At 42.9% G+C, this 259,080-nt stretch overlaps 3 protein-coding genes and 1 pseudogene across 3 annotated transcripts; 1 reads left to right on the top strand and 3 right to left on the bottom strand.

Annotated features, from left to right (window-relative positions):
• Positions 1–38,977: 38,977 nt before the first annotated feature.
• GPSM1 (G protein signaling modulator 1) lies at positions 38,978–178,274 on the top strand. The gene is given in 17 exon segments (XM_043986814.1): positions 38,978–39,252; positions 94,229–94,450; positions 97,765–97,900; positions 99,132–99,274; positions 99,493–99,616; positions 101,598–101,713; positions 105,801–105,956; positions 107,235–107,343; positions 113,106–113,233; positions 129,852–129,921; positions 133,072–133,233; position 134,184; positions 164,551–164,627; positions 164,630–164,711; positions 166,457–166,665; positions 174,538–174,670; positions 174,673–178,274. Coding segments are annotated over 17 exon segments (2,004 nt in total). The 5' UTR covers positions 38,978–39,193; the 3' UTR covers positions 174,750–178,274.
• Positions 178,275–192,819: 14,545 nt separating this feature from the next.
• Positions 192,820–193,134, bottom strand: LOC122744719 (annotated as a pseudogene).
• Positions 193,135–202,290: 9,156 nt separating this feature from the next.
• Positions 202,291–207,770, bottom strand: DNLZ (DNL-type zinc finger). The gene is given in 4 exon segments (XM_043980898.1): positions 202,291–203,023; positions 205,269–205,408; positions 206,987–207,432; positions 207,707–207,770. Coding segments are annotated over 4 exon segments (819 nt in total). The 3' UTR covers positions 202,291–202,854.
• A 9,187-nt stretch (positions 207,771–216,957) lies between these two features.
• Positions 216,958–237,114, bottom strand: CARD9 (caspase recruitment domain family member 9). The gene is made up of 12 exons (XM_043987821.1): positions 236,915–237,114; positions 236,340–236,477; positions 234,509–234,813; positions 233,663–233,842; positions 230,085–230,228; positions 227,996–228,121; positions 226,248–226,439; positions 223,381–223,422; positions 222,215–222,263; positions 219,839–219,912; positions 218,145–218,221; positions 216,958–217,865 (listed from the first exon to the last, which is right to left on the bottom strand). The coding sequence occupies exons 1-12, from the start codon at positions 237,096–237,098 to the stop codon at positions 217,766–217,768; spliced, it is 1,611 nt and encodes a 536-aa protein (XP_043843756.1). The 5' UTR covers positions 237,099–237,114; the 3' UTR covers positions 216,958–217,765.
• Positions 237,115–259,080: the final 21,966 nt, after the last annotated feature.

The following is a 259,080-nucleotide window of genomic DNA, read 5'->3' as shown; positions in this document are numbered from 1 at the left end:
TTCTGTCATCTGCAAAGTTGATGAAGGTGACATCTATGCCTTTATTTGAGTTACTGATGATGTTAAGCAACACAAACAGTAACTTGAAAAAGAGCCATGTAAAAGACACCTGGGGCTCTTTTAACAATAACCGATTAGCAGCTATTCTGAGTCTGGCCATTCAAGCAGTTCTGAATTTGTCTTTTCAGCATATCGTCTATAACCTTCCACCTTCTCTGTACAGGAATACATGCAAGAATTATATGAGATACTTTACCAAAAGCTTTGCTAAGATCTAGGTAAATCATATCCATAGCATTTTCTTCATCTACTTGTTTTATGATCCTGTCAAAAACAGGAAATGGAGTTGGTCTGGCATGATGAGTTCTTGATGAAGCCATACTGATTCTTGGTACTTATTGTTTCACTTCCTATATGTTCATCCTTTTTTTTTTTTTTTTTTTTTTTGATGGGCAATGAAGGTTAAGTGGCTTGCCCAGGGTCACACAGCTAGTAAGTATCAAGTGTCTGAGGCCAAATTTTAACTCAGGTCCTCCTGAATCCAGGGCCAGTGTTTTATCCACTGCACCACCTAGCTTCCCACACATCCTGTACATTCCATATGCCCCAAATGCCTCAAACCCGTCAGTGAGTTAGGGGATGTCTACCACAAGCATGTTAAGACTTCTCCTAGTGGAATGGGCAGATGAGAACAAGTTGTTCCAGTGGCCATGAATGTGGCTGAACTGTGAAGAACTTAGAGCTTGGTCAGACATCAAAGACGCTAAAGTCACCCACTGCATCTTGGGCCATCAACAGTGGTCTTGACCTTTATCCTGCCATTGGACTCCAATGACTCAGAGAGAAAGTGAAGTTGAAGACTTTGCAAAACTCTGCTTCACTTAAATCCAATTCATGTGCAATCAAGACATCACCCATCCGCTATTTTACACCAACATTAACGATATCATTGGTCTTCTTCGAAAACAAAAGATGAACAACATATATTGGGATGAGATTGAAGCCAAGAGGTTATGGGATAACCTTCTATTCTTGCTAACACCTGGAAGGAATTTCTTTTGCAAGAATGAAGAGATCATCATCAACATTAACAAGGAAAGGTGGGTTCCCTCCTCATAAAACTTTAAATCACCAGTCCTCCCTCGAGCTGACTCTTCAAGGACAGTCTTTCCCAGTCTCCATCCCTCCTAGGCACCCTCGGTTGTTCAGATTGTGACAAAAATAAACAATTTTTATCAGAAAGTCCAGATTGAATTTGAGTCTGTCTTTTTTGGTGGGAGGGAAGGTGATCTAACAATTATTGATACTTAACAATACTGTTAAAATACCGTGGATACTTAATATTTTCAAAAGCAGATTCAGAGGATGAGAGGTAGCCTCGGACAAGCGACAACCTCACTGGGCCTCAGTTTCCTCATCTATAAAATGAGAGAGGTGGCCTAAATGGCCTCTGAAGTCCCTTTGAGCTCTAGGTATGTGATGCTATGATCTTACATAGGCCAGGACCAACCAGTTTTGATGCTAAGAAGCTATGTTGTTCTAAGGACAGTAGGTGGCATAGTTCCTCCACTGAAGCTCCCAGAAAGAGACCTTCCTATGTCCTCCTGGATAAACAGGTAAATGGCTGTCTAAAGGAGATTATCTGGTCCCCTGCCTCTCCTTACATCAGCTTTCAAAGGAGAGAAATCTCTCATTTTCTTAGAAAACTGCCACAGAAGCAGTCACCCTGAAGAGTTGGTGGAGTTGAAATTTTCCATACAAAAGGAGGTAACAAAAGGAAGTTCTTAATGATGAATTTGGATACCAGCAATGGGGAGATGGGGTATGTACACTCTCTCACTCTCCTGCCCCTGAGGAATTGTCCTGCCCCTCCCCAATTACTTTTGGAATTCCTCAGTTGGGAAGCATATTTTATTTAGCATCCTGCTAAATAAAGGACAAAAGAAATGATAGAATTAACAGCAGCTGACATTCATATAAGGCTTTAAGTTTTGCAAAGTGCTTTACAAATATTATATCATTTTGTCATCACAAAAACCCTGGAAGGTAGATACTATCATTATGATTTTTTTTACAGATGAAGAAACTGAGGCAGACAGATTAAATTACTTCTCCAGGGTCACTCAGCTAGTAAGTATCTGAAGCTGCATTTGAACTCAGGTTTTCCTGACTCCAGGTTCCATGCTCTATCCACACATCTTATTTGGAGGTAGCAGTTTATGCTAAGGGGGTCTGGATGTGGGCAGTCACAAGTAACTTGAGAGATTTACAGTATACCAGGGGGTAGTTAGTTTATCTTTGACCACTAAACTTAGGAAAAAAATAGCTAATCAGATCATATCTCAATATGACAAATTCCCAGAAGGCCAGAACAAAGCCAGATTGTCTGATCTAAACCCCTTATTTTACAGATAAGAGAACTGAAATCCAGAAAGTTGAGTTGCCTAAGGTCACACAGTGACAGAGACAGAATTTAAACCCAGTTTCCTGACTCTAACTCCAGTATTCTTTCTCTTTCACCACTTTTCTGCTTGAAAGTTTTGTACTAGGAGTAAATGTCTGAATTTGCTACCATGGGAGCCTTTTTATTTGTTGTTGTTTTCTGAGGCAATGGAATTGAAACAGCATCATTTAAATTTTTTTTTTTTGCAGGGTAATGAGGGTTAAGTGACTTGCCCAGGGTCACACAGCTAGTAAGTATCAAGTGTCTGAGACCGGATTTGAACTCAGGTCCTCCTGAATCCAGGGCCAGTGCTTTTTCCACTGTGCCACCTAGCTGCCCCCCAGCATCATTTAATTTCACAGGCTTCCCTCAACTCAGGTGAGATAAGAAAAAGCTGAGCGACATCACTGACAAGAGAGAATTTTTTTTTAATTTATTGAGACTTAACCAATCTTAAATAGCAATAACACCCCTCCCCAAAGAGGGCAAAGAGCCCAGAGGTAGAAAACTCAGGGGGGTAGAATTGTAGGCCAGTGTTTTAGACCGAATAGAATCCAATATTCTTCTCCTGAAATTTCAAATCTCTGCCCTTGGCAGAGGCAAAGCCCCCTAAGGGTGTGTGTCTGGGCTACAGTTCTCTCGAATTGGAAATCTAAGATGGGGCATTAAAAACTCACACAAACATTTCTGGTTTGTTAACCAAAAGAAATCTAGCAATGGGGAATCTCTACCAGGGAAACATGTCCCTTGATTTTTTTAAGAAAGTCTCCAACCACAAACCTAGGAAATTGAACAAAGTAGCAAAAGTTAAGTTTCACTATAATTTTCTTTGGGGAAGTTTCATCTTGAAGCACTTTTCTCATGGCTGCTTACCCAGTGGGAGGAGAAGCTGGCCAGCCCTGGAACTGTGGTTGCAAAGGCCACCACCCAAGACTGGCAGGTCCTCATGAAAAGGCCTCAGCTCCTCATCTTATGCTTCTTGGCTCTCTAATTTGTTGTTTGTACTTAAAGCATAAGTGTGTAGGGGGTGGGGGGAGGTGGGATAAATACCCCCACATCTCTTAACTGCACAGTTACAGGTAGCAGATGGTATAAAAAATATAAATATACATAATAAATATTAAAATAGCACATCTGAAGGGGCAGCTAGGTGGCACAGTGGATAGAGCACCGGCCCTGGAGTCAGGAGTACCTGAGTTCAAATCCGGCCTCAGACACTTAACACTTACTAGCTGTGTGACCCTGGGCAAGTCACTTAACCCCAATTGCCTCACTAAAAATTTTTTTTAAAAAATAGCACATCTGTTAAAAAAAATAAGAAAAGCTAGGGGCAGCTAGGTGGTGCAGTGGATAGAGCACCAGCCCTGGATTCAGGAGGACCTGAGTTCAAATCCGGTCTCAGACACTTAACACTTACTAGCTGTGTGACCCTGGACAAGTCACTTAACCCCAACTGCCCTGCAAAAAAAATAAATAAATAAAATAAGGAAAGCTGATTCCTTAAAAACTAAGAAAAAGGACAGAGCAAGAAACTTCAGGGCTTCCAGATGTTGCCTGATCTCCCTCGGTCTTGGCCAAATTCCTTTCCCATCCTTTCCCTGTCACCTCATTTGCATGCTACACTGAGCACATTGAAAGTCCATGGCATGCTCATAGTAGCCTGTTGTGTTGGTGCTGGTTGAGTATTATTTCCAATGAGAGAGCCACTGACATCAGGCATATTTCCCCAGAGTTCAAATTAAGCCATCATAATACAATCTTCCCCACTGGGTGGAGAAGATATGCCAGCAGCACCCTGAGGTCTTAATTACTCTCTGAAGGGTAATTTTAATGTCTAACCCACAGACCTGATTTTGCAGTTGAGTTTTCTGATGGCTAATGATGATCTCTCCACTGTTGAAAAATGTTGTTCAACAGCGACACAAGCAGCTGGAAATTTAGCATCAAGGTACAACTTCCATGACATTTAACTGTGCATTGGTCTGATCTCTCCCACTACACTGAAAAACAAAAATCTCATCTTCTTTATTTTTGTATCTACCTCCAACACCCTTGATCAATAAATTATTTGTTGAAAAAATTATTAAACCTATTAGTATGTGGTAGCCCATCCCTACCTTACTGGTAGAACATAAGCTTCTTGAGGGTAGGGAATGTTCATTTTTTTCACAGTGCTTTCTAGTAATAATCACGAGCATTTATATAGCATGTTTAAGGTTTGCAAAATATTTATTTTATTTTTTTAAGTGATAAACATCTTTATTTATAGTTTGGGGTTCCAATTTTTATGCCTCCTTCCCTCCCTCCCCACTTCCCTGAGGGGTAAACAATCAAATAAAAGTTATACATGTACAATTATATAAAGCATGACCACATTAGTCATTTTGTATATGAAAATTGGAATAAAAGAAAAAAATGAAAGAAAGTGAAAAATAGCACACTTCAGTCTGTGTTCCATCACCATCAGCTCTTTCTTTGGAGGTGGATAGGATGTTCCATCATTAGTCCTTTGGGATTGTCTTAGATCATTGTATTGCTGAGAATAGCCAAGGCATTCACAGTTCCTTATCAAACAATACTGCTGTCTCTCTGCACAACTTTCTCTCTTTGTTCTGCTCTCTTCACTATACATCAATTCATACAAGGCTTTCCAGACCTTTCTGAAATCATCCTGTGTGTCATTTCTTATAGCACAACAATATTCCATCACCATCACACACCACAGCTTGCTTAGCCATTCTCCGGTGGATGGGCATTCCTGCAAAGCACTTTATAAATATTATCTCATTTTATCCCTAAAACAATCCTGAGAGGTAGGTGCTATTATTGTCCCCATCTTACAGATGGAGACACTGAAGCAGATAGGTTTAATGGCTAGTCAAGGATCACACAGCTATTAAGTATCTGAGACTGGATTCAAACTCAGATCTTTTTTACTCTGAATCTGGTGCTCTATACATTATGCCACCCAATTGCCATAGTAGTTGCTTATTAAACGTTACTAGAAATGGATTTAATGAGGAGATGGGGAGAAGGGAGGCTTGATGCAAGTTACTCCAAGAAGGGAAGCTAGCTCTACTCACTTGTAGGTGTTTTTGTTTTTGTTTTTGTGAGGCAGTTGGACTTGACTTGCCCAGAGTCACACAGCTAGTAAGTGTCAAGTGCCTGAGGCTGGATTTGAACTCAGGCCATAACTTGTTCTTTTGCAAGCTAAAACAAAGACCATATAGGATGTAGACCTACAGATAGCTTCCACTTTACCCACTTAAAGTGATTCTTACATAATGTGAATTTGCCCCTATCCACCCACTTCACTTAGCCTATATAACAAATCATTGCACAAAATAATGCCTTTACACAAGTCATAAGATGTACTAAAATGCAGGCATATTAAATACTATACCAGGATAGTAAACAGAATTATGAAATGAAAGGTAAAGTTAGTGATAAAATATGGACAGTACTATACAGTAAAGCTAACATAGGTGTGGAGAATGTTGGGGCAGCTGGGTGGCACAGTGGATAGAATGCTGGCCTGAAGTCAGGAAGATTCATCTTCCTGAGTTCAAATCTGGCCTCAGACACTTTCTAGTTGTGTGACCCAGGACAAGTCACTTAACCCTGTTTGCCTCAGTTTCCTTATCTGTCAAATGAACTGGAGAAGGAAATGGCAAACCACTCCAGTATCTTTGCCAGAAAACCCCAAATGGGGTCACCAAGAGTCACACACAATTAATTGACCACTCACTGCACCTACCCTTGATCACTGGTGATCAGCTAGGGAACTTTTTTTATGAAACTATCAAGAGTTGTTTGGACCATGGCTGTCTTTTCTTCTCTCCCATATCTGATGATAGCAAAAAATATTATCCTCAACTAGTCTTTCCTAATTCTTTAAACGTAGACCAAGAACTGTCTATACTTAATGGGTGGAGCACTAAACTCAAAGTCGGCAACCATCTCCCCTCCCCGCTAGACACTTAGTATCTGCGTGATCCTGGTAAAGGCATTTAATTTCTCTGAGCCTCAGTTCCCTCATCTGCAAAATGTGGATGATAATAGGCCCTACCTCACATGGTTGTAAGTCAAATGAATGAATATGACTCCATGAATGGGTGGAAAAACCCCACATTTATTAAGTGCTTACTATGTGACCGGCACAGTGCTAAGAGCTACAGATACAAATGTAAACAAACAAAACAGTCTCTGCCATCAAAGAACTTCCCTTCTAAAAGGGGAAGGCTATATATAGAATTGGGGGAGGGATGTGCAGGGGGAAAGATGGCAGGGAAATATGTGGTGACCTAGATTCTAGGAAAGAAAAGGGAAAAGCAGGGTCCCAGAAACAACCCAAATTCTGGTGAGAGGAGAATGAGGGGAGATGACCAGAGTGTAATCATGATGGTTTGTAGGGGCAGTTAAGTGGCGCAGTGGATAAAGCACTGGACTTGGAGTCAGGAGGACCTGAGTTCAAATCTTACCTCGGACACTTACTACCTGTATGACCCTGGGCAAGTCACTTAACCCCGATTGCCTTAAACATCCAGGGCCATCTCCAGTCATCCTGATATATATCTTACCACTGGACCAAGATGGCTCTGGAGGAGAGAGTGAGGTTGGTGACCTTGCACAGCCCTCCCTCACTTAAATCCAATTCAGTACAAGTCATGAAATCACCCCTTGTCCTCTTTGAGAACAAGAGACAAACAATGACAACAATATGGTTTGTAACACTCAGGTTTGGACTCACTCTTCCAATCTGCCCCAGCCTGACAGTTTGGGTCCCCAGAGGGACAACTGCTAATGTTCTCAAAGTTCTAAGGTGGGAGGGGGAATGGAACAAAGATTTATTAATCATCTACTATGTGCCAGGAACAATTCTAAGTGCTTTACAAATATTATTTCAATTAATCCTAAGGGAAACCCTGTGGTTCTAAGAATAACACTGTGGTTAACTACCCTTCTAAACTATACATCACATGCCCCTACTAGTGTGCTTCCCCTTAACAATCATCCATTAGAATGCTTTAGCAAAGGCATTTTCTGGAATATCATAGCAAGTACAGTAGTAATAATGTATTTTTAAAAAGTCTGGGACACATTCTTCCAAAAATATGTACAGTCTTGGGAGGGGTGTGGGGCACAAATTTAAAGTTCAGTGGTAGCAAGGCACATATGTGGGGAACATACCTGGTCAAAGCAGCTCACAATTCCAGAAACAGAGGTCCCCTGGAGAGTCCTCCCAAAGTTCACTGCTGGGCACGGGGTCAGAGTTGAAGGGATGACACTCACTAAGGCAGTTGCTGCTGCACAGAACTAAGAAGATTACTGTGGACAGGGGGGACCACTGTACTCCCTGGGCTCGATCTTCAAGGGGCAACAGTGATCTGTGACCTCTTCAGCCACTGGCTTGTCTAAGTGGCAGCTACTGTGCTATCTTCAGCTGGAGTGCTTTGGTGTTCCTTCAGCCAAGGAAACAACCCTTAGCCCAGGACTAGCAGAAGCTTCTTCTCTGACCCTCTCCAGGAAGAAAGGAAGGGAGGTCTGGCCTTTCTGGTTGGATAATTCTTCCCCATTTAGAGCAAATTGTCTCACTAATAGACTCTTCCTTTGTTAATGTTGATTAGCCAGATTCTGGACAAGGACCTTTCCCATTTCGGGGTCTTATGCAGATGAGTGACTAAGGACCAAGGTCTGATGGCAGTTTTGCCCTGGGAAACACTTTTTTGTCTTTGTTGGCCTTCTTTTGGAAGTTGAGCTGTTCAAGCCACTGGCCTCTCAAGGACTTTTCCTTTATATTTCAATGTCTCTGTCATTTTATTTCTCCACCTTTCAGGCTCTATGGAAGTCTCACTGGGTTCACAATTACAGAGATACTATATGAAAAGCACTTAGCAAACCTTAAAGTTTTATGTAAATGTGAGTAGCTATTTATTTGTTATTCCATATAGGAATTTTGATCAAATAAAATGCAAAAGATGTTTCTTTAAAGTTCAGTTTAATTTTGGTGAGCAGGAGGAGTTCAGAGAAACCTGGAAGGACTTGCATGAACTGATGATGAGTGAGATGAGCAGAACCAGAAGAACAGTATACACAGTATCATCAACATTATGTGTTGATCAACTGTGATAGATTAGATTCTTCTCACCAATCCAAAGGTACAAGAAAATTCCAAAGGACTCATGATGGAAAAGGCTCTCCAAATCCAGGGAAAAAAAAGAACTGTGGAATATGGATGCTGATTGAACCATACTATTTCTTTTGGTTTTGGTGCTGTTTTCCTTTTTTGTTCTCATTCTTCTCTTTATAACATGACTAATGCAGAAATATGTTTCATGTTATTGTATATATAACCTATATCAGATTGCCTTCTGTCTAGGGGAGGGAGGGAGGGAGGAGAGGGAGGCAGAAAAATTTTAAATTGGAAATCTTATATAAACAAATGTTGAAAACTATCTCTACATGTAATTGGAAAATAATAAAATACTTTTATCAGGAAAAAAAGCTCAGTTTAAGTTAATCTACTTCAGGCATTTAATAAATGTTTATTGATTGATTACTTCCCTTCTCATTTGGGAGTTTTGTCTATTTGACCTAATGAGTCCTGGTAGATAGGGCAACTAGGTGGTACAGTGGATAGTGTGCTGGGCCTGGAATCTTCCAAGGTTCAAATCTGACCTCAGACACTTATGAGCTGTTCAGCCCTGGGTAAATCACTTAACCCTGTTTACCTCAGTTTCCTCATCTATCAAATGATCTGGAAAAGGCAAAGGCAAACCATTCTTGTATCTTTGCCAAAAATAACAAAAACAAATAGGATCACAAAGAGTCAGACATGACTGAAAAATGACTCAACAATAACTGATAGGATGTGATTGGTAGGCTCATGTGACTTAGAGAAGACCAATAAAATCTAGCCTTACCTATATGTAGAATAGGTGGACATCCATACGGCCCGTGTAGCCCTATTCCTAAAACTACCACCAACCAATACAGCGCCTGAAATTCTTCCTTCAATTTGCTTGTGCTAATCTTTGACCTCTTGGCTGTTGTTGTTGAATCATTTTATTTAGAGTCATTTTTTTTCAGTTGTGTCTGACTCTTCATGACCCCATTCGGGGTTTTCTTGGAAAAGATACTGAAGTGGTTTGCCATTTCCTTCTTCAGCTCATTTTGCAGATGAGGAAACTGTAGACCTTATTTTAAAATGAACACATCTCTGGGGAGAGGACAGTCAGTATCTCCTGAGATTGAGTTCATTAGATAGTCTCTTCTGAGGACAAGGAAGTTTCAGGGAACAAGAGAAAGATAAGGCTGAGATGGGGAGAGGAGAGCAGAGCACTAAAGACAGGATCAGCCAGCAGAAACCCTCACCCCTCTGCCTAGGTTATATACTGAAGGGATAGTGCTAGGAAGTGGGGCCTGGGATTTCACTGGCAGAAGGAACTCTCAGAAAAGGAAACTCCACCTACCAATGCCAGTTGGCACCTTCTCTACAATTTATAGCCTTAAGGAGTCACCTTCAACCCTGAGAAGTTAAATGAGCGGTCCAGCTTCTAAGTGTCAAAGGAGGGATTGAATCTACATCTTCTGGGCTTGGGTGCAAGATCTGTAGCCTCTATGCCACATCGCCATACCTGACACCCTGTCTGGAGGCAATAATATATGGAAGAACTCTTTAGGAAACTTAAAAGTTTCCCAAGATGCCTATCTCGGGGGAGGTGAGATGCACCAGGAGAGCTTGGCTTAATCATGGTTAAAGGTAGCTTAGTGTTACAGTGAATAGAAAGCTTGACTCTAGGGTAAAGAAGATCTGAATTCAAATCCTAGCTGTGTAACCCTGGGCAAGTCATTTAACCTCTATTTAACCTCTATCACCCTCAGTTCCCCCTTTGTAAAATTGGAATAATAATAGTGCTTGTTGTGATGATCAAGTGAGACATTTGTAAAGCATTTTATAAACCTTAAAGTGTTATGTAAATGCTAACATTGAACAATATTATTCTCTCTCGGGGCTGTCCTGTCATATCCGCCCCCCCCCCACCCGCCCCAGAAATGTTCTGAAGCAAATTTGAAGATCCAAACAGGTGATCAAATATGAGCACCATCAATGTCCATATCTGGGGCTAACAAGAGCCAGGGTTGCTTCCAAAGGTGAGACCTCTCAATCCTTCCAACTGTGCCTTGGGCCAAAGCCAAGACAGGCTGAAAATCAGATGGCTCTCAGACTAGCTGGGGGGGGAAATATGTGAGTGCAATTTTAATTAGAACAGGCTAGTTCCACAGAGGAGAAGCTACAGGGACTTTGAGAGGCAGAATAAGGTTTCCATGGCAACCACTTGATAATGAATGTGTTTTCAAGCTGCCTGACATGACTTACACCTGGGGTGGGATTAGGCTCAGGCTCTTGGAGGACACTGCTGCAGGCCCAGGGAAAGTCACAGAGGAACAAGCCGACTTGCTTTGGCTGCCTAATGTGGGAAGATTAAGCTTGGTTTACATACTTCACTAAGGCTAAAGAGGAAATTTTCTTGAACTGGTTATGTGGGTAGCCAAAGGCCTGTCATTTTTTAGGCATAAATGGGCTGGGGAGAAAGGAGGTCAAACTTCTTGAATACTATCCATTTATTTATTTTAGCTGCCTCAGCTCTCCAACTATTGCATCGATGGTCCATGACAGAAAAGATGAGGTCTCCCATCTGTCTAGTTCCCTCCACTCCCTATTCCAGTGTATAATTCACAGCACCTGACTGATTTTGCATCCATTCTGGACTGAGCAGCCTTCTAGGCATTGGCAAGGGATAAAAGAGAAGCTGGGCTGGATTGAGATAATCTTGAGTTTATCTGAGACAGTCACATCCACCCACTTAAACCCTTAACCTCTAGCTTTAACAATGGCCAGTCTTCCTTTGAGGTAGGGCACAGAATTCCACAAGCAGACCAATCTCCCCCTAAACAGTGGCCCTTTCAATATAAAGGGAGAGTCAGAACATATACATTTGGATACCTACAAAAGAATGATCCACATTACAATCAACCAAGGCTAGAAATACACACCATTATTTGTTATTAATAACTATCTGTAGACAAAAGACCAGGAAGTCACTGATTGAGAAGCATAGAGAAAAGCTTGATGTTTAATTGAGCAATGCAGAACTTGTGTAAGATCACTCATTCAGGCTAGAGTTTGAAATTTTCTGAGAAGATTCAAAATGGAGGTTTAGTTTGGTTTAAAGATTTTAGAGGACACTGCAATTGATGGGATGAGTTTGCTTCTCCTGTCTCAGAAATAAGAGTTGGGATGATGGCCTCTTCTGGCTCATGGTAGATGGGAGGTCATGTCGTTAAATGAGATTTCATCTTCTGCAGAATTTTAGACACTAAAGAAGTTTTCAGATCTTATCATAAGTTACATGTGATCGTGGGGTATGATTGTGTTGGAGGGCAGGAGAGTGTTCCCCAAACCCTGTCCCAAACCATCATCACCTCCCTTCCTTCCTATTTTGGGTTTCTAGTTACCAGTACTTGACCCTGAGGACTGCTGTTGTTGTTGTTTGCCCTTCATTCTTTTTGTTTTTGTTTTGTTTTGTTTTGTTTGCGGGGTAATGGGAGTTAAGTGGCTTGCCCAGGGTCACACAGCAAGTAAGTGTCAAGTGTCTGAGGTCCGGATTTGAACTCAGGTACTCCTGAATCCAGGGCCGGTGCTTTATCCACTGCGCCATCTAGCCGCCCCCTGTTTGCCCTTCATTCTTGAAGAGGACCAATGACATCAGGAGGGTGATGTCTTGACTTGCAAGTGAACTGGATTTAAGTGAGGCAGAGCTGAGCAAAGTCATCAGCCTCACTCTCTCCTCCAGAGTCATCTGAGTCCAGTGGCAAGACATAGGTCAAGACAACTGGTGATGGCCCCAGATGCAGTAGGGGACCTTGGCCTTTGGTCTTTCCCAAATCTCAGTTTGTCTGAGGCAATGCCCATTCACTAATTCAGTAATTAAAGACTAGGTATGAATTGAGGCAAAAGATGGCCTAGTTTGTCTTCAAAAAAGAATCAGGGGGGAGCTAGGTGGCGCAGTGGATAGAGCACTGGCCTTGGAGTCAGAAGGACCTGAGTTCAAATCCAACCTCAGACACCTGACACTTACTAGCTGTGTGACCCTGGGCAAGTCACTTAACCCCAATTGCCTCACCCCCCCCCAAAAAAAAAGAATCAGGCTGGGAAAGGAAGACCCTCAGAGTTTCTAAACAGAGTAGAAACAATTGCTATTTACACCCACTCTGAGCCATCAAAACCCAAACAATAAGCAAGTGAGGCTTGGGCTGGGGCTTATTGTTGACCTGGGAATATATTAAAATGATCTCACAAAGCTATTGAGGGTTCATAAGAAATCTATGCCCACTTAACCTGATACACTAAATGAGAAGTTAGCCTCAGCCCTCTTACTCAGCCAAAACTTCAGTACAGGCCTGGTTTGGCTAGAGTTTGAGGATGGGGGACACAATAGAGGCTCTGCAATGCCAAGCAGACAGTTTGAATGAGATCCTCAGGAATATTTCTGAACTTCTGTTGGTTCAACTCATGAGGCCTTGCTCCCAGAAGTCTCACAGAACCATCTACTTAACTATTCCAGAATTGTTCGGTATATTCAAAAAGCTGTCAGTTCTTGTATAGTGCTAGAGACCATTTTTTCCCTTGTGAATTTTCCTCGTTCCCTTTAAACAGAGAAAACACAGAAGTGGAAGAAGAGGCAGGGGTGAAGAGAGAAATCAGGAAGCAGACACTGCCTGCTTTCTTCTTCCTCTTAAGCAACAAAGTCTGTTCCTGGGACTTGATTGGCCCCTACCTTCCTTAATGCAGCCTCCTGATCACCCCTAAGGACCTTCGATACTGGGCTTGGGACATGCCTTCTCTTTCACTAGAGCTATTGAATCTATTACACATTAAATGATGATCTAAAGGTAAATGAAATGTTTTAACTGGTAGAGATCCCCCTTGACCTTTATTGACTTAAATAAAATAGATAAAAATTGACCCATTGACTTAAATGAATAGATGATAAAAATCAGCTCTCGTGACCTGTATCTTCATTACTCTTTAGCCACCCACAAGGGTGGTCACACCTTAGATCCTAGCATCACCCATAACTGCCATTTTCCTGATCTTGAACTCTCAAGTTCCCCTCTTTCATCACTGTTTTTTTCCATTTCTTCTGCCTACATCTACTTCTCACTATGACCTCCAACCATTCTATACCTCTCTGTTCACATAATCTATTACCCCCTTGCAATCTTGACCCTATAGTTGATCGTTTCAATTATACACAACTCTCTCCCCTCGACTCCTTTCCTTGTCCTATAACTCCAGTCCTTGCCAACTCCAACACTGAGTTAATCCCATCTACCTTTGCCACTTCTCCTATGCTGCTGAACATCTGTGAGGGAAGTTAGTAGCTGTGATGATTGTAGCCAACACAAATTCATGTGATCTAGTTTCTTTCTTTCTTTTTTTTTTTTTTAGTGAGGCAAATGGGGTTAAGTGACTTGCCCAGGGTCACACAGCTACTAAGTGTTATGTGTCTGAGGCCGGATTTGAACTCAGGTACTTCTGACTCCAGAGCCAGTGCTCTATCCACTGCGCCACCTAGCTGCCCCCATGTGATCTAGTTTCAATGGAGCCCTCACTGCTGAGCTGCAATTGTTTTTTTTCTTCTATGATTAACTATCATGCTTTCTACAGAAGCTGTTCTGAACCTTCCACCTTCTCCTTGAGTTTTCTATGCCACCTCAATGACCCTCTTCTCAGGAGATGATGTGACTTCCTATTCTACAGACGGTCACCTGCCATGTGCTCTTTTCTCTCTCCTACTTCACAACAACAAAAAATCCTATATATTCATGAATAGCTCTTCCTTTGTTTCAGTATCTGAGGAGTAAGTGGCCCTTCTGGTTAAGACCCTCAATCTTGGAGCAGCTAGGTGGCGCAGTGGATAGAGCACTGGCTCTGGAGTCAGGAGTACCTGAGTTCAAATCCGGCCTCAGACACTTAACACTTACTAGCTGTGTGACCCTGGGCAAGTCACTTAACCCCAAATGCCTCACAAAAAAACCCCCAAAACAAACAAACAAACAAAAACAAAAATAAGACCCTCAATCTTCTCCCCTTCCATCTTTTCCAGGAGCTTGGCCCATTGATTGTTCCCTTTCTCTCATTTTTCTTCAGTCTGTCTCTTTCTACTGACTCCTTCCCTGACACCTACAGACCTGCCCAGGTCTCTCTCATCTTTAAAAGACCTTCATTTGACCTGTCATTATTATAGATAGTAGAAGGGATAGAGATGATCAAAGAAGATGAAATGGACAGTTTTGGGTTTTTTTTTTTAGTTAAAAGATTTTGAGCAAACAAAATGAATGTGCTGAAAATTAGAAGGGAAGTAGTTGAAAAGGAAAAGAAAGTTTCTCTGATAAAGGATTCATATCCAAGGATAAGGAACTGATTTAAATTTACAAGGATTAGACTTATTCCCCAATAGATATAGGGTAAGAGATTATGAAGAGACAATTCTTTTTTTATTTTGCAAACATTTAATTTTAACATTTAACAGATACATAGATAACCATTTAGGATATCAACATATACGTGTATAAAATAATTTGGTTGTGGCATCCCACAATAGGTTTACAAGGACAATAACTTAGTTGAGTAACTAAGTCTTTTATGGAACAAATTTCACCAGCACCAATTGCAATATAGTCCTAGATTACTCTACATTTACTTATTCTATAATTAAAAATAAAGAAATAACATCAAATAGAAAAAGATACATTTAAGATAGATATTAGTATCAGTTTAAGATTTATGTAGTGCCAAGAATATAACTACTGACAGTCTAGAAAGATAATCTAAGTATCACTTAAAACTAGTGTCACTTAAGGAAGAAAACATTGAAGATAAAGGTATATGCATGTGTTTATATAGATATATATACACACACATATGTATATATACACATACATGTATATATACGTGTGTATATGTGTGTATGTATTTGTGTGTGAACCACATTTGCTCACAGATTTTTTTTTGCATTTTTACAGTATTATTATATCATAATAACCACAACTCATTCTCACTGGAAAGGATGGTAGAACCTTCTTTTACAGACACACACAATTTACATTTGAATGACATACTAGCATTGTGTCCATTTCATAGGACCCTGAGGACCTGAGATATGCTAAGTGACTTGAGAGACCACTCAGTGGTCTTCACTCCTTGCTCCTCTACAATAACCTCCAATTTAGAACATTCCAAAGGATATTCTTAGACATGATGTTCAGGAAATTTTAACATATAAGACTTTATACTCCTTTATCTCATTTGATTATGAGAATGTAATATCTCTAGTTGTGTGACCCTGGTCAAGTCACTTAAACCTGATTGCCTAACAAAAAGAATGGGATATCTGCAAAGTGATTTGAAGTCTTTGAGGGAAAAGATACTACACAATTATTGAAAAATTATTTTTTTTAAATTATGTTTCAATGCTTTGATTTGAACTTGCAGTACATGAGGCAGAGGCCTAAGTCACTCTGACTCATATCAACTGCTATGGATTCTGTAAAATAGATAGTTTAAAATATTATTTACATCAGTTCTTTCTCTCATATTCAAAACACTAGCCACGTTTCTTTTAAACATCTCTCTACTTTAGAGAATCTCTTTGTCAGAAGAGTCTTCAGAAAGTCAACTAGTCTAGCCTGCCAGACCTCTCTTTCCCATTCAGTAGGGCAAGTAGACTACATTAAAGAATGAAGTGAGGGTCAGCTAGGTGGTGCAGTGGATAGAGCACTGGCCCTGGATTCAGGAGGACCTGAGTTCAAATCCGGCCTCAGACACTTAACATGTACTAGCTGTGTGATCCTGGGCAAGTCACTTAACCCCAATTGCCTCACACACACACAAAAAAAAAAAAAAGAAAGAAAAGAAAAGAAAAGAATGAAGTGAGCCATCTTCATCTGGGATCCTATAGTTGCATGGTAATGTTGTTATGAGGAATAAAACTGCCCAAAGGGAGCATCAGAGGAGAAACTCACCGACTTCTTTCTCTCTCACAATCTCTTGGCACGCAGTCACTTTCTGTAGATAGCCCCGGGAGTTATGTACAAGCCTCTCAGCACCTCTGCATAATCCTTTAGAATTTTAAAATCATAAATATGCTAGAATCAGTCAATAAATTTCACAGAAGGGTTACTATGTACATAGTACCAATCTAGGAGATGTGCAGTTATGTACATTGTCTGATCCTGACCCTCAAGAAGTTTAAAATACACTTGCCTTGGACACAGATGCTCCAAAGTGGAATATCTGCACTGAACAGGCAATTTATTTTGAGGGGCAATGAGGGTTAAGTGGCAAGACCAGGGCCACACAGCTAGTAAGTGTCAAGTGTCTGAGGCTGCATTTGAACTCAGATCCTCCTCAATCCAAGGCTGGTGCTTTATCCACTGCGCCACCTAGCTGCCCCCTGAACAGGCAATTTTTAAAGGAAGAAGTCTAAGCTATCAATATGTACATGAAAAAATGTTTCAAATCACTAATAATTAGAAAAATGTTAATCAAAGCAACTCTGAAGTTCTGCCTCATACCCATCAGTTTGTCAAAGATGACCAAAAAAAAAAAAAAAAAGGAAAATGATAGTTGTTAGAAGAGCTTTGGGAAAACAAACACAGTAAGATACTGTCAACAAGTTGACTGTATATTGGCCCAACTATTCTGGAAAGCAATTTGGAATTATGCCCCCAAAAGTCACTAAAGTGTGCCTAGCTCATTGGCTATGACATTGACTTTGACTCACTGATAACACTACTAGATTTATATCTCAAAGAGATCAAAGAAAGTGGGAAAGCATCCACATGTACAAAAAATATTTATAATAGCTCTTTTATATTATCAAAGAACTGAAAATTACAGGTATACCCGTCTATTGGGAATGACTGAATAAAATTATATCAATGTAATAAAATACTATTGTGTTGTAAGAAATTAAAAAAGAGATAGTTTCAGAAAAAACCTGGGAAGACTTATATGAACTGATGCAGAGTGAAGTGAGAAGAACTAGGAAAACAATTTATCCAAATCACCAGGTTGGGGAGGGAGGGGACTTTGAAAGATTTAAGAACTTTGATCAATGCAATGACCAACAACTTGGTCATTTGATCATCATCCAGTTATGAAGCAAGTTACCTACTCCTGACAGTGAGGTGATGAAGGACTCAATATGCAGAATAGCATATGTATTTTTGGACACAGACAACATGAGAATACATTTTGCTTGCCAATGTATATTTGTTACCAGGATTCTTGCTTTTTTTCTCTTTTTTCAATTTGGTAGATCAGGTAAAAAGGAGAGTGGGAATAGGGATATGGTAACCAAAAGAAAAGAGGCTCATCAAAGCATTTTAATGCACATAAAAGAATAGAAGGGAGGTTGTATGGAAGCACAGATGAGCAGGACATTTTACATGTAAATTTATAATATATTTTAAAAGAATAATATATAATAATAATGCTATAGAGGTACATGGTTTCATATACAATCTTTTTCTATTGTAATGTATGTATATGTAACTCATGTCCCAAAGCCCATTGGTATAGGACTGCCCGCTCATTGGCGGAGATGAATGTCCTGTCATGCAGGAGGGGTAGGGAAGAGCTGGTGAGAGCAGGAATACTCCAACCTGCTTCAAACTTCTTGAAGTTTTGAGTCACTTCAGGTGCTTCTAGCTTCCAGATTTAAGAGGGAAGATGGAAGAGGCCAACTTCACTTGAGGTTGCTCAAGGTAAAACTCTAGGAAGACATGAGAGGAGCTGGTAGTCTCCATCATGTTCCTATCTCAGCTTTTACTCTAGAGATTTCAGAGATTCATCATTTGGGTGAGATTTAAAATTCTCTTTCTTGGCTGAGTTGAGTTATCTCCCTCCCAAATGAGAGAGCTCCTTCACTTGGTATTGTCTGGTATATATTCTTATATGTACAACTTCTCTGATTTCTGTTTTGCTACAATTTGGATAAATGGGCTGCTTTATTATTCACTGTGTGTTCACTGTAGAACTGGTATTTGGTGGGAAAGGGGCAAGTCTTGGATATAGAGCTTGGGGTCCTCCCTCCCCGTAGTAATAAGAAACAATGATCAGAAGTTATATTAAACCCAATCACAACTCCTAGACTAACAATATTTAAGGGAGAAGATAGATATAATTGTAGTCCAATACCCCCTTTCTGTGAGGAAAGCAGGGTGGCCTCTGGCCCCAACTTCCTGTCCCTCATCCTGGCAGGAATAAAAGTCTCCTATGCACAAGGGTTGGAGGAAAAGAGGCTAGAGATAATTAGTTTGCCTCCCTTCAAGCCATACTACCATCTTCCCATGGGTCTTACCATACAGGGGGCATCTAAACACATGGGCCCTTTTCATATTACATAAATATATATGTAATATACACATATATACACATACTTATATGATCACTTTACTTAGTATATGTTGAACTCATATTTTTAAAAATTCTGAGATGAAATAAAAAATAAAAATAAAATAAAAGATCTATATTTGCCCCTGATAACAATTCAAGCAATCCTCCTGTATCTCCTCCCTTTCATTGCCAAAATCTTAAAAAGGGTCATCTATACTTGCTAGTTCTATTTCTCACCACTCCTTTACTCACTCACACCTCTACAATTAGGTTCCTGACCATACTACTCTACTGAAAACAATGTTCAAGGTTAACAATGATTTCAGTCCAATGAGCTTTTTTGTTTGACCTTCCTGCAGTTTTTGACACTATTGACCTCTTTTCTTTGCTGCTCTCTCCTCCTTTTGATTTCCATTATACTGCTTCTCCTCCAATCTATCTGGCTGCTCCTCCTAAATTTCCTTTATTGGTTCATCATCCATCTTGTAAAAAATATTAATTTAACTAATCCTAATCTAATCTAAAAAATTTTATAACTGTGGGCTATATGAAAAATTATAACTTTAGAAAAATTATAATTGGGTCATAAGTCCCTTCGTGGTCGCCATTCAAATGTAAGAATATTTTTACTGACTAGTTTGGGTGCTAATCTAGTTGGTGGGTCCTAATCTACCTGGGGCGGGGGTGGGGGGCTAATCTTTGGATGTTTGACTGGCTGGCTATCTGACGGCTCTTAATTTCCTAAGCCAATCTGTTAGGGCCTTTTAAACATTTCTCCACACTGCTCTGCTCCCAAATTGATAAGCAAAAGATTAAGAAGCCTCTTCCAATTTAACAGCAGAAGGTTTATTTATGAGATACAATTTAAAATTAAGAATACAGGAAAATAAAATGTACAACCTGAGTGCTTTCCAACTCCTCTCTCTGCTGCCACTGTTTGTGCCTAATCTTTGCCACACCCACAACTTTCTTAGCATCTCCATACCAACCGACCTTCTTCTAGCATCCCCCCTTTCTGTCTAACTTCCCTCTCTGCACTGCCGCTGAACCCTGAAAAGCCCCTTACTCCATAAGGCTCCTTCCTCTGTCTGTCTGCCCCCCTCAGTGTCTCTACCTTCTCTGTATCATAGCCCTTTCTTGCTTTTTCCATCCTCCTGTACTGCCTCCCCCCTCTCTTATCAGTCCCCTTTTTATTAACCTGCTCTCCCAGGTGAAATCCAGGTTCACTGCCCCCAGGGCTGGCCGAGCCCCATGCTTGTGAGCCTGCAGCTGGGGCGGGGCGAAGTAAACCCCAGCATCCCTGAGGGTTTTTGTGAGCCTGCTGTGCCACACCCATGGCTTGGTGTTTTCATCTGTGCAGTTTAGCCCAACTCAGAGGCCTCCCTGCAGCTGAAATGGAAGGGGAGGGGCCCTAGCCCCTCTTACACAGAAAAAACCCCTGAGGGCCTAAGGCTTTTTAATCTCAGCCCAAAGGCAGGGTCCCCAAATCACAATAAATTTCCACGATCTCATGCCTCCCAAGCATGGATGTTCCCCAAAACTTTGTCCTGGGTCACTTTCTCTTCTTTATACCCACTCCCTTATTAGTCTCAGCATCTTCTATGAGAAATTAGCATCCCTATACAGATGACTCCCAATCTAGTTATCCAGCTCCAATCCTTCTTCTTAACTCCAGTCATCATTGGACGCCTCCGTGTACATGCTTCATCAACATCTCAAACTCAGAATGTCTAAAATTGACTCATCCTTGTCATCCAAACCCATACCCTTTTTCAAACTTACCTGTTTCTACTCGGGGCAATAAGGATTTTTGTATCGAGATTCATTACTCAGATTTATAACCTCAGAATTGCTCTTAACCTTTCCCACTTCCTTTTCCCCCAAGTCTAATCCTAGTTACCAAGTTGTATCAGTTCTCCCCTATAACATCTCACATCTGTCCCCTTCTCTCAGTTTACAAGGATACCATTCTGATAATCTCTTATCACGCTATGATAATAGACTCCTAATTGGCCTCTCCACTTCCAGTTCTAGTTTCCATATACAGCTGTTGTTATTGTTCAGTCATTTCAGTCATGTCCAACTCTTGATGACCCCATTTGAGGTTTGCTTGGCAAGGATACTAGGGTAGTTTGCCATTTCCTTCTCCTGCTCACTTTACAGAAGAACTGAGACAAATAGGGTTAAGTGACTTGCCCAGGGTCACAAAGCTAGTGTAATGATTGGAGTGATGCCACCTGCTAGAGAGTTACTGTAGGAAAGCTCCTCCATGAGGAGAAGGCATCTGAGGGCAAGCCATGTGGCTTTTCCTTGGCATCAGGAAGTGACATTTGCTCATGGGTACTATCAAAGCTACCAGTCAATTAACTTGGAGCCATGTGTGCATGTGGATGGGATGTTCCCAGTTTCACAGGAAGCTTCTGGGAGGAAGAAGGAAGCACTGGTCCTTTTTTGTTCCTGACCTCGCCATGGCAGGTTGGATGATGGGGTCTCTTAGAAATAGTTAGGGGGCAGCTAGGTGGTGCAGTGGATAAAGCACTGGCCCTGGAGTCAGGAGTACCTGAGTTCAAATCTAGCCTCAGACACTTAATACTTACTAGCTGTGTGACCCTGGGAAAGTCACTTAACCCCAATTACCTCACTAAAAAAAAAAAAGTTAGATTTTTACCTTTCTCTCTGATCATTAGATCCTAATGCTCTTTAATAAATACTTAAACACAAATACTCTTGCTAAAGTTTCTAATTTATTGGCGACCACTCATTAGATATTTTAGACAGTATAGCTAGAATTTTAGCCCCTTATACTAGTAAATGTCTGAGGCCAGATTTGAACTCAGGAATATGGATCTTCCTGACTACAGGCTTGGCACTCTATCCACTGTGCCAACTAGCTGCCTCAGGGCTATGTGCAATAATGACCTTGCTCAGATATCCTTCCTTCCCCTTTCATGTTTTTAGTTCTTCCGTGTCCACTGTCTCCTCCCATAGGAATGGATTCTCCTTGAGGGCAGGGACTTTCTTCTTCTTGTCATTGCTGTTGCTGTTGTGTCATTTCAGTCACGTCCACTTTCTGTGACTCCATATGGGATTTCCTTTTTCTTTTTGGCCGGGCAATGAGGGTTAAGTGACTTGACCAGGGTCACACAGCTAGTAAGTGTTAAGTGTCTGAGTCCAGATTTGAACTCAGGTCCTCCTGAATCCAGGGCCAGTGCTTTATCCACTGTGCCACCTAGCTGCCCCCATATGGGATTTTCTTGGCAAACATACTAGAGTTGTTAGCCATTTCCTTTTCCAGCTCATTTTACAAATGAGGTTATTAGGGTTAAGTGACTTGCCCAGGGTCACATAGCTAGTAAGTGTCTAAGGCCAGATTTAAACTCAGGTCCTCCTGACTCCAAGGCCAGCACTCTATCAGCTGTACCATATTTTTATTTATATCTCTAGTACTTAGCACAGTACCTAATACACAGTAAGTATTTAATAGGTGTTTTATTTATCTATCCATCCATCTTCAATGTAGTTTTTTTTTTTTAATCTATCTATGTCATGCCCAAAAGACACTGCTGCCACATCTCTGGCCTCTCAGAATCTTTCAGGACTGGTCAGGTACCATCTCTTCCATGAAGCCTTTCCTGATCTCCCCAGTAGCTGGCTCTCTCTCTCCTTCCTCAAATGACTTTGAATTTATTTAATCCGTGTACATCTTCATTTACTCCCAGTAAAACAATAACAAACATGGTTACGTTCACACTGTGTCAGGCATAGTGCTGGATGGTGAATATTCAAAATTAGCTAAAACAGTCCCTGCTCTCAAATAGGAGGTAAACTGCTTGAGGACAGTACTTACATATAGAAGTGTTTAATCAATGTTTGTTGAATTGCACTGAAACAATACATTAACTATAAAGCAAGGAATACTTCAAAATTCTATAAGTTTGCTCTCTTAGGTGAGTTAAACATATCCAATCCCTCCCCAACTTGATCATTAATTGGTTTAATGAATGCCAAGGGCAACTTTCATCCATTAAATGAGGAGAGTATAAATCAATGGCATTTTACTGAAATGCATTCCAAGTCAGAAAGATGTAACTTTTGTATTATCTACCTGCTATTGGAATCATCTGAACCATGATATTTATGTGACTGAGAATTATATCTAACCAAGAATTATTTCTCAGTTTCAAATGACAGACATTCCAAGGATGATTTTTATAACTATTTGAGTTTTGTAAAACATTTCACAAATATTACCTCATTTCATCCTCCAACAACTTTGATAGGCAGGTGCTGTGATAAGAAAGTTCAGGCAGACAGCAGGTTAAATGACTTGTTCAGGGTCACACAACTAGTATCTGAGGCAGGATTTGAACTCAGGTCTTAACCTCACTCTAGGTGTAGGACTCTAGCCACTGTATCACCTGGCTGCCTACAATGAAAGCAACAGAAATATTTATTCCTCTAGACTAACCAGTCTTATTTCTAGACCTGACTGAAACTTCTGAAAGAGTTAAGACTTCTTTCTGGCAGTTGTCTAGAAGCATATGATGCCCAGGAAACTGATATCCCCAAACAGCCCTACTTTTCAGATGCTGCTCCGTGAAGATGAGCTACTTGTCCAGCTCCTTCCCACTCTAAGGCATATTTCCAACTGGCAGAATCTCAGGCTTTGGCTCTCAGAGGAAGGCTATCTACAAGTTCCTTTAGTCGGTTCTGAATGGAACTTGACTGACTTCTCTTATAACTCCTTGTTTTACAGGCTGACATATGACTAAAAACTCATCCAGTCATAGTTGCAACTCAGCTGGCAAGCAGCTCTGGGAAGTAAAATCCAGTTGGAGGTCTTTCTAATGCAAGAAATGAATGGGCTTTACCTCCTGTGGTGCTCTTCGATGCTGGTTTTTAGGTCTGGGCAGAACCAAAGAATTCCCAAGGAGTGTTTCAGTAATTAGCCAGATGATAATGATTTTCCTAAGGCAAGAAAGAAAAAGCCAGACAAATTAGATAATCACAGAATCTCAGAGTTGAAAGGTCCTTCAGCAGTGATCTAAAAATTATCTCCATTCCAACCCTAAATCTTTTCAGTCATTTTCAGTCATGACCAACCCTTTTTTTTGTTTGTTTTTTGGTTTTTGGTTTTTGGTTTTTGGTTTTTTTGGCAGGGCAATGGGGGTTAAGTGACTTGCCCAGGGTCACACAGCTAGTAGGTGTCAAGTGTCTGAGGCCGGATTTGAACTCAGGTACTCCTGAATCCAGGGCCGGTGCTTTATCCACTGCGCCACCTAGCCGTCCCATGACCAACCCTTTGTGACCCCATCTGGAGTTTTCTTGACAGAGATATTGGGGTGGTTTGCCATTTTCTTCTCCAGATCATTTTACAAATGAGAAAAACTGAGGCAAATGGGGTTAAGTGACTTGCCCAGTGTCATATAGCTAGTGTCAGAGGCTGGATTTTAACTTAGGCCTTCCTAGCTCCATGCCTGGTGCTCAATTTTAGCAGCCCAAAATCTATTTTTTTTCTTAATAGTATTTGATTTTTTCCCAGTTAGATGTAAAGATAGTTTTCAATATTTGTTTTGATAAGATTTTGAGTTCCAAATTTTTCTCCCTCCCTCTCTTCCTGGCCTCCTCCCCAAGACAGCAAGCAATCTGATATAGGTTATATATGTACAATCACATTACACATATTTCCACATTATTCATATTGTGAAAGAAAAATCAAAACAAATGGGAAAAACCTCAAGAAAGAAAATAAAACAAAAGAAAACATAAAAATAGCATGGTTCAATCTGCATTCAGATTCCACAATTCTTTTTCTGGATGTGGAAAGCATTTCCCATCATAAGTCCTTTGGAAATTTGTCTTGAATCATTGTATTGCTGAGAAAAACAAAGTCTACCACAGCTGATCATCACACAATGTTGCTATTACTGTGTACAATGTTCTCTTGGTTCTGCTCACTTCACTCATCATCAGTCCACTAAAGTCTTTCCAGGTTTTTCTGAAATCAGCCTGCTCATCATTTCTTATAGCACAATAATATTCCATTACATTCACATATCACAACTTGTTCAGCCGTTCCCCGATTAATGGGCATCCCCTCAATTTCTAATTCTTTACCACCACAAAGAAAGCTGCTATAAATATTTGTGTACATATGGGTCTTTTTCCCTTTTTTATGATCTCTTTGGAATACAGACCTACTAGTGGTATTGTTGGGTCAAAGGGTATGTACAGACCCCTAGCCCTTTGGGCATTGTTCCAAATTAGCAATTGTAAAACTTATGTTTGACCCGTATTCAAATAGAGTATAGCACCCCTGACAAGGGTAATCCAACCTCTTGTTGAAGATGTCCAGCTCATTCCACTTCTACACAATTCTTTTTGTTTTTGTTTTGCAGGACAATAAGGGTTAAGTGACTTGCCCAGGGCCACACAGCTAGTAAATGTTAAGTGTCTGAGGCTGGATTTGAACTCAGGTACTCCTGAATCCAGGGCCAGAGCTTTATCCACTGCTCTACCTAGCTGCCCCTACACAATTCTTTTTTTTTTTTTTTTTAGTGAGGCAATTGGGGTTAAGTGACTTGCCCAGGGTCACACAGCTAGTAAGTGTTAAGTGTCTGAGGCCGGATTTGAACTCAGGTACTCCTGACTCCAGGGCCGGTGCTCTATCCCCTGCGTCACCTAGCTGCCCCTACACAATTCTAGTTGTACAAAATGTTTTACTCACATGGAGCCTCACATATCTCTGTGAAATTTCCATCCCTTGCCCCCAAATCAGACTTCTGTGGCCAAGCAGTACAAATCAGATTCCTCTGAAGACAGTAATTAATACTCATACACACACATATCTCCTCTTGTCCAAGCTAAATATCAGGGGTCCCTTATCCCCATCTGCACATAGCTGGGTCTCCAGTCCTTCCATCGTCCTGAACCTCCCTCCCCTGGACTTGCTCTAGTTTATCAGTTCTTCCTAATACATAGTAGCACCAACTGAAGACAGTATACCAGAACAGATTTGATTAGGATAGAGTACGGCAGGACTATTACCTCCCTCCTTCTGGACACTTTGCCTCTATTATTGCAGCCTGAGGTGATACTGAATGCTCTTAAGATGATTTTGCTTAGTTGAGTCTCACACCAAGCTTTTCTGTGAATTTATTTCAAGGAGATGCTAGATGACTTCTTGTCTGATGTGTGATAGTGTATCTAACCCAAAACCCCTTTCATGTATGGATTGGATTGGATGGCTATTTAGACTGGCCATCTTCCAACTCAAAAATTTTGTAGTTCTGTGATTTTCACATTATTATTCACAAACTTTTGCTATCCAAATCTGTAGTGTTTTATCAACAAGTTTGTATTCTAAACTGGTATTTCCTTGGCTGCCATTTCCTTTGGCTTGACAAGGAAATCCAGTGTTTGCTGACTATGAAATTGCTGGCTGCCATTTGGCCTCATCATTGTAGCAAATGATTTACATTTGTTAAATTTTTTTGCAGAAAGTGATGATAATCAAGGTCAATATGTTTGTCTTTTTCCATTTCCCATTTTTCAGCCTCAATGGCTTGTTTGAATAAGTCAGGTTGACACTGTTGCAATTATACAGTGGATTCTCATCATTTCCCTTTCTTCTAACCTGATGTTGACCTTTGTTCTAAATATGTGATGGTCTGACTTCACAAGGCAGATGATTCTGGTATTTTTTTCCATGTCAATAATTAGTTGTTTCCTATCAAGACAGTCAATTTCATTTTTGGTGATATTCTTTTTTCTTTTTTTAGTTTTCAACATTCGTTTTTATAAGATTTTGAGTTTCTAATTTTTTTCCCTCCTTCCCTTGCTTCCCCCCACCCAAGACAACAAGCAATCTGATATAGGTTATATATGTACAATCTTGGTGATATTTTTCAATGCTCACCTTGTTCAGCATCTTCTAACTCTTTTTTAAAGAAACTATTCATAATACATAGGCATAAGATTTCTGGGTAGTTCATAGACCTTTCATAAACTGAACCCATATTTTCCAAAATACTTTTCTTCATCCTTCCCTGTGCTCACTTTTGCATTGAAGTCACTGATTATTAAAGCATATTTTTTTCTTGTTTTGGAAGATCTAGACCAGTTCTTTGTAGAATTTCCCTACTTCTTCATCCTTGGGAACAGATGTTGGTGTAAACACCACAATTATCTTTGTGGTGCTAATAGCTAATGCTCATTATGATTACTTCGAGATGAAATAATGACCAAGTGTTCCATAAAATGATATTTTTTCTTGACTTTGGATATGCGATGAAACCAACTCTACCATCTCTTTTGTCTTCCTCTCCAAGGAGAACCTGTTCCTTTTTTCTAGTTTTGTTTATGACAATATCAATATCGTCTGGCTCATTTCTTCAATTAGCATGCCAATACATTGAAAAATCTCACATTTGAAGTACCAAAAGTTAAGCTAATGCTTAGAGATGGTTTCAACTGTGTGACTGTTGATATCTTTCACCCCTTTCTCTTAATCTTCACCAGCATCACTGAAGAAGTAGAAGGAGGTGATACAGGATTGAGGGTTTTATTTTATTTTTCTTTGCTTTATAAGTTTTTTTGTTTTATAAGTTGCTAGGTCTAAATCATTAATCATCTTATGGCTAATCTATTAGTAATGAGTCTACCTGTATTTGTTGGGTTAGTCATCAGACAGCAAACTCAGTCTATGATTCATTGATGAACCTAGCAAGAGTATAGAAGACAGACAAAATTGAGAAGGATTTGATATTTCTATGATAATCAATTTTCCTCATGGAATCACCACATTTGGATCTTAATACTTCTGTTCCTTGTGTGTCATATGAGCAAATAGAAATGGCTCTTCAGATGTAGTCAGGAAAAAATGACTATACTACAGCAAATACACACTGAGGAAATCCATTCTGGAGACAATACAATCTAGAAAGTATTATTGATTGTTTTATATGATACTTCAAGGAGAAAATGATGCCAAAGAATGGGAAAATACCATGAATGACATTACTTCCCAGAGAAGGCAATCAAGAACATCAACATGCCAAATTTTTCATTTTCATAAGATATTTATGAAGATTACCTATACCCATATCAAGGACATTCTTGATTAAAGTATGAAAAGGGAACTAGAATACTTTTGCAAAAAAAATTGCACAAACTATGCCCTTATAGCCAAACAATTGCCTGAAAGGTGAAGAGATTATAAATCCCTGTTTTATTTATTATTTACAAAAATAGCATTTAGCTGAGTAGAGCAAAATGGTGCCTCAAGTCTTTCTTCCAACAGGTAGTCTCCCACACATACATTAAAATCATACAAGATTCCTCAACAGATGAAATCACAGAGATGATTCTCTTCAATGATTACTAACATAGACCAAACCATAAAAAGAGATGCATGCTCAGCAAAGATGCATACCACCTTCATGGAAATGTTCAAAGAGATGGCAGACTCCTCATAAATGGTGAAACTTCAGTTTGTAGATAGCATTGTGCTCATTGCATCAACCCCCAGAAACACTACAGGGCCTCCTTAATAATATACCCTCAATATTACCCTCAAATATATCAACCTAACAATTCACATAGAAAAAAATACATTCTATACTGTCATATACAGTTGAAAGCCATTCCACTGAGTTAGGACATTAGTACATACATCTGAAATAGATACTGCAAAGGTATGAAAACAACTAATAAGGTCCAGAATTGAATAAGAGGAAGAAAATGGGCCAAATTGTATTTGGGACATATGTAGTACAGTTAACAACCCCCAAATTATTCCCTGGCACAAAAGTACATCATTTAAAGAGATATTTTATAACAACACTCTAGATAACTTTGAAAGATTTAAAATCTCATATCAGTACAATGACCAATCATCACTGCAGAGGACCAGTGATGATCTCTCCTACATACTTCCTGACAGAGAGGTGATGGACTCAAGATCCAAAATGAGACCTACATTTCTGGACATGAATGATGAGGAAATTTATTTTCTTTGGCTATGCAACCTTGTTACAAATGTTTTGTTTTTCTTTCTTTTTTCCAGTGGGGAATAGAGATAGAAAGGAAAGAAAGTTGATATGTTCATTGAAAAATCTTAATTTATTTTTTTAAAAAGGGATGTTTTGCTGATAATGCTCCTTGCAAATCTTGGAATATCATAATCCTTAAAGAGTAAATGTTGCAGGTGACCCAAAAGTTCATGTAGAGCCTCATGGTGGGCACAGTAATGCTACAATTATTTCCATTAATTACCTCCATGCAAAAGAAAAATGGCTTAAGGAACCCCATTCAGGAAATGTATGATTGGAAAGGAGATAGGGTATTTGGGCAGAGAGAATAAGGAATAAAATATGGACAGATGAGTGCTGAACTGATACCTATAAATATTAAAAGACCTAGTGGAAGTCCTATAACACTATGGAGGCTCTGCGGGAGAATTTGCATCAGAGGAGTACACTAAGAGAAGGCTCAAATGGCTTGTAGTCTGTATTGGTTGAGCCAATATCCACATTAATGAGATCACAGATCTATTGAAATGAGATCTCTTTGGCTTCTTTGGCCACCATGCCACATAATTGACTTGTATTGAGTTTATAGTTCACTAAATCCCACAGGTCAAAGATATTTCATATATTTGATCTTCACAGTCCTCTCAGGCCAGTAGGGCAGGTCCAGATAATCTATTAGAGGTAAAAGTCTCTGTATTCTATCATCCATCAGTTTGCGCTTAAAGGGGGTAGTTAACATTCCATTATATGTATAATCTATCTTTAACATCCACTCATTTAACTTCTGCAACTTCAAGCATTCATGTTATTTAATTAATAACCTCATTTTTACTTTCTGCTGGCAACTGCACACATTCATGGATATGTGCAGTAGAGAAAAAAATACTAGATGCGAGGCCCATAAATTTGTGGAGCAGCCATACTTCAAGACCCTTAAGGACCTCAATTGGCAGACGAAGCTATGATGGATTATTTCAAGCTGGTACATCCTTCACAATCGTCAATGTCATCCACTAGCCACGAAGGACAGAGTGGTGGAGGCGATATTGAGACCTTGCCAGTCTCCCTGCCATTTGACAGCAACAACTAAAGTCCCAGCAACTTCTCCCTTGGTTTTCAGAAGGTAGCCAAGGTAGAGAAGTTTACAACTGTATAGTACACAGTACAATGCCTCACACTTTCATCTGACGCAGTGGAAGATAAGATTCAGGTTTTTTAAATGTTTTAGCTTTAAGAATTTCATTTGCTGTACTTTTAAAAAAAATTTCTTTTTCTTGGATTTTTGGCCACGTTTTCTTGAACATAACTAACATGGAAATATGTTTTGCATGGCTGCACATGTATAACCTATATAAAATTGCTTGCCTTGGGCAGTTAGGTGGCGCAGTGGTTAAAGCACCAGCCCTGGATTCAGGAGTACCTGAGTTCAAATCCGGCCTCAGACACTTGACACTTGCTAGCTGTGTGACTCTGGGCAAGTCACTTAACCCCCATTGCCCTGCAAAAAAAACCAAATAAAATCAAATAAAAAACAAATTGTTTGCCTTCTCAGTGATGGGGAGGGGATGGAGGGAGAGAATTTGGAACTCAAAAACTTTTTTAAATGAATGGGAAAAATTGTTTTTACATGTAATTGGGGGAAAATAAAATATAAAATAAAGAAAAAAAGAATTTTATTTGCTGTACAGTATATAGATTTCATATGTTATGAAAAGTGAACACTGTCTGAAATCAATGGTCATAGAATTCTAGGGAATTACTAATTAGAAAAATGTTTTTCATATTAGCAATTTTATTTTGTGTACTCTATTTTATGGGTTATTTCATGGTTGCTGTGTGAGGAAAAGTGCATAAAATCAGAACTAATGATTTGTTATAAAGAATTACATGCAGAAAAGTTTATTTTCAGCAATCTCTAGCAAAATCTTGGTGGTCTCAGGAACCTAACCCTCTTTTTCCCATAGATTCAATGCATCAACATTAGTGTTCTTGACTTTCGTGCCATTTTTAAGGAACATTACCCCGTGAAAGTTGAGGATTGACTATATAAAAGAAGGGAGAAATCCAAAGTGCCTATACTTTTACACTTCAAAGACTCATGATTTCATCTCGGTGGTTACTACCTCCAACAGTACAGACTGCATACTATAATAATATGCATACAGTATATAATAGTATAATTCTTATAATAGACTAACATTACATTTATATTATAATATAATTATAATAATTTAATATTTATAATAATATAATTATCATTATAATTATTATATTATCATATGCATACATAATATGCATTTTTTGGGGAATCTTCAAGAATTACTGTGACTAAAAAGTCACCAGCCTGTAGCCAGCACAGTAATTGGTCTCTCTGAACTTAATTAAGGCTGGTCCTTGGATGAAAAAGATATGGTCTATGACTGGGCCTATACTCAAGCCCCTTCCAGCCTGGTAGGACCTGCCAATGAATGAACAAGGATGTATGTGCCAGGAACTATACTAAGGACTAGAGGTATAAAGATCCAAAGTCATTTCTAGTTAGCAGAGTGTGGTATAGGAGGAGAGATTATAATAATAGGAGGTAGGAGGCCTGGATTCTTATCCCAGGCCTTCCATTTAGTGTCATCTCGGGCTAGTCACATATTTTTTTTTTCCAAATCTGAATTTCTTGGTATCTTTTTTTTTTAATTTTTTTTTTTAGTGAGGCAATTGGGGTTAAGTGACTTGCCCAGGGTCACACAGCTAGTAAGTGTTAAGTGTCTGAGGCTGGCTTTGAACTCAGGTACTCCTGACTCCAGGACCAGTGCTCTATCCACTGCGCCACCTAGCTGCCCCAGTTTCTTGGTATCTTAAATGAAGTACCTGACTATTGAGAGTTAAAGGGGCTGTTGTAATTATCAAAGGAGATAATGCCTATGAATGTGCTTTATAAACTTTAAAACAGCTTTGTGGAGGGGCAGCTAGGTGGTGCAGTGGACAGAGCACTGGCCCTGGATTCAGGAGTACCTGAGTTCAAATCCAGCCTCAGACACTTGACACTTACTAGCTGTGTGGCTGTGGGCAAGTCACTTAACCCCCATTGCCCTAAAAAAAAAAAAAAAAAGGAAAACAACTTTGTGTTTTACTGGGAAATAGCTAGGTGGCTCAGTGGTTGGAGTGCTGGGCCTGGAGTCAGGAAAACCTGAGTTCAAATTTGGTCTTATACACTTAGTAGCTGTGTGACCCTTGGCAAATCACTTAACCTCTGCTTGCCTTAATCCACTGGAGAAGGAAATGGCAAACCATGCCAGTATCTTTGCCAAGAAACCCCCATAGACAGTATGGCCTGCAGGGTCACAGAGAGTTGTCCATAACTGGATAGGAAGACAGGTTTCCTGCAGGTGAAAATGAACACCATTATTATTTCCTTTGTAAATGTATTGTATGCCTCATACTGGAAGATCTACCTTCCTAATTGTTTGGGTTAGAATAGGCACCTGGGAGAGGAGCAGTTGTGAAGACTGAGCTGTACGGACATTTCAGGTCTGATGTAAATCTCCTTCCCAGGAGCAACAGGATTGTTGCTTTTCTCTGGGGCTGGATTTCTCTTCTCCTGCACTTCTGGTTCAAGGTGAGGGTACAGGTTCCCAAACCATCAATTTTCTGAGCTCAGCACAGGTGTGAGTTACATTAGTTATTCTATATGTGTCAAGAGCTCCCTTGGGAAACCTTTCACCAAGTGTCTGGATTGGACACTCAGGAACTGGCTGACCTTTTCCTCCATGGGTTGGCCAGTTTCACAGACAGAGTCAGTATGTATCTAGAGATGCATAACCATGCCCTACCTATTTCCCAAAATACTGGATGCAGGTTACAAAGCATAAAAATGAGACAAAAATTAGCACCTCCTAACAGAGTTCAGAGCAGCTGAGTGCTGCAGTGGATAGAGTACCAGCCCTGGAGTCAGGAGACCCTAAGTTAACATCCTTCCTGGGACACTTACTAGCTGTGTGAACCTGGCCAAGTCACTTAACCCTGTTTGTCTCCATTCCATCTGTAAAACAAGCTGGAGAAGGAAGTGGCTAACCACTCCAGTATCTCTGGCAAGAAAATCCCAAATGGGATCACTGAGAGTCAGACATGACTGAAATGCTTCAACAACAACAACAACAGCAACAACAAAATAGAGCTCAGTTTAACAATCCTTGTGTGGCATGGGAAGTCTATGGAACTCGAGTAGGTCTGGAAGCCATCAAGCAAGGAATCTTAACCTTTCTTGTATTATAGACCTCTTTAGCCATCAGGCAAAGCTTAGAGATCCCTTCTCAGAATAATGTTTTATTGCCTACATTCATAATTGAAAGAAATGCTAAGTTTCAATTTGAAATTAGTGAAAATTAAAATGTGATTTTTTTTCTCACCTGAGTTTAAAGATCTCCTCCTGAAGTCTATCCACGGGGTCCACAGACCCTAGGTTAAGAACTCCTACTCTAAGGGAAGGCAAATCGACAATAGAGGACCATGCTGGGCACTATATGGCTCTCAGGCTACTTCATGTGGGTAAATCTTGCCTCTACAACTAGACTGTAAACTCTCTAAATAGATTTTTTTTTGTTTTGTTTTTTTAGTGAGGCAATTGGGGTCAAGTGACTTGCCCACGGTCACACAGCTAGTAAGTGATAAGTGTCTGAGGCCGGATTTGAACTCAGGTACTCCTGACTCCAGGGCCGGTGCTCTATCCACTGCGCCACCTAGCTGCCCCTGGACTGTAAACTCTCTTAAGGGATAGTCTCCTTCAGCATCATGGTACCTAATATAAGACCGAAAACATACTAAGAGTTTAAGAAATACTAAACCAAAGGGGAAAAGTAATGGTCTCTGGGCCTTCCCATACAGCCCACAAATGGAGGTATTCAGCAACATCCTGAGGACTTACTGGACTTTGGACACAAGACACAAAATCCCAAGAAGTCTTTGGTACTAAAAAGAGCTCACCTTCATTCTACTACCAAGCAATACCAATATGCAGCCAGGCTTGCACCCCAACCCCCATCCCTACCTTTTTACTGTCACAGAGAATGTATGAGAGACATGCTCCCAGGAGCCCCTGCTGGAGGACAGGTTTATCTGTCAGAGCCTGCAGGATTTTATAGCCCATGCTCTCTACAGTGTCCAATTCCAATAAGGGATCTGGAGGGTCCCAAGTTGCAGTGTACTAGCATGAGAGACTGGCTGTCTGATTGTCATTGGATGGCGCAGGACAGTCAGTGCTCGAGGGCTTGAAACCCTGAAGCCTTCCATGGCCAGATGAGAAGACACCAATAATATGGCTTGTGACCCTATGCTCTCTGTGCCAATTAAAAGACAGCAAACTTAGCTGCAGGCCAGCATTTCCTGGTGGCATTGTGAAGGTGGGTCCTTTCTTCCATTGATGGAGTTGTCTCAGTCTCTCGTTTCTCATGCACACAGCCAAGAAACCATACGATCCACTTCATACCCTTTCAGGAGAGCAAGTTAGGTTTCTGATACCTCTCCCTTGGCTGTTATTAAACATGTGGAAGTGATACCATGCTGATCTTCTCCATCCATTCATCCATTCATTCAACATTTATAATAAGATGATGCACCTGGCCAAACACTGGGAGATGGTGGGTTGTTTTGCCAACTGTGGGAATGGATTGTACCGAGGTATCTATGCTCCCCCTTAGGATCCTTCTAAGGGCAGATTTTTGTGATCGCCAAAGGCCATGAATGTAGTCTGTGGTTAGGTAACAAAGTTTTCCCTCTATGTAAATCAAAGCGGCCAGCACAAAGAGCAAACCTACCTACCACCTGGGTCTCATTATCACTGGGCTTTGACTAACCAAGATGGTCATTCTAATAATCTAATCTCAACTGGGCCCTCACTGCAACAAAGCAATTCTTTCATTCCTCCTCAGTTGATTTTCTCTCACATTCCCCATGGCATCTGTTCCAAACTTTATCTTTTCTGAAACTTATAGACTGTTTTCTTCTCAATCCTCCCACACCACCCCCTGCCACTGCCTTCTCAGCAGAGGAACTTGCCACCTTCCTGAGAAAATAGATGTCCTTTGCTGTATGCCCCTTCTTTTGCCCTTCTTTACATCTCAAAACCCCTTGACTTCGTCCACTATTCTGTCCTCCTTTACTCCAGTCTCTGATTAAGTGGTAGCCCTTCTCCTTCCCAAGGCCAAGCTATCTACACTTACCTTGATCTTATTCCTTCCTGTCCCCTTTGGCAGACTAACTCCCACCCCAATCATCTCTTCTAATTCTGTAATCTTTAAAGTCATCGTGCCTTTGTGGAAGCAGGTTCCCCAACTTCTTCCAAATGAGGATTCCCCATACATACCCATTACACATATTTTTGTAGAGATCACCACCATCTAGTTAACAGATATTCAAGCTCAAAGTCATCCTTGACTCCACTCTTCTTTCACAAATCTAGTCAGTTGCCATGACTTGTTTATTCTATCTCCAAAATCTGTCCTGTATTCATTCCTTTACCTTTACTTACATGACCATTATCCTAGTTCAGTCCCCATCACCTGTCACCTGAACTATTGAAGGAGTCTCCTAAAGAGTCTTCCCTCTTCAACCCACCATCCATATGGCCACAAAAATTATTGTCAAAAACATAGATCTTACCATGTCACTGTAACCTCTAGGGTTACATATACACTCCTCTGTCTAACATTTAAAACCCTTCACAACCTTGTTCAACCCACTTTTTCAGTCTTATTCTATGTCATTACTCTTTACTCACACTTCAATCCAGCCAAACTCGCCTTGCCATTTTTCACACAAAACACTCCATTTCCCATCTCCTTGCCAGGAAAGCACTCCTTTCTCACCCATGCCTCTAAGAATCCCTAGTTTACTTCAAAGCTCAGATCACCTTCACCTCCTAAATAAAGCCTTTCCTGGGGGCAGCTAGGTGGGGGAGTGGGTAAAGCACTTTCCCTGCATTCAGGAGGACCTGAGTTCAAATCCGACCTCAGACACTTGACACTTAATAGCTGTGTGACCATGGGCAAGCCACTTAACCCTTATTGCCTCACACACACACACAAAAAAAGCCTTTCCTGATCTCCCAAATGCAACTGCATCCCTTGACAAAATACCTTGCATTTATTTTGCATGTGCTTACACATGTATATATTAGATAATATATATTATAACATATACATACATATACATTCATGGACTGTTTTTCATTTCTGTCATCATATCCCTAGAACAGAGCCTGGCACATAGGCATTTAATAAATGTTTATTAATGATACCCTCTCAACAGAGCTGGAGTTCATACCCTGGGTAAGCTTCACAAAACACACCCTCAAAACAACTAGTTAAAGACAAATTCAGTGGCAGGAGGGGCAGAGAAAGAGAGACTTCAGAATGCACCCAAGTAGCTTTACTACAGGGAGAGCTTACCTGACAGTGCTTATCTGGGGGAAAGAAACTGTTTCGCTATTGTATGCCTTTCTAATTGTTCTCACTAATTATTTGCTAAGCTCAGTTGTTTTTTCAGAGTTAAGGAATCATAAGTGCTACTAGAGTCTTCTAAAATTTTGTGTCCTGATGCAAAAGGCTAGTCACTTCACCCTAGCTACACCTCTACCTCACAAAGATTTGCTCCTTTGGATGTAAAGACAGCCTTGCCATACTAGTTTTGCACATTGCTGTTTGCCAGCAGTCTCATTCCTGATGAGAATGTCTGGCTTTGAGCATGAAATTTTCTTATAAGAGCCAAAGCCAGATTTAGTTGTCAGGAAGAATACTTTGGATTAATATAGTACTTCACTTACAAAGAAAAATTACATAAATAACCCTTTCTTCTTATATCACTATATGGTAAGGAAGAAAAAAAAAAACAGGTATAGTTCCTAATCCCTGATGTTCCTGCCTAAGCAGGGAAATTTGGCATTTATACACAGGCGCTGTGACCTGTGCAGGAAGTGTTGCCCCCGGGTAGGAAAAGGAGCAAGGAGTCAACAGAGGCATTCTGCCCTGTGGCCTGGTGACCTGGCCACGAGCCCTGCTAACCGTATAGAAGTTTCCCCACTTCAGTGGTTACTTCTACCCAGAAAGTCCTGGCAGTGTTGGACTCCAGATATCACCCCCTCCTGTGGGTAGGTACAGGGTTCAAGGAATTGCTGAGAATCGAACTTTGTCAAATTTTGTTTGAGGGCCAGAATTGAAACTCACACCCACTGGATCCTTGCTGGCTTTCTGCTTTCCTGTCTGAGGCACTGTGGCCCAAGACGCTTCACAGACCTTGTGGTTGGGGAAACTAAAAATGATTTCCAAGTCTGCTCCCTGAGCCGAAGGAGTTGTGGAATGCAACTAGATGGGCAAGGAACCACATACAAGGGATAGCCTTCTTTCTCCCCGTATCATTTGCCTTTGCTTTTCCCTTAGCCAGGACTGAAACAATGTTGTTGGCTGCCCACAGTCTGCATCCTGCCAGCCAGCAGCCAGCCATGGCCCTTGGAAGCAAGGCATTTTCTGTCTCTGGTGGGTTTTATTCTTTTGGGGGGGGGGGGATGAGAGTGGGAGCTGGGGGAACAGGCAGTGAAGCACAGCTGGTTCTCATTCTCCTACCTAATTTCCTCTGCAGGAAAAACAAACGCACTCAGGCCTGAGATGTCCTCTTTGATTTTTTTTTTCCATTTTCTGCCTCAGCTGCTGAAGCCCAGTTTCTATCAAATCTAGGATCATGCTGAGGGTGTGGCTAAGTGTGACTATGGCCACAGGCTTAAAATGTGTTGAAGTAGCAATAGTCCAGATGATACAAAAGTTGGTTTGGTTTGAATATGCATGCCTGACCTGCACACCCCCCCCCATTTGCCTTCCTAATTACATGTATTTATGGTTGCTTTTCAAGTCAGTTGGGTTCTTCCTAAGCATACACTGCCTTCCCGAGGAGGGATAGATGTGGATATCAGAGGAGGGAGAGGATATTTTGAGGGCCAGAGAATTCAAGCTGAGATTTTTAAAAATATGCTGCCTCTAAAACGCTGTCCACTTAAATGATTCACTGGAAATGCTGACTCTAGTAATACAGCCTAGATGTAGGCTAAACTTCACATTCCTATATTTGTATGCCACCACTCTCTCTCTGGACTAGTATGCCACCAAGAAACACATGTTAGAACCACAGCTAATGTCACCCATTGGTTGGCAAGCAATTCCTTAGGGAATTCCTCATGTTGTTGTCATGCATTTTTATTGCCCAGTTAATTGTGAATCCTCCATTCTTGGTATTACAGGTCAATGCACTGGCTTTTTCTAGGGAGGGTCTTAGAAATTCCCTTTCCCTCTGAATGGAGGGAGGGAAGCTAGCAAGCAAGTCTGCCCTGGAAGTTAGTGAAATCAGTAAGTGCTATGATATATATCATGGAAAGAGCATTGGACTTAAGTCTCAGGAATCTTGCATTCAAGTCCTAGCTTCAAAGCTTTCCATCTCTGTAACCAAGAGCAAATCACTTAAGCTTTCTGAGACTTAGTTTCTTCATCTGTAAGATGAAAATGAATACACTTGCTCTCTCTCCCTGACCCCCAGAGTTGTCTTGATGAAGCCTTGCTATAGAAATGTGAGTTGTTGTGGTTGTTGTTGTTGTTATTATTATTATTATTATGACCAGGATGCCTGGGTGCCAAGCCCTCACAATTTGCTTCTCTTTACAACACCAAGAAGGCTTCCTTTTGATGAAGTTCTCAATTCACCAGAAATGTTTTCATTCCTGTCCCTGTCAGAAAAGACTCGAGGGAGTCCCTCTCCTCAGAGTCCCCTTGTCCCCCGTTCCCAAAGGCAGGCGTCAATGCCTAAGGAGCCAGCCGGGTGGGTGTCTTCTGCTTTTGGGCAACTCCAGAGCAAACCACACCAAGCGAAGGCATTGGGGGGGCGGCTGTCGCAGGTCACCAAAAAGCAAAGTCAGCTCCGTCCCCCCTTCCCCAGTGTACGAGTATGACATCACGGTCGGGGGGCGGGGGGCAGGAGGGCGAGGGAGGGGCCTGCCCCAGACTTTATTTGCCTATACATCACTTCCTAGCCGCTGCCGCCTCGGCCGCTGCTGACATCGTTCTAGCTCGCTATCAGTCTGCTGGCCGTGGGAGGCTGCTGGGGCGCAGCGCCCCACTAGCCTTTCTCCCTCGGGCTGCCTCTCTGGGGTTTGGTCGCCTTTTCATGCTGCCGCCGCCGACAGGGTGCCCGCACCCCGAAGGGACTGTCTCTTCTCGGTAATTCATGGCTTGCCTGAGCAGTGATGAGGTCCAGAATTCAGCCACCAAGAGACTTTATTCCAGGTAAGGACCCCTTCCCCAGTTCCTGCCAGCCTCTCTGCTTCCCCGCCCCCCACTCGCGGTCACCCAGGCCAACAGCAGCTTAGGTAGCCCCCCTGGGACACCCCTCTTCCAGCCTCAACTGGCCAACTTTCTCTGTACACAAGTGAGGCTCGGTGGTGCCCCAATCTAGCTCCACGATCTCCTCCGGCCCGCCCTGCCCTGCCTTCCCCTCCCCAGCGCTCGGTTCTCTAGTCACCTCCTCGAAAAAGAAAGCCTCTTTCGCACGTGTTCTTGGCTCTCCTTTACCCCTCGGGGTAAAAGGGGGCGGGAGATCGGGGGAAGGAAGACAAAGCAAAGCCAGGCTGGCTGGGCGGCCGCCGCTGGGCTGCGGGCTGTGTTGTGCCTGTCTGTGCCTTGCGTGCTTGTGCCGGGTGGGTCTGAACCGGGGAACACTACAGGCTTACCACTCAGCCTACCTTTGCTTCAGCGGTGGGGGAAGCCGGCAGATTTGCTGGCCAGGGGCTGGCGCGCCCACTCCCGGGCTAGTTGCAGGAAACACACCCCCCCAACCCCTCCCCCCAGCTATTGTTATAGATGAGCTCCAGGGCATTGCCCCCCCCCCCCCAGGCTTCTGCCACCCGGCGCTCTCATTCCTACACCTGCCCGGGAGAAACCGTGCTCGGGTCAGGCCAGGCAAAGCACGCCTCTGCTTCCAGTCTGGGCTGGGGCTGCATTTTTTCCAACTTGCTGGAGGGAGAGCTGGCGGGTGGAGAATCAAGGCGCGAGAGGGCAGTGGTGGGCTGAGCTGGGGTCGTCACCGATGAAAACGGCCTAGGACCTCCGCCCTGAAGATCCAGCCCATGGCGGGTCAGCCTGCAACAGCTCGTTGGCAGAACTGGTTTGATGGCCCACCAGGAGCGGAGCCTTTGTCACTCAGCCCCAGCCCGCTGACAGACATCACTTCCCCGTCCACACATGGCTTGAGGCATATAGTTCTCTTCTCACTGAGGCATGGACCTTGGGATTGGAGCTGGGGGCTGCCAAAGCAGACTCGAGGGATCCTGCAGTCTGGTTTATAACTAGCTGCTAGTTTTTTGGCCCCTGGGAACTAAATGGACAAGAGAGACAAGTATTTCAGTTCAGATGGTCAGGACAACCACAGGGCCCAGAGCAGCCCCACTTCAGAACAGAGACACCTCTCAATTGTCCTCCAAGGATTGTCCAGGCCTACCCCCTCTGCTGCCCAGCTGCATGGTGTGGATCTAAGGAAAGAACTGGCCAAACGTGTGGAGGGGGTGCAACCACGTGACTAAGTCAGTGCCACTGGCTGCATTATGAAGGCAAATAGGAAAAAAAAAATTAGCACCCTGTAGGATTACATACATACCACTTCATTTCATGGATGATTGTATGATGTGCATTTGTGCATATGTATGTATGGTAGTGTGCATCATCTCCTAGAATATAATTAAGGAGACCATTCTCCAAGCCAGTTGACAGTCTACCTCCCAATAATCATGGCTGAAAATCTGTGCTAACACACACTAGGCCTGCCACCCCAATGTGTCCTGTAGTGAAGCATACAGACTGTCCATAAAGGACTGCAATGCAACCGTCAGAGACTCAGGCCATTGTTATTACTTACCAATCTCCCAAACTGCAGTTTCTGTAGTTTAAAAACACACACACACACACACACACACACACACACACACACACAAAGTTATTTTTAAGATTACCTTGTCTCCAATAATTGGTCAGAGCTGGCCAAAAGGAGGTGGACATGGTAGTGACAGGGCAGGAGATTCCCAACCTCATAGAAATGGGGTCCAGGCCCTTAATATGTAATGTTATGTGACAGCAAGTCTGAGACTCTATCAAGTGTTGCTGTTTTCTTTGCTATTGTATATGGGGTGAGGCGTGTGTCTAGTCATTATCTGGGAGACCAGTGAGAATAGAAAGAGGTGATGTACTGAGAAGGTAGACTTGAACTTGGCAACTGATTGCTTGTGAGCATGAGAGGGAAAATAGTCTAAGACAGCTCTTAAGATCTTAGATTTACAGCTGAAGGGGGCTTTAGAGCCATCTAGCCCAGAGGTGTATAGTTCAGAGCTGTGAACCAGATTAAAATATACTTGTGGAGTGTTTAACAAAATAAAAACACAATGTAGATGATACTAATTAGTGGCTTTCTAAGTCAATATGCCTTGTAGGGATCTATTTCTATTTGAGTTTGATACTTCTGATCTAGTTGATTTGTATAAGAAAAGAGAAACTGAGGCCCAAAGTTGGGAAGTAAATGGCCCACAGTCATATAGATAATAAAGAACATATTTGGGGTTAAACCTAAACTTAAAGTCATTGCCTTTTCAACTGTGTCAGACAACATAGTGGGTGGGAAAAGGGAAACACTTTAATCTAGAGTTAGAGGAGATTTGAGTTCAAATGCCAGCTCTGCTCTTTACTATTTGAATAACTTTGGGTTTCCACTTTCCACTTCCACTTTCTGGGCTTCATTTTCCCAGCTATAAAAATGAGACAAGTTTGGCTAAACCAGAGGTCCTTAACCTGGCACCTGTGAACTTTTAAAATATGTGTGTGTGTGTATGTTAGTAACTATATTTCAATATGGTGGTTTCCTTTGTAGTCTTGAGAATTTTATTTTATACAACTAAAACCAATATTCTGAGAAGGGGTCTATGGGCTTCACCAGACTACTAACATGTTCTGAGACATGAAATCCTGTGATATCTAAATTCTCTCTGAGCTCTAAGTACTGTGACTCATAATTTCAAGTCTGGGTAACTGAGAATGGTTGGTCATTCCAGCAATAGAAATGAAAGAGTTAGGGGGGAAAGTAGGGCTTGGGAAAGATTATGAAAAGGTGACATTTTTCCATTTTTCAGGAGGATACAATTGACTCATCATCAACTGGACATAATCTTTGAATCAGAGATCCCAATGATGGACATAGGCTGCATTGAATCATTTTTGGTGTTTTGCTTGGACATTCAGTTATCAATAATGGATGTTGACAAGGCTAGGGTTAGGGCCTCAATCCCATATGGGCTAAGGAACAGGGCCAAGCCAAGTGGACCATTTAGGGATTCAGCCTATAACTATGAGTCCATCAATGTCATGCTCTAATCAACTAAGCCATGCATTGAATGAACAAATCACAGAGAACTTTTACATTTAGAAAAGCATGCTTTTTGTCAGATCAGAGGTAGCCATCTACATTCAATAATGTCTCTAGATTGGTGAAAAGGAACTCAACCAGAAACCAGAAGCCAAACAGCTAAAATTCCATCTAAACAACCTGTTTATGTATTGCCAGTCCAAAGAACAAGTATACCCACCCTTAACTTCTCTCTGACCTTGCTGGTACCTGAGCTTCAAAGGTAGAAAAGAAAGTGGAACCTTGACTATTTTTCCATGTGATCAATGTGTTATAGGTTGTGGTGAGGAGGAGAATAGTCATTGCCAACATTCCTACATACAAGGGCAGGAGTTTTCCAGAGATTAGCCCATTACCAAGATAAAGACAAAACAGAGTGGGCTAAAAGTCATGATGTTTTAATAACTTTTTGAAAATTGGTTTTTTCTTTATTAATTTTACCATTTATGAGGTTTGATATTTTTGCCATTTACGAATTTGATTTTTTACAAGTAATGTAAATTCATTCCCCATATATACTATATGTGATACTATGGTACTGTAAATTATAAACAACAAAATTAAGGACTTATTAAATATTGAAACCCCTTCATGACTTTTGGCCCACCCTGTACTCAGCAGTTCCCAGCTAGGACCAGGCACAAAGAAACCCAGAATTTCTTTCATTAGGGCAAATAGACAAAAAGCACAGGTCACAGTTCAATTCGGACCTTTGTCCCAGAGAAATGGCCATCCAGTGATGAGTATACTCTGGAATACCAATGTGGTCCAACTGACAGCCCATACCTGGTCCACTTAGGGTACATTAAGGGAGCTGTATCTTCCATTCCATCGGATCAAGAGAGAACGGTACACTGAGAAAAGCCCAGAACTCAGAGCTGGAGATCTAGATCCAAATGCTCACTCTGTGGCTACTAGTATGTTAAGTGACCTTGGGCACTTAATTTTCTGAGATCTTTGTTGCCTCATCTATAAAACAAGGATAATAGCTGTCTTACTTAAAGAGTCCTCATAGCGTGCAACAGTATATGTCACAGCACTTTAACAAGGAAAAAGAGTATTATAGAAATAATGTTCTTACAAAATCCAGATAGATAAGTGTATGTGTGTATATATATGCATGTATATGTATGTATATGTGTAGATACACATATACATATATACACACATACATAATTTATATGTAGCTATCGATGTCTTTTTCCAGGGTTTTTTGGGATATATACATATTTATATATGTATGTAAGTACCTCCATACATATGTATCTATCCATCTAGGGGTAGCTGGGTAGTGCAGTGGATAGAATACCAGGCCTGGAGTCAGGAAGACCTGAGTTCAAATCCAGCCTCAGACACTTGACACTTACTAGCTGTGTGACCCTAGGCAAGTCTCTTAACCTTGTTTGACTCAATTTTCTCATCTGTAAAATGATCTGGAGAAGGAAATAGCAAACCACTAGAGTATCTTTGGTGGGGGGAGAGCAGCAATGAGGGTTAAGTGACTTGTCCAGGGGTCACACAACTAGTAAGTATCAAGTGTCTGAGGCCGGATTTGAACTCAGGTCCTCCTGAATCCAGGGCTGGTCCTTTATCCACTGTGCCACCTAGCTGCCCCCCACTTCAGTATCTTTAACAAGAAAACTCCAAATTTAGGTCAGAAAAATGTGGGCACAACTGAATAACATCTGTCTATCTCTCTATCTCTCTGTCTGTTTGTCCGTCTATCCAATGCACTCCCAAGATCATCATTAAGTCTCACAAGATTTTGCCTTTCTATTCTACAGCCTTGACATTATGTATCTCTATCACTCTAATGCGGTGATGCAGCACTCTACTAGAGCCGTTTCTTTGTGTGTGTGTCTTCCCATTTGAACTGTAAATTCCCCGAATTTTATAGAATGTGAGCTTCTTGAGGACAGGGATTGTTGTATTTTTGTCTTTGTAACTCTAGCATTTAATACAGTGCCTGGCACACAGTAGGTACTTAAGAAATGCTTGTTGATTGGTTGAAGGCATGGCCCACATCTCCTTCCCCAGGTATCTAACGTTGGCACATTTTACTTTATAGAACAAACTGGTACATCTCCAAAAAGCTACCTACAAGGCTGATTTTTGCCCTGAATATAAAATCAGCTTTCCATTATGAAATTAGGAATCATTATCTTGGTAGAAAATTAGGGGGAGATCCTGCCCCTAAGATAGAAAAAAAAACACATAGCAAATATTTTCAAATCCCATTGGGGAAGAGCAAAGAATGATAATTTTCTTATTAAATAATTCATCTGAATACTCCAACTGAAACACAAGCCATGAATGTAAACACACTGTGATGATGTTCTGGTGGGACAATGAATGGCCAAGCAATAGTGAAGGACAAGAACATTCAAATGAATGGAACTTTGTTCACTAGAACATTCCAAAGCTGCTCCCAAGCCCCCTCCCCAGTGGGGAAAGCCTTCTTTGATAGCTCAGACCCCTCCCCTCACACTTGGCCAGCCTGTGAGGACTGCTGAGAAATGATCTGGTGGAGGGAGCCCATTTACTGAGCCATGTGGCTGAGCAAGCCTGAGACATACAGTTAACAAGCAAGTCTTCATACAAACCCTTAGGTCCAGTTCATTCACGCTCTCTAGGACCAAGCTAAGTGGAAAATGGGGATCAAAAATGTCTCAAGGAAACAAGACAGTGCTCGGAGTGATCTGGAGAAATGTCCAGAACCCATTTTCTTCCATCTGGAATTGCCCTTGTTTCTCTTTAGGAAACACGGAGAGAAAAATTGGCATGTGCTGCTGATGTGGGCCCCCAAGTCACCTACCACGGGGGTCTGGCCAAGACCAGAAGGTGAAACACTTTCGATATCAGGGGTGGAAGGGGAAACTGGGAGGCTGATGAAACACCTAATCTTGAAAGGCTGATAATTTCTGAAGGAACTCAGAGCTTTTCTCTTCAGACTCATAAATTATGACCCAGAATCCTCCCCTATTCCTTCTTCCCCGGGAGGAATTCATCTCAAAGTAAGACCTTGCAGATTTGTAAAGCTAAATGCAGCTACATCATCATGAAGGTCCCAGATGACATACCAGACATGCTCTCTCTTGGTCTCTGGACCAGTCTATCTATCACTGGTCTTCGACAATCCACTGTATCTCTTCTTTGGCAAGAGGCCAAAGGTGAGGAGGCAGATTGGGACTCAAAAAAGGACACTTTTCCTTCCCTCTAGGGAAATGGGTTTTGTACATTAACTATGAGATGTTCTGGTTAGGGCTTTTTAGGGCAGAAAGATGGTCAAGTTAGGCTTCCTCGGGATACAGGGATATTTCACGTATTCTAAAAACAAGTTCAGTTTTAAAGCAACTTTATTGTATATCCTCCATTACAAATGCCCTTCTTCTCAGCTATTCATCCCCTGAAATATTTGCTCAGATGCCCTAAATCTGGAATTATGTGAGGAAGATGGTAGTCATTGTCTTCAGTGGAAGAGTGAGCAGCCCAGCCAATAATTTAGTTTAGAAGGGGTAGGATATGTGGAACAGGTATGGAAAAACTAGGAAAGAGACTAAGAAACTGGCACTTATTTTTTCCCCAAGGTAGCAATTGAGGGGGAGGGCAAGGGAGGTGGCAGCAGCCATACATAACGGTGGTCTGGAGAAGCTCAAAATGTCAGGGTATTTTTGTGGCACAATAGTGAAGGACAGGTAGTTATTAGCAGTGGGTTGGTGATGAGGGGTGGGGAGTGGGCAGTTATCAAGGTAAAGAACAGACAGGTCTTGATAGCTCTTAGTGAGCAAGAGCAAAATACTTTGGTGGGGGGGGCGGTGTGGCATAGATAATCTTAGGTGGTCAGGGCTAGGTGGTGGTTGGTGATTGGTGGTGATTGACTGGTGGTACAGGAAAAGAGTGGTGGGGCTGGGGGCTGAAAATGCAGAAACCTAGACCACTTTTCTTTGTATGTTAATTGGTAGAGGTTTCAGAATCTGGTGAAGGTGAGTATAGGTGTCCAGGTGGAACCCCAGACTCCTTTCAAAGAAATTGCAAAGTCTAGGAAGAGCAGATAGGAAATCAACAAATTCTCTCTCTCTCTCTCTCTCTCTCTCTCTCTCTCTCTCTCTCTCTCTCTCTCTCTCTCTCTCTCTCTCTCTCTCTCCCCCTTGCTTCCTCCCCACCCATCTCCCACATCCTTCTCTAGGGAATTGGGGAGAAGGAGGAGCTGTTCAATAAGAATTTTTATTAGCTAATAAATTGGTAGGTAGATTAGCAGTAAGGTTGGTGTACAGGGGTAGTTCTTGCTTTTCTATAGGACTGTTTGTGCCATTCAGAAGCCAACAGAACAGCTGGGACCAAGCATGTAGCTACCCATGATGTGGCTAGCCTGGTGTGCAGCCAGATGGCAGCTGGACTGATCTCCTGAGATGTTAATTTAGGGAATTTCTGAGGGGCTTCTAGGAGGTATGCAGGTGATAAGGTCAGAGCCTTGGCTTCCCTTCAAAGGGCATAGAAGACAAGTGTAGGAAGTAGGCATCCCTCTCCTCCCTTCTCCCAAAGCCCTATGGAGACAATTGGTCTGCCGGCAGGGATTAGTATCTGTCCTTAACTGGCTGAAACAGTCTTTGATATTGCCATTTAACTATTCTAGCAGCCTCTGGGGATAAGGTGCAAAGCAGGAAAGCAGGCCTGGGAGGTGAGGCTCCAGCTCAGCAACAGTGGTAATGTCACTGGGAGAGATGATCAGGCTAGCAGGGAGCCAAGTGCCAAACGGCAGGGCCTAGGATTGCTGCCTTTAGGATGTTAAGTGAGGGAAATTCTGGTCTGCTACATGGTCTGGGGGACAAAGAGAGGGTATGAATATGGGTGCCAAAAATGGAGCCCAGCGTTGTCTCTAAGGGTATAATCACAGAAGCAGGACTTGGGCTGTCAGGGCAGGAAGTGGTAAACTCCACCCCACCCCGAAAGAGGTGGGGGAGGGATTCCCAACCTGAGCAGGGGCACTGGAAGTGGAACTGAGGTTTGGAGCCCTGGCTTCCTGCTGGGCTGATGGTTGCTGAAGGTCTGGGAAGGCAGGTGGCTCATAGGGTCTTTTGGGGGTAGGGGAATGGTGGCTTCTGGGAGGCAGTTAGTAAAACAGAGGCAGTAGCCATGGAGGGCAGACTAATTCTAGCCAACTTGTGGGAGGCATGTATGGTGAGCCCTGGACAGCACTAGGGAAGCGTATGTGGCTGCCTGAAGGTACCAGGGGTGAGATCTTGTGCCCTTTTACATGTCCCAGCCACAGAAGCAGGACCCAGGGGTGAGGGTAATCAGTGGCATGGGGCATTTTCCATATTGAACCCACTTTCATGCTCTGTAGAGACTATGGATATAAGTATGGAGGGGAGGTTGGAAGAGGATGTATTACTTATAAATTACCTTAAGAGAAGATAATTGGTGGGCAAATTGCCAGGGAGGTGAGTGGGTAGGAGTTAGAGCCCTTTCTTAGCAGGCCACTAGCACTTTGGTTTGACTTTTCCATCTGCCTATTGGGATGGAATGCTGTGACTAGATGGCCAAGCTAGTGGCTGTTGCACTGGTGGAGCTGACACTAGCCAGCCCAGTTTCAGGGCAAAGTGGTAAGCTTTGAGGCCCTGTCCAGTCATTATATTAAATAAGGGATATTGAGAGGGCCAGATTCAACCAAGAGAGTTCAAGGAGAAGAGACCAGCCTTATTCTGAAGAGCACGGTCACAAAATCAGGGTTGGTAAGAAGGTATATTCTCCATGCATGCTTACACCACCTTCAGGGCCTCTGAAGGTACTAGGGGAAGGTCCCTTCCACTGGTATTATTTGAGAAACAAGGGGCAGCTAGGTGGCGCAGTGGATAGAGCACCCGCCCTGGATTCAGGAGGACCTGAGTTCAAATGCGGCCTCAGACACTTGACACTTACTAGCTGTGTGACCCTAGGCAAGTCACTTAACCCCAATTGCCTCACCAAAAAAAAAAAAAAGAGAGAGAGAGAGAGAGAGAGAGAAACAAATCACCAGTGGTGGTTGGTACACAGCTGGAATTTCTGCTATTGGGGAAGCTGCAGCTGGTAGATCACTTAAATTTAGGAGTTCTACACTACAATAGGCTAATCTGATTGGGTGTCTACACTCAGTCCTGCACCATTATGTTCAGATAGACAAACAGAGACTGAGACTGAGAGGGATAGAGACAGAGTAAAGACATTGGTAAACAGTTCAGCAATCAAGCATAAATGCTTGTCCTCAGTATCAATCCCTGCTTGAGTGATCATAGCACTGAGATTTAGTTTTTTCCAAGGCTCTGCTGGGACAGTGTGATAACAGTGACTGGCTGGTAGAGGGCGTGGCGGATGTGCTACATTAGACAGTAGTATATGCAGTGTTCCACAACCATAGACCCCCACCTCTGCACTGTAGAAAGAGAGGGGCATTTTCCCAACTTTTCTCCAGGCTCTGGTTCTCTGTAGAGAAGGAGAGGACACAAAGAATAACTTTTTCCATGCCTTGTTTTCCTGGGCTTTGGTCATTTCTCCACTTTTGAGTGGCATTCATTGTTTCACATACCCTCTCCTATCACTCCTTCCTTCATACCCTTGTTGAAATACTGGAGACCTGGACAGGCAGATCCTAGCCCTCCCCCTGAAGGGAGGCAGCAGCTGTGGGCTTTACCATAGTGAGCAGGTAGAAAGCAGGAAGGTGATCTTTTGGCCTGGCAGACAACTATGAGCAAACCATAGAAGGTCTGGCTCCTGGAATCACATTTGGAACTGGAAGGAACCTCAGAGGACATTTAGTTCAACCGTCTTATTTTAAAGATTTAAAATCTCAGGTTTGACCCTGGGCAAGTCATTTAATCCTCATTGCCCCACCAAAAAAAAAAAAAAGAAAAAGAAAAATAAAGAAAAAAACCCAGGCTGAAGAAGGGAAATGTTTGGATCTCAGTCATGCAGGAAATTGCAGAGCTGGGTTCTGAATCCAGGTCCTGAATTCCTAGCACTCTTTCTACCATACCCCAACACCACTCGGATGACTCTAGGTTGCTCATTGGGGGCCTCTTTGAAGGGCTGGGAGCACAGCCACTGTGGCAGGACCCAAGGGCCAGGAAGGCAGGAAGTGGTAAGCTCTTTTTGCTTCCTGTGGCTGGCATGGTGGAGTAGTTTCTGTCCTTATTAACCATAGTTTCCCAGGGCTCCAATCCATCCATCTTGGCTAAAGCTAAAGGGGGAAATTATGCCAAAGAGAATCAGAAGTATAAAAGAAGGCAGACATTTGGGGGCAGAGATATGGACACGGATTTACAGAGAACCAGAGGCCCGTTCAAGTTAGCCACACTCACCCAGGTGTCAAGCCCTCCAGCATTACTTCATTTGCTTCAGAGGCCAAAGGGAAGTGAGCGTTTGTTATCCATTCCCTGCCATTGCTAAACTATCCAAATCAGGAGGCCCACTGGCTGAGAATCCATGATTCATCATGTAGAAGGCAAATTCCTCAGGGGCCTTCAGTCCGCCTGGGGAAAGTCAGTCAGTTAACTAGCATTTATAAAGTACCTACTATGTGCCAGGCAACTGTGCTAAGCACTAGAGTACAAAGAAAAGCAAAAGACAGTCCCTTTTCAAAAAGACTGTCTCAGTCTAAAAGCAAGGACAGGAGCAAATGGTGAATATATAGGCTAGACTTTAGAGGGGGTAATCTCACTGGCTGATATTAGGAAACAATAAGAGGAATGTGTAGGAAGGTAGAGTCTGCCCTTAAAGGAGATGGAGCATGGGGGAAATATCCCTTTGACCCATCACTGACCCACAATGATCTTAGTTTGATCTTCTGGAAATCATAAAATATCCATTCAGAACTGGAAGGAACCTAGTTTAATCCCTCACTTTTTCAGATGAGGAATCACATAGGGAGTAACTGTGAGAGGTGACATGTCAAGTCAACATCTTTGACTTTCGAGACAATTTTCTTTCCACTCTACTACTCAGTCAGCCAGTCATCCCTGGCTCCACTCCGCACCCTCCAGCCAAGACTGGGACCACTTACCTGAGGGCTCTATTATCAGTCTTCATGATGGGATTGAGGGCTATTGCCCCTCAATGGCAACTGTGGGTTTTTCTAACTGGACCTTCCCTAGTGATGGACTTTCACCAGAGTTGGTCCTTCATCTTGGAGGTTTGAGTAGAGTGGAATGGTGGCCTCTAACCACTTCTTCTCTCTTCTCTCCTGGTCCTGGTCTCCTAGACATGGACCTAACCAGCTTTCAAGAAGAAATTCCAAACTAGTCTGTAGTTACTGGGAGAATCTTGTTATTTTTGAGACTTATTCTAACACTGAAATTTTATGAATCTATGAACTAGATAAGTTTTATAAGAAGTTACTATTTCCACCCCCTCCCCTCAAGGCCAAGTTCCTTTTTTTCAGTCCTGAAGCCACCACAGGAAATGACTGCCAAAGGTTGGGGCTTGTAAGTCTCTGAACTGTCCCCAAAAGACTTCTGGGAAACAGTAATACTCCAGGGACATCCCAGTTACTAAGCAACCCATCTCTCTTGGTCCTTTCAGCAATGCCTATAGGAGGCCAAAACAATGGCCAAAAATGAAAAATTCAATTTCTTACCCAGGGCTTGTCCACGCGGAGTCAAATAATGTAACTGTTTTGCTTTATTGAATGAACATTTTAAAAAAACTTTTTGGGGGGCAGCTAGGTGGCACAGTGGATAGGGCACCGGCCCTGAATTCAGGAGGACCTGAGTTCAAATCTGGCCTCAGACACTTGATACTAGCTGTGTGACTCTGGGCAAGTCACTTAACCCCAATTACCTCATCCCCCCCCAAAAAAAACCCCCACCTTTTCTTCTGGTTGTTTGGGTGTCAGGATGAGGGTCTCAAGATGACTTAAACTCAAGGATCTCCCAACATCCCCTTCTGGGCCAGTCGGGGAGCTGGGGAGGGGCAAACCCAAGCCTTGTGTGCCCACTCAAGTGAGAAAGAAGAATTTGAATTTCCAGGAGAAGACATGATGCTCTTCTCCTTTTGCCTTACTCTCTGAGAAGCCTTTGATTTCTCTTATCAAGTATTCCAATCACCCAGTTGGGAGTTTGCAGAATGAAGTTGGTTGTTAAACTATCAGTATAACAGATTTAGAAATTAAACTCTTGCCTTTTCCCTTCCTCTATCAGTGCCCTTTGGTTGGATTATCTCATATAAACCAACAAGCATGTCTTGGACATCTTATGCATCTTATGCAAGGCACTATGCTAAGGACTGGGGTACAAACAAAACAACAAAATAAAAATCAGTCTTTGCCCTCATGGAGTTTACACACTACTGACAGGTAACTATATATGTGATCATTTGAGTAATACAGTAAGGATCAGGGAAAGATCATTGGATGGAGACAGGAAGATACCCTATGTCAATTGTGTGTGTGTGTGTGTGTGTGTGTGTGTGTGTATGTGTGTGTATGTGTGTGGACAGAGAGAGAGAGAGAGACCTTAGAAAACTCATTGTGCCTTGGTATTTCCTTGTCTTCCCATTTGTAAAAGAGGAATAGAAATCCTTGGCCTTCCTGTCTATGAGTTGAAGTCATCATGAAGTAAGAGCTTTAAGCTAGGAGTGTACAAAGGATGCTTGTTGTTCACAGAGTTTAACTAATCAGTGCTAATTGGCACCTGCTCTCCTCATCTTGACAGCTGCAAACATGGTAATGTGGAACCCAAGAGAGGGCTCAGTGGCCATTTTGCTAAGCCTAAATTTCAGAAACTCCCACTGCCCGCCCCCTTTTCTGTAGGGCAATGAGGGTTAAGTGACTTGTCCAGGGTCATACAGCTAGTAAGTGTCAAGTGTCTGAGGCCAGATTTTAACTCAGGTCCTCCTGAATCCAGGGACAGTGCTTTTTCCACTGTGCCACCTAGCTGCCCCCCACTACCCCTTTTAAAAAATCCCCAAGGGGGACCAGGAAAGGCAAAATGTGTTCATGATTCCCCCATCCTCAACCCTTTCTTGTGACTGGCATTGTGAAGAGGGCCTGTTCCCATCTCCTAGCTTTCCATTGAATCATCAATTTATAGCTGAAAGGAACCTCAGAGATTATTTAATCCAAACCCCTCATCTTACAGATAAAAAAAAAATTGAGGCCCAGACAATGTCATCCAAGGTCACACTACTACTAAGGAACAGAGATGAGATTTAAACTCCTTCTCCAAATGTGGTGTTTTTAAACACTTTACCATGTTGCCTGTGGTCCATCCTCAGGAAAGAAAAGAGGAGAAATCATTCAGATAAGAGGCAGAGAGGCAGTCACAGATAAGCGGAGAAAAGCAATAACAGTTATAGGGACGAGGTGGCCACGCTCCCTCAGCTGTCAAGCTCTCTCTACACATCTCTCCCCTTGTTCCAGAGGCCAAAGGAAGTGATTTCTTTCAAGGCTAAAGATTCCACTAATCCACCATAGGCTATTTATAGTGTTCTTAGAGCCCTCTGAAGTGCTGGGAGACACTGCATGTATAGTTCATCCTCACTGCTACTAAACTCTCTAAGCCAACAGGGGGAGCCCACTTCTCAGAGGTCAGGGACCCAGTTCTTTAAGGGCTAATTTCCCACAGAACTCTGATCTGCCTGGGTAATGTGAAATAGGAAATGGAGTACGAGTGAGAGTCAGAGTTATAGAGGTGACCCTTTTTTGTTTCCTCTCCTCTTTCCATGACTCTAAATAACAAACAAACATCCTCTGAACTTCAGTGAGGTTCTATAAAAGGGGGGACAGTGGGGTTAGGACATAGAATGAACTGCTAGGGAAAGACTTTGAAGCATAGGAGACTGGAAAAAGAATCTTCTCTAAGAAATCTCTCCAACAACCCTCCGGCTTCTTCCCTTCTTTCCTTATGCACTTTCTCTAACTAGCAGAAGTTGTTTGAGGGAACTCTGGCACTCCCAGGCTATGACATCATAGCTATGGCAGTACTGATATATTCATGAGGAATCCATAATACAAACTGGATCCCTTCAGCTCAGGAGTAATTGAACATGTGCCCTGGGTAAAATGCCCTTTCTCAATGAAAGTAGCCCAGATGCCAGATACCATGCCCCCAGAATGTACCCAGCTTGCAGCTGACCGGGATTCACTAGGGAAAAGGGAGACATTTATTCCCCTCCCTTTGTGGCATATGTCTTCTTCCCTCATTTTCTCCCTGCCATCCAGGGTAAAGTAGGAATTTGGTTGGTTTATTGGGATCCTGTCTCTCAGCTCTCAGGAAAGGTTAAGTATGAAGAAACCATAATTGGCTAGGGCATATGCTAATTGGCACTCTCTCAGTTATTCACGGCTGAAGAAAACGTAGGAAGGTGACTTAGCCACAACTCAAGGGACTTTTTACTGTTTACTTACAGCTCTCAGAATTGTAGGACCGGTGTTGAGAGCAAAGGAACCAACCACCTCTGAAGAGCTAGGGCAACAGAACCAGATCACCTGAAAAGTCACCTGAATTAACTACTGATTTCAAATCCCCTTTGAGGTTGTCCAGAAGCAGTGCTGTTTCTTCATTTGACAATAATAACAATGAAAGCTAACACTTATACAGTGCTTACTATGGGCCAGGCACTGCATGCTAAGTACTTTACAATTACATCTCGTGTGATCCACTTGTAGTCTGTATTCAGCTATTTCTTTCTGTTTGGTTTGTCCACGGACCACTCAGAAGCTGAAATCACAGTTCTGTCCCTCTCCATTAATCTTATCCCAAATGCTCTCTCTCTACCATGTTTCCCTCTAGTTCCTGGGTTTCCTCACATGGAGATATCTTCTTCATACATAATCATATTCAGTGCCCTTTCCTCTCCCCCTAACGCCCCCCCCCCGCACTTTATTATGTTCCTTTTGGATAAGTTATACCTCTTCAGGTCTACATTCCTATCATGAGTCTCACCCTAACAAGTCTCAGTTATACCTATAGGATCAAATTTGCCTCCTTGCATTTGGATCTCTGGTTTGCCTTGCCTCCTATCCATCATTTATGCATTTGTGTAGAGATATCTGAGGCCATGGGTTTTATTGTTGGCTTCTATAACTGTATTTTGTCTCCTATAAATTTCAGGGCATGTCTCCTAGTATTCTTTCTGTGTTGTAACAATTGCCTAGGATATCTAGGTTGGCAGCTTTCTCCTACTCTCTTCCTTTTCAGTTTAAAGCCCTTTCCATTAGATTTGCAATTCCCCAGATAAATACATTCTTACCAATACATGTAAGGCATACTTCATCTCTGGCCAGGAGCCGGCCATTCTCATTCTAAACCATGATACAGAAATCCAAATCCCATTTTCAGAGACCATATTCTTTTCAAAAATGTATTGGTATCTTTTTTTAACCTTCTCTTCATTTTTTAAGATATCCCTCCATAACTCCCTTACCTGGGGAGCATTCTCTTGTAATAACAAAGGGGATGAACTGATGTTCATCAAAGCTAACCAACACATCAAGGGAGTCTGGCAGTATCTTCAATGTTCTACACCCATAGTTCCTTAGCTAGGTCTCTAGTGAAATGAGGAAAGTGCATTTTCTCATCTCTTCTTCAAGTGTAAGTTTGGTATATAATTATGCAGTTCAGTGTTCGTTGTTCTTTCCATTTACACTGTTAGAACCATTATGTATTTTGTTTTCCTGGTTCTGCTTACTTCATTTGGCATCAGTTTATATGTCCTCCCTTGCTTCTCTGAGTCTCTCAGTGTTCCTTATAGCCCATTAACATTCCATTCCATTAATATATCCCAGTATCTTTAGCCATTTACCAATTGATGGGCATCTACTTTGTTTGGAGTTCTTTCTTGTCACACATATTGATTTTTTTTCTATAAATATTTTGATGTATAGGGGAGCTTCATTTCTAAGTCATCATATTCTTAGCAGGCTGTTCACTTTTCACATAAGCCTTTCTTTTCTGAAGCCCTTACCTTTGATCAGCAAAGGTGATGAAAACACCACCTGTACCCCTACGGTCTTTAGTTTCTTGTCCAAGACTTCATAATCTTTAGCAATGCATTCTAGATTCCTTTTGGCAGTCTCATTTGTGCCCTCATGAATCACCACCAGTGGAGAGTTGTCCTGGAAAGTTGTTTGTCATGTGCTGGTTACATACCCTGGGAATACAGCAGACCTCTATCCTTTTTATCAGGCAGACAAATAGCTGCATCGGTGCCCCTCGGGCACCACTACTCATTTCTTCTTCCTCTGATCCTTCCTGGATGATCTAATGCCTCCTGGCACATGTGGATGCACATTATCATTCCTTAGAAAACAAGCAGCTGTCCCCTAAGGGTCCAGTCCTTTTTCTCTTTCAAAAGAACCTCACATCTGTTCTTTTTTAAAATTTAATTTTTTTTAAATCTTAAAACAATTTTATTATTTTCCAGTTCCATGTAAAGATAGTTTTCAACATTTGTTTTTATAAGATTTTGAGTTCCAAATTTTTCTCCCTCCCTTCCTTCCCTCCTCCCTCCTCAAGACAGAAATCAATCTGATATAGGTTATATATGTATAGTCACATTAAACATATTTCTGCATTAGTCATGTTGTGAAACAAGAATCAGAACAAAAGGGAAAAACCTCAAAAACAAAAACAAAAAAACAAAAAGGTAGAAACAGTATCACATCTGTTCTTTAGCATCAAATATTTGGTGGTCCTTCTCTCTTTCTTTTTCCTCTATTCCACATTCTCCCACCCTCTACCCTTCCGACCCAGGTTAGGATTCTTGTCTGTCTCTTCAGCTCCCATTTCTTCTTTGTTCTCCCGTTAAAAGCCTCTGTCCATTTTTAAAGGCATATCTAATTCTATTGAGAGACATTCTTCAAGACTCTACTTTCCCTTCTACTATTGAGGCTAGCTTGCACTTGGAGTATAAATAACAATTCCTTGGCTGTGGCGAAAAGACAAACCACATTTATGTAGGTCACCGCAAAAGTAGCCCTGCTCGGGGGCAGCTAGGTGGCACAGTGGATAAAGCACTGGCCCTGGATTCAGGAGGACCTGAGTTCAAATTCGGCCTCAGACACTTGACACTTACTAGCTGTGTAACCCCAGACAAGTCACTTAACTGTCATTGCCCTGCAAAAAAACAAAACAAAAAAAAAGGGAGCCCTGCTCTCCATACATTTTTTTATGAGGCAACTGGGGTTTAAGTGACTTGCCCAGGGTCACACAGCCAATAAGTGTTAAGTGTCTGAAGTCGGATTTGAACTGAGGTCCTCCTGACTCCAGGGCCGGTGCTCTATCCACTGCGCCACCGGGTGGCTGTCCCTCTTCATACTCTCTATAGACCAGACTCAGTCCTTCAGTATGAAGAATCTGCATTCTTCTCTTTTCTAGACCTGGGAACTCCTCTTGCCCTGGTACACAGCCATTCCCTAGGCACTAGAGTGCTCCCTATGCATCATGTTCTGGATCTGACGCCAGTGTCTGCAGACCTCTCTGTTTGTTTCACTGTGCCAACCTGGCTTGGACAAAGGACTCGCTGACTTTTTCTGGAGGGAGCTCCGCTATACTGCTCCCTACCACGCTTTCACTTTTTTGTCAACCTACAGCAATAACTAATAAAATAATGGTGGTCATGATGACAACATTGGTACAGTATGCCCTGACTACACGGGGGTTTCCACATCTCTTATGTATATAAAGGGTGGTGAGGAATCGATTCCTTCCTTCACACCTACCCCCAAATAAACTTGCTTTGCTCATCTTTCTCACACAAAGAGAATTAAACTATTTGAGCTCAAAGAGGATTTTCTCAAAGGGCAATGGGGCCTATAAGGACCAGTAGTGTTCCACCCTCTGCATATTCCACTCCAAAGTCTGACTCCCAGCAATGAGGCCTTGTGACTCTGGGGACGACTTCAAATCTTTCTCTTCAGAATTAATTAGATATCTATATTAAATTGAGACAGCTGGATGACTCAGTGTCTTAAAGTACTGGAAATACTCAGGAAGACATGAGTTTAAATCCAGCTTCATCAGCTAGGTGACGCAGTGGAGAGAGCGCTGGGCCTGGAGTAAGGAAGCCCTGAGTTCAGATTTGGCCTCAGACATTTACAAGCTGTGTGACCCTGGGCAAGTCTCTTAATCTTTGCCTCAGTTTCCTCATATGTAAAATGGGGCTCCATTTAACAACAGCATTTAATAACAACAACAATTACCTCACAGAGTTGTGAGGATCAAATGACAGTATTCGTAAAGTGATTAGCACTATATGAATGCATATTCCCTTCCCTTCCTTTTCCCTGACTTTTTATATCTTTAAAAAGGGAATCATAATAACATCTACTTCATAGGGTTGTTATACAAATCAAATGAGAAGTATAAAGCAATTTGCAAACCTTAAAGTTTATATATATGTATATATAATAATAATTATGATTATTACTATTATTTCTGGAACATTACAAAGCATCCTAGCATAATCATAATAGTCTGTGTCTAGTGCTCTGACATTGTGAGGCGAATGACAAGAAATTATGCTTCCACATAGCATCCTCCTAGTTTTATCTGTCTCCAATCCAGAGTCCTAAAAAGATTGATCTCTAATATTTGGGATATATTGAGACTTATCTGAGACATTGAATGTCAAGTTATTTGAAACCAGGCTCAGGCCATTGGCTTAAAAAAAAAGAGTGAAAAAGCAAGCCCTAACTGAAAGTAGATAGTGAATAATAGCATTCATGATAATGACAATAACATAACCAGGATGTGAGGATGCTCAGTATCCTAAAATAGAACCAATCCCTCCATACACTTCTAAAGCCTGGAATCATTTGTTGTGTATTGTCAGTTTGCATGTTGACACCTCTGTCAATTTTAAGAATTGTTTTCTATCAGAGCTATTTTGCTGACTTGGAGCAATGCAAAGAGGGCTGATGACTGGGAAAGAAAGAAGAAAAAGCAAACAAGAGCAGACACTGTCTTCTATTTCTTTGAATTCCTTTGTGACCCCTAGTGCTGGCCATACTGAACTCTTGTAGATCATTCTCCTCTGACATTGCCACCAATCTAGTGCAAGCCTTTATCTCCTCATGCCTGGATTACTGCAGGAGCCCACTGGTGGGTCTGCCTAGCTCAGGGCTCTCACCATTCTAATTAGTCCTCCACTGGCAAATTGATCTCTCTTAAGTATGAGTCCTGCCATCCATATCACCTGATTCAAAAACCCCCGAAATGATTCCCTTTCACCTCTAGGCTCAAATTTAAAACTGTTTAACATTCAAAAATCCTCCATAACCTGACTCCCTTCTACCTTTCCAGGGTCACTTTACCCCCACATACTCTGTAATCCAATAACATTGGCCTCCTTGCTCTTCAGTAAGACCCTTCATCTCTCAAATCTGGCCATTTTCTCAGGCTGTTCTCCATACCTGGAATTCCCTCCTTCCTTAACACTGCCTCCTGGCTTCCATAGCTTCCTTCAAGTCCCAGCTAAAACCCTACCATCTATAGGAAGACTTTCCCAATCTGCTTTAATCCTAGTGCCTTTTCTCTAAGATTCCCTCCAATTCACACTTTATACATCTTGTTTGTATATTGTATGTTGTCTCTCCCATTAAACCATTAGCTCACAATTTCTGGCACATAGTAGACACTTAATAAGTGCTCATTGATTGATCACATTTTCCATCAATACCAGCGGCTCTTTATCTAAACACACATACATGGGGCGGCTAGGTGGCACAGTGGATAAAGCAGTGGCCCTGGATTCAGGAGTACCTGAGTTCAAATGTGACCTTAAACACTTGACACTTACTAGCTGTGTGACCCTGGGCAAGTCACTTAACCTTCATTGCCCTGCACAAACAAACACACATACACAGTGATTGCCATCTGCCTCCCTACCCAAAGTGTTCTCCTACTGCACAAACTCTATAATCCTAGATTTTATCTCAAAAGGCTGGAGTTCAAATCCTAAAGGTGCTACTATCTACCTATGGGACAATGCATAATGGGTCACTTAACACCCCTGGCTCTAATTTTCCTTATCTCTAAAATAAAAGAGTTGGACAGGACAAGCTGTAATATTCTTTCTTTAAAAAATAAAACAACCACCTACCATCTGTTGTATATTTTAATTACAAACTTGAGAAATTACAAACTTTAATTGTAAACTGAGAAAGACTACAACAAACAAGTGTAAATTCAATGTGAGTTGTTTCACAACAAGGAAAGACAGAGCTATTCTCTCTATATATTCACAGTGTCCCCAAAATCTAAGTGCAGTTTTAAGCTTAAGACTAAAAAAAGAGAGGGGGGAAGCTCAAGTTTAAGACTGCACTCAGATTTTGGGGGCAGCTGCTGTATATGTGTGTGTATATATATATATATATATATATATGTATGTATGTATGTATGTATGTGTGTGTGTGTATGCATATGTGTAAGTATTCAAGTTCTATTTCAGGAAAATGTCAAAGTAGGAAGAAATGCAATCTGCTGATATGATATGAATTAAGAAGTATATTTATCAGTCCCCTCATCTTGAGGCTGGAGAGGGTATTATTCACCTTATTTTGAGGTCCATACATTTTGGACCTCTAATGGAAAATTTCAGAACCTTCTAATTCTAATTCCAACATTGTAGCAATGCTACTCAAGGCTATCTGTACACCTGGGCAGAGAGAAGAAAGAAGCAGTGAGCCAATGGTTCTTTTCCTTCCATGGCCTTGCTAAGCATGTTCTCTAATACCCATTTCACTTTTGCATGGGGAACATTCATGTAATTCACCCGTAATAATTTTGAATAACTGACTTTTATAAATGCAATGTAAATGCCTTAAGCTGAAATGGTTTCTAATGTCCTTTCTAGCTCTAAATTTATTATCCTGTATTCATTTTCTTCATTCACTTTCCCCGGTGCTGCTCCTAATGCTGAACTAGACCAAACTGCTGGATCAGCCTTAGAAACTGCCCCTTTTGTTGCCCCCTTTCCCTGCTAATATTTGATCTAGTACAAAGAAAAGACAGTTACCCCCGTTTGTTGATGATATGAATGAGCAAAGAAACTAATTGAAACAGTTACTTTTCAACAAAGTTGCAGGCTATAAAATCAACCCACAAAAATCAACAGCATTTCTACATAAAACAACAAAATACAGGATGCAATGATTGTAAGAGAATTTCCATTCAAAATAACTACAAAATGCATAAAAAACTCAGGAGCGTTATCAAAGCACATTCAATATCTGCTTAGATTCTATTACAAAAAATGTTCCTTAAAGAAATAACAACTTAAGTAGCTAGAATATTCAGTAATCAGGGTTAGATCATGCCGATGTAATAGAAATGACAGTACTACTGAAGTTAATTTACTGATTTAGAAATATACCAATAAAACTAACAAGGGATACTTTACAGAGGTAGACAAAATAATAACAAAATTCATTTGGAAGAACAAAAAACTAGAAAATCAAGGGAAAATAATAAAAGGTATGAATAAGGGTGAATAACACATCAGATATCAACCTATATTATAAGAAAGGAATTGTCAAAATCATTTGGTATTGGGTAAAAAATAGAAAAGTAGAAAATGGAACAGAAAAGACAAAGAATAATGAGAAATAATTGAACTCAACCTTGTATTAAGCCCCCAAACCTAAATTACCTAGGAAAGAACTCTTATTTAACAAGAATTTCTGGGAAAACTGGAAAGCAATCTGGCAGCAATTAGATTCAGACCAACATCTTATGCCATATTCCACAACAAATTCAAGTTGGATATGGGACTTGAATATTAAAGTTTGTCATAAAAAAATTAAATGCCCTTCACACCTTTGAGAGAGGATGAATTCTTAACTAAATAAGGGAAAGAAGCAGTTATGGAAGATAAAATACATAATTTTGATTGCATAAAATTGAAAAGCTTTTGCAGAAATAGAACATAGGATAAGAAGGGAAACAGTGGATTGCAGGAAAACATTGTATCAAATATCTCTGATAAGGATGTTCTATCCAAGATATATAGGCAACTGAAAGCAATATAGAAGACCAAAAGTCACTTACCAATGAGATAAGTGATTAGGGGTTATGAACAAATAATTCCTAAAAGAATGTGAAACTATTAAGAACCAATGAAAGGGGGCAGCTAGGTGGCGCAGTGGATAGAGCACTGGCCCTGGAGTCAGGAGAACCTGAGTTCAAATTTGGCCTCAGACACTTGATACTTACTAGCTGTGTGACCCTGGGCAAGTACTTAACCCCAATTGCCGAAAGAAAGGAAGGAAGGAAGGAAGGAAGGAAGGAAGGAAGGAAGGAAGGAAGGAAGGAAGGAAGGAAGGAAGGAAGGAAGGAAGGAAGGAAGGAAGGAAGGAAGGAAGGAAGGAAGGAAGAAAGGAAGAAAGAAAGGAAGAAAGAAAGAAAGAAAGAAAGAAAGAAAGAAAGAAAGAAAGAAAGAAAGAAAGAAAGAAAGGAAGGAAGAAAGAAAGAAAGAAAGAAAGAAAGAAAGAAAGAAAGAAAGAAAGAAAGAAAGAAAGAAAGAAAGAAAGAAAGAAAGAAAGAAAGAAAGAAAGAAAGAAAGACTTTGCTAAGAAGGGAATGCAAAGAAAAACAACCGTAAGGTTTGACCTCACATTCAGCAAAATGATGGAAATAGTGTTTGAAGGGAAAGATGGGCACACTGGGGCATTGTTGGTGGAGCTGTAAATTTGTACCACCATTCTGGAAAACAATTTAAGATTATGTGAAGAAAGTGATTAAAGTGTCTATACTTTTTGATCCAGATATTCCACTGCTAGACATATACTTCAAATATGTCAAAGATTTAAATAAAATTCTGGGGGCAGCTAGGAAGTACAGTTGATAGAGCACCTGCCCTGAAGTCAGGAGGACCTGAGTTCAAATCAGGTCTCAGATGCATGACACTTACTAGCTGTGTGATCCTAGGCAAGTCACTTAACCCTGATTGCCTGGTTAAAAAAATAGAAAATATATTAAATAAAATTCCCATATGCACCAAAATATTAATGGCAGAAACTTTTTGTGGTAGAGGAGAACTCAGAACAAAGTCAGCGCCCTTCTATTGGAGAATGTCTAAACAAATTATAACACAGGAATGTAATAGAATATAGAGTGTCCCAAAAGTCTCAATTTAAAGATTGAGTAGCTTTAAACAGCAATCAAAGCTTTGGGGGACATCCTGTATTACTCTGCTGTAAGAAATTATGGAAGTGATAACTATAGAGAAGAATAGACATATGAATTGATACAAAGTGAAGTAAACAAATATACACATTATTACAATAATATAAAGGGAAAGAACAATCACAAAACATTTGAAACTGAGTGTTGCTTAACTTTTGGGGCCAAGCCCCAAAGAAGAGATGAGAAGATTTGGAGATAATAGATGAGACGCCCTCCTTTGTAGAGCTAGGTGCTCCATGGGTATGATATGTCTTTCTATTCTTTATTGCGTGTAACATTAGGTCTTTTTAATATATTGATTTGTTATTCTGAGTTGTTTTTCTCATATTCCTTTAAAAATTATTATAAGGGATGGCTCTCTGGGAGTGGGGAGAGGAAGGGTTACAGGGGGAAATGTAGGCAATGTAGAAACAAGAGCTATTGGAAAAAAGTTTTTTTAAATACCAAAACAAAAAACAAAACCCAGAAATTGTCCCATGCCCATGATATGGCAAGGAAGCCTATGAATTTCCTTTCATCATTTTCTGGAGCAAGGCTACCCTGATAAGCACATAGTCCATATGGCAAGAAGATCCAGTTTGAATGAGCATTGGAAGGGCTAATTTCATTTTAAGTTTGCTCACAAGTGGGGTTTGCTGAAGGGCCCAGTCCTCACGTGATGAAAGATTTGAGGGTAAAGGGTGGTCTGCACTGTGAAGAGTCACCATCTTCAGAGTGTACCAAAGCACCATAGAAAAGGCCTCCCTCCCCAAGAATGCTGCCTTTGTCCTAATCCCAGCATTCTAGACAGCTATCCCAGGGTTCCAGCTGCCTCTCTGTTGTTCCAAAAGAAATGGAGGGCTCAGCTTTCTAGAAAAGATACTCCCTTCTGCCCCCACTGTTTAGTATGTCCTGGAAACCTGGCTGGGCTGTTCTCAGCCTGATTTCATTCACTAGGGCAGGGTTTCTTAAACTTTTTCCACTCATGACCCCTCTTCACCCGAGAAATTTCGTGTATATAACCTTTTACAGTTGCCAAATTTTTCACAACCCCCACATTCAGTTTCTCTATCCACAGTTTAAGAAGCCCTGTACTAGGGCAATGAGTATCATGGTCGGCCTAGAGGGCTTCCCTCCTCAACAGGGTAGGTTCACTCTCCTGCTCCAGGCACATCGATTATCTCATGTGAATTCCTTCATTTAACCTGGATTATTTACAACAGTCTTTTCCTTTTTTTCCTTAAAAAAAACAAAACCAAACCAGAAACACCATTGCCTTCCCCAAATGTTATCCTTTTGTTTATCGTATATTGAGATAAACTTTCTAATTTACAAAGGAGAGGACTCCAGGTCTATTATATTTATCTAGGAATAGGCAGGAGGGGATCAAAGCTAAGGAAGGTTGTGAGATGAGTATTAAACTTTTGCCCTGTGCAAAGTTAACTTGCCCCAAGAGAATGGACCCTGTGACTTTGGCCTTGTTAGCAATAAACTGGATTTAAATGAGTCTGTGCCTAACCAGGCACTGCCTAAATCTTCCTTGATTCATGGAATACTCACAGCGTACATCTCTTTGATCCCCTGGTCTCTAGGCAGGATAACAATGGCCCATTCCAGACATTGTGTTTTTCTATCTTATTCTGCAAGATCTCAAGGAAGGAGATTTTCCTTAACCATCCTCTCTACCTCCATTCCAGCTTCTCACATTCCATCCGATTTATATATGGCATAAAGGGTTTCAAGTAGTCCTGTGGCTCCTCAGACAACTTATTCAGAGAATCTTAGAGGCTCAGAACTGGAAGATATCCCCCTCTCCCATCTAATCCAATTACTTCAATAAACAAATAGAGAAACTAAGGCCAGAAAAGAAGTGACTTTCCAAGGTCATATACCTAGTTAGTGTATGTGTCACTGGACCAGAACCCAGCTTTCCTGACTACCAGGCCAGAGTTCTCTTCTAAGCCTCGTTTCCCCGTGCTTACCTTGGAGGCAACAGACCATTTGCCTTTTCCCTCAGGGCTCTTTCTGGAATTAGCAGCTCTGCTCCTCATAGTAAATCTGAATTAAGAATAGGTTTTCAGGGGGCAGCTAGGTGGCACAGTGGATAAAGCACCGGCCCTGGAGTCAGGAGTACCTGAGTTCAAATCCGGCCTCAGACACTTAACACTTACTAGCTGTGTGACCCTGGGCAAGTCACTTAACCCCAATTGCCTTACCAAAACAAAACAAAACAAAAAAAAAGAATAGGTTTTCAGTGTCTGGTGTCGTTGTGTTCAGTCATTTCTGACTCTTCATAACCCCATTTGGGAATTTCTTGGCAAAGATACTAGAATGGTTTGCCATTTCCTTTTCCAGCTCATTTGACAGATGAGGAAACTGAGGCAAACAGGGTAAAGTGATTTGCCCAGGGTCACACAACTAGTAAGTGTCTGAGGCCAGATTTGAACTCAGGAAGATGAGTCTTGCTGACTCTAGGCTTGTCACTCCATTCACTGAGTCATCTAACTGCCCCTATGCCACCTAGTTGCACTGTGTATTTTCCTATATAATGCAATGCAAAAATCCCAACCTAAATATATATATATATATATATATATATATATATATATATATATATATATGCCTGAAATACATTCTGCTCTCAGACAGATACAAATGTCATTTCATCTATAATATAGCCTATGTTCAGAATAGGAAATGACACACACTGATGGATCTTGGGAGAGGGTGGGACAACTGGGCTTTTGAAAATGTCAGGGGTCCTGACTCTTGAAAACATCACACACACTTTGTGCCTGGGAGAAGAACACTGTACCGTGGGGCTGAGCAAACCCAGCCCCCTTCCGGAGAAACTCAGTCACATCAGTTTGGCTCCTGGGCTTCTCTTAAATTGCTTGGTTTTGTTTTTCCACATTTCTGATTGGCTAATCCATCCTTTGCTATCTTCTGTCCTCTTCTGGTTTATTCCCTGGAGGGATTGAAGATAAAATTTCAAAAATCTAGACCTATACTTAGCCATCATTCAACCACAAGGAATAAGAAGGCATGAATAGTGGCCTCTGGCTGGACCAGCACATCTGGATTGTGTCACTGCCTGGGCCTTATGGGAGCTGATCTGTTGGCGGCTCCCATTGGCCATTAGCCAGGGTCTATTTGGGGGTGGGTTTGTTGGGAACTAACTTTCCAAAGGAATTTGGAAAGAGTAGGGCTCTAAATCTGTCTTGTCACATAGAGGAAACATAGGTCTGAGGAGTCAAGGGACCTAGATTCCAGTTCCAGCTATCCCACTGAATAGCTGGAGCATTGGGCAAGATAACATCCAGGCAAGAAGTATGCAATATGGTGCAGTGCATAGTATGCCAGGCCTAGGGTCATCTTCATGAGTTCATATCTGGCCTCAGACACTTTACTAGCTGTGTGACCCTGAGCAAGTCATTTAACCCTGCTTGCCTCAGTTTCCTCATCTGTAAAATGAGCTGGAAAAGGAACTGGCAAACCATTCCAGTATCTCTACCAAGAAAACCCCAAATGGGGTCCCAAAGAATCTGATGTGACTGGAAAATGACTAAACAACAACAAAGTTCAATATAGGAAGGGAAGGGACTGTAACCTTAATTGTAACTTGACCTATCTTCAACAGCCATAGGAGAAAGCCCAGGTATCAGGTGTGATCAGCTATAATACCTTAGGGATAAGGAAAAAATAATCTAAATTTACAGTTACTGCAATCGAGTTGTAGACTTAGTTGACTGTCTAAGCTAGTCACTTCTTTGAGTTTGGACACCAAAGTGCCCTGAGCTAGGTTGAAATATTCCCAGGTCTAGGGAAGAAAAAATTGTTTCTAAGTTCACCCTTAACTCCTATTGTTTGTCTCTTGGCCATCAGTACTCAAACTATCCTAGAAGGCCAAACATGTTTTGGGGAACATGGGAGTTGTTTTTTTTAAACATGACTATGTGTCCTGTCATCCCTGGAAATGCTCCCTTGTGATCTGATATCATGGACATGTGCTTAGTCTATCTCCAGAGATTCATGACCCCCTTCATAATGTCTATCTGCATATTTCCTATGCCATTTTGTCTTTTATTCATTGAAAATAGTCTAGTTGAACACGTGGACTTTCTTACAATTTTTTTCTTTACAATTTTTTAAAAAGTTTTATAAAGTTCAGCAAAACCAACCAGCACATTCATAGTGTATAATGGCATATACAACATTCCAAACCCATAGTTCCCAACTCTTCCAAAAACTGAGGAAGACACATTTTGTTTCTTTTCTTCTCCATCATTATTATTACCTTTACCAGCTCCTTGCTAGGAGCCAGGGACCTTCTCCTTCCCTGCTAATGGGTATCAGGAAAGCAAACTACTGACACCTGCTGCATTGAGGAGAACCACTGTTATTGCCCCATTGCCCAGTTGCCACCAGGTACAGGATGACCACTGTCAGACAGTTGCTGATCCCCAGATCCCTATCTCTGCTGAAGATACCCCAGAGCTCCACTCCATCCTAACACTTGAACTAACTTTCCTCTTTCTAGAGGACCATTTACCCCACCATAGATCCTCTGTGTCTTGTCATTTACCCTGCTACTGACAACTGACTAAGAGTCCCCAGTACTGTCCGGCTTTTATTGTCATGAACTGGACATAAACATGAACCTTCCTTTAGGTGCAGTATTGACCATTTAGAATATAAACTCCTTGTCAAGAAAAATGTTCTCAGGGCAGCTAGGTGGCAGAGTGATAAAGCACTGGCCCTGGATTCAGGAGGACCTGAGTTCAAGTCCAGACTCAGACACTTGATACTTACTAGCTGTGTGACCCTGGGCAAGTCACTTAACCCCCATTGCCCCACCAAAAAAAAAAAAGAAAGAAAGAAAGAAAGAAAGAAAGAAAGAAAGAAAGAAAGAAAGAAAGAAAAGAAAAATGTTCTCCACCTCCAGAGAGAGAACTGATAAACTCTGAGTGCAGATTGAAGCATTTTTTTTCATTTAATTTTTATTTCTTTTTTCCAACATGGCTAATATGGAAATGTTTTGCATGACTTCATGTGTATAATTGATATATCTTATTGCTTATCTTCTCAATGGATAAGGGAAGGGCTAGAGGAAGGGAGAGACTAGGGAATTAAAAAAAATTTAAATGAATATTAAGGTATAATTACTTTTTTAAAAAAAGAAAAACAAACAAAAAAGAATATAAGCTTCTTAAGAGCAGATGTCTTGATTTTCTACTTTTGTTTTCTGTCTTTAGTACAGTGCTTGACACATAGAGCTTAATAAATGCTTTTCCATTTCACAACATTCCATCCTATTTTATTTTTCTCTCTTTATATTGTCTGTCATTGTATTTATAATTTTCCTGGTTCTGTATCAGTTAATATAAGTTTTCCCATGATTATCTGAATTCCTCATAGTTCCCTTTTCTTTGGTGAAATATTATTCCATTATATTCATAATTTATTTAGCTGTCCCCCAATTGTTGACCATCTACTTTGCTCTTTGTTATCATTAAAAGTTCTGCTATGACCATGTAGATATATACAGGATCTTTTTTTATGTCTTTGACCTCCTTGGGGTATATATACCTAAAAGTGAGATTTCTGGGTCAAAGGGACCAGACAGGTGTCTCACTTTTCTTTTTTTTACACCATTCCAAATTGTTTTCCAGAATTGTTAGACCAATTCCCAGTTCCTACAACAGTAGACCAACATGTCTTTCTTCTCACAGCCTCTGCAACATTTCCTCTTTCCATCTTTCTCGAACTTTTTTCTATAGTTATACTATAAAAAGCCAGGAAGCCAACAGAGAAGGAAGAGGAGTTCCCTATCTTGGCTATTGACACTGTTTTTCAATACAATAGCACTTAAACATTTTCAAGGCAGCAGGGGTGAACAGATGATGGCAACACTGCTTCCAACTTGACTCAGAAGACTCAATAGTATATTGCAGAAAAGGAACAAGAGTTGCAGAAATTTAGGTGTATTTACACATTACATCATTATCATGCAAAATATATCATGATGTTTAAATCATGGTCCTTAAAGACACCGAGGAATCAATAGCTGAAACACTTTTAAAACAGCATAATCATTGGTATAGAAAGTTCATCTGTGCTCTGTGGAACATGTCTGACTTGTAGCTCTAGCAATGGAAACTCACAACACTGAGCTGTCCACACATTCCTTTATGGCCAGGGGAATGAATGTTTCTGTGAGATTGCTGAATGGGCTGGGGGCTCAGTCTATGGCTAGGGCTAAGAGTTCATCTTTAGCCAGAGTTGAAAGTGAGTCAGTGAGTGATCAGAGTTAGAGGCTCAAACCCATGATCCCAGCCGTGCATCTATGATGGAAGAAGTCTTATGTCTCCAAGTTGAAGCCATTTTCCTGAAATGTTTTTCCCTGAGGGGGAAGGGGGAGGGTAAGGACGACAGGTAGCAAGCAGCATGCAGGCAAGCAACTACAGATGTGGGGTGGGAGAAATCTGTGATTAGTTGCCATGGAACCAAGGCCCCAACAAACATTGAGTCATCTATTGAGCTCATAGAACAGGTCTCCTTTCCTGCCACAAGCAAATAGAAGCACAAGTTAGGGGAAACTCCCAGCACGTGATCCATGTTTGAAAAAAGCGCTCCAAGAGATTGGGAGGGTGCAACTTGCAGAAGCTAGAGCCCAGAAGACTCTGAATTTTTCAGGATATACCTTGTCAGTCACAGCATTTCCAACAGGCCCACGGTGTGTCAAGCTTAGGGAATATATTGGGTCACTCCAGAATGGCCCTGGCGAAGAGAAATGGGCTTCTATGTTTTTGCAAATTCCTTTGGAAGCTCTGTTCCTCTTGTGTGAACCTGAGGTCACCCATTCTCCATCCTGGTAGGACAAGGTAAGAGTCTGCTGATCAGGCCAGTCCCCAATCAGGGGTCTGCCCCTTTTCCTTCTTTGCTTTTGCACACATCATTCCTTCTCTCCACTTAGAATGTCCAGTGTCTGGGTTCTACCACCCCATGTAACTAGTTCTTTCAATGCCCACCTCAGAATTATCTCCCCATAGAATACTGCTTCACATTGTCCACTCTCATCCCCTGCGTTGGCCAGCACTGTTAAGTAATTCATCCTATGATGTTCTGCATTTTCTGAAAAGTTGTGTTCTCAGAGCTTTGCCTTCATGAATATTTCAGCATGCCAAGCAGGGCATAAATTCCTCCAAGGCTCAGCTCCTGCTTTCTCTTTGTCTTCCGTTTCTGTGGATTCCGCAGGACTATGCAGCTGTCACTGGGGCTCTTTTGGAAAGGTCACAGAGTCATAGAACTAGAGCTGGAAGGAAACTGAGATGCTCTCTAGTCCAACCCCTTCATTTTACTCCTGAGGAAACTGAGGCTGGGGAGAAGAAAGGATTTGCCCCAGATCACACAGGTAGTCAGTAACAGAGCTGAGATTCGAACCTGGCTGGGTCTTCTGACTCCAGAGGCAGTTTTCTTCCTACTCTATCATGTTGCCTACAGAGAAACAATGAGTCAGGGTGCTAGAATCTGGGCGGTGCCAGGCCAGGAGAGTGTTGTTACAAGACTTTTCAAGGCCTTTGGTTTTTTGGTTTGTTTGTTTTTTGTTTGTTTTTGTTTGTTTTGTTTTTTTAGACAATTGGGGTTAAGTGACTTGCCCAGGGTCACACAACTAGTAAGTATTAAGTGTCTGAGGCCGGATTTGAACTCAGTTCCTCCTGACTCCAGGGCCGGTGCTCTATCCACTGCGCCACCTAGCTGCCCCCAAGGTCTTTGTTAGTTGTTGTTTAGTCATTTTTCAGAGATGTCCAATTCTTTGTGACCCCATTTGGGGTTTTCTTGTCAAAGATACCAGAGCAATTTGCCATTTCTTCTCCAGCTCATTTTACAGGTGAGGAAACTGAGGCAAACAAGGCTAAGTGATTTGCCTAGGGTCACACAGCTAGTAAGTATCTGAGGTCAGATTTGAACTCAGGAAGATGAGTCTTTCTGACTTCAGGCCTGGCATTCTATCCACTGTACCATCTAGCTACTGCACAGATAATCCAGCACAGACAGGTACACTGCAGTTTATTTATCTACTCAAGACTGTGATACACCCCATCAGTAGGTGATGGACATGTGTGGCTCATAATTCCACAGGTCATATATGTGTGTGCACATATGAACTTATACATACATACATACATACATACATACATACATACATACATACATACATACATACATACATACTCTCCTGATCCAGAGTTTGGGTAAGATCAGGAAGGTTATATATGCAGGCTTTCAAATCACTCAGTAATATCTGATAGGGCATGTAGGCTGGTAACGAAAAAAGATGCTTAAACTGTTACAAAGGCCTTTAGTATAGTCATTTACACTAGTCCAAAGAAAACTGTATATTCTTTATCAGTCAGTTAATTAAGATTTGTTAAGCTCCTAATATATGCTTTATTATGTAGAATTCAGAGAAGTGGGTGAGTTTCTGGACCAACTGAAAGTCCTTTATTAACTAGTAAAGTCACTGGGGGAAGGGTGGTTCTAGAGGATACGTTCAGCACATTTATACGATATCAGCAAATATAACCCATAATGGAGTCAGTTATGTTCTCCTAAAAATCCACTTTCAACAGTATATAAACCCAAAAGGTGGGTTTGCAAGATGGAGGGGAGGGTTATGCTTGCTCTGACCAGCAAAATATATATGTTCTTCTTTCCCCTGTTCTACTCTTAATTCTTTTGTGTGTGTGTCTGTGTGTGTGTGAGGCAATTGGAGTTAAGTGACTTGCCCAGGGTCACACAGCTAGTAAGTGTCAAGTGTCTGAGGTCGGATTTGAACTCAGGTCCTCCTGACTCCAGGGCCGGTGCTCTATCCACTGTGCCACCTAGCTGCCCCCTTACTCTTTTTGTTTGTTTGTTTTTTAGTGAGGCAATTGGGGTCAAGTGACTTGCCCAGGGTCACACAGCTAGTAAGTGTTAAGTGTCTGAAGCCCGATTTGAACCCAGGTCCTCTTGACTCCAGGGCCGGTGCTCTATCCACTGCACCACCTAGCTGCCCCTGCCCCCTTACTCTTAATTCTTGAGAGAGTGGGTTGAGCTGAAGAGACATCAAAGGCCAGTCCCAGATTTGACTTTGCAATGCAATGAGTGGCTCGCATTTGCACACCTGACTGGGAGCTTTGTAGACTCTTCAGAGGGACATCAAAATACAAAGCAGCATCCACCCTAGGGCTGAACTGAAATTGCACCCACTCCCAGACCAAACCACTTGATTTTGACTTAAAAAGTCCTTTGCAAACAACATCCGATTTGGAGAGAAGTGCAATGAGAGTGGCAGGATTCGTGGGCAGGAATCATTCAATTCCTGATTTTTGGCTTTGTCATATACTGGCAGGCACCGTTTAATCACTCACTGCCTTCTTTATTGCTCCCTGGTGTGGGCTTGGGGCAGACAAATTCAGCTGTAGAAGCCTGAGCCAACTATATATCTAAGCCAACTATATATCAGATGTGAAACCTGAGGTTCAGAAGAAGGCCCTGTGATGTAATCCAAATCCCCTGACCCTGCTGGGTTTTGGAGTGGGAGGGGACTAGGGAATAGAGAAAGGTCTAGTACTTGGAGAGCAGAAGCTACTGTCTTTTTTGTCTTTGTTCCCATCTCCTAGACCATAGCCTTCACATACCAGGAGCCTACAAATGCTCATTGGATAGAATTGATTTCCTGTGCTTCACATCCCCCTTTGTTTTTGTTGTTGTTGTTTTGTTTTTAGTGAGGCAATTGGGGTTAAGTGACTTGCGCAGGGTCACACAGCTAGTAAGTGTCATGGGTCTGAGGTCGGATTTGAATTCAGGTCCAATGCTTTATCCACTGTGCCACCTAGCTGCCCCAAGGTTGTCCAAATCTAATGGAGGCAGCATGGTGTATTGGAAAGGGTCCTAGGTTATCCTCCCAGCTCAGCTGCTAACTAGCTGTGACCTTCAACAAATCACTGTACCTTTCTATGCCTCAGTTTCTTTTTCTCTAAAATGAGAGTTGAAGCATACATTTGTTGTTGTTGTTCAGTTGTGTCTCTTTGTGACCCCATTTGAGGTTTTCTTGGCAGAGATGCCAGAGTGGTTTGCCATTTCTGTCTCTAGCTCATTTTACAGATGAAGAAATTGAGGCAACAGGGTTAAGTGACTTGCTCACTTAACACAGCTAATAAGTGTCTGAGGCCAGATTTGAACTCAGGTCTTCCTGACTCCAGGCCTAGTATGTCACCTAGCCACTCAGAATATAAATTAAAGGAATGCTAAAAGGAAGTTGAACTCTGAGTGATTGAAAGACCAATGAAATTCCAGGAGAATAGAGGTGGGGAGCCTACTAGGACAGAATATTCTATACATGGTTGTCAGAGGCAGTCACTATATTAGATGTTTTGGCTTAATTGTTTTTCTTTGTCACAAAGTAGGCTTCAGTCTGGAAGGACAAGAACTGAATTAACTGATATAAAGACCAAGTGCATCAATAAAAGTTTTTAACAATTAAAAGTAAAAAATTTAAATGAGAGTTGGATTAGAGCAGATTCCTAGCCCTTTTTATGTCATGGACCCCTTTGGGCAGTTTGGTGAAGCCTATAAGGACTCCTTCTCTGAATAATGCATAAAATATAATACATCACATTACTAAGGAAATCAATGGTTTTGAAATTGAATACAATTATTTAAATCCGGTGCCTGGTTAAATAGTAGGTGCTTAATACTGATTGATTGGAATGCTAAAAAACCCAAAATCACAAAACTCCTGAAATCTATCCCTGTTGGGGGGGAGGAGAAGGGAAATAATGGGAGTATAACTTAAGCTAGGAACCCCTGGACTAAATGATCTCTGAAATCCCTTCCAGCTTTAACAATCATAAATGGTAGAGATAGGATCTGAAGCCAGAATCTCTGACCCCAAAATTAGCAAGAGCAGGGAGATTATAATACATACATGCCTATAAATAGGTTGTATTTATATGATATTAGGTTGTATTTTTATGATGTTAAAAATCAAAACCTGTTATTTGCTGCCCTTTATTACTAAATTCAACTTTTTTGCTGTGATTGTTTTACTGCATTATTTCAAACTATTTGGTGTGTATAGACAGCATCTGTCTCTCTCTGAATGACAAAGATTTTGATAGAAAAGACTGATCATCTGTTCTTTCAGAGTATCTTCTGTGTTTGTTTAGATATAGAGACTGTGTTTTACATCCTTGGTGGTAGGCTAGGGGTCTTCAAATGAGAGAGGGTTATGGTTATAAAGGAGTAGTGATTAGTATCTCATCTCAACCCTCAAAGGTATGTGGGCCTAGCCAGAGATAAGAGGAAGGAAACCCTGGAAAGAAGGCATAAAAAGTTTTATCACTTCAATGCTTGGCATACTGGGAGCCGGGCCTTTGTTCCGAGCTGGCCGCCCCTCAATTCTTGTCCTTCCAGCTTCAGAGCTGCTAATCATGCCTTTGTGGTGGGAGCCTGGCTGTGGGCGGAGGCCATATTCCTTGACACAAAAGCCCCTTTGCTGAATGGGCAGAATTGGGAAAAGAGAGAAAAAAAAATATAGAAATTGTGCCAGAGAGAGGGTCTGAGTAATTACAGGATATCTTTACCACGAGTCCAGCAGAAGAGAAATCAGGGCAAAATTTGGTTTGTTTATACCCTGTGGATTAGGAGCAGGGTCCTTAAAAGGGTGTAGTAAGTGTGTCTTCAGCCACAGCTGAATTTGTGCTGATTAGAGACCACTAAGTAATACACTCCTACCCCTGGCTCAAAATAAGAATTGAAATGCCACTTGAATTGGCTCATCACTGCGTTTTTTTCCAAGTTTGTATCTATGGTCCTCTAAATACTTGAGTATAATTGAATTGTGGGAGAGTTACCTGCATAGGCAATCTGACCATGGGCAAGGACTTCACCTCTCAGAGCCTCAGTTTCTTTCTTTTAATTTAATTTATTTCAATTAACAAGCCTTTATTTTCTCTCCTTCCCATCTCCCCCTCCCTGAATTAGGAGGGGAAAAAATGGAATTCCTTGTAGTAATGCATAATCAAGTAAAGCAGATTCCCAAGTTTGCCATGTCCATACATGTATGCCTCATTCTACATCTTGTATCTATTACCTAGCTCTCTGTCAGGAGGTGGGTAATGGGCTTCATCATCAGTCTTCTGGTCTCCACATTGACTGAGTTTTTAAGCCTTTCAAAATTGTTTTAGAGTGTCTTTAGTGCTAGATTGTTTTCCTGGTTCTGTTCTCTTCCTTCATTATTGGTTCACAAGGATCTTTTCAGGTTCCATCATTTCTTATAGCTCAGTGATATTCCATTACATTCCTAAGCCATGATTTGTTCAAGTACTCTCTAATTGATGCTCCTCTTTGGTTTCTTCCCCTTTGCTAAAAAAAAAAAAAGAGCTGCTATGGATATTTTTGTACCATTGGGTCCCTTTTCTCTTTCTTTGATCTCTTTGGAATCCTAGTCAGTAATAATGCTGAGTCAAAGGCTATGAACAATATAGTGGCTTTGGGGGCATAGTTCCAAATTGCTTTCTGGAGTGGCTGGACACCTCAGTTTTCTAATATGATAATATTATTTGCATTACCTACCTCAGGGGTCTATTTTGGGGAAAGCAATTTGTAATCATGAAGCCCTGGGGGATTTGTTATTATCATTATTATTACTATAGGGGAAAAATTTCTGATAATTAAAAGTTAGGATTAAATGACCAAAATGAGCTCTCAAACCTATTTGCTGTCACTGAACCAAGGCAAGACAGCTGGGGTATTATCTTTTCTGTGGCAAAGGATCACCTGGTCACAATGCCCAGGGCTGCTGCCCTCTCTGAGGAGAGAGGGTCATCCCCCTGGGAACTAGCGATGTTGGAATGTCCAGGGACTCTTAAGCTACTGTGGCGCCCTCTCCCAGGAGAGGAGCCTCAAGAGGAGTGTGTTCCCCTTGTCCCTAGGGGATTGTTGCCCCCATCTCCCTCTTCCCTTCTTCTTCCCCCTTCCCTCACACTCACTTCCTAAACTGGATAAGGGAGGCTGGATGGCATAGTAGATAGGATGGTGTTTAATGAAAAACTCTTTGCAAACCTTAAAGTGCTTATATAAATATGAGCTATTATTATTAATTCTATGCCCTGAGATATGTTTTGTTTGCTCTGCCTCTCTAATTTGGAGCTGACAGGAAAGCTGAGCATGTATGTGACACATAGATACAGCAAGTGACAGAGCTAGTCCTTTGGGTTTGGAAGATGTCATGCTCCAATGTTCATGGACTAGGTAGAGTCAGGTGACAGCTAAAATAGCAGCTTCAAAACCATACTCATACAGCCTGACTCCCTTCATCGAGATCAAAGGTCTGGCGGGAGGAGCTCCTTCAGAAAATAGATGGCAGCTGCCCAATGAGCCCAAGGGGGCTGTGTCCCCAGGCATACTGACCCATGCACTGTATGCTAGGTTTAGAGAAATGCCACATGACAAGCAAGCAATTCCGGCCTGGCACTATAGTGGTGCAGACATGGTTTGGGTGCTCAGACTTTTTCCTTCTAAATAACTAAGAGCTGGGCAGCTAGGTGGCACAGTGGATAAAGCACTGGCCATGAATTCAGGAGGACCTGAGTTCGAATCCAGACTCATACACTTGACACTAGCTGTGTGACCCTGGGCAAGTTGCTTAACCCTCATTGTCCCACAAAATAAATAGATAGATGATAGATAGATGGATGGGTAAATGAATGAATGAATAGATAGATAAATAGATGAATAAATGAATAATTAATTAGTTAATAGATGAATAAATGAATGAATGAGTGGATGAATGGGTAAATAAATAAATAAATATGTGGGGATGAGATGATTTCCACCTGGCTAGGGACTTGATACTACAGAGATCAAAAAGAATCTCCTCTTAATTTTAAGTCCCTCTAAGCTCAAAAGGGAGCCTCTAGGCCTCTACCAAGGCTGTCCCCCATTTCTGGAATGCACTTCCTCCTCACCTCTGCTTCTTAGAAGCTCTAGTGTCTTTCAAGGCTCATCTTATTTGCCTCCTTCTATGTGAAACCTGTCAGTTCCTTGTAAGTGTTAGAGCTCTCTTTCTCATAGGATCAAGGATGGGGAGCTGGAAGGGGCCTTAGAAACCATCTGTCCAATCCCCTCATTGGATAAAGGAGGAAAATGGACTACAAAGAGGTTAAATGACCTGCTTAGGGCCCAAGAAGCATCCAGGATAGGATGTGAGCCCAGAGGATCAGACTCCAGAGGTAGACCTCTTCCCATACTACCACACTGCCTCCTCTGCCTCTCAATACAATATAATCTCCTTTAGGGCAGGAGTGATTTTTTATTTTGCTTTTGTGTCCCCACCACCTAGTAGAGTGACCCACATATATTAGGTGCTTTAAAAAATGCTTCTTGGATTGGATTGGAGATGTGGCAAGCATGACCTCAGGAAAGGATGGATGAGTTCAGGTGACTCAGGGTCTAAAAGGACTCCTGGGAAGTCAAGCAATCGAGAAAGACCACTAGAGTCTTAATGTACTAAATAGCCTTAATGCACCAAGTCAATGTGCCCATCGAAGCCTTTAATTTATTACGAGGGAGTAATAGACACCAGGGAGAATAATGCACTGTTCTTCCAATACTGAGAGGCTATTCCCAGCCCGCCTTGGTCCAGGAGTGGGAATGGGCTACACTGAGCCACATATACTCTCACCAGGTACAGATTTGTCTGTGTTTAGGCAGCAGAGGAAGAAGGTTCAGGAGCTCTGCATTGTATATTAGCCTAACAAATAGACTCAATCACTAGGTTTCGTTCTTTTCCCGTGTTGGCTCATTTATTAACTGTTTAAGAGTCTGCTTTGGCTTATTCACTTTGGCGGAGAGAAGACTGAGGAGAAACTGAATCATTTTTTCAGTTTATTTAAAGCTATAGAGGCAGCTAGGTGGCGCAGTGGATGTAGCACCGGCCCTGGAGTCAGGAGTACCTGAGTTCAAATCCAGCCTCAGACACTTAACACTTAGTAGCTGTGTGACCCTGGGCAAGTCACTTAACCCCAATTGTCTCACTTTAAAAATAAAAGAAATTTAAATTAAAAAAAAAAAAAGCTATAGAGAAGATGGTAAAGGACTTTTCTCCAGTAACACTGTAGGCAGAATAGAAAAGCACAGATGTCCTTCCACAGCCGTGTGAAGGATTTAAATAGGTATATAGAATGGACTTAGAGATGAAAATTAAGCCTGATTAGAAGCACAATGATAGGAGCAGCTAGGTGTTGCAGTGGATAAAGCACCAGCCCTGGATTCAGAAGGACTTGCGTTCAAATCCAGCCTCAGACACTTGGCACTTACTAGCTGTGTGACCCTAGGCAAGTCACTTAACCCTTATTGCCCTACCAAAAAAAATCACCACGATGGTCTAGATGACATTTTCTACTTGTTTCCCTCCCTGAAACTATGTGATTGTAAGCACAAAACAGGTATTTGCTGGCAGAGTAGGTATTAGGGATGGGGGTGGGGGCAGAGATGAAGGAAGAAGGGAAGGAACAAGCATCCCCCCAAACCCCACCCCAATTTGGGTGAGAACCGAGATATAGAGCAGAAAAATTCTCTTAGAAATCAATCACCTTAAAATACTAGCATTTTTAAGTGTTTACTATGTGTTAAGCCCTGGGAAAACAAATTGAATAAGAAAGAAAGAAGGTCCTTCCTCATAGATGTAGATGACATGTGAAAGAAAACTGAAAGGGAGGCTGGCAGTAGGAAGAACAAAGGTATGCTTTAGGGCGAGGTACATGAAGTGCTGAGTGCAGTGTGGAGAGAAATGAAACATGGCCGACCCCGGTACCCTCCTGAAATGGAGATTCTGGAAGAAGCCATTCAATCAGAGGGAGAGGACACAGGGGTGGAGGGCACTTCCAGTGTGTGAATTCTATTGTTGCAGTGAGACTTCAGAATTGAAGAAATGGGGCATGTTGGGATCAGGATGGTACAGCAAGTCTGGAGTACGGCCCTCTGTTAAACAATGCCAGTGCATTCCAGCAATGCCAAGCACCCAAAAACACAAATGTTAAAAAAAATCAAAGGGCTCTTATTTAGCAAGGATTTTTGGGGGGCGGCTAGGTGGCGCAGTGGATAAAGCACCGGCCCTGGATTCAGGAGTACCTGAGTTCAAATCCAGCCTCAGACACTTTACACTTACTAGCTGTGTGACCCTGGGCAAGTCACTTAACCCCCATTGCCCTGGCTTTCTGGAGACTGTCCCCAGTGTTGGGCCCCTAATTCCAGACCTGCAGAACTTAGAGGCATCCAGTTCAAAGAGTCCCTTCTTGGCAAGCCCTAAATGCCTCCCACACACCTGTAACTGCTGCCTCTCACTGCTGGGTTCATGAGGTCTTGTTGGTTTTGGCCCCATTAAAGGGGAATTGATTTTTGTTGTTTCTTTTGATACTTCAGGCAGTTCTGGCTAACCTCCCAAGTTGAAAAAGCATTGGTTTGGCACATAGAATTGCCCGCTCCACAGGTGGGGTGATGGACTCTTCAGAGGTCATCCTCCCCCTCCTCCTGCCTCCAGGCATGGCTCTATATAAACCATTTGAGTTAGGTTGGAGTCTTAAAGGAGAGTTTGTACCTCCCCACCTCCTCTACTCCATTCCTATGTCCCACCAGCCTATCAGTGTATCATCAAAGTGTTTTTATTTCTCAAATCACCTCCAGGCCAAGAGATAGAGATGTGATGCTGCCTGGCCTAGGACAACTTTCAGACCAGAAAGTCATCATTACTAAAACTCTCAGAAGTGCAGTGAGGGGCATCCAGAGCAGTTCCTGAGGCCTAGGTCTTCACACAGACATAAACCTGTCTGAATTACTTAAGTGAGGAGGAAAGGCCCAGTGACCTTCATCCTCCAAATAGCTAAGAAGTGTCAGAGGCATGATTCAAACTCAGGGCTTCCAGATTACAGGTCCAACACTTTATCCACAGCAACACTTTATTTCCCATGTCATTTGCAAGTTGTCAATGATGGAAAGACAAAAGGAAGCAATTTGGTGTAGTGAAGAGTGACAAATTTGGAGTCTCGGGACCTGATTTTAGATCCTGCCTCTGCCATTTACTACCTGTGCCTCTGAACTACCCTACGACGATAATCCTATGAGAGCATTAGGGGTGATTGAAAGTCCCGCAGCTTTCTCTTCATGTGCCAGTACTTCAGGGTTTAGTTGCCAGACTTGATTTGGAGAACAATCCAGGACTAGGAATGCCAGTGAGTTGAATGTTGTTCTCCTACCTCCCCTTGGCTTCACCTTTTCAGCCAGAGGTCTGCTGGTACTTGCATGAAGATGGTTTTCTTCCTTCCTTCCTTCCTTCCTTCCTTCCTTCCTTCCTTCCTTCCTTCCTTCACTGATTGAGAAGGCAAGCAATATGATATCAACTATACATGTGAAATCGTGCAAAACACATTTTCATATTAGCCATGTTGCAAAAAAAGGCAAGGAAAATAAAGTGAGAAAATTACACTTCAGTCTACACTCAGAGTTCATCAGTTCTCTCTTTAAAAGGAGATAGTATTTTTTATCGAGTCATGAAGGTGATTTTCAAACACAACCTCAGATGAAAGAGAATTAATCACCTGCTAAGAAAAACCAAAAGGTCTTAACAGACACATTGACTACTATCCCCTTCTGCCACTTCTTAGCTGTGCCTTTACCTGCAGGCACATAGTAGGAAGTGGGAAAATAGGATTGCCTTCCACCAACTCAGAGAGCGCCTCACCCCAAGCTCTTACATTCAGTAGAGGCTATCTGGACCCAGCATGATGTCACCTTCAGTGCAAAGCCTTCTTCCTGGAAAAGGCAGGCTAGCTATGCTGTACATTGTAGCAAGGCAGGATGCCAGGAATATGTTCATATACTTAAGGAAGGCCTTAGGGTTTCATCATGGACTTTTCCCTCTAACTTTTACCCATATACCTGTAGAACTGGAATGAGCAACCAGCCTTTGGTCTTGTTTTGTCTTGGACACTTAGTGGGATTAGAAAATAATTTTTCACTAGGGTATTCCTTATTCACCCACCAAAGAAGCCCATTTCCTCCCTACCATCTAAATCTACTCTACACACCCAAAAAGTGCATCCTCAGAGAAAACAAACTCATTTTTACAGCCTGAGCCCAACTGAATTTACATAGTCAAAACAAAAACCCTTGATCATCATTTAATTAAGAAATCCATATCATTTATTCCAAAGCTAAACAGAAATGTTATCTGATAACAAATAAAGTTTTGTTATTTGATATTTTAAGTTATCTATGGCACTACCTCTTTCTAGTAATGTAGGCTGTTGAGCACTTAAAGAAATGAATAATGTCACACTTCTGCTCAAGAATCTTCAGTGGCTCCCTGTTATCCCTTGTATAAAAAACAAACTCTAGCATTCAAGGACCTCCATAGTCTGGCTCCAATTCACCTTTCCAGCCTTATTCCACACTATGCCATTTATATACTATACATTTTTAGACTATAATCTGTTCTTTATTTCATCCTGCCTTCTTCCAATTCCATCCCTTCATTCAAGCTATCCTCCATAGCTAGAAAGCATTGAATCCATATCTCCACCACTTGAAATCTTTTTATTTTCCCCCCTACTCATATGGCAAAACTGTATTTTGCCAAATGTTGTTTTACATACTTTATTAATGCATCTATAATCCACAAGTAGCAATTTAGCATCAAGAAGTTAAAAATATCTTTCAATGAAAGTGATATAAGTAATCATCAACTAAGGTAGATGTTACTTATATGCATGTCCCTTGTAGTTATCCTAGTAATTTGATTACATGTATGGTATTTAAATTCTAAGTTCTTAAAAACTTGAATCTTTCTACCTATCATACCTCGATCAAGAAAGCCTCCTACTGGGGCAGCTAGGTGGCACAGTGGATAAAGCACCCGCCCTGGATTCAGGAGAACCTGAGTTTAAATCCGGCCTCAGACACTTAACACTTACAAGCTGTGTGACCCTGGGCAAGTCACTTAACCCTCTTTGCCCCTCCCCCCAAAAAGTGTAATGGCAAAATACTTAACAAAATAAATAAAAATTCAATAAAAAAAGAAAACCTCCAACTAATCTGTTATTCTTCCCACCATTATAGGCTCAAACTGGGTGCATCCTAGTTAACCACCAGAAAAGTATTCTCTTTGAACTACATTTAGGTCTTAAAATCACTTTTTAAAAATTACACATCAGATGTTTCATAAACAAGCTGGGTTAACTTTAACAGATTTTAGAATAGTAGACACTCTAACATTGGGAGGCGAGACAGGGAAGGAGAGAGGACAATTCTTCCTTAGGGACAAGAACAAATCTATTTACAAAGGCATTCAGCTTCTGTTAATAAGACAGCAACATTCCAATGGAACATTTTTTTAGTGTAGCATTCTTTCACATGCCACACTCACTCTTCATTTCCAACCAATGCTAAGTTCACAAGAGCAGGAAAAAACTACCAATGCTTGAATGCTATGATATGAAGATGATGGTGATCTGTAAATGTCAGAGTAGTCCAAATAAAAGCTTTACTTCCTAGGGGAGGGGGGAGGGAGGGGTGGGAGGTAGAAAAATCTGAAATTGTAAAGCATGTATAAACAAAAGTTGAGAACTATCTTTACATGTAATGGAAAAAATAAAATACCTCATACATTAAAAAAAATAATTAATAAATATATAGTATAATCCAAAAAAAAAAGCTTTACTTCCCCATTCTTTACACATTCATCAGAATATGATCCATAATTGGGAGGGTTGTGGAATTGAAATCTTTTTCTACAAATCTCAGCTGATCATCCCAGCTGAAAATGATCTCCCTCTTCTCAAATATTCCTAGCAGCATTTTTTCTGGATCTTTCCTTTGCACCTATTATGGTCACCCTTATATCATACTTCTTTGTATAGATGTTGAATTCCCACAATTAGACTGGAAGCTCTTTGAGGGCAAAGACCAGGTTCCTAAGTCTCCCCCACTATCTGCCACCGTTTGCATCCTTTCAGGGCAACCTGAGTTCTGTAGATCCTAATGGGAGAGGTAGTCAAGCAAAGTCATCCTGTCATTTTTTCATCTTTGTATTTCTAGTGCCTAGCATAGTACCTTGTATTTTTTTAGGTACTTAAAAATATTTGTTAAATAGACTTAAATTGAATAATCAATTGAGTTGGACTGAATTCCATCCCTCTATTCAATCTGCCCTTCCCCCATCTGCTTATGACACTTATCTTCCAGCTCAGGATTGAAGGGATTGAGCTGCCCTTGATCTCCATCAAGCCACTGAGGAGCAAGGTGGGGGCTGGGGAGGCAGGGGAAGGGAGGATCAATCAGCTACCTCCATCTGTCTTCTCAACCCTAGTAAGGAGGTAGCCCAGAGTTGTCTGGGATCAGCCTGAAGACTGGGTAGTGGCTGCCCTAGCTGGATTGGACCATTCTAAACCTCCAAAGAGGAATAATCGAAGGATCCAAACTGCAGAGGACCCAGGCTCAGTGTAGAGAAAGGCATTGCTTAGTATCGATGATTCCTCCATTGCATCTGAGAGCACCATACTCAAAAGAAATTAGAAACGTTTTCAGGATCCACAGTTGAAGCATCTCACTGGACAGAGGGATGTAGCAGAGGACACTCATGGATGACAATAGGAAACTGGATGGTGAGGACATTTTTTCCCCTTTGTACCAATGAAGTCTACCACTACCACTACCAACCCCTAGAGGAAAAGCTGCTGCCACCACCATCATCCCAAGGGAGATGCCAACCACTGCTGTAGAAGGCCAGCCATCTGCCCTAAGCTTGGCAGAAAGGGCAGTATGCAAGGTGGTATATGGTGCCCCACGGCCACGGCCCCTCCTGCTCCCTGTGGGCCTGGAACTCTGGCTTTATGTGCAGAAGATGCGCAGTGTACAGAAAAGAAGGTACAAGGTACCCCCTGGGAGGGAGAAACAGAGAGGGCTTGCATACTAGATGGTAATCCAAGCCTTGGGAGGTCAAATGACTCAAATGACTAAAGTGGGTTTGGGAGATGGAAGAAAGGTGGGCCAACTGGTTTGAAGGGTAGTAATTTGGTCTTCCCAAGATGACTAAGGTAAAATGTCTACCCTGAGGTAATGGAGGTGGAGAGTGAAAGAGATGGAGCAGCACTGATTTTTGTATTGGATAAGCTGCCCTGTGGTTTGTCTCCTGGGAACAAGCCTGGTTGGTTTGGGGGAAGTCATGTCATATCACCCTGGCAATTTTCCTTTGACACTTGGAGTCAGGTTAGGATTCCCCTTCCCCTTACTTACGTTCTACCCATTCAAACTGTAGCCATGGTGGTGCTGGTTTAACCATGCCCAATCCTTAGATCTTTAGAAAACCACATTTTGTAAATTTTTTTAAAATCTATGCCTACCTAGTAGAGTTTTTTGAACCCAACTCCAATTCCAATAATTGGATCTGTTGGAAAGTTATTATCTTGCCCAGAAACCATCAATTGCTTGCATCATGTGCTCTGCATGTAAAACTGTACAACTTTTTGTTAACCAAGATTCTTATCCCTGCTTCTGCATTCTGCTAGAAGAATAATAGTAAACAGGCAAGTCCAACAGTCAGCAAAGACACAGCTCATTTAAGGACAAACAATTTTTTAATTAAAATACACTGTGAATAACCTGGGCTCACCTTGTGTAGCAAGGGGCTAATAGTCCATCTGATTGATCACCATAGTAGCCCTCTATTACCTGAGGCCCTCACTGTTTGCCTTTCTTGCTGGCAAATTAAATTTAGGAGGGAGGTAACTGAAGATGAGTACAATTGGTGGACTGGGGGCCTTGGGATAAGAACAGCTTAGCCTGACCGGGTGGTTCTGATTTACTATTTATTTTGGACCTATAAGGTGCAAAAAAAAAAATACAGAACGTTCCCAAGACCAGGTTCCTAAGTCTCCCCCACTATCTGCCACCGTTTGCATCCTTTCAGGGCAACCTGAGTTCTGTAGATCCTAATGGGAGAGGTAGTCGAGCAAAGTCATCCTGAAAAATGATTTGCAGAATGTAACTAACATCACTGCTCTTATCATGTGAGGGTATAAGTCGGCCGTTTCTAAGGCAGGGAAACAAGGAGAGGAATGTGTTACATGGGGAGAAGCAGCAGCCAAAGTTAGCACATTACTGAGCCAACGCTTCTTCAAGTGGGGAAGAAAGACAATAGCATCATGGCCCTAGATCTTAAAGAAGCCAGCTAGTCCAATCTTCTCATTTTACAGTGTGGAATCTGAAGTTATGTTACTTACTCAGTATCATACAGGTAGAAACCAGGATTCAAATCCATGTACTTTCTGATGGACTAAAGAGTTGACAAAAGCCTGGAGCGAGTCAAGGAAATCTGAGCTAGAAAGCCAACCAATTCTCCCCCTTGTCCTGCTGTTCCTCCTCCCCAGGTTATGATCAGTAGATCTCTCGTCTTACCTACCCTGGTACAGATGCACTGTGCTCTATTTACCTGTCTCTGCTTATTTCCTTCTACCTATGGACCAGGGAGGTCCCTTAGGTTCCTGAAGAGAGCCTGAAAAAATGTCATTTGGGGGCAGGGTGAATGGAGGGGATGAAGGGCCCGTGTCGGTCAAAGGAACCTAATGAGACATTCGCCATTAAAGAAACACAAGGAGTACTTTTGGCATTGTTTACCATCTTTCCTTAATGAAATTAACATTTCTTATCGGTAAAACTTACATCTCCAATAGTGGGAACTTCAGCTGGCATTCTCTGCCTCAGTGCAATAATTGGCCATAACTGCATTTTAGACAAGTCTGGAGGGAAGGGGGTGTTAACTATCCAAGGATAGTCCCGCTATGGGTATAATGACGACTAGAAAGGAAGCATCCCTCTGCTTCCCAGGGGTCATGGGGGAGGAAAACCCCAGGAAAAGGGTGCCGGAGATGGGACTCTGGGGTGGGACAGTTGTGTCACATAAAACCACAGATAATAATGACAGAGGAGGACGAAATATTTCTCCTTTTCTTTCGAGGTCTATCTGCAAAATCTCCCCTACTCTAGCTTCTTTGATGGTTCTGAAAACAGTTTGCAGAAACATAATTACATTTCCCCCTTTCCCTCTCTCCTATTCACTCATCAAAAGATTAGCTTAAGGCAAGGTCAGCGTGTACACAGCAACCAGTAATAGCCTCCAAGTCAAACAGAAATCTAGCCACTTGGAGAAAAAAAAGAGCTTTTTATTGGTCTTCCTCTCTCTCTCTCTCCTCTCCATAACTCTGCAGTCACCCCCAGCTAAGAGCTCCCTTGGGGACCAGTTACTTTTCTTTTTTTCTTTTTTTTTTGGTGAGGCAATTGGGGTTAAGTGACTTGCCCAGGGTCACACAGCTAGTAAGTGTTAAGTGTCTGAGGCCGGATTTGAACTCGGGTACCCCTGAATCCAGGGCCAGTGCTTTATCCACTGCACCATCTAGCTGCCCCTGAGCAGTTACTTTTCCATCCAAGCCAAGGCAATTTTTTTTCTGGAGTCCACGCTGGTCAGTCCTAATCTGTTCACCTCCAGAGCCACTTCCTAATTACCTCTTGGCTGTCCTATGGCCTTATGTTAGCAGCATTCAGAAAACATCTATGACTCAAAATCTTGGCTACCTCTTTTTTTTTCCTAGTGTCCACCAAGCTCTGTGTTTCTGCAACCCTCTGCCCCGTGTGTCATAGGTACCAGGCACATATGCCCTAAAAGACAGAGCAGCAGAGATGTGATCCACTCTCTGCCATTTAAAAGTTTTCTTTGATTCTGCAGCATCCCAAGCCAGTCTTCCAGTTGCCTCAAACCAATCCGGCTAAGCATCACTGCAGAAACAGATCGATTACATTAGAGACTGGACCTAAAAATGTTTGTGTATGTTGGTGTGAAAAACAGGAGGCTACATACACACACACACACACACACACACACACACACACACACACACACACACACACACACACACACACACACCCCGAGGTCTCCAGTCTTTTTTTTGACACAGGTTCAGACACCATTGCAAAGCTCTGCCCAGGGTATCTACCCTCTGAATGTGCCTCTACAACTCACATCCCTGTAGATGGAATTGTTTAGGGGATAGGCTAGTCAAAGAATAGCATTTGTCAAAATCACATCAGGGAAGATGGTGGAAGGGAATGATGAAGGACAGTAGTTTTCAAACTCAAGTAGAAACCACAAATCGACTTAGAAAGTCACAAATTAACATGTTGTATTGTACTTTTTTATTTTGTTAAACATTTCCCAATTACATTTTTTTTTTTTTTTTGCGGGGCAATGGGGGTTAAGTGACTTGCCCGGGGTCACACAGCTAGTATGTATCAAGTGTCTGAGGTCAGATTTGAACCCAGATACTCCTGAATCCAGGGCCGGTGCTTTATCTACTGCGCCACCTAGCTGCCCCCTTCCAATTACATTTTAGTTGTTTTTTTTGTTTTTGTTTTTAAGTGAGGCAATGGGGGTTAAGTGGCTTGCCGAGGGTCACACAGCTAGTAAGTATTAAGTGTCTGAGGCTGGATTTGAACTCAGGTACTCCTGACTCCAGGGTCGGTGCTCTATCCACTGCGCCACCTAGCTGCCCCCCAATTACATTTTAATCTGTTTCGGTGCATACTGTTTAAGCCACAAATTTGACACCTCTGATGAAGGACTAGTTTGGTTGTCTTACCAACCCTGAACATGAGGGATAGAAAGCAAGGTAGGAGTACATAGCCTGTCTGTCTCATACTCTCTCCCTCATACTCTCTGTTTGGAGTAGGGCCCTAATTAAAGAGAACCAGAATGTTGACTTTTCCTCTAGGTTTCAGCATCCTTTTTGGTAAAATGGGGATGAGGGGAAAAAGTTTGGAGTAAATGGTCTCTAATGTTCTACTTAATATGACCTGATGATCTTTCAGACAAAAATCACATTCCAGTAAACCCACCAAGTTCCTCTAGGCTAGAAGGAGCTTCATCTGGTCCCCCAATGTACTTGTCCCTGTGGTCTCACAACCAAGGCTAGGAGCAGGGTGAAAGAGTGGCTTCACTGCCCAGGTGGCAGATGGGACTGCAGCACAAGCAGCTTTTCCAAGAGCAGTGTCACAGCTTCCATCTGTTCTGAGTCTGGGAATGCCAAAAAGCCTGCTTATCCTGAGCTCTCCTCCCAGGGCAGGCCTGTCTTCTGGTGAAGTGATTGTCTCCCAGATGACTGTTATTGCTTCTAATGAGCACATAAGTAATGGGACCAGGCATCCAGTCCGTGGGGCTTCCAGAAATGAATTGGAACCCTGGAGCAGGGATTGGGCAGAATTTTCCCAGGATATTTGCTTTATCATGCACTAGTCAAGCCACCAATTTTCTCCTAAATAGCAAAACTGGAGCATCTGGTCATCCAATCAGCCCCCGATGACAAGCCAGCTGAATGTTCCCGTAGTTGGGAAAGGCAGGTTAGCTGCTCACTGTCCTGTTGTCCCTCTGCTCACATTGGGTCCAGCAAGTTAGGGCTGCTGGAATGAAGTCTCAAAGTAGAGTTTCACAGGTGACAAGGATGACAGCTCTCCAAGAGGAAGGCCAAGAAAGCAAGGTGGTGGTGTGAGGCCCCTGCCTCCTGGAGTTCAGCCAGAGACAGAATGAGTTTACAGAGCGGATGAGAAAGAAACAAAGGCAAGGGCAAGGCCTGTGGGTTCTTAATAAGAAGAAAGGAGATTCAACTGAGGGTTGACACAGAGCATTGTGCTGAATTCCAGCTCAGTAAACGTCTATTAAATACCAGCTCCATGCAAAGCACTGTTCGGGGTGCCCAAAACACAAAACTTCATTACAAGAATGCAGCTGCATGCAATTCTATACTTGCCTGTCCTGGAGGCTCCTTTGCAAGAGAGGCATCATAGTATAGTGGATAATGAACTAACCCCTGAGTTAGGAAGAGCTGGGTTCAAATCCTGCTTCTGACACAAACTGGAAATGTAATTGTGGGCAAATCATTTAAAATTAGCATTCTCTTAATATTAGTATCCCCATCCAACTTGATCATAAGTTACCAAGGTTACCAAGATAAAAGAAGTTCTTCATTGGAGCTCCTTATATCAATATAATCATAAGTCCTATCCAGAAAAAAAAGAAGGGGAAGTTTGGGTATGTCATCTCTTTAAATCACCTCCATGACTCCGTTCTGCCTGGGGCCATACTGAGCTAAGCGGTGTGGTGGATAAAGCACTGGGACCATAATCAGAAAGCCCTGAGTTCAAATCCAGCTTCAAACACTTACCAACTTTGCAGCCTTGGGGGGAAGTCACTTAATTTCTGTTCGCCTCAGTTTCCTCAACTGTTAAATGAGGATAACAATAATACCCATCTCCCAAGGTTGTTATAAAGATAAAATTACATCATAATTGTAAAGTATGTAGGACAGAACCTAACACATAGTAGTTAATAAATATTAAAATTAAATAATAATTTAAATTAATTGAAAGTTTAAGTGCTTAAAAATGCTTGCTTCATTCCTTTGGTGTGGTCCTATCTTTACTCAGCCACAACTGCCTAAGGAAGCCAGGAATGTTTCTGTGCTTGGAAACATGACTTCATTTTGTAGCCTGCTAGGGGTTGCTGGCAATGGGGAGTCAATGGATTTCATCCCTCAGGTCCTGTTTGTATTTAGCTGCTATTAAATGTGATTGGCTTAGGATGGTAGATTAAAGTACTCTAAGAAAGGAGCAGCTAGGTGGCATAGTGGATAAAGCACTGGCCCTGGAATCAGGAGTACCTGAGTTCAAATCCGACCTCAGACACTTGACACTTACTAGCTGTGTGACCCTGGGCAAGTCACTTAACTCCCATTGCCCCACCAATAAAAAGGAAAGAAAGTACTCTAAGAAGGGAGGACAATGTGCACTAGCTCTCAAAGTAAATGGGAATGGAGATCACAGACTTGTTCCCTGAACCTCCCGTTGCTAGAACGAGAATGTTCCCTTTGGTCCTTGGTGGAGCTACTTTTAAAATCAGTCCATGGTTGACCTCTATCACACATAAACAAGCAATTTTTGGAATTGCTTTTCCCCAGAGGTAAAACACAAGTTGAGTAGAGAGTATAGGCCCCAACCAGATCTAGGTAAATCCTTGGGAAAGATAGACGTAAGGCATGTCACCAAGGGACACTGAGAGCGCTTGAGGTGAGGCCTCCCCCTTAGTATGCCCTTAGTACCTAAAATCATAGATTTAGAACCAGAAGAAGCCTTAAAGGTCAAAGATAGACCTGCGTTTGGAGCTGGAATGAACCACAGAAGCCATCCTTGTTTGGCAGATAAGAAAATATAGTTCTACTGAAGGGAAGTGATTCACTAGTGGGCATATAGGTGATAAGCAGCAGTCAATGAATCAATAAACAAGCATTATTAAGCACTTGTGTTTCATACATTCTAAGCCAAGTGGATATAAGGAAGGGCACATATATGGACCCTGCCCTCAAGGAGTTCATATTCAAATTGGGGAAGATAAGATGTAAATAACTGTGTATATAAAAGGTATATGCAATTTTGTTGTTTAGTCATTTTTATTTTCAGTCATGTCTGACCCTTTACGATCCCTTTTGGTATATTCTTGGCAAAGGTATTAGAGTGGTTTGCCATTTCCTTCTCCAGCTCATTTTATAGATGAATAAACTGAGGCAAACAAGGTGAAGTGACTTGCCCAGCATCACATAGCCGGTGAGTGTCTGAGGTCAGATTTTAACTCAGGGAGAGAAGTCTTCCTGACTCCAGGCTTAGCACTCTATCCACTGTGCAGATGTCAATCAAACAAGAAACATTTATTAAGCATCTGTTATGCATCAGGCACTGTGCTATTCTTATTATATTCTAATGGGGAAGGCAATCTATACATAAAAAATACACATAAAGGAACCATTATAAAGTTAAATAGTTTAATATAAGTTAGTTTGGGAGGGAGGGCACTAGCAGTTGGGGAGATCAGGAAAAGCTTCATGCAAAAGACAGCTGAGGGGCAGCTAGGTGGCGCAGTGGATAGAGCACTGGCCCTGGAGTCAGGAGGACCTGTGTTCAAATACAGCCTCAGACACTTAATACTTACTAGCCATGTGACCCTGGGCAAGTCACTTAACCCCAGTTGCCTCGTCCCCCCCAAAAAAGACAGCTGAGCTGCATGCTCAAGGAAGAGGAGGACCCTGAAACCAGAGTTTCAGGCATGAGGGACAGCCAATTCAAAGGCACGGGGATGAAGTGAAGAAGAAGAAGGAAAGGGCTGGGTGGCCTGCATTGCCAAGTGTGGGAGGGGGAATAATGTCCAGGGAGACCAGAAACATAAATTAAGGCCAGCTTGTACAGGACTTTAAAAGTGAAATAGAAAAGTTTTTATTTTATTCTAGTGGCAATAGAGAGCACAGGATTTGATTGAGTAGGGGAGTCTCATGATAAGATCTGTGCTTAAAGAAAATTACATTGGCAGCAGTGTGTAGAATGGCCTGGAGTGGTGAGAGATTTAAGGCAGAGAGGTCAAGTAGGAAGCTGTTGAAATAATCTAGAAGCAAGGTGAAGAGGTCCTGAAGTAAGATGATTGCTCTGTGAGTGAAGAGAAGGGAAGGTCGAAACAGCAAGGTTTACCAACTAAGTAGACATGTGGGGTGAGGGAGACTGAAGAATTAAAAATAATGCCAAGCCTACAAAGCTGAGATACTAGAAAGATTGTGGTGCCTTTGATAGAAAAAGGGAAGTTTGATAATGAGTTCAGTTTTAAACATAATGAGTTCAAGATGTCTCTGACTCTTCAGATTCAAAAAATCTAATAGGAGATTGGTGTTTGTTGTTCAGGCATTCAATTGTCTCTGACTCTTCATGACCCCATGGACCATAGTGCACCAGGCCTTTCTATCCTCCACTATGCCTACAAGTCTGTCCAAACTCATGTCCATTGCTTCCATGACACTATCCATCCATCTCAGCCTCTACTGTCCCCTTCTCCTTTTGCCTTCAATCTTTCCCAACATTAGGGTCTTTTCCAATGAGTCCTGTCTTCTCATTATGTGGTCAAAGTGTTGAAGTTTCAGTATTTGACCTTCCAGTGAATAGTGTGCATTAATTTTTTTAAGTACTGACTGATTTGATCTCCTTGTTGTGCAAGGATCTTTCAAAAAAGTCTTCTCCAGCACCACAATTCAAAAGTCAATTATGCAGCACTCAGATTTCCTTAATAATCCAACTCTCACAGCCATCCATTGCTACTGGGAATACCATAACTTTGACTGTATGGACCTTTGTCGGCAAGGTGATGTCTCTGCTTTTCAGTATGCTGTCCAGATTTGCCATGGCTTTCCTTCCAAGAAGCAAGCATCTTTTAATTTCACAGCTGCAGTCACTGTCTGCAGTAATCTTTGAGTCCAAGAATATAAAATCTGACACTACTTCCATTTCTTCTCCATTTGCCAGGAAGTAATGGCACCTGTTGCCAAGATCTGATCCCCAACTAAAACTCAGGGGACATACTGGAAGTGGATATTAGATCTGGAAATCATCTGCATACAGATAATCATTAAACCCATGGGAATTGATGAGGTTACTGAGAGTATATAAAGAAGGGACAGAATCTTGGAAAGCACCCACAGTTAGGGGGTGGGATGTAGATGATGAGCCAGCAAAGGGGACGCTGAGAAAGAACAGTTAGATAGGTAGGTGGTGAACCTTGTAGTGTTACAAAACCAAGAGAAGAAAGTATCCAAGAAGAGAGAGTGGTCACTACTGTCAAATATAGCAGATAAGTTGAGAATGATTAGGACTAAGATAAAACCATTAGATCTGACCAATTAGAACTCATTAATAACTTTGGAGAGAGGAATTTCAATTGAGTTATTTGGTCAGAAGCCAGATTGTAAAAAGTTGAAAAATTAATGGGAGGAGAAAAAAGTGGAGGCAGATAGTGTAGATAGCTTTTTCAAGGAGATTGACAAGAAAAGTGAGGAGTGATATAAGGTGAGAGCAGCATGTAGTGAAGGGGTTTGGTTTTGTTTTTAAGGCTGAAGGAGACCTACCTAGACATGTTTGAAGGTAGTAGGGAAGTTGTAAGAGAGCGGTAGAAGATTTGAGATTTGGGGACTGATTGGGAATGGAATCTGCTGAAGAAGACAAGAGGAGATGGGGATCAAGTGCACATGCAGAGTGCTTGGCTTTGGGAAGAAGGATCCCTTCATTGTCAGAGAATGGGAGAAAGGAAAAGAGAGTAGGAGATGATGCCAAGGGGTTTTGAGATAAAAAGAATGGGAGATGACAGAGCTCATGTTAAATGGTCAAAATTTCTTCGGTAAAGAAAGAGGCCAAATCTTCTGCTGAGGGAGATCGGGGAGAAGACTGTCTGGAGGGCTTGGGGGGAAGGAGAGGGATGGTCAGGAAAGGCTTCCTGAAGAAGATGGGCTTTGAAATCAGCATGAAGAAAACCAGGAGAGCCAAAAGGCAAAGGTGAGGAGAGAGATCCTTCCAGGTTTGGAAAATAGCCACTTCAAAGACAAGGATCTGAGAGATGGAGCATCATGTCTAAGAAGTGGCCGAATTGACTGAATTGTAAAATATATGGTGGGTGCATGTGCAAAAAATATTTATAGCAGCTTTCTTGGTGATGGCAAAGAATTGGAAATCGAGGGAATGCTCATCAATTGGGGAATGGCTGAACAAGTTGTGGTATATGAATGTAATGGAATACTATTGTGCTGTAAGAAATGATGAGCAGGCAGATTTCAGAAAAACCTGGAAAAACTTAAGTGGACTGATGCTGAGTAAAGTGAGCAGAACCAGGAGAACATTGTACACAGTAACAACAACATTGTGTGATGATCAACTGTGATAGACTTGGCCCTTCTCAGCAGTGCAATGATCCAAGACAGTTCCAAAGAACTCATGATAGAAAATGTTCTCCACATCCAGAAAAAAGGAACTGTGGATTCTGAACACAGATTCAACCATACTGTTTCTACTTTCTGGCTTTTTTTTCTTTTTTGAGGTCTTTCCCTTGTGTTCTGATTCTTCTTTCACAATATGACTAATGCAGAAACCTATTTAATGTGATTGTACATATATAACCTATATCAGATTGCTTTCTATCTTGGGGAGGGGGGACGGAGGGGAGGGAGGGAGAAAAATTTGGAACTGGAAATCTTATGAAAACAAATGTTGAAAACTCTTTACATGTAACTGGAAAATAAAAAAATACTTTTATGATTTTATATGTATATATGTATGTGTATACACACACACACACACACACACACACACATATATATATATATATATATATATATATATATATACATATATATATATGGTTGGTGTGAAAGTGTAAAAAGCCTGAAAAGGTTAGAAAGATACAGGTTGTAAAGGGCTTTAAAATGCCAAACAGTGGATTTTTATATTTGAACCTGAAGGTAACAGGCAGCCACTGGATTTATTGAGTACTAGAAACAAGATCCTGGGCCAAAAGCCTTGTGAACATAATCCCTTAGGGGCTGTTGCTGTTGGGCTGATGTTTCAGTCCCTGGGGAACCCCATGCCCAGTCACTGAGTAGTTGGCCAGATCTCTGTGCCAAAGTCCTGTTTACATAATCCCTGCTGCAGCTTCCGTCAGTTTCCTTTTCCTTGGTTTCCCCAGGATGGAGGCCTCCTGCCTAGAGCTGGCCCTGGAAGGTGAGAGGCTCTGTAAATCTGGAGATTTCAAAGCAGGAGCTGCCTTCTTTGAAGCTGCAGTCCAGGTGGGGACTGAAGATCTGAAGACACTGAGTGCAATCTACAGCCAGCTGGGGAATGCCTACTTCTACCTGAAAGAGTACTCCAAGGCTCTTGAGTATCACAAGCATGACCTCACTCTGGCCAGGTAAAGCTGGGGACCCCATACGGATTTGTGATTGTGTGAATGGGATTTGTGTCACTGTGCAAATGTGAGACGATGTGATTGTGTGTGTATATATGGAACTAGACATCTGAAACTGAATGTCTCTCAGTACATGTGGCTGGGTATGTTTATCATGACAGGTGGGTAGGGGGTGTTAACTCTTAGGGCAACATGAAAAGAGAATGGATTAAAATTATTTCTCTTCCTTTACCCATATTGGAATACCCAGGTTTTTGCCCAGATGTTGATGTCCAGTAGGTACTCTCCCTTCCTCCCTGCAGAGTATTGCCTATAGACTGGCACCAACTACCTCCTACACATTGGCTACTATCTCCTAGGGTTCCATGACCATCACAACTCTCTCTAAGATGTGTCCTACTCTCCAAGGACATTTGCTGCAAGCACACACCCCTCTCCAAGATGCCACTTAACCTGGGAATCCAGTCGTCTTCTCCATCCCCTGCTGTCTTCAAATACCTTGGCTTTCCAGTCCCTCAGAACTCCAATTCCTATGATTTATTTTTGCAGTCTGCCTCACTGGAATGCACGAATGGTTGGTCATCATACCACAGATCCTCACTCCCCATCCCTGACTCATCACCCCAAAGTTATTTTCATTTAACCCACCTTACCCTTTTATAATATGCCATGGGAGATTCTGATAGTGACAGACATCATTGTCATCTGTGCTTCCTCCTCTTTCCCCTTCCCTGACTTGAACCCTTGCCACCCTGTGCTTCCTCTGGGATGTTCCACATTAATAGAGCTGTGGTATTTTTTCCAAATTCATTATTTATTTATTCTTAACATTTAAAAAAATTCTGAGTTCCAAATTCTCTCCCTCCCTCAAGTCCCTTGAGAAGTTAAGCAATACGGAATCAATTATACACATGAAATTATGCAAAACATACTTTGATATTTTGCATAGATGTTGCAAAAAAGCAAAAAAATAAAGTGAAAATATACTTCAATTTGTACTCAGAGTTCATCAGTTCTCTCTCTGAAAATGGACAGCATTTTTCATCATGAGTCCTTCAGAAATGTCAGGTCGTTGTCTGGATCAGAGCAGCTGATTCTTTCACAGTTAATCATCATTACTCTATTGCTACTACTGTGCACAGTGATCTCCTGATTCTCTTTACTTCACTTTGCATCAATTCGTATAGGTCTTCCCAAGTTTTTAGGAAATCATCCCTCTTGTCATTTCTTGCAGCACAATAACATTCCATTACAATCATATATTACAACTTGTTCAGCCATTCCCCAATTGATGAGCATCCCATTTCCAATTCTTTGCCACCATAGAAAAAGAACTTCTATGAATATTTTTGGACATATTTTCCTTTTTATGTTTTATCCCTTTAGGACACAGACCTAGTAGTGGTATTGCTGGATCAAAGGGTATAGCTCTTTGGGCATACTGACATATTGTTCTCCAGAATGGTTGGACAAGTTCACAATTTCACCAACAGTACATTAGTGTCCCTGTTTTTCCACATCCCCTCCAGCCTTTGTCATTTTCCTTTTCTGATATGTTAGCAGATCTGCAATAATTGACAAGAGGGTTATACTTTTCTTCCCTTCAGAGTCTTGCAAAGCCTGCCTCCAACCAACCCCAAAATATATACAAAGTAGTACTTGGAATTTACCTATCTGTCTATATGTTGTATTCCACCCTTCGCCAGTATGTAAGCTTCTTGAAGGGAAGAACTGTTCATATTCTATCTTTGTATACCTAGCACTTATCACAGTGCCTAGCACATAGTCTGTGTTTAATAAATGCCTTTTCCACTCATTCACTTATTTATTTACCTGGCAAATATTCATTGAGTTGAATTGAACCCTGGGCCTTCAGACTGAAAATAAAAGTCCTCTTTGGGTCTGACAAAAGGAATAAGTATTTATAAAGTATCTACTATGTGCCAGGCACTACGCTAAGTACTTTACAAATACAACCTCATTTGATCTTCACAACAGCCTTGCAAGATAGATGCTATTGGGGCGGCTAGGTGGCGCAGTGGATAAAGCACCGGATAAAGCACCGGCCCTGGATTCAGGAGTACCTGAGTTCAAATCTGGCCTCAGACACTTGACACTTACTAGCTGTGTGACCCTGGGCAAATCACTTAACCCCCATTGCCCTGCAAAAAAAAAAAAAAAGATAGATGCTATTATTATCCTTATTTTTATAATTGAAGAATCCAAGGCAATCAGGTTATATGAATTGCTCAGGGTCCTACAGCTTATAAGTGTCTGAGGTTGGAAAGATTGAAAGAAGACATGAGTGACATCTTTTAAATCATAGAAGAGGGGGAAGCTAGGTGGTGCAATGGATAAAGCACCGGCCCTGGATTCAGGAGTACCTGGGTTCAAATCCGGCCTCAGACACTTGACATTTACTAGCTGTGTGACCCTGGGCAAGTCACTTAACCCCCATTGCCCCACAAAAAAAAAAAAGAAGAAGAGGGGGCAGCTAGGTGGTGCAGTGGATAAAGCACCAGCCCTGGATTCAGGAGGACCTGAGTTCAAATCCGGCCTCAGACACTTGACAGTTACAAGCTGTGTGACCCTGGGCAAGTCACTTAACCCTCACTGCCCTGCAAAAAAACAAACAAACAAAATAAATCATAGAAGATAGGGATAAGGAGAAAGAGGATTTACTAGAACTAAGGGTCCCTCTTAGAGAGCCCCTAAAGAGGTAGTTTGGGGATGAGTTGGTTCATCTAGCAAGGCTTTATGAAACTTGTTTCCCTAGAGGTCAGAGAATTTAGTTGCCTTAAAAGGCTTCAGGTGGGAGTTCTGGTTGGAGAGAGGCTCCTGCTTTAGATAAATGGTGTTTAAACATTAATTTATAGCTTTAGCTTGCCAACAGGCATGAATCTTCTTGTAGAAACAACATCATGTTTCCCTATGGGAATCCCCCTGCCCCCCACTCAGTCTTTGGTTTGCTAAGCCTCTGAGAGCATCACAATCTGCTAAAGCCTGAATTCTTTGCACAGACACACCAGGTGGTGTCTGAACTGTGTCCTCAAGACATTCAGACACTGGTCACCAGAATTACAGGCTTTTAGCTGCCTGATAGGCCTAGGTGTGAGTTCAAGAAGAACAAGAAGGTGGTCCCTTTTAGGACCAAAATCACAGCTTCTATATCAGGATGACTGAGGGGATGAGCTACAGTGCTCAGGGCCTGTGTGGGGGAGGAGAGGAGGAGGTCATCTGAGCCTGAAGGCCCCAACTTCTGCTCTCTATCCTTCCTGCTGAGCTAATCTTTTGCCTTCCCACCTCCATTCCCCCAGGACTATCGGGGACCGCATTGGGGAAGCCAAGGCCAGTGGTAACCTGGGCAATACCCTCAAAATCTTGGGCCGCTTTGAGGAAGCTGTTGTCTGCTGCCAGAGACATCTGGACATTTCCCAGGAGCAGGGTGACAAGGTAAGAGCCCAAAGGTGGAATTCTTCCAGAGGATGGATCTTTTCCAGAAGCCTTCTATATCCAGGTCTCTCTTCCCATCCCTATCTCCCCAGACTATACTACCCCTCTCCATCCAAAGTGACCACTTTTGGTGATCCTTCTTTCCTGACCCAGTCTATATCCAAACCAATGGAGAGGCAACATTTCATTCACAAACCCAGAGGTGTTACTTTGTTCAAAGCCCAATCATCTGTATCATTGGAAGAGATTGAAAGGGAGTATAGATATGTCTAATCCAAAAATTTGGATAATTTCTTTAAAATCCCTTTTAGCTTAAGAATACAGCTACAGGCTCAACATCTGAATACGGGTGTGTCACACTCTCAGATTTCACAAACTTTCAGCCTTAAAGAATGAAGGCACAGGGGGCAGCTAGGTGGCACAGTGGATAGAGCACCGGCTCTGGATTCAGAAGGACCTGAGTTCAAATCTGGCTTCAGACACTTGACACTTACTAGCTGTATGACTTTGGGCAAGTCACTTAACCCCAGTTGCCTCACCAAAAAAAAAAAAAAAGTACGAAGGCACATTGTGAAGAGCGATCACAGGAATCAGTCCCCAGCTTCCTCATTCTGCCCCCTCCCCTCCTCTCTACCATTCAGTCCTTGCAAAGGACTGACGGCATCACTTCTACTACACCAAAATTAACTAAGCTCCTAATGTGTGCTGGGAGCTACAGAGACCAAGACCAAAAAGAAACGGTTCCTACTCTCAAGGAGTTGATGTTCTATCAGGGGGAATTAACTCGTGGCCAGATAAAAAAGCAGCAATCCTAGCAGAATTTCCTGCTTTCCCTTTCAGTTTCCTTAGGTTCCTGAATCATACCTTCTCTGGAATCAGGGGAAATTTGGTTTCAAAGGCCTTATTCCCAGCTCCTGCTGGGCTAGGTAAAAAAGTGAAGAGAGATGGCCAGCCCAGGACTTAAGCAAAATAGGGCAAGAAAGTTAAGAATAATATAAAAACCCAACTTACTATTTTATGTATAATCAATACCAGGCTGTGTTAAATTATTCTGGTACAAAATTCCAGGTCAGACCACAAGTATCTCATTTTTTATAATGTATTAGACTTAATTATATAGTCTGCCTTATTCTAAAAAATGCTTTTTTGAGAGGAGGATCTCGGGAGTGTGAAATAGGTAGTTCCTTACTTGCGGGAAGGTGTTTTTTCTAAATGGTTTGTACCTCTACAGGTGGGGGAAGCAAGAGCCCTGTACAACATCGGTAATGTGTATCATGCCAAGGGGAAGCAGCTGTCCTGGAACTCTGCCCAGGACCCTGGCCACCTGCCCCTGGATGTCAGGGAGACATTGCAGAAAGCTTCAGAATTCTATGAGTGAGTAGCCGCTAGGGATACACCACATCAGCTCCAGCCAGTGCGTGGCTACCTTTCTCCCCTCTAAGTCTCCTTTCTGGCTCACAACTTTTTGTGGGAGGTAGCTTGGGAGCTGGGTCAATAAGAGAAGCTCCCCTCTGAAGAGGGAAGGGTAGGCCACTGGCTTTCAACACTGTGAGCAGGAATGATTACTCAAATGGACTCTTGGGATCCCACAGGCGGAACCTGTCTCTGGTGAAGGAGCTGGGAGATCGGGCTGCCCAGGGCCGGGCCTATGGGAATCTTGGCAACACCCAGTACCTCTTGGGAAATTTTAGTGAAGCCATCACCTTTCACAAGGAGGTAAGTGATTATCCCTGGGGCCTTTTTCCTTCTTTCTGGGGTCAAGTGTGTCTCTCCTGAAGCATGAAATTGCTTAAGAAGCAACCTCAGCTTTTTCCTCTGTAAAAAAGGGGAAGGCCTGAAGGAAGGAATTTATTCGTGGTAACAGCCAGTTAGGGGCAACTAGGTGGTGCAGTGGATAGAGTGCCAGGCCTGGAGTCAGGGCCCAGATGTGCAGTCAAACTACTTAGCCCCAAGTTTTAAAAAATAAACTCTGGGGGCAGCTAGGTGGCGCAGTGGATAAAGCACTGGCCTTGGATTCAGGAGGACCTGAGTTCAAATCTGGCCTCAGACATGTGACACTTACTAGCTGTGTGACCCTGGACAAGTCACTTAACCCTGTTTGCCTCAGTTTCCTCATCTGTAAAAATGAGCTGGAAAAGGAAATAGCCAACTACTCCAGTATCTCTGCCAAGAAAACCCTCAATAGGGTCACAAAGAGTCAGTCGTGACTGAATAAAACAACTGAACAACACAGCCAGTTAGTGGTAAAGTCAAGACTGGATTCCAGGTCTCCCAATGTAGTGTTCTTTTGATAAGTACCAATGCTCTCTCCCATCTTCCCCGCACACACACATACTCACACTTACATTGCACATATGCACACACACGCCCTCCAGATTGTCCTGTGTGGGGCTGTCTCCAAAGAGAAGCAAAGAACTAAATAAGACACAGAATTCCAATTCTCTTATACATAATGGATATAATTTGGACATGTTGAGTCAGGAGATGTCTATGGAACATCTAATTCAAAATATCCAATAGGCAATTTGTGATGTGGGACTGGAGTTTAGGAGAGAGACTGGGACTGAATATATAGACATTCGTGAATCATGTGCATAGAGATACCAAAATCAGGGGAGCTGATGAAGTCACTGTTTGAGAGACTGTAAAGAGCAAAAAGAGGGACCAGGACAGAGGACTGCCTTGGGGTATACCTACTTTTAAATGTGGAGGGGACTCCCTGTTAATGATTAGGACCAAATGTGATAATATATATAAAGCACTTTGCAAACCTTTAAGGGCCATGTAAATGCTAACTATAATTCTCTTACCACCTCTGCTTCCCTATCCCTTCAGATACACTGACTGAGTTGTACTCATCCTCCCAGCTCCGAAGCTCTTCCCATGCCTCCAAAGTGGCTAGGTGACATAGTAGATAGGATGCTGAACCTGGATTCGGGAAGCCCTGAGTTCAAATCCCGATTCAGACACTTACTACCTGTGTGACCCTGGGCAAATTACTTAATGTGTCTGTTTCCTCCTCAGTATAAAGAGATAATAATAGCACCTACTTCCCAGGCTCATTGTCATGGATAATATGAGATATTTGAAAAGTGTTTTACAAACCTTAAAGTGGTATATAAATGCTGGCTAGCATCATTATTAAAATGGTATATTCCTTATCTTGATTGGAGGAGAATAGTGACAAAGACAATGCAGAAACAGTAGATGATGAGAAACAGCATAAGTGAGCTATACATAATGGAGAACTTCAGTTTCATATCCAACCTTTTTTCTGTACTACTACATATGTGGAAATGCCCATTTTATTTGCTGTTTATTGAGTTCAGAATAATAGTAGAGAAAAAAAGAAATCAGTGGGTAATCCACAGCTAGAAATTCCAGTTAATTTGGAAGTTCATTTAGTGATTAATTATTTTATAGACAAATTTAACCCAATTTAAAAAAAAAAGTTTACCTTTCCAGAGTACAAGGTGCTTGTCGCTAGGTAGAAGAATTATCTACCTATGGTAGATGATGGAGAGGATCTTAGTTGCTCCTGGAGGCCCTAATTGGGAATGGCGCCTCCCCTCAGCCCACCCCCAACCCCATTTGTTGGTTTTCAGTAGCAGGATTTATGAGAAACAATGCCTACTCTACGAATACTCATTCATTACTTTTCCTCTATAAGCTCTGTGTATGGATCTTTGTTTTTCAGAGACTTGCCATTGCTAAGGAATTTGGAGACAAAGCAGCCGAAAGGAGAGCCTACAGTAACCTAGGGAATGCCCACATCTTCCTGGGGCGATTTGATGTCTCAGCAGAGTATTACAAGTAAGTGATCTTCCTTGGGGCAGTCTGGCTCTCAGGAGGCTGGAGCTAAGACCGTCCCTAATGTGGCATTTGATTCCCTGGGGACTCAAATTTGAAGGCCAAATCATTTGAGGAGATGTCATCTGTTCTGGGCCTCAAGGGGATTTTCAAGGATTTCCTCAAGGTCTTAGAAAGAATACCTTGATCTGAAAGAATATAGTTGTTGTTCAATCATTTCAGTGCCTCTACTCTTTGTGATCCCTTTTGGGATTTTCTTGGCAAAAGCAATGGAATAGGGGCAGCTAGGTGGTGCAGTGGATAGAGCACCAGCCCTGGAGTCAGGAGTACCTGAGTTCAAATCTGACCTCAGACACTTAACACTTACTAGCTGTGTGACCCTGGGCAAGTCATTTAACCCCAATTGCCTCACTAATTAAAAAAAAAACTAAAACAAAACAAAACAATGGAATAGTTTGCCATTTCTTTCTCTAGCTCATTTTACATATGAGGACATTGAGGCAAACAGTGTTAAGTGACTTGCCCAGGGTCACATAGCTAGTAAGTGTCTGAGGCTGAATTTGAATTTAAGTCTTCCTGATTCCAGGCCTTATCTACTATATCACTGTCTCCTGAATGTCCCATAGACAACTTAAACTCAACATAGCCAAAACATAGTTCATTATCTTTCTCCAAAAACCCACCCCTTTCCACACTTTTTTGTTACTGGTAAGGGCATCACCATCCTCTATCTACTCTATCCACTGAGCCACCTGGGTGCCCAAGATATCTAAAGAGGAGACTTTGATAGACTAATGTTTAGGTAAATCAATTAATCACAAGTAATTATTAAGCACTTACTATCTGCCTGGCACTGTGCTAAACAATGGGGGTACAAGACAAAAGGGAAACCCCTGCCCTCAAGGAGCTTACTCTCAATTTAGGAACCCACAAAGGGAATGAGATGTCCTTGGGAGATCAAAATATGGGACAAAGTTTCCAGGGGCCCAGGGCGCTGCTCTTCTTTCCCCTACCTCTCTCCCATATGTAGCCAAAAGGTCCACAGAAAAGGGTCCCAGTCTTTATTTAGGACAGTGACAGATATCACAGGATGATAGATTTAGAGATGGAAAGGACCTTGGACGTCATCTGGACCAACTCCCTCATTTTATAGATGAGGAAACTGAGGCTTAGAGAGGGTAACTGGCTTACCAAATTTGATGGCCTTTTCCCATCTTTATCCCCCTTGACCTCTATACAGCTTTTGACAGTGTCGGCTGCCCTGTCTTCCTCCTTGGCTTTCCATGGCACTGGGCTCTTCTGCTTCTCCTCCTCCCTGTCTAACCATTCCTTCTCAGTTTCCTTTGCTTATTCATCATCCAAGCCACTCACAAATAGTAGGTGAAGGCTCTGTCCCGGGTGGTCTTCTCTTTGCTCTCTATAGTCTTTGACTTGGTGATATTAACTCCCCTGGGTTTAATTGTCATCTCTATGCACATGATTTCCAGATCTGTGTATCCAGCCCTAGCCTCTCTTCTAAGCTCCAGTCTCATGTCACAAACTTCTTATTGGACATTTTGAACTAGATGTCCTCTTTGTTGTGTCCATTCAGTTGTGTCCAACTCTTTGTGCTGTCCAGGAGGTTTTCTTGGCAAAGATATTCGAGTGGTTAGCCATTTCCTTCTCCAGTTAAGTGACTTGCCCAGGGTCACACAACTAGTGAGTGTCTGAAGCCAGATTTGAACTTACATCTTTCCCGACTCCAGGTGCTAAGCACTACACCACCTAGCTGTCTCCTGAATATCCCATAGGCAATTTAAGCTCAACATGGTCAAAGCATAGTTCATTATCTTTCTCCAAGAACCCACCCCTTTCCCCATACTTCCCTGTTACTGTTAAGGGCATCACCATCCTCCCAGTCGCACATGTTCACAACTTGAGTGCCATCCTTAGCTCTTCACTCTTGCCCCATATATCCAACCAATTGTCAAATTTTATAGTGTTTCCTCAATATTTCTCATATGTCTCCCTCATCTCCACTCACCCAACAACCATCCTAGTTCAGGTACTCATCACCTGACACCTGGACTATTGCAATATCCTCCTTTTTGGTTATGAAGGTGATTTTCCTGAGCATAGGAAAATGATTGTCACCCTTCTACTCATTAAATTCCAGTGGCTCACTTCTACCTCCAGGATCAAATATATTAACTCTGTTTCATATTTAAACCCTTTTGTAATGTGGGCCCTTCCTACCATTCCAGTCTTTTTATATTTTATTCCCCTTTGAATCCAGCCTCCTCCATAGCCATCTTTCCTCTCTGTGGTTTTGCAGTAGTGGTCCCCACTGCCTGGAATGCACTAACTCCTCACCTCTGACTCTTGGAATTCCTGGTTTCCTTCAAGTCTCAATTCAAGTGCCACCAATGTGAAGCCTTTCCTGATCCCCACCCCCTCCAGCTCCTAGTGCCCTCCCTCCCCAAACTACCTCAGACAAGCCCCTACATCCCTCTGTTCCCAGTCTTTTCAATGACTGTCCTCCGTACCTGGAATGCTCTTCCTCCTCATCCCTGCCTCCTGGCTTCTTTCAAATTCTGCCTAAAATCCCACCTTCTACAGGAACCTTTTCCTAATCCCACTTAATTCTAGTGACTTTTCTCTGTTGATTATTTGCAATTTATCCTTTATATAGTTTGTTTGAGTATGATTTCAAATCTGGCATCATTTTTTTATTTCATAGGACAGTGTAGGGGAAGTACTTTGGTTTTGTTTTTTGTTTTTTTGGTGAGGCAATTGGGATTAAGTGACTTGCCCAGGGTCACACAGCTAGTAAGTGTTAAGTGTCTGAGGCTGGATTTGAACTCAGGTCCTCCTGAATCCAGGGCCAGTGCTCTATCCACTGTGCCACCCAGCTGCCCCTATATAGTTTGTTTGAACAAAAATTGTTTGCATGTTGTTTACAAACACACACACACACACACACACACACACACACACACACACACTAAACTGTGAACCCAGATCAAACACTTTCACCTTTCTTTGGATCCCCAACTGTTAGCTCACTGCCTGGCACATAGTGAGTGTTTAATAAATGTTTATTGACTAAGAGAGGGAAGCAAACTCAGAGGTCTTCATCCTCTGGGGAAAGCTTCTGAAACAGTCAGGAATAATCTTGATGCTTACTCCTCATCCCTATCCTCTCCTCCCCCAAACCTTTTCTACAGGGGAACTTTTTGGGAGGCAGAGTGGAAGAAGATCTCTGCAGGAAACCAAACAAGTTGTTTGCCTCCTGGTGGCCATACTAAGAAGTGTAGGAGATGACAATGCCCCAAGTGTTCACCCAAGGAAGATAAAATCCCCTGAAATACTGCTTTAAGGGGCTACCAGAAAGGATGCTGGGCAGTGCTCATTACATTTCCCTTTGAAGGAAACTCCAATAGTTCATATGGTTTGTTTTTTTCTTAAACCCCCAATCCAGGCCACATCTGCAGCCCTCACTATACCCCTAAACCTGACCATAGCCCTATCTTTAACATATCAATGACCCAGAACATGTTCCCAATTCTGAATACACTGGCTGTCTTGACAATGACCCTATTCCAAGCATGGCCTCACCCACCCACCTACCTACCTCTACAGTTTTTGCTTTGGGATGAGAATTGAGTGAGCAGAGGAGACTAGGGAGAAACCTCCCTCCTACAAAACAGAACTAGGTCATGATGGATGAACCCTGGCCTTTTTGTCATTCAGCCTGTTCTCCATCCAGTTCTCATGCAGTCTTGGTCGTATCACCAACTAGCTCCATGAGGTGCTCTGGATCACAATTTTCCCATATGTATCACAACTTAGATCTAGTGCTGGATCAGTCCTTAGAGGCCATCTAGAAGGCCAACCCCTTCATTTTACAGAGAAGGAAACTGAAGCCAAAGGAGGTTGAGTGACTTACCCAAGGTCACATAGGTATCAGAGGAATGAGAGGAGAGGATTCAGTTTGACACTCTCCAACGTCCCTCATAGTTCTAACATTCTGCGATTGTTTTCTAGCTGTCCCAGACCCCTTTCCTGGCAGCCTGGCCCGATGGGAAAAATCTTTTTGTCTTAAATGCAGAAAGACCCTCCAGCTGTCCCGACAACTGAAGGACCAGGCTGTGGAGGCCCAGGCCTGCTACAGTCTTGGCAACACCTATACACTTCTGCAGGACTACGAGAGAGCTGTCGAGTACCACCTGCGACACCTGCTCATCGCCCAGGAACTAGGGGATAGGTAGATATCCTCAAGCTCAGGCTGCCCTCATAGACGGCCTAGGGCCCTGCACTGTCAGACTTAGGTTGGGGAGGGGACACGGGGGGAGAAGAGGATGGAGAGGAAGGACCTGGGCTGAGGGCAAGAGTTGATAACCATAAAAAAGAGAAGATGGCCAGGGAAGGACTACATACAGTATATATGGTGTGTGGGGGGAGGTGGGTAGGGGTGAGTGTATATAATGTGACTAGGAAGTTGATCATCAGACAGATTTTAAGTTTCTGGAGGACAAGGGGCTGATGAGTCCTGTCAAAGACCTCCAGCAGCACTCCCCATGGGGTCAGCCCTATATAATCTCTGAAGCCCAAGGTTTCATCCCTAACTCTTCTCAGTCCTGTGCCCCCCCAACCCCTGATGCTCTAGGCCTCTGCCCGAGGAGGAAAAAGGATAGTAATTGCCGCAGAACTGTGAGTTCTGTCCTGCCACTAGATGGAGCAACAACATCAAACTTGTAAAGAAGGGACAAGAGAGATTTGGGCGAGCTGCTGCTCCAGTGCCAGGGGAACTCCTGATATGAAGGGAGGAGTCCTGGAACTTCGCTTTTCCCAGTCTCAATTGGAAGACACCTTAGGAGGTGGAGCATGAGGAAATGAAGGCTCTCTAAGGCCAGAACCATTTGACTGGGCCAGACTTTGGGTCAGACCTATTTAACTGGGCACTTAACTCACATAGGCGAGATGATTTCCCTAAGCAATCTAGCTGACCAAACAGTGTATACTGGCCCATGCCACAGTCATACATTAATTCATTCGCTCTATTCATATTTGAGCACCATTTATGTGAAAGAACCTAACCAGCCAAACAATGTCCCTGTTTTAAAGGAGAATGCCCACTAGAGTTGTGGATGGGGCTGCCCTTGGAGAACTTGGCCTTGTGGTAGGTCTCCTAGGGTGGGTAAAATGGCATGAACCTTAACCCCAGCTGACTATAGAGAAAATACTCTAACTGTGCAGTCTTCCTCCTGACTGAAGGATGCTCCCCTGATCTCACTACTTGGTGATGTCAGAACTGTTATTTTTTTTTATTACATGGGGAGATTTTGAAGACAAGGCGGGGTAGAGGATTTAAAAATAGACCCTGCCATACAGAAGTCCCTTTTAGCTTGGTCTTGGTCAGCATCAGATGTTGTTTGCTGTGGGTTAAGGGAAGAAGGTGATGCAAGATCACAGTGCTTAGACCATTAGCTTCCCTCCTCTCTCACTGTGGAATGAATGGGTCTTGATGTTTCCCCTTTGGCAGAGTGGGTGAGGGCCGAGCCTGCTGGAGTCTGGGAAATGCTTATGTGTCCCTGGGAAGTCATGAACAAGCGATGACCTTTGCCAAGAAGCATCTCGAGATCTCCCATGAGGTGAGATGAGTCCCTCCCCTCCAAAGATGTTTGGTTTGCAAATCAGTCCTGCTGGTGAGCTTCTGAGGCGTTCTGGGTAGACTTTGGAAGTCCCTAATCAATTATTTTTCTTTAAGTATATTTTAAATCCTCAAGCTTCAGGGAGAATAGGGTTGTGGGGATTAGATGATCTTAAAGGATCCTTTTCAGCTTTAAAATTCTAGGATCTAGGACCTAGATGAGTGCCTGAAGGATAAACTTGAAATTCCTTTGGTCTAGCTCTCAGAGGGAATAATAGAGCCCTGGGCTTGAAGTTAGGAAAACTGGGTTAAGTTCCAGCACTGATGTATATAACTGTAGGAACCTAAGCAAACTCATTTAGTGGCAAGTTCACTGCATTTGAAGTCAGAAAAACTGGGTTTCAAATTCTACTTTAGATATTTACGAGCTGTGTGACCCTTGGCCAAGTCATTTAAACTTCCTGTGCCTTGGTTTCCCCCTCTGTAAAATGAAGAGGTTGGGTTCAATGATCTCTGAAGTCCTTTCAGGTTCTAAATCTATGACTCTGTGACCTCTGGGATCCCTAATCACCTCATTTGAAAAAATTGGGACAGGAATATTTGTATTACCTGCCCCGCTCCTTTTTAAGCTCACATTTATTATAAAGCACTTTAAGGTTTGCAAAGTGCTTTACAAACATTTTCTCATTCAGTTCTCACAATAACCCTGTGAGGAAAATGCTACTGTTATCCCCATTTTAAATCTGAGTAAACTGAGACAAAGAGAAATTACCTTACTTTCTCAGAATCACATAGCCAACAAGTGTTTGAGGCAAGATTTGAACCCAGGTCTTCAGACTCTTGTACCTCCCCAGTATAGTGAGAGGGAAAGCACTTCATAACTCTTAAATTTAAATATAAATGTGAACTACCAGTACAGTCTGCCTCCTCTCCCACCCCCCACCAATCCCACATCCATTGGTTCCTTCCCACTAAGCCTCTACACCAACTGGGAAGGTTGTCCCCACAGCCTCCAGCCCCCACACAACCACATATTCCCTTTTAGCTCTCATGCTCCCCCCCTCACCTGAAATGCCCCCCCAAATCCCTTGTGACTATCTAATCTTACCCACTGTTCAAGGCCCGTCTCAACTATTGCCTCCTCTGGGAAACCTCCCCTTACTACCAAAGGCTGAATAAGTTTTCCATTTTTCTGAATTCCCCTAGCACTTAATGTCTATGTTTCTCACTTGGCACTTAACATAGACTTCCTTGTGCTTTTAGTTAATTTTTTATTTGTATGTGCTTTATCTCCCTGACTGGACGAAGATTCATGAGACCCTGTCTCAATTGTTTCTATATTCCCCATGGTACCTACCACAGAACTTGGCACACAGTAGTATTGGCATCAGTAAAGATTAGCTGATGATGATGACTGATTCCCTGCTCTTTGACCCTTCTCTCCTTATTCTGGCCACCAGTAATCCTCTGGGAGGACAAAGAAAGAAAATTGGTAAAGGGATGGAGGTCAGGGTATGAGTAAAGTGTGTCCTAGAGCAGGGATTTGTAACTTTTTTGCCACATAAAGCAGTTTGGATGCCTGGTGAACCCTATTGAGCCCTTCTCAGAAAAATGTTTTTAGCACAAAATAAAATAGCTAGGATTATGAAGGAACCTAATTATATTGAAATACAGGCATCCAGGGCAGCTAGGTGGGGCAGTGGATAAAGCACTGGCCCTGGATTCAGGAGTACCTGAGTTCAAATCTGGCCTCAGACACTTGACACTAGCTGTGTGACCCTGGGCAAGTCACTTAACCCCCATTGCCCTGCAAAATAATAATAATAATAATAATAATAATAATAATAATAATAATAATAATAATAAATGAAATACAGGGATCCAAATATTTTTTAAAAATAAGTTCATGAACCGCTGGTCAAGAGCTCTTGGCCTAGAAGATGAGAGAGTGCTCTTGGTTAGGATGGCAAGGCCTGGTGGTGACTGAATGGAGCTCAGTCCTTTGACATTTGTCTACAGAACTGAGTGGTTTTCATTCCCAGACAGTTTAGAGCCCCAGGCATCTTGGATCTTGCTATGTTCTGCAGAGAGCAGGGCTTTTTGTAGAGGAAAAGGGAGGGAGGCAGGGGAGATGTGAGGAAGAAGGCACTCAACCATGAGAGAAATCACATTGTGCCTAGAAGTCCTGCTCAGTAACTGTGTGGGCCTTTGTGCTTCTGTTGATTGGCAGGAATGGGAACCCTTCCCCCCCTCTCCCCAATGCAGCAAGGGTAATGATCCCCTGGACTGGGCTGGGCTGTCTTCTCTCTCCTTCACTGAGGAAGCACACTAACTCCTCAGCTCTGAGCTTGGAAAGCTGCCTGTTTAGTTCCAAGCTTCCAGCCGGAGGCCAAGCCTGGGAGAAGCACAACCGAGCTTTCTTAAAGAGGGGATGGCAACAATGCCAGGGCTGTCTGCCGCTTCCCCAGCTTGGGGGAAGGGAGTCGGGGAGTCAGGGAAGGACCTTGGAAGCTTGCAGGTGCTACTTGGGGACATTATAAGGATAGACTCCCCCCAAAGCTTATCACCCTCCAAACCCCCCAGTGCCAGGAAAAAAGAGAACCAGAATGAGGGCAGCTGTAATCAGTTCATCAGCATGTATCTGTTGTCCCCATCCTCACAAAATCACAGCTCCTTGATATGCTGACATATTTATTGTTCCTCTTGTGTATGGCTACCACTGTACTTGGTACAGGGAAGAATGAGAAAGGAATATTAGGAATCAGTGGGGGATGAGGAGCAATGAAGGGGAATTTGAACTGGGTGGGAACCCTTGAAGGGTGAACTCGACAACAGTATATCTGTTTGTCCCCCTCTCTTCTCAAGCTAGTATCCAAAAGGCCTAGGCTGCCTTACCGCTGTGTGTCTTTGGGCTTTTTTCCTACCTTCTCTGGGCCCCAGTTAAATATATGACCTCTTAGTGGGTTAGGAAGCAGGAAGGGGAAGGAGTTAGGAAGCTAAGGAATTTTACTTCAGACTGATAAGGCCTTGGTAAGAAGAGCCCAAATGCTGAGCAAAATGTTGACACCCTCCTTGTCTCATCTCCTAGGTCAGGGTATCAGAATAGCATTCTCTAATCGAGAAAAAGTCAAGGGCAGCAGAGTGGCCTCCGAGAGTTTCCCATTCTTCCTTTTTTCTTTTCTTTTCTTTTTTTTTTTTTTTGGGGCAGGGCAATGAGAGTTAAGTGACTTGCCCAGGGTCATCCAGCTAGTGTCAGGTCCTCCTGAATCCTGGCCTGGTGCTTTATCCACTGTGCCACCTAGCTGCCTCCTTCCCATTCATTTCTAAGACAAACTGGAATTTCAATGTGACACTATTAGGGAACAAAATTCATCATTATGTAAATACTCTACTCTCCAAAGGACTTTATTAAATTATAGCTTTCTCTATAGAGAGGTCCTTGAAAAGAATCAAAAGATACTAATTAACAATATTTTTAAAAATAGTGATAAGCATCATGCCTAATGTTTGTCCAGCACCCTGTTGAGTGGTGTCAAACCTAAATGGAAAGGGAACTTTGTGGGCTAAGGATTCTTGTGGGCTGCACATTGACTTAGAAAACCACACATTAACTTTATGTTCTATTGTATTTTTATTTATTTTGTTAAATATTTCCCAATTACATTTTTTGGTGGGGCAATTGGGGTTAAGTGACTTGCCCAGGGTTACACAGCTAGTGAGTGTCAAGTGTCTGAGGCCAGATTTGAACTCAGGACCTCCTGAATCCAGGGCCAGTGCTCTATCCACTGCGCCACCTAGCTGCGCCCCCCAATTACATTTTAATCTGGTTTGTGTTTGACATCTCTGCTTTGGAGTTTCCAAAGGAGCCCCACATGTATCTCCAGTCCTTAGCACAGCACATAGCAACTAGCTCATACTTAATAAATGCTTGTTGACTGACTGACATCCATTATGTTATTTGGTCCTCACTACCTTGTGGAGCAGACTCATCAATATAAAAGGATAGAACTGGAGGGAATCTTAGAGATCATCTAGCCCAGCCCCCTTATTCTATGGAAGACTGAGGGGCAGAGAGGGGAAGTTCATGCAAAACCTAAGTAGCCAGAGGGCAGCTAGGTGGCGCAGTGGATAGAGCACCAGCCTTGGGTTCAGGAGGACCTGAGTTCAAATCTGGCCTCAAACACTTGACACTTACTAGCTGTGTGACCCTGGGCAAGTCACTTAACCCTCATTGCCTTGCAAAAAAAAAAACCCCAAAACCAAAAAAACCTAAGTAGCCAAATCAGAATTAGAATCCAGGTTCCTTGGGGCCCTAGGTGACGCAGTGGATAGAGCATCGGTCCTGGATTCAGGAGGACCTGAGTTCAAATCTGGCCTCAGACACTTGACACTTACTAGCTGTGTGACCCTGGGCAAGTCACTTAACCCCAATTGCCTCACCAAAAAAAAAAAAAAAAAGAATCCAGGTTCCTTGACTCAAAGTACAATGCTGATTCCCAGTCCAGAGCTCTTTTAATTCTATTCAACGAGCATTTGTCAGTCTCCTATTTTATGCTAGATGCTGGGAATATGAAGACAAAAATGAAACTAACCCCAAGAGGCTTACAGTCTACTTGGGGGGAGCAATATAAGGACACAAATATCTATTGCCAAAAAAAGTCAAAGTACACCATGATTCAATCCTAACTTTCTATAATTTTTACATCCTGTCACATCCTGCTGTTTAACAATCTCTTTCCTTGATCCTGTAGCCTACCCCCTCAAATATTCACTCAGTCCTCCCATCTTCCTTTGTCTCCTTCCCTCCCTTGTGACTCTGCCCTTTTTTCTGTGCCACCCCCACCTCCTAGAAACAGCCTTGCAATTCCACATCATGTCACCTTTCTAAACCCCATCTAGTCTAAAAATTTCCCAGTGCCTACCCCTGACCCCACCTCCCCAACCCACTGCATTGTGATTGCTGTATTCAGCATCAACATCAGCAGGTTCTGGGTGCCATGCGCCAAGCTAGGGAGCAGGCATCAGTAATAACTGCCCCTGAGCCTGGGCTGGATGGTACAGAAGGAAGAGGCAAAGAAGTTCTCCCAGGAACTCTTAGAGACCCCAGTCAACGGGTCTAGTGATAACAAGTAATGGAATTTTATTTTATTTATTTATTTATTTATTTATTTTGTGGGGCAATGAGGGTTAATAAGTGACTTGCCCAGGTTCACACAGCTAGTAAGTGTCAAGTGTTTGAGGCTGGATTTAAACTCAGGTTCTCTTGAATCCAGGGCCAGTGCTCTATCCACTGCGCCACCTAGCTGGCCCAAGTAATAGAAATTTTAGGGACATCAAGAAGCCCACCTCCCACAAAATAACTAGATGATGCCTGAAATGGCAAACATTAGGGCTTCATTCCTTTGTCTTAAGACAAAGAGGAATACTTGAATTCAAATCTGACCTCAGATACTCACAAGCTGTGTGAATCTGGGCAAAGCGATTAACCTCTGTCTGCCTCAGTGTTCTCCCTGGGTCATTGAAACACTTTGCAAACCTTAAAGCACTATATAAATGCTAGCACTATGATTAAATGCATAAAATAAAATGCACAGAATTACAAAGGAAACTAATTATGTTGGAACACAGTTATCAAATGGGAAAAAAAACAACAAGGTCACAGACCCCAGGTGAAGAACCCTTGCTGTATAGGGAGTTCTAGGTGCCTGTTTCTGCCATCCTAACATGCACACCTTTCCCTCCACCCTGGTGTTCGTTCTGCAGATTGGAGATAGGAATGGGGAGCTCACAGCCCGCATGAACATCGCCCAGCTCCAGCTGGTCCTTGGTGGGGATACCAACACCAAGGCAGGGGACAGGCCACACTATCCTGGCTATGAAGCTCAAGGTAAGTTTGTTCTGGGAACCTGCTGGCCCCCACGTTGTCCAGAGATGTGGGCTAGAGGAATGTTATGGCTGCTTGGTATATGGAAGGGACAAGTGGGCCTAGTCATCAATTTGTACCTTTTTCATGAAGCCAACCTGGCCAAATCCAATGTTAAGATTAAAATAGGATGGTGTTGGGGCAGCTAGGTGGCGCAGTGGATAGAGCATCAGTCCTGGATTCAGGAGGACCTGAGTTCAAATCTGGCCTCAGACACTTGACACTTACTAGCTGTGTGACTGTGGGCAAATCACTTAACCCCAATTGCCTCACAAAAAAAAAAAAAGGATGGTGTTACCTTGTGGCAACAGAACATAGGGAGGAAAACAGGAATTGGAATGAGAGAAATAAGGATGGTTTGTATCTTGTTTCACTGAAGAAAATGAGGCAGAGGAGGATTGGTGCCTCATTTTATCAGGAAAAAACAAGTACCACAGTGGCTTGCAGGGAAGGGCAAGAGTTATATTATATTCAAGACTTTGGTCTCCGTGTCCCCAGGACTTAGGGTCCCTGGGGGGGGGTGGAGAAAGGACCCACCCCCACCCCCACTCCCACTCCCTGGGTGGTCCCATTGGGCCTGGTTGTTGATAGCTCCTGGATTGTGCCCTCCTCTAAGAGTGTGCTCTGGACCTGAGAAATCTGCAGCCCTGGCTCCAGAAGACAGGAGAAGAGCAATACTCCAAAGAAGGCTATGTGATCCCAGGCCAGACATTACTCCCTGGGGTTGAGGGAAGTACTGATGGGGCTATCACTCTGTATCACACCAAGCCATCTGGAGTGCTGCAGCCAAGTCCATACCTGCAGTGTTCTATGCAGCTCTAGCTGCTACATTTTACAAAGGTCATTGACGGGTAGAGTTAAAAGAACCCTTGTTCTGAAATCAGAGGATCTGGGTTCAAGTCCTGCTTCTAACACTCACCACCTGAGTATCCTCTGGCAAGTCAGTTAAACTCTCTGGGCCTCAGTTTCTTCATCTATAAAATAAAGTTGTAATAGATGGTCTTAGGTCCTTTCCAGCCCTGGATCCTATGAAGCAACGGGTGATTGGAGAAACATAGAGAGCAACAAGCGTGGTATAGCAGATAGAGCACTAGATTTAGGAAGACCTGGTTTCATATCCTGCCTTGGGTACTTGCAAGCTGTGTGACCTTGGGCAAATCACTTTACCTCCATAGGCTTCTGTTTCCTCATTTATAAAACTAGGATGTTGGACTAAATGACATCCAAGGTCCCTCTCTGCTCCAGATCTATGAGACTGTGGTGAGGGGGACTCAAAACTCTGTTGTATAAGAGTAGGCAAAGTAGGTGGGGGTGGTTCACCTGGAGAAGGAGAGATTGAAGAGGGGCGAGGTGTAACTTTAGACAAATATCTGAGGGGTTGTCACGTTGAAGAGAGAGCAAACTTGTTCTGGGAGTTTCTGAACATCAGAAGTGGGACCAATGGGATAAGGCGGTATATTTCTACATAATATGAGAAAGAACTTTCTAACAATCAGAGCTGTCTGAAAATAGAGTAGGCTGCCTTGGTAATGAGTAAGCGTGTTCAAGCAGCCATGAAGGGCCATCTGTCAGGGATGCTCTAGGGGGGTTTCCTGTGCTGGGTGGGAGTTTTAACTAGATCATCATAATAATTCCTCACTTTTACAGAGAACTCCTCTGTTTTTAAAGTGCTTTTTACACGTGATTTCTGAGATTCTTTGAATTCTTAGCCTAGGAAAGACTCCTATCAGGCCTGCTTTGGGGTCAGTTCCCTTTCACCCTCCTCCCCAACTTTCCACCTCCACTTCACAGCACCTGCTTGTATCTTAGTTCTTGTCCATTAGATTCCCTCACCCAAGGCAATATGGGTTAATTGACTTGCCCAAGGTGACACAGCTAGTAAGTATCAAGTGTCTGAGGCTGGATTTGAACTCAGGTCCTTCCAAATCCAGGGCCGGTGCTTTATCCACTGCATCACCTAGCTGCCCCCTTCCATTAGATTTTGCAAACTTTTTCAGCATGTGACTTCTTCCCAAGGGCCTCCCACAAGCCCTTTGTTTCATATCCCTCACCACTAATGACTCAATCAGTTGGCCTTTAATGCCTGGCATTAAACTAGGTACCGGAGAAATAAAAACAAAAGTGAAACCATACCTGCCCTTAAGGAGCTTAGAGTCTAACCAGATGTGACAACATATAGATAGGCAGGAATAAACAGAAGATACCAAGTTTGGCAATTGGCAACATACCTCCTCCTCTACAAAATTCCCCTGTGATCCTCCCACCAGTCTTAGGAAATCAGCCTTGGTGAGAGACTGGGCATGTTGTTCCAGGAAGTTTTCGATTATAAAGCATCCCGTTTCCCTAGCTATTCCAAAGATGTCATGTCCAAAAGGTCCAGAAACCCATGGTGGAGGCAGGTGACTTTGCAGAGGTCACTGGAAACAAAAGTTCAGTTTTCCTTTCCCACCTTCATGGAGACAAGCAAGGAAGACAAGGCCAAGTTGTAGGGATGGATGTGCCTTCCCACTTGGAAATAAGAGTATACAGTGGAGAAGGAGGGGGAGAATGCCCGGGAGTGTGTATGCCCTGTTAATTAGGCAGCATTTGGCATCCAAGACCCAGCTGTCTATAACAACCTCATTCATTGGAACTGCCACTGATCCACTTCCCCAGGTCAATTCTGTTCCCAGCACAAGTACAAAATGTTCTCCTGGAAAAAAAAAAAGTAGAGGGAAGAGGAGGGGGAGGTTTGGAGAAATACAGAGAGGAGGAGTGAGAACGGGGTGATAGAAACTATATGTGCTTCCTAGAGGAAAAGAAGGGCTGGACCACATCAGAGGGCTCAGCCTTCCCTGTCATTCTCAGGACTGCTTACAGTATTTGTTCAGATTTCTTTCCCTATAGCTTGGGGTAGAGTGATGGGGTGGCTTCCAGGGCTTTCTCCCTGAAAACAGGGGTTCACCCAAGGTCAAGAGAGCTGGACTTGGAATGGATCTCTAAAGCCAGTATAATCCCACCAGTAAATCGGTACTGGTCTATACTGGTTGAGATGTCACAGCTTGGCCAGTTTCTAAGATTCTGCTGGGCCCTGTTGCTATCCTCATTGTTGCTACTCTCATTATGGGGGGAAGAGAGAACAAGGGAAGGGAACAAGCATTTATTATGTGCCTACTACAAGGCAGGCCCTGTGCTAAGTGTTTCCCAAATATTATCTCATTTGATCTTCACAATAACCCCTGAAGGTCAGTGCTTTTTTTGGGGGGGGGGCAATGGGGGTTAAGTGACTTGCCCAGGGTCACACAGCTAGTAAGTGTCAAGTGTCTGAGGTTGGATTTGAACTCAGGTACTCCTGAATCCAGGGCCAGTGCTTTATCTACTGTGCCACCTAGCCGCCCCCGGTCAATGCTTTTAATGATCCCCATTTTATAGTTGAGGAAACTGAGGCGGACAGAGGTTAAGTGATTTGCTGAGGGTCACACAGCTAGTAGTGTCTGAAGCCAAATTTTAACTGGGCTCTTCTTCACTCCAGACCTAGAGGCCTATCCACTGTGCCGCCGAACTGTCTATGGCACAGTTTGGACTAGTTCTACCCTAATTCAATAGTACCATTATCACCAAACTGAGGGAATTTCTCTCTCAAATTGACTCACAAGTTCTAGTTTCCATTCTCCACCTGGAGACCATAGGATTTCCCTACCCGGAGAAGGACTCAGGAAGGAAAAACCAAGCTACCATGGCTGAGCGGTTCAGGCAGAACTGACCAAAGAGAAGAAGCAAAGATTCCTCCAGACTCTTCTCTGGTTTGGAGGGGAACTCCAAAAACTTAGGAGATAGCCTAGCAATCAGCGAACAGATGCCATTCAAATGGGGGTAAGTGGCAGTTAGAATGGGTAGCAGTTGGAGGTACCATTTGGGGCTGATAAAAACAGTTCTAATAGTCGATAGTGCTCTGATGTTTGCCGGGAAGTTTACATGTATCGCATTTGACTTGGGTTGACCTGGTCCCTAGGGGGCACACTTTCCCATGCCTTCCAGTGCGCAGTGCTGCTCAGTGCTAGTAGTATCTTAGTTCATCTGCTAGTACTGGCACCAGAGAGGGGGTGGCCAGTGTCCCCCTGGCCAGTGCCACTGCCCAGAGATGCCACACTCCTCTGTAGGTCTTGGCACAGGCATGGAGAAGCTTGTCAGCTGCAAGGAGATGGGGGAATGGGGCTTATCTTTCTAGGAAACAAAAGGTCTATCTCCCACAGACTCTCTATATCACTGTAGGGTTTTCTTCTCAGACCAAAAGGAAAAGAGGAGGGTGGCAGAATTATTTTTAAGGCTGGTATGTACTAGGGAATAAAGCAACTGTCCCCTCTTCCTCAGTACTTTACTCTGTTTCTGCATGGTTCTGCTAGGGAGCTACAATGGATTGGGGAGGGAGGGAGGGTGGACTTTCTATGGAAACAACTTCCGGAATTCCTTCTTGGAGTCTGTGCCACTGCCTGGAATGACCAGCTTTATTTTCAGCAGTTGAGATCTAGAGTGGATAGAAATTTCATCACATATTTGGAAAGAGGCTGGTGTCTCCCTGGGAAGCACTGGTCCCTCTCACAGAGTTAATAGTGGTTAGAAGAGAGCAAATAGAAGGCCTTGTCACCCAGACCACAGGGAGGCAGGTCTAGAAGGTCTGGCCCAGAGAATAAGTTCTAGGGCTAGGGCTAAGGCCTAAGCTCTCCCTAGGACATGGCGCCTCGGTAGTCAGAAATCCTCAGCACTCCCATGGAAGGCCAATGTAGTGGTGTTCAGCCTACCAAGGTTATGTGGGTGCTAGGTATGCCTTAATTTTATGTGGGCAGCCAGGTCCCAAGGAAAGATAATGGGATCATAGTACAGTGGGAGAAAACCCACCGGAGCCCACAGTCTTTCCATCTCTAACCAGAAATCTTGGACATCCTGCCCTACCCAAGAATTAGTGGTCAGAAGAGACCAAGGAGCATGAGTTCCTACAAAAACCAATGGACAGCATGCTGAAAGTGTATGAGGTAGGCCATGACACAGTGACAGCAAGGAATCCATTGCTCTACTGGGTTCTGGGTCAAAACTCAATGACTCCTTCCCCTCCATTTACAGCTTCTGGCTAAAATGAGATCTGAGACTAAGATTTATTGGAAGACCAAAGTTGGGGCAGAGATAAGCCTGGGGATGGGAGGAGATTAACCCAGCCTCCTCCCTTATGCTCTCAGAGCCTCAGATAGGGATAAGGACTGGGCCTGTGACTTCATGGGTGTAAAGGACTCACAGAGGAGGAAACTCCTTCCACCAGTGCAGGTCAGCACCTTCTCTGCCACTTATAGTCTTAGTTGCCTAGAACAGAGAAGCTGAGTGATTTGCCTAGAGCCATACCGCCAGTATGGGTCAAAGGCAGTACTTGAATCCAGATCTTTCTGGTTCCTAGGCTCTTGCTCCATCCACTACACCACGCCACCCTCAGAACAGAGGGACTAAATCTGAGACACCAGTGCAGAGCTGGAGGGGCCCAAGTTGGGGAATCCCAGTACCGTGGAGGATCCAGGTCCGAGTAGGGAGTTACCACCTCGAAATGTGGGTGGAACCACAGACGTAGTGAGGATCACAAGATGATGGGGAAGAGCTCAAGCTACAAGGAAATCTTTAAAAAGGAAAGCACTGGGCACAAGCCAGTCAGGAGGGAGAGAGAAGAGGGAGGAGTGGAGCTGGGAAGGGGCATGGCCTAGAGAGAGAACAAGTACCTCAGTGAGAAACATTGAGTGGAAGAGGTCAGGGAGGATGAGAAATTGAAAGTAGTCAGGCCATCTTATCGAATATGGATGAACAGATTGGATGCCTTTCTGAAAGCCCGCTGGATTCATCCCCGGGGGAACCTGTGGGACGATAGAGCTGTGCCTAGAGCCCCAGCCTCTGGCATCCTCCACATGGATAGTGCCCACTTCTTGGGGTGTCCCCTGGGCGAATGCCTTCCTGCCTTCCCTAGGGGATGTGCAGCCTTGTTCCCTCCCCTTCCCGGTCCCCTCTCCTGCTGGCAGTGATTCAGAGCCAGCATGGGGGTGGTTGAGTGGGATGAGGGGAACAGCAATCTGATTTTCCCTTCAGCAGCCTTATATGGCTCCTTTGACTAGACAGAGAATCCTTTCACCATTAACCGATATAAGAATTCCTTCCCTGGGAGAGGGCTGAACCACAGACCATTTCAGTGTGTGTGTGTGTGTGTGTGTGTGTGTGTGTGTGTGTGTGTGTGTGTGTGTGTGTGTGAGAGAGAGAGGTGGGGGTAAGCAATAGAGGGAAAGTTCTAGACCTCTCAAACCCTGCTTTACTCTGTCTACATTGGCAAACTTCTAGAAAGGCTAATCTGCACTAAAAATATAAGGTCACCCAAGAGCTAGATTATTCCTTTGTCATACAGGAAGGGGACACTTTTCCCTATTTCCATCCAAGGAATAGCCCCTCTGGAGTATAACTGAGGATATCATAATTGTGCTACCCCTACCATATAGGTCAAGCCCTACTCCCTTGCCCATTGAAATCCCTTTTTCAAGTAGGGAGGAAAAGAGAATGGGTTGGATTTGTCAGTAGACAATGCAAAGGAGGCAGTACCAATTAGGAAACAGAAGTCCTCTCCTTGAAACAGCCCTGCCTCACCTCCTGAGTAATTGACTCTATGCCTTGGGACATATTAAAGGGGTTGGGTGATCTACCAGCAGTGGGGCATAAGGTTCCTCCCACCCCCGGGCCAGTTGGGCCATAGGACGAGAAGAACTGGGCCTTTTAGGCCCCTGTTCCTTCCTACTCCACTTAGTCCTCCTTGAAAAAGGCTCACAAGGTGGGAAGCTAGGTGGCAGAGTGGATAAAGCACTGGTCCTGGATTCAGGAGGACCTGAATTCAAGTCCAGCCTCAGACACTTGACACTTACTAGCTGTGTGACCCTGGGCAAGTCAGCCTTCATTGCCCCACCAAAAGAAAAGAAAGAAAAGAAAGAAGGAAGGAAGAAAAGGAAATAAAGAAAGAAAGAAAGAAACAAATAAAGAAAGAAAGAAAGAAATAAAGAAAGAAAGAAAGAAAGAAAGAAAGAAAGAAAAGAAAGAAAAAGGCCCACAAGATAGGGTCCTCTTGGCCACTTACCCTGCTGCTTCCTTTCTAACCAGTCACCTCTAGCCCTGACTCTCTCTCCATCTGCAATTGTCAAAGGGCAGTGATGAGGCAGGATGAAATCTCAGTTAACTTTCACCTCTGGCTCAGGTGAAGAGTAGAAAATACCCTCTATGGGGCAGCTAGGTGGCGCAGTGGATAGAGTACCGGCCCTGGAGTCAGGAGGACCTGAGTTTAAATCTGGCCTCAGACACTTAACACTTACTAGCTGTGTGACCCTGGACAAGTCACTTAACCCCAATTGCCCTGCAATAAAAAAGAAAAAGAATATACCCTCTAGTGTAGTCCTTAACTTGTTTATTTTTACACTTGGATACCTGTATTTCAGTACACTTTATTTCTTTTGAAATCTCATCTATTTTCTTTTATGCACTTATAAATAATTCTTTGAGAAGAGGCCCATAGGTTTCACCACACTGCCACTGGGAAGATGCAAAAGACAGCCCCTATGGTAGTCTGGCAAAGCCTATGGGCCCCTTCTCAAAGTAACATTCATCAATGCATAAAAGAAAATATATGAGGTTTCAAAAGAAACCTCGTGGCTTTTCTTTTTTTTTTTTCTTTTTGTTTGTTTGTGGGGCAATGAGGGTTAAGTGACTTGCCCAGGGTTACACGGCTAATAAGTGTCAAGTATCAAGTATTGGAGGTCAGATTTGAACTCAGGTTCTCCTGAATCCTCCCTACCTAGTGCCTTTTCAGAAAGAGCTCTCTAGCCAGGTTCAGGCCTTCTTCAGGTAGAAAGGCCTGGTAGAAATCTGGGGCCCAGACATCCAAGAACCTGCAGAAAGCCCTGGACTTGCAAGTTGGCGTGGAAGAAGGAGTGGCAAGGAGGGAACCCAATTTGCCAACACCCCTTTCCTGAAGCCCCATAAAAGTTTCCCTGATAATAGAAAAGGTGCTAAATCAGCATCCAGCTGGGGCCTCTTTCCAGAAGAAAAACAACACTTGTTTATTGGCACCTTTCAGAGAAAGTCTGGAGGAGCTCCCAGGACTCTGGACTGTGCAATAAGCTTCCTGATAGAAGATGAATGTAATGAAATGGAATCATCTTCATACATGATGTGTCCTCATTTAAGCAGCTCTTGGTGCAGAGGAAGTGGGCTGTCCTGAGCCAGCCACATTTTTGTAGCTGGTGGGGGTAGGAGCTTAGTCAATGGCTGAGGTTGGGATATGGCCTGCAGCTAGAGAGCCACTTCATCTGAGCAGGACTGGCAGAAAATGGGGCCAGTTTCCTCTGAACAAGCTGCCACCAGGCCTTGCTTATCATTCCATCTCTCAAGGCTAACCTGCTATACTCCAAAGTCTACACACTAGACATTCTGCCTAGTCTGGTGTCCCATTCGAAGTGGGGTACTAGGAGAGGGGGAGCAAAGTCTGGTGCTCCAGATTCCCCAGAGAGGAAAGATCCTCCCAACCTTGGGCAAGTTCAATCCATAAGCCCATAGGAGATGCCCCCTTTGGTGAGGTCCAAGATCCTGCCTTTGATGGGAAGTAAGGAGCAGCATTTTGAGAGAAGGCATGACCTCTTACAGTGTACAGCCACCAATAAACCCTAGCCTCCTCTAGTGACCTGCTGTGACTCAGTCACCAAGAAATGTATTCAACTTTCTATGAAGCTAGTTTGAATTTCAGGGTCTCCCACCTCTGCTGGCCAAGTTCCTAAAATGTTTCTTTCTTTTTTTTTTGCTGGACAATGGGGGTAAAGTAACTTGCCCAGGGTCACACAGCTAGTATGTGTCAACTGTCTGAGACCGGATTTGAACTCAGGTCCTCCTGAATCCAGGGCTGGTGCTTTATCCACTGCGCCACCTAGCCACCCCCCCAAGTTCCTAAAATATCATCATTACAGGGTGACATAAATCTTAAAAATTACCCAAAGCTCCAAGTGGGGCCCCACCTTTCTTTCTCTTCTATGAATTTATACCTAGTCTGGACATCCTGCTCCTCTGTGTGTACGTGCATGCATGTGTGCGTGTGCATGCGCATGCGCGCACACACATATATATATACACACACACACTCTCTCTCTCACACACATACACACACACATACTCTCTCTCTCTCTCTCTCTCTCTCTCCCTCCCTCTCTCTCTCTCTCTAACCCCCACCCCCTGCTGATACAGTACACAGGCAAACATCTCAGAACAATTGAAAGTCATAAATTGGGAACCATTAAGGCTATTGGCCAGCAACTGTGCTGGTGACCAATTTCCTGTCTCAGGTAAAAGAGCTGCAAGCTTCCAAACACCTTAGGCTATTTATTAAGGGGAGGGGCAGGAAGCAGAAAGGGCCTTGTAAATACACCCTGAATGCAAGCAGTCAGAGGGAAGCTCAGTCAGTGCCTTGCAGGAAAATTTGAACTTTCTAGATTCAAAACACCTCAGCAAACTCCCCAAGACAGAGAACACATTTAGACTCGCCCTAGAGGTTTTCTGACTGTCGGCCACTGCCTAGCCACCATGCCAATAAACACGGAGGGCGGGAGCAGGACCAGCCTAGAGACACATAGACAGAGTTTTTAGTCAGTCAATCTCAGTCCCTCGATCTCCACGTCTACCCCAGCCCCCACGGGAGCCAGACAGGGCCCATCTTCATGGTGGAGGATCAAGTGGTTTGGGATGCCCTGTCCAGAGCCAACGGTCTTGAAGAAGAGGTGGGAAAATTGAGTCTGATTCCCAGGTCCTTGGGCAATGATTGGGAGAAAGGCCCTCCACCAAGACAGGGAGGGAGATGGAGAAAGATTTTCACCGGGTGTGGTAAGTAAAGGGCACTATTGGGAAATCATCGTTGGCCATAATCTTAGACTCCCCCTTGGTAGGAAGATAGGAGACAGCAGAAGATAGAAGAAGTAATCGACATGTTCCCAGTTGTTGGTATTACTGGGTGGGGAGGCAGAGTTATTCAGATAAATTTACCTCCATCACCACTACCACCCTCAAGCAAATTTCTGTTTGACCTTAAAAAGTGTCAGATAATTTATTTTTAATTTTTTGCATCAGACCTACTTTTTTTTTTACTTTGGATTAGACTAAAGTTCATAGGAGTTTATATCCCTGTAGACAGCCAAGGGAGATGACCCAGAAATATATCAAGAGCTAGGAGAAGCCATCCCAACAGATGGGACTAAATGTTCTCACTAATAGGTCTGAGTAGATAATCCCTCCACAGATAATTGAGAGGCTACCTGGTCCCAAAGAGTACCTTCCATAATGGGAAATGAACCCTCATATAGGCAAGGGGAAAGAGAAAACCCTTGGCCAAGATTGGAACCCATCCCCAAGATAATAGCACAATCAAGGTGTGTATTGTCTAGGTAATTTCTGGCGATTACCCATATGAAATTACCAGTGCGAAGACACTGTGAGGCTTTCAGGAAGAACAGAGATTAATTGCCTTAACCTAATGCTATTGCAGACCCATGAAAAGCCGGGAGATGTGTAATTAACCACTCAATGATTAGAAAACCTAGAGCATTTAATTGGCCCTTTTCCCTCCATTTTAGGTCAGGCAGGACTAGTTTCTCTCTCTCTCTCTCTCTCTCTCTCTCTCTCTCTCTCTCTCCAAACCAAGCCAAGTTGGAAAGAAAAAAAAAAACTGCGGAGGATAACAAATGTTCTCAAATGTGACATTTGGAAAAATGGAAGGAGGGTTCTTTTTTTAAAAAATCTTTTTTATGGATATCTCTGCTTTTGAAACATCACCTCCATTTCTGAATAGCTCCCTCCCCCAGCAAGCCACCTCTTTTTAACAAAGATTTAGAAGAAAAGGAGAAAAAGCAGTTTTTCAAAACCAACCAACAAATAAAACTTTTTGACAATATTTGCAATATTCAAGAGTCCCCCACCTCTGCAAGGAAGAAAGGGAGGAGCATGGAAAGTGAATTTAAAAAAGACCCAGGGGGCAGCTAGGTGGTGCAGTGGATAGAGCACCGGCCCTGGATTCAAGAGGACCTGAGTTCAAATCCCGACCTCAGACACTTAACACTTACTAGCTATGTGACCCTGGGCAAGTCACTTAACCCCCAATTGCCTCACCAAAAAAAGGTCACTTAACCAAGATCCTAAGATATTTATATATGACTGGAGTGTGCAGTAGTTGGGGTTCTCTGTCTTTTACTAGCCCTCAGTCTCCTCTAAGGCACTTTACTGCTGTGCTGCCATTTGTGCACAACCCCATGGCCTGCTCTTCCTCCCCACCCCCAGTGCACCTCTGAAGATCCTGTACCTAGGACACTGTGGTTATTTTAGCACAAAAGTTGGCTGCTCACTAGTTGGGTCAGGGGCCATACTGCTCAGAACTCAGCAAGATGCCCTTTTAAAACACCAATTCATTTCCATCCCAGACAATTTCATTATCTAGTATTTGAGAGACAGCAATCCGGGATGTGACCCAAGTCATTGGGAGCCAGAGAAATGGCAGTGTTTGGCAACATTTATACAAGCTACCTTCTGTAGAGGTGATAGGCTCCCTCTTCAGTCAGCCCTGATCTCAGTCAAAGTGAGTTCCTGAGGGAACTTGTTCCATCTTACATTATTCCCCTTGGCCTTCCCTTAGCTGGAAAATACATCTAGTTGTTCTTTAGTTGTTTTCTATCCTGTCCAACTCTTCATGACGCCATTTGAGATTTCTTATCAGAGATGCTGGAATGGTTTGCCATTTCCTTCTCCAGATCTTTTTACAAATGAGGAAACTGAGGCAAACAGAGTTAAGTGACTTGCCCTGGGTCACACAGCTACTAAGTGTCTGAGGCTGGATTTGAATTCAGGTCTTCCTGACTCCAGGCCTGATGATACTCTATCCACTATACCCCCTAGCCACCTAAACACATTGTAGGGACTAGTTAAATGCTGAACTATCTCATCAGTAAGACCTATGGCCCAGAGAGTACTGACCAACTTGGTGTCATAGAAAGAGGATTGGACTAGGAGTAAAGATTCTATCTTTGTTCCTAGCTCTGCTATTAACAAGTGTAAATAGGCAAGTCATTTTACTTCTGGTTGGTCCCCCAGAGAGTGTGAACAATAGGTTGGAATTATGGTTCCCACCAGATTCAACACTCTGCCTTGGAACAAATTACTTCACTTTCGGGCTTTCAGGTCCCCTTAGGAGAGGCTGTCAGTCACAGTGAAAAGGGGACACTGAGAACTCCTATCCCCCACCATGATCCCTAGGCTTTTATTTATTTTTTTTTTGAAGGGGCAATGAGGGTTAAGTGACTTGCCAGGGTCACACAGCTAGTATGTGTCAAGTGTTTGAGGCTAGATTTGAACTCAGGTCCTCCTGAATCCAGGACCAGTGCTTATCCACTGCACCACCTAGCTGCTCCCAGATACCTAGCCTTTTATTGTTTTTTAATTATTAAAGTATTTTAATATTTTCCAGTTACAGTAGAGATAGTTTCAACATTGGTTTTTATAAGTTTACTAGTTTCAAATTTTTTCCCTCCCCAAGACAGCAAGTAATCTGATATCGGTTATATGTATAATAACATTAAATATATTTCTGCATTAGTCATGTTATAGAATCAGAGCAAAAGAATACTATCAAAGAAGAAAAACAGCACCAAAAACAAAAGAATACTATGGTTCAATCTGCATTTATATTCCACAGTTCTGATACCTAGCCTTTGAAAGGAACTCAGGCAACATCCAAAAGCCAGCATTTGTCCATCCCCCATTCCAGGGGGAGGTTGGGGAATCAAGAAAATGTTTGTCTGTGAAAAGTCAGCCCAGGAATAAACATTTCCTGTGGGTCCCTTAATGGAGCATATAACTGCATGCTTGCAATAATTGAGAATTGACTACTAAAACTTAGTTTTTTACTCACTTACAGGGCAATGGCTCCACCTTAGCCAAACCATTTTCAGGTCAAAGAAAATGAAGAAATCAGGTGTATCAAGGTTTTTTAAGCTTTTTGCCACCTCCCTAGGAATGGAAGGGGGACTGGACTGTCTCTTGACCACTCACTTAGAAGTCAGCTATAGGGGCGGCTAGGTGGCGCAGTGGATAGAGCACCAGCCCTGGAGTCAGGAGTACCTGAGTTCAAATCCGGCCTCAGACACTTAACACTTACTAACTGTGTGACCCTGGGCAAGTCACTTAACCCAATTGCCTCACTAAAAAAAAAAAAAAAAAGAAGTCAGCTATAGGGCTAGAAACTTGCAAAATCAGAGGCTCTCTTCCTCTCTCTCCACAGTTTATAGAGCATTTAGCAAACCTTTATCTTCAACTTAACAGTTATTTATTAAGCCTAGAAGGGTCAAAAAAAAGAACTATAAGATCTGCTCTCAGAGTGTTCATAGTTTAGCTGAGTAGATAAAACAACCACACAGGAAAAATTACTAATAATCCAAGGTAGAGTATAATCAGTGCCAAGTGAATAATACTGTGAATGTTGCAGATGAGGAGAGATTACCAAAGGCCTGAGGCAATGAGAGAAGACTTGGAAAAGAATGGGTCTTGAGCTAAACACTGAAAGATGAATAGGCTGGAATGAAAAGCATAGAAGTCAATCTCAGAGAATGTCATTGAGTGCCACACTGCAGAAGGCCTTGAATGACAAACTGAGTGCAGTCCGTGAGGAACCTGCTCCCTCTCTACTCTGCCTTGTTTCCTGGATGGTTGCCTAAGGCACTCAGGTGCCACATGCCTACCGGTACCTAGGGGATACCAGACACGGGCTTCACTCCCACAGCTCCAAGGTTACACCACACTTTATCCTCCACACTTCTATCCCAGGCAAGCTGCCAGAGAGGTTTATGCCTCAGTGTAAAGAGTGAGTGAGATGTTTTTAAAGTACAGGCTGTTCCTTTCTCCTTTTTAGCTTTCACAGGGAACTACATATCAGAGAACCTGTCATCGTGTAGGCCTAGAAATGAGTGGAGGGGCCCCCTTTGTGACCCAACCACCTGCTCTGGACCTTCACTAGACCCTAAACCTGGACTTGACTTCAGCTGGGAAAACGGACCCTGAGGGATTACAGAGGATGGCTTTATTCCCACCTCCTACTTCTAAGCAGAGGAACACTTTTTGGGAGAGAGTGATTCTCTTTCCATCCTCTGGAAAGAGTGGGAGGGGGGAGGGGCAAGAGCTGATCAGAGTTGGGAAAATGGTCAAGTCCAAAGGGACATCGTGGTGTATTGGGAGTGGTTATGGCTGAGGCTAGCTTAGCCATTCTGATGATTTTCCCCCCGGGGTGAAATCAATTAGCCCCTGCCTGGGAGTGGGAGGGGGGGTCCCTCCAGGAGGCCAGAATAGGATCCCTATGGTGGGTTGAAAATCCAGCCAACTACCTTTGACTTCAAGGTTTTGCATGTCACTTCACCTTGGCAAATCACTTACCCCTCCTTCCAGCTTCAAAAATGCAAAGAAAACAGTGTGCATCCCTAACCCCACCTTAGTCAGTGACCATCCATGAAAGTCTAGACGAGATGTTCAATGTTCTGTAGAAAGGTATTGAGGAACCTACTGAGATAGATTTAAGGATTTGTCAAGAACCTGGGATTTATTCTAACTCTCTATCCACACCCTGTAATGTCTTTAGGTTTGACCATGAGTAAGTCACTAACCCACCTTATATTTTAGTGTCTAGTTTTTCAATGCCAGAATGACTCCCTACCCTAGGTAACACTGAAGGAAGGGATGAAAAGTCAGTGATAGGGGCAGCTAGGTGGCGCAGTGGATAGAGCACCAGCCCTGGAGTCAGGAGTAACCTGAGTTCAAGTGTGACCTCCAGACACTTAACAATTATTAGCTGTGTGACCTGGGCAAGTCACTTACCCCAATTGTCTCACACACAAAAAAGTCAATGGTGACACTCCACCCCCCACCCGCAATTATTGGAGTGGGGGACAACTTGAATGTTTTGTTTTCTTTTGGAAAAAGGATACTGTTAGGTCAGTTTCTCTACCTCCCTTCCCACTCTGGAACAAGTTCTAGAGAACTCCATACTCCTTAGAATATCAAATGGAGCCAAGCTGGTTGAGAAAAATAAATCTGTCCACATCCCCAAACCCTCATGTGATTCATTCCAGAAATGCGTTTTTAAAATTCAGCTACATCACCGTCCCATTGCCTTATCACAGGTGTGTGAAATTGATTGGACAAATGTATGTTGCTAGGGAGTAAACCAGAGAAGCCAGAGTAAGGAAAAAAATAATTAGCAAGTTTGTGTGCCTGACTTCAGTTTTGTCTTCTCTAGATACCCTCCTACCTCCAGTTGCCTTCAAACAAGCACTTTTAGTCTGATCTGACATTAGCATGGAAGCAAATGTTGCTGAGCTTGACTCCCTATATGAAACACAAGCAATGAAATCCCAGAATTTGAGGACTGGAAAGGACCACAGCCACATCCAGGCCAACCCATACACAAAGAAATCCCCATTATAGTGCACCTGACAATGGTTGTCTCTCGGCTACTCGAAGACCTTTCCAGTGGGAGCAGGGAGGAACCCCCACTCCTTGAAATATGCCAATCAACTTTGGGTCTGCTCTAATTGTTAGGATATTTTTCTTGATATTGAGCCAAATTTTGCTGCTTTGCAACTCCCCACCCCCCTCGGCCCCTATTTCTCCTCGCTCTATCTTCTGAAGCCAAACAGAATAAGTGTGGTCCCTCTACCTCCATATGGCAGGCTTTCAAATACTTCAACATTGCTATCCTGTTCCCCACATCTATCTCTTCCCTCTTTTTGAAATTTGGGACAATATTTGCCTTCTCCAATTTCCCACGATCTTGCGACTATCACTCACAGTGACTCGACAATCACATCTGCCAGTTCTTCCGAACCAAGGATGTGGTTCATCTGGTCCAGGGATTTGAATTCATCAAAGGCAGGTAGCATCCCATCTTTTAGACATGTGTCCTAAGAGTATAGTTGTACTGCATAGAATAAAACTTGATCAACTAATTCTTTTTCCAGGGCCTCAGTTTCCTCATCTCTAGAATGAGAGGGTTAGACCATAATGGCCTCTGAGGTCTCTATCCAGGTCTAAAGTCTCTATGGTTCTCTGCATTCCAAAAATATAAACAACATTTTCTAGATTTGACTTCTAAGAGAAAGAAGAAATGAGAGAGCAAGACTAATATCGGAGATTTGTCTCCTATATCTTCTCCACCCCCAGTCCTATTTGTGAAGATCACCAATGTCAGAACCACAATCTGAGCCTGGTAAAAATCTCAAGGACTCTACCCAAATGAGGGAAAAGCTATTTAGCGCTATGTCAAAACCATTAGTAAGACAAAAGAAGCAATGAATGGTCATTGGACTGGAGAGCTTGTTAACAAGGGCTTCAAAGGTTTTCTGCTCGACTCCAAGTCAACAACAAAATTCAATTACCAGAATAGCCCAGGTCCTGAGCATTTCTTGTTGACTGAGACACCACCACCATATGAATGGAAGGGCTAGGACTGACTCTGGTTCCCCACTGTCTTCCAGGGGCAGGCCTAAGAGGATCCAGAGGCACAGTGTAGAGAACCTGGATTTACTGAAGTTCCCACTGGAAAAGGTAAGCGCGCGCGCGCACGTGTGTGTGTGTGTGTGTGTGTGTGTGTGTGTGTGTGTGTGTGTGTGATGGGATGGCTTAAGGAAGGGGAGATCATGACAAGAGAGACACTTCAGAATCACTGGGTTGAGGAGATTAAACATCAGTGGAATGGCTTATTGACCTATCTCATTTATATGAAGTCTGCAATTAGCAGATATCACCATCATTCTACAGGATTAAAGAAGGAAGGTTTCCAGGGAATAGGAAACCGCTGAAGACTCTGCAAAAAGGCTCTCAACCCCTGAAAGCCTAGTGAGGTGTTTACAAAGCAGCAAAATGACCCTTTTTGTTAGTACCACCTCAGCATTAATACTTCTTCCCTTTCAGCTCTGTTTGATAAATGTGGACCCTTTATTGCTCTGAGTTGGGCTGAAGGGGGGTGATGAACAGGGCTACTTAAAAGAAGCCCATCTGTCCCTGTTCTTAACCCTGACACCCAAGGTGTTTCCTCTATTAACAGTATCATTTTTAATTTATTTGGCCCATTGCCCACAAAATGCTCAAAGGTTCCACATTGTCCCATTCTCCCCATCCAACCATCTTGTGAATAGAAGTCCTTGGTAGAAGGTGAAGAGCATTTAGATACATTAGAAGATGGCACCCTTGACCAAAACTGGCCTCTTCTAGTAGCTCTTTTCCTTTCTACTCATTTTTAAGAAAGTCATTAAAAAAATAACAGAAAATCATCTGCCATTTCTTTTTCTCCCTCTTGGGCTATATCTGCAACAATAATAACAAAACTGAAAATTTTAAAAATTCAGTCAGGCTAATTAATTATTTGGTGTTACATAGATCAAAAAGAAAAAACAATCGATTAAATTTTTTTTCATTTATTCAACAAACACTAATTAAATTAAGCACCTACACTATGTGCTAAATTCTGGGTTTTATTTCTGGATTCAGTGTGGTTTGTATATATTCTATAACCCACGCAGAAAAATATCTCCATTTATAGACAAATGCCTGAGGGCCAGACTTACCCAGCCCAAAAGAGGAAACCTATTTAGGGAGATTGGTCACCATTAGTCCCATTAGCTTTGACTTGAGCTAATAGGAAGATCTAGGCCAACCAACTGAGCTTAAGGTCTTCAGTCTTTTCTGTCTTTTCAGAATTACCAGCACATAGTATTTTGTAATGGGTTTGCTGTTTAGCTTTTTCTACTTAATTACTCAGCTCCTGGTGATTTCACATGGGTACTACCATTGCTGATCTTTCAAAGTACATTGCCACCTCATTTGTTTCTAAATACCATTTTTTCTCCACAGTCTGTCTATCCTATCTCCTCACTGTTTTCTATTCTTAACCTTCTTATTTCTGTTGATGACATTACTATCCTTCTGAGTGTCCCAGATTTGTGGCCTTAGAGTTACCATTATCTTCTGCCCCCAATTGAATCAGCTGTTAAGTCTTGTTGATCCTTCCTCCTCAGTAAATCTCACCTCTACACACACACACACACACACACACACACACACACATACAACCATAATTCGCACCCTCCATCTCTATTGTCTGAACTATTACAATAGCTTCTAATGGTTTCCTGAATCCCAGCACAGTGCCTGGCATATACTAAGTGCTTAATAAATGCTTGATGACTAACTGGCTGCATTCCCTCTCTCACCTCCCTAATCCATCCTCCACACAGCTGCCAAGCTAATATTCCTAAGGCATGAGTCTGGTCATGTCCCTACCCTGCTCAAGAAGGTTCATTTGTTCCCCCTCTTACCCTGGGAGCCAATACAGGCTCCTATTTGACTTTTATAGCCCCTCACCAATCTGACTATACACTACCTTCTAGGGCTATTTCATTTTACTCTCTTTCATGTACTCTACATTCAGCCAAATGGTCTACTTTTTTATTCTGAGTATAAAACACTCCATCTCCCCCATGCCTAGAATGCATTCTTTCCCCAGCTTTAGAACCTTGGCCCTATAACCCTAGAGAGTTCATCTCGAGTGCTGCTTCCTATAGGAGGCAATTCCCCCCTTCCCCCCAAATAGTCCTTTACCTGGGGAAATTTTTTTTGTTTATATTTTGTATTAAATTTTCTGTGTACATATTGTTTCATTCCAATAAGAATGTCAGCCTTACTAGCTGTATGACCCTGGAAAGTCACATACCCCTGTTTACCTCAGTTTCATCATCTGTAAAATAAGATGGAGAAGGAAATGGCAAACACTCTGGTATCTTTATCAAGAAAACCCCAAACTAGGATCATGAAGAGTCAGATTGGACTAATCAACTCCACCACCACAACAACCACAAAATTGTTTCCTTCCAATAGAATGTGAGCTCTTTGAGAGTAGACTATTTCTTTGTCTTTTTTTTCTCTTTTCTTTTTTGCCATAGCCCCTAGAGCACATGGAAACAAGAATAGGGACTGCACCTATAATTTATTTCATTGGTATAGGGAGGAAATTTCTTTCAATGCCATTTGGTATCTTCTGTACAACTTAGAGTATTAAAGGGTTGCCTAGGGCACTGCCAGTGGAGTGACTTGCCCAGGGTCACACAGTCAGTATGTGTCAGAGGTGGAACTCAAAACCAGGTCTATTCTCCCCTCCCAATGAGCTCAGTTCCATGATCAATCCTTCTGAAGGACCTTTTATCATATTCCTATTTATTTAATTAGCAAGCTATTAAGAGGTACTAGGAATTAGAGGACACCCTGATCTTTAAGGAGTGGGTCCTCCCAAAAGGTCCTTAAGCTCTCTGTGATAGAATCTTGAATTGGATAGACTGTGAAACTGACCTCAGGGAGCATTTCTGGTGAACTTTACCACCACAACCACCCTGAAAATCCATCCAAAGGAAAGTTGGAGATGCCTGTGTGGCTGACCTTGGACTTCACCTCTGAGCCTATTTCCTCAATTACAAAATGGGGGTAATAAGAACTTCCCTGTCTGTCCCACACAGCTGATATGAGGATCAAATGAGATAACATATATGGAAGCACTGGAAAGTAGGAAATGCCTTCTACAAATACTAGTAGTTCTTATTTCTTAACAAGTAAGCTGCCTAGATCTCAAAACAAAACAAAAAGCCTTGCTCAATATTTTCCAGGACCTTTTTCAACATTCCTTCCTTGTTTTCTTTCCCATGGCAGAATCAGAACGGAGACAGCCACCACATGGTGGAGCTGAAGATGGCAGGCAAGGACTTCTTTTCCCTCTCTGTGAAAAGCCAGAAATACCTTGAGGGTCCCCAGGAGGGGTGCGGCTTACCCTTGGACAGCACCCATGACATCCAAATCCAGATCCCCCAGACGGTAAGATATTTACCGCTTTCCTAAGCCAGTTCCCTCTGGGATCTGACCTGCTCTGAGGGGGGCTTCAGGCTGTCCCTGGTGAGGAGGCATTGAAGCCAATCCATGTGCCAGCCCCCTCATCCCTGCATCAAAGTTTGTATCCTGGTGAACTCAGGGTAAGTCATCCAAAGAAGACAGCTGGAGGGAGAGAAGTAGGATCCTAAAAAGGAGGGATAATCATTGGATCTCAGAGCTAGAAAGGACTTTAGAACTCATCTATTCTAATTCCCTCATTTACAGGGGAGGGAACGGCTGCCTATAAAGGGGAAGTGACTCTCCTATCCACTCAACAAATATTTATCGAATGCCTACAAAGCATAGTAGGGCAGCTAGTTGGAGGAGTGGATAGAATGCTGGGCCTGGAGTCAGGAAGACTCATCTTCCTGAGTTCAAATCTGGCCTCAGATACTTACTAGCAGCTGTGTGACCCTTGGCAAGTCACTTAACCCTGTCAGCCACAGTTTCCTCATCTGTAAAATGAGCTGGAGCAGGACATGGCAAGCCACTCTAGTATCTTTGCCAAGAGAATCCCAAATGGGGTCACGAAGAGGTGGACACAACTAAAAAACAACTAAACAGGAACACACAGCATTATATCAGGTGCCGCAAAATTCATGTAATGCATGGCCCTTGCTCTCAAGGACAAGACCAGCACCCATAAAAAGTTCAGTGACAATGCCATAATGAAAGAGATGTCACCAGGTGGCCTATGCTCATTGCCAGAGAGGTGAGCAGGCGATAAAAGCTAATGGCTTTCAGGCCAACAGGGTGGGCTCACAAAGGGCCATTTGATATTGGAGGGCTCCTAAGTGATCTTTTAGTCCCTTGCCTTTGCCTTGGAGAATGGGGACAGTGCTCAGATTTTACACATGGGAGTCTCGTCTGAGCTCCCTGTGACCTTGGTCAGGAAGAGTTGGTGTCAGAAGAGGTGAGGACTGGAGGCTGGGGGGCCAGCTTCCTGTTTCCTGCTTCATTCTCCTATGGCTTTTCCAGCCTCCCCCTCTCCACCCCCTTGGACAGAGCCCAGTTTACTTAGATCAGTCTCTTCTTGATGTTTCCTCACCCACGTGATTCTTGTCTTAATTGTCCTAAGCTCATAGGTATCTATTAGACATTCACAAAAGGCACTCACCAAAAATAGACTGAGTGCCCTCCCCAGGTCTCAGCAGGTGGCACGAAGCCCAATATAAAACAAATCAGTCTTTTTGGATGAGAACCTATCCACCCACTTTTCATATACGGGGCTGTTTGTTAGTCAGGAAAAGACCATCTTGGGAGAAGAGAGTGGGTTTGGGGAGAAAGTAGTGTCTGAACAGCTCCAGATTTTCTTCCAATTTGTGAAGTGGACTTGTAAACTTCATCTCTTGTGAGTACTCCCTCAATGTAACTCTGGGAAATGGGTACAGCAAGGACAAGGGGTCCCCAGATGAGTGGACTAATGTCCTTCGGTGTGCTCTGAGGTCTCCTGAAGAGGATACCTGTCGCTGCCTCTGGCTTCTGGAGTGGTTGTGAAGGTGACCTTTCAAGGGAAAGGAAATTTTGGGTTACAGAGGTGAGATGCTAAAGAGATGAGAAGGGGTATCAGGGCAAGGAAGGGAAAGAACCCTGAGTTCACCAGGATACAAACTTTGATCCAGGGATAAGGGGGCTGGCACATGGATTGGCTTCAATGCCTCCTCACCAGGGATTTCCCAAAGGATCAAGAGAAAAAAGACCAAACACATATAGGAGCAGAGCCCAAGTAACCAAAAACAAATTTACCCAGTTGGTAAAAGCTGCTGCTCCTTTGGGAGTGACTCATCCTAGCCCCTGTGTCAGGATGGGAAAGGTGGTGAGGTGAGTGGCATGTAGAACTGGCATCTTGTCAAGTGGGGGCTCCAAACAGGCGAAGAGACATTCCTAGGAAAGCTTTCCCCATCCTTCCCATTGGCACTCGCACCTGCTGAGCTGGCAGCCCCCATCACTCACACTCAGCCTCCTCCAGCTTCTCCCCTGAGTTCCAGCCTGGAGCTGCTGCCTTAGGACTGGGGGAGGACCCTGTGATAGCACAACCTAGTCTGGCTGGAAGGGAGCTCCCAGCTGCTACCCAGGGCTTTCCTAAGCCCCCTGAGTGGAACAAGCTGGAGAGATTTTTGAGGAGATCCCAAGACCCCCCCTGGGGAAAGAAAGCTCCCTCCAGCCCTCATGGATCAAGGCACACCATGAAGGTAAGAGGCAGAGATGCCTGTGCTCAATCCTATTTGCAGGATTTCTCAGTCCTCCCTGCTTCAAGATGAAAGTGCATTGTTGGTGCTTGCTTCTTGGTGTCTGAATTTGGTGTGGTGCTTTGGGTCTAGGGTCAGAAGACCGGGTTCGGTTGCTGCTTCTGCTCGTTATTTCCTGCGTAACTTTGGACAAGTTTCTGTATCTATCTGGGCCTCAGTTTCCCTATGTAAAAATTAGGATGTTGGACTAGTTCAGAGGCTCTTAACCATGTTTGTGTCATGGAGGTCTTTGGCAATTTGGTGAAGCCTGTGAACCTCTTATCAGAACAATTCTTTTAAAATGCATACAATATAACATATAAGATTACAAAGGAAATCAGTTATATTGACATAAAGATGTGATTTTTTTTCTGATCCAAGATCACAGATCCCTTAAAATCAGCCTGCGCATCCCAAGCTAACAACCCTTGGACCAGGTGATCCTAAAAGAAAAAAGGAACAAATGGAATTTCAGGAATCCCTGGATAAATTCACTGCAGTAATCTAATCCGTTCAGTCTGTCTTTCTGCAACTGGTTGGGGGGGGGAGGAGTTTTTCAGGCTCCTCTTGAAGAGGCAAATACTAAGCTGCAGAAGGTATGGCTATGCCACAGGGCACCTGTTTGAAGTGACAAAGAAAGCACCAGGGCTGGAGTCCACCTTTGCCCAGGAAATAGTTATTAAAACCTACAGTGTCCTACTCCACTCCATTACTATACACAGGATTCATGGTTCAGAGATGGGATTAGACTGGGTATCCTCTCTGCCTGTAAGACTGTAGGGATGAGAAGGCAGTCAGGGAATTGGTTACAATTCCCTAGGGATGTTTTGAAATGAGAGACCTATTCTATGCTTCCGGCAATACATCAAAAAGTATTTCCTAAGCACTTAGCAGGCAATGTGCCAAATGCTGGGCATACAAAGACAAAGATGAAACAGCCTTGCCTTCAAGGAGCCCACCTTTTTTAATGGAAGGGAAAGTGTGTACTATTTCAGTCTTATACATACTAGATAATAGCTAGCATTTATAAAGTGCTTGAAAGTTTGCAAAGCACTTATTGTTCGCCCCAACCCTGAGAGGTGGGTGCTATTAGTATTATTATTTATGGATGAGAAATTCAGGCAGACAGTGGTCAAGTGACTTGCCCAGGGTCACTCAGCTGGTAGTGTCTGAGCCAGGATTTGCCTCCAGGTCCAGCTACCACTGTGCAACCTAGCTGCCAATATAGAAACTATAGATTACTGGAATACCAGGTAGTTTTGGGAAGGAAGGCAGTATTGGCTGAGGGAGGAATAGAGATAGGTTCCTATCGAATCTTTTGCATATATGATGCTTGAGCTGAGTTTTGAAGGAAACAGGGATTTTAGGGAAGCAGAGATGAGGAGGGGAGTACATTCTGGGCTGGAAGACAGGGCACAGGCACAGAACCAGAATGGAGATCTTGGGTAGGTAACAAGAAGTAAGCACTTCCGCTCATTGCCCATGTGCCACTCTCTACTGGACCACTGTTCACATATGACTAGAGGCTCCTGAGCATTCTGCAGTGCTGGGTTTATCTTTGCCGTGGCCCCTCCCATCAGACCTCACAGACCAAGAGCATAGGACTGGATAGAGAGACCTATGGGTGGCTGAAGATGCCCTTTAGGGCCTCATTACCCTGCCCCGCCCCAAAGGGAAGAACACAGAATTGTTAGAACAATAAGAGACCTTAAAGGGGGCCCTGGAAACCTCCCTTACAAGGATGCCTGGGTCAAAGGACAAGGAGTCCCACCTGGAAAAGGAGTCTAAAAATACTTCTCTGATTTGAAGGAAGGGGTGTTAAGGCTTAATTAACATTCCCAGCTCTCTGAAGAGAAGTGTGATCACGGTGGGGTACAGTGTGGTAGCTATAGTATTAGATCCAAACCATCCTCCCCTTCTTTTCTCATTCCTTTCTAAAAAGCAACCAAAACTCCCACGGGACCCTGCTCAGCCCAAATGCCTTGGATAAAGGGTCTGAGCAGCTGGAAGGTCTGGGGTTTGGGATCCTAGATCCCAAGAGAATGCTTGGGTGAAAAAGAGAAGTGTGTGGGAAGGGGCCACAAGGGGAGTGGTGTCTGTGTGTGGGGAGGACAGGGAGGCCATGCACCTTTTAAGGAAGAGAGACTTCTAACAGAGAGGCAGCAGAGGGAGAGTTCTCTTGGAACTGCCTCTGTCAAGCTCTTAGGAAACATGTGTTTGTCTGTGTATGTCAATGTGCATATGTGGCGGATGGTTAGGAGCATGGGCCAAAGGGGCCTTTGCCTAGGGGAAGCTCTAGTCTTTCCCCCCATATTCACTGTCCCAGCTGGGGAAGCACCCCCAGGAAAAGGTATTGATAAGATGTCCGTATAAGGGTGCTAGAGCTACTGAATTTTGTAAACTGCTGTTAAAAAAAAAATCTCAGAAGGATGAAAAGAAAGAAATCAAAGCACAAAGAGTCGGTAAGGCCTGGGGGACAACCATACCATGGCTATTAACATCTTTTGACTTTCCTGGGCTCTGCAGCTGCTTCTCCGGAGCTGAGGGCGTTACTCCAAAGGGAACAAATGAACAGCTTTGTTGTATCTCTTCTGGAGCATCAAGGATGCTCCCTCAACCCGGCCTGAGTCAGGTGCTCCCCCAACCCCAGACCCAAGGAGAGCCATCTGTAGATGGCTGGCTCTCTTTGCCAGACGGGGTCCATGAGAGGGGTCAGAGCCTTCTTCCCCAAACAAAACCCCTTGGCATAGTCTGGCCATGATATATCTCGTGTCATGTTTTAGGGGATAGATTTTATAAGATCATAGATTTAGAGCTAGAGTCAACCCCAGAACTTATCTAGTCAACCCTTTCATCCTCTGAGCCTCAGACAAGTCAAGTGATTTGCCCAGGGTCACACAGGTAACAAGTATAGCAGAGCTGGGATTTGAACGCAGGTGCACTAATTCTAAATTTGTATGATCTACACAAATTCTTATAAAATTCTCATTATTGATTGGGGTCTTTCTGACCCCATTCAGGGTTTTCTTGCAAAGATACTGGAGTGCTTTGCCATTTCCTTCTCCAGCTCATTTTACAGATGAAGGACTGAGGCAACAGGGTTAAATGACTTGCTTAGGAGTCACATAACCAGTAGTGTCTGAGGCCAATTTGAACTCGGGAAGATGAGTCTTCTTGATTCCAAGCCTGGTGTTCTATCCACTGTACCAACCAACTGTCCATGTGTAAATTTCTTACACATGGAATATTCTATTTACAAGAAAGGAAAAGGGGACAGCTAGGTGGCGCAGGGGATAAAGCACTGGACCTGGATTCAGGAGGACCCTGAGTTCAAATCCAGCCTCAGACACTTAACACTAGCTGGGCAAGTCACTTAACCCTCATTGCCCCACAAAAAAACAAAACAAAACAAAAACAAACAACAAAAACAAGAAAGGAAAGGACCTTTAGATATCTCTAGGTCAACTCTTCCTTCTCAAAGATGGAAAACTGAGGCACAAGGAAATTATTCTTGCCCAAGGTTCCCTTCCCCCCTAACCTCAAAGTCAATGGTAATGCCTGGGATGAGAAGTTTTTTTTTCTATGTTTTTTGTTCCCGGGCTTTTTAATAACTAGCAGGGTTATATAATTAGGCCTCACTGCCACTGTGATTGCATCAGTCGATGTGTGTGAGGCTGTGGATAATGAGAGACTTGGTAGACATGGAGGTAGCAGAGAGAGCGAGATTGAAAATCAATTTGTGAAAAGCTAGAAGCTTTTTGATCATCTTATTAGACCACGTGAGATGGTCTAAGCACTAGAACCTTTTCCAGGAATCGGCATCAGCTCATAATTTTCCTGGAAGTGTAATTAATGGTGTTATTTAGTCCTCTCTTCTGTAGGGACAGGAAAGAGGTAGGAGAAATGGAATTGGAGAATGGAAAAGATGGAGTGAATCAACCACCAGCATTTATTAAGCTCCTAGTATGTTCAAGCACTTAGTGTAGAGCAGAGGCGTCAAGTACACAGGCCACAGTGGCCCACAACACTCCCATGGGCTTCCGAAACCGGATTAAAATATAACTGGGGGAGGGGGCAGCTAATTGGCACAGTGGATAAAGCACCAGCTTGGATTCAGGAGGACCTGAGTTCAAATTCAGTCTCAGACACTTGACACTTTACTAGCTGTGTGACCCTGGAAAGTCATTTAACCCTCATCTACCCTGCAAAAAAAGAAAAGAAAGAAACTGAAAATACTGGGAAGATATTTAACCAAAATAATAAAAAACACCATAATATTAATACAGAGTTTTTCTAAGTCAATCTGTGACTCTCAGAGATCCTGCTGGACAGTTCTGTGGCTCCTGTTTCTATTGAGTTTGCTACCACAGGTGCAGAAGTGCCTCTTTTGTTGAGTTTGAAGAAAATAGGGATTCTAAGAGGGAGAGGTGAGGAGAGAAAGATCCCAGGCCTGGGAAACAGCTAATGCAATGGTTGTGGGAAGGAAAATGCAGGTCATGTTGTGAGGAACAACAAACCAGAAACAAGAAGGCAAGCTGTTGGATTGGAAAATGTGTAAAGGGGTGCACGTATAATATAGCCAAAAGATGGCTCATGAAGGGTTTTAGATGCTGAACAGAGGAATGTCTATTGGATTCTAGAGGCAATAGGAAGTAAACTAGAGCTTATGGTTGAGAAAGTGTTGCTTTAGGAAAATCAATTGGCTGCTCTCTAAAGGAGGCTTTGGAAAGGGGAGAGTCTAAAGAGGCTGGGAAACCAGTTTGAGGATTATTGCAATACTTCAGGACAGAAGTGAGAAGACCTGAACTAGAATGAGAGGAGAGAAGCGGTAGAATACAGGAATTTGTGGAGGCAGAAATGACAAGATGTGGGGTAAGGGAGAGGGAGAAATCAGCTATGATGCCAAGTTTTAAAATCTGAATAACTAAAAGGATGATGGGCTTTGACAGAAATAGGGATGTCTGGAAGAGGGGTGGGTGCGCCTTGCCAAAATAAAGAGCTCTTTTCACAGATAGAACATGAAGTCAAATCTCCTACCCCAAAGAAGCTGGCCAGAATTCCTGGCCTATTGGCTAAGTTGCCCTTCCATTTCCTCAGGGGCTTATTGAAGACAAGGCTCCAAAGTTGAGACTTTAATGGTGAAAGTTTCAAGGAGAAGGACTCGTTATCAGCTTGTAGATACCAGATAAGAGCCACCTCCCATCCCAAACCTTACCAATCAAACCTCAGGAGCTCAAAGATGTTGAAGGGCAGATTCCTGTCTGGGGGCTGGTTGGCAGTGGGAGTTCATTCCCTTGGGGGGGGGGGGCGCAGGATAAAAACAGAAGGAAACAGGGTGATTGGGTCATACTTCAAGGGGAGGCCTTCCTGATATTTGCAGATTGAGATTCTCTCAATTTCTTTGGTAGTAGCAGAAAGTGTATCAGCACAGTAGACCTGTGTTCTAACCATCTCTTTGCCAGTAACTAGCTGTGTTTATTGGACAAATTTTTCCTCTCAGCTGGACCTAAGCAATCATCTATAAATCAGGGTAGGGGGGTGCTGTTGAGCTAGATGGTTTCTATGGCTCTTTCAGAGCTAACATTTTTTTTTTGTTGCTTTTTGGTGTGTTTTTTTTTTGGTGAGGCAATTGGGGTTAAGTGACTTGCCCAGGGTCACACAGCTAGTAAGTGTCAAGTGTCTGAGACTGGATTTGAACTCGGGTCCTCCTGAATCCCGGGTTGGTGCTTTATCTACTGTGCCACCTAGCCGCCCCGAGAGCTAACATTTTGATTTCAGGAAGTAAGGTTTCATCTAGCCTTGAAGGATAGGTTGGATTTTCTTAGGTAGAGATAGGGATGGGAGAAGACAATACTGATGACAAGTGACATGTGTAAAGGCTAAAGAGCAATAGTCACGCAAAGAAATAAGTTATACCTCCTCCCACCCCACTCCACTTCAGACTCCCACTCCGGTGGTGTCCTCATTATTCATAGGATCATAGATTTAGAGCGGAAAAGGATATAAGAGGCCACTGAGTCCAACTTGTTCCCCCTCGCTAATTTATGGATGAGAAGATTGAGGTCAAGGGATTAGTGTGTTACCCAAGGTCACACAGCCCTCTAAGCAATTGCAGTAGGATTTAAACTTGGTTGTTCCTGATTTTATCTGGTGCTCTCTCCACTACACCAGTGGATTCCTTTTCTGGTCTGGCACATTGAGTGACAATGACCTGTAGGGCCAGCCTGAGGAGACAGAAATCCTGGTGGAACCCAGTACACAAAGTTGTAATTAACACCTAGCATCACTTCTGGAAAGGAAACAGGTGACTTGCCTTTTAATGATTCACACACAAACAACAAGTTAGCTTTCCCATAGGAGAACTATTTTGAAAATCTCCCAAAAACAAGTACAAATTAGTAGGGTTTTAAGACACTTATGAAACAGCTCCCTCCTTCCAGCCAGGTGGCCTGTCCCTGCCACCTAAAGAGGTGTTTTTAACTTTGCTCAAATTCTTTTTTTTAATTTTATTTTTTCTCAGTTACATGTAAACAAGAAAAAATTTTAAGTATTTAAGTTTTTTATTTTACTCTCCAATATTTACTTTACTTCTTTTACATGGCGTTCACAGCTTTGTGCCAAAATGAAAGGGGGCTAGGTATTTGCTTATTAAATATTTCAGAACTGTCTCACTCATTTTCATTCTTCTAAATCCACATACTGTGATAAAAATTGTTCAAACATTGAAGTAGCTCTGGAAACAACAAAAAAATTAACGTTCATTTTTTTAAATTTTGAGTTCCAGATTTCTCCTTCCCTCCCCTCCTCTCCCCCTTCTTGAAGAGGCAAGCAATTTGATATAGATTATACATGTATAGTAGTGCAAAACATTTCCCTATTAGCCAATGATGCAAAAGTAAACCGACCAAAACCCAAGAATAATAAAGTAAAAATAGTATGCTTCAATCTGCATTCATATGCCATCATTTCTTTCCCTGGGGGTGGATAGCATTTTTCATCATAAGTCCTTAAGAATAATCTTGGATCATTGTATTGCTGAGAATAGCTTAGTCATTCACAACTGACCATCATAACATTATTGTTACTTTGTTATATATTTTACATACATACTATGTGGCTGTGTATAATGTTTTCCTGATTCTACTCATTTCACTTTTCATCAGTTGATATAAGCCATCCTAGGTTTTTCTGAAGGCAAACTGCTCACCATTTCTTATAGCACAGAAGTATTCCATCACAAACATATACTACAACTTGTTCAGCCATTCCCCCACTTGATGAGCATCCCTTCAATTTCCAATTCTTTCCCACCACATAAAGAGCTTGCTATATTTTTTGTACATATAGGTCGCTTCCTTTTTCTTTGATCTCTTTGGGGTACAGACCTAGTAGTGGTATTGTTAGGTCAAAGGGTATACACAGTTTTATAGCCCCTTTGGAAATAGTTCCAAATTGTTCCCAAAAATGGTTAGATCAGTTCACAATTCCACCAACAGGGCATTAGTGTCCCTGTTTTTCACATCCCCTCCAACACTTGTCATTTTCCTTTTCTGTCTTTTAGGTATGAGGTAGTACCTCAGTGTTGTTTTAATTTGCATTTCTCTAATCAATAGTGATTTAGAACATTTTTTCATATGTCTATGGATAGCTTTGATTTCTTCTTCTGAAAACTGCCTATTCATATCCTTTGACCATTTATCAATTGAGAGTGGCTCTTATTTTTATAAATTTTACTCAGTTCCCTATGTATTTGAGAAATGAGGCCTTTATCAGAGAAACTTGCTGTAAGATTTTTCCCAAGTTTCCTGCTTCCTATCTAATCTTGGCCTACATTGGTTTTGTTTTGCAAAAGCTTTGTAACTCAATGTAATCAAAATTATCCATTTTAAATCCCTAAATGTACATCTCTTCTTTAGTCATAAATTCTTCCCTGATCCATAAACATGACAAGTATAAAATATTCTATGCTCCCCCTAATTTGTTTATAGTACCACCCTTTATGTCTAAATCATGTACCATTTAGACTTATCTTGGTGTCAGATATTGGTTTGTACCTAGTTTCTGCCAAACTGCTTTCCAGTTTTCCCCAGCAATTTTTTAACTTTGCTTGATTGTAAGTGAGCATTCTCAGCTCAAGGTGGGTCTCAGCATAAGGATTCAGGGATTGGATGATGCTAGGTTTCAGCAGAGCCTCTGGGACAAGCATTCACTCGCTCTGTAAAAGTGTGGCTCAGTTTACCACTCTTTTCCCATAACTCTGTGGTGGGAGACCAAGAAGAGAGATTACACTCTTAGTGTGGAGACGCAACACAAAACTAAGCAGAGCCTATGTGTCAATAAGGAATTAAACATAAGATTTGCCTGCAGGTAAGCCATAGGCTTCAGATAAGTAGAGAACTGACTGTTTCTATTACTTGCCTAACTGCCTCATGAACAATCATTTGGGTACTGGGTGCAAGACCCTGTGGCAAGAGTGGCTGGGGAAACAAAGTCAAATGTCCTGGTCCTTGCTCTCATTGAACCTGTCTAGCTGGGGAGTCAGGACTAACCTCTACAAAAAAGTTAAACACTGTATATTATTTATGTGATGTTAGGAGTAAAAAATAAGTGAACAAAACTGTCCCACTTATCAACCGGTCAGTCAATTAAGTTAGGTCAATCAAGTCAATCAGTCATGTAAGAATCCATTTATTAAGTGTCTCTACAGGGAGGCCAAAAGTCATGATGTTTTAATAACTTTCTAAAAAAGTATTTTTCTTTTACATTTCTACCATTTATGAAATTTGCTGTTTCACACATAATGTAAATTCATTTCTATCTATACTTTATATGATTCTATGGTATTATAAATTAAAAACAAAAAATAAAGGAGTTATTAAATATTGAAACCCCTTCGTGACTTTTGGCCCACCCTGTATCGTGCCCCAATATACCAAAAATGCATTTGGGAAAAACCAAAAACATTCCCTCTCATCGAGGGGTCTTCCATCTTAATGGAGAGACAACACATATGTAAGTAGGTACATACAACATATGTATGAGAGTAGATGGAAGGTAACTCTAGAGGAGAAGGCAGCTGGCTGACTTGGAAAGGCCTCTTCTATAAACAGATGGCATTTAGAAGTTTAATTTTTTAATCATTGCATCGTTTTATTGATATATTTTATTTTCCCCTTTCATTTCCAAATATATTCCTAATCTCCCCTCCCCCAGCAAGAGAGCCATTGCTTGTACCAAGAATAAAAGAGAGAGGGGAAAGAAAAAAAAAAACAGTTCAGCAAAACCACCGACACATCAAGCCGTCTGACAGAAGTATGCAGTGTTCATACACCCACCTCTGCAAAGGAGGGAGGGAGGTACAGCTGAGCCCTTGAAGAAGCCAGGATCCCAGGAGGAGGAGGAGGTCATGGGGGAGAGAATTTCAGCCTTGGGGGGCTGCCAATGCAAATTCACAGAGTTGGGGAAATCAGCTATCCATCACATGTGAGGACAGACGTGCGACAATAGAGTTCACCAGAGCGGACTAATACATAAAGGAACATTGGACAGATTGGCGGCGCACCCCCAGTCATAAGAACGGGTGTAAATGCCAAACCAAAGGAGTCTAATTTGATCCTAGAGGTAATAGTGAGCCACTGGAGTTTATAGGGCTACACGGGGGTTAGAACTATGCTTTAGGCACATTTGTTTGGCAGCTGAGTGGAGAAACAGATATGGAATGGATGAGAGCTAAGGCAGGACACCAATGAGAAGGCTATTGCAGAGTAGTTCAGGTGTAGAGGAGATATGGCCCTAAGATGAAGGTGGCCATGTAAGTGGGGGATAGTTGGGAGAGATATTGTAAGGAGAAGTAGGAAAATTACTTGCACCTGATTAAATAGATGAGATGACTGAGATAGCAAAGTCAAGGAAGACCACACAATTGTGAACTTGGGAGATCAAGAGAATGACAGCCCTTGACAGTCATAAAGGAAGAGTTGAAAGAGGAGTAGATTTGGGGAGATAGATGATGTCAGTTTTGGACATGTCGAGTTTAATATACCTAGAGGACGTGCTTCTCAAGTGTTCAGTGGCCAATTGGTGACATGGAGTTCAGGGGAGAGGCTAGGGCTGGCTATAAAGACCTGGGAATCATTAGCTTAAAGATGATCATTGATGAGGTCACCAACTGAAGTAGTGTAAAGAGGAAAGAGAATAAGATCCAGTATAAGAGCCTTGTGGTACATCCCACAGTGAGTAAAGCTGTATCATGAATGAAGCTTTTGTCCCCAAAAGAAAACCCTGAGAAGTAAGGGGCAAGGCATATACAGGAGGAGAACCAAGGGTTAGGAGTTTAATGAAAATCTAGAAACAAGCAGGAGATACAGGAGGAGACGTGATGTGCAGTGTCAAATGCTAGAGAGATAGAAGATAGGAAAGGACTGAGCAAAGGCCAGTAGATTTTGTAATTAAGAGATTTTTAGTAGCTTTGGAGAGCGCAATTTCAGTTGAATGATGGGATTGAAAACCCCTGCAAAGGGTTTCGAAAGAGGAGAGGAAGTGGAAGAATTTATGTGTAAATGGTCTTTCCAGTTTAGCTGAGAAGAGAGGATGCTAAACTATTGGGATAGTAGACTCTAACAATGTCTCTCTGAAGACAGCAGAGAATGAGTCCAGTAAATAGGGATGAGGACTGAAGATTAAAGAGAGGAGAGAATGATAGTAGGGGACTAATCTACTGGAAAAGATAGGAGGAATGAATTAAGGGCAGATATAGAAGGATCTGGGGCAGCTAGGTGGAACAGTAGAGAGATCATCGGGCTTGGAATCAGAAAGATCTAAGTTCAAATCCAGCCTCAGATACTTACTAGCTGCATGACCCTGGGCTAGTCACTTAACCCTTATATGCTTCAATTCCTCATCTATAAAATGGGAGCACACTGAAGAAGGAAATGGTATACTACTCCAGTACCTTTGCCAAGAAAACCTCATGGACAAAAGTCCATGGGGTCACATAAAGTCGTTCAGGACTGAACAACAACAATAACATAGAAGGAATTACCCTTAGAAAGGAGAAGGGGGACAGCTAGGTGGACAATGGATAAAAGCCACAGGGCCCTGGATTCAGGAGGACCTGAGTTCAAATCCACCTCAGACACTTGACCTTTACTAGCTGTGTGACCCTGGGCAAGTCAACTTCATTGCCCTGCCAAAAAAAAAAAAAAAAAAAAAGGAGAAGGGCAGCTTTTCAACAATTCAGTAATTCAATTAACATTATTAAGTGCCTACTATGTGCCCAAGCACTACTGATTAATGCTAAGGATTACAAAATGAGGCAAAAGATAGCCCCTACCCTCAATTGAAGTTACTACTTTAATGGGGGAAAACAACATGCAAAACAAATATATACAAAGCAAACTATATGCATGATAAATAGGAAATATTTATGAGAGAAACACAGTGGAATTAAGAGAGGTTAGAAAGGGGGCAGCTAGGGGTGCAGTGATAAAGCACTGGCCTTGGATTCAGGAGGACCTGAGTTCAAATCCAGCCTCAGACACTTGACACTAGCTGTGTGACCCTGGGCAAGTCACTTGACCCTCATTGCCCCACCAAAAAAAAAAAAAAGAGAGAGAGAGAGAGATTAGAAAAAACTTACTATAAAAGGTAGGATTTTAGTTGGGACATAAAGGAAGCCAGAGAGGTCAGTAATCAGAGTGGAGGAGAGAGAGCATTCCAAAGCATATTAGACAATATGCCCAGAGCCAAGTGAAGAAGATAGTGGGGTACAGTGTTAAAGGATTGTGATAGAAAAAGAGGGAATTCTCAGCAAATGGCCTTAATTTTTCATGGGGGTAAAGTAGGAAACAAGGCCCTCAGCAGAGCAGATGGGGAGAGGGGGAGGGTGGCAAAGGGGGTTTGGCCAGAGAAGAGAAGCTCTAGAGTGTGGCATAGAGAATAATTTAGGGAGGATAATGAGAATTGCCTTGTTCTAGTAAGAACTCAGATCACAGACGTTTGTAATGAATTCTGCTGCACAACACTTGAGTAAAATCAGAGGAGGCGAAGTAAGCCAGGGTTGAGTTTCATAAGGTATGTCATGAGGTCTAACCTCATAGTAGGTGCATTGCTGTATCCTCTGAGGCCTTACGCAGCCCACTTTGTATGGAGCATAGGCAAGTAGAGGTATACCCTGTGGAGTCTGGGAGCCCAGGCCCACTCTAGAAATGTCATCACAGCCCTATTTAGTTTATAGATTTGGAACTGGAAAGGACCTTAGACATCATCTATTCCAATCCCTTCTTTGTGTGTGTGTGGGGGGGGAGGGGGCAACGAGGGTTAAGTGACTTTAAGTGACTTGCCCAGGATCACACAGCTAATAAGTGCCAAGTGTCTGGGGCCAGATCTGAACTCAGGTCCTCCTGAATCCAGGGCTGGTGCTCTATCCACTGCGCCACCTAGCTACCCCCCAATCCCTTTTTACAAATAAGGAAACTGAGACCCAGGGAACTCCAGATCACACAAGTAGTTAAACAATGAGGTCCTCTGACCCCAAACCCCACACAGCCTTTGGCTATAGATACTTTTTTTTGCCTTCTGGGCCTAAGGGGCAGTTCATTCTCCACTGGTCTGATCCAATCAGTGGGAGGAGACTGGAGAAGATGTCTATGTGTTGAAGGGAAACAGGCAGCATTTACAAATGCTGAGGAAAAATCTTCCATGCTCAGCATGCAGCTGGCCTCTTCTCAGTCCCATCATTTACATTTGCTCAGAAATACTTAGAACTCAACAAACAAAAACTCCTATTTTGGAAACATAATTCTTGTATCAACCACACCAGGCTTTTCCAGATTCCCCACCCCAATTGTTAGAGCTTGAACTCTTGACATTTCTTTGTATCATTTAACTTGGCACGGTAATATCAGTTTCTCTGGGTGTACATGGGCAATCTCCCAGTATAAGGGAAGCGTCCGGAGGACAATAATATTTTGGGTTTTGTCATTGTATTCTTAGAGACTAGTACTGTGCCATGCACATAGTAGGCCCTTGGTGAATTGACCTGGAAGACTTTCACCACATTCTTCTCTTTAGGAACAGCCAACACTGAGCAAACTTTTCATTGTTGTGACTAACTTCCAGGATAAGGGCTACTGCCCCAGAGACTAGACCAGTACTGTGCTCATAGCCAGCTCATTGGGACTCAGAGCCAATTGTTAAATTTTCAGTGTAACCATTTACACCTAGGAAGTCAGCAAATGCTAAAAGTCGGGTATTGGTTTATTATTTTAATGATAGTCTGGACTTAGGAAAATGATGGAAAAATGTTAATACTGAAGATTAAACTTGAAGGTATACCTACCTGTGTACATGTTTTTCTTTGGAGGGACAGTTGTTAAACATTTACCACGACAACCAAGGATTAGGCCCTTGTTGTAGGCAGGCAGTCTGGTATGGTGGAAAGAACACTAGATTTGTAATCAGAGGATCTGGCTTTGGATCTTTGTTCTGCCTGGGTAACTTTTGTCAAGTTACTTAACTTATCTCATCTTATATCCCCATATCTACAAAATGAGGGTGTTGGAATAGATGACCCCCAAAGCCCCTTCCAGTTCTAAATCTGTGATCTAAACGTAGCAGGTAGGGACCTACTGAGTTCATTTTTACCCTGGGTTGAGAAATACCTTTTTCAGAAGATACCAAAAGCAAAACCATTCTTATCCTGGAAGGAGTCTGTTAGCTTCACACAGAGAAGAACAGTTTTCTGTGGCTACAGACTGAAGCCTAACTCAGCACTACACAAAGCCCAGTCAGTCACTGAGCCCTAGCCCTGGCTTATTTTGTTAGAATATCGAGAGTTCTGAGAGGCAGCTCACAAATGAGGACTCTTGGTTACACCAGGGGACTAGGCAAGAGTGTGCCTTTTGATGGTGGGTCAAGAATATCACCCTCATATAAGAAAGCTAGTCCATTATGAGGCTCTCCCCAGATATAGAAAAAGATGTCATGGTGTCAGGTAGTTTCTCTAAACAGCGTCTGTTTTCATTTTCAAGAAACAGGAAGGAGGCTTTGGGGAGGGGAATAGAAAAGATCACCTTGCTCTACAGATTGGACTCCTTCCCCTCCCTGGCTAATCCTATACCAGGTGTCCTTCCTCGAAAAGCCTCACTCCTGTCCCTGGGGGGCTTGGGCTGATGAGCAGCAGCTGGACAGCAGGAAGGAAGAGCCCCCCCACACACACACCAGAGGCTGAGCAGTTTTGCAGACACACATCGTCCATCACCCAGCCCTGGTGAGCCTGTCACTGGGAAAGGCCAGGAATTACATGGTCCTGCTTACAGATCCCAGGTTCAACCCAGGGCAGGAAAGAGGAAAGGCTGGAAAGTTGTATGTGTGGTTTTAGGTGTTTTTTTAAGTTGCTCCAAGAACATATCCCTCCAAAAAATACAGTTTGCAGGTGTAGCTCAAAAAACATTTCCTAGGATTTTAGGAGAGTCTGAAATTTCCCCAAAGGGCATCTTCTGACTTGCTGAAGAGTGAGAGGTAAGGATTTGATCAGCAGAAGGCCAGAGCTATGCAAAGGGTATTGGAAAAGTCCCAACAAGGCAGCTAGGTGGCATCGTGGGTAGCATGGTAGACTATAGAAGAGACCAAAGTTCAAATCCTACTTTAGATACTTCCTAACTGGGTGATCCTGGGCAAATCACTTAACCTCTCTCAGTCTTAGTTTCATCATCTATAAAACAGGAATGATAACAATAGCACCCACCTCACAAGGTGATTGTGGGGATAAAAATGAAAAAAAATTTTTTTTTGCAAACCCTAAAGCATTATGTGAACTCCAAGGCATTTGCCCTGAGGGCTCTTGAAGGTCCCTAGGAAGAGCCTTCCTAGCCACGTTTCAGATATCTCTCTCACCTGCCGGGGTTCTCTGGAAAGTTATTTATTTATTTTTCCACTTCCTGTTCTTTCCAGGGGTCCCCTCCCAACCAGCTGATCCCACTCCTCCCTACAGTAGTTGTCACTGTAATGCTACTCTTGGTCTTTGGGAAGATTTGGACAAATAGAAAATTTAAGACTCCAGTCTAATGAAACAAACTAATCTCTACCCTCATAGAGGACATGGAACTTTTTCCAAGGGACTTTTTGTGTTTGTTCTGTTATCTGTTCTGCAGAAAAACTCTGTGAAGCTAGCACAGTGGAATTACTTTCCCCATTCTACAGATAGGGAAACACGTGGGTGACAAAATTAACACAAGAAGGTTACCTTTGTAACCTTGTTAATTCAACAAACATTGAGCACCTAATGTACTGGTCAAGGGGATATAAATGTAAAAACACAATATTTACTGCCCTAAAGGAGTTTTATGGTTTTTACTGGGAATCAAATACTAAGAACTTACCTGGACCTTTTTCCTTATCTGTAAAATTGGGGGGGGGGACCAGACATCTTCTGAGATCCCCTCCAGTTCTGGAGTTATGGGTATGCTGGTAAATGTTAAAGAACTGTTTCTCTGAGGGAGAAAAATGCACCCTGGACACACTTTTAAGTTTAAGCTGCATCATTTACATTTTTCTCCATCACTTTTTAAAGCCCAGACCATCAACAAAACAATGTCAAGATCTGACTTGTAGCATTTGCTGATTTCTAAGATGTAAAATGCTCACACTGAAAATTAACAGCTGGCTCTTGGTTCCAGTTCTAAGTGAATCCTGTACATCCCTGTATATGATTCTGTGGTCAGAGAAATTCAGTAGAAAGTAATGTGAGAAGGGGGAGAGCAAGAGGAGGTTGAGAGAAGGCTTCTTGGAGGAGAAAGTTCCTGAGCTAAGCCTTAAGCTTTGAAGGAAGATAAGGATTCTAAAATACAGAAATAAGGGAATATTCCCCTGACATAGGATACAGGTGAATAGTGAAAAGAGACAGAATGTCAAGTTCAAGGAGCATTCAGTTGCCCAAGTGGCCTGGAATAGAGAGTGTTTGCATGAAAGGGAATAATGTTAAATAAACCAGGAGAGATGGGTGGGAGCCAGGTAATGGAAAACCTGAATACCAGGATAAGGAATCTGGATTCTTTTTGGATCTTTGGCCAAAAGGTCCACCCACTGGAAAAATCAGGGCTAAAACTGGATATATCCTGGGGCAGCTAGGTGGTGCAGTGGATAGAGCACCGGCCCTGGAGTCAGGAGTACCTGAGTTCAAATCCAGCCTCAGACACTTAACACTTACTAGCTGTGTGACCCTGGGCAAGTCACTTAACCCCAATTGCCTCACTAAAAAAAAATAAAATAAAATAAAATAAAATAAAAAAATAAAAACTGGATATATCCTGATAGCTCTTCTCTATTTTTTTTCCATTATGCCAACTTGTTTAAAGTGCTCACTATTGACCTGCTCCCATCACATAGCTAACCACTGAATAATAATCAGTCTTGTGGAGGGTTGGAGGAGACAGGAGTTTATTTCTTAAATCCCAGGTACTACAAGAACAGTCCCCTTGAAGTTTGAAGAACAAATTTCAAGACATCTTACTTCATATGATCAGGAAATGAATTTGTGGGATTTTTTACTGAGTATAAACAGTTGCAGATGAATCTCTATAAATCCTGGGGTCCATGGGGGTGAGGAAAAGGGGAGTCATTAAAATGATGCTTAGGTTGTTTGAAGATGCCCCTAATCTGAGATGATGCCAGTAAATTACCCTCAACTCCATTCAGAGACGAGATCTGGGTCAGGGAAAATAGATAGAGATGATCAACGTGTCAATTCTCAAATCATTGACATCAGTTCATTTTCAGGACAATAAAACAGCTCGTTGTTATATAGGGTTTCAGGGTTTGCAGAGCTCTTTCCTCACAACAACTCAGTGATGTATTGAGTACAAGTTTCACTATTCCCATTTTACAGATGATGAAACAGGTTCTGAGGGGAGAAGTGACTTGTATATGGTCAGGAAGCTAGTGAATGTCTGAGGCAGGATTTAAATCCAGGTCATTTGAATCTAAGTCTAGCATGATAGCTTTCCACATAAATACCTGATATATCCACACCCTCTCTCATGCTTCTAAGTCTTAATTTAGAGTATGAAAATACTAAACCCTACAGCTACTGCTCAGCCCTGGTGACAGCCACCATCAGTTCTTCCTTTAGCCCTCCTTTAATAAGGAAATACTTGCAAATATTGAATTCGACAATCAGAACAGTAGGTGAGAGCCTGGGGTCCAACAAAGACTAGAAGCTTGGTTTGAAATAATAAGGCTCATTTGTTTCATCTCAGTGAGCCTCAGTTTCTCCATTTGTAAAAATAAGTGGTTCAACTGGATGGTATGCAAGATAACCTTCTGGGTCCATAGGGTTCCGTAAGAGCCAATCAAGCCTCCCCACTCCCTGCAAAGCACTCCTTCCTTTCAGTAAAATGTTGAGACAATCCGAGGGTTTAGCATGTGCCCTCCCCCCCAGCCTTTTTTAAAAATAAAATTTTACTAATATAGTTTGGTTTTACATCACCTATAATTACCCCGTATACCCTCTCTGCCTCCTTTCCCAGAGTTATGCCTTTTAACAAAGTTGGTTGGCTTTTTTTTTACAAAAAGAAAGAAAAAGAAAAAAAATCTTCGAAATAGATCAATGCATAGATAAAAGATCTGACAGTAAATGCAACGTTCCACACCTGCAGACCCCGTTATTCCCACTTCTGTAAAAGTGGGAAGAGGTGTTATTGTCATATCTCATTTGGGGGCTCAAGTTTGTTATTTTTACCAATCAAGGTCCGGACAGGATTCTGTGCTTCCTAGAACTCCGGATAGGTAGGGTGGGGCTCCTGGAGAAAAGAGGTGTCTCTCAGAAACATAGGGCATTTTACTGTTGGAATGCTAGTGGCTGGCTTTGGTTTGCAAGCAAAGAAACTAAAGGATTCATGTCTCCAACTCTGACATGCGGGGCCCGGAGTGACTAGGGTAGGGGGTTAGTGGAGTTTCGCCTCTGTCTCTAAGCCCAGGGGGCTGATCCCCGGCTGAATTTGAGGGGGATAATCTTTTTGAATCGGTTTCTAAGAGGTCTGGGTGCGCGTGGAGAAGGTGGGCGGGGAGCTGAGGAGTGGGAGGGACCCCGCGCAGTCCCGGCTCCAAGCTCCAGTGAAAAGCAGAGAATACAATTCCCTGGCTCCGGGAGAGCTCGACTGTCTCTTTAAGCCTCCGGTGGCTGTGGCGGTGGCGGCGCCGGCGGCACCCCGGCAGCCGAGGGTGAATCTTGGCACGGGAGTCGCCTTTCACATGGCTGAGGCGCTCCAGCTGCCTGCGCCCTGAGCTGCTGCGGCTGCCGCTCGAGATGGGCTGTCCAGCCGCCCCCAGTGCTAACTGCTAACTAACCCAAGATCAGCGCTACCTCTCGCCCTCCCCCCTCCTCCTGTCCCCCAGCTTGGCTCTTGGCGGACTACTGAAAGAAGCAATTGGAGATTCTGAGTGAGTGTCCCGGGGTCCCTGGGAACGCTGACCGATGGAGGCTTTGGGGGCGGGGGGTGGGGGGGGCATTGTTTCTTTTGTTATGTAGAATTCGGGCCCAGGAACGCCCCCCTCCCGGGGAAATTCCAGAACTCCTCTGCCCGCGGAAAACTTTGTCGGACAGTTCCCGCTAAACGGAATAATAATGACCTCGCCTTTGCGTGGGGAGGGAGAGCCGAGGACTGGGGACGTTGGTACTGTCTGTGGAGCACTGTGCGTTATCCTTCCTGCCTTGTGTATTTAGTCAGCAGGGGCTGTGTGCGCGCTGAGAGGTCAGAGCTTACAAGAAAGTGCCCCAAAGCCAGTCTCCCTCCCTTTTGTCAGGAAAGACATTTGCATCTGAGTGCCCATTATCTGGAGTTGGAGGGGTAGATTCTCTGAGCTTGGCTGGTAAGGCTGTTCGAGGGGCTGGGCGGGGGAGGAATGGAAGAAATGTGTAGTCTACACATTTTAGTTTAGTTTAGTTGTAGTTTAAGGGAGTTTTCATTTTCCCCTGGTTCCCGCCGGATCAATTACCCTGCTGTTAGTGGGGAGGGCTGGGCAGAGGTGGGGAAAAAGAGAGAAAGACAGCCACCTAAAAGACACCAGGGTTGTTCAGTCAGGAGAGGAGGGGGCTGTGGGATGATTCTGTTCTAAGACTTGAATGCAGTAAAGAGCTTATGTGAGGGGGCTGCTAGGCAGTTTATACGTGGGGTGGGGGGGGGGAGCTTGTGGGAAAGGGATGCTAGACACTTTATCCAGGAAGGGGGCAGGGGGAGAAGATCAAATTAAGGCCAGAAAGGTTTGGATAACACATTAAGGAAGAATTTGCCAACCATCTGGGTTTAGTCCAAAGGATCTTAGAGCTGGGAGGGGTTCTCCAAACCCCCTATTTTAAAGATGATGAGATTGAGACCCAGAAGGGTTAAATGATTTGCCCAAAGTCATCCGGGTAATAGGTGACAGTGTTGGGATTTGAATCGTGGTCCTCCTACTCCAAATCAGTGTTCATTCCTCTGCGCCATGCAGTGATTTACAGAGTCACCCACCTGTAGGCAGTGGGGTTGGAATAGATGAACTCTCAAAGTTCCTTCCAACTCTCAAATTCTTAGATTTTCATGAGAAAGTCACAGGGACCCAAGCATGCCACTGGCTGTTCCTCAAGATCTAGCCCTATTAAATCTTGTATGTTCCTCATGAAAAGGATGTTGGGAAGGGAAGGGGTTCCAGGTCAGGCTGGGGCTGTGGGTGGAGATAAGAGATTTTAGTACCAGGGATGTCTTTGTTTGCATCTGGCCATGGAGTCATCAACATTGGCTGAACAGCATCTTTGTCCCAGGAATGGAAGTAGGGCCAAGGGAAGTGATCCTCACTGTTGGGTTAAGAAACTTGGAAATTGGAAGTATTTGATTCTAATCCAATTTTTCTACTAACTCTTTGGGATCATAGAATGTATACCTGTGAGGGTTTGGGATGCGCAGTCTGTTTTCTCCTGTAGCTTTTCAGGAGGCAAGAGCAAGACCCTCTGGATCAACTGAAGGAAGAAAACTCTTTCAATTTTTCAAAGAGAGAACCCTCTCTTAGCTGTTACTGAGTACTGAGGGCAAATATCATCCCCATCCCCCCACCATGATCCTGCAGAAAGATTCCCTTTACAGGTTCATAATGGCCTGTCTTTCATCGATTAGGCAAGGATCAGACAACATATTATTGGAGCAATTGTGGGCATTTTGGCTTCTAGAATGAGGGGGTTGGAATAGGAGTGTGTGTGTGTGTGTGTGTGTACGCGCGCGCGCCCGCACACGCCGCGTGCTGGAGTGTGAATGAGAGAGAGAGCGAGCAAATGGTATCTTGTGAGCACTAGACATGTTGGGCCTTAAACTCAACTCATCCCTAGCCAATCTTGTCAATTTCATACTATTTTTGATAATTCTATGAGACGGTCCCTCCAGTAGTATAGATTGAGACCTATTCGTGCCTTCTTACTCTGTGCTACTCTTGTTCATGACCTTCTGAGGATAGAAGGAAGAAAAAGAAGGAAGGAAGGAAGAAGGGAGGATTAAGTGCTTACTATAAGACTAAGCACTTTATAAATAAGATTTAATTTGATCTTCACAATAACCCTATGAAGTAGGTGCTGTTATGATCTCCATTTTATTGTTGAGGAGACTGAGGCATACATACAGAGGTTAAATGACTCACCCAGGATCACAGAGCTAGTAAGTCTCTGAACCTAGATTTGAACTCAGGTCTTCCAGACTCCAGGCCTAGCACACTACCCACTATATCATGTAGCTAAGAACTTCCTCAGGTTGGTCTCTCAATATTTTGGGGATACCAGGACAATAATCAGTCTGTTTGTCTGTGATCTCTTGCTCTTACTACATGACCTGTCTACCTCTTTTTCCAATAACATGTCTCCTTAATGACATATGGTATGCTGTTTTTCACATGTAAGGTATCATTAGTAATATGCTTAGTTCCACTTGCTACTTTGTGCCTTTCCAATACTGTTTGAGTCATCTGTAATTTTCTTTTTTTTTAATCCTCCTATTGATGCTCTTTTTCACATGGCTGTCACTTCCCAATGACTCCTCCATGCTACTTCCTCCCACTCCTCCCCAAAAAAAAACCCTCACTTGTAATAAATACAATGTTGATTTTTTTCTGAGCCATGGTATTGTGTGGTTTGTGGACTTCAGTAAAACTAGTAGGGAAAATATTAGTGCTAAGGAAATGGGCTAATACTAACAACTCACATTTCCATAGAACAAACTAATAAGAATGTGGTCATTTGGGTAATTATTCCCATTTTATCCATGAGGAAAATGAGATCTCACAAGAGTTAGTCGATTTACCCATGACCACACAGCTAATAAGTGACTGATCTAGAATTCAGAACCAAGGTTCTAGCTCTCTTTCTACTACTTCAGAAAGATCCTAACTATATGTTTTCTTGATTCAAAACCAGGATGGTATTGGTGCTTTGCTGTGTGAGTGAGTACACCTGTCTCTTTATTGCTCTGCCTAATGGGTCAAATTTCTGCTGAGCTCCTGAGCCTTCCTGGGATGGAAGTGGACATAGCTAAGTAACTAGAATCATGAGTTATTAGTAAATTGCACTGGTAGCTGGGATAGGGATATAGATTGACCTTAGAAATGTGCAGAGACCTTGTGTGTGCTCTAAAGTATTAACATCTGTGTATAACCTTGTCTATGTTTAAAAAGGAACCTTGAGTCAGACTCACAGAAAACTATCCAGGACTGGGCAATGGAGGATGGGAAGGAGGGATGGTCTTTGAGAAAGACACGGGGGGTGCAGCTAGGTGGTGCAGTGGATAAAGCACTGGCCTTGGATTCAGGAGGACCTGAGTTCAAATCCGACCTCAGACACTTGACACTTACTAGCTGTGTGACTCTGGGCAAATCACCTAACCCCAACTGCCTCACCAAAAAAAAGGAAAAAAAGGAAAAGAAAAAAAAGGAAAGAGAAAGACACAGGGATACCAGATGGGAGGGCCACTCCCCTGCATCTACTGTAAGTAAACATTCTATAACTTGCAGCTGGCTCAGAACCAACTTTACCTCTGGTGAGGACTACAGGACATCCTGAAAATGAATCCACAGCTTCATTTTGTCTGGGTAATGAGTAGGTGAGAGACTCCAAGGCTAGGCAGAGGTTGGGACACCCACAACTGAGTCTCCCCCCTATTGTTTCCACAAGAGAAAAGATCTTGGTCTGAGGAATCTTAGATATCCCTGAAAGGCATCTTGGGTGCTATTATATACAGAAAAGACCACATTCTTACATTCAGAAAAGGGAGAAAAAGGGAAGCACCTAGGGCAGAAATGGGAATGGGGCGGGATGGGGGAGTGGGCCTGGAGCCTAGAATACTGACTGAGCAACCCAGATTACAATGGAATGGGGAGGGCTAAACATCCTGCCTGACCTCCTACCTGGAAGACTCCACCCTGACATCAGCTTAGTCCTTTGGCACTTCTTACTTTACCAGGATTCCTTCTGAGTAGGTAGTAGATGTCACTTTTGTCCTGTGTGTTCTATTCAGGCAGCCCCCAGTCGTAGGTTTATAGGATCTAGGAAAAATCCTCCTCCCATCCTGAAGGTCATGGACAGATTATGAGAGGAAATTGAAAGGTCTGTGTGAGGTGTGAGCAACTCCCCAGGAGTGGAAAAATCGGGAAGGGAACATTCCTCCCCAACCCTGAAGTCTGGGCCAACCCCACCCCTCAGCCCATCCGGAGAGAAGCGAGGCCTGCTCTAGGCTCCGCTTCCTCCTACCTGCTTTTTCCAGGTCTGCTGGTGACAACAGACGGTAAAAATTCCCCTTAAGGCAGTTAAGGCTTCTTCAGCATCTTATCCTGGGCCAAGTGCCCAAGAAAACCAAACAGTCCAGTGGCCACCTGGTCTCCTCCCAGATCAGCACCATTCTCTGTCCCCAAAGGATTTGAAACAAGGTCCTTCACCCTAACTCTCAAGGAGAAAGTGAGTGGGAGAATGGCAGAGAGATGTGATAGAAAAGAGAGGAGGCAGCAAGGTTTGTCTTCAGGGCCTCCCCCTCTGCTCTCCACCAACATCTGAAACTCAGTTACCCTATGGGTGTTACAGACGTAGACATATGTTCTTTCCCAGGGGATTTGGATTTTCAAGGAGCTGAGAGGGCAGTGCAGAAGGAATGAACCTTCAGTTGTAGAATTCCAGGAAATACAGTCTCTGAGTGTAAGAGAGATTTGGACCTGCACCCAGCCTAAGAATGTCAAACACATCCCTGATTCCACATTTCCTTTGGTGACCATGGTCTGTTCTCAGTCTTAGAGGCAGATAGATGGCAGAATGTGATAGATCTGGCTGGAATTGGGGAGACTAGAGTTCAAATCCAGCTTTAGATACTAGCTGTGTTACCCTGGGCAATTCGCTTAATCTCTGTCTTCCTCAGTTTCCTCAAATCGGGAATCATACTAGCACCTACCTCACTGGGTTGTTGTGAAGCTCAAACGAGATAAGACTTGTAAAATGCTTAGCACAGTGCCTGGAAAATAATAGGTATTTAATAAATGCTTATTCCCAATTCCTTAAATGCTTTTTACCTCTTTCTCTATTCTTTCCATTTCAAGAGCTACAGGAAAGTTTGCCAAGTGGAAAGATTGGGGAGTTAGACCTAAGTTCAGGAGTGTCCAAGTCAGAGTCAGAGTGGGCCATAGACAGATTGAGGGGGTATAAACCAGTGTAATAGCCTGTGAGACTTCAGGCAAACCACATTCTTTAATGGTCACTGTTTTAAAAAAAAAGTATACTTCCACTTCTCCTTGACCTTAGCTGCACAAACAGTCCTCCAATAGTTCTGTTCCTCTCTAAGCTACCATCTGCTTGGGTCAGGGACAAGTATTTCTGGCCTGGCATAGTCCCTCCCCTGGGATTAGCTGCATAGGGAGTTCCCCAGTGCCTCCACAAGGGTGGTTGTGGGTCCGTAGATGTTGGAGGTGGCCCCAGCCCTTCACTTCACCCCAGGGGGAAGGAAATGCTCCTGGGTTGCTTATATATGGAGAGTGGGAGATCCTAAGCATGTGAGTAACACCCTCTGGGGTCAGCCTCACCCTCCCTCCAGGCCAAGTCCCTGACTCCACCTGATGCCATCACATATGTGAGGTTCATCCCCAGACACCCCTAATATCCATTTTAACCTGCCACAGCTCTGTCATCCAGGGATTTACCTAAACCTGTCTGGAGCCTGTTTATGCTCCCATCCTGTCTCACCTCTGGGGTAACTAGTTTCCTAAGTTTCTTCCTTGCTGAGTAGAAGCAGGACTTCCTATGTGATTGGTTTTAAAACTGCCTCCAGGCAACTAGGTGGCACAGTGGATAAAGCACACCAGCCCTGAATTCAGGAGGACCTGAGTTCAAATCTAGCCTCAGACACTTGACACTTACTAGCTGTGTGACCCTGGGCAAGTCACTTAACCCTCATTCCCCACCCCACCCCCCCAAAAAAACCTGCCTCCTTCAGGTTGTAAGGGGTTCCTAATTCTCCTAAGACTGGGTCCCTCTCCTCAAAGCTTGGAAGGAATCAAGTCCGGCAGCTAAGTGGTACACTGGATAAAGGGCTGGTCCTCAAATCAGAAAGACCTGAGTTCAAATCCTGCCTCAGATACTTAACCAGCTTTGTGACCCTGGGCAAGTCACTTAACCTCCCTGTGCCTCAACTGTAAAATGGGACCTACCTCATTGTGGGGATCAGATGAAATAATATCTGTAAAGCTTAGCCCAGTGCCAAGCACATAGTAGGTGCTTAATAAATGCTTATCCCCTACCCCTTCCCTAATTTTTAAGATTTTACTCAGCCTTTCTCAGTTGATAACTCTTCAGACTGAAGAGGCATCACCAGGTCTTTTCCCTTGAGGAGAAGTAGGATCCTGGAATGTTATATATAATCTCAAAATCACAGAATCGTTTAGGATGAACACCTAGTCCAAAAGTCTCATCTTGCTCAGGAGGGACCTGATGCCCAGAGAGGAAAGTTGGTCACACAGCAAATTCGGAACAGAAGAGAGACTAGAACCCAGGTCTCCTAATTCCCAGTCCAGTGATTTTTTTTCCCCCGCTATATCCACACTGACTCTCTTTCCAGGTCCCTGTGATTTTTTTTTTTCCGGGGCAATGAGGGTTAAGTGACTTGCCCAGGGTCACACAGCTAGTAAGTGTCGAGTGTCTGAGGTCAGATTTGAACTCAGGTCCTCCTGAATCCAGGGCCAGTGCTTTATCCACTGGGCCACCTAGCTGCCCTTCCCTGTGATATTTTTTTTAATCTAGAATAATCCCCCAATTAAGACATCCCCTAAAAGTCCAGCCTGCCCCTGCCTCTGCCTCCACCTCCTTATTCCTTCTAGTCTCTGATCTCTTTCTGCAAAGCACCCCCTTCACCCCTAACTTGAGGGGCTTAAGAAATGCTCTGTTTATAGACTTGTCAGGATGATGGCTGAGAGCACTTAGAGCAGGAATCTGCAGAAAGAGTAGCAGCTTTCCTCTGGATCTGTCTTCCTGCTCTTCTCTCTCATCCCCCCTCCCAACCTCCCCAAGTCTGGATATAAAATTTAGAGGGAGAACAAGTGCTATTTTCTCAATGTCAGCATCCCAAACTGGGAGGAGAAGAGGGATCCTCATTGTTGGACCAAGAGACATTGCCTGCTACTTCTGATGTATTAGATGGAATACCTGGTTTGGGGGTGGCCTGGTGTAGCTGAAAAGGGTAACCTGAGGACTTAGCTCCCTGCCTTGTCCTGAGGTTGGGAGGCTGGGTAATGAGCCCAGCATAGGGTCTATGCCTGTCATGTCTTTTTGGTAATGATCATAGGATCATAGAGAATTGAAAGGGACCTAGTTGTTGTTCACTTGTTTGTTTCAGTCATGTCCAACTCTTCATGACCCCATTCGGGTTTTCTTGGCAAAAATACTGGAGTGGTTTGTCATTTCCTTCTCTAGCTTATTTGATAGATAAGGAAACTGAGGCAAACAGGGTGAAGTGACTTGCCCAGGGTCACACAGCTAGTAAGTGTCTGGGGCCAGATTTGAACTCATAGGCCCAGCATTCTATCCACTGTATCATCTAGCTGCCCCAAAAGGGACCTTAGAGGCCATCATTTCCAACCCTTTTATGGATGTGGAAAGTGAGTCATAGAAAGGTATGGGTTGCTCAGTCACACAACTATTAAGTGCCTAAGGTCTTCTGGACTCTAAATCCAGGAAAGGGTCCTGGTTCTAGTCCTAACCTGACCACAGGACCTTAGACAAGTCATTTCTTCCTTCTAGGCTCTACTTTGCTCATTTATAAAACAGGGATAGCAATCCCCTAAAACACTAATCAATCATCTACAAACATTTATTAATTGACAACTGTATGCTAGATATAAAGATATAAGGGCAAAAAAGACACTGCCCCTACCCTCAGGAAACTTACTTTCTACACAGTAGACAAAATGTATACATATAAGTATATGCAAAATAAATCCTAAATGGTTGGAGAGAATGGGGAAGAGGGAGAAGCACTTAGTAACTGGGAGAATGAAGAGAGGCCTCACCCAGGAGACATTTGAGCAGTTTTGAGAGAAGCTTTGGAAAATATAAAATCTTACACACTTGTGGGTAAATATTATTCTAAAGATACTCCTTCAGAAGTTAGTAAGGAGAAGAGCTTCCAGTAGTGGGGAATGCTCTCCTCAGGGCTTCTGACCCCTCTTGGGGGCCAGGGTGGGCCAGTTCCCGAGGCTCCAAAGCCCTGATCTGTCCAGTTTGGTCAGGCCAGCAGCTGTGGCTTTCCCAGGGACCCAGACTAAATATATGAGAGTAATCATTTAGGATTCCCTTACAGAAGCCTCCAAGCCTACAATTTGGTGCTAGTGAGTCTGATGTTTGCAGCTGACAGGACGGGAGTTGGGGGCTGGGGGTGGGGAGGGTGGTTCCTCAGAGGAATGGTACCCAGCAGCCAGACTCTCTGGAGGAAGTTTTCAGAGCTCTGGATCAGTTTCTGCCCAGGACACTGTTGTCTGCGATGGGTAGATAGTCAGATAAGGAGCCAAACATAAAGAGAGCCCTACATTAGATTTGAGGATCCCAGTCAACATCCATCTCACAGACAGTGCATACAAATGGCTATTCCCCATTTTCTTTTTTGCTTTTTCAGCCCTTTAATACTCTCTTCTTCAGTTACTAGGAGCCATTTGCAGCCACCCACACACTCTTGCAACCCCTTTGTAAGAGGCAGCATGATTTGGTTGCTAGACAGCTAGACCTGAATACAAGTGTAGCTTCTGACAGTTGTTGACTCTGTGACCCTCAGTGAGTCACGGTCTCTCGGTGCTCTGAGCTTCCAGCGTGCATTAGAAGAAGGAAGGAATTGCCTATACTGTGGAAATCACTAGTCTAGTCTTCCTCGAACCATCCTGCTTTTTTATTTTGTTTTGTTTTGATTTGTGTTGGTTTTTGGTTTGTTTGGTTTGTTTTTGCTTGGTTTTTTTGTGGGGCTATGAGGGTTAGGTGACTTCCCAGGGTCACACAGCTAGTAAGTGTCAAGTGTCTGAGGCCAGATTAGAACACAGGTCCTCCTGAATCCAGGGCCCAGGGCCAGTGTTTTATCCACTGAGTCACCTAGCTACCCCACACCATCCTGCTTTTATCTGCACAGTCTTTGTGCAGAAATATGTTCTGAGAGTGTCCGGTTAGACCTGGACCAAATTTAGAGAATAGTTTAGGTCTGTCCAAAACCTTTAGAATCTGTAGCATGAGATAAATAAGATAAACCCTCGTGCTAGTTGGAACTTGACAGGCTGGCTTTCTTTACTTTTCAAAGTCACCAAAGAAGTGTTTTGAAAACTTCCTGCCTGCAGACACTTGAAAACAATTAAAGAACCAATTGTTTGTTCCACTTATCACAAAGTTAGAGGCAACTTGGCCTTTGCATTGCTCTCCATCAGCTTTCTTTCCAAGAATGTTGGTATGGTATCCTCGTTGGTTCTAAATGACCATAAATGGCTGCCTAACTTGAGAAGGATGGGCATGGGCCATCTGCAAATAGTCCGCATGGAGTTTTCGCCTCAGTAAGTGTTTGGGTGAATTTTGGTCATAACATACAGATGCACAAATATATGCCCCCTTAGGACTCAAGCAAGAGAATAAAGAATTAACTTTGGCTCTGGTGAATTGTAACACATTCCTGAGGTCATCCAGGATGGCAGTGAATTATTGGAGAAAATTTATTTACACAATCACTGATTGCTGCCTTCACTTCCCACAACCTAATTTTGGTCCACAACACTGAACACAAGAATAGAGGAGCATAAGGGTATGGGGCGTGGGAGGACTGGACCTAGAAGTTTAAAAAAAAGCATACCAGTACTTCAGGACCAACACTCTTCTTCCCACATCACCCTGCCTTCCTATCTACTGGGTGTAAAATCTTCAATCAAGTGTATTGGCTTTCCTGGTGATGACCCACAAGCCTGGTGTGACTTAACCATCAGCTCCTTGAAAGCAGGAGCCATGTCCTCATTTCTAATTATCTCCCAACAATCAACAATATTCTATTCACACACAAAAAAATACTCCAAATAAATGCGACCAGTAGATATTTAATGAACATCTACTACATGAGTCCTAATATGTTCCAAGTGTAAGGAGAGACAAAAAAGAAACAAACAAGACAGACAGACAACAAGAGACACGAGAGAAAAGACTCAGAGAGTGAGAGAGTGAGAGAGAGAGAGAGAGAGAGAGAGAGAGATGAGAGAGAGAAAGAGAGAGAGAGAGAGAGACCTGGAATTCAGACTAAGGTGCTTGCTGACTGTACCAGAAAGAAGATCAAAGGATATATAGAAACAGGAAAGATCTAATCCTAGTTCTTATTAGCCTATACTCCAGCCTCTTGAACTGACCTATATCTAGCAGCCAGTGAGAGATAGGATAGGAAGGATGGGCGGAAAGGACAGCTTTCTCATGGATAAGTCTATCTTCCTTCTTCTTCTATCATTTTGGACTTCTCTTCTTTTTCTCCCATCTCTCTTATTCTTCCAGAAAATCCACGTGCCCCATCTGATGAGGAAGTTTTCTTTGACCTACTGAGTAAGTTTCCAGAGCAAACCCGGATGGGATGACCCAACGCTGTCCCCTGGAAGAGGGCCAAGCTGGGGCAGCTGAGGCTAACACCCCTACTCCCACCCTGGAGGAAAGAATATGTAAGTGGGAAGTCAGCTTAAGAGAGAAATCTGGGTCAGGAATAGCATAGGATCTAGAGTTATGGAATGTTAGAGCTGTCAGAGCCTTGAAGAGTCCTCAAGCCCCTCATTTTACAGATGGTGGAAACAGAGGCTAAAACTGGAGAACTGAATTGCCAAAAGTGACCAAAGTTATTTGGGTGACAGAGCTAGAATCTAAAGCTCAAAGTTTCTTCATTCTAGTATGGTTTATTCCATCAACCTGGGCTGCTTCTCAATCCATCACACCATTTCTGGGCAAAAGATTTTATATCCCAAAAGTATCAGAGTCTTCTCTCAGTGAGCATAATTTAAACTGGTCCAACCTGGGCAGCTTCCCTGGTGGACTGGGTTCAGAGACACCTGGCCTCAGCCACAGCAACATGAATGTTTTCATCCATGTGGATGAAGGGCAACATCAGCACCAGAGATTCTGAGACGGGGCTGGGTGGGGGGATATAAAGAGCTAGAGAAAGAGCAGGCAGATGGGTGAATCATGCAATTTCTGGCTTTTCCCTTTGCTGATTAAAGGACTATAATTACACCCGGTTCCTTGTAATCATTGGGTGTCTGTTACTGGGTCGTATATGTGCAAAACAGAAAGCTGCTCGATTTGCAAAGATAAGAACCCATGCAAATCAATTGCAAAGGGCTTTTTGAAAGTAATATCACATCCCTTCCCCCACCCCCATCCCATCCCCCATATCCTAAAAGTTAGGCTTAATAATGGGGAAAAGCATGTAATTACCTTCTTCCCTACCCCCTAGCCTGCTGGCACACTCCTGCAATCAGGGCACAGGAGCCACATCCCTGGAGGCATCGTGTAGGGAGGAGAAAGGCCATCCCCTTCTGTCACCTTCTGATCTGGGGCAGGGGACACACAGATGTGCTGAGATTTCCCAAGTGAATCCAGATGGAACAGCAAATTCTGGTTTCGCACACACAGTTGCAAGGAAACCATCGTGATTCAACAGCTGTAGGGGATCTCCTTCTGTCTGTGCATCCATGTGAGTGTGAGGAGAACAGAATAAAGCTAACTGGCCCACTCTGGGATTGACCCCCATGACTCTCACCTTAGGAATGCTGCCCTTTTCCCTTTCCTCCTTGTTAGCCATTGAGGCAACCTTCGTTGACATTTGAAAACTCCGTAGCAGATCATGAAAGTGCCTATCTCAAAGAGGCCCTCACATTCAGGGGCCCAGTGCTTAAAACTCCTATGGAAAGTAGGGTCAGCATTAATGGAGGCAAGAAGGTTGAGTTCAGGAGAGATACAGGGCCTTTCTATGAATCTGGGAGAGTTAGCGATATCAGTAGAGTGATGGGATGATGTCTGTTTGGCAGACATCCTTGTGCTATCTAGATCTCCCTAAAACTGGGTCCTTATTTAGATGGTATAATGGGCAGAATATTGTCTGGGACTCAAGAAACCCTGGTAGTTCCATCTCTTCTACTGATCTGCATAAGCCCTTCTTCCTCTCTGGTTCTCAGTTTCCCAGTCTGTAAAACTAAGACAGTAATCTTTGCCTGGCCTACTTAACAAGGCTCTGGTGAGCCTCGGTCTCCAAATGAGACCAAGAATACAAAGCACTTGAGAAAACCTTAAGGACTTTACAAATGGAAGAGATTGTCCTTCCCTCTAGAGTTCAAGGGGAGTCCCAATGAGAGTCCAGCCAGGGGGACTTTCCCTGCTTCATTCACTTCTCACAGTTGTATCTCTCCTGCAGCAGCTCAGTCATCCCTGATGGCCTCCCCTCAGACAGAGGAGTTTTTTGACCTCATTGCCAGCTCCCAGAGCCGCCGGCTGGATGACCAGCGTGCCAGTGTGGGCAGCCTGCCGGGCCTTCGGATCACCCATAACAACTTGGGCCACCTTCGTGGGGAGGGGGATGCTCAAGAGCCCGGAGATGAATTCTTCAACATGCTTATCAAGTGCCAGGTAGGATCATAAGATAATAAATAGATTCAGAACCAAAAAGGATTTTGGAGATCATCTAGGCCAGGGATGCTTAACTTTCTCCATGTTATAGATCCCTTTTTGGCTGTCCAGTAAAATGTACTTGTCCTTCTGGAAATAACATTTTAATTTTTTTATTTTTTTTAGTGAGGCAATTGGGGTTAAGTGACTTGCCCAGGGTCACACAGCTAGTAAGTGTTAAGTGTCTAAGGCTAGATTTGAACTCAGGTACTCCTGACTCCAGGGCCGGTGCTCTATCCACTGCACCACCTAGCTGCCCCAATTATTTTTTAAATTAATATTTTTTCCAAGTACTTGTAAAATCAATTTTTAACATTAGTTAAGTCTCCAAAGTCACATTTGAACTCGGATCTTTCTGACTCCAGTCCCAGCACTCAATCTACTGTGCCACCAATTTCATAAGATTCATATTTGTGTCCCCCAACTACAGTTCCAACAGCGCTGCAGTGGACAGAGTCTGGAGACTAGTTGGAAGAACCCTTTGCCTCACTTCTCCCTCCTCCCTCTCATTGCATAGGTCTTGGATAAAGGGACTCATTCACACCAGCCAGAGTACATTGGAGAGAGGATCCTGAATAAGCAGAGAACTGGGTAGGCAAGATAAAGATAGAGGAGGCAAATCAATCAATAAGCACTTAGGCAGTATCTCTGCTACATTACATGACCTCGAGTAAGTCTTTCCCCTTCTCTTAGCATCAGTTCTACCATATTTAAAATGAAAAAGTGGGACTGCATAACCTCTAAAATCCCTTTCTGCCCTCATTGCCCCATGGACCATCTCCAGCTGTGATGATGTTCCACACTCATGATGGAAACAGCCCTATCGTGGCTAGGGGTAGCTTGCCATCCTATGGCCCATCAAAGTAGAAAGGCATTTTAGAGGTCATCCAGTCTGACTTTCTCTTTTTAAATATGGCAGAACTATGGACTGTGTTATGAGAGCAATAGTCATGCATTCTTAATTTCCCTGATTTCCAAAAAAGGAAGCCTACTTTCTTTTTTTTTTTTTTAACTTTTTTTTTAATGTATAAGGTATTTTATTTTTTCCATTACATGTAAAGATAGTTCTCAACTTTTGTTTATACATGCTTTACAATTTCAGATTTTTCTCCCTCCCTCCCCTCCCTCCCCCCCTCCCTAGACAGCAGGGTAATCTGATATAGGTTATATCTATATATCTCTATACATATAGATATAGATATAGATATACACACATATATTCACATAATAACATTAATCCTATTTCTACATTAATCCTGTTACAAGAGAAAGAATCAGAGCAGTGATGCAAAACCTCAAACTAGGAAAAAAAAAAACAACAGCACCCAAAACAAAAGAAATAATATGGTTCAATCAGCATCTATACTCCACAGTTCTTTCTTTCTTTTCTTTTCTTGGATTTGGAGATCCTTCTTCTATCAATGAGTTCCTGGAACTCTTCTGTACCATTGCATTGGTGAGAAGAATATAGTCCATCACAGTAGGTCAACACTCAATGTTGATGATACTGTGTACAATGTTCTTCTGGTTCTGCTCATCTCACTCATCATCAGCTCACGTAGACCCTCCAGGTTTCTCTGAACTCTTCCTGCTCATCATTTCTTACAGCACAATAGTATTCCATTGTATTCATATACCACAACTTGTCCAGCCATTCCCCAATTGATGGGCACCCCCTCAACCTTCCAATTCCTTGCTACCAACGTAAAGAGCAGCTATAAATATTTTTGTACATGTGGGTCCCTTTCCCCCTTCCATGATTTCTTTGGGCAAAGACCTAAAAGTGGGATTGCTGGGTCAAAGGGTATGCACAGCTTTATTGCCCTTTGGGCATAATTCCAAATTGCTCTCCAGAATGGTTGGATCAGCTCACAGCTCCACCAACAATGCATTAGTGTTCCAATTTTCCCACAGCCTCTCCAACATTTATTATCTTCCTTTTTTGTCATTGTAGCCAATCTGATAGGTGTCAGGTGGTACCTCAGAGTTGTTTTAATTTGCATCTCTCTAATCATTAGAGATTTAGAGCATTTTTTCATATGGGAATAGATAGCTTTGGTTTCTTCATCAGAAAACTGCCTGTTCATATCCTTTTGACCCATTTCTCAATTGGGGAATGACTTGGATTCTTATAAATTTGATTTAATTCCCTATATATTTTAGAGATGAGGCCTTTATCAGAAGCACTGGCCTCAAAAATTGTTTCCCAGCTTTCTGCCTCCCTTCCAATTTTGGATGCATTGCTTCTGTTTGTACAAAAATTTTTTAATTTAATATAATCAAAATCATCCACTTTGCATTTTATAATATACTCTATCTCATGTTTGGTCAAAAACTGTTCAAGGAAGCCTACTTTCACAAGGCTTTGAGAAAGGAATATCCTTGTCTGACAGTGAGTTTAGAAAAAAATGGTCTCCACAGCCCTTGTGGATTAATCCATTCTGCGTCACAGGAAAATAAGAATGGAAGGGGCCTTGGGAACCATCTAGTTCAGGGATTCTTGGCCTTTTTTGTGTCATGGGCCCCTTAGAAGTCCAGAGAAGTCAATGGACCCCTTCTGAGAATGTTTCAAAATGCATAAAATAAAATTTGTAGTATTACACAGAAAATCAAATATACTGAAATACAGTTATCTATCTATCTATCTATCTATATCTATAGATATAGATATAGATATAGATATAGATATAGATATAGATATTTGTGTGTGTGTGTGTGTGAGGCAATTTGGGTTAAGTGACTTGCCCAGGGCCACATAGCTAGTGTCAAGGGTCTGAGGCCAGATTTGAACTCAGGTCCTCCTGCATCCAGGGCCGGTGCTCTATCCACTGCACCACCTAGCTGCCCCATATCAAAATATATTTTAAAAACAATTTCATGACTCAGAGCTTATTCTTTCCTTCTTGAGTTTGCTCTCTCATTTATTTCCTACTCAGGGCATTAATGAATTGGGAGCAGACCCATGGAGAAAAAATGCTTACTGATGATACAGTTCAGAGGACAATAGAATTTAGAACTAGAAGAGGTCTCAGAGGTCATCTAATCCAACCTCCTTATGTTACATATAAGGAAACTAAGGCTCAGAGATAAGCTCTATTGAGGTATTCAATGCTTTCAGTCCCCATTCCATGGGATATTTATGAAGGAAGAATTTTTGAAGTGCCATGGAAAGGTACTTTCACTATCATCACCACTAGCAGCAGCATCATATTTGTGCTCAGTATGATAGACATACGTGGATGGGGAATCTCAAGAGAGACCCCAGCATTAACTTGGGAAGGGGATATTTAAAAGCAGAGTCATAGTTTTAGGGAATACAGTTAAAATTTAAGGCTTTGTTTTTTTCCCCTGGTGAATGTTTGTACAATCATGAATCTGACACTGGTGCTCATAAGAACAAACACTTGGATTCCTCATTCCATTGGCAATTGAACTGTTAGTTCAAGCCTTGAGCATAAACAGTAAGACGAAGGCAGGGGAGAATCTCTGTGGATAAGCTGATATGAACTGGAACTACTTCAGAGGGTCAGCTCTTGGCCACTGCAATGGATTGTTGTTATGTCATCCAAGTCCATATACAGTCCTCTGGGTACCTGGATAACTGGAGGTTCATGCAATTTGGGGTATCCATGTTTTTCTACACAGGTACTACCAGAAATTTAGCCTCCATGAAAATTATGCTTACCCTGTGTTAAGGGCTAAAATTCTAGCTAAACTGTCTAAAATATCTAATGAGTGGTCGCCAATAAATTATAAGCTTTAGCAAGAGTTAGACTTTTAAGCATTTATTAAGGAGAATAAGAATTTGGTAAAGAGAGAGAAAAAGGCCTAGATTTCTATCTATTAAAGGGAGAGCACATTTCTAGCTCCCTTCTCCACCAGAGTCCAGAGGAAAAGAGCGCGAGACTGAGCGCCAGTCTCTTCCTTCCTCCTCCCACTAGTCCGCGTCACTTCCTGAATCCTGAAGAAAAGACTCCTGGTCTTGCCCTCAAAGACCTTCCCTTCATGGGCAGAACTCTTCTACAGTAAGTATCCAGCAGGTGGCATTATTCCAATCGTTACACCTGTGACCCATTGTTCCTGGCCCTTCTTGTCAATCAGTGTTGGGGGAGGGATCACCAGGCTTCAGCTTTTGTATTCCCTTCTATCTGTCAAGTAACTCTACCTGTTAAACATCAAGTATCTGCTACCTTGGGGAGAAATGCAATGGTTCATCCCCCCTTTTTTTTCCATGGGGCAATGGGGGTTAAGTGACTTGCCCAGGGTCACACAGCTAGTAAGTGTCAAGTGTCTGAGGCCAGATTTGAACTCAGGTACTCCTGAATCCAGGGCCGGTACTTTATCTACTGTGCCACCTAGCTGCACCCATCCCCTTTTACTAATGTGAACCTATCCAAATTGTCTTTATCTCTTCAAAAAAAATTATCAATAAAAACTGGCCCCATCTTGAAACTCTTGCTGGGGCCAGCTAGGTGGTGCAGTTGATAAAGCACCGGCCCTGGATTCAGGAGGACCTGAGTTCAAATCCGGCCTCAGATACTTGACACTTACTAGCTGTGTGATCCTGGGCAAGTCACTTAGCCCCGCCCCCCCACCCACCAAAAAAAGAGTAGGAAACTCTTGCTGATCTGCAGACATGAGCCCATCCAGGTTTTCCTGCCTTGAAGTAGTTTAATAAACTCTTTTTAATTCTCTTCAAAAAAAAATTCCATGAACTACAGGTTAGAACACTGATTTTAGTCCAACTACATCATTTTATAGAGGAAACAAACCCAGAGAAAGCAAGGGACTTGGCTGGTTACCCATTCAACAAGCATTTACCAAGCACCTCATTCTGTTCTGTTCCTCATTCTGCAAAATTTTGGAGAAGGCAAAGAAAGAAGAGACACAATCCTTCCCCTTGTGAAACTCACAGTCACTGGGGAGATGAGATGCATATGAAGAAGATTGGACAAGTCCATTAGGATAAACAGAAGCAATAAATGCTTTAGGGACTCAGCGGGGCAAATGGTTCCAGGTATATTAAAATTCCTGCCCTTATGAAATTTACAGTCTCCATAGAGAAGATAAAGTTCACCTACTTAGAACAATTGGAGAGCAATAAAGATAGTCCATCGTCATTTGCCAAATTGCCCAAAAGGCTCAGGAGACAGGATCACTGTGGGGTTAAAACAGTCCGGTGGGTTTTGTGGGGGCACAAGCAAATTTCTCCTGAGTGCCTGCTGTGTGCCCAGCCCCACACTAGATCCAGTAGAAGACATAGAGATGAGTATGCCACAGTGTTTGCCCTCACACAGTTAATTAAGTGGGATTTGGATAGTTGGAGGAGGAAGAAGAAGGATGTCCCAGGCGAGGAGAACAGCAGAAAGCAGGAAAGAGCAGCTGAGGAGATAGGAATCATGGATTTAGACCTAGAAAGAGAGAAAGGGGAAAGAAAGGGAAGAAGGTTTCTATTCCATTTGACTTTCTGAAAAAGATTGTGACATCTCAGGGTCTGCTGGCTCAAGCTGTCAATGATAAAGGTGGGGGCTATGTTCCACCAGGCATAGAATTTGTTCATTTTAACAGAAAATAAAAATTCCAACAAAATACAAGTTTCAGCAAGCCAACAGAGGAAACCCTGTGACCCAAACTTACTTAGAAAAAAAGAAGGGGAAAAAAAAAAAGAGCAAACAAAATATTCTAGAAACAAAGAAGCCCCATCTCAGATGCACTGAACCATGAATCTACATGTGTAAACACTGCCTACTTCAATTGTCCTCATCCTACTAAGTCAATATGCAGCCCCCAGGGATTCTTTCTTATGTGGGGTTTGGGGGGGGGCCTTCATTTCTATTTGAGCTTGACACCACTCCATCCACTGCCTCAGTTTCAAAGTTGCACATTAAGATAGTGACGGTAAATTAATCTAGTCTAGTCTATCCTAACTCTGCATGTCCTTGGCCCCAAGTCTGGTGTGCAATGTAGCTTCGGGGTGATCTTCCTGACATTCAGCTATCCCATTGCCATTTGCACGTCAGTGAAGTAAGTAAGCACTGGCCTTTTCCATCATGGACAATTTACACTGAGCTGGCTCCAGGAGGCCCCAGGGCAGGAACTGTCTATAAATTACACTTAGGGAGAGCCAAGCCAAGCCCAGAGGACAAGCAAAGCCCCTCATCTCTAGCTGCCAGGTCTGGTCTCTGGGATGAAACACCATCAATCCTGCCCCTGATGTAGCTCTCTCAAACCGGATAAATGGGGTTAGATAAATGAGGAGTTCTGGTCCTGAAATCCTGGCTCCATTCTTCTCTCAATGTTTATTTCTCTCACTGTCTAGCCGTTCTCCAGATATGACGTTGCATGCTCAAGATGGAAATAGCCCTATTATGGGCAGGGTGGCTTGCAGAGAATTTTAGCTCTGGTGATAATAGTTTATATTGGCCAGACCCCCTGTGAGGACTAGAGGGAAGGATGTTTTGAGAGTGCCCAGGTATGGAAGAATATCAGATGGCCAACAATGAAAGGATCTAATTGTATAAAATGGCTCAAGGAGGCAGCTAGGTGGCACAGTGGATAAAACATTGACCTTGGATTCAGGAGGACCTGAGTTCAAATCCAGCCTCAGACACTTGATATTTACTAGCTGTGTGACCCTGGGCAAGTCACATAACCCTCATTGCCCAGAAAAAAAAAAAAGGCTCATCCCTTTGAAATAGTAACAACCTCACCAACACCTGGGATTTAAAGGACATGCAGAGGGCAGAGAAGGCCCACCCACCCACCTCTGGATTGCTAAAGTTCTACCATTAGAGATTCTTTCTACTAAATCTTGAAAGTGTTTAAGCAGACCTGGTAAACTTCCCCCGGAAGGGTTGTGCCATCAACCATCATGAGCCGCTAATACCTCAGGAGGAATTGTAACATGACAGGGATAGGAGAGTAAAACCTGGCAAATGAGAGCATACGCATGTAGGCGCTGGGAGGGGAAAGGGGAGGCCGGCAGCATCAGTAAGGAAGGAGTACCTAAATGAGAGGAGGAAGGTAACAAGATGAACTCAGGCAACTTCACAGTTTTGCTCAGGACTGGCCTTTGTATCTTTTAGAGTCTAAAAACAGTTCCTGTGTTATGTACATACAATGGTCCGTGAATCAACTGGCCTTCTCATTCTGAACCTCAAAATTTGGAGTATTTGTGATTATGTCACAAGAAGGTAGATAGGTGGATGGATGGATGGAAGGAAGAAAGGAAGGAAGGAAGGACAGATAGATGGATGGAAGGATGGATAGAAGGATGGATGGATGGATGGATGGATGGATGGATGGATGATGGATGGATGGATGGATGGATGGATGGATGGATGGATGGATGGAAGGATGGAAGGATGGAAGGATGGAAAGAAGGATGGATGGATGGATGGATGGATGGATGGATGGATGGATGGATGGCTGGATGGATGGATGGATGGATGGATGGATGGAAGGATGGAAGGATGGAAAGAAGGATGGATGGATGGATGGAAAGATGGATGGATGGATGAATAGATAGAGAGATAGAGAGATAAAAGCTGGTCAATCCATGGGGTACATGACTTTGCTCTGTGGTTTCTCTACATTCGTGACTCAGTATAAAATTTACATGTGCTTAAAGGTCAGCCTCAAAGAGAATTCTATTAGGGAAGGTTATAACTGAGTATTAGTCATCTGAATGGCACAAAGGGCAGAGGAGCCCTGGATACCAAAAACAAACAAAAAAGCAGCCTGGGTTTTACCAGCAGCTCCCCAAGTGTAAAGTCTGTATGCCCAGATGAGGATCATCTTTAACCCTGCCTCTGTTTCCTTGCTTTGGTCCAGTCCTCCAGAATCGATGACCAGCGCTGTGCCCCACCTGACACGATGCCCCGTGGCCCCACCATGCCAGACGAAGACTTCTTCAGCCTCATACAGAGGGTACAAGCCAAGCGGATGGATGAGCAGCGAGTGGATCTTGCTCTGGCCAGGAGGAGGAGGTGGCGGCCAACATGCGGTCAGATGCCCCGCAGCAGTGCCGGCCCAATGCCAGCTAAGGCTCCTTCACTGGAGGACACCCCAGGACAGGTGCAGCTGGAACACACCTGTGCATCCCTGAGCCCTCACCTAGGATCTGGGGAAAGAGAGACCCTCTTATCTTCTCTCCTCTCTCTCCAGGCACTAGGGAAACCACAGACCATGTGCAGATCCTCATGTCCCAGAAGAGGCCAAGAAACCCCGGAGGACATATGGCTGAGCTTGACAAGGTCACAGCCAGGCACTGGAAACCCAAATAGATGTGAACAGCCAGCCCTTCTTACCATAGCCTCAAAGGGCATCTTCTGGGGCCAAGGGTAGACAGTGCTAGAATCTTACAAGGGAGTAACTGGTCCTCTCCTTCACCCTGTCAAGCCAGAGACCCCAGACTAAGTATGGGGAAGGATGGGGCCCCTCCGACACAGCTGGCCCCATCCCTGCTGCTTTCCCTGACCTGGTACATGAGTAGTGAGAAGCAGGCAGAAGCTGCCTTGACAAAGCAGCCAAGCTGGCCCTAGCTCTCTGCCCAGCTAATCCCCATTTAATCCCCACTCTTCCCCTTGGCCCAACCTCCAGCCATCCCACTGAGACCAGAAACCTGACAAAGTGCAATATAGTATCAGCCCCCTCTGAGCCATCTGTATCCCTCAACTCACCAGGTTCCTTTCCTGTCCCTGACCAAGTGTGAACCCACCTGGCATGCCAACCATGGAGATTCATCAAAGGATTCCCATACCATGATGAAAACCTCCCAAGGAGCTGTTAAAGACAGAACTGAGTTCAAATCCGGCCTCAGACACTTGACACTTACCAGCTATGTGACCCTGGGGAAGTCACTTAACCTTCATTGCCCCAGAAAAAAAAAGACAGTAATGAGGTGTTAAAGACATTTCTGTCCAGAGTCCATGCACTGGTTGTGTACCTACTGAGAGTCACTGGCTAAGTGACAATGCAACCCATGCCAGGTCTGAATTAACAGCCAAAAAACCAACCAGTTTCAAGCCTGGACTCCCTCCCATCTCCAATCTGGTTGTCCACTTTCCCAGCATCCATTTGAACTCCCCAGGAGCCATGAACAGCAAAAAGAGGGTCCCCACCAATAGGGCATCATTGGTATTGCTAAGATAGAAGACAGGAAAAGGTGAGAACAAAGGAGAGATGTTCCCACCAGAAGCCCAACAATACTGCCAGTTCAGCCATGGAACTTTAAACCCCTAGAATGGGTGGTGGGATATGGATTGATAGGGCCTGGGTAGGCCCATGGGGGCAGGAGGAAAAGACCAGTGCACCCATGCCTTTCCAGGTTATCAGGATGCCTTCATGAGTCCCCCTCCACTGGTTAGGGCCCACTGTCTTTAGGTTTGGTCAGGACTGCTTCCTCACACACTGCTCCTGAGTCTTCTTTCTCCAGGAGTGTGAGCAGAGTGGTCCAGGCCACCTGGACATGCAAGAGCTTAGTTCCTCAGCTCCTGAGGCAAGAGAATATGGAATATGAAGGCATTGCTGGAGGAACAGCTGCTTCTGGCTTCAATTTTTCTTTTTTTCAGCTTAGAAAAGGGAGTCTATCAACATCCACCCAGTTTAAACACTGGACTGTGATAAATCCAGGCACTGTTTTTAAAGCCCAGGAATGCAAACGCAGCAGGTGCTTTGTTTACCCATTACCCCTGACTTTCAAGGATATTCATCTGTTGCCCAAACTTTTGGAAGGTCTAGTTGGGGAACAGAAGGCTAACCGTGAACTTGGGCTTAAAAGGCTGCTGGCAGGTCTGAACCAGATGGAATCTCCACCCCCTCTGCCCTGAGATCCCAGTTCCTCTAGGAAGGTAAATTCAGGCTAGGTTAATTTAGTTCTTCCACAGCAACCCTGGCCCTCCACCCTTCCTATATCAGCAAGGTCAAGGAAGGGAGAAAGGGTGGGAAGCTGGGGAAATGAACCGAAATGTCCTCTGTGTCTCCACTCCTGTAATTTTTAAAGGGTGTTCTAACTTTCACCCTTGGTCGACTTGGGGGTAAGCATAGAAGCTCTTCATTCTACCAACTTTAAAAAAACCACCAATGAGTCAGTCTTCCCCTCCAGCTAAATCCCAAGAGGAAAACTGTTGGATGGAAACAGGAAGAGGATGATTTGGGGTCACAGGGATAGGAGTTCACTTGTGACGTGAACCTTTCAGCAGATCCATTAGGGTTTTGACAGCAACTCAGCACCCACCCCTCAAAGATAAGGACAGCTGCAATTGGTTATTGGCCAAGGCCGGTTCTTCATGCTCCAAGACTTTTTTTTATAAATAGCCCCTCCCACTGCTTGGCTCCCAGTAGAAGTGGTTACCTTGGGCCATTGACACCCAGCTTCTATAAAATGAGAATTCACAGGATTTTTACAAAAGCAGCTGACTGGCTCTAGCTGCCCTGGACCAGTTGGGAAAGGCTAGAATGACCTTCCCTCAGCTGACTTGCAGACATCTTCCCAGTGACATGTGGTTCTTAGAAGGGCAGTGGCCCAGAAATAGGTCTCCCCACTGGGAATAAGAAATCTGGGTTAGGGCCATTGTGGGAGATGTTTGTTTATTGAAGCTCCAGGCCAAGATTTCCCTGCTCTATTTCTCCTTTCCACACCCTACTCTTACCCCCTGGATTTCAACCTCTCAAGGTCACGTCCTACTATTCAAAGCTTGGGGAGGCAAGAGAAAAATGAGACAGAAGAGGAAGACACAGTCCTTTCCCTCACAAGCTGACTGTCCAATACCTGTCTTTGCTTTTCTGGTTTCATCTCAAGGTCCTCCATGAACTGTGAGACAAACTTCTGTCTTATCCTAAAAGGATATAATAACTATAAAGATGATAAATCATCAATTTCACAAGCATTATGTTATTTGATCCCTGGAAAGTTGGTAGAACAAGCCCAAAGGTGACAGAATTAAAAGAAAAATGGCCCAAGGTCATATAGTAAGTTGTATAATAGAGTTGAACCCAGGTCTGCTGATTGACAATCCATTCCCCTCTCTACTATCCTGGGTCCAAAAGAGCAGGTTCAGGTGATACATAAGACTGGACCTGACTTATTCACAATCAAGCCATGAATGAAAAGGACCCTCTTCAAGGGCCAAAGGACAGAAAATAAGAGTCTGGGCCAAAGTAGGGCATAGCTCTACCTAGGCAGAAAAGGACTGAAAATGGAGAGTCTGGCTTTCAAAAATAAAAAAAGGGAAAATAATAATAATAAGCCAAGCAAAACATTAGTAAGTTACCACATACTTGAACGTTCAAGCTTATTTATTTTTTACATCTGCGTTGGTTGTGTTGTAAGTGGGACTTCCCAATCCTGGAGGTACATTTTGTTTTGTTTTCTCTAAAAATAAATAATAAGATCTGCCAAATGAATTAATATATGTGTAAGTATGTAATTAAAGCCTTGGGGGGGGGGTTGTGCATAATAAAAGATGTTTGTGGTCTAACCTGTATCCAACAAGACTCAGTTCCCTTCTGAATCGATGTGACTCTTCCTACCTCAAAACACATGAATATAACTAATCCTTGGATGTCCTTGATCTCCTTCGTGACACTGACTTTGTCTGAACTTACTAGAACTCCCTCCATACTAAGGGGGGCACGGTCAGTTTGGACTGGTGATGAGTTTGAGTTGTAGAATTTTTTCATTTATACAGAAATGAAATGTGTTCCCTTTCAAACTCCTAAAGAAACCAGTGCTATCTTAATAGTAGAGGGTTTTTTTTTAAGGGATCTGTTTTCATGAATAGATAAGTGATTTATTTGTGTATTAAATGTAGAAGATAGGTGATTGAATCATTCTCTTACGCAGGTTTAATAGTTCTATAATTGTTTACTATGTTCATTTTCTTAGTAAATCATTTATTTATTGAAGCAACACAAAAGAAATGTTAGTTTTTGCCCTTGCCTGTAAAAAAATGACAAATTCTGAATTGATGATATTTAGCATATTAGGAGAAACCTGGAGCAAAACTAAAGACTGGAACTTGCAAGAAGGGAGAGGTTATCATTTTATGGAAGACCCACATCCACTGTTTATACCAATGTTCAAGGTAGTATGAATTTATAGGGCCTCCCTAATAGTTGCTATTAAAACCTAACTAGAGGGGGCAGCTAGGTGGCACAGTGGATAGAGCACCGGCCCTGGAATCAGGAGTACCTGAGTTCAAATGCGGCCTTAGAGACTTAACACTTACTAGCTGTGTGACCCTGGGCAAGTCACTTAACCCCAATTGCCTCACTAAAACAAACAAACAAAAAAAAAAACCTAACTAAATGACCTTAGTCTGGATTCTTTATCCACCCCTATAGTAGTCAAGAGTCTGCCTTAACTTCATTAATTCATTCTATAGGCATATTAGCAGATAAAACCAGCACACTGGAAATCAGGAGATTCAGGATCTTCTGGAAAGGGGAAAAGGGATGTCTTTCCAACAGGACTCCCAGAAAGGTCAAGATGTGAAGCTCACAAATGAACTCTAGAGAATTGGGAGGGTGTGCTAAAAAGCTAACAAATCCAGGGCAGCTGGGTGGCGCAGTGGATAGAGTGCCGGCCCTGGATTCAGGAGAACCTGAGTTCAGGATCCAGCCCCAGACACTTGACACTTACTAGCTGTGTGACCCTGGGCAAGTCACTTAACCCAAATTGCCAAACCCCAAAAAAAACTAACAAACCCAACGTATACAGCCCCTCAGCTCCCCTTGTTCAGAAAATTTAGATCTGAAGGAAGCAGGGACTTATCTCTGCCACTTTACTTATAAGAGGTCACCCTGGCTTAATTGTGTATTTTAAAGTGACAGGTGAGCTACAGTTGTCGGAATTAGCAATGAAGAATATGTCATACACTGATGGAGGTGGATTCTATCCTGTGCCACAGCACATAAGCAGGAAATGAAAGCCATGTATGTCTCAGTGATCGGTGCCAAATCAAGAGCTAGGGCTGCTTTGGTGGAAGTCCCAAATTAAACTTGGATCTGAAGCTGATTATTAGGCACAAAGGCCCCAAAGCCGTGATGAGACAGTACGGTATAGATAGAGTGAAGGGGACCCCTGAGTTGGGTGGGGGAGGACCACAGGGCTGCTCTGAGGAATAACAGGCAGTGACTGAAACATATCCAATCCTTCTTGCAGATGGAGAATCTAGGTTGGGTGTGGAGGCTGGCAGGGACAAGGTTCTGAGGAAATTGCGAGCCCCAGGACTTGCTTTTTACTCTGTGTTTACAATACATTCATGACAAGCTGATCACATATTCCAGAGCGCATTCTTGACACACAGGTGGAAAGGGTAGGGAAAAGCCATGATTTGGTATGGAGTACAACACCAAGTTAGGCTTTCACAGACTTGGCATTAAGGCTACGCAAGTCACTGTAGGTCTGCCCAGTACCAACAAAGACAATGAGTTTGCTTGTGACCTGTGTTCCAGAAATGGCATTACCCACCTTGTCATCAATGGTATCAAATTTTGATGAGAATGATGCTATTGATGAACTAGGGTGTTTGAGTCATAGAGTGATCCACAAGAGCTTTGTTGGATTTTATCAACTGATCCACAGCCTTATTTCCCACTAAGGCTTCCCTAACAAACACCACCAGGTGAGGTGTGTTGACACCAATGAGTTTAACCAGAATATACCAATGTGGACAGCAAGATGCCCCCAGTGACTAGAATACTGGGCTCGCAATCAAGAAAACTCATCTTCATGAGTTCAAATCTAGCCTCAGACGCTCACCCAGTTGTGTGACCCTGGGCAAGTCACTTAAATCTGTTTGCTTTAGTTCATCTGTAAACCCCATTTGGGGTTTTCTTGGCAAAGATACTGGAGTGGTTTGCCATTTCCTTCTCCAGTTCATTTTATATAAGGAAACTGAAGTAAACAGGGTTAAGTGACTTACCATGGGTCACACAGCTAGTAAATGTCTGAGGTCATATTTGAACTCAAGTCCTCCTGACTCCACACCTAGCACTCTATCCACTGTGCCACCTAGCTACCCACCATTACACCATGCTGCTTCTCAAAAACCTGACTGACAACTGACTGATTGGAGTTCTCTGCTACTTGAGACAACTTTGCAATGATCGGCAAATCCAAGTTTCTGAATTTGGTCTAGGCCCAAGGAAGCCCCCAGGTTCCATTGGCTGCTCTGGGAACAGAACCATAAAAGGTGGAGTTTTTCTAGGCCACAGGTGTGTGAGGTATCACCAGGACATTTGCTGACTTAGTGGGAACCTCTTACCTTGAAATATGATGTAGGTTGTGATCTTGTCACTTCACATTCAATCGAAAAGCCCCAATCCAAACAAGAAAGGGGAAGTGAAAGTAATGTGTCCTTGTGGTTACACTGGTTTCTGAGAAGGGAAATGAACCATGCCTGGTATGGTAGGCTTAGTGGAAGAGGAGAAAATTATTGTAGAAACCTGTGAAGCTTTTCTTTCTTCCTTCCTTCCTTTCCTTTTTTTTTTTTTTTTTTTTTGCAGGGCAATGAGGGTTAAGTGACTTGCCCAGGGTCACACAGCTAGTAAGTGTCAAGTGTCTGAGGCTGGATTTGAACTCAAGTCCTTCTGAATCCAGGACTAGTGCTTTAGCCACTTTGCCACCTAGCTGCTTCAGCTTTTCTTATTTCTTTAAGATATACTCCTGCCCCTCTATAAATGTGGTCCTTCTCCCCAGATATGTCATTTCTCTTTTACAAAAATGCCCAAAATGCAAATAGAATCAGGTGGGGGAGCCTGGAACCCTACTTCCAAGGGTTTTTGTTGTTCAATCATGTCAGACTCTTTGTGACCCCATTTGGGTTTTTCTTGGTAAAGATATTAGAGTGGTTTGCTGTTTCCTTCTCTAGCTCATTTGACAGATGAGGAAACTGAGGCAAACAGGGTTAAGTGACTTGCCCAGGGTCACACATCTGGTAAGTACTTGAGGCTACATTTGAAGGAATATGAGTCTCCCTGACTCCAGGCCCAGCACTCTATCCACTGTACCAACTAGTTTCTAAGGGTAGCAAGCCACTAACATTCCCTTTGCTGGTTCAGAGAGGGAAAAGTATCTTGCCCATGATGTTTCTGGGGCAGCTAAATGTTTTCATTTCTTCTCCTAGTGCCTCCCTTTTCGAATCAAGTGGAATGGCCCAGAACTGGACTAATCTTTCTTTGGTTTATAAGGTTCTTCTGACCAGTCAGAGGCAAAATAAATAGACAGACGGAATTTATCTTTGTTGTTTTTTATTACTGCTTAGACATTTTTTCCTTTGAAAATAGGAAAATTAAAGTCATAAAAATCAGCAGGAATTTGTGTATATGTTTTATTTTCCACCCTCTCCCCTGCCCTGGTGTTTTAAAATAAGGCAAAGCCCAAGCCATTTTTGATAAAAACATAATTTCAAAAAGGACCAAAAATAAAAAAGGATAAATGTTTAACCCAATACAAGCTGCCTGTTTTTGTCTTTGTAACCCCAGCACCAAATGTACTGCCTTTGTACATTATAAATTCTTAAACATTTAGTGGATTGAACTGGGTCTCTTTTGTGATCCTTTTGAATCATTTCTTTTTTTGCTAAGATCACTTTTTCAAGTCTATGTTGGATTTTCAAGGGCAGTAAAGGTAATTCTCAGCTGCTATGTAAAGAACAGTTTCCTGAGCTGGTCAGGAGTCTCTTAGCTGAACAAATGCAGAAGAGCAGGAGGTGGTAGAGAACAGCCTAGATCCATGCTTTTTCAGTAGTCTATGTCCTCTCTTCAGGGGACAGCAGGGAGGCCTTTTATAGTTATGTGGGTGCAGAGGATATCTATTGTCTATTTTCTAGGTGGCAGTTAGGTGGCACAGTGGATAGAGTAAGTGGCCTAGAGTCAAGAAGACTTCCTGATTTCAAATCTGGCCTCAGACACTTACTAGCTGTATCACCCTGGCCAAGAAACTTAACCCTGTTTGCCTCAGTTCCCTCATAGGTAAAATGAGCTGAAGAAGGAATAGGAAACCACTCCAGTATCTTTGCCAAGAAAACCCTAAATGGGGTCTTGAAAAGTTGGACACGAGTGAACAACAATAAATCTATTTTCTATCTTGACACACAACTGGCTCTGCCTTTTCTTCTTTTCATATGTCTGCTCAATGCTATCCTCATCTGCAGCAGAAACAGCAGAGGGAAACATAACAACATAAAGTCCTGGGAAGAAGATTTGACAGAAACAGCATCATTCAGGATATCCCCAAAGTCTACACTAAGACTGTATTTGGAGTTTGAACTCAGGTTCAAACCCCAGCTATATCAGTTACTGCCTGGATGACCTTAAACAAATTGCTTAATCTCTCTGGGCCTCAGTTTCCTTGATTGTAAAATGAGAGGATTAGATTACATGACTTGTAAGATCCCTTCCAGTTCTGATTCTGTGATCCTGTGGGGTAGAGAACAGAAATCTAGACTGTCAGTCAGTCAGTCGAACAATAAGAATTCCTTATGTGTCTTTTATGTCCTATGTTAAGAGTTTATGTCCCACCAGCCCCACTTGAGTTCCATCGTGTGAGTCCCCTGACAGGTAAGGTCCTTTATGGCAGAAATACTTTCATTCATTATATTTATATTCCCAGAACTTAACCCAGTGTTTGGTACAGAGTAGGTGCTTAATAAATGCTTGCTTGCTTAATTAGGAAAATCATTAATCTTCTGAACCTACTCTGTAAAAGAGGGATAATCCCACTCTGCCTACTCTACAGGATGTCAGATTAAAGATAATTGATGAGGAGGTGTTTTGTAAACTATGCAATGCTACATAAATGTATGATATTATGATCAATTATTGACACCAAGTGGGATTTGTAAGGCATGTTGCTTTTAAATTTCATCAGGTTGACATATACAAAAATAGTTATAGCAGCTCTTTTTGTGGGTGGCAAAGAATTGGAAATTGAGGAGACGCCCATCGGGTTGGGGAAATGGCTGAACAAGTTGTGGTATGTGAATGTAATGGAATACTATTGTGCTGTAAGAAATGATGAGCAGGTGGATTTCAGAAAAACCTGGAAAAGAATTACATGAACTGATGCTGAGTGAAGTGAGCAGAACCAAGAAAACATTGTATACAGTAACAGCAACATTGTGTGATGATCAAATGTGTTAGACTTAGCTCTTCTCAGCAATACAATGATCCAAGATCATTCCAAAGGACTCACGATGGGAAATGCTCTCCACATCCAACTGAAAGATTGAAGCATACTATTTTCACTTTTTTTTGTTTTTTGCTTCTCGTGGTTTTTCCCTTTTGTTCTGATTTTTTTCCACAACATGACTGATGTGGAAATGTGTTTATCATGATTGTACTGTACAACCTATATCAGATTGGTTGCTGTCTTGGGGGGGGGAAGGAAGGGAGGGAGGGAGGAAAAATTTGGAACTCAAAATCTTACAAAAATGAATGTTGGAGGGGCCAGCTAGGTGGGTGCAGTGGATAGAGCACCAGCCCTGGAGTCAGGAGGACCTGAGTTCAAATCTGGCCTCAGACACTTAATACTAGCTGTGTGACCCTGGGCAAGTCACTTAACCCCAATTACCTCACAAAACAAACAAACAAACAAAAATGAATGTTGAAAACTACATGTGAGTGAGAAAAAACAAAATGCTATTAAGTGAAAAAAGAAAGAAAGAAAATTCATCAGGCTGTAGAGAAATCACACAGTGAAATTGCCCTTCTACGATGCAACCAAGGTAAGTCCCATGCCAAGACCCTTGTGTGTAGGGTTGGAGTTGGGTATATTTCATTAAACCCTGGATAATTAACTCCATGTAAGCTAAAGGTCATTGAGAAAAAAGTGTGATGGGTGTGAGTAGTGATAGCAAATTACTTGCCAATGAAGAATTATACACCAAAGGCCACAGAATGGATGGCATTAATCAGCAACAGGAATCAAGAAAAGCTGCGTTTAAGCTGAGGTGTGAATGAAACTAGAGATTCTAAAGGGTGGAGGTAAAGAAGTGAATTCCAGAAATGAGAAGCAGCAATTAACTCTGTGTTCGAGCTTGGGCAGGTGCCTTTTCCTTCTCTGGGGCTCAGTTTTCTCACCCGCAAAATGAGATGTTTAGACTAGATGTCCTCTAAAATGCCTTTCCTAACTCTGATGTTCTAGGATCCAATGCAGGGAAGGGCTGCTGAATCCAAGGTCACAGAAAAAGTGATGACTGAACCAGTCCCAGAACTCAGGTAGCCCACAGGCTCCCACCATTTGTTTTATGCTGGAATGAGGCACATGATGAGGATAATGTGTTGGGAGGTGGGGAAAGGAAGAAGAAGGAAAAGATGGGAAGCAGAGAGCCCAGCCTGGGCTAACTGGCGTCTTCAGGAGCTCCAGCAGGTGGAATGGGGGCAGTGAAAACAAACTTTGCTGATTTACCATCAGTGCACTTGGCTCACCCAGGTTACCAAGGCTACTTGGGCCCTCTGAGTAAAAGTGAGTCAGCAGTGTAACATAATAGCCAACAGAGCAAATGGGTTCTTAGGGGGCATTAATAAAAATCTAGTGTCCAGGACAAAGGAGGGCCAGGGTCCCATTCTCTGCCTCCATCAGACAGAGTGAATGTAGAGCGGTGTGTTCTATTTGAGCTGTCCCATTTTAGGAAGGTGTCCTAGTCCCTAACAGCAGTTATGGGGGTGTAGAGGAGGTTCCATGAAAGAAAAAGACAGACCAACACTGTAAAAATGATAATAGCTAACATTGATCTAGTGCCTTAAGGTTTGCAAAGTGATTTACAAAGAGTGTTTCCATTTCATTTGCTTACTTGCTTGTTTTATTTATTTGGTGTTTATTTATTTACCCTGGGAGGTAGGTGCTATTATCATCCCCATTTTGCAGATAAGGAAACGAAAATTAAGTAACTTGCCCAGGGTCACACAGCTAGTAAGTAGCTGAGGCCACATTTGAACTGAGATATTCCTATCCACTGCCATACTTCCCTGCCTTTATAAAGAAGAGATATCACTGGGTCTCCATTGCCAAAGCACTCAGTGCAAGGTCACCAGCCTCACTATCTCCTCCAAAGCCATCTGGCTCCAGTAGCAAGATATACATGAGGACAACTGGAGATAGCCCTGGATGTTTAAGGCAATTGGGGTTAAGTGACTTGCTCAGGGTCACACAGCTAGTGTCTAAGGTGAGATTTGAACTCAGATCCTCCCAACTTCAGAGCCAGTGCTCTATCCACTGTGCCACCTAGCTGTCCCATATTTCAACTAGAAACTGATGAAATATTCATACTAATGGTTAGCAGTGATATAGACCTTTATGGCTTGTAAAGTGTTTATAGATATTATGTTATTTTATCTGTATGACTACATTGAAAGTCAGGTGCTATTATGATCCTCCATTTTACAGATAAGGAAACTGAGGCAGACACAAGGTTAGGTGACTTGCCCAGCTAGTAAGTATCTAAGGGCTTGCTTCCACCATTCACTGCTTTTACTCCTACATAAATGCTGTTTTTGTTTTTTGTTTTGTTTTGCAGGGCAATGGGGGTTAAGTGACTTTCCCAAGGTCACACAGCTAGTAAGTGTCAAGTGTCTGAGGCCGGATTTGAACTCAGGAACTCCTGAATCCAGGGCCGGTGCTTTATCCACTGTGCCACCTAGCCGCCCCCATAAATGCCGTTGAACAAAGTTAGAGAAAATCTTGCAACTGTTCTGATTGGGTCCACTACAAATTTATGTTACACAACCTCAATTGGGCCTTCACTGCTGTTAGGCAATCTTCCTATACTGCCTTTTTATCAGCTCACTATCCCACTTTCCACAGAGGTTCTTCCAAATCTTTTCATCCCTTCTAAACCTTCCTTGGCTCTCCCTCCTGCCACTCTGTCAGCTGAGAACTTTGCCTCAGATTTTAGAGAAAAAAAACTGAGACCATTTGTTGTGAGCTCCTTCTCTCTTCTTTATCTCCTGTCACTTGGATGTCTTCTGCCACATTGTCCTTCTTCATCCTTCTCTCACATGATGAGTTTGCCTTACTCCTAACCAAGGCTAACCCCTCTACCTCCTCAAGCAATTGCATCCCAGCCAATCTCCTCCAAAATATCAATTCCTCTGTCATCCACACACTATCCTTTACTCTCTTCCTGTCTACTGGCTCATTTCCTACTGCCTACAAACTTGCCCATGCCTCCCCCATCCTGAAAAACAAAACCCTCGATTGATGCTTCTATCCCTTCTAAATACAGCCCTATAGCTTTTCTGCTCTTTGTAGCTTCATAGCTTAAAACCATACTAAGGTGTTGGGGGACATCCTTTATATACAGTGTAGACTAAAGCCCATTTACAATACAATCATCTAGGAGAACTCTAAAGGACATATATGATGAAAAATGTTATCCATCCCCAAAGAATTGCTGGTGTCTGAATACACATTTGAAGCATAATTGTTTTAACTTTCTTTATTTTTCTTGAGTTTTTTGGTCCGTGTTTTCTTTTACAACATGACTAATGTGGAAATGTTTTGCATAACTACACATGGATAACCTATATTGAATTACTTGCCTCCTCAAGATGAGGGGAGGGAGAGAGGAAAGGAGATCATTTGGAATTCAAAAGTTTTTTAAATGATGTTAAAAATTGTTTTTACATGTAATTGGGGAAAAATAAAATACTAAATAAAAAAGAAAATTAAGTTAAATTAAAACCCATTCATACCCTCTCATGCTATATAATTGGTGTTCCTGTTTTTCCATAAATCTTCCTTAGAAAAGCTACCCAATATTCTAGAGGCCTCCCTCTGATTCTTCTAATATTTTATGGATACCAGTGAAATTCTTGGGCTATTCATTGGTCACCCCTCAATCTAGATATAAGACCAGCCCTCTGGAGCAGCTAGGTGGCACACTGGATAGACCACTGGCCCTGAAGTAGGGAGGATCTGAGTTCAAATCTCACCTCAGACACTAGTTGCGTGACCCTGGGCAAGTCACTTAACGACAATTGCCTTATACATCCAGAGCCATCTCCAGTCATCCTGCTATATATCTTGCCACTGGACCCAGATGGCTCTGGAGGAGAAAGTGAGGTTGGTGACTGCACAGCCCTGCCTCACTTAAATCCAATTCACTGCAAGTCATGACATCACATGACATCTAGTCATACATATCACTAGAATAAGGATTGGAGATTAAGAAGTGGAAGAGCCCTTGGAAGTCATCTAGTTCAATCCCCCATTTTATAGGTAGAATCAGAAGATTGACTGGTCCATGAGGACAATCCTTGGAGAACATGGAGATATTCCCTGCCTGATTTCGGACCAAGAGACCACATTGATGACTCAGGGATTTGTGATGTAGAATGGAAAAATGGCTCCTATTTGGCTGTAGAACTGTAATAACTGATGCCTCGGGGCTGCTGAGCCAGCACAGCATAGGCATACACAAGTGGCCATCTGCCCTTCCTTGTTCTCTTTCCTTTGTGGCTATGAGGAGGCAACTTAAAGCTGATGCTGAGAATTGGTTGAGTGAGAGGTGGCAGCCCTATCTCCTACCTGGCACATGTCTGCCCTTTCTCTTTTGTGTCTGCTTCCTTGATTAGGTGACTGAACAGCAACCTGGAGAGGTAGATGAACAATAGTATTAGAACTATAGCCAGGGGCAGCTAGGCAGCACAGTGGATAAAAGCACCATGCCTGGATTCAGGAGGACCTGAGTTCAAATCTGACCTCAGACACTTGATACCTACTAGCTATGTGACTCTGGCAAGTCACTTAACCCCAACTGCCTCACCAAAAACCCTCATTGCCCTGCAAAAAAAAAAAAAAAGGCAAAAAGAAAGAAAGAACTACAACTTCTTGTGGTAGCCTGCTACTAAGACTATTAAAGTATGAGTAGCAGTACCCTGGGGAACACACCTGCTAGTGCAAGTAGGAGGAACCCAAAGGGAGTGCTACATATTTACATAGAATCTGAAACCCAGAAAAATGAAGTGTATGGGTAGTAAGTCACAAAGTTGAAATGTTGACTCCAAATCCAGCATTCTTTACACTATGCCATGTAGCCCAGGGCTTGCATGTGTGGGAGGTGACTAGTCTGGAAATAAGAGAGAATATGTTAATAATGCCAAACCCCTAGGGACAGCTAGGTGGCGCAGTGGATAGAGCACCAGCCTTGGAGTCAGGAGGACCTGAGTTCAAATCTGACATCAGACACTTGACACTTACTAGCTGTGTGACCCTGGGAAAGTCACTTAACCCCAATTGCCTCACAAAAAAAAAATAATAATACCAAACCCCAATGTAGACTAAAAAAGAGTAAGAAACATACCCAAAAGAGTACTTCTGGTGACAAGGGTCCTGGAGAGGAGAAAAGCAGGAGGAAATTTAAAAGAGAGGAGAATTGTTGTTTTGGGAGATTTGAAATTCAAAAGGGACATTCCCTGGGGTGTCTTGGATAAGGTTTGGACTGAAAAAGAAGATTGCTGGGTTTGCAACCAGAAGATCTAGCGTCAAATCCTGCTTCTGCCATTTATTACCTGTGCAACTTCTGGCAGTAATAATAATGAGAATAATAAATAATAATAAAAGAAGGTACCTTCAATCTTGAAATCCAGTGGCTATTGCCCTGTGTTTTCCAGCCTCTGCACTTCTTCCTCCTCTCCTTACCTTTCCATCTGTCTTCCCTGTCTGCCAAAAGCAACATCATCCTTCTAATTATCTAGGATTATAACATTAGCTGACTCCTCTCCTCTCCATCACTCCCCAACCCCATCCCAATTCCAGTTGCCCAATTCTAGCTGATTCTGCCTCTATAACATCTCTTATATCTGTCCCTTTCTCTCCACTTACAGTTCCACCAACCTAGTAAAGGACATCATCACCTCTTGCCTGACTGGGTTGAATCTCCTCCCAACTGGATTCCCTGTTCCTATCTCTCCTCTCTCCAATTCATCAGCCACACAGCTATATTATTATAAATTAGGTTTGACCTGGTCCTCCTATACTCAACAAATTTCAGTGTTTCGGGAATAAAACACAAGCAGCAAAGCATTTAAAGTCCTCCACTTTCTGGTTCCCACCTACTTTTCCAGACTTATTAGAGAAGTAACAGAGAATGACTGCAGACCACATCCCAGGGGAGGCACTTTCTGTACCAGCAGATTTCAGGACAGACCTGTTTCCTCTGCTTCCTCTCTCCTGGATCCTGGGCTGCCACTCCCCTCCCAGGATCCTGAGGCTCTTCCATCTATCTCTGTAGACCAGCTGTTTTCTCACCAGGGTTTGAATAGGCTGACTTCTTGTTCTCTGGTCTGAGGAACCACTCCAGGTGGCGATGCAAGGGACCAGCAGAAAAGGGCTCCAGCCGCTCTCCCCTTACCTTGCCCCCTTTCAGGTAAAACTGGCACCAGTGATCCCTTATTTCTTTTCTTCTTTGCCCTCTACTGCCACTGTGTCCTTTGGGTGCCTCCCCTATTGCGGTAGAACAGAAAGATTTCTGCATTTGGCAATGGAGGATCTAAGTTGAAATCCTGACTGCAAGTCTGACTGCTCCTTCCCTCATATCCTCTGGCATATAGGGCCCAGAGGAAGAGTTGATATATTCCCCTTTATCTAACTACCTCAAGGACATTCTCCCTTCTTTCTCAATGAGTTCAGTCTCTGGCTCACAATCAGCTTCAGCCTCATACCAGGGGATTTCATATCTGTGCTGATATTCTCTCAAAAACCCTAACTTTCCACTTCTTTCATCTACTTACTTCCTATGACCTACTTCTCCCACTCTTCCGTAACTACACATACACACACACACACACACACACACACACACAGAATCATAACCTAATTCCTGCCATCACCCACGAATGTTCCACCTCCACGTTCAATAACTGAAATTCCTTTACCTAATTTTAATATTCTAACATTTTATCTCTGTTAAGCCTTATTACTCTTTTTTGTTTTTTTTTGGTTTTTTGTTTGTTTTTGTTTTGTTTTTGTTTTGTTTTTAGTGAGGCAATTGGGGTTAAGTGACTTGCCCAGGGTCACACAGCTAGTAAGTGTTAAGTGTCTGAGGTCGGATTTGAACTCAGGTACTCCTGACTCCAGGGCCGGTGCTCTACCCACTGCGCCACCTAGCCACCCCCTAGCCTTATTACTCTTAAACCTATTCTTCATTCTCACAATGACCTCCAATCCTTCCACACCATAGTACTTTCTTAGACCATCAACCCTTTCAAACTCCCCTGTATCTGCTGTGTTCTCTCATTAAAATGTAAGGTCCTAGAGGTAGCTAGGTGACTCAGTGGATAGAGCACCGGCCCTGGAGTCAGGAGTACCTGAGTTCAAAGCCAGCCTCAGACACTTAACACTTACTAGCTGTGTGACCCTGGGCAAGTCACTCAACCCCAATTGCCTCACTTAAAAAAAAAAATGTAAGGTCCTTGAGAGCAGGCACTTTCTTGCTTGCTTGTATTTGTATCAATTCCCCCACCCCCACCGTACCTGGTGCTTAAGGTAGTTACTGGAATAATAATTATATATATATATATATATATATATATACACACATTAACATTTATACAGTACTTCAAAGTTTATAAAATATTGTACATGTTATTTCATTTGATCCTCATAACTACCCTTTGAGGTAGGGGCTATTATTATCCTCATTTTACAGATGAGAAAACTAAGGCCGAGAAGGCTTAAGTGTCACCCAGGATTATGCAGCTATTAAATATCTGAGGCAGGATCTAAACTCAGATTTTACCTGAAGCCAAGCCTGACACTCTATCCACTGCACCACCTAGCTGCCTGCTTAATATATGTTGTATCTACCTATAATTATTAAAATTCACATTTATGTAATAATAGTGAGATTAGATTAAAAGTACTTTACATACATTATCCTAGTTGATCCTCATATAGCTTTTCAAAGTAGGTAATGAAAGTATTTTTACCTCCTACTTTACTGATGATGAAATTAAGGCCTAGAAAAGTCAAAGAATCTGCCAAAGATTTCGGAGCTCTTAAGCACCAGAGCACGAGTGTCTGTCCCAGTTCTGGAGTTCTTGTCATTATGGCACATTGTTTTGTTGCTTTAAGAGGTCTCTTAATTCAACAAATGTTTATTAAGTATCTATTAAGCTTGAGCCATAGCCAGGTCTTCAATTATTTTATTTTATTTTATTTTTTTGGTGAGGCAGTTGGGGTTGAGTGACTTGTCCAGGGTCACACAGCTAGTAAGTGTGAAGTGTCTGAGACTAGATTTGAACTCAGGTCCTCCTGAATCCAGGGCCAGTGCTCTATCCACTGCACCACCTAGCTGCCCCTTCAATTAAATTTAATAAACATTTATTAAGCATCTACTATGTACCAAGGCCCTGGGGATACAAAGAAAAAGAGGAAACAGTCCCTGCCCTCAAGGAGTTTACAATCTCCTCAGGGCAGAGCACATGTACACAAATAAGTAAATACAAAGCAACTCCAAGAAGGAGACAGCACTAACAACCCCAAAGATCAAGAAAGGCTTCTGTAGAAGGGAAGAGGTGAGCAGAATCTTGAAGGAAGGATGCTGAGAGGAAGAGGTGAGGAGGGATTGCATTCGAGGTGAAGAGGTGTTGGATTAGAGCACACATGGGCATGGGCCTTTCCCCTATGCGTGTTCCACAGGCCTTCTTTTTTTTTTTTAATTTTAAATAAAAGCATTTTATTATTTTCCAGTTACATGTAGAGATAGTTTTCAACATTTGTTTGTTTGTTTTTTAACTAAAGAGCATTTATTGTACTCTCTACTAAGTCTTTGAGTTTTGAAGACAACTAAATTCTGGAAAACCCTCACACAGAAAGGTAAATACAGTGAACATTATGAAGCAGATATGAACAGCAGGAAGAACTGTAACCAAGTGCTAACTGACCAAAGAGAAATTTTCAGCTACTTCTTAGTAAAAAGAAAAAGAAAGTAGGGAGGAACAGGGGCTTCAGATTGAACAAAACAAAAATCTCCTAATACTTTCAACCTTGGCTAGATTGTACCAAAATGGAAACAGAACTTCAATAATACAAAGCTTCCACTACAGAACGCTGTACAGACCTGTTTTCCAAGCCCTCCCCCCATTCCCCCAAAGCTGCCACTTGGATTATTTGCCAGCTTGTTGAGCCTGCCAACAGAGAAGTACATAGATCTTCTCTTTGATCCAATCTTTGTTGTAGGGTTGATATGTCTGAATGTCTGCTCAGTACACAAGGCAGCTAAGATCTGCCAGATTATCAATGAAATCAAACAACTGACTGATGTCATATGTGATGGAGGGAATGTTGGGATTCATTCTCTTCAGATGTTCTTCATACATTTTTCAAACTCCTTCCATGCATTCATTTACTGATTCCTAATCAGCATAAGTTCGGCCTTCTGGCATCTTAGTAGGTTGTACCAACAAAATGGTATGAGACATTGTGCTGAGCTCTGCTGCTGTTGCCACCACAGCCACTACACATGAGCTGAGCCCTCAACATTTGTTTTTATAAGATTTCCAATTTCCAATTTTTCTCCCTCCCTCCCCCCCTCCCCTAGACAGCAGGTAATTTGATATAGGTTATATATATATATATATATATACATATATATATACACATATATACATATATATAATAACATTAAGCATACTTCTGCATTAGTCAGATTCAGATCAAAAAGGAAAAACCTCAAAAAGAAAAACAATAGCACCAAAAACAAAAGAAATGGATATGGTTCAATCAGCATCCATATTCCACAGTTCTTTTTTTTTTTCCTTCTGGATTTGGAGAGCCTTTTCCATCATGAGTCCTTTGGAACTTTCTTGTACCGTTGTATTGGTGAGAAGAATCTAGTCTATCACAGTTGATCCACGCATAATGTTGATGATACTGTGTACAGTGTTCTTCTGGTTCTGCTCATCTCACTCATCATCAGTTCATGCAAGTCCTTCCAGGTTTCTCTGAACTTCTGCTCATCATTTCTTATAGCACAATAGAATTCCATTACATTCATATACCACAACTTGTTCAGCCATTCCCCAATTGATGGACAGCCCCCCAATTTCCAATTCCTTGCCACCACAAAAAGAGCAGCTATAAATGTTTTTGTACATATGGGTCCTTTTCCCTTTTTTATGATCTCTTTGGGGAAAAGACCCAAAAGTAGTATTGCTGGATCAAAGGGTATGCACAGCTTTATAGTCCTTTGGGCATAATTCCAAATCACTCTCCAGAATGGCTGGATCAATTCACAGCTCCACCAACAATGCATTAATGTTCCAATTTTTCCACAGCTTCTCCAACATTTATTATTTTCCTTTTTTGTCATATTAGCCAATCTGATAGGTGTCAGGTGGTACCTCAGAGTCCACAGGCCTTCTGCCATACAGGCACAGGAAACAGCCTATGCAAAGTGAGGGAGGTCGAAATTGGAGATATTCAATTCAATATGCATATATTTGGCATCTACCATGAACCTTCCCTTATACTCCCACTGTGAGTATAAGTATAGCCATAACCAGGAATTCTAGGTCAGACCTCTCTCTCCAGTTTACCTCAACCCCCGCCTCCACAGGAGTATTTGTACCTTATATCTTCCATTCCTGTCCCCAATTTGCTTCATTTGAATGAAAAAGCTTTTATTGGGTGCTTACTATGTACTAACCACCATGTTAAGCACTGGGTATACAGATAGAAAAGTGAGATAGTAACTGATATCAGGGAGCTGATACCCCGGTTGAGGAGCTATAAGGCAGAAGGAAAGGCCCAGAATTCCTAAGAGCAAAATGGCAGACATGATGGAAGGACACAGGGGTCCTTGAGACACATTAGTAGTAGGTCAGATGACAATGTCAGAGATCTGGAAGGTAGTGATTCAGAACAAATAGTAAGAGCCAGACAACTTTAGGATTCAATTGCAGGGCAACTGCCCTGTGATTTAAAAAAAACAACAACAACAATTTTTTAAAGCTTCATTTAAACCTGTTCAAGAGGTATGATAAGGTGACAGCAATTCAGTGTTTCCAAAGCAACACAACAGGAGTGCCAGAAAACCCAGGCACACTGAATGAATATTGGAGTGAGGTAACCAAGGATCTCAGGGATCCCAAGGATCGTGGCCTGTTGCTAATCCCAGAGTAGGACAAGGAGCGCCGAGTTTTGCTGCTGACCAAGCAACAAGAAGGATCTGGGCTTGCTGGCATTTCCTCATTGAAACCAAGCTCTCAGGTCACCTACCCCTGAAATTCTAGATCCCCCTCAAATATCAAAGCTTTCCTAAATGGTTGGCACCTGCTGGAGCCTTGCACGATCAATCATTCGGTTTTGAGATCTCACCTATGTAGGATAAGTCAAAAAACAGGTTCTGAGGGTCATCCTGTCACTTTAGTTCTGACTGGATGATTAAAAAACAACACAAAAAACCCAACCTAAACCTAAAATAAATGGGTTCAGGCTTGGAATCACTTGAAAAAATACAGATATTGACTCCTAACTCATCCAAGTGCTATGAGTAGCTACAATGCTTTCCATTCTGGTAACCACAGGTCATTTCCTGGTATTTTTTTTTAATTAATAAAGTATTTTATTTTTTTCCATTACATGTAAAGATAGTTCTCCACTTTTGTTTATACAAGCTTTACAATTTCAGATTTTTCTCCCTCCCTCTCCTCCTTCCCCCCTCCCCTAGACAGCAGGTAATCTGATATAGGTTATAAATATACATATATATATATATATATATACACATAATAACATTAATCCTATTTCTGCATTAGTCCTGTTATAAGAGAAAGAATCAGAGCAATGATGAAAAACCTCAAAATAGAAAAAAACAACAGCACCAAAACAAAAGAAATAGGCATTCATTCAGCATCTATACTCAGCAGTTCTTTTTTTTTTTCTTGGATTTGGAGATCCTCTTCTATCATGAGTTCCCTGGAACTCTTCTGTACCATTGCATTGGTGAGAAGAATATAGTCCATCACAGTAGATCAACACTCAATGTTGATGCTACTGTGCACAATGTTCTTCTGGTTCTGCTCATCTCACTCATCATCAGCCCATTTCCTGGTATTTTAAGGAACATGTTGTTCAGTCCTTTCAGTTATGTCCAACTCTTTGTGACCCCATTTGGAGTTTTCTTGGAAAAGATACTTATAGCCATTTGCCATTTTTTTTCCCTCCAGCTCATTAAGGCAAACAGAGGTTAAGTGACTGGCCCAGGATCACAGCTAGTTAAGTATCTGGGGCTGGATTTGAATTCAAGGTTTTCCTCCTGATTCCAGGCCACGCACTTTATCTTACTTCACCATCTAGCTGCCCTTTTAACGAACATTCCCCCTCCCAATCTTGTGATCCCTTTTTGTCATATTAGCCAATCTGCTAGGTGTCAGGTGGTACCTCAGAGTTGTTTTAATATGCATTTCTCTAATCAGTAGTGATTTAGAATATTTTTTTTCATATGGCAAAAGATAGCTTTCATTTCTTCATCTGAAAACTGCCTGTTCATATCCTTTGACCATTTCTCAATTAGGGAATGACTTGCATTCTTATAAATTTGATTTAGTTTCCTATGTATTTTAGAAATGAGGTCTTTATCAGAAACAATGGCTATAAAAATTATTTCCCAGCTTTCTGCTTTCCTTCTAATTTTGGCTATGTTGCTTCTGTTTGTAAAAAACCTTTTTAATCTAATATAATCAAAATGATTCATTTTGCATTTCCTAATATTCTCTATCTCTTGTTTAGTCATAAATTCTTTTCTTCTCCATAGAGCTGAGAGGTAAACTATTCCTTTCTCTCCGTGCCTATGGTATTACTCTTTATGTCTAAATCATGTACCCATTTTGACCTTATTTTGGTATACAGTGTAAGATGTTGGTCTATGCTTAGTTTCTGCTATACATACATAACTTTTTTTTTTTTGGTGGGGCACTGAGGGATAAGTGACTTGCCCAGGGTCACACAGCTAGTAAGTGTCAAGTGTCTCAGCCAGGATTTGAACTCAGGTTCTCCTGAATCCAGGGCTGGTGCTTTATCCACTGCGTGATCTAGCTGCCCCCCCCCCCCATACATAACTTTTCGAGAAAGGAAACTTAAGTCGAGGTTTGAACTCCAGGGTTATGTGGGGATCATCTCGGGTACCTCAAGGTGAGCTCCCAGCTTGGCTCAGTTCCCATAAAGCACAGGCCTTGTTCCAAGCCCTGCTTGGGCTCAAGTGCCAGAGGTCCTGACTTCTCGGGGCTTTGTAGGCTGGGCAGAACCCTACTGGGAAGTCTGGCAACAAGGTCACAGGGGTTTGAAACTAAACCCATTCTTTGTCCCCAAGACTCTGAGAAGAATCCAAATATGGTCTTTTCTCTCACTATCTTCCGGTTTTTCCAGCCCAATCCTGTGATCCTAAAACTCAATAAGGAGATGGTCAAGGAGGGTCTGGAACCAACTAAAGAGTCAATGTCCAGATTCTAGATTCCAAAGTCCAGAAAAGGCAAAGTCAACAGGCAAACTAGTTATTCTTGCTGTTTTACCCTGAGATAACAGAGACTACACCTTGGTCTCTGTTCAAACAGCTCAGAGATTAGAAAGTATCAGAGACTGTTGCAGGAGAAATATCTCTTCCCTGAGTTCATATGGTGAGTAACTACTGCCACAAAGTATTTACCATAATACAAAAATTATAGAGATAAAAACCTAGGTTTTATTATTGTGCTCAGGCTTCAGAGAAAACCTGATCAATAGGATTCAGACAAGGTCTCTTATAGGCAAAATTATGCCAGAGTAACAGAGAAAAGATAAAATTGTTGTGGGGAAATAGGGTAGGGGGTTTGGGATAGGGGTAGGGGTTTGGGGTGCGGGTTGGGAATTCCTCTTTAAGAAATTACACCCTCTTGCACACAAATCCAATAGAATAAGATAATAGTTTATTTAGGGGCAGGGAAGGGAAACCAAGAGAGAAATTCTTCTCACGGGGAGAAGGCATGGCTCTGAGATATCAATCTCCTTGAGCAGGAGACATGTTTATAGAGGTCTGATGGGGGTGGTCATCTGACTGTGGAAAGTTCCCTTATTGAGGGAGAACCATCCCCCACTGGTGGTGGCTGGGGGAATTGGGTGAGGGGTGGCTGCGGATCTAGCATGTAATCTTATCTCCCCAGGGGTGGGTGAGACTGTAATGAAGGGTGATGGTCCCGGAGCTAACTCAGTCCCGATCAGGTTCCACTTATCTCTTTAGGTGTGTCTGTCCTTTGGTTTAGTTTCTCAAGGAGAAGGTTCTTTGATGTACCCCAGACAACTTCTGGGGTGGCCTGGGCCCATAACAAAGTCATAATAGTATAGTCATGATCTCATACATCCCTATGGAAACAAACTTTGTTAAACAAACTCTATAGGTAAACTAAGTCAGGTTACAGATTAAACTACATTTAGAGGGTTCACAAATAGGCTGACCAAGGAGAAAGATTCAGTGTTGTCAAGAAGTCAGGGATAGGATAGAGCACCGGCCCTGGACTCAGGAGTACCTGAGTTCAAATCCGGCCTCAGACACTTAGCACTTACTAGCTGTGTGACCCTGGGCAAGTCACTTAACCCTAATTGCCTCACTAAAAAAAAAAAAAAAAAGTCAGGGATAGTTGAATTCTTCCTTAGCTTTTTAACTAAGAAATTTTGAAGGCTTTAAGTACATTTTCACATCCTATGGGGCAGGTTTGGATCACCTCAACAGCCCTTCAATTAGGAGAAATGGTCCTGACCTTCCCTTAACATTATCATTCCATGAGTCAGGTTCTGATCAGGCGAGGTTAATATTGACAGAAGACAGATTATTAGTTAAACAAAATTTACAGGAGGAATGGCCCAGAGTCCCAAATAATAAACGAGAAACAAAAAAGTTCCCATAACAAAATACTTATCCATAGAATTAATAAATGAATTTGCTTTCCTCATTAGACAATTGGCTAATTTGTTTCTTTTTCTTTCTTCTTTTTTTTTTAAATAGGGGATACAGGCATGGAACTCTTATCTGAGGCCATGCTATCTTGACTGGTGAATTCTCACAAAACCAATTTTATATAGGGAGCCCCAAACCATAGACTATATTTCACTCTAGCAACCTCTGGCTAGGCTGCCATTCACATATACCCTCACCCCCTTTCCATCTCTTGCTCAGGGAAGAATAGTAAAATCAACACTATCACTGCTTCTGGAAAGGTTTGTCAATAACTTTCTCTATGGCTCCACTCAGCATCCCTGTGCCTCGCCAGAACAAAACACCCTTCAATGGCCACCATCCCCCCTATATCTGTTATCTCCCAGATTAGAATGTAAACTCCTTGAAGGTAAGGGCAGTCCATCTTTCTTATTTGTATCCCTAACAATTAGCATGGTGCTCAACATATAGAAAGTACTTAATAAATGCTTTTTTCATTCATCATTCAAAATAATATGCTCTATACTACCTCTTTTCCTTCATCTAGAGGACTCTACTTTTCCATATATCTACTTGAAAAAAAAACAAGACCTTGAGAAAACTGTTAGAAGGAATAGTTAGGAGCAGCTAGGTGGTACAGTGGATAAAGCACCGGCCCTGGATTCAGGAGGACCTGAGCTCAAATCCGGCCTCAGACACTTGACCCTTACTAGCTGTGTGACCCTGGGCAAGTCACTTAACCCTCACTGCCCCGGAAGAAGAAGAAGAAGAAGAAGAAGAAGAAGAAGAAGAAGAAGAAGAAGAAGAAGAAGAAGAAATAGTTAAAGAATGTTGAATTTTAATTCAGAAGTTGGTTCAAATCACAGCTCTGCTGCTTCCTGTGTGACCTTGGGCAAATCACTTTACTTCTCTGGGATGAGATTCAAGAGTTGAACTAGATGATCTCTAACTTGCCCTTTCAGCCCTAAATCCTATAAACATGGGGTTGGCAGTTGATGACATAGGAATTGCTCAGCTTTGGGAATAAAAGACGTGATAATAGTCTCCCTACCCCCCACCACCTTAAACCTCCCATCTGGCTAAAGGTTACTGTGGAGGGGAATAATAGCTGGTTGTTCATGGAGGGAAGGACAGGGGGGTAATAGATCTGAAGTACAACTCCCCCCAAACCACATAGAGAACAATGGAGAATCATTACTCTGCCTCCCACCAGTGGTGCTGCACCCCCCCTTCTCCCCAGACCTATTCCTGGGCAAGAATAATTGCCTAGGCATTCTGGGACCGTTGTGTTCATTTAAATTGCTAATTCTCCAGCTCAGTGACTTCGGCAGAGTGAATATCTGTAGGAGAATGCCCTCAGTAATTAATACTGAAGGGCACCCGTCCCAGGGCACTTGTAGAAATAAATACATTTCCAGCATACTGTAAAGCTGGGAAGATGGATTCAAACAGAGGGTTTACTCACACAGTATAGCAGAAAGAGAATTGGACCAGCCCTGGACTAGAAGTTAGGAGATCTGGGTTTGAGCCCAGGCTCTGCTATTTATTTACTGGATGATCCTGGACCAATCCCTTTATCCTTCTAAATTGTCCTGCCTACCTCATAGGGTCTAAAATACCTTTTGATTGGGAAGTCTTACATGTAGATTAGCTGCAACTGGAATTTCCTGAAGTGAGATATGCCTGTATCATGAGTGGGAAAACAGGGAGTCAGCCCTGTGTGATGTGGAGAGTTTTGCACTGGGACACCCGGCCCCTCATCCCAGGAACAAGGCACAGTAAATAGCATTTGACTTGAGGGAGGAAAAGTCCCATCAAAATCCTGCCTCAGAAGCTCACTAGCAGCAGGACCACTGGGAGGACAACTTCTCTGAGCCTGCTTCCAAACTCAGGCTGATGTCAATTTTTGCTATAGTTATTAATATTACTATTATCCCATCTGGTCAAGTCACTTTATCGTTCAGGCTCAATTTCTCCTATTGTAAACAATGGCTCACATTTAGATGGCGTTTTAGGTTTTGCAAAGCCCTCCTAATCCAGTGTCCCCAAAGTCTTAAATCAGTTTTAAGCTTGAATAAGCTTAAAGTGTACATTGAAGCTTTAATAAGTGTCATGAGGGAAATAGGTGGTGAGGGTCCTTAGCTATTCCTCTGTAATGAATTACTCTCACACACAGTCCAGTTAGAATTAAAAGGTTCTGGGCAGCTAGGTGGCACAGTGGATAGAGCACCGGCCCTGGAGTCAAGAGGACCTGAGTTCAAATCTAGCCTCAGACACTTAACATTAGCTGTGTGACCCTGGGCAAGTCACTTAACCCCAACTGCCTCACCAAAAAAAAATTAAAAGGTCCTTTATTGGTCACTAGAGAAAGACCAAGAGAGGTCAAAGACAAACATTCTCCTCCTGAACAGAAGAAAGGCAAAAGCTTTTATAGAGGATAGATGGGGAGACCACCTGACAACAGAAAGTTCCTTCTGGGGATGAGGTAGGGAAAGATTCCTGAGTCAAAGGGATTTTTTCTTTTTTTTTTGGAATGATAGTCCTGACCTCTGGAGTTATCTCTTACTTAGCTCAGGTAGTAGTCATGCCTAACTGACTTTCCTGCTATAAGAATTTTATCTCCTCTTCCTTCTTAGGTGTGTCTGTCCTGATATCTAGTTGGCCAGTTTAAACTTTAATAGTCCCTTAATTCCTTGCTATGTCCTAAGCCCCATGTCAATAAGTATAAAACCAGGGCCACTAGATGGTACAGTAAAAAACACACTAGGCCTGGTCAGGAAGACCTGAGTGCAAATTTGACCTCAGACACTTCCTCATTGTATGACCTTGGCTAAGTCACTTAATCCTGTTTGCCTCAGTTTCCTCATCTGTAAAATGAGCCAGAGAAGGAAATGACAAACCACTCCAGTAACTTTGCCAAAGAAAACCCCAAAAAGAGTCATAAAGAGACCAGCCAGACGTGACTGAAAAACGACTGAAGTGTAAAATTGCAGTAAGACTTTTGGGATAACTCTGTATATGGTCTCTTTTGATCCACAACCTAACTGGTGGTTAGGAGGCAGAGCATAGCAAAATGCTTTATTATTGTCATTTTGTGACTTCAAGCACTTTCTGGTGGGGAAGCCCCCACAGTAGATGGTATTCCTGAGTTGTGTGGTTGGGAATACTCATCACCTGGTTGGCTGGCCATCTCTGTTACAAAGAAGAGCCTCTTCACATCTGCCTGGGCCAGGCCTTGGATACCAGTTTGTTCTTAGACTGTCTGCACCTGAAGCGTCTAGCAAGACAGGGCTCCTGGCCTCCTGGCCCAGACCGAGCCATCTCTATGCCACAAAGAAGCTCTGAACAAAACCTATACAGTAGATGACTCCTGCAAGGCACTGCAGGCGTTACCATCCACCTTGCCTTTATGGCCAACAAATCTCAAATTCCATAGTCATCTGAGCTGCTGATAAAACCTAAGGACCCCTGGGTCTTGCCATCAGCCCCGGCACAGCTCCCTCAGGACTTCTGGCCTTCCTATTCGATTTAACTTGTGCCCGAGTTTCCTTTTATAGATGGTCTCTCCAAATTAGACTGTCTAAAGAGTTCTCACTTTGAGAATGAGAATGGGGGACAGGTTCTTCTATTTGTACCCCCAGCACTTCACACAGGACTTGGCACACAGTTAGCACTTAATAAAGGCTACTTTATTCACATCAATAATAACAATGAAAGAGGATCCTTGTTAACCCAAATCAGGCCCTTAACCCATGGAAACAAGGGGTACAGGAAATAAAAAAGGGGACAGAGAAGTTTTAGACAAAATCACTCAGGCTGGGACCTCAGCTCCCTCTGGATGTTTGACCACTAGACACACTAACCTCCTGGTGCCTGAAATAAAAAGGGGTCAGGCCAGAACACCTCCCCTCTCATCCCCCACCTTTGGCAAGATGCTATTTCCTGAACTACACAAATGCATCCCAGCCTTATTCTGATTACTATGAAGAAGGCAGAGATGTGTGACCTGAGTGCCCTGTGGCCCATACAGGCCAGTGTGGAGGGTGCCCAAGGCCTAAGAACCTTCTCAGAGTTCTAAGAGCTGAGTCTAACAGCTTATGACATGTCAAAATGGACACTGGACACTGGAATTTGAAGATGATTCATTTTTGTTTATAAAAACAAAGACAATCCCAAGCCAAGATTCCTTTCTTTTTCAGCACAAAAACGGAAAAAAGCCAACACTTCCTCTGGATCAGGTTGGGTCCTTTCTTGTGGCATCTGCAGAATCGGAGGTGCTCTCCCCCTCTGAGGGAGAAGCAGATTGGGGTCCAGCCTCAGTCTCCGAAACAACTTCAAGAATCTCCTGGCCAGTCATGCGCCTCACCTTCTCCCCTCGAGCTGCCAGGATTTCTTCAATGTTCCTAAAGACAAAATGTCCCAACGTGAGGCTGTGGTTGTCAGCTTTCCTTCAGGCTCAACTAGAATCACACAGGAAATCTGCACCTGAAGACTGAGGCTCAGACCTGGGGGGTTTTCTGTAAATGCATCCCCCTATTTTTTTTTTTTGGCCGGGCAACGGGGGTTAAGTGACTTGCCCAGGGTCACACAGCTAGTAAGTCTAAGTGTCTGAGGCTGGATTTGAACTCAGGTCTTCCTGAATCCAGGGCCGGTGCGCCACCTAGCTGCCCCCATGCATCCCCCTATTCTTGCTGATGCTCTAGGAGGCAGTAACTACCTGGTCTCTGCCTAGATGGCCACCTCTCTCTCAGACTGCACAACCTCCAGCAGGTGCTAAATGAACAAACAAATCAAATCAACACCTTAAGTTCCTGCATCTGTGAACAGGGAACCACGTTGTACCAGAAGGTAGAGAAGATGGAAGTATTTAATCACTTTCCTGCATTGAGGGCCGGCCCTAAGCAAAATTTTCAAATAGATAAAATGAATTTCGATATTCTCCCACTTCTTTTTCTGCAAATCTCTCCCACTAACTAGGGGACCTTCCATCCAGGCTCCTGGGCCCTTGGTGTGCCCATGAAGCCCTAAACATCCAAGGTTTTAACACCTACAAACAGGCTTAATTGGAGCAATCACAAAGAGCCCCAAATTCTAAAAATATCTGCCCTGACCACTTGGTGGTGCAGTGGATAGGGCGCTGGGCCACAGTCAAGAAGACCTGAGTTCAAATCCAGCCTCAGACACTTACTAGTTTTGTGACGCTGGGCAAGTCACTTAACCTCTATCAATTGTAAAAATGGGGATAATAACAGCACCTATCTCCCAAGGAATATTAAGACTCAGAATGAGATATTTGTATGGACTTAGTATACAATAGGCACTTAATAAAGCTTTGTTCTTTCCCTTCACACATCTACTTCCCCTAGTCAAAAATTGCAGCTTTCTGAAAAACTGGTACCAGGAGAAAACCAAACTGCCTGAACTAAATCTCACTAGAGGATATCCCCACAACTCTTGCAAGGGCATTTTTCATTTTTTTTTAACAGGAAGATTACTGAACCAAATTATCTGTAGTTGTTGGCATTCCAGGAAGCTTAATAAAGAAGTCAAAAACTTGGGGGTAGGAGTGGGGGTGGGATGAACACTCTTAGGGAGAGAGGCCACCTTATAGAAAAGCCAGTCATGTCAGGAATCTGCCCCTCCTGTGAGCAGGTCTCCTAACATGTTCCTGCTTTTCACAATGACAAGCAGTGGAAGAAGTCCTGGCATGGAGTCAGTTTTCCTGGCACCAACAGTTGTCTGGACTTACAAGACATCTTCTGGGGGATTGGAAAGTGAGGGCTCTCGCTATGGCTAACAGTAGAATAACAAGATATCTTTTTTTTAAGGAAAAACATTTTTACATTTTTCATAATTTTTCATATTCTTTTTTTTTTGGAAGGGCAATGAAGTGACTTGCCCAGGGTCACACAGCTAGTGAGTGAGTATCAAGTGTTTGAGGCCAGATTTGAACTCAGGTCCTCCTGAATCCAGGGCCGGTGCTCTATCCACCGTACCACCTAGCTGCCCCCAATTTTTCATATTCTTAAAAAAAATCTTAAGTTCCAAATCCTCTCTCTTCCTTCTTTCCCCTCCCACTCACTGAGAAAGCAAGAAATCTAAAATAGGAGTAACAAGTTATCCTAAAAGGTTTTCCTTATAACTATTTTCACTGGTTTCTGAGTATTTCAAATGATGCAGCTGTGACTGTGGGGAAAATAAGTTCACACACCATTTGGGGAAGACAGCAGACTGGGTGACCCAGGTTCCTGTCAGAACTGCCATTTACCAGCTAACTGTGGCCAAGTCACTTGACTTTTCTAGTCAAGCCTCAGTTTTCTCATCTGTAAAATACTTGCACTGCCTACTTCTCATGATTGCTGTAAACAAAACACTTGGTAAACCTTAAAAGGCTAACGAAATGGCAATTATGATCATTATCAAGTGCATGTGTATTTAATACAAACATTCACATTGTGGTGGGTAGCAGCATTCTGGCTATTGATGAGTTTGTGAGTCAGGATACTGCATGACAAGCTTCCTTTTGAAAAACCAAGAAGAAGAAAAAAAAAGAAAAACCAAGAACTCATTTCTGGATCTTCACTGGGTTGATTCCAACACTGACACCCAAAGGGACTTAACTGATTTCCATGAGAATTGAGTACTCACTTCTTCCCCTCCAGGTCTGAAAACCAGCCCAAGTTATCAGCAATGACGTGGTGGTTCTGGCAGCTGGGACAGGTCACAATCACAACGCCATTATGATAGGCAAGCTTGGAGATCCTTTTAGTTGACCTCGTCCAACAGACCTTAGGAAGAGAGAACAGCACCTGTCACCATCACTAAGAGAAGGGGCATGATGTGGTCAGTGGAAACAACACTTGATGTCATGACACCTGGACTCCAGTCTGGCTCTGCTGTTTACTAGTTGTGATCCTGGGAAAATATCCTTGTCAAAACAGCCTCAGTTTCTTCATCTGTAAAATGGGAGTAATACTTATACTGTGTCCCTCATGGGTTGTTCTGATGGAAGTACTACCTAAAATATAAAGGACTAGATAAATGTGTGAACAGTTTTGTTATTATTATTTTTCCTTTGGCTGCCTTGGCCAGTGTTGAACATTGTCCTAAGGCTTTATGAGCATCCTAGGTCGGCAAAGGCATCCTTACACTTACTCTTATCCCTTCTGCCCAGTGCTGTCTCACCTCATTCCTAATCTTTCCATTTGTGTCTTTCAGACCAGCCCCACAGCCTATCCCTGCTCCTCTCCTACCATTAGCTTTGACCAATAATAACACCTCACATTTATAATGTTTTTAAAGTTTACAAAGACATCCCCTCCCACCATATAATGATGGGTAGATTGTACAAGTACTGTCTCCATTCTACAGATGAGTAAACTAAGGATAAGAGGGAAGAAGAGGCTTGCCCACCTCTTCCTATGCCTTAAAATCATCTATGGCCACTACATCCTTCAAACCCCACTCCCAGTTCCTCATCTTTAGTCCTGTTACTGACTCCAACCTTTTTCTTAATCCCCCAATTCTTCTTGTGCTTTGATACCTTTGAAACAGAAACACTATATAATTATTAGCTATTATTATTATTACTAAATGAGCTAATGATTGTAAAGCACTTAGCACAATAACTGGCACATAGTAAGCACAATATAAATATTAGCTGCTATTATATTATTGTTTTTATTAAATGAGACAATAATTATAAAGAGCTTAGCACAGTGCCTGACACTTAATGACACGGAAATGTCAGCTATTATTATTAATAGAACCCTGTATCTCATTCCATGGAAGGGGCCACCACCAGCTACGCAAAGAGTCCCGGGGCCTGAGAGTCGGAACTAAATTCTAGTTCTGGCTCAGCTTTCAAAGCCACTGTGTGACCCTGGGCAAGTCATTGCCCCCAGTGAGCCCGAGTTTTCCTCATCTGTAAAAAGAGAGAGTTTAAAGTCAAAAATTTAGATGTGGAAACACCTTAACCCGGGGCTAGAGGTTCTCCAAGTGTGGTCCCGGAATCCCGGAACATCAAAGCTATTTTGGCTAATGAGACGGATCCTGGCTAATAGAGCGACCTATCCCGGTTTCTCGGGGGACGGGGGGGGGGGGGGGGGGGGGCCTGGTACTCGGCAAAGGGGCGGGAAGCGCAGCAGCCCCGGGCCGGCCCCTCTCGCCCAGGAGTCGGTCAGTTTCACGGCCCCGCCGCTTCCGCTCCGCTGCCCACGAGGCTCCAACGCCCCGCGGTCCCATGTTCCCTGTTCCAAGGTCCTTTCCCGCCCAGGCCCGCTCAGGTTCTAGAAACCCGCTCTCCCCGCACTCCTCGCACTCCGCCGCCTCAGATCTGTCTCGGTCTCCGTACGCCAGGGGCCTACCTTGCAAGTGAAGACCAGCTGGTAGTGTGAGGCCTGTACCCGGCCCAGCGCTGCCGCGGACCCGGACTCCGACCCGGACTCTGGGCCGGAACTCAATGGGCGCCGCCAGCATCGCAGCCCGCCCACCGGACCGGGCCACAGCCGCTTCTTCCCGATGCCGTCTCGAATGCATCCTTGAAGTGATCCCGGACCAGTGCCTTGGACCGAGGTTCGGACCAGCCGCGCAAGCCGCCAGCCCCACGTCGCCGCCTGCTGCATGCTTCCGCCCACTCCCCAATGGGCGGACGAGGCCGCGCCGCCGCCATCTTGGAGTTGGGCAACGCCGTCGCCTATAGCAACACCCGCTTGGCGACCTGACCTCCTGCTGCACTGCCCCCTACCGGCTGGAGCGGCTCACTGCAGCGCCCTCCTCTCTGGATTTGGGGGAAGAACTGGGATTTTTAGAACTAGGGGCAAAAAGGACCCAAGCTCCAATATTCAGAGTTATGGGCATTCTTGTTTAAGAAGGATACTGGGTGGCAGCTAGGTGGCGCAGTGGATAGAGCACCGGCCCTGGAGTCAGGAGTACCTGAATTCAAATCCGGCCTCAGACACTTAACACTTACTAGCTGTGTGACCCTGGGCAAGTCACTTAACCCCAATTGCCTCACTAAAAAAAAAAAAGAAGAAGAAGAAGAAGGATACTGATCACACAAAAAAAACAAAACAAAATAAGGATACTGATAACCCGGAGAATGTCCAGAGGAGAGGACCGGTTGAAGGAGATGGAGGTTTTTAGCTTCATGGGAATCAAGTGGGGACCTGTTAGCTGCCTTCATGTATTTGAGGGGCTGCCACGTTGGGGGAGCAATCCTTGTTCTATTTAGCCCCCTGAGGACAGACCCTGGAACAATGGGTAGAAGTTGCCAATTTCACCTTGTTAGGAAAAACTTGCTAATTAGACCTGTCCCTAAGGAAAATGGGTTCCCTCCAGAGTTGTGCGGTTCCCCTCTAAGGAAAACAGAAATTGGGTGACCACTGGTCAGATTTCTTTTATGTCTGGATCAGGCTCCAAGACTGATGAGATCAATCAACATTTCCTTTCAAACTCTGCAAATTCTGTGACTGCACTGTAGACTCAAGCACTAGAAAGGGTCATAAGGTGATAGATATAGACCGGTGGAGGACCTCAGAGGCTGTCTAATCCAACCCTTTTTTTTTACAGATAAGGCCCAGGGGAGTGAGGTTACTTGACCAAGGTCACACAGGTAGGAAACATCAGGGATGAGACTTTAAACCCAGGTCCTCTTAACTCCAGAGCCAGAGCACATTTCTGCATACTATGCCACTTCTCTGGGCCTCAATTTCCACATCTGTAAAATAAAGTTGCACTGGATGATCTCTGTTATGAACCTGACCCCTACCCCAAACCCCCGCCACTTTTTCCCCTCAAAATGGATTGCCAGAGAACACCTGCAGATTCCAGGCCCAGCATTTTATCCACTGAGGCATCCACCTGCGTGTTGTATTTATACACATATGCCTATAACTCCCCAGCAAAATGTAAGCTCTTTGAAAGCAAGCATAACTTCCTTTCTGTCTTTATTGTCCCCAGTACAGTCAGTCACTTGCATATCATAGATTTTTTTTTTTTTAGTGAGTCAATTGGGGTTAAGTGACTTGCCCAGAGTCACACAGCTAGTAACTGTTAAGTGTCTGAGGCTGGATTTGAACTCAGGTCCTCCTGACTCCAGGGTTGGTGCTCTATCCACTACGCCACCTACCTGCCCATATCATAGATATTTAATAAGATTTTTATTAATACTATAATTATTTGATCTGGACTTGTGATCGCATCATTTTAAGACACTCTTGTAAGGAAACTACCTTCTCTGATGCAGAATGGTGACGTATCTTTAATTTAGATTCATAGAGAATGCTTAGGGCTCTAAGAATGCTCTGGCTTGACCTACCCACAGTCCCAATGCTAGTATACATCAGAAGGACTCAAAGGTCTTCCTGTTCTCAAGGCTGGCCCTCCATCCTCTGACCCAGGGCTTCTCCAACCTTTTTTGTGTCATAGACGATAATGAAGCCTACGGACCCCTTCTCAGAATAAAGTCAATAATTACAAAAGAAATGCATTATATTGAAATATACTTATTAAAATATTTTTAAAATATATTTTTAAAAGTTCATAGATGGGGGCAGCTAGGTGGCACAGTGGATAGAGCACCGGCCCTGGATTCAGAAGGACCTAAGTTCAAATCTGGCCTCAGACACTTGACACTTACTAGCTGTGTGATCCTGGGCAAGTCACTTAACTCTCATTGCCCTGCAAACCCCCCCCCCAAAAAAAGTTCATAGACACCAGGTTAAGAACCTTTGCCTTAAACTATATATATATAAAAATTGATGGTGATGATGATGATAATTACCCTAATGGCCTCTCCCTGGGCTTCTTTATGTTGTGGAGGTGATCCCTGGTTACACCAGGAAAGCTCTAGAAAGTCCTACCAAGGTGCAAAGGTTGTGTATACAGGTTGGCCACTAACTGATGACTTTTATGGCCACTGCAACTCATGAAACCATTTCCCAAGGCACGGAGAGGCTGAGATCCAAGGGAGAGAATGTCTCCACACCATCTGTTCCATCCATCCCTTTCCCTTCACTTACACAGCCAGTGTCCAAACTGGGTCCCCCATCATCTCTCAACTCTATCATTATAGTGTCCTAACGGGTCTTTCTGCTTCCAGTCTCTCCTCTTCCACAGAGTTGCCAACAGAATCCTCCTAAAGGACAAGTAGTACCACATCACTCCACCCCCCACCCCCAATTAAAAATCTTAGGTAGTTCCCTATTGCCTCTAAGACAGACTGCAGCATCCTTAGTGTGACATTTAAAGCCCTTCACACTCTGGCTCCTACCTATCACTGCATATTATATAGTATCACATTTTCTGCTCCATGCTTTGCTACAAGCTAATCCCCATGCCTGAAATAAATTCCCTTCTTGGTATTCTTCTGCTTAGGAGTCTTAACTTCTCAATAACACCAGCTAGATGCTGTTTTGGTTTGCAAAGCACTTTTTTCTTTTGATCCTCACAATTCTCTGAGGGAGAGACTATTATTATCTCCATTTAACAGATGAGGAAACTGAGGCTGAGAGGTTAAGTAACTTGCCTGGGTCCTAACTTCTTTCAAGGCCACCTCTTCAGCTGTTAATGCTCTTTTTCCTTCATGAAATTTGTTGCTAATGTTGGCATTTCAGTCATGTCTGACTCTTCATGACCCTGTTTGGAGTTTTCTTGGCAAGGATACTCAAGTGGTTTGTCATTTCCTTCGCCAGCTCATTTTAAGATGAGGAAACGGAGGCAAACAGAATGAAGTGACTTGCCCAGAGTCACACAGCTAGTGTCTGAGGACATATTTGAACTCAGGAAGATGAGTCTTCCTGATTCCAGGCCCAATGCTCTATCCTCCACAGAATGTAAACCTCTCAGAGGCAGGAATTGTTTCACTTTTGGTTTTCTGTTTCCAGCTTCCAGCACAGTGCTTGGCACAGAGTAGATGCTTAATAAATATTTGTTGAATAAAATCAATGAAATAAACCTTTTGAAGCATTCAAGTAATTAATTTTAAAAAGTGTAACATGTGTACATAACACTTTAAGATTCAGAAAGCATTTTCCTCCCAATAATCCCACATGGCAGATAGCACACATTATCATCCCCATTTTATAAATAAGGAAACAATTTCAGACAAACAAAATAATTTGCCTGTTATTGCTTTCCTAATCCCTAGCACCTGATCCCCCTTGCCCCCCAATTGATTCTGTATCTCTCTTGTTTGCATGCTGTCTTCTCTATTAAACTGTAAGCTATCAGACAGCAGGGACTGGCTTTTTTGCCTTTCTTTGTATCCCTAGCACTTAGCACCACGTATAACACATAGTAGATATTTAATTAATGCTAGTTGACTGACTGACTGGTGTATTCAACTATTAAGAGTCTGGATGCAGGGGCAGCTAGATGTCCCAGTGAATAGAGCATCGGCCCTGGAGTCAGGAGTACCTGAGTTCAAATCCGGCCTCAGAGACTTAACACTTACTAGCTGTGTCACCCTGGGCAAGTCACTTAACCCCAATTGCCTCACTAAAACAAACAGAGTCTGGATGCAAATTTAGCCTTCTCCTGGCTCAAATGTTGACATATTTTCTACTGTTAATGCAGTCTCACAGTTTTATTATAAACAATTGATTTCCCATCATTTTACAAACCAGGTAAGCAAAGAAATCAGTAGAGCAGGATAAAGCACTGGCCCTGGATTTAGGAGGACCTGAGTTAAAATCCAGCCTCAGACACTTGACATTTACTAGCTATGTGACCTTGGGCAAGTCACTTAACCCTCATTGCCCCCCCCCAAAAAGAAATCAGTAGAGCACATCCAGATCTTTTTTCAAGCAGTGAATTCTCAATTATCTGCTTTGTGATTCAGAAAATTACATTGTCTGTGGAAGAGTTTGCCAGTCACCCTGTACCCTCTGAGGCCATGTTCCCCTTACTAATCATTGCTTTCTTTTTTTATTTAATTTTATTTTATTTTACATATACAGTATTTTATTTTTTCCGTTACATGTAAAGATAGTTCTCAACTTTTGTTTATATAAGCTTTACAATTTCAGATTTTTCTCCCTCCCTCCCCTCCCCTAGACAGCAGGTAATCTGATATAGGTTATATCTATATGTCTATATACATAGACATATAGATATATATCTATACACACACATATATATACACTTAATAACATTAATCCTATTTCTGCATTAGTCCTGTTATAAGAGAAAAAATCAGAGCAATGATGAAAAACCTCAAAATAGAAAAAAAAAACAACAGCACCAAAAACAAAAGAAATAGTATGGTTCATTCAGCATCTATACTCCACAGTTCTTTTTTTTTTTTCTTGGATTTGGAGATGCTCTTCTATCATGAGTTCCCTGGAACTCTTCTGTACCATTGCATTGGTGAGAAGAATATAGTCCATCACAGTAGAGCAACACTCAATGTTGATGATACTGTGTACAGTGTTCTTCTGGTTCTGCTCATCTCACTCATCATCAGCTCACGTAAGACCCTCCAGGTTTCTCTGAACTCCTCCTGCTCATCATTTCTTACAGCACAATAGTATTCCATTGTATTCATATACCACAACTTGTCCAGCCATTCCCCAATTGATGGGCACCCCCCTCAACTTCCAATTCCTTGCTACCACGTAAAGAGCAGCTATAAATATTTTTGTACATGTGGGTCCCTTTCCCTTTTCCATGATTTCTTTGGAAAAAGACCTAAAAAATGGTATTGCTGGGTCAAAGGGTATGCACAGCTTTATCGCCATTTGGGCATAATTCCAAATTGCTCTCCAGAATGGTTGGATCAGTTCACAGCTCCACCAACAATGCATTAGTGTTCCAATTTTCCCACAGCTTCTCCAACATTTATTATTTTCCTTTTTTGTCATTTTAGCCAATCTGATGGGTGTCAGGTGGTACCTCAGAGTTGTTTTAATTTGCATCTCTCTAATCATTAGAGATTTAGAGCATTTTTTCATATGGCAATAGATAGCTTTGGTTTCTTCATCAGAAAACTGCCTGTTCATATCCTTTGACCATTTCTTAATTGGGGAATGACTTGGATTCTTATAAATTTGATTTAGTTCCCTATATATTTTAGAGATGAGGCCTTTATCAGAAGTACTGGCCTCAAAAATTGTTTCCCAGCTTTCTGCCTCCCTTCTAATTTTGGATGCATTGCTTCTGTTTGTACAAAAATTTTTTAATTTAATGTAATCAAAATCATCCATTTTGCATTTTATAATATACTCTATCTCTTGTTTGGTCAAAAACTGTTTTCCTTTCCAAAGATCTGATAGGTAGACTATTCCTTTCTCTCCTAATTTACCTATGGTATCACCTCTTATGTCTAAATCGTGTATCCATTTTGACCTTATTTTAGTATAAGGTGTGAGATGTTGGTCTATGCCTAATTTCTGCCATACTGTCTTCCAGTTTTCCCAGCAGTTTTTGTCAAATACTGAGTTCCTATCCCAGAAGCTGGAGTCTTTGGGTTTATCAAACACTACATTACTAGTGTCATTTACTACTGCATTTCCTGAGCCTAGCCTATTCCATTGATCTACCACTCTATTTTTTAGCCAGTACCAGATAGTTTTGATGACTGCCGCTTTATAGTAAAGCTCCAGGTTTGGTACCGCTAACCCACCTTCCTGTGAATTTTTTTTCATTATTTCCCTGGATATTCTTGATTTTTTGTTTTTCCAGATGAATTTTGTTATTATTTTTTCTAGCTCTATAAAATAATTTTTAGATAGTCTGATTGGTATGGCACTGAATAGTAAATTAATTTAGGCAGTATTGTCATTTTTACTATATTAGTTCTGCCTATCCATGAACAATTGATATCTTTCCAATTATTTAGATCTGATTTGATTTGTGTGAAAAGTGTTTGGTAGTTGTGTTCATAGAGTTCCTGGATTTGTCTTAGCAAGTAGACTCCCAAGTATTTTATATTATCTACTGTTATTTTAAATGGAATTTCTCTTTCTATCTCTTGCTGCTGGACTTTGTTGGTCATGTATAGAAATCCTGATGATTTATGTGGATTTATTTTATATCCTGCTACTTTGCTAAAGTTGTTCATTGTTTCAAGTAATTTTTGAGTTGATTCTCTAGGATTCTTTAAGTATACCATCATATCATCTGCAAAGAGTGATAGTTTTGTTTCCTCCTTGCCTATTCTAATTCCTTTAATTCCTTTCTCTTCTCTGATTGCTAAAGCTAACATTTCTAGGACAATATTAAATAATAGGGGTGATAATGGACATCCCTGTTTCACCCCTGATCTTATTGGGAAGGCCTCTAATTTATCTCCATTGCATATAATACTTGCTGATGGCTTTAGGTAGATACTGTTTATTATTCTAAGGAAAGCTCCCCCTATTCCTAAAGTCTCCAGTGTTTTTATTAGGAATGGGTGTTGTACTTTGTCAAAAGCTTTCTCTGCATCTATTGAGATAATCATATGATTTTGGTTGGTTTTCTTATTGATGTGGTTAATTATGTTAATAGTTTTCCTAATGTTGAACCAGCCCTGCATTCCTGGTATAAATCCCACCTGGTCATAGTGTATTATCCTGGTGATCACTTGCTGTAATCTCCTTGCTAATATCTTATTTAAGATTTTAGCATCAATATTCATTAGGGAAATTGGTCTATAATTTTCTTTCTCTTTTTTTTGCTTTACCTGGTTTTGGTATCACCACCATATTTGTGTCATAAAACGAATTTGGTAGAACTCCTTCTTCACCTATTTTTTCCAAATAATTTGTATAATATTGGAATTAATTGTTCTTAAATGTTTGATAAAATTCACCTGTAAACCCATCTGGCCCTGGGGATTTTTTCTTAGGGAGTTCATTAATGGCTTGTTCAATTTCTTTTTCTAATATGGGTTTATTTAAGGATTTTATTTCTTCTTCAGTTAACCTGGGCAGTTTGTATTTTTGTAAATATTCATCCATTTCATTTAGATTGTCAAATTTATTGGCATACAGTTGGGCAAAATAGTTCCTAATTATTGATTTAATTTCCACTTCATTGGTGGTAACATCACCCTTTTCATTTTTGATACTGGTAATTTGGTTTTCTTCTTTCTTTTTTTTAATCAAATTAACCAATATTTTATCTATTTTATTGTTTTTTTCATAAAACCAGCTCTTAGTTTTATTGAATAATTCTATAGTTTTTTTGCTTTCAATCTTATTAATTTCTCCTTTAATTTTCAGGATCTCTAATTTAGTGTCTAATTGGGGATTTCTAATTTGTTCTTTTTCTAGCTTTTTAAGTTGCATGCCCAATTCATTAATCTCCTCTTTCTCTTTTTTATTCATGTAAACATTTAGAGCTATAAATTTTCCCCTAAGAACTGCTTTGGCTGCATCCCATAGATTTTGGTATGTTGTCTCATTATTGTCATTCTCTTGGATATAGTTATTTATTTATTTATTTATTTATCTATTTATCTATCTATCTATTTATTTATTTATTTTAGTGAGGCAATTGGGGTTAAGTGACTTGCCCAGGGTCACACAGCTAGTAAGTGTTAAGTGTCTGAGGCTGGATTTGAACTCAGGTACTCCTGCATCCAGGGCCAGTGCTCTATCTACTGTGCCACCTAGCTGCCCCCTTGGATATAGTTATTGATTGTTTCTATGATTTCTTGTTTGGTCCATTCATTCTTTAGAATGAAATTATTTAGTTTCCAATTGATTTTCATTCTATTTTTCCCTGGCTCTTTCTTACATGTAATTTTTATTGCATCGTGATCTGAAAAGGATGCATTTACTATTTCTGCCTTTCTACATTTGACTATGATGTTTTTGTGCCCTAATACATGGTCAATTTTTGAAAATGTGCCATGTACTGCTGAGAAAAAGGTATATTCCTTTCTATCCCCATTCAATTTTCTCCAGACATCTATCATGTCTAACTTTTCTAGTAATCTATTCACCTCTTTCACTTCTTTCTTATTTATTTTTCGACTAGATTTATCTAATTCTGAGAGGGGGAGATTCAGATCCCCCACTAGTATAGTATTACTGTCTAATTCCTCTTGTAACTCATTTAACTTCTCCTCTAAGAACTTGGATGCTATACCACTTGGCGCATACATATTTAATATTGATATTACTTCATTATCTATAGTACCTTTAAGCAAGATGTAATTGCCTTCCTTATCTCTTTTAATGAGATCTATTTTTGCCTGCACTTTGTCTGAGATAAGGATTGCTACCCCTGCTTTTTTTACTTTAGCTGAGGCATAATATATTCTGCTCCAGCCTTTTACCTTTACTCTGTGTGTATCTCTCTGCTTCAAATGTGTTTCTTGTAAACAGCATATTGTAGGATTCTGGTTTTTAATCCACTCTGCAATTCCCTTCCATTTTATAGCAGAGTTCATCCCATTCACATTCACAGTTATTATTACTGACTGTCTATTCCCCTCCATTCTATTTACCCCCTTTGTACTTTCCCCCCCTTCTTTCACCCTATTCCTCCTCACCGACATTTTACTTCTTACCCTTACCCCAATATGCCCTCCCTTTTTATCACCCCTCTCTCTTTTCTTTACCCTTTTCTCCCTTGCTTTTGTCCTCCCTTCTTTCAGTCCCCCACCCTTTCCCTTCCCCTTTTGATTCCCTAAAGAATGAGTTAAGTTTCTTTATCCCAATGAACGTATGTTATTCCCTCTTTGAATCAAATCTAATGAGAATAAGGTTGAAACAATGTTCCCCCCTCCTTTCTTTCCCTCTATTGTAATAGGGTTTTTTATCACCTCTTCATATGATATAATTCATCCCATTCCACCTCCCCTTTCCTCTCCTCCCCATAGACTCGCTTTTTAACCCCTTAATTCTTTTTTGTATCATCACATCAAAGACAATTTATATTTATACCCTGTATGTGAAGTCCTTCTCTCTGCCCAAATACAATTACAATTCTTAATGTATAAGGTATTTTATTTTTTCTGTTACATGTAAAGATAGTTCTCAACTTTTGTTTATACAAGCTTTACAATTTCAGATTTTTCTCCCTCCCTCCCCTCCCTCCCCCCCTCCCCTAGACAGCAGGTAATCTGATATAGGTTATATCTATATATCTCTATACATATACATATAGATATAGATATATACACACACACATATATATATACACATAATAACACAAATACAATTACAATTCTTAAGAGTTATGAGTATTATCTTCCTATCAGTTCCTTTTTTCCCCCCTCTGTTTAACTTTTTAAACTTCTCTTGAGTCTTGTATGTTGAGATCAAATTTTCTATTCAGTTCTGGTCTTTTCACCAGGAAAGATTGAAAGTCCCCAATGTCATTAAATGTCCATCTTTTCCCCTGAAAGAAAATGCACATTTTTGCTGGGTAATAGATTCTTGGCTGCAATCCAAGCTCCTTTGCCTTCCGGAATATCGTATTCCAAGCCTTGCAGTCCTTTAATGTTGAAGCTGCCAGGTCCTGATCATTGCTTTTTGAACAGAAATCCATTTCCTTCTTTTAAAAAAATATATTTTTTTTTATTTTGACACAGGAGACATCCCAACAAACAAACTTCTCATTTATATTAGCCCCAGACAACTGAGCACAATGGCTTCAATGGTTGAGTATAACTGATAATACAGATCCCTTTCTACTTTTTGCAGTTTTATATTTGTTAACCTAGAGGATGGTCGTATCCTTCAAATTTAATAATTTGGCACCATTGTTTTCCATTGAATTTGACCTGAGTTTTGCGGCTGTTTAATGTTGTCTTCATTCACATTGTTTTAGTGATTGTTCTTTGCTTCTGTCTCCTTTATCCTGTACCACTTATATAAGTAAGTCTTCTTGTGTTTTCCAGAATTCTTCATAGTCCTCCTTCCTTGTGGCCCCAAATCCATTTTAATACCAATCTAAGTCGATCTCAGTTCATAACAGAAAGCCTTGGCTTCAGCAATCCAAAATACATGACTTTCCTTCTGAACTCAAGCCAAGCAGAGATGGTTTTGAGGCTTAGATGATGTTTTTGGTCATTTACATCTCTTTTCCATTCTATCCATCTGAATGATGGGAAATTGGCTGTAGGTAAGTACAGGGCCTCTCAAAGAGGTTTAAGGAACTGTTGGGGGCGGGGGGCGGTTTAGGGCCTTGGGTTCAGTAGGCAAGGAGGGCTATGAGCCCTCTGTATCTGTGTTGTCACTTCCTGTGGTGTTTTCCCAGTCCACTTCTCCCTGCCGGCTGCTCTGGTGAACCTTTCTTTGTGCCCATTTCCTGTGAAAGTGAGAAATGAGTACAAGAGTAAGAACACATCCCTGGGATTCATTGAGAGTTTGAACCACCAATAAGGACTGATGGTAACTCAACGGGGGAAGAGGGGGGAGCAAATTGTAAGTTGATTTATAACTCAACCCCCTCATTTTACAGATAGAGGGGCCCAGAGGCCCAGAGGAGCCTAGTATTTGCTCAAGTTCACATGGGCAGGAACTTATAAGGAGCATTTAAAACCCAAATGCATGGCACCCTCCTTGCTTTGAATCAGGTCAGTCTTACCTACGATAGTTCTCAAAGCTTTCTTTGATACGGCGCCGCTCCTTCTCTTGGGGATCCCCATTGCTCAACCCACCTCCCTAAAAAGAGAAAAGAATAAGGTGGAAGTAAGTGCAAATGAGCTGGGTCTGGGTTAAAGACTGGCACCATTACTCATTTTTTTTCTTTTTCTTTTTTCTTTTTTTGCAGGGCAATGAGGGTTAAGTGACTTGCCCAGGGTCACACAGCTAGTAAGTGTCAAGTGTCTGAGGTCAGATTTGAACTCAGGTCTTCCTGAATCCAGAATTGGTGCTTTATCCACGGTGCCACCTTGCTGCCTGGCACCATTACTCATGGTGGAAAATACCCTCCACATCTAGAAAAAAGAACTGTGGAATCTGGTTGCAGATTGAAGCATACTGTTTCTACTTTTTTTTTTTTTGAGTTTTTTTTTCCTTTTGTTCTGATTCTTCTTTTACAACATGACTAATACAGAAATATGTTTAATGTGATTATACATATATAACCTATATCAGATTGCTTGCTGTCTTGGGGAGGAGGGAAGAAAGGGAGGAAGGGAAAAAAATTTGGAACTTGAAATCTTAGAAAAAACAAATGTTGGAAACTAAAAAAAACAAAAATCAAAAAACAAAAACCTTACCCTTTATCAAATAGCTGACAATACAAAACCAGGTGGCTTGAATTAGCTATCAGAAGTTTGCTATCATTCATAAATTAACAGGCAATAAATCCCTATGCAGACTTCAAAATATCCTTGAGAATTCAACAAATAAACTATTGTGGAACCAAAAAAGAAAGAAAGAAAGAAAAGAAAAGAAAAGAAAAGAAAAGAAAAGAAAAGAAAAGAAAATGACTGGCACCATTTCAATGAGTCTAGAATGAGGATAGTTTGGCTTCTACCTTTTTTCTCTTTTTCTTGCCCTCCTCTAGTTCCCCTCCCATAGTCTATTGTTCCAGCTGAGCTCAGCTCAGACAAGTTGGTCAGAGAAAGAATTCTAAAGACTTAAAAAAAAAACCAACCAAAACAATCATTTATTAAGCACCTACTGTGTGCCAGGCACTGTGCCAAGCACTTTACAAATACTAACTCATTTGATCCTCACAACAACCCTGGGAGGTAGGTGCTATTATTATCCCCATTTTACAGAGGAGGAAACAGGCAGGTAGTCATACAGATAGTGTGTGAGGCTGGATTTGAACCCAGATCTTCCTGACTCCAAGTCCAGAGCTCTCTGTACATTGTACCACTCTAACAATAAAAATTTAAAAGTTGCGTTATTCTCCTTAACAAATACTTAGGAAGCAGTACCAAAGGGCATGACCCTGTTCATTGGATCTGGAAGGGGCCCTAGAGGCCATGCAGGCAACCCCCTCATTTTAGGCAAACGACTTGCCCATGTTCAATCCATTACTTCAGTCAGCTTATAATCACAATCATAAGCACACATAAGCACAAGCACAAACATATGCACATGAACACAGACCATGAGTGCGGATGTAAATATTTCCAACATGTGTCCATAAAGACCCCAAACTGCACACACCAACACATGTGTACACAAAAGCACAATCTCACACGTGTGCCAATGTATACACAACAATCACACATGTGAGCTGAGATCCACTCCAGGGGGAAGCTGACATCAAACACAAGACATTTAGTTTGATTCACCTAGGGGTCATTCAGTTTTGCTTACATTTTGGGCCAGAAAAAGCTTCTCCTTTGTGGTGGCAAAGGGCTGTTCTAGGAGGCTCTCCTTAGCTGAATGATCTGAAACATACAATGGGTCCCACACTCTCATTAGTCCATGGGACTAGGCATGAAATGCAGTAAGCTTCATCCGCACTCCCAATCTCCTTCCTACCAGCAAGCCAGATATAACAGAATGATATTTATAATAGTGAAAATTTAAAAGAGTTACCTCATTCGATACTTACAAAACCCTTGGGAGGAGGAAGTAAGTATTATTATTATTCCCATTTTACAGATAAGGAAACTGAGGCTGAGAGAGGACAAGTGACTTATCCAAGGTCAAGTAACTTAGTAAGTATCTGAGAAAGGATTTGAATTCGGGTTTTCCTGACTTCAAGTCCAATCTCTATTCACTACACCACGGAGTTGCCTCTATTCCTCAAAGGGTTCAAAGACAGAGGGAAAGGATCCCTGTAAATATTCGTAGCAGTACTTTTAGTTTGTAATAGCAAAGAACTGGAATCAAGGCACTGTGGGTAGAAAGCAAGCCTTGGAGTTAGAAAAGACCCGGGTTTCAGTCCAGCTGTGGGACCAAGGACCAGGATTTGGCCTCTCGGTGCTCAGGAAACAATGTAAGACTCTCAGTCACCGAGCTGCTGCCGATCTCCATTGGTAAGAGGGAGTTTCCCACCTGGGAGTTACTTATACCAGTGGAATCACGACTCTGGTGGAAAAAGAAGAAAATGCTAAATTCATCAAGTTGTTGTACTGAAGACATAAAATGAGATGTACCTTTGCTGACACAGTCAACAGGTCGATTTGTTTTTGCTTGACTTGACTTATTTGTTACAAAGAAGGTTTCAGGAGGTGAGGAGTTAGTGGGAAGGGAAAGATACCCTCCAAAAAGAAAATACTATCAATAATACATTAAAAATAAACAGAAAAAAATGTTTTTAATAAAACTATACAGAAGGAACAAAAAGAAGTTCAGAAGGAGACCCAAACAGGATAGTTTTATGACTACCTTGTTCAATTTCATCTGTCCTTTCTGACAATGAGCTAGGCAATGACTAGAGTGCTGGGCTGGGCTCAAAACCCTGAGTTCAACTCCAGCCTCAAACACTTACTAGTTGTGTGACCCCGGGGCAAGCCATTTAACCTCTGTTTATCTCAGCTTTCTGAATTATAAAAATGGGGATAATGATAGTACCTACCCTTCAGGGTTGTTGTGAAGATCAAATGAGATATTCATGCAGTGCTTAGCACAGGGCCCGCAAATAGCAAGTACTATGTAAACATGTTTTTTTTTTCTTTTTAAAACTGTACAGAAGTTCACTGGTTCTTATACAGGCTGTGCTGTTCAATTCTGTGACTGCTTCCATTTTTTCCTCAAACCCTCCTGCTCTGACCAGAACAGTCCAGTTGTTGTAGGAAGAAGTAAAACTCAGTTCCTGTCTGGTTCCCCTCCCAGACACAGCTGAGTAACAGCTGACCAGCCACTTACCCTCACATGGGCATTTCTCTTTTTGACACCTTCACTTTGTGTGGGGAGTAATGTGAATGGTTCCCCTTTTAACTCTTCTCTCTTTAGAAATCAGAGTCAAGGTCACACATGGACATATATGTGAAATCGGGGAAATTGGTTTACATGCCTTTGCTACTTCCCACCACCACCCACCCTCAGTTGGGCCAGGATTGAAAGAGTATGTCAAAGTCATAATAAAAGTGAAAGTGACTGATAGTAGCAACTTGGCCACTTCTCCCTCTTTGCAGTAATTAATTGTATTTGAATCAGGTTTTCAATGTCTTAACCCAAAGGAGTGACTCTAATGGTAGTATTTTAGGCATCAGTGACAGGCTGGTAGGGGAATGAGAAGGAAGGGATTGGTTTACGGAGAGTCCTAAGTTATTTCAGTTCATACTACATTACCAATTCTACCTAAATATAAATCTGGCTCTCCCAGAGTCTCCCAAGGTGATTCTTTAATGACATAGGAGGACCACAGCATTTTTTTTTTTTTGGCGAGGCAATTGGTAAGTGACTTGCCCAGGATCACACAGCTAGTAAGTGTCAAGTGTCTGAGGCCGGATTTGAACTCAGGTCCTCCTGAATCCAGGGCCAGTGCTCTGTCACTGCACCACCTAGCTGCCCCAACCACAGGATTTAAGGTAAAAGAGACCTTAGACAGAGATCCTTTAGTCCAACTCTCTCATTTTACTCATTAAGGAAACTGAGTCCCAGATTAAGTTACTTGCCCAAAGACAAACAGGCAGTAGGCATCAGAATGGGATTTGAACACCCAGGTCCACTGACTACAGAATTAGTGCCCTTTCCACTGCACCACCCTGTCAGGGAGTCCAAGTGTCGAGATGGGCTCACTTTTGTCGGAAAGCTGCGCATCCTCTTCCAGGTCCCTGGGAAGAGTTAACTTTGGGAAAGAGACAAACAGCTTAGTTTAGACTTCAATACTGGCCCTCAGCCATAACCCCAAACTGGAATTCAATCATTTCCACCAACTTTGTCCCCTTTCAGGCTCTCTCCAAGGTATGCCTCCCACCAAACCCACTGATGCCTTTGAGGCCCTCCCAAATGAGATGTAACCAACCCCCAGGAATGTGAAAAAGGGGTTCCAAGAGGGAAGCAGAATCCTGCTAGACCTTCACTTCTCCTTTTATCTCATGTAGGGAGTGAGGCCTCCAATAGACCTTTTCAGACAATCCTTAACTCCCTTTCTGCTCCCCTACCTCCCCTCACCCTTGGCATCCAATGGACCATCATGATAGGGAGCTTTCTTTTTTTGAGAATGGGACAAAAATCATAGCCCCTTAGGGTTCCAAAACTTGTCCCTTCTACATTTCTGCCAGTCTGGCCCCAGCCTCCAAACTTCCCACTTTCTGCTTTGAAAAGGGCTTTCTCACATGACCTTCCTCAATTCCCCCAACATCCCCAGGAGGTACAGAGTACCCAGGCTTAGAGTTAATGTGAAATAATGGAGAGAACCTTAGACTTGGAGCCAGCAGAGACCTGGGTTTCAATTCTGGCTTTGACATTTATAGTGGTGTCTTAAAAACGATAGACCCTTAAATCTTTGTTAAATCAAACTGAATTCTAAGCTGTGTAATCATGGAAAAGATATTTCATCTCTCTAATCCTCAATTTTCTCATTTGCAAAATGGTAATAATAATAATAATATTTACACCACCCACCTCATGCATAAGTGCTATGGAAATGTGTTGTTGCTATTACTCTAAAGGAGAAATGGAAGGCCCAAAGTCACATAGCTGTTAAATGGCAGAGTTGGAACCAGTATCCAGGTCTCCTTCTGACTCTAAAATCCTTGCTTTTTATATAACAGTCACTGCCCTGTTCTTTTGGGCCAATAATCAGACACTGGATAAGCCATCAACAGATCTCTTTAGAGCTCAACCCCAGCAGTGAGGAAGGAGAAAGGTGGCTCCCAACTGGCTCTGGGTCTACGCAAAGCTGTGGGTCTGGTGAGGAAGGAAAGGGTGATGCTCAGAATCAAACAAATGATGACACTCACCTCCTGAGAATTCCTGGGGGAGCTGTCATCCAAATCTGAACTCTGGGTCACAAGAAAAGAGAGAAAGCTTGTCAGGGCCTTTATCTCTCCTGGATAGGGGCTCATTGTGTAAGGAGGGGGTGGTAGACAAGACAGTTGTTCTGGGACAGCAGACAGCATGATGGGGCAGGGACTACAGCGGCAAACCATGCACAGACATCCTCAAAAACCATAAAAAAAAAAAAGGAAGGGAAGAAGAAAGAAAATACTGCCCACACAGTATTCCTAATTATGCAGTTGGTTGGGGGTTCTTAACCTGTGGACCATGAATTTGGCTTTTAAAAAATATTTTGATAATTGAATTTCAATAGAATTGGCTTCTTTAGTGATCCTATGTATTTTAGTTAACTCATTTAAAAACAGTTTAATACGTTTAAAAACGTGTTGCCTTATCTCCCACAATTCATGGTCATGTACCCTCTACTCAGTTACATATGTACCACTTCTATGTTCAAGAATTCTGAAATCTCCTTATCTGACCATAATCTGTTGGTTTTTCACTCTTCTTCTGCTTTCCCTTACACAACCCTACTCTTCTTCCGCATCATGAGGAGTAAAGGAGAGGGATCCCCACCCCCACCCCCAACCTAACTTCCCTTTTACCGTGAAGAGCAACATCATTCAGTCTCTCAGGTTCTCAACCTCAATGACAATCCTGGATTCCTTATTATCTCTCACCCCCCATATCTAAGACCTGTTGATTTTACCTTTGCAACATCTCTCATATATGCCCCACTCTCTTCTCTGACATTGCCACCACCCTAGTACAGGCCCTTATTACCTCACACCTGGACTATTCTATAGGATGCTGGTGGGTCTTCCTGCCTTGAGTCTCTCCCCATTCCAATCCATCCTCCATTCAGCCACTAGTGATTTTTCTAAAGCATAAGTCTATGTCACTGTCTCTGTCTGTCTGTCTCTCTTTTACTCTGTTTCTCTCTCCCTCTCTCTGTCACAGACACAGACACAGACACAGACACAGACACACACACACACACGTAAATTGCAGTGGCTCCCTATTGCTTCTTCCAGGATCAAATATAAAAATGCTTTGTTTGGCATTCCATGGCCTTCATAACCTAGCCCCTTCCTTCTGTTCCAGTCTTCTTATGCCTTACTCCCCAACAAATACTCTTCAATCGGATGACACCAGCCTCCTGACTGTTCCAGAAACAAGACGTCCCTTCCCTTGATCCAAGGCTTTTTCCTCTGACTGCAACACTTTCTCTCTTCTCCTCTGACTACTGACTTCCCTGGCTTCCTTTAAGTTCCAACTAAAATCATACCTTCTACATGAAGATAACCATACCTCCTCTTAATTCCAGTGCCTTTCCTCTGTTAATTATTTCCTATTCATCCTTCATAGAGCTTGTTTTGTATATGTTTGTTTGCATGCTGACTTTCCCACTAGACTATAAATTTCACCAGGGCAGGAGCTGTCTTTTACCACTTTTTGCAACCTCACTGCTTGGCACTGTGCCTAAAATGTAGTAGGTCTTAACAACTATTGATTGATTGATTGATTGAATAACCTCTATTAATTCCCAATTCTTTCTATCCTTTAAAACTCCCAGTTTAAGTCCTAACTCTGATCTCCCACTTAATCATACCCCTCCCTATTGTTCCCTTATTCTGTTTACACATTCACTGAGAGCCAGCTTTGTGTGTTGTTTCTCTTGTAAGTCAGTTTTATCGTCCCTACTCTACTATAAGCTTCTCCCTACAGTTTTCCCTTCTCTCTCTCAGTGACTAACACTGAGCTGGGCTCCTAGAAGACCGTGGTATAGGGGTCGAAGCCTTCACATTAAACTGTTGATGAAGTACTCACTATATTCCAAGCTGGAGATACAAAGAAAGGCAAAAGGGCAAAAAAACGTCCCTAGCCCCAAGGAGTTTACAATACTACTGGGGAAGATAACATAGAAATGACTAGATTTGTACAAGAGAAATCAACAAAATCTTAGAGGAGAAGGCCCAGGGAGCTGGGAGGAGTGGGGGGAAGGGGCTGAGAAGAGGAAGGGTCAGGAAGGCTTCCTAATGGTAATGTTTCAACTGAGTCTCGAAGGAAGCCAGGAATGTCACAAGATGAGGAGGAAAATCTTTTTAGGCAGAGGAGTAGCCAGTGCAAAGGCAGGGAGGCAGGATATGGTGTCATGTGTGAGGAACATCAAGTTGGCTGACATCACTATTGGTTTGTAGAGTGGGAGGGGAACAAAGTGTGAGGACACTAGGAAGATAGGATAGCATCCGGTGGTGAAGAGCCTTGAATTCCAAAGAGAGGACTTTATCTTTGATTCTGGAGGTAGGTTATTGAGGAAATAAGAGTTATATAAACAGAGCCATGGCTGAGGAAGATCACTTGGGTGATGGATGTGGTAGGTGAACTAAAGTGGGGAAATTGGAGGCAGGAAGTCAAATTAGAAGGCTTATATAATAGGCCAGTTAAGAGGTGTTGAGGGCCTGAACTACATTTGTCTCAAAAAGTCTTAGAACATCAGTTGTAAAATGAATTAGACCAACCTCTCCATTTATCAATGAGGAAACTGAGATTCCCAGAGGGGCGGTGGCTTGCCAAGGTCATAGGTAAGTCAGTAGCAGAGCCAGAAGCAGAACCCAGGTCTCCTGACTCTCTAAGAAGTGGCCTTAGTCACGACTGACTGATAAAAAGTGGCCCACAGAGGAAACAGAATCGAAAGAGGTAATAAGATAACAGCCCACTCCCTGGCCTTCGGGAGAGAGCATAATTACATCCACTGGGTCTGGAGGGAGAAGTGTCTCAATGGTCCTGGGAGCCCCGACTCTAATCATTCTCCCCAGTTAAAACGTACCAGAATAGGTGTCTCCGACTGTAGCCGCTTTAGCTTGCTCTCCATAGAGAGCAACTGCCCTTCTTTCTTAAACAGCTGTAACTGCAGCTCATCATACTTTTCGCCCAACTCCCGGATCTGCTTCCGGAGCTCATCCTTCTCCTTCAGACTATTCGAATACTGCAGGTGGAATTCCTCCCTTGTCATGATAGCCTAGAGTGGGAAGGGCCATGTAAAGAAAAGCTGGACTGCAACCCCTCAGGGAGAGACGTCCCAGTTCCCCAGTGCTCCAGAGTTCTTAATCCCACAGGAGGTATAGCAGCTGCCTAAATGTATGCTGAACTCTGGGGCCTGATAAAGACTGTGGGATGGGGCAGCTAAGTGGCGCAGTGGATAGAGCACTGGCCCTGGAGTCAGGAGGACCTGAGTTCAAATTTGACCTCAGGCACTTGACACTTACTAGCTGTGTGACCCTGGGCAAGTCACTTAACCCCAATTGCCTCACTAAAAACAAAAACAAAAAGACTGTGGGACACAAGCACAGAGATAGGCCTCAGGGACCAACTTCCCTAAGTGACAACACTGTGGCTAAATTTTGTTATTGTTTCAGTTGTGATTCAGTCCAATTCTTCATGACCCCTTTCAAGTTTTTCTTCATAAAGACACTGGAGTCATTTGCCATTTCCTTCCCCAGGTCATTTTACAGATGAGGAAACTGAGGCAAACAAGATTAGGTGACTTGCCCAGCTAGTAAGTGTCTGAAGCTGGATTTGAACTCACAAAGAGAAGTCTCCCTGACTCCAGGCCTGGTACTCTATTCACAGGGTCACCCAGCTGCCTTGTGGCATTATATGGAAGGTAGTGAAGATAAAAGCACTAGCTCCAGTCTGAGAGCCAAGGTTCAAATCCTGCCTCTGGCACTTTATAACTCTGTGATGCTGGGCATGTCCCAACCTCCCTAGTCTTTAATTTCTCCACATATAAAATGAGGAAGTTGAACTAGATGTCCTCTGAGGTTCCTTCTGGCTCTAGTATTTGTTGTGATAATAGCTTTTTATAAAAGGGATGAAGGATACCAGAATTGGAAGGAAAGCCAATAATTTCAGCCCTTTCATCATATACACGGGGGAACTAGACCCAAAGAAGGGGAAATGACTTTTCCAAGATTACAAAGCCTGAGTGATACAAGAACCCAGGTCTCCTGGATCAACATCCATTATTATTTGGATTGCTCCTCCCTCACTCCCTCTTCTCACGAAACAGGAAATCTTCCCAATCTCAGACAGATGCAAAAAGTCACGGAGTCACAGTATGAGAGTTGGAAGGGGCCTTAGAGGTCACCTCATCCTTCAACCACCACAACTCACACACAAGGAAAGTGACTTGCCCAAGCTCACACAGGGGAGTGGCAGACCCAGGATTCTGATTCCAACTCCACAACTCTTCCCCTTTCATTACCTAATCCTCCCAGTGGTCAAAGCCCTCTGCACATTGCAGGCTGCAGGCTGGGGGCGGGTGGTGGAGGAGGAATCTGGCCTAAGCCCACTCCGCCTAGAAGAACCCCCCCAAAGCCATGCCAGAGATGGGGTGCTCCTGCAAAGGAGGCCACGCGCCTCACTTGTCTCACTGAAAACTTAGCCTGACCTCCCTCTGGTGTTTCTCTGATCATATCACGTAGTAGCTGGGAGCACCAGCTTCATTTCTTCTACCGGCACGCTCGGGTGTTGTCGGCTGCCAAGTGGCAGGCCGAGTGGTCTGCCTGCACATACCTGGTCCCTTTCTATAGCTACTTCCTCCATCTGCTGCAAGATAGCTTCAATGCGTTCTTTGTACATCTTCGAATCCTTGCGCAGGGCCATGCCCTGCAGCTCAAACATCTCCTTCTCTTCTATACTCTAAGGAGAAAGGGGAAGTCATTAGCATCCGTGAGATTCCAGCCCAACTTCTTCCCCACACTCTGTCCCTACCCCAACAATTCTGTAAGAAGGTAGGTGGTATCATTCCCAGAAGTAGCGTGACAGATCAGATTAAGGAAGGGAAAATGAGAAGTAAGAACAGGAAAAGGAAGGGGGCAGAGGGGAGGGGGTAATGAGGGAGGGGAGGGAAATAAGCTTGGTTTGTAAGAAGTGCTTTAGGGGCAGCTAGGTGGCACAGTGGATAGAGCACTGGCCCTGGAGTCAGGAGTACCTGAGCTCAAATCCGACCTCAGACACTTAATACTTACTAGCTGTGTGACCCTGGGCAAGTCACTTAACCCCAATTGCCTCACTAAAACAGAAAAAGAAAAAGAAGAGTAGGTAGCCATTGTCACCTACTTTTTATTGATTTGAGATAGGTCCAGAAAGGCCCTATACCCATAAGGATTCTCCCTACCTCAACCTGTCCCAGTGCCTGAAGCCCCACCATTAGTACTTCATTCCACAGGCATTCAGCACTGACCTCTTCTGACTCCTCTTTTAAGATGCAAATCCCCCTGCAAAGGGTCATACATTCAGTCCCTCATATTTCAGTAAGAAGGAGTTTGTCATATCACTATCCTGTGAGGAGTAAGAGGAAAGAAAGAGGAAAAAAGAGCAGCAGGACAGGAGAAAAGTATGTAGAGATGAGTTTTAAGGGTACCAAAGACAAATAATGGGTATCAGAGTGCTCTGAAGAGCTAAAAGAGCTGATATAAATTATGTTTTTTGTTTATATTTTATTAAATATATAACATATGTATAGGATTTTATATGTTATATTTTGCATTAACTATATTATTAAATATATCAAGCATATTATTGTTAAATACAATGTGTTAAATATATTGAATGTATTATAAGTTAATATAGTATTGATATAACATATTAAATATATTATTAATATTATATACAACATATCATTATTTATAATTATAATACGATGGTATAACTACACATCATATTAATATCAAATATATGTTAAGTATATTATTAAATGTTTATGTTTACTTGATGATTTATATATTTATATTTACTTGATGAATTCTATTATATTTTAATACACGGAAATACAAATTATTTTATTATTTTGCCTAGTGTCCCTTGTCTGTTGACAAAGTAAACTAATGAGTTAGACTTGAATAGGTCAGAGAAGTGCAATGGGATATAGAGACATGATGGGATGTGAGCAAACAAGAAAGAACAGAGGTGGGCAGCTAGGTGGCACAGTGGATAGAACACCGGCCCTGGATTCAGGAGGGCCTGAGTTCAAATCCAGCCTCAGACCCTTGACACTTGCTAGCTGTGTGACCCTGGGCAAGTCACTTAACCCCAATTGACTCACCAAAAAAAAAAAAAAGAAAGAAAGAACAGAGGAGAATGTGAAGCTGTGACATCGAACCCAGCTCTTCTCCAAGCACTTCCCTCTCTCCCAACGCACACAGCTACTCACACAGCCTCAGAATGGAAAGGAATTTCACAGGGCAGCTCATTCAACCAACACTGGAAAGAATCTTTTCTACAACCTTCCCAACAAATGCTCATCAAGCCTCCACCCAAAACCCTCCAAGAAGAGAGAATCTCCTTCCAAAGTTGCATATAGGGCTTTGGATGCCTCTATTGGAAGCTTTTCCTCACATCAATTCTAAATCTGTCTCTTCAACTTCCAGCCTTTGCTCCCAATTCTTGGATCTTGAGAAGGTTCCGATGTGGTACAGGGCACTCAGGAGGCACCAACTACCCAACTGGCCCCAGGACTAGCCAAAGAGCTGCCCTCTGAGCAGTCAGGTCACCCACAGCTGAGCTCTGGGTCGGCCATTTTCAGGACAAGTGGCCAAGCTGTGGAGGTGATCCTGCTCTGAGGAGGACATAGCCTTATGCTCCAAGGCCTCAGCCAACCCACCTTGTTTCGAAGGGCCTCGGCTTGCCGTAGCTCCTTTCGTAGGTAGAAAATTGTGTTTTCCTTTTCCTGGTGATCCTTCAAAGCCTGCCTCCAGTCTTCCTCCAGAACCTGAATGTAAGCATTATTCTTGTCCCGCCTTCCTTCCTGAATGATGTGGGGGCCACCAAGGAAGAAACAGCTTAATAACCATAATAAACTGCATTTTAACAAATCCTTTGACATAAATAGCATAAATAGTATTGTCCCTATTTTGAAGAAACTGAGGCAGAGAGAAGGCGACTTGACTTGTCTGAGGTTATATAGATAGTGGTGGAGCCAGGTCCTAAGAATCAAGAATCTTAGATTTAGAGGTAGAAGACATTGGAAATCATCCAGTCCAATCCCTTCATTTTACAGAGAAGGAAACTGAGGCCCATAGAGATTCAATGACTTCTCCAGGATCGCAGAGGTAGTATGTGGCAGGATCAGGAACCCAGAACCCAGAACCTCTGACTCTACCAGTACTTTTTCCACTGAATCATGTTGCATGATCCCAAAACAAATAGACAGGTCCTGCCACCTACAAATACCTCCCTATACCTACCTACCCCAGTACATTAAACCCTACCATTAACGATTAATTTTTTTTCTGAATATTTATGTTATACCAACAGTGGCCTTCAGGTGTGAATAAGAGAGACTGAGGTGGTTGGGGGCAGAGAGGGAGGGAAAAGACTGTCTCCCTCAGGGGATAATGGGAAATGTGTCCTGAAAGGAGTCAAGAAGGAATCATCCCCAATGGCCTTTTCTTGTTTTTGTTTTTTAGTGAGGCAATTGGGGTTAAGTGACTTGCCCAGGGTCACACAGCTAGTAAGTGTTAAGTGTCTGAGGCCGGATTTGAACCCAGGTACTCCTGACTCCAGGGCCGGTGCTCTATCCACTGTGCCACCTAGCTGCCCCCCAATGGCCTTTTCTTGAACAAGGTAAGTGAGAAAGATGCAGCACATGAGCAACATGTCCTGAGCTTCAGACATTTACGGAAGACACCCAGGCCAAGCATCTTCTCACTTCCTACCTGCTTATACTCTGTTGGACTTTCTCATCATACCTCTGCAGTTGGTACCTTCTCCTTCTCTTTCCCTTTGCAGCTTCCTAAGGTGCATTGTCTTCCCCCATTAAGTTGTAAGTTCTTTGAAAGCAGGAACTTTCTTTTAGCATTTGTATCCCCAACTAGATAGCTCAGAGGATAGAGTGCTCAGCCTGGACTCAGGAAGACCTGAATTCAAATCTGGCCTCAGATACTTACTAGCTGTGTGACCCTGGGCAAGTCACTTAACCTTGTTTGCCTCAGTTTCCTCATCTGTAAATTGGGATGGAGAAGGAAATGGCAAGCCACTCCAGTATTTTTGTCAAGAAAACCCCAAATGGATTTACAAAGAGTCAGACGGCTGAAAAAAATGAAAAGTTTCCTTTGCACTTAGCAGTACTTGGTGTATAGTAGTAGCTTACTAAATGTTTATTAACTCATTGCTGTCTGGTAAGTGTATGGTTTTCTGGAGATCATAGGGTTTAGAGATGAAAGAACTGTTTGGAGCAGGGAAGGCATTTTTGTAGTCCAGGGTTGTATTTCCCAATCTTGAAAAAGGTCAATTTGTGAAAAGTAAACTGCCTCTTCTGCAATGCCTAGTCATCGCTAGGTGAGTGACAATGAGAGCAGAGATGGGAAAGACCCCAAGCACTAATTCTGCCAGCTTCACATGTTCATTATAGGGTATCAGAGTCTCTACCTTTCTGATTTCATGTTGCCGAAAGGATGCCTGGGGAACCCAGGGACATCATTCATTCATTCATTTGATAAACTTTTTTTTAAATCTTTTTTTTTTTTAAGTGAGGCAATTGGGGTTAAGTGACTTGCCCAGGGTCACACAGCTAGTAAGCATTAAGTGTCTGAGGCCAGATTTGAACTCAGGTACTCCTGACTCCAGGGCCGGTGCTCTATCCACTGCGCCATCTAGCTGCCCATTTGATAAACTTTTATTAAGCACCTGCTATGTGCTAAGCATCACGCTAAGCACTGGGGTGCAAAAAAAAAAAGGCAAAAGATAGTGCCTGTCCTCAAGAAGCTTACAATCTAATGCACTGAAAAGTCATTCATTCATTTATTCATTCCAAGATACATTTGTTGTGTGGTCAAAGCACTAAACTTGGGTGGCAGAAGATCTGGCTTTGATAGTGACTCTGACATTTCCTAGATGTGTGTACCTGGGCAAGTCATATCACATTTCTGAATTTCATTTTCCTTATCTGCAAAAAAAAGAGCTAAAAATACTTGCATTGCCCATCTGACAGGGATTTGAGAGAAATGCTTGGTCAACTTTAAAGCACCATCAAAACGTGAGTTGAGAAGTGAATACCATTATTATCATTTCTCTATTTAAGTCCATTCTGATGTCTCCTCATGGCTTGGACATCACCCTGGGTTCCTGAAGGCCACACCAGAAGAATGCAAGGTCTGGGAAGATATGTGAAACTGGGGAGGCTTTCAGTAAAGGCCCAGTAAAGGAACAAACACTTGTTCAAGACTTGTCACCAGAAGGTTGGCAGAAGGGTAGAGCTTTTTTGGTAGGAAGGGGAAGGGGTTTTAACAACTCAAAAATCATCTTCAAAGTCACAGAGAGGCAATGAGCTACATTAGTGGGTGAGGGCTACAGGAGTTAGGGTTAGGTCATGAAATCAAAAAGTCTTTGACATTAAAATAGGATGTAATAATAAAAATGATAATTTTTATTAATATTGTCAGGGATGTATGGGAAATATAAAAAAGAAGTATAAGACATGGTTCCTACCCTTAGGAGGCTTGTGATCTGTTTAACCCATTTGTGAAATGAGGCTTGGAGCTTTCAGGGGGATTCCAAACCTGTAATATTCTTTCTGCCTTTTTTTTTTTAATTCAATTTTATTTTATTTTTATGTCTTCTTTCTTTCTGTCCTGTCTCCTTTCCCCACTACTAAAACTGAGAGAGCAAGACAAATAAAACCCCTGTTCCAAAAATACAGTCAAGCAAAACAAATTGCCACATTGGCCATTTCCAAAAAAATATGTCTCAATCTGTGCTCTGAGTCTATCACTTCTCTATCAGGATGTGGGTGGTATGTTTTCATCACAAGTCCTCTGGAATTATGGTTAGTCATTGTGTTGATCCAAATTCCTAAGTCTGTCTTTGTAAAGACAGAATTGTTTGTCTTTGCAATATTGTTATTAAGTAAATGGTTCTGGTCCTGCTCATTTCACCTTGCATCAGTTCATACAAGTCTCCCCAAGCTTCTCTGAAACAATTTCCTTCATTATTTCTTACAGTATAAGAGTATTCCATCACATTCATATGGCAAAACTTGTTCAGGCATATCCCAACTGATGGGTACCCCCTCAGTTTCTACTTCTTTGTTACCACAAAAAGAGCTGCTCTAAATATTTTGTACACATGCGTATTCCCTCTACCTTGAAGATCATTTCCCCAGCCCCCTGGATGTCAGTGCAGCATTCTCCTAATCATTTTCAGAATGAGACTTGAACTCTTCAAGCCAGGTGGCTGACCTACCCTCAGGGAGTTCTCCAGTTCTTGGATCTTAGCTTGAAGAAGATTCTTCTCCTGCTGGATCTCCCACATAACCTCCTGACTTGGCCTCTGCTCCATGGCATGTCTGAGTTTCATTGTGTGCTTCCTCTCTACCTTGCAGTCATCCTCAGCCTTCATCAGGTTGTGTCTCAGTCGATCTATCTGCAGGAGGATCATTCAGCCCCATCAGATTCTTCCCACACCCTGCAGTTCACCTCCAGTTCTTGCTGGGTTTGTCTCTGCTCCCTGAGAGCTCAAAGGGGAAAAGACCCTCACCCACCTTATAAACCATTACATCTGCTTCCACCTTGGCTTTTACCCAGAAACAGTCGCCATTATGTCTCAACTGGGCTTGGAAGACTATTTGATGAGAGCATGTGAATTGGTATAGCTGGGATGAAAATTACCTATTGGCTAGGGAGCTATTCCACTTTCAAAGTGTCAGAGAGGGTCAAACCCCCTCCCCCCCACCCCAGGCAGGAAAAATGGGAAACAGACAAAAACACACATACACATTAAATCAAGATAGACTCAGAGACTGAGATATAGACACTAATAAATTAACTTATATTCAGAGGCAGACAAAAAGATATAGACCTAGAGAGACACAGAGACAAACAGACCCAGATCCAGAGAGATTCCGAGATGGACACAGAAACCGATCTAGGTCCAGAGGCAGAAATAAACCCCAATCTAGAGTTAGACAAACAGAAACAGAAAGACTGACAGTGAGAGACACACAGAGCCAGAACCAGAGGGTGACCCAGAGCCAGACAAAACCAACCCCAGAGAGAGCCAGAACATACAGTGGGCAGGAGATGGACGCACCTCGAGCTGAAGGTCGCGGTTCCTCATGAGCGCCATGTTTTTCTCCTCACTCTGCCTGGCATAGAGCATGGCCAAGTCGTAGTTCTCATCCTTGCACCTCTTGAGTTCGTGGCTAAAGGCCTCACATTCATCCTTCATCTTCTGTACCCGCTCCTGGTGCTTGCGCAGCATGCTGTCCTTCACCCGCATTTCCTTGATGAAGTCGTCCTTGGCACTCAGCATCACATTCAGGTCTTGCACCTTCTTCTGCAGCTTCATGACTTCATTCATGAGCAGCTGTGTCAGGCCTGACTCCCCAGAAGCATCTGTCCAGTCACAGGGATTGTCAAACACACAGCCATGTCCCTGTCGGTCCAAGCCTATCTCCCCACCCCATTCTACCTCTATTTTTCTGTCAATAGAGGCCCACACATGTACCCATTGTTCATAATTGTATATAGTTAACATGTTTTTCCTACTTAAGAGAAAACAAGGATGTAACACCCTCCTCAGAGGTTCAAGAATCAAGAATCAAGAATCAAGGCTGTTTTGGCTCCAGCTCCTCCCTCATGGAAAATCACTAATATAACAGCTTCCAAATCCTTCTCGATCCACCAGGAACAAGTGGACCTCATGTAGATCAGTGATGAAACACTTTCAATGGCTATACTGCCCAATTCAGAGATAGGAAAACAAGGCCCCACATGATCATCTCTATGATTTGATTTAGTAAGTATATGTCATTACTCTTTTCCAAAATGCTCAGAAAGTACAGTATTAGTTTAATGGTCAGAAGGCCTCAGTCCAAACCTCAACTGTAACAATAATTAGCAATGTGACTATGGGTATCCCAACCTCTTTGAACTACAATTTCTTCATCTGGAAAATGGGGATGTTATTACTTAGGATCTATCTACCTTATAAGGTTGTTGTAAGAAAAGTGCTTTAACATGGTGATTATGGAAATATGTTTTTCATGACTTCAGATGTATAGTGGGTATCATATTGCTAGCCTTCTCAATGGGTAGGGGAGGGAAAGAATTTGAAACTCAAAATTTTTAAAATGAATTTTTTTTGGTTTGGGTTTTATTTTTGTTTTTTTGGTGAGGCAATTGGGGTTAAGTGACTTGCCCAGGGTCACACAGCTAGTAAGTGTTAAGTGTCTGAGGCTGGATTTGAACTCAGGTCCTCCTGAATCCAGGGCAGGCGCTCTATCCACCGTGCCACCTAGCTGCCCCTAAAAATGAATTTTTAAAAGAAAGAAAAGTTCTTTATAAATCTTAAAGAACTATAGAAATGGGGAGGCTAGGTGGCACAGTGGATAAAGCACTGGCCCTGGATTCAGGAGTTCCTGAGTTTAAATCCGGCCTCAGACACTTGACACTTACTAGCTGTGTGACCTTAGGCAAGTCACTTAACCCCCACTGCCCCACCAAAAAAAAAAAAAAAAGAACTATAGAAATGGGAGCTATTAACATTGCCTGTCTTCATTCATTAGGAAAAAAAAAGACTCAAGATTCATATGTAAGGCAGCATTAATCTTCCAAACGCTGCTTCCCAAGGCAAGGTCCAAGGTATTTAAGTACATTTTGCAGAAGAGGAAACCCAAGCAAGGAAGGATTGGATGATTTGGGATGAGGTTGAGAATGGAATACTTGTCCACCTGATCAACTTTCTGAACTGCTGCTTAAGAATCTCCCCACCCCTGCCCCATCATGTGGATGCCCTAAAGAGTAACCCTACTTTGTTAGAAAACTCTCCGGATTATTCATGTCTTTAGACTCTTTCATTAGCACCACCACTGTTTCTACTACCCCAAGCTGAGCCAGCTCTCGGTCTGAACCAACCTTACCTATTATCATGGAGAAGACCCTGGTGGGCTCTTTCCCAGTGACCTTCTTATACAGCTGCGGGTAGTAAAGTTCCAGACTCTCCAGGAAGGCCACATAACCCTTGTGGCCAGTCCTTTGGAGGATGTCCAAAAGAACACCTAAGAACCAGAGAGAATTAGAAGTAAAACAGGAGGGGCAGCTAGGTGGCGCAGTGGATAAAGCACCGGCCCTGGATTCAGGAGTACCTGAGTTCAAATCCGGCCTCGGACACTTGACACTTACTAGCTGTGTGACCCTGGGCAAGTCACTTGCCCCGCCAAAAAAAAAAAGAAGTAAAACAGGAGACAACTTTGTTCCCCTTGGACGGGGCTGAGCTGTGTTCTGAGATGCTTGGTTTGGACTAGAAACCGTTCAAACCTGGGCACTTGAAACCCACAGTCCATCAACTGTCCTCTAGGAATGCTCCGTGGACACAAGTCTACATACATCTATTACATTTTCAGGGGAAGGTGATGCTTGGCACAGCTGATCTGTGCCAATGATCACAAGACGGCATGGGGATGGGTAGGGACCATTACAGGAGGGCGATACTGACCTACTTTCCTTTTCCGAATGACCAGGTTAGGATCATTGAGAACTTGTTCCTCATCATCCAGGTTAATAACCTTACACTGTCGGAGGTAAGGTGTGATCCTCGAAGGGTCAATGATGGAGATGAGCTTCACCCGGAAACTCTCGAGCATGTTCCAACACTCCTCATCATTTTCATAGTCTGACATGGTGGGGAAGATGACTTTCTGGGAAACACCCGCTGCCGCCACCGCTGCAAAGAACCAAACAGAAGCTGGACAAACCACCTGTGGACTGTTATGAAGAACTTCAAATCCTTTGCTGTTTTCATAATACTGTCCATTTCCCAAAGATCATAGAGGATTTGGAGGGATAAAGGGCCAAAGAGAAAATCTAACCAGCTTGTTCTCCTATTTTGCAGATGCGGAAAACTGAGACAGATATTGCCAAAGATACTCCCCAAAATGGTACATATCAGCAGAACAATAACTAAGAATTCTGGCTTCTGGGGCATATTCAGTTAAAGGAATAGGGACTAAGATGTAGTGATTCTTGTGCATGGTTAGGGTAATCTAACAGAGACAGAGGTCATGGAAAGTGAGGAGGATGAAGACATAGAAACCCTAGATGTTGGGAATTCCCTTGAGACAGTACCTGAGCCAGGTACTGAACTGGTTGGGAGTGGGTGGAGTGGGCATGTGGTCCCTAAATGGCAGCAAAAGGGTCTGAATAGGCTATAATGACCTTCAAAGAAATAGTATAGGGGGTGGCTAGGTGGCACAGTGGATAAAGCACCGACCCTGGATTCAGGAGTACCTGAGTTCAAATCCGGCCTCAGACACTTGACACTTACTATTTGTGTGACCCTGGGCAAGTCACTTAACCCCCATTGCCCCACCAAAAAACAAACAAACAAACAAAACAACCCAAAACCAAAAACAAAGAAATAGTATAAAGGTGGGAAAGGTGATTGCTCGGTGACAATGGCAGAGGAAGTCAGAAAATAAGGGTAGAGAACAAAGAAGAGGCCATCTTGGGGCAGCTTGGTGGTACAATGGATAAAGCACCAGCCCTGGTTCAAATTCGGCCTCAGACACTTGACACTAGTGGGGATGGAGTAACCCATCTGATTCCCCTCCTTCTCCACTCCCCCACCCCACTTTAGCATTTACATGATGCAGGCCTCATGTCAGGCCACACCACAGAGAAAATCGGGTGAGAATAGGGGCCTCAAAAGAGGGACTTACCAGTTATGGAAATCTGGGGATGAGAGTATCTGCACAGAGGCTGGTCATGGGAACAGATTGGCAAGTTCGTTCTGCCAGGTGGGAGGAAGAAGCACATTACCTTACTGCTGGTACTTGGGACAAAGGTTTGGTTAGCTGTGCTAGTTCCAGTTCTGGGTATCAGACACAGAAATGCAAAAGGGGGATGCTAAAGAGCTTCAGAGAACCTGCATTGGAAGGGCTTTATGCATTTAAAATGGAAAACTTATCAATTAACAGTGTCTGAATATATGAGGCCACTGGAAAATCATCACTATGGGGATATAATGAGTATCAATGATCTTTACAGGATATCAGTCAATAAACATTGCTAATCACCTACTCTGTGCTAAGCACTGGGGATACCAAAAAGACAAAAGACAGTTCTTGCTTTCAAGGAACTCAGAGGCTAATGTAAGAGACAACAACTATGTAGAAATAAGATATAGATAGGAAAAAATCAAATAATCAGCAGAGGGAAGGTCCTAGCATTAAAAGGGATCCAGAAAGATGGTGTCCTGAATGGTAATACAAGTGGAAGGTGGTAAAGTTCCCAGCTAATTATAAAGATTAGAAAAGGGACAGTGGGGGCAACTAGGTGGCACAGTTGATAAAGCACAGGCTCTGGAGTCAGGAGTACCTGAGTTCAAATCCGACCTCAGACACTTGACACTTACTAGCTGTGTGACCCTGGGCAAGTCACTTAACCCCCATTGCCTGCAAAAAAAAAAAAAAAAAAAAGAAAAGGGACAGTGGAAAGTAGTGATTAAGGTTCAGATATTCCTGGACCCAGAAAGCAGCTAATATATAGAAGACACATATAGAAGGGTAGGACTTATACAAGGTGTATTAAAAGGAAGCTACTGCCAATCTGAGCAGCTTACCTAGAAGAACATCCACAGTAGGAAAACCTGGGGGCACTGACTTCTTGTCTTTGAAAGAGGATCAGGGGCAGCTAGGTGGCGCAGTGGATAGAGCGCCTGCCCTGGATTCAGGAGGACCTGAGTTTAAATCCGACCTCAGACACTTAACACTTACTAGCTGTGTGACCCTGGGCAAGTCACTTAACCCCAATTGCCTCACTAAAAAAAAAAAAAGAGGATCGGAGTAACATAAGCAATATCCTAATAATGATTGATAATTTGCCTGATATACATAGACATTAAGGTCACCTGTGTGACCTTAATTATGTCACTCTCTGAACTTCAGTGTCCTCATCAACAAAATGGAAGTAGTAATTTGAACGACCTGCAAATGTACTTTGTAAACCTTAAAGTGATATATCAATGTGAATTGCTGTTATTACAATGATGCTACATGATGATGGGTGGGGTTGGTAAACAAGACAGACCCCAGGAAGGCAGAGGAAGATGAGTCTACAGGGAGGGAATAGTGGCAACCAAGGGGAAAAGAAATTGACTTATTGAATTTTTTGCCCTTTTATTGTACTAGGGAGATGGTTTTGAAAAACTGGCTCGAGGGGGCAGCTAGATAGCGCAGTGGTTAAAGCACCGGCCCTGGATTCAGGAGTACCTGAGTTCAAATCCGGCCTCAGACACTTGACACTTACTAGCTGTGTGACCCTGGGCAAGTCACTTAACCCCCATTGCCTGCAAAAAAAAAAAAAAAAGAAACCAAAAAAAGAAAAACTGGCTGGAGAGAAAAGTACCTCAGCTATTAATATCCTTTGACCCAAAGATCCCATTACTAGGCATATATCCCCAAAAAGTCAAAGGCAGAAAGAAAGGTCCTATGTATCCAAAAATATTTGTAGCAGAACCTTTTGGTAAACCGAATAGTATTTGTACCTTAAGGAACAATGAATATGAGGAAATTCAGAGATGAGAAAGCTCTGTTTGAAGTGATGCAGAATGAAGCAGATCCAAGAAAAAACTATATAAAATGTCGACAAAAAATGTAAACAAAAAGACAATTAAAACAAAGCTGAACCCTTGTGATTGTAGTGCCCAATCTTGGCCCTATAGAAAAAATTAGGAAGTAATACCCTGATGCTTTTCAGCTTGGTACAACATAAGTTCTTTGAGGGCAGAGACCATCCTTTTGCATGTATTTGTATTTCCAGAGCCTAGCACATAGTAAATAAACACAATAAATGCTTATTGGCTTGAGTACTTTTTTCCCCCATTTGTTGCTTCTCTTGTTTTTCAAATTGCATATCCAATTTGTTTATTTTTTCTTTCTCTTTTTGTTGATGTTTGGTGATATGAAAGGATTCTTTTCACATCCCCCCAATTTTGTTATGTTGTCTCATTATTGTTATTCACTCTGATGAAATTATTTATTGTTTCTCTGATTTGTTATTTGACCCACAAATTCTTCAAACTTGAGTTATTTATTTAGTCACCATTTACACTCGAAGCCTTTCAGGAAAGGTCCTTTATTAATTATAATTTTATTGTGGTGAGGTCAAGTCAAGGATGTTTTAAATATTTTTGCTTTCCTACATTTGTTTATGAGGTTTTTATGCCCAAGCACAAGGAGAATTATTGTAAAAGTGCCATATATGGCTGAGAAATTTGTAAATTCTTTCCAATTGCTTTTCATTAATCACCAAAGATCTATCATATGGTATCTAATTTTTCTAAAGTCCTTAACTCTTTTTTTGTTTATCTTTGGTTTTTTTGTTGTTGTTAAATCTGTCTTTGAGAGAATATTGAAGTTCCCAAACTGATTTTTGCTGTCTATTTCTTCTTGTAATCCTATTAACTTTTTTATTTTTAGCTGCTAGGACATTCAGTACACATATCTTAAGTACTGATGTTTCATTATCTATAGTGCTTTTAAGCATAATGTAGTTTCTCTGTTTATTTCTTTGAGGCACCTGAAGCATATTAGCTAGTATTTACATAATACTTTATGTACACATACACATGCATGCATTTTTAACCCTTCTTTGTCCAGTTCAGATGAAAGAGAGGTTCACATGATGCTCACTTCCCTTCCCTTTTCCTCTATGTTTTTATACTCTTCTCAAAGCACCCCAATTATAGGATATAGATAAGGAGATGACTAATGCTTCTCTTGGGATTATTTGATCATTTTTTTATATGGTGCCCTTTTTAGATCATTACTGGGGTATATGTGGGAGAGTTGGACTCCTCTGTGCCCTTTCATGATGCTGTTCTCTCCTTCTACCTGTTTAATTACATTTGGTTTTTGTTTTGCAGGGCAATGAGGGTTAAGTGACTTGCCCAGGGTCACGCAGCTAGTAAGTGTCAAGTATCTGAGGCTGGATTTGAACTCAGGTCCTTCTGAATCCAGGGCCAGTGCTTTATTCACTGTGCCACCTACCTGCCCCTGACATTTGAAAAACGTTTTAAAAGTGGATAAAAAGTAGAAGGCTCAGGATGCTTCTGTATTTTCGCAGCCCAAAGAGGCAATATGAGTGTGGCACCTGGGACATAACCTTTCATACATCAGCCCCCAGAAAAGCAATCCCAGGTTCAAGGAAGTCTATGGTTTCATATTTACTCGTGACCATAGCTGAGGAGTCTCTATTAGAGGACATAATTAATTAAAAGTAAAGATGGTTAATTAAATAGAAGAAAAGAAGAGGAAGAGGAGGAAATCCATCCTCTGGAAACTGTGGCTCAATCTCCTACAAACATACTATTAATGGAAGAGTAGATGTGCATAGGGGACACATACATAGGGGACATTCATTGTCTGGCCAGGACATCATATAGTTGATTCTTCCCACTGGGCTGTAACGATTGGAATAACGCCACCTGCTGGATACTTACTGTAGAAGAGTTCTGCCCATGAAGGGAAGGTCTTTGAGGGCAAGACCAGGAGTCAGGAAGTGACGCGGGCTAGTGGGAGGAGGAAGGAAGAGACTGGGCTCAGTCTCGCGCTTTTTCCTGAGGACGCTGGCGGAGAAGGGAGCTAGAAATGTGCTCTCCCTTTAATAGATAGGAATCTAGGCCTTTCTCTCTCTTTACCAAATTCTTATTCTCCTTAATAAATGCTTAAAAGTCTAACTCTTGCTAAAGCTTATAATTTATTGGCGACCACTCATTAGATATTTTAGACAGTTTAGCTAGAATTTTAGCCCTTAACAGGGCATTGCATCATATATATATACCCGCCAATTTCTGTCTCTTGGCCTGCCAGTTCTTCTACATGTCAAGCAAGCCCAACCCTCACCTTCAGTGTATCTATAGGGCTTTGACTAGTGTCCCAGTTATCTGTCCTTTCTTTCTCATCCAGGTCTTTGGGGAAAGGAATTAGAGGAAGCCTCTGATCTAATTCTCTAACACAGAGCTGGAGGATGTGGTTAGACTAGGCAGAATCTAGGGTTGGAGAGAAGAGCGCTTGGGGGAAGGTATCCCCAGAGGGCATTGAGAACATCCTGGAGCCCTCAGGGGATATCCTGCCCCCTCGGCACTTTGGGAGCAGGGCAAGAAAGACAAGGGGACCTCCTCTTTGGTAAACAATGCTAGTGAGTACAGAATTTGAAGTCAGAAGATGGGGAAAGCAAGAATACCAATGGAATTTCATAGCCAAAGACTGATTCATGGGGAGGATATCCTTTCCTTTGAGAATTTAGAATAATGTATCAAGGGACTGGTCAATGAGGGGCCAATCCGGGGTGCAGGCCAATGGTGAGCTTACATCTGGAAATACTTGATGATATAGAATGGAAGGGACAGTTCTTAACTTTTGAGCATAAACTGCTATTCTAGACTGCTTTCTGACCAATTATTGTGTCACACACAAAAAAGAAAAAGAGTGGGCTTGTGATTGGCTGCTGTGGACTGGGACTTGATATGTGTGTATACAAAAGGTTACAACCGCTAGACCTTTGGCTTTTTTCCTCCCTGGCCGCATTTAGGTGAGGAGGACAAACAGCTGTGCTGTTCCTCCCTCTCCTCCTATCCCCACCACCATGGTCCCCATTACAATAATAACAATAGCATACTGCATATAGCCCTTGAAGGTTGCTTTTACACAATAATTCACCAAACACAGGAAGAGTGGTCACTAGCACTACTGCACCCATGGCTGCAGGCTTCTTCTCCATCGAACACCACATTTCTATGGGAACATCCCCTTATATCTTCTTGCTGCTAGAGGGTTCAAGGAGTCATACCCACATCCAGTATTGGTGCCTTTCCACTGCCCCCTAAGTTCTCTGGAATTTATAGTTTTCCTCTTCCCCTTTCCCCCTAACCTGAGGTGGGTGTAACACATTGCAATACAGGAGGTGGTAAAGCATTCTAGGGGATGAAATGAAATACGAAGGGGCTGAAACTACAGATGGAAGGATTCAGGATAGATAGAAGGAAGAACTTCCTGACTGTGAGTTGCTGTGAGACTTAGGGAGTCTCCTTCTTTAGAAAATTGTGCAACTGCAAAGAGCTACTCCTAGAAGGCCTTGCCCCTTGTGGTCACATGCAATCAAATCAGTCTTGGAATGGTGAAAGAGGGCCTCTCCTGGTTTGGGGGTGTGGGCCTTGGAGGCTGAATTTTGACAGGAAGGGAGGAGGCTGGTTACCCCTGGCCTATCCTTGACCAGTCCTGCCTCTTGGGTTCCTACAGAACAAGAACTGGTTCCAGCTCAGCAAGAATAGTCCGTGGTCTTGGTATAGGACTGGCACTGGTCTCTTAAGGGACCCATAGGAATATGGCCAATGTGATTTTCCTAAAACTCAGGGCTGGCCATGTCATTCCCCTATTTAATAAGCTCTAGTGGATCCTTATTGGCTCTAAGATAAAATATAAAATCCTCTACATGACCAGTTAAAGCCCTTCACAACCTGGCCCCAAATTCACTTTCTAAGCTTACTACCCAACTCCCCTTCACACTTGCTATGGTCTAGTGGAACTGGCTTATTTTCCACACCAGGTACTTTATCTCCTGTCTCCATACTTTTTTTTGCATTGACTGTCCCCCATGCCTGGAATTCCTTCCTTCTTTCCCTCTGCCTCTTGGAATCCCTTGTTTCTTTTGAAACTCAGCTCCATGCAGAGCCCTTCACAATCTTCCCTCCTGTTGTAAGCCATGAGATCCCCTAACAAAATCATCTAGTATTTATTTTGTATAGATATACATGCTCTCTTCTCCAAAGAATGTAAACTCCAGAATAATCTCCTAAGCCTAGCACAGTACCCAGCACATTTGTGTTGTTTAGTCATTTCAGTCATGTCAAACTATTCGTGACTCCATTTGGGGTTTTCTTGGCAAAGATACTGGAGTGGTTTGCCATTTCCTTCTCCAGTTTATTTTACAAATGAGGAAACAAGGTCAACAGGGTTAAATGACTTGCCCACGGTCACACAGCTAGTGTCTCCAGCCAGATATGAAATCAGGCCCAGTACATAGTACACACTTAACACATGTTGATTGATTGATTTAGCCAAGCAACAGTCTTAATGCACTTTCTTGAGATGAGATAAGCAAGAGAAAAGGGACAACTTCCTGTTATTTACTACCTCTGAAACCTTGAGAAAGTTTCTTTTTTTTGGGGGGGAGGCAAGGCAATGAGGGTTAAATGACTTGCCCAGGGTTACACAGCTAGTAAGTGTCAAATGTCTGAGGCCAGATTTGAACTCAGGTCCTCCTGAATCCAGGGCTGGTGCTTTATCTACTGTGCTACCTAGCTGCCCTGAGAAAGTTTCTTAATCTTTCATCACTTGTAAAATGAAGTGGTTTGATTAGATCAGAAGCCACAATGGGTCCTGTAACATTTCCAAGAGCTGCAAAACTGGAATACAAATTGGGAAATATTTAACAAAATAAATATGAATACAATAGAACATAAATAGCTACTATGTGGTTTTCTAAGCCAATTTTCACCTACAGAGATCCTTATGTATAGTTTTGGGGTTTTTTTGGCAGGGCAATAGGGGTTAAGTGACTTGCCCAGGGTCACACAGCTAGTAAGTGTCAAGTGTATGAGGTCGGATTTGAACTCAGGTCCTCCTGAATCCAGGGCCAGTGCTTTATCCACTGCGCCACCTAGCTGCCCCTCTTATGTACAGTTTTCTCTGTTTCTATTTGAGTTTGATATTATTGAACCAGATAACCCCTTGAATTCTGTCCCAGCTCTTAATTTATAATCCTGCATTCTGATGGATATGTGGTTAATGTGACCTTGAACATTGTCTCCATTTAACTTGTGTAACTACTCCACCCATACCCCCACACAGAAGCGCACACATTCTCAGGTACTAATTCTCAGGCTGCTCTTTAATTTAAACCCGTCTGTACCCAGCTACTGCACTGGGACCCAGCAGTGACATATGCAGGTATATTTAAAAGCTGGCGCCCAGTGGCAGAACACCAATAAAACCACCACTATTTTCCCGAAAACTCCTCTGGTGTGGTGGGAAGAGTATTGACTCTGGAGTTTGAGGCTGTGGGTTCGATTCCTGCCCCGGATGTTTAGTATCTGTGTAACCTTGGGCTTCCGTTTCCTCAGTGAGAGAGTTGGATTAGATGGCCTCTGAGTTCTCTTCCAGCTCTGTAATCTTTGATAAACTTTGGCTTCCTACCTAGTTACAAAATCTGACCAATTTACTTGGTTAATGAGTCCAGATTCCAGATAGAAAAAGAACCAAACTAACACCTCTAGATGATCCCAAGCTAGGTGGTGACATTGCCCCCAGCCAAGTCTTTGTTTAAGCCTAAATGTGTCCCAGCCCCTGGACTGGAAGATTCAGCCTGAGCTACCAGCCCTGTTAAGTGTGGGATGGTGATTCGGGATGCTGTTTAGGTAGAAGATTCAAAGCCAGATGCCTTCTGAATGACAGAAGGATTTGCTGCCTGGAATGTCCACTCCCACTTCCTTTTGCTCAGCCTAGTGAGTTTACATTCCAATTCATTCAATTCAATTTTTTAAAAAAGCATCTAGGGGCAGCTAGGTGGCACAGGCCTTGGATTCAGGAGTACCTGAGTTCAAATCTGACCTCAGACACTTAACACTTATTAGCTGTATGACCCTGGGCAAGTCACTTAACCCCAATTGCCTCACCAAAAAAAAAAAATTAAAATAAAGAAATAAAAAAGCATCTACTGGGGGCAGCTAGGTGGCACAGTGAATAGAGTACCGGCCCTGGATTCAGGAGGATCTGAGTTCAAATTCGACCTCAGACCCTTGACACTTACTTAGCTGTGTGACCCTGGGCAAGTCACTTAACCCCAATTGCCTCACCAAAAAAAAAAAAGCATCTACTGTGTGCAAAAGTCTAACTGGGAATGTCAACATCTAGAGAAATTGTTATTGGAAGGATTGGGGACAGAGCAAGGGAGATTGAGCCTTATATTAGACTATAAACTTCTTGAGGGCAGGGACTGTCTTTTAGTTCTTTTGTTTCCCCAGTGCATAGCACAGTACCTGGCACATAGTAGGTACTTAATAAATGTTTATTGATTAATTGATTGGATTGCACAAGACTTTGTGGTGCCATCATTGCTACTGATTCCACCACTGATGCTGGTCATTGCCTGTGACTTGATTTCCAGTCTGGGTGGTTTGGAAGTTATCTGCCTCAGCTGATATAATTAAACTGACTGGGGGGGCGGGGGATGGAGGGGATGGGGAATGGACTGAAAGAGGAACATGACAGCAACTTGGGGTGGAGAGTTTGGGGCTTGGAAGGGTGAATGTACTTCTTCCTTCAGGGTACCAACATCCAACCAAGACAGGTTTCTTCCCCGGGGATGGGCCTTAGGAGGCTTCGAAGGAGGCTACTGACAGTCTAAAGAGACTTCACCCACCCCACCCCCCACCCAAGGGGAAGAAAGATATACCTTTGGAAGTCAGTGCCCTGCAGGAAGAAAATATCCTTTCCTATGCTAGTGCCCATCAGTCCCACTAGTTACAGCTTTGCATGTGTCTACAACACTTTGCTAGGTACTGGGGGAGATACAAAAATTTACATGCTCCCTGATCTCCCAGAACTCACATTCGAGTAAGAACATCTCCAGTCAAGGGATGACAAGCCCAAGATTAGAAAACACAATCTTCCATGATTTAGAATTGAAGAAGTGTGACGGAAGGTCTGAACAAAGAAGGCTTCTCCAACTCTTCCAGCCCTGAGGACCTCAGGCTTCCCTGTACTCCTAAAGCCCATAACATGTTTTGCATTGTTTCATCTACTTTAAATGTCTCCTAAACAAGATCTTAAGCACTGGGTGTGTGGCAGGTGCATTAATAAATAATTTTGGGGGCAGCTAGGTGGCGCAGTGGATAAAGCATTCAGGAGGACCTGAGTTCAAATCCAGCCTCAGACATTTGACACTTACTAGCTGTGTGACCCTGGGCAAGTCACTTAACCCTCATTGCCCTGCAAAAAAGAAATAAAAACAAATACACACACACATATAAAAATATACAAAAAAAAATGCAAACTTGATTTCTCTTCCCCAAACCTGTTGTCCTTTCGGGACTAGGAGCTTTCCACATTTTGAAAGCAACCTTTCCACTATTTACAGCTGATAAAGGAAATTAGCTGCACAAGGCAACTTCCTCATGAATGAGGCAGTGACCCAGCTATCTCTGGTCTCTGATTTATAGCAAACTCATTTCCTCTAATTCTTTTCCATTTCATTTTCCCTTTCTTGTTGTGTAGCTATGAAGTGATGAAATATTTCTTTTTATGGTCCCTGTCACCCAAGAAGCCAGGTCATTAAGCTTGACCCTTCAGCTGAATGAAGAGCACTAGATTACTACTAAATATAGATATCCAGACACTAATTTTCCCCTAGTCTGCTTTCTTATAGAGCTAGCCTAATTTCTCTTAAAAAAAAGTACTTCAGAAGCACATGGCCTGTTCATTCTGCTGGTCTCGTAAATAGATAACGCAGTGTATTGGAAGGGAAACTGGACTCAGCTCCAAAATACCTGGGATCACGGCCTGGTTCTGCCACTTAAGAGCTAGGCTAAGTCATGTAACCTTACAGGGCTGTGGTTTCCTAATTTGTTTTGTTTGATTTTTTTTTTTTTGCAGGGCAATGGGAGTTAAGTGACTTGCCCAGGGTCACACAGCTAGTAAGTGTCAAGTGTCTGAGGCCGGATTTGAACTCAGGTACTCCTGAATCCAGGGCCAGTGCTTTATCCACTGCGCCACCTAGCTGCCCCTGGTTTCCTAATTTGTAAAATAAGGTGGTTGGTTGGATTAGATGATCTCTAGGATTCTAATTCCAAGTCTAACAGTCTATGGTTATGGGGCCTTTTTCTTGTTCTGAACAATACCTTTATAGTACCCAATGAAAATACTAACTTAATTACTTACTTCAAACTACCTGGAAACAGGAACTTGGAGAGACCTGATAGTGGCAGACTTTGCAGCTGTCATGGACAGTTTTGTGAATTTTGTTGTTGTTTTATTGTTACCTTTTGTTTGTGTATACCACAATTATTTTTCCTTAAGGGGCAGCTAGGTGAAGTGGATAGAGCACTGGCCCTTAAGTTGGATCTGAGTTAAAATCTCACCTAAGACACTTACTAGCTGTGTGACCCTGGGCAAGTCACTTAATCCAGTTGCCTTAAACATCAGGGGCCATCTCCAGTCATCCTAATATATATCTTGCCACTGGACCCAGATGGCTCAGGAGGAGAGAGTGAGGCTGGTGACTTTGCACAGCCCTCCCTCACTTAAATCCAATTCAGTACAAGTCATGACATCACCTCAATATCATGGTCCTGTTCTAGAACAAATGACAAACAACAACAATTTCCCCTTAATTGGTCACATCCCTCCTTACCCCCAACCAAAAACCCTAATATTTCAGCAGAGCCAACAAACAAAGTGTTCCATCTGGCAGCATTGATCACACCCTTCACTCATGGTCCCTCACCCCTCTACTTTGGAGGAAGGGGATGTGTTTCATGAGCAGTCTTCCAGGACTGAGATTGTTTCCACAATCCATCATAGCTTTTAGAATGCTATTTGTCAGAAATAGCATTCTAATCTTTTCCACTAACCAGAGAAGTGGAAGTTCTTCATCAGCTGAGTGAGGCAGGAGGAGAAACTTTATCAAGGCTATCCCTCCCCGTGGCAGACAGAGAAAAGATTGAAAGGATGGCAGACAAAACAGGGGAGAAGAGACTTTCATTAGATCATAAGGTCCCTCCCAGTGAGCAGGAACTGACTTTTATCTCTTTTTGTATCTCCAATGCTTAGCACAGTGCCTGATACTAAGAACCAGTGATGGGGGCAGCTAGGTGGAGCAGTGGATAGAGCACTGGCCCTGGTGTCAGGAGGACCTGAGTTCAAATCCAGCCTCAGACACTTGACACTTACTAGCTGTGTGACCCTGGGCAAGTCACTTAACCCCAATTGCCTCACCAAAAAAAAAGAAAAAGAACCAGTGACTTTGCTGAACCCCGATGAAATGTTGCCATTTCAACTTTCACCTATACTTCCTTTTCATATGGGACTTCAGTCAAAAATTAATTGATTCATATAATCAATAAGAATTGGTGCTGAGAACAATCTAGCTCTTCTTTTTTGTCAAAGGGAATTATTAGGTGAACCTTCTCATTCCTCTTGCTGGACCAAAATCCAAATGCATCACACTCAACTTTTTTTGTTTTTTTGTTTTGTTTTTTTGTAGGGCAATGAGGGTTAAGTGACTTGCCCAAGGTCACACAGCTAGTAAGTGTCAAGTGTCTGAGGCTGGATTTGAATTCAGGTCCTCCTGAATCCAAGGCCAGTGCTTTATCCACTGCACCACTTAGCCGCCCCCACACTCAACTTTTTGATGTTTCATTTGATTCAAGGTAACGAGTAAATATTGAATACCTGAAATCCAGCATTCTAATCAGGTGTGAGAAGAAATAAAAATAGAAGACTGTGGCCTTGCCTGGAATGACTGGTTCTCTGGGGACATGAGACCCTATCATGAGAGCTTACAGAGAGTTCTAGAGCTAGAAGGGACCTCAGAAGTCTTCTAGTCCAACCCCATATTACATATGAAGAAACTGAGGACCAACTTGCTAAGTGACTTGGCCAAGCTCACACAGGTAGAAAGTTTCAGAAATAGGATTTGAACTCCATTCCTCTGTCTCCAGAGATGGTGTTCTTTCCACTGTGCCAAACCACCTATCCATAAGTGGCTACCTATCCACTGAGACTACTCACTGGCTCTGCTCAGTGACTCTGCTTTGCTTTGAGTTGATTCCTTCTGGCCAAACATCCCTCCTCCACTTCCCCCACTTCTCCACACTCCCCGGTAGGATAACAAAGCCCTCATACCTCTCAGTTTGTTCTTGAAGATTCCAGCTTGGCTACAACTCTGCCTTCCATGTGCTGGAGCCAGCCCATTTCCTTGGTCCTCAGACCTTGATGGGAAACTGTCCTGGCAAGGCAGGAACTCAGGGGAGGGTGGAGTCAGCTGGGAAAACCTCTGCTATGAGACACTTCCTGATGCGGCTACAGTCAAGACATTTCTCCGTGGTATTTCTTCTGATTCGTCCATCAGAGTTCTGGGAGGGAGAAAGAAGGAGGGCGGAGTATGGGAAAGGAGAAGTAGCCTCTTTCTGTGGACAGCTTGAGGCATATGGCATCTCAGTACCCTTTGGGGTAACATTTTATATAATCAGCACCTCTGGGTTCTTCAGGTGTGTACCATGGCTCAGGGGAATTGAGATCCACACAGAAATGCTGTATCCCTGGTTTGGCATCAATTCCCCACCCTCCATGCACCTTGTCCCTTGTAGCTAGTTAGAACAAGTATTAATAAGAATAACCAGCCATCTGTGCTACTGTCTGGAGGATTCAGGCATTAAGATGTTTCTATAGCAGAAGGACAGATGCAACCGGGTTCTCCCTCTGTCCCTTTTGTAAACAGTAACTGTAACTGGGTAGGATGATCAGGCCTTTACTTCAGAGCACCAGCATTTTGTGGCTGGGGAAGAGATCCTCCTCCTTTTCCTTCTCCTCCTGCCCATCCCAAAACGGGGGCAACAGGTCTTCCCCTCTCCCAGTGCAATTGCTCTGATGGGCAAATGCAGCCTGAGCTGTCACTGCCATCCCTGATTTCCCTCATCAGACCATCCTTTAAAATACTGACAGTCTAGCATCCCTCCCTCACCCCACACAACTCCCTGAATTGCTTGTGCCGCCGGTAAAAGACTTTCTAGTTACTGCTCTGTGTGAGTGAGATTTTCTCCACCCCTTAGATATAAGTGATTTAACTATGGTAATAATCAGTTTATAGTGATTTAACACATTCGGGTATTCTTTAGTAGCTTAAGCAAATAATAATGAAGTAAGACAGATACTAGTAGAGCAAATTGAAATGCCATCTGGTCTAGAAGCCATCTAATTGACATTTATCTATTTGGCTTGCAATCATCTGGTTCCAATCTAGTGTAAACTAAGCATAGTGGATTTGGAATCTACCTTAGTGGCAAGCACCCAAGGAGGCGTCGTCTTAGGTGGAAAAATGAAATCCAGCGAGTTAGCCACTTGGATGATGAGAGACTGATGGTTTCTTTCTCTCTACTTCAGACTTATTGTACATGTACCACTTGGGTTGTGTTTAAATCGTGGGAGGAGTCATTGTGTATAAATATCCGTAGATCCTGAAGCTTGGGATCTTTTGAGTCCTAGACCTGAGACCAGCTTTATTGTGGGACAGGATCCCTCTCTTGACAAACCTATTTTCTTAGGTTTAGAGACTTTGGTTCTTCTTTCTATTTCTTTCTTTTTTGGGGGGGGGCAATGAGGGTTAAATGACTTGCCCAGGGTCACAGTTAGTAAGTGTCAAGTGTTTGAGGCTGGATTTGAACTCAGTTCCTCCTGAATCCAGGGCCAGTGCTTTATCCACTGCGCCACCTAACTGCCCCCAACTTTGGTTCTTCTTCATCTAACACTGTGACTTAGAAATTGTCTCAACATCTGGTTAAGGAATAGCCAGGGGAAAAAGAATAAAGTCACACAAAGATTAAACCACTCACCATGGCCTTGTCAGCACCACATTTTTTTCTTTCTTTTTTTTTTTTAGTGAGGCAATTGGGGTTAAGTGACTTGCCCAAGGTCACACACAGCTAGTAAGTGTTAAGTGTCTGAGGCTGGATTTGAACTCAGGTACTCCTGACTCCAGGGCCAGTGCTCTATCCATTGCGCCACCTAGCTGCCCCATCAGCACCACATTTTAACCAGCCATTGGTGCATATTTTGGGGCATTATCAATAAACCTGCCAACACCATAAGCAATAGCAGACCCAGAGGATAGCAACCTGTGGCTTACTTAGGTGCCAAAGATGGCCTATGTGCTGCTTTTTATCAGCATATGGGTTACTGTGGTTATGCCCTTACTATACTCCCTATCTGAAAGAGCCTTGAGTCACCACGAGTTGAGAGATGACATACATTTGTTTCCCCCAAAACAGAATTTCCCCTAGGACTCTGCTCAAAAGCTGTCAGCAGCAATATTTCCTCTTTCCCAGAAGAGTTGAAATCCTAGGACTATAGATTGAGAGGACTCTTAGAGGTCACCCAATCCAACTTTCCTTTTTACAAATGAGGAAACTGAGGCCCATAGATGTTTAAATGAGTTGTCCAAGGTCACACAGGAATTAAACAGTAGTGAGCAGAAATTCAGTTGAGTGGGAGGGTGAATTTGTTGCTTCAGTAGCTTAGGAGGCAGATTATCAAATTTGGAAGGGATGCCAGAGGTCATCTAGTTCAACATATGAGATCTGAAGTCCCCTGCTCTTTTGCTTCCACCGAAGTAGGCCTTGGGGAGGTTCTTTCTCACATAGGTGAAGGAAAGTAACACCAGGGATCCTTACTCAACTTTGATTGGGAAGGGAGTGAGTTGCAAGTGTCATGCCAGTAGAGGTTGGTCCCTTTGAAAGAAAGGTAAAGCCCTGGAGTGGGGACAGGGTAGGGATGGAGGGGATTTTTTTTTTTAAAGAATAGAAGATCACAGGGATAGAGCAAAGAAGCTTGTCTCTGTCTCTATAACTGCCCCAAATCCAAACCACCTCTTCACCATTCCTTGACTAGCTTTTGAGTTTCCACACCCTTCTACTTAGCTGAAGTTAATTGTCTATCAATCTGTTAATTTTTTCACCCTCCACATTTTCTACCCAAGGGCAAAAGTCCAGTGGTCTCATCCTACTTTTAGCTTTTCTCTTCACACTACATGTTACCTATCTTGGCTTTTAAGGCACATTGTGGTCTCTCTGCTTCTATGTAAGCAAACATATTTTGCAACTCCGATTGTCCTAGGCATCTTATACTAATATGGAAGTCTGTAAAGGGGGAAATGGGGTACGGGTTTGGATTAGGGGTAGGGGTTCTTAGGAATTCCTCTTTAAAGAATTACACCCTCTTGCACACCAAAGTAGTTAGAATAAGATGGTAGTTTATTTGGGGGCAAGGGAAGGGAAGGTGGGGGGGAAGGGAAACCATGAAAGAAATCCTTGGACTTCTCATGGGGAGATAGGCATAAAGCACATGCCTATCAGAGGTACCAATCTCCTCGAGCAGGAGACTGGTAGGTACTTTTATAGAGAACTGATGAGGGTGGACCATCTCCCCGTGGAAAGTTCCTTTAGTGAGGGAGGACCATCCCCCACTGGTAGTGACTGGAGGAATTGAGTGAGGGGTGGCTACGGATCTCTCAAGCCATCTCTCTCTTCAGGGCACAAAGGCTGCAGCCACACCCAAAGTTACCTCCCCAGGGTAAGGGAGATCAGAATGAAGGGTGGAGGTCCCGAAGCTAGCTCAGTCCCATTTGGTTTCGCTTATCTCTCTAGGCGTATTTGTCCCCTGGTTTAGTTTCTCAAGAAGATTCCTCAATGTGCCCCAGAGAACTTCTGGGGGATTTTGGGCCCACAACATCTCCCCACTTCTCTATATATAAGGAAAGGGGATGAAGATTCTTCTGAAACTGCTTCATGCTGACCGGGGATCGAAGAAATCATGCACAAGGGAGGGGGAGGGGAGAGAAGTGGAGAAGGCCTGGAATGCGCAGAGCTGTGAGGGGCCCAGAGAGTCCAGAGGCAACACGTAGGCTAAGTGTCATGAATCCTTGAGCCTAGATGGAACAGACTTAAACAAAAAATTAAAACTGACCAGAGCAAAAACGAAAAGGGACTTTATCAGATCAGGAGTAAAGTGTGACTGTTTTTTTTCCCAGTGGAAGCTGGAAAGGCTGAATGCAGGACAGGGTGTGGTCTGCTTTACCAGAGTTAAGTAATCAGATCAAAGCCTAGTTCTGTGAGGGGCAGTGTCTGTCTACATTAAGGGTCCTTTTATCCCATCCCCACTTTGTGCCTTGATTGCATGCTGAGACCTGAACCAGAGAGTAAGACAGAGGCTGCCCTAAAACCATTCCTAGGCTTGCCTCCTATGTCCAGCTTGGCCATGGGCCTGACAAGGTGCTGGCCAGGAGAGCAAGCTGCAGAGCACTGGATTTTCGCTAAGCTGATCTCTTGGGTGCTGCCCTGGGGACAAAGAGGTAGGAGAGCTGGCCTCACCTTCATGCAGCGTCCCCTACTTCTGTTTCCCGGTTTACTGCAGCTGCCAGAATCTTGACCAGCCGGAGTTCTGCTGGTAGCAGATGTGGTGATGGCTGCTGCTATTATAGAAGCTAGGTCTATGGAACAGGCACCAGCCATCTTTTCTCTCTCTTTGGCTACTGCAAGGTCCCTGTTATTAAAAATCTTAAAAGCAGGGGCAGCTGGGTGGCGCAGTGGATAGAGCACCGGCCCTGGAGTCAGGAGTACCTGAGTTCAAATCCGGCCTCAGACACTTAACACTTACTAGCTGTGTGACCCTGGGCAAGTCACTTAACCCCAATTGCCTCACAAAAATAAATAAATAAATAAATAATCTTAAAAGCAATGTCAAGGAGTTGTGAGGAAGGGATCTGGGGACCCCAGTCTAACTTCTGGAATTCTCTCCTAATGTCAGGAGCAGACTGATAAAATGAATATTGAGGACAGTTATTCCTACATCTCTTTGGGGGTCTAGGTTAGTATATTTCTTCAGAGAGTCCACTAAACGGCTCATGAAGACCACAGGATTTTCGTCAGACCCCTGTGTTATCTCCCTCACCTTTCCATAATTGACTTGTTTCTTAACCCCTCTTCTCATTCCCTCAACCAGGCAGGTGACCATGTGATTTCTACAAGCCCTGTCTTCCCTGTTATCATAGTTCCATCTTGGTTTTACAACTGGGACAGCTGTAAATCCAGGTACCCCAACCTAATTTCCAACCTGCGAGTGTGTTCATCCCCAACTTGTACCGCCAGGTCCCAAATCTGTTTTTTCTCATCAGGGGTACAACAGCTGGCAAGAATAATTTGCAAATCGGTCCACGAAAGGTCAAACTCCAGTGTCATAGACTTAAAGCCATCTATGAACTTTGTGGGGTTCTCTGAGTAACTCCCCAATTTTTCTTTAATCTGATACATATTGCCCATCAAAAAAGGAATATGGACCCTAGTTGTGGAATCCCCCATGGGGACTTCCCATAAGGGGAGCAGGGGGCCTGGTGGGGGGATACAGGAGCAGGTGGAATTGGTATGCATATTTCCAGAGGCTTGGCCAGGCTAGGGGGCTGAGTAGGACTGGGTGTGGTCGATGAAGGAATGGAGATAGCCACCTGTGGAGAATCCGGTAGAAGGATAGGAGCGGAGGGGGTGGTGAATGGGGGAGGGGTGGCCATCGTGGGTGGAGGTGGAGCAAAGGGCATAGGCGACAGCAGACCAGGTAACACAGATGGGAGCAGCTGCGTGGGAGACAGAGGAGAGTAGGGAACAAACTGGATAGGGGGGAGAAAATATGGAGAAGGGTACTGAAGCCCCTTCCAAGAGTTGGCTGAGAAGTTCGGAAGGGAGGGGTAAAGAGGAGGGGGTGGGGAGCAGGGAATAAAGGGAAAACTGGGAGAAGAGGGTGGTGCGGCCTGAGGGGATGGAGTAATAGGGGAGGAAGGCGTATCAGACAGTCAACCTGTTCCTTACACTTGTAATGATTCCCCATGAATAGGGCATCGTCTAAGAAATCATCTGATACCTGAACCCCTGTGAGGAAGAAGGCCTTTTAGGGTCATCCTGAGCCTTCTGAAATTCACTTGGCTTTGCTGGGCATATCCTACTCTGTTCTTTTGACTTCTGGCTTAAAATCATAAAGGCCGATATGTATGGAATCTCTGTCCATCTCCCTTCACACTTACAAAACTTGTCCAATTGCAAAATGGTATAATAATTAAGGGTACTGTGTACAGGCCAGTTTTCTTCAGTTCCTAGCGGATAATGTGGCCATAAATTGTTACAAAAATGTATCATGTATCTCTTTCTCAAATTTTTAAGTTCTAGTTTAGTTCAATCTCTTAGGATGCACCCCAGATCTCTCCCCCTGACCCTTACCAGGGCTCGGTGTTTTTTTTTTTTTCCAAGCGACAGGCAGAGCAGTCATCCTCCCTTGCGGAAGGCCCGACCTAATGTCTGAACCACATTCAGACCAGTAAAATTCTCTGGGCAAAGGTTTAAACGGCCTTAGGCCCATGGGGCAGAGAGTGAGCGTTCTGAAAGATTCTCCTCTGGGGTGCATCCTAAGAGATTGGTACCTCTGAGCCACATGCTTTATGCCTATCTCCCCATGAGAAGTCCAAGTATTTCTTTCATGGTTTCCCTCCCCCCCCCACCTTCCCTTCCCTTGCCCCTAAATAAACTACCACCTTATTCTAACTACTTTGGTGTGCAAGAGGGTGTAATTCTTTAAAGAGGAATTCTTAAGAACCCCAACCCTAACCCAACCCATACTCCATTTCCCCCATTACAAGTCTTTCCCGATCCCCTGAACTACCTTCCCTCTCAAACTACCTTGAATTTAACCACTTTGTTTATATCTCTACTTGACTTTATAAACGGTATACTTAGGAAGCTGTATATATTTTTATGGGCATTTGTTTTCTCCCCCATTAGAATATAATGTGGTAAAATATGAAAGTTTTTACCAGTTGGTTAGGATAACTGAAAGACACCAGTTTTTCAAGGACCACCCTTTTGGGGAGGAGATGAACAGTCCGCCTGCTGCGCATGTCAGACTGCCTGCGGGGACTCGACTTCCGGGATGGAGAGAACGGAGGTGAGGCTTTTGCCTGCTTGGCGGGACTCCTGACGGTGCGGCACAGACGGTCTCTCTCCAAAGGTGGCCTTTTCGGTTTGGTGAGTTTTTATAAGGAATATAGACTAAGCTTAGACTTAAGACGATTTGTATTGTGTTTCTACTTTCCTATCCTTCTAATCAACATCACCTTGTGACTACCATAACAATAAATAAAAGGTCTATCTAGAAAACCAAAAGCTTCTTCCATTTACTAGTTTGGGAGATAAATTAAGGGAAAGGTTAAGTAGGGGAGATTTATGATCTAATATCCAATTTTAAATCTCACAATAAGCTCCTTCAAAGCAGGCATTGTTTCATTCTCATATCCCTAGTACCTAATACAGTACTTGGCACATAATAGGGACTTACTAAATACTTCATTTTCTAGGAATTCTAGGAATTTTCTAGGAATTTAGGCAAGAAGGCCTAAATATGGGGCAGCTAGGTGGCGTAGTGGATAGAGCACCAGCCCTGGAGTCAGGAGGACCTGAGTTCAAATACAGCCTCAGACACTTAATACTTACTAGCTGTGTGACCCTGGGCAAGTCACTTAACCCCAATTGCCTCACACACACACACAAAAAAGGCCTAAATATGGTTTTTCTTTATGCAGCAATAGTGAATGACGGAATTTGCCACCTGCCAGACAGTGCAGTATTTCAGAAAAGGAAGGGTGGAGGCCAGAGGTTCATTAATATTAATATCTAGTTAATCCAGTTAAGCTAAACTCCTCCTAGACATTTCCTAGCTAATGCAGGCTAACATGAAAGGAAGTGAATATAGTGCTCAGGGTGGAAGAATTGGAAGCTAGTCATGATGTAAGACGGGAAGCTAGTCTTAGTGGTTCCACCCTCAGACAATTTTACCTCTTACCTAACTACTCTCCATTCTGTTTCCTGAACTAGCTTCTTGGAGGAATGTAATCCTTGGTCCTTGGAACTTCTGCATGTGGGCCTTCAATTGCTGCTATTAATGAGATATATGGAATTGTCTGCATATCTATTCAGAGGCGTTTCCCTCAGTTGTGAATTGTCTGCAACATCCTGGGTTTCCCCACATCCCAGCTGCTGCAAATGAAGGGACAGGCTTGAAGGAGTGGATAGGGATGGTTCAAGGTGAGAGAAGACCAAAAGTAGGCAGATTCCTTAGGTAGGGAAAAGAGCAGAGATGTGACAATAGCAAGATTTTTAAAAATGCTAATAGTGAAACATCAGTGACTCTCCATTCCTTCAACCATACTTAGCCTTTCCATGCAAAGGTTTACCCATTGCAAAACAGGGCAAAATACCCACCCTACTTACCTCACAGGAATGTGAAAGAAACTTAAGAAACCAAAACAATTATAAAGTAGCCTACAGAACCAGGAGGACCTGAGATCCAGTCTTGTCTCTATTAGCTGTGTGTGAGTATATCTTAACTTCTCAGTACCCTAGTTAACTCTTTAAAAGGTCCACATAAATTGGTCTGCATCAGTGAAGGGCATTCCTTGTGGGGATTCAATCATAGGACCACACAAAAACCAACTACCAGGTATTATTTTTATCAAGAGAGGGAAAACTAAAAGATAAAGAGTTCTATTATTCTCTTTGGCCAGGTGTCCAAATAAAAGCAATCCCTCTTAAGTAAAATGACTTACCAAGGGGGCAAGAAAAAGAAAATGGAAGAATGATTTAACTTTGAAAATCTTCAAGGGAGGGCAAGGTGTGGTGTTTCAGTGCCATGAAATCAACACCTGGAGTGGCTCAAAGCACCCTGACTGGTGTCATTCTATCGTACAGAAGCCCAGCTACTACCAGATTCGAAGAAAACATGAATGGTCAGTCCATGT

Source organism: Dromiciops gliroides, chromosome 2 (genome assembly GCF_019393635.1).
Source record: "Dromiciops gliroides isolate mDroGli1 chromosome 2, mDroGli1.pri, whole genome shotgun sequence".
Lineage (NCBI taxonomy): Eukaryota > Metazoa > Chordata > Mammalia > Microbiotheria > Microbiotheriidae > Dromiciops > Dromiciops gliroides.
Note: the sequence above shows the minus strand (reverse complement) of the source record. Positions and strands in the feature narration are given on the sequence as shown.

Excerpts from the sequence above, each read along its gene's own strand:
- CARD9 (XM_043987821.1), bottom strand. The coding sequence starts at position 237,098 with ATGTCAGACTATGAAAATGATGAGGAGTGTTGGAACATGCTCGAGAGT. Across the intron at positions 233,843-234,508 it reads ACCGCGACCTTCAGCTCGAG|ATAGATCGACTGAGACACAA; the intron begins GTGCGTCCATCT and ends ATCCTCCTGCAG. Across the intron at positions 218,222-219,838 it reads AGCTTTTTCTGGCCCAAAAT|GGAGGTGGGTTGAGCAATGG; the intron begins GTAAGCAAAACT and ends TTCTCTTTTTAG.